The sequence below is a fragment of the Coloeus monedula genome (genome assembly GCF_965178545.1).
Source record: "Coloeus monedula genome assembly, chromosome: 1".
In the NCBI taxonomy this organism is placed as follows: domain Eukaryota; kingdom Metazoa; phylum Chordata; class Aves; order Passeriformes; family Corvidae; genus Coloeus; species Coloeus monedula.
The window spans coordinates 40,077,384-40,365,741 of record NC_138781.1 but is presented as its reverse complement, the minus strand read 5'-3'; the positions used below and the strand labels follow the sequence as shown (position 1 = coordinate 40,365,741).

The 288,358-nt window shown below is 38.1% G+C and overlaps 2 protein-coding genes and 1 pseudogene across 17 annotated transcripts; 2 read left to right on the top strand and 1 right to left on the bottom strand.

Moving 5' to 3' along the window:
- The first annotated feature begins 45,914 nt into the window (after positions 1-45,914).
- On the top strand, positions 45,915-140,037 carry SLC4A7 (solute carrier family 4 member 7). Of its 15 annotated transcripts, XR_014226721.1 has the most exons (29): positions 45,916-46,086; positions 81,722-81,803; positions 93,258-93,401; positions 95,616-95,751; positions 96,774-96,934; positions 99,154-99,342; positions 102,059-102,427; positions 107,794-107,909; positions 108,690-108,749; positions 109,344-109,501; positions 111,465-111,552; positions 113,079-113,225; positions 114,625-114,728; positions 116,259-116,433; positions 118,859-118,992; positions 119,553-119,798; positions 122,100-122,205; positions 124,015-124,176; positions 125,085-125,198; positions 125,654-125,815; positions 126,073-126,324; positions 128,526-128,594; positions 129,026-129,199; positions 129,550-129,681; positions 130,429-130,520; positions 132,292-132,399; positions 135,577-137,296; positions 137,457-137,531; positions 138,451-140,037. XR_014226721.1 is itself a non-coding variant. In XM_082288481.1 (27 exons), exons 1-27 carry the CDS (start codon positions 46,039-46,041, stop codon positions 135,656-135,658), a joined length of 3,771 nt encoding a protein of 1,256 aa, XP_082144607.1. In that variant the 5' UTR covers positions 45,916-46,038; the 3' UTR covers positions 135,659-140,037. The 15 variants fall into 15 exon arrangements, 12 of the variants coding, with proteins under 12 accessions (XP_082144600.1, XP_082144607.1, XP_082144599.1 ...); XR_014226722.1 differs by having other exon boundaries at positions 137,457-140,037; XR_014226723.1 differs by having other exon boundaries at positions 135,577-137,531.
- LOC309578586 (large ribosomal subunit protein uL15-like) lies at positions 66,001-66,434 on the bottom strand (annotated as a pseudogene). Its single transcript has one exon. The product of its transcript is annotated as a large ribosomal subunit protein uL15-like (transcript).
- A 5,844-nt stretch (positions 140,038-145,881) lies between the features above and the next one.
- Positions 145,882-244,762, top strand: NEK10 (NIMA related kinase 10; the record flags this gene model as incomplete). Its single annotated transcript, XM_082302501.1, is given in 43 exon segments — positions 145,882-145,955; positions 146,274-146,334; positions 147,146-147,156; positions 147,467-147,583; positions 148,065-148,167; positions 150,790-150,870; positions 151,328-151,369; positions 151,917-151,995; positions 152,349-152,416; positions 153,433-153,455; positions 153,457-153,510; positions 154,500-154,586; positions 155,993-156,013; positions 156,015-156,069; positions 156,073-156,123; positions 156,126-156,200; positions 156,204-156,205; positions 156,710-156,840; positions 157,343-157,404; positions 159,489-159,566; positions 161,683-161,695; positions 161,698-161,746; positions 163,129-163,231; positions 163,349-163,432; positions 163,436-163,474; positions 164,031-164,129; positions 164,131-164,169; positions 164,765-164,814; positions 165,409-165,526; positions 165,712-165,814; positions 175,724-175,799; positions 192,982-193,111; positions 193,530-193,600; positions 198,645-198,858; positions 209,257-209,431; positions 209,519-209,605; positions 221,241-221,341; positions 224,397-224,457; positions 224,460-224,506; positions 226,306-226,414; positions 227,495-227,547; positions 227,632-227,686; positions 244,620-244,762. Coding segments are annotated over 43 exon segments (3,294 nt in total).
- Between the last annotated feature and the right edge of the window lie 43,596 nt (positions 244,763-288,358).

Genomic DNA, 288,358 nt, shown 5'->3' with positions numbered 1-288,358 from the left:
AGGGGCCCTTGCAGATGAGGTGCATCCTTACAGTAGGACTTTATTGAACATGGAAACACAGTAAGCGGGATCCAGTGGCAAAAGAGCTGTCAGCTCTTTGTGATCTACTAAGTTCACTTCCAGCTGTCACACCAGCTTGTGGCTCTGCCTTGAAGATGAAGTATAACCCTGGCTCCAGACAAAGATGAAGTGGGAGCAAAGTCAATACTCAGGGCTGGCAATCAAGATGTGCTCCACACAGCTGGGGGAAAGACTGGGTCTGCTTCTCCAAGGCCTAGTCACTGAACAGCACAGACTGATCCTGTCCTTGTTTTTGTGCTCTTTTTCCAGGCCAGGAGAGCAAACAGATTTGCATAGTCTGTAGGCAGCTGAGTACAATTTTTCCTGTGGGTGGTAGTATTTAGAAAGTGTCCCGCCTTGCTGCTTTCAGATTGCTATCACCCTCTCCTGATGGGATTAGGAGCCTGGCTTCACAGGCATTGCCTGATCCAGCTGGCTTTCATAGGGATGAGGTGGGTAGTGGTGAGAAAACAGGATGGGTGATGACTGTGTAGCTGTGCTGGTAAACTTTGCTTGGGGGAGGGTGGGGGAAAGACATGGGACAGAGTAAAAAGTTGTAATTCTCACCCATAGAAGGAATTCCTCTAACATTTGAAGGAAATTATCAGGGAGCAGACACCAGTCATGCTTTTCTGACTCATTGTCCTGTTTTCAGACAGCATCCCCCTCCTCCAGTCTCCTCCTTCCCATAGCACTGCTGTCCTGATTTATTTCTGTAAAAAGTTATCGCAAGATTTTCCCTCTTTAAAATTATAATTAAAGAATTAATATTGTAATATATGAAGTTTTGCAATGTGCTGAAATCACTGAGAAAACGAACTTTCCTTTTTAAGAAATAAAAAGCAACAACACTCACATAGTTTACAACCTGGATGATTTGAGACGCTCTCATGAGCTCTTCACTTCTTTAAGTAGAGTCTGGGAGTCCTTTGCTCCCAGATGATCTTAACACAGGGTGCCTTCAGAGGGACATAAAGCACAGTTTGATCTTACAATGAATGGTTAATTGACTTGCTCTTCTCCCTAGCTTTGGAAGCAGGAAGATCTGCAGAAGACAAATATTTTCAATGTCAGTGGCATCCACAAAAAAACAGGAAGAGTGGTCTGTGAGGTACAAACCTCTGTGTGTTTTGATCTAAATCTGCTTCCCAATCTTGTTACTAATATGCTGTTTGGGAGTACTGAGGGACAGGCAACTGCCCCTTTCCAAGCCTCTTTTATACAGTAGAGCCCAGAGGTGAAAGGCTGGTATAACTTTGCAGTATCCTCATGAAAATTGCTGTAAAGACTGATTTTGCCACAGGTAATTTTGAAAGCTTGACTTAGTACGTCTTTAGCAGCAGCCACAAACACTTTCACTTCTGTATCCAGAGTTCAGCTGATCCAGTAAGATCAGCTTAGCCAGCAATAGAAACTCAGTCGTCTCATTTGATAGCTTTTAATTAGACACACATGCATATATAAATGCATAGATTGTCTAATACCTCCTACTGCAGATTTCTCACTGAAATTAATGAGGTTATTTAAGGAGTAAACTATGAGTAATAATGAATAATATTAGTACTCAGCGTGACTAATAGCGGTAAGAGGGAGAGTCTTAATGACTTAGACAAGGAGGGTCTGCTGGGAGCCAGCATAACGATTTGCACAAACAATTCCTTTTCAGAGCGGTGAAGCTTGGAGCTTACTTGGAGCCAATCATTAAACTGCAGACCCCATTTTATCACAGGCATCTTGATCTCTGTCTCAGTGCCTTTCTCAAGGCATAGCTTACATGTGTGGCAGAAAATGAGTCATGCCCAGGCAGTTGGTCTTCTGATCCCTCTTCTGTTTAGTGTAGTCTGCATCTTTGCAGCAACTTTTATGGAGAGATCATGTTTCAAAAAGCCTTTGACAAAACTGCTCACAGGGTCTTATTTTTCATTTAACTGGGAGAGAGAGCATGAGATGAGGCAGTGGCTAAGCAGTAAGAAAAAAGCAGAATGAGATCATGTTTTGTTACAGTTAACGGTTCCTGGTGCAGTGCCTGGGAGTCTATCTGAGGCTGAGCCATATTGTAACGTGTTAGTGTCTACTAAGGATCTAGAAGAGCAGAAAAAAAGGTGTAAAATTAACAGAGAAAAGCAACATTCATGAAAGTTTTTAGAAGAATGAGACGTGAGATTGTTTTCCATGATATTGGGTGCTAGATGGTCAGCTCTGAATAGATGTCAGTGAATATTTGAAGTAATTAACACAAACTGGTATGTATATATTATTGCAGAGTCATATACAGTAAAATAAAATCTGATCTCACTCTATTCCTCCTTGCTGTAGTTGCAAGTTTTTGGGGAAAGACATGTGGTGTAAATTAGTTTGGGGTGGGAAATGAGGAAATTAATATTCCTCATCAAATACAAAGCAATCTGAACTTCAGAATGAATACTGAAGGGGTGAATCTTCTTTCCCAGACTTACAACTCAAACAAGTTCCTTTCTAGTTCTTGTTTCCAGTTCTTGCCACTACTTCCCTATCTGTGATAGCCTTTGCTTTTCTCATGATATATTTTTCAGTAGTTTCATGCCTCTAATACAAAAATCTGTGATATGTTAACAATTTGATAATCTAAAGAGATTCTTGGTCAGGCTGGATTTAGGAAAATAAGGTCAAGAGGTTTGGAAAAAAGGCAAAGCTATAAAATTCCAGGGTTTGTCATAATCTATCATTTAGTTGCTGCTATGGCACCTAATTTTAACAAGTTCCATGACTAGAACAATAAGTTAAACCAAATAGATGTATCAGATAATGAGCATTGAAAAACAGGTCATTTAAGGCTGTCTTAATTAAAAATGTTGTCTTGGGGATTAATGATCCAGGTCTGGACTAGAGTAATATTTAATAGCTTAATCTATTAAGTGTCTCCTGTTGGTTGAGGAAAAATGTGAGTCAAGGTGTGAAAGGATTACTTCTAACAGAGAATCTCTTTCAGATCCTGTTTAAGTATGATTAAAGCTCAGATCAGAGAAGTCTCTGTATTAGGGCCACATAGAATCAGCCTTCTCTCAGCAGTAGTTTTGCAGTATGATTAAATCACCAAGGACATACTTGAAATCACTCAATCCATTTTAATTCTTCTTTTATATCATATCCAGCTCCAAGTTTTCTGATGGTGTAGGCTAATGAAAAATAAAACCTATGCTGCCCATCCTAAAGGAGAATATTTCTGTAAGTGTTCTTGAAAAGCTGTATCATAAGGGATGATCATCTAAGGGATGTAATTTAAAAATAATTATTTCTTTCTCATTACAGCATTGGCCTAAAGATGATCAGGCCCACTCTGTTTAAATGCAGCTGTCAGCTGCCTGCTTGTCTGATTACTGCAATATTGCCCCTGTTGCATACTGGAAGGTAAGAGTTTTAAGGTGATGTGGATCCTGGGGTTCAGTCAGCTACCACAGCATGAATTTGACCAAAACAACTTCTCCTTTTCTGTTTGATGGATTAGATGAATAGGCTTCATCTTTACAGAAGAAGACACAGCAGGTTGCTTGCTGCATGAGGCAGTAAAGGTCAGGCAGAGGGGTATTACAAAATTGATGAATGATTTTGATTGATGGAACTTTTATTCCTAGGCATGCAAAAATGGAAATCTCTTTTATAAGAGCTAACAGAAGGCATGCCAGAATAACTAGAATGTCCTTGTTGATTTATCTGCAGCTGGTATTGGGTCTGCAGTAGAGATTAAGTAAATAACAGCAGTTCTACCAAATGTTTGCAAAAGCGAGCAAAATCAACAGCATATCAAAACTGAATTCAGATCTCTGGGATATAAGCTTTACATAGACTGTACATTTTCATGTAGCACAGAGATTCACCATGAACACTTTCTGATCTCACCATTGCTATGGCAAATGCAGTGCGCTTTCAAGAGTGCAGTTTACTTGTGGCAAGTTGCAGTTTGCTGTTTCTTCTGGAATCTTCTCTGAGTTTTAAATCAAAGCCTTAAAGTTAGCAAAGCCTGTGTGTATGGTTATTATATACCATCTGCTTGTCACTCAGCAGCAAACTAAGTTATCTTTTAAAGAGTGTTTAAACATTTGAATAAATTACAGGACGAGTTGTTTGGGTTTTATCTTGTTTTGTTTACCTTGTTTTATCTTGATAAACTATTGAAATGGATTCAGAAATCTCCATTGCAAAAGAATAATGTGCAATAAACTTTTATAAGTGACAGCTGGTAATTGCATCCTTCCCCTTTGCAAAGGAGATCATGCTGTGTGGTACAGCATTGTTGATACCTCTTAAGTTAGCTCTTTGTCATAGCCTCTAAATAAAGCAGAAGGCAGCAATACTGCAAATGGAAGAAATTCTTGGTACCTTTGGAATTACTCATCCGCTGTGTTGGAAATTGTGAAGAAATCTTTCTTATTGTGTATCCTTCTTTGTCTGTTATTTTGAAAGAAAAAAGCTGCCACCAGCCAGCCAGAATCACCACTTAGGTCTTCAATAAACAGCTGCTAGGAGTTTGACTTAGAAATGAGACAGAGACAAGAAGCGGAAAAAATCCGCTTCCGAGGGGGTGGGAAGGAAAGAGAGCTTTTACGAGGTAGAATTTCTGGTTTTTCTTCCTTGCAAGTATATTAGTAAAAGTTGCCTTCATTTTTCAGGAGGCAAATACTGCTAGTGAAGTAGTTATGGGTGAACCATAGTGTCAAGGTAGCTCACTAGGGTCTGGACATGCGTTTCAGATCCGCTCTCATGTTGGTGCTGATTCTTATGCCAGTGAGGTTTTGCTGTTGACTTAACTGTGAACAGACAGTGCTCTGTCCCCTTAATGGTTTACGAAGCTGTATGTGATAGCTAAGATCTACCCTTTACTCTCTAGGGAATGTGCTCTTCATACAAGACTGCCAATCTGATCCTGAGGTATTCAGCTTCATTTTTTCTATTTTGTCAATAGAGTTAAATGAACATTTTGAAGATTTAGCATTCTGTAATTCCAGTAGTCCACACAAGCGTGGACTAAGTGAGTCTAATAACTGGATAAATACATTTTAGGGAAATGACCATGTTTACTGACAACAGCGTTCTCACCATTCTAGAGCTTGCACAATATTAACTATTGTACAGCTTTCTTGCACTGACTGTCATCACATTCTTCAATCTAGGAAGAAAACCAAATCATTGCAAATAGGCAGTGAAAAAGCTGGGACATATGAAATAGCTTAAGAGAAGAATATTGAAGTGTTTGTTTACTGCCATTTGTTTGCTGACAGTGGACAGATTGGTTCAGGCAAACACATCACCCAGGATTAAAGCCAGACAAGACCTGGAAACTAACCCATTTTCATTTCAGACTCAAACATGTTTATTGTTTGTCCATTTTCTTTTTCCTTTTTGTTCGCTTCTTTGCTTGCTGTCTATCTCACTGTGTGTTTTCAAAAGTTTGAGTTCTTGCTTGAGACAGAAGAGGAAGTACCAAAAGAATCTCACAAGATCAATTATTTCAAACATGAATTAGTCACCCCAACCAGTTAACCCATCTGGCATGGTATTGGGGATGGCTTTGTGTGCCTGAGAGAGAGTTGATGTGAGGGTGATTACTTAACCCTCACTGCAAGTGAGAGAAGAGTTTTCAAAATATGGTTAGTAAGCTTAGACTTATAGATTTCTTGGAAACAGGGATTAATGGAGGAGAAGGAGTAAGGGTCAGATTTCAGGGATTCAGATGTGTTAAATCCTCGAGAATGGGCTTTAAACTAATTACTTACAATGTTACTTATTTTGACAATGGGGATGGCCTAAGTACCTCCTGTTTTCAGGCATTTTCCTGTGTTCCTTCTTTTTTCCACACTCCCCAGATGCCCCTAGAAGTTGTGCTGCTACAGCAGTGTGTGGGGCAGAGTCGTGGGTAGGATCAGAAGACTGATTTGTCAGGAAAATAGGCTGGCTGCAGATGGTTATGTGTAACTCGGGCCAGGCCCCAGCGTGGTTCCCAGCGCAGCCCTGGTGCAATTGGCCAGCACTGGTGAGGGGTGCTGCAGGATCAGGTGGGGGCAGATGGGGACCATGTGGAAGCAATGCAAACTGCTGCTCCCCACTTCCTGTGTCCTAGTGCCCCCAAGGCCATGGCTCCAAGGCAGGTGGTTGGCAGAGGTGTGGTGCCGGGGTGCTTTGCAACAGGCCACCTGTGTGCGGTGTCAGGAAATGTGCTCATGTCTGTTTGCTAGACAGTGATGGACATGATGGGTCTCCTGTCTCCTGAGCTCTGATTTCACCTCACAGGGGGAGGGAGCTCTGGAAGCGCCTCAAACTTCCAGCTGCTCGTCAAGGGCAAAGGTATTACACGAGAGTTTGCTTTTCTGATGTTCTTACCTTTGACCACTTGGAGCAGAAAAGGCAACATCTGCCTTCTGAATTGGTGTGTGCTGAGGTATATACATGCAGTGCTGTCGGTAACTGTGCATCAGGTCTCTGCAGCAGAGACAAGCTGTTCTTCAGATGGTTGCTGTGGTCTTTTTCAGGTAAAATCTTTCTGGACATTGTGACTAAGAGAAATGCAAACTGACATTAACTGGCTTGATAGAAATACCCATCCTGACCCCTCAGAATCCCTTCTTCCTCTACATTTTAATTATAAGTAGAAATTTAAACTTCCAGAACACTTTCTTCATTAAGATTAGTCTGTTTTCCATATTTTGTAGGGTTTTTTTCCTCCCATAACTTAAAAAAGGAAAACCAATATTTTTTGGTTTCATTTGGTCTTTCCTTCTTCCTCAGCTTTACCTCTTGCATTTCATGAACAGGGATAGTTTAAATAGGGAATTTTAAGAACATGGATCTATTTTCCATGTATGGAACTTTCTTTGTCATTTTAGGAAACTAAGGAGACTGCCTGCAGTAGCACAGAATGGTATTGATAAATCCAGTTGTATATGTAAATTAATTACAAACATATAAATCCACATCTCATTTTGTGGAGGTGTCTATCTATCAATCTAGATATGCTATGCATTAAATATGCACAAGTATTGCACAACTGTTTCCATAGTGGTGAACAGCTGACTGCACTTTGACTTTCCAGAGTGAAAGATGTTTATTTAGCGATCCTTTATCTAATGCTCTTTGCTTACAGCAAAAATGACAAGATAGGAAAAAAACCCCAACTCTCTGGAAATACACGACTTCGACTGATAATATGAGGAAAGATCAAATATTAAGTGTGCCTGAGACACATACTTTTAGGCACATTAGCTTTTAGGCAGTGGTGTTGATCTTCTTGGAAGGAGCATTGTTTTAGAAAACTGGCAGTCAGGTGACAGTCCTCAGTTTGCTTTCTCCTTTTAGCTTTTGCCCGTGGAAACAAGCTATTCAGAATCATTATCTGCATTGCAAATATATTTGTACTAATTATGCCTCTGCAGGCTAGATGAGCCATTACATTTTTATTGCGGCATAAAAATGGTTTTGAAATCTCTGTACCAAAGTAATTAGCAAAAATAAAGGAGGAGATCACGGGGCTGAAATTTTTTATTTCGCTCAAGGACCATGAATTTGCTATAGCAAGTTGGAGAAGGCTGATGTTTCATTCTGACTTCATCGATACTGTAGGTGCAGGAACAGCCATGAATGCTGGGCAACTGACTAATGGATTTACTTGGGTGATTAATGCCTATTATCTACTTTACCTCAGTGTTTGATACTTGCTAAACCGATTTTAATACCTTGAAATATGCTGAAACCACCTCAATTTCTTGCAAAATTACTTCTTGTGAATAGGGTGCTGCTTAATGCAAGCTGGAACATGCAGTTGGTGATACCATTAGGGAATAGGCCTGCAGAAAAGACAAAACCAACTTTGAAAGCTATCGTATGTTTGAGACACAGCAGGAGTTTGGAGCTAGCAGCTCCCAGATGCACTGATGCTCTTTTTCCCCCATACCTAGCATCCTCTGGACAGACACTGTCCCAATTAATCTGTACTTCAGTGCAGGCTCATGGGGTATGCATGGAGGTAAAAAGTTACCTAGTCAGATGCATAATTCCTATGAAAGCTAATGGGAATGAGATTCCGAAGTGTTAGTGTGTGCACATGGCCTGATGCCATGCTGTGATGCTATTTGTGATGGTGTAGGGGTTTTGCAATATACATGTTGTATTAAGTATTACTATATACCAATGCTAACATTTTTGTCTCTTATTGTGATCTTTTTGAAATGCTGTACTCCTCTTTTCCCTATCTCACTTGCCATGTTTCTCTTCTCAACCATGACTTATGTTATTTGCACAACCTCTGTTCTCCAAGGACCCTATGTTTCTCTTTTTATTCACCCTCTCCTCAACTCCATATGGCAATGTTTTTTTCTTTCTCTAGAGAAGTCCCAGAACAGAGTTGCTGTTCACACAGTTTTCAGTGAACAGAGTTTTCAGTGAAAACAGAATTTTCAGTCAGAGAAAGGGAGTTACATTTGCCAGAGGGATCATTCACCAAGAGATTTGAGGAGCATCAGCATTATCTTTGCCTTGTGACCCTGTGCCAGGGACATTTGCCTGCTTCTTTCTCCTCTCAAGGGTGTTGAGATTACTGGTAGAGAGAGAAAGGTACCTAGCTGGCATCCTATAGGACAGACCCTGCTTTTTATCAGGGCTAACTGACCCAAAGTACTGTTAATGTGACTGTCTTCCACTCCTAAAGTTAATCTCAAGAGCTAGTTCAGATGCTTCAAAGTCCTTCTAGATTTTACTGTGTATCAGTAGCCTTAGAGTTAAGCTGTTCAGACCAGTAAAAGGTGTCTTTGGGAGAAAGGCTGCACTGTTTCCCTGTTATACACTGGTTGTTGAGGCACAGAGTGCCTTTCTCTGTCTTGCTGTGGAAATTGATTGCTGAGCTGTGAATTGAATTGAATCAGAGTCCCAGTCTCTGCAAGAGTATCCTTCCCAATTTTTTGCAGGAGGGCAATTTTCATAGAAGTGGGACTTTGCTGCAGGTGTCTGCTGGCTCTTCTTCCAAGGCTTGGCATGGGTGGTTTAAGCAGGTTAGTTTATAAGGAAGGTGAGTGTAATCACTGCTGCAAAGAGCCAAGTGTTGCGGGCAGGCTGTCCAGACACTGCTGTGCAATCCCTTCTTGCCCTTGGGGCTACAGGCTTGGATTTCACTCTTTTTCCCATGCCTCTTTAGTCCCAGTAGTTTTCCAATATGTGCTTGGTTAACCTGGAGAACTACAATGAATATTTTTCCTCACAGCAGAGAAAGGCAAAACTGCAGGCTAGGCTGCTCTGCTCTGCTCTGAAGGTTTATAGCCAGTGAAATGAATTATCTGAATGTAATGGCTGCTCCTTGTCAGGGGAAGGGGAAGTCCTGTATAATAAGGAATGCATATGGCAAAATGCCCTTGATGGCAGGGCCTCAGATGTGCACTGAATCAATGGCATGTGCACTCACATGCTCAAAAATTCTCTGTATGAACATGGTGACCTTCAGTCTTGTGGTCTTTGCTAGGAGTCTGAGAGCCAAGTACAGTTCAAGCAACTTGAGGAATATGTCTCTGCAAATTCTGGCATGCCTTGGTCTTTTTTCTTGTGCCAAGCTGAGCCTCCAATCATCTACATGATGCTCCCAGCACAAATTCACCCTTTTAACCTCTTCACACACCTTGTATATGTGCGTGCACATCCTCACGCTCTAAGGTGAAAGGGAGCCAGAGATGGCAAGCGCTTCTGGGGAGGATAAGTAGGTACAAGTTAGATGGATCTCCAGGGCTGGTAGGTCTGTAGCTCAAGCAGGCAAATTGAGTAATCAGAGAAGGAGGAATACTTTAATACTCTATGAGCAAGCCACGCAGGAAACTTCCCATAACCTGTGAGATAAAAGGTAAAATCAGGTCACAAAAATTTGTCTTTAGCAGGTCTCAAAATTTGTAATCAAATAACTATTGATATATTTAAGGCTGTATAGCATAGGCAGTATTTCTGAGAGAGGGGAAATGGGGAGAAAAACCTTGGGATGGGTCCCCCAAATCTCAGCTTTTACTCTGATGCTAACCTGTTATTGTTGTCAGCAAGTTTTTATCTCTTGATGTTCCCCCCCCCCCCACCACCACCTTGCACAGATTATGTTTAGAATAACCCAGACTGCCTCGTGTATTTTTGACCAGGGTTCTTTTTGTCTGATCCATGTGAAAGCAATGATAATGTGAAATCTGCTACTGGCTGTTAAAGCTTCTGGAATATGATGTTAGGTATGTGAGAGCTCCACACCTTTAACCATCAGTTGACTAAGGCATCTCCTCATGTGATATAGAAGATATTTATTTATTGATTTGTTACATATCCACTGCAGTCCTGGGTCAGGCTAAAGCCTCGGATTTCTTGTCCCTCTGCCCTGGCCCACAGTTAATGTACTTGCTCTCACTGGTCACTTGTTCATAACAAGGTCAACTTGAAAGATTGGTTGGCATAGGCACGTTGCTTTTTCTCTTTTTATCTGCATTACTCTCCTCACAAAAGTACTACTTCAAGGGCAGTTATAGCACAAACCCCCCTACTCTAACTCTCGCTTTCTGCTCTCCCAGCCATAGTTGTAGTTGCGTGTGTTTGTAGTGGCACAGAAAGGCAAGACATCATTTCGGTTTGAGTGTGTCCGTGTAGGGAGGGCTGCTGGAGCCAGTCTCTCACGCCGGCAGAAGGTTCCCAGCGTGCCCCAAGTTCAGGTCGTGTTACAGTCTGCAGCCTTCCCTGACAGAGAGCTCAGGGGAGTGTTGCACTGATCATCACACCTTCGAGCTGCACGTTAGCTCTGTGACTTAGCTGCAGCTTACACAAGCTGCCTGGGCGCTTGGAATCGGCAGAGTGCTGTCCTTTCATGTTCTCATGCAGGACTAAAAGCGATGAAGTTCTATCACAAAAGTCTGTCTGCTGCTCGCTGTGATAATTGCTGCCCCTTGAGCAGCAAAGGAAATGTAACAGGGCTGGGCACAAACAATTTTTAAAAGCCCACTTAGAATTGGACAATTTCCTCAGAAAACTCTTATCTTTTGGCTTTAGGAGTTCTATAGAATGGGCTGTACAATGAAAAGCTTCCTAAAGACTTCCACAAAGGGGGAATTAGCCAAGTGCTATTCATAGAACTCTATGTCTGTGCTGAAAAGCTAGCAAGCGTCCATTCTGCAGGGCACTCCCCCACAATAGCCAGGAGTTACTAAGCCTTTCAAAGGCAATAATGCTTTCAGGCTTTGTGCGCCTCCAAACCCCACAGATGACCCTATAGTTTGCTTGGGTACTTAGTAGAAAGTGTTTCAAATAGCCCATTTTCCTGAGCTACCAATGTGCTAACAGTTTCCCTGACAACTTGGCTATAGTAACTTCTCCTGCTTTTTGTCTATGCCGATTTCCCAAGAACTGGTAATTTCAGTTAATTCCCTCTTGGGAATATGGGAGTGAGATATTATGTTTGTTTTCCTCTGATGAATTCTGCATGAATGGTTTTGCCCTTCATGCAGGATGCAGGGAAGGGAAATTTAGAAAAAGCTGATCAAACAAAAGAAGAAGGGAAATAAAAGGGAAGAAATGGTGAATTAAAAAGCCTTTTAAAAGACAGAGAAAGGAAATCATATAATTCTTTCTTGCTATGAATAACTTAATTTTTCTTTTATTTACCTTATTTAAAATTGTGTGAATTATAATAGAAATAGTTTTTGAGTTATTTGTTGAACTTTACAATCTCATAGCAGGAAAAATATTAGTGTCTGTAGCCTATACATCAAGAATATATAGTGTAGGCCACATTTTAGAAGGGTTGGTGTGAAGTGAATTCTCCATTTTTAATGGGATGTATAATCTTTTCAGTTTTTCTTGAGTACAGGAGATCTATATGGGCAGCTCTGACAGCAGCTTCAAATAGAGAAGGTTAACTTTAGAATGTTTTTATCTCACCTTAATGTCATTTGGTGTTGGGGTATATGGGAACTGTACCCTACTAATTCTAGCTGTATACTACTAGTTGTAGCCTAAAGGGCCTGTTAAAACTATTAGTTCTAGGGGGTGTGGGGAAGCATGGAATGCACTGCTGGAAACAGAATGTGTGCATAGGTGCTGTGTACTGAAATTCTCCTGATAGAGTATCCCTGCCATGCCTTTCCATCTGGAGTGTGTTCATAGCTGAGCCTTTCTTGTTCTCAGAATGTATTAAGATAATTTTTCATCAATTCTGTCAGCTATTGAGCATTTAAAGACAACACAGATACAAAAATGCTGTTAGTGTGGGACACACAGTAACACTGAGTTATGGCTTCAGTGGTCATCAAAGAGTGAAGAACTGAGGTTTGGAAAAGCATCCATATTTAATGGGCTCTGTTTTTTACTTAAGAGACTTAAGATTCACCATTAGGATCACAGTTTTCAAAACCATTTAATAATAAATATTGCTAAATCAGACGTTGTTCAGAGTCCAAGATGAAAGCTTCTGCAAAGCAACTGTAGTTGCAAAGTCCTCTTTAGTCCTGGGTTCCCAGGAAAGGCCCTACTGCACTTGCGTAAGTCTCCTTGTCCTCAAAGCTTTTGAAGCCTTCAGCATCTCACTAAGGCATTTAGCATCAAGGGTTTTGGGTTTCAGCTGAACTGTGCCCCGCTCATCACCACCCGATCCACCACGAAAACCTTGTCTGCTTTAGGGTTACAGAGAGAGATTACAAGTGTGTAAATACTAGAGGATGAGAGGTGACCTGATACGGGGATTCTCACTCCAGGTAAAACCTTTCTGCTTGGAAATTGAAGTATTCCTACGGTTTTAGCCAGTAGAGGGAGATGTTACACGTGCATAAATCACACACTCTGCATGAGGCAGCCCAAGAGGGGGGCACCAAGCCCAGCCCAGCACTCATGGATGGAGGGGTGCCGATTTCCTTGCATGGTGTGATTGTTTTAATATGATTTTCAAAGCTCCTTTCTTCTAGGAGAAGCTGAAAACAGAAAATTCAGTAAAAATCAAGTTTTTCTAAGAACACATTGTGAGAAGCAAGGGTTCATTCATTTATTCAAGCGAGTGCTCAGGCAAAATAGGTATCAATGTACAACACTTGCAGTGAGCTCACAGATATTTTCAGGTGCCTGCTACATCGCTTTTAAGAGCTGTTCTGATAACACTGTAATTAATACTAAGAAGCATCAATCAGTAATAGTAGCAGTGAGATACAGTAAAGTGTATGGGACAGCTACTAAGTGTTATATTAGTGCTGTATAATAACATCGGAGCTAGGTTTGGGACAGTCTGCTTCCCTGCACAGGTATACCACCTGGGTACATAGGAAAACAAATGCTTTAGTGTAATTTATTATGGGGCTTGGTTTGTTTGTTTGTTTGTTTGTTTGTTGTTTGGTTTTGGGGGGGTTGTATTTTTGGTTTTTTAAAATTATATGTCATGTAATTGTAGGTCATTAGACATGGGAAAAGGAAAGTGAGAGAACACTGGAAAATCACTGCAGACCTAATAGTTCTTGTCTTTCTAGTGGGATTGATCTGAAGCAACGTAGGAGGGGAGTTGACACGGCTGCTTACCTCTCAGATGTCTGTGTATGCAGAGACACAAAAGTATTTAGCCTAAACTGCTTGTTGAAGAAGGAGATGCTTTCCATCATGACAATTCTTGGGAAATCTTGTTTCTCTTCATGTCTTGAGCAACAGGATTCAAGGTCACAAGGATGAGCTGGATTTTGGAGCTGATACAGTAGCAGCCTACACCTCCATTCTCTATACTAAACAAGATTTCTTGGGAGGTAGGTGGACAGGGTTGCTTCAGAGCATTACCTGTATTAGTTCACTTGTCACCACAAAATTAATTTAACAGTTTGGAAGGCCATCAAACCTCCATGAGAATTGCTGTGTTCACTTAAAACATGGCTGATGTAATGGCTGATTAATTAAACTCTCTTTGCTTTGTTTATAGCAAGATTAGATTATTTTTATACTATTAGACTATGGACCCAAGAATCATTTGTCTCTTGTACTGATACTAATGTAGTTTCTTTGGGACCATACTTTGAAACACAGATAATACTCAGTTGCAAATGTGTGTTTGAGTTTGGTATGTCCTATAGTTCTGTTCTTGGGCAGCATCTCATGACCATCAATCCAAAGGAAAAAGAAAATAAAATTGAAAAAGGTCGGATATTGCCTCAGGCTTTACTTTAAAAACACACTCCTATTGATGTGCCTGAAAAAAGGCTGCACAATTACGACCTTGATATCCTCCACTTTAAATGCCTGTATTGAATATGTGAAGTGATCTTTGCGTATAATTTTTTTCTTTCTCGCTGTTTTAGAGGCTTTCCTTTTGTTCTTTAGATTACTTTGGATGCTGACTTAGTACTGTAACATTCTCGTGGCAGGAAATGTCTGTATATGGAAATCTTGCAGCTAGACTCCAGTAATTCCCACACAGACTGTCAGTCCTATGCAGTGACTATGTATACTCTGTCCTCATGTTGGCAAGAGAATTCAATTGTGTCCCTACAATGGAATAGGATTTAAAGCTTTTAGTTGCTTTTGTTTCTTGTGGAAACGATGGCTTCTGGCCATTCGAATGGAGAGTGACATGGCCTCTTACACAGGACTTTTACCCATGTTAGGGAACTGATCAGACTTTATTTTAAACAAAAATTTCAACCTGATACAGAAGAGACTTCAGGGACTGATCTTCTTTCCCTCCTTTCCCTCTCAGCAGCTCAAATTCTAATGTACACTTACAGAAATTAAAGACTTGGTGAACACTGAGTAAAATGTCAGCACAGCCAGACAGCTTTAATTGCTTTCTGAATACCTCCCTGGCAGACAGTGACCAAATATCCATGCAAGCCAGCCTCTTGATATCATGATAGCACAGTTTCAATAGGGATTATTGCTTCTAGTATTTATGATAAAATTCCAGGCCAATAGGTGGTGAAGGTAGTTGGGACAATTGGAGTTTAGACCTTTCTAAGAGGTTAATAGTCAACAGTGTTGCATATCCCCCATAATTTGATTTAGAAGAAAGATGTAAATTAAGTTAATGATCATCTTTTTGGCTGTGAAATATAAGAGACCCTCTCTGCAATCAGTTCAATACTTTATTTGTGAAAGTCCAACCTTATCCTGACTTCATTATGAATCCAACCCAATCTGCCCTTATTCTTCATATCCTTAATCTAGTGCTTTCATTTTACAGGCCTTCTTGCTAACTGCTGTCTTTGGCCATATTAGCCCTGTGGAGTCAATGGAAGGGCTGTTATTAACATCAGTGAAACTGGACTAGACCCTTTCAATTTTTCTCATCTAAATTTTTTTCCTTATGCTGTATGTCTGTGGGGAGCACCGACAGGTTCTCATGCCCAAGTGGCACTTCTGTCTTTTTATCTGATTTCACTTGGAAAATTATTTTAAAGTTTTAGGTTATTTATTCAGAAAAGCTGCCTATAATTATCTTGTCAGCTACAGATGTAAGCAGTACTTCAAGAATTTTTTTTCTGCTTTGGTTTTTGATGGTTAGGTGTGTTTATTAAATTCTTGGAACAGTGACAACATCTATTCTTATGACCAATGTAAAACTTACGATAGTCTGTAAATAATGTATCTGAAAAAAATAGCTCTTAAATCATCAGAGCAGAGATTCTCTTTGATTACTGCTTGACTCCTGAGGTAACAGCACTCAGTATGTGGAAGGACATAATTGTACTAAATTGTGGAGTTACGTGATTAAAACCAAACCAAAACAATGTCTTGTACTTTGAGTACTTTGACCATATTTTCACCTTTAATCTTTCTTTGCTAGGGGTACTGCTTGCACAGATCCAGTTCTAGATACACTTGTTATATTGGCCTTAGCAATGTCATCTAGATACAGATAAACTGTTCTACGTAGTCTTAAAAGATTACAAATGTATTGAGGAGATAGTTCTCTCTTTCCCAGAATTGTATTGTTTGGAGTCTTGGCAACTAACAGAGCCTGGGTATGAATTAGCTAGAAAATAGCCCCAGTATATAGCATATATTAGCAAACAAAACAACTCTTTCAACCTCAATTCTGAATGTTTCCAAAATGGCTTGATGCAAAATTATCCCATTTCTTGTGGCCATGTGTAAAGACTATTGCTTGCAGCTGTGGACTGTTTCACTGTCCTCCACTCTAAAATGGTAAAACTGAGGGCAAGCAACCTCCCCTCTGCAGGTTATTAGCAGGACCAGGAGCAGAATTTGGGTCTGTCTGCTTTTCCCACTCCTATGCTTCCACCCTTTGAACAGGTAGAGATACTATTCATAAAAGTTGATGAATATTTATTTTTGATTGTAATTTGGGAAACCACATTTGAGTTGGTCATAGAAAAACTATTTAGCAACAGGGAATAATTAAAAATTTTTTTTTTCCATAAGTTGTTTGGGCATTGAGGACACTAATGGCCACACCCAGCTTCCCCAAGGAATTTTTCTTACCCTGGCTCAAGCCCCCATTTCAGCCTAGCCTGGGGCTGTCAGTTCCTGGCACAGTGATGCCACTGCAGAGTTAGTTTCCAGCTCCCTGCAGCCCCTCACTGCCTGACCATGGACCTGTACAGTACCTTGAGACTAGTCATGGGACTTGATCCATTTCCAGATCTGTTTCAACATGACAGTTCTTTTTCTCCAGCAGTGGTCAGTATGGGATACTCTAGGGGAAGGCATATTTTGCTTTTAATTAGTATGTGTGAGATTCTGGTCCTCAAAGGAGCCTCTTGTTGCAGTGCAGTCTCCAAATACTGAGCCTGGGAGCATGTAGTTAGTTGTTGTCCCCTTTGAAAAAGTGGTTACCATAACTCTGTTTTATAAATGTGTAAGCCCTGGTAGAGTCTGGTCTAACTTGTATCTTCAGTGACACTGTCTGACTGTTGGGTTTGGCTGAATTTTTTTTATTGCATATATATGTATAACAACTTTCTTATCAGCTCTGAATTTATCATCTTGCAGTTTGCTTCAGCATTTTCTTGGTTCTTTTGCTGTGAGGTAACAGAAATGTCTACTTTACCTATTTCTTTTTTTTTTTTTTTTTTAAATCAGCCAACATTTTACCTACTTGTATCACCTTGCCCAATTAATCTTTCTTTAAATTCAACTCTAGCAAGGGGGCCAAGGTCCTGTCTAACTAAGATCTGGGAAACAAGGCAGTTGTGAAAGCCTAGATCTAGAAAGGCAGGTGCTCAGTTCCTCTGCGGCAGTAGAACTACAGTCTGAAGTATCTATATGAGGCCTGGCATTGAGCAGACCATTAAAGGTCTTTAGTCCTTACAGTCAGGCACTATACTCAGTTCTCCTGATCTTGTGCCACAGTTGGAAGCCTGTGGGCTCCATCAGTCTGGGTTGCTCTGTCATCTGGGATCTCTTGATACAGAGTGGATGCTTTGCTGCGGTTAAAGTAATTGCCAGCTGTTTGTTGAGCTGCAATAACTGACTGTGTCGTGCATCTGTCCAAATTTCAAGGAAATCATATTGGTTTAGACAAGTGACTAAATAGATCTTAGCTGTCTAGTGCCCAATCCTTGCTTTTTAAAATAAGCATGTAAATACCCTACAGTTGACTTTTCTGGCATTTGTTTCAGTGCATTTAAAAACAATGAGCTTGACTTTTCTTTCCACACCCATTGTGGAGTCATGAACATGCTGTCAAATGATGTGAGAGGTGCCAAAATGGCAGTCTGCTGGGTGCTAGCAAAGGGAACTCAAGGAGATGGATGAGGACAACTCTTCGGGTAAGAACTGGGCCTGGTAAAGTTAAAACTCCTCACTGGTAGTTTCAGGTGTGCTGTTACTACACACAAGCAGTAATAATGCCTCCTGTTGAATTGCTCTGGCACTCCTCTATTAATGTATACAAAAGTAAATAGTCACACACTACACCTTCCTATTCTCACAGCTGAAACTATTCTTCTGATATCTTTGAAGGTAGCTCACTGTTATGTTCTTTAGATCTCTGTTTTCCAGTTTCCTTTTTCAGTCCTCTCTGCTTGTTTGCTCCATTAGTTGCAATTTTTCATTTCTGTTTCTTGGGCCCACATTCTAAGTGATCAAGATAAACATTTGAGGGGATTTCTATCTGGGCAAGGCAAAACTTTTGTGGCCAGGAAAAACATTTCAGCTGTATGAAACTACTGTGGCTGAAACCATAGAACTAGCAGGTGACATGGCAGTGAAGAAAACACAGATACTCTACACAAATATGAAATACCAGGAAATGTAAATTACATATCTTTGTTGCAAGGTTAACTCAGATTCTTGCTTATGTGGCACCTCCTCTCTGCCCTGAGAGCAGACACTTCTCAACAGCTCCAGGATTTTGGACAGCCTCGAGTGGGCATTGTGGGGTTCCTGTATGTTACCCTAAGCTTTCTTGGCATTACAGTCCCTGACATTTTGTACCTGGTGTCCCATTCAAAGTTAGCTCAGGGGTGTTTCACACCTGTCAAAGCCCTGGAGGTGCCTCTGCTTAGCAAAGCACCCAGGATAAGAAGCCACTGCCATTACGAACTCTTTTGTGTGGGTACCTCCTCCTCCTCCTTCCTGTACTAAGGGTTGTATTGATGTTGGCAGCTGAAAACTCCCCTTTTGGAACTGGACCCATGCCTTGATACTGACTGAAAGAAAGAAAGCCCACAGTCAGAAATCAAGTATGTGCCATGCTGGAAGTAGTTCATTTCGGTAAAGTTGTGGTCTATGACCACCTCTACTTGAATTCAGCAAGTTCTCCAACAATAGTTTTGGGATAAATTCAGCTCAGTGCAGCTGTACCAAGAATTGCAGGTTGTAGTCCACTTCCCTGCTGTTGGACAGGGCATGGATGTAGCTGCTCTCACTTGCCTGAGGCTAGCAGGGTTGATCTGTGTAGTGAAAACAAAGGAACTTCTTTTATATTCTTATCTCTGTTCTTATGAAAGAACCAAATTGTGTTAGCTGTGCACCTCAGTATTATTCCATGACTTCTCTCTGTTCACTTGCTTAACTAGGCCCATCAGTATCTTTTCTCTGACAAACACCCACCCATGAGATAGAAGTCTAAACTGCTGAACCACATTCTCTGTTCAAAAGAAGCCTGTGATACAAATGGGCCTGTTGTCACATGACAGTATGATCTTATGAAACAGTGCACTAACAGGATATCATAAGGATGTGTACGTCTGTTCACATAAGGACTTTTTTACAAATTTTTCATTATGAAAGGAGAGTGATCAAATTTAAACCCACTTTTTAATGCAGAATAATCCTGATAAATGAGTATTTACTGATCATCCCTTCTCAAAAATATATTTTCAGACAACTTTGAAATAAAATACAAACAGTGAGGACTTTCTAATATTTTTGTCTGAGTGAAAAATAGAAGAAATCTAAATTTGAAGTCATCAGGATTTATTACTGACAAAATCACTGGTGAGAATAATTCAACATGTCTATGCTGACTAACACCTCTGGTTTTGTTCAGGTGGAGAAAGCAGAAATGATAACCAGACAGCCTGACAATAGCCCCTGCACGCAGTTTCTGTCTCTCTGGAGGTGGTGCTACTCAGTTTACTGTGCCAATAAAGTTCAGAACAGTTCCCCATTGTGGTCACCGTTTACGACAGCAAAGCTGTGTTTCAGCTTGTACAGCTTATTCTAGCCCACCTCTGCACAACCAGCTCTAAAAGAAAAACTGAACTTCTGCCACTGACGTCTGAACAGCATGTGGCTATGCCAGGAGGGATTTATTGTAATTGCGTACACAACGTCTTGGTTCCTCCTCTGCTGCACCACTGCCCTGCAGTCAGTTCTGCATCGGTGCCCTGCGCCTTTCAAAGGAGGACATGGGGCACCGCTGCCGTCAGCTCAGCCCTGCTCTTGTGTCCTGCTGCCTTACAGAGGCGGGTGGATAGCTAACCTGGATAAAAGCTCTTTGGCTCTTGCTTTGTGCTCTGCTGTGCCTCCCCTTTAGAGGAACTGGTGCGAGAGAGGAGTACTGTGAGCTCTGTACATGCCACTTCCTGTTACACGAGGCAGAAGTGTCGGCCTAAAAGGGGTTGTTGGTATTATGTTCCCATGCTGAAGTCAAAGGTAGTCTGCTGTAAAGCACTTTCCTGGTGGGGCTATTTCGGTTCTAATCCTGCCATAACTACAACACCTTCAGGTTGACCTTACAGGGACTGGTAGGTGAACATGGTTTTTGGAGCAAGCAAACTCGAGAGAGAAAAATGTAAGAAATAACACATTGTGTCTAGAACATTTTACTGTTAGATGTTTTCATTAATGAATTAAGCCTTAGAATTTGAAATCCAACCCTGGTTTACAACTTGAATGCTCTGATTTCTGAACTAATTTCCCCCACCTCTCACTTCCTTTGAAAATGTCACTTACAGGGAAGGCAGCATATGAGGTATTGGAAAGGAAACCTTCTAGATTTCCAGAATGAAGAGTGCAAGGTATCTAAGTATCCAGTCTGAGGAATCTGGTTGTATATGATGGATCGCTGATGGAAATTCAGCCAAAGAATTTGGATAATGTGCTTAGAATCACAGAGCATATTTCTAACAGTCAACAATAAAGCCCTGTCTCTTAAGTGTCAGCCCTATGCTTCGACTATGGCATCATCCCTTCTCCATTCCAGTGACTAAATCATAAAGCATTACAGAATAGAGAGTACAGGCCTATTTTAAATCCTCCACAGATAATTTATTTTTGTGTTGTGGCCTAAATACCTTTTAGGATCCAGTGAATTGCTTTATTCCCTAAACAAAAAAAAAAAAGCATTTAAAATCTACTAAGCAAACCAAAGTCAGATCTAAAGGATAACAGAGATAGTAAAGAGGAGATGCATTGCAGGATGGAGACTGGCCCTTCAAAGGCTGTGGAGAACATGTATTCATTTTTCTGAGAGTTTGGAAAATACCAGTGTGGTGGGGTGAGGGCAGTGTGTAAAAGCTTGTGTGATTTTATTCTTGGTTTGTATTTCACCGTCAATGAAAATATAATATGTGATTCAGTTTCTCTGAACTGAGTGAAAAGGCCACAGGTGACAATTTGAGAGTGCCCTTTATTGCCACCTTAGATCCAGAAGCACTACAGACACTGTGAAGGTGCTTGGGGTAGGTACAGGAGTGCTTCTGACACACGAGAGCTCCACCCCATCTGTTTGCTTAGAAGACTCCAACATAGGTGTTTACAGAAAGTTCTAGCCTTTCTGGACTGGGCTCTGAGCAGATCTGCTGGTCTGAAAGCTCTCTGTAGCACAGGAGACATCTGGTTTCTTCCTTTTTTTTTTCCTAATGGCCTGTTCTAAATCCCAATCTGTGAGTGCTTATGCACGGACTTTACTACTATAAGTTATTCCATTCAACTGAATAGGGTTATTCATAGTCAAGCTGAGCATGTGTGTTCAATGTTTGCAAGATCAGACACTGCAGAAGCTAGCTGCTGTGTCATTTAGGGCTGGCAATTCCATCCCTTAGGCTCTGGTGTCCTTGTATGGAATGATTTAATTTTACATAGACTTCACTTCGTTTTCCACGTCACCCCTCAGTACATGCGCTATTAGTACATACCAGAGTTGAATACTTCTTCCTTAGATATTGCATGAAAAGAAAGCAAATTAAAAGTGGATGCAAATTTAAATTCAATTCCTGTACGGTATGCTATCCTGTTCAAAACATTCAGAATACTTCAATGCTGAAAACAACAATCATCACTTTTGACAAAGAAGAGGCCTGCCTGGTTTATGTTGGTTTTTTTCTTTTCTTTTAACTGATTTGTAACATGTAAACTTCTAGAAACCACAGCAAAGTTTTGGGATGTGCAAATACAGTGAAAAGCAGCCCTGCTCGAAAGGAACTTGCAGTCGAGTATCAAGTTGTGACAGCCTGAGGAGACAGACAATTGTCTGGATTTAGCCAAAAGGAATTGAATGAAAGCACAACATGGGTAAGGGGAAGCCTTAGGACGTGTCAAATTAGGGGATTAAAGCTTGTATTTTGCATAAGGTTTAGATATGAAGGAAAATACAATCATAGAAAACGGCCAGAGACTCAGTTATTCATTGCTGTCTCAATTGCTTGCAGTTGTCATCTTCCAGAGTGCTCACAGCTCCCTCCAGTTTGACATTGTTTGCAGATGTAGTAAGTCTCTACCAGTTTTAAGATCACAAGTACAAATATTGACTAGCTGAGGCTCTAGAGCAGTGTTCTGTACAACACAGGTTGATACTTTCCTGTTGGACAATGTCTCATTGATACCTCGTCATTCGGAATATTTTTTCCATATTTTGTACCTGTCTTAAGATGATGTAGCTTGCCTGTGAGACTGTTATGTGATAGAGCATGAAAGCCTTAACAAGGCAACAATCCAACAATCATTCATATCTCCACCGGATTTTAGGCTTGCTGTTTGCCTTAAAGAAAATTAACTTGGGCTGAAGTGATTTGCTACTGACAAATCCCTGCTGATGTGTCCTTATCTACGAGGTGCTTACATAGGAGCTGGATGGTTTGTTCTGATGTCTTTCCAAGAACTTAAGTGATAGGCTAAGTGCTCTGTCATTTCTAGGGTCCTCCTATCTCTCTATTTTTATAGATAAGCACTGTATTCACCCTTTATCAAAAGCCTCATCCTTCCTCCACAAGTTCTCAACGATAATTGCTAATGGTTCTGGAATAGCTTCAGGCACTTCCTAAAAATATTCTGGGTCAAACTTCACCAGGCTCAAGTCAAACCCTGAGTCTATTCTCTTTCCTTCGTTGCTAAAATTATGCCTGCTTTGTTAGTTATATTTTGTCTAATCTCAAATTAAAAGTGTCTGCTAAACAGATTAGTGGCTAGAGTGTCACTGTAAAGGGTTTATGCTGTTGCTGAGTATGGGTAGTAAGTCAACTCAGTAAACTAATAGAGAGGCCAAAAAATTTTGGGAGATCTTAGAAGCCAGAGCAGAGTACTGGGTGGAAGAATGACACTGCAAGAATTCAGAGGTTGGGGAGGTTGTGAAGGAAGGGTTTTGCCAAGGTTATTCTGAGAGTGGACCTTATCTACAGCCCCAAAGACCGCAGAATGGAACATTACAGAGTCTGTAGTAGTGCATGGGTAAACATCAATGTCTCTGAATGCAGTGGTATCTTGGAGAGGTTTTTTTTTGTTTTTTGGAAAAAAATGAAGACTTCAGTGTAGCTTGGATCCAAAGTTCCATAGAGAAGTTTGTGTCACATGCCTGTAGAGGCCTTGAGATGCCGGGGCCTGTTCAAAAGCGACAGACTGGCCCTATCTGTGTTTCATACGATGTAAGAGTTAGCTCTGACCAGCTCAGATATTTTGAAAGCAGTTAAGCTCTGGCTATGCTGAAATCTTAATGTATTTTTTTTGAAATGTACTGACTGTCAGAGTGGAAATAGAAAGAGACAAACATAAAAGTGAATGCTACGTGACAGTGTATAAAATTATGTTTGGAACTGTACTTGTTTCATCCTCTATCCTCTGCTTTCCATGGAGAGGAGCATAAGATCAGTGCTATAGCACTTCTTATGAATGTTCTTACCTGAGTGGGAAACATTTAGAGACAAAGTTTTGACAGACCAGGTCTCCAACTCGAGACCACTTGCTCTTGAACGCTTTAGTTAGTTACAGAAACAGCTTAGTTGTACGAAGCCTCGTTCATTCTTTTTTTCTTTGTTAAGGTAGTACTTGAATGTGGTGTTTTTCTCTTCCCTTTGCTCTTTGTGTTTCTAAAGAATTTTAGTTACAGCTCGATTAAAATGTCTAACTCACTAACTCACTAACAAGGATATTTAACCTGTTTTCTGTTCTTGTGAAGAGGGCTTGGAAAGCTAACACCCTTCCACAAAAAACATACTCAGACATCACACCCTGCTTTCAGTTAACTTGGATTATTTACATTATTAGCTTTCTAACAGTTAATTACAGTGCCTGATCTTGTTACCAAGGATGATGAAACTGATTCATCTGCTAAACAAAGAGCTTTGTGGTTTTTTTTTTTTCCACTTGCTTTGTTCCAGTGTTGCTTTATACTGTCAGTGTGTAATTTGTTATGATTTACTTCGTTATTAATTGTCCATGCAGGCTGCATTGTAGTGGTGATTTTTAACTATGGACACCTGAAGTATTCCACACTTAACTTTTTATGAAAGTACACCAAGGTCTAAGCATCATAGGTACTAAGTAATTTGCAGAGCAGATACACCTTCATTTTTCCTATTGAAAAGTCAGAAATTACTTTCTGATGGGAGTCATGGAGTTAATTAATGATTGAAGTAATTTTCTTGTCTGTGCACACTTCCTGAACAGATGTGCTTTTCCATTTTGACTGTGGTAGTTTATCAGTTGTTGGTATGGAGACAGCATATAGGTAAACTATTTAATAAAAAAACTGATAAACACCAGATACTGGAAAAACTGAATAAGGAGTTTGTGAGGGGAAATTATCTTCTATTTCTTAATTTTGCTACTAGACAAATTATCTTGACTATGGTTGTTCTCAGTGGGTGAAAGGGTAGCTGACTAGAGGAGTAGCATATTCTTCCCATGTACTATAGAAAAAACATACGGTACCCAGTGGTTTGCTGTAGTCAGATGAGCTGCAGAACTAGAATTTAATAAAAGTTCTGCGCATTTACAAATCATTTCTTTTCATAGCACAGTGAAAGAATACAATTCAGTGGTAAATGAAATTAATGTGTTTACCAGTGAAGAGACAAAATATCTATTGGTATATGATATCGTCATAAGGAATTTTGAAATCCATGACAATTAAATCGATTTTTAAAAGATAAAGATCTTCAGGCACACAAATAAGTTGTCACTATGGCAATCAATAAAATGCAGTGCTGTCCTCCTGCTGGTAACTCCAGCTAACAGTTAAGATCTAAAAGACAAGACAGAAAAAATGTCAGTCCCTAGTCTAGGTAAGAGCAGTCAGAAGAAAGATAAAAAAGACATCAAATATAGACAAGATAAATGCAAAATTGAAAGGAATGAATGATGCCCTGTGTTATCTGTGTATAATACTTGAGATGCAGCAAGTGGTGTTTGGACTGGATGCAGGCAAGGCCTCATTTAATAGCTGAGGTAGTTACCCATTCTGCAGCCTTCAGGGGAAAAACTGCACAATCACTGTGTTGAGAACCATACTGCTGATTCAGTCTCAGGGCTGGGAGAGAGACTTCTAGATGAGGTTTCTTCTGGTCCTGTATTCTGTGATTTCCTTTAAATAGGGCCCAAAGCAGAGCCCCTTCAGGAAATGAAAACAGCAAAGGCTTGCTGAAAGGCAGCAGCCTGCTGTGTCTCTGAGCAAGGCTTATATGTCTAGGGAATCTCCAGTTAGGTGGTTAAGACATGTATGATTGTCTTGAGTCTCAGGAATACATATAATGAGGCTGGATCATGTATTTGTACATGAGGAAATAGACATTTTACAAGAATCTCCTTGAAACCTGGAGGAAAAACCCCAAAACAGCAACCAACAACCAAACAAAAAATAACCTTATTTGCCATTTGTCAGATCAGTATATTTTTAGGACTCCTGCTGAAATTTGTTGGGACACTTTGATGCTACTTCAAGGAAGGAGCTAAGAGGATGGGCTGGAATCAGCTAATCTTATGCATGTGAGTGTTGTGAAAGGTGATGCCCACATTCTTTGTCAGTAACCAGTTTAAGTCTTCCTCCTCCACTAACAAGTCTTTTCTAGGAGAGAAAATTGCCAGATGAACTTCGTGGTGTTTGAGCTTGTTTCCTGAGGCCTGAGCTCACAACCTCAGTGCTTTTGTTCATGAAATCCGTAAGATGACATTGCATCCCCTCTCCCTGTATTTGGCTCCAGCAGACAGAGGTGTGGAACCTGAAAACAACCACAGGAAAAGAAACATACATGCTACATAACAGACCAATGCAAAATACGTAATCTATGTATGATAGACATCTCACCTTTTAAAATTTTAGATCCAAGAAGAACGTATTGAAGAACAGTGACATTTACACCATAAAACTGTTAAAGACATTTTCTGGCAACCAATGATTGTCTGCCTGATTCAGAATATTTGCTGAAATCAGCATTCATGACTTTGTAGAGAATTATTCTCTGTCTTCTCCCTGTGGTATATCTTGTGTTTTAGACTAATCCATGAAGCTTTCAAATTGATTTTACTTAACCTAGAAGGAATAAAAGATCAAAATGACATCAATAGCAGCTGATACACTGTGCTCAGTATGCAAGATGCTGCCTTGACTAGCTATAGTAAGTCTAATAATTCTGCTCATCTCTCCTACTTTGTAATTTCTTTGGATGCAGCCATGAGATAGAATCTTAGAATCATTTAGGTTGGAAAAGACCCTTATGATCACTGAGTCCAACCGTAAACCTAACAGCTAAGTCCACCATGTCCACATCTTGTTCTTAGCACCACATCTACACATGTTCTAAGTATCTCCAGGAATGGTGACTCAACTACCCTGTTCTAGCGCTTGGTAACACTTGCAGAAGTTGCAAAAAACACTTGCAGAAGGTGAAAGACTGTAACCGGCAATCCTCAGAGGAAAGACTTCACGCTTTTTCTAAGTACCAGACATTTTCCACTAGTTCACCAGCTGTCTAGTAAGGAGCCACTTCAGGTATGAATTACCACCAGCATTTAGAAGTGCCAGCTCTTTGGAAGTGTAAGCATTTTAGTTATTTGCTGCAGGGAATTGTGGGATGTGGATTGCAGAGAGCAAAGTGAATAATCCAAATCTGGCATTGGGATTTGGCAAGGATGTGTTCCTGACAGGGTAGGTTTTTTCAAATACGTGGTTGATGATTCAGGTTGAATTACTTGAAGTTTAGATTTGGATCCTCAAAGATACACAGCTGCCCAAATTCCTCAGATTAGGAATTATGCACCTGAAAATAGAGAGGGATAAAATACTACTGACAAGTACTGATTTTCTGTGCTGCTCTGGTGGCTGATAGGCATGCTGGTGAAAGTTCATTGGGAGGCTGGAATAGGAGTGAATGTGTTTGCTGCGTGTATTTCAATGAGCTGTTCTTGGCGCAGCTCTAAGCAGAGCATGTTTGTACCTGCTCTCATTTTAAAGGTGTAACTGGACTCAGCACTTCTTTTCTTTTTCTTTAGTTCTATTTTCCAGTGGGATCATAAATACATGACACGGTGAAAGCATGATAAATCAGCCACGTCTGCTCTAAATGCTGCTGTCTGCAGAGACATACAGCTTAAGTTATGCCAATCTGAGGTAGTTCTCTCTTATGCTAAAAATTACACTCTGTACCATAATTTTAATACAGACTTGCATCTTTTCTTTCCTTCTTAAAGCCAAGAAGACGCTTTAAGTGGGACATAACATTGTGACAGTACCTGTGTGCATGTTGTAGGGAGGAAGGGTTTTTTTAAGGCTTGCCAAATATGTTTAAAAGGAAAGACCAAATAATTCTTTCTGCAAGTAGGATTGACTGGGAGAAAACTTTGCTGAGTGTGATTCCAAGTTCTAATTTTGCTTATTTGTGTTTATTTAAATCTAACATATTTGCACTGAAGTCATTGGAGCTGCACTGAATTAAACTATTGCAGAATTTACATCAAATGGTCCCCAGAGCTGTTTGTGCTGCTGTAAGCAGTTACAATTCATAACAGTAAATGAGCTAATATGTGTATGGGAGATTCTTTTTGGATAGTGTGAGATACAGAGACTGTCAATCCAATTCTCATGAATGGAATTTTCTACAGCAACACTGAAAAAAATCACATTTCCTCTTAGTGGAATTTAGAAAACTTAGAAGTACAGAAAATTCACTGGAATCTTAAAAAAAAAAATAAAAAAAAGTCCTTCATTGGCATCTGGGTGATACTCTTCAATCTTTTTACAGTCCTCATTTTTAGGCATAAAACTGACAATCTTTCAAGTCATTTCTGTCTGACAAAATAGGCCTAATGTTAGGAGGCCCTGTTACTGCAAAACTAGCCTTTTCTGTTTCTGGTCCAAGGAGCAGAAACAATGTTTTATTTGGATTGTCCTATCTCCAGGGAAATAATAACTTGTGCATACAGCCTTTGAAGTAGTTAGGGATTTGATGCATCGTTTTGGTAAACTAACAGTATTCCGTGCAAAGAATTAGATTAACTCTATCTGACATTAGATGTGACGTGTTCGATCAGAGAGTTTTCCTTAGGCAACAGCAAAACAAAAAGCTAAAGGAAATCAAAACAAGAATCGAAACATTTTATGGAAAGCCATCAGTCTCTTTTCTCCCTTGCAACCTCCCCCCCTTTCTCTGATAATAAATTTTATTCATTTTTTATTGTGAATCTTCAGTCACCTTCAACTGAAAAGAGCATCCTCACATTGCCAAATACACATTTCCAGGAAAAAAGATATTTTTTTAAGTCCAACTCTGCTCTCTTTCTCCTTCATTAGAATAGTGTCATGTGTGTCTAATACTGGTTCTTCAAGAGTGTTGAGCTTATAAAGAGTATTGGAGTATTGTAGTCACTTGCACTTATGAGATCCAAAATACATACTTAGTATATCCAACGTATAACACTCATGTATGAAGATGCCGCATAAATCATACATTGCATTAAAAACAATGAAACTGACATTTAACCATGAGATAGGATGTACAAACATATCTACTGGCCAAGTTAGAAAATAGTTAAACTTGACTGAATACATATAGGAAAAGAAATTAAGTATAAGTGCTTTGATGGGCATAGAGACAAACAGAAAGAAGTCCACAGTCAGATTAATTTTGCACAAACAATATGCTTTGCAAGAAGAGCAGAAAGATAAAATCCAGCATGAAGCTCTGATAAGGAGTTATTAAATGAATTCTGTTTCTGCAAAGCTGTTCCAATAAGATAACGTAAGAAGCAAACATTATAGGCACAGTTGTCAATAGGTTGGTTTCAACCTAGCAGCAATGGTTTGTGTGACACAGGCTCAGGCTGCCAGCATGAAGCTATGTCCTTAGGTACAATATAGAACACTGAATGCAGATCAATCTCTGCTAGCAGAAGTAAAGAGAGAGGCTGTAGTGCTTAGGCTAATTCCATATAGACGAACCCAGGCCAGCTGTTCAATTTCTTTATGCCTGTCACTAGCCTTGGCCAATGTGACTACCGCCAGGTCTGACACTAAAAGCTAGAGTGGATAATGGCCTTTGTCTGCTTGGCTGTTATGTTCGTGCTCAGGGTCTTTGTGATTTGCCATCATTATGAGCGGCTACAAACACTAAATGCACAGGCACTGTGAAGGGCATCCTACCAGCACCCAAAGTCCTGTTCTGTAGGACCTTTGCTGTGCTCTATGTCCATGGAAAACTTAATCTTTTATTTTGCAAGAGGTGTGAATGCCATACAATGAGTATCTTGTCAAAATTCCTTGACTAAGAAACATATTTGGGTGTGGGCACTGGCAAAGCTGTGTTAGCACGTGCCTGTCAGCTGCACTGTGGGACCTGGCTGCACCTGTGGCCTCTGCTAGCTGCAGCCATGAGGTGAAGGGTGTAAGTTTAAACTGCTCACTCTGGTGCAGTGGGGATGCATGTAGCTGCATAACACAGAGAGCCAATGGGCTGTCATATGCTACTTTCCAGAGTCAGGACCATCAGGACCACTTTCAGTGCTCTCCTAGCCTCCTGGTGTGCTCCTCAGCGGAAATTCTCAGTCCTTTCCTTCAGTCTGCTCCCTTAGGACATGCCCTTGGAATAAGCTGGTCTTAAAAAGTAAAATTTTTTATTCTCTAGATACCTGCATGCATCTCGTACATTGAAAAGGTGGGGGAATGTTGATTACAGACTTTGTGAGTGAGAAAAATGTGTGCTAGAATAATTTGAACTGTCTTCCCTTGCTCTTACTGTGTCTCTTTCAAAGTGTAGGTTTAACCTGATTTAGGACAGAGCTATTCCTGCTGTAAATGAAGTCCATATCCCCCTCCTCAATGTATATCTTCCATCAGGGATAATCCCTCAAATCCATTCTCAGTGGTCACTGCCAACAGTTCTCCTTCTGGATCTTAGGAGGGACGAGTGACAAGTGACAACAGGAGTAACAGCACTGGAGCGGCATCACTGCCAGGTTTCTCAAGAACCTTTCTATTCTGGAGGAGAGCAGCCTGGATTGTATGTTTTCCTCACTTCTCAGTAAGGCTCTTGCTGTACCTTTACCTAATGTGTTTCCAGCAGAGCTCACTCTTGCCTTCCAGGCTTCAACAACCATGTAAATGTGTCCTGCAGTGGGATCCAAGAGGCAGTACAAACCTGCAGGCCTAAGGGATCCAAGAATCCTTTCCCAGGCAGCAGTACAGTTTTGAGATGGAGATTTTGTGTGGCAAGGTGGGCTAGGAAATTAGCTTCTCAGAAAAGAGTTATGGTATCTGGGTTCCTGGGTGGTGGAGCTCTAAAAAGCAACTGCAGTTTATGCTACCTGAAGAACAAAGACACCATGGGATAGTTTCTGGAGGATTGTTCTTATCAGGACCAGTCATTTGGAACCTGTGCTGGCAATCTACTGTCTAAGTATGTCCAAAGAGTACTTAGTTTCTACTGTCTTATTTTAGTAACACAGTCTGGACTTTGTTACTAGGAATCATGTTTGGGCCTGTTAATAAAGGTGCTTTGAGGTGCCCCAGATTTATAGTATGCAGCTTGCTTGAGGACTGTAGGAAGGATAGAAGGAATGGCCTTTGATTTGTCCCTACATTCTTGCCTGAAAAAAACCATGCTGGTAGTGCTGAGTGACATTTTCATCCTGCAAGCTTGGTGTTTGAGAGGAATCTCTGCATTTGAAATAGCATGGGAAGCAGTGAGACATCCTGTGTCAGCAGTGTGCAGGAGACATTCAGGGCTCTTTCACCAAAGCCAAATAACTTTGTTACAACCGAGCTGAAAACAGACTCAGGGTTAAAACTGACGACAGAGTGGAAGAGCTGCTGTCTGTGGGGTTTAGTCAGTATGATAGCTTAAGCACCATCCTTCCTCTCTTTTGTAGTAAGTCCTACTGGCTTGGGTTGCTTTGCTGCTCCTGAAGGCAGCTGCAGTTGGGGGAGCTTTTCATTACGGAACCCTATTTCTCTCTGCAGAGCCTCACAAGTGCAGGCACAGTGAGCATGCATAATGGGTAGTTTATTTAGTAATGTGCAGCCCAAGTAACACAAGTGCTCCTTACCTCACAACTCTTTTTTTAAAATTTAGTTTAACTTTGTTTTTTTTCTATGTATCAGTGATAGTAATGGCAAAGGCAACAGGTACCAGCGCTGGATGTCCTGGTACTGATACATCACACAGTCTGTGAGCGACTGCTCTATTGGATCTAGGACATGGAACTTTTATTGCCCTGTGTGTCCAGCTGAAATTTTTGCTCTGTATTTGAACAGTTGTCTCGGTTTTGAAAGACAGGTGTCTGCTAAGGAAGGCAGAAGCCTCCCTTGAAGTGTCAGATATAACCCCTTTTCCCTCTAAGTTATTATATTTTGAAATCAAGGGCCTTTAGGCAAAGATGTGGGAAATAGGAATAACAGTTCTTTACTATATATATACATACATATATGTATGTATATAACCATTCAAACAAACAGCAATAACTCTGGCAGTAACAGCAAACAATCCCAAACCCAGTGCCAGCCTTCTCGGCTGTCGGGCCCTTTCCCCTCGGGTGCAGTTCCGCTCGCAGCCGGCAGGGGCGCTGGCGGCTCCCGGTGAGCAGGGCAGGTGCGATGGTTCCCCCGCGGCTGCAGGGGGCGCTCCGGAGCGAGCTCGGGGAGCACGCGGCCCTGGTGGCCTGGGATGCCGGGAAGGGATGGGACAAAGGCTTCACAAACCCCTGGGCAGCCGACCCCGGACTCTCAGGAACAGCAGGCTGGAACGGCAGGCTAGAGCGGCAGGCTAGAACGGCAGGGACGGGCACAAATCCCGGGTGGCAGGCGAGATGTATCCAGATGGGAGAACCCCACGGATGCCCAGGCAGGCAGGGCGAGCAGGGCTACAGCGTAGCGAAAACTCGAAGCAGCAGCAGCGGAGCAGGGCAGCCACAGCCCGGCCTCCAGCAGGGCAGGAAAAGCGACTTTTGGGGTCCCGGCGTTGTTTCCAGCAGGAAGAAAAAGCGGCCAAAAGAAAAAAGCAGCAGCTCCTTTCTCTGCAGCTTCTCTCTCCGGACGCTCAGAGCGAACTGCCCCCACACCCAGGTGTAGACAAAAGAGTAGCCAGGCCCGCTCCACCCCCCTTTTTGTCTTTCTTAAGTACAGCTATTTGTCCCGTAGCAACATGCATATGGGAGAAAATTCCTTTAACAGGAAAAAAACCTAAGACTAAACTAAAACCCCAACAACAGTATATAGCACAGACATAACCAGTACTTCAAGGACTGTCACATAAACAAGTCTTGCAAATAGGCAGGGTAAGTAAACAAGGGGGATATTTTTGATCTATGCTTATAACAAGTTGTCATTGCACGTCAGCAATTTCACCCATGTTAACTGTAGGGGATTGGAAGAATAAGATACCTCGGGGGATGATTATGAAGAGCTTCAGCTAAATGAAAAGCTGCAGGAAGAAAGCACAGGGCTCCAGTTAGAAATTCTAAAGGAGGAGATAGAAGAGTCTGATGTGATGAGCAAGTTGGAGATGCAAATAAAGGTGCAGTATTGCAGCAATTGTAGCTGAACTACTGGGGGCTGCCATGGTTCTCTCTCTTTTGAGGGCTGAGCCAGACAAAAATGAATCCCTTTTTTCAGGATTGGTTCTCAGATGGCTCTCCTCACCAAACAATTGCAGAATCAGCAGTGTTAGCACAGGAGAATTACATGGTAGCATGCAGAGGAGAGCAAGACTGCAAGCAGCCCCAGGTTCTGATTAAACCACATAGCTATAGGATCACACACCAACCTTCTGACTCTGAGTCAGAAATAATAGGCACAAGGGAAGCAGTTAAGAGCTGATTTTTCTTCAATGCCATGAGCTCTGCAAAGAGCTAATATAATCTTGCTCTCAGGGACTAGATTTGAACAGAGCATTTCAGTAGTAGAAATAGATGGTGGGATGTACTCCCTTGTATGGTACAATGCGCAAAACTCGAAACTTGGTGGTAGCAATAGGCTCTAGAATTGTAACTTGTCGCTGGCCTAGGCATCTTGAGAGAACAGTGATATACTTGAGTTATCTGGGGTGTAGCCTCTCACAGGGGAAAATCCTTTCCTCTGTAGACAGAGAGAACATAAAGTAGCCAAAAATATCTGATTACTGTTGCTCCTGCCCGGAGACATCTCTGTTGCAAAGCTGTCCTATTTTAATGGAACCATTTTTACCCACTCTGGGTCCTCTCCAAAGACTAGTGTCAAAAGGATTTTATTTTAACTAAAAACTAAGAAGAAGGAAAGCCAGATATGCTCTTGAAAGCTAATCATTCTCTCTGCAGAAGAAATTGTTTTCTAAATAACGTTAAGTCCTTTCAGTCTCCTAGTGCCAGAGTTCTTTGGGGAATTACTCTATACTCTAGTCCTCAGCAAAGTAAGCTTTCCTGCAGCCAAGTATTAAACTCTGAGCTTTATTTTTATCTGCAGTTTCCTTGGCAAATTGTGAAGCTTATGTTTGGCATTTTATTTCCCTCTACAATCTTCTATCTTTGGTTTGTATTACACTTTGCAGATCTTAGGGTTTATACAGGGTTTTGGGTGGGTGATATAAATTATAATAGGTTTTATATAATGTAATTTAGAAGCTTAAGCAAAGAAAGCCATATTCTGTACTAGAAGATTTGTGTAGAGGTTTGCTGAACTTATGTTAATACTGAATTAACAACTATTTTCAGTAGTTTTTTGTTTTTCTTTCAAATGAAACCGTAATGGAGAGGAAGGTGGAGAGCAAATTTCTTACTGAAATGCAATACAACAGTAACACTTAAATATCTTAGGTGATCTGAGAATAGAGACCAAACTTGGGGCCCTAACATTGTCATTATTATGTCTATTTTCTTTGAGAAACCAAATCCTAGAAACTTTGTTTTTATAGGCAATTTTTGTGTGCTAAATTTCTGGGATATTTTTCTCTGTAGCTACCATAGTAACTTTTTATTAAGTAGAAAAAAAAAATAAGTGTGTATAATGATTGCAAGACTGTATGTTCTTATTGTACCTTGCAATTAGGGATCAAAAAGTATGTTACAATTATTGGTTGTACTAAGTCAGAACTGAATGTGTAAACATGATTTCTGTATCTGCTGGTGTAAATGAATGTTTTACTCACAGCTTAAGCAGGTCTGATTGTAAATGAAACTGCCAAAATCACTCCAAACCACACCACAGAGCTGAAGATAAAAGAGTTGTCTCTGTATGTTTTTACTTGTGACAGAACAATATAAATAAAAGCTTAAGACAAATGCTGATGGGAAGATAAGGTGGAAAGCCAAACCACAGTGCCTGTTACCTTCAAACTCCAGCAGGCTGGTGGTGGCAGCTTTAAACTGGGAAGTCTCATGTGGGTTTGTTGAACAGGCTTCTAGTACTGGTTTAGATCCAGAAACTGGGAAGGAATAAAATAAGAACCATTTCTTGGCTATAAATGGCAGCTCCCATAAAAGGCAAAGGAGAGTCATAAAATGTCAGCAGCTATCTGGAGTTACATCTCTATGGACACTTTCTCACCAGAGTGACCAGCCCAACAGAGTTCCATGCTAATGTCCCAACTTGGTTCTCAGTTCAGAAGTGGCTCATGCCTGGTCAGCTTCTCTCCCTCTGTCTTTTCCTGCACTCTTTTGAGATGATATACTGCTATTGCTTAGGCTGTACATGGACTGCTTGACACAGATGCAGCCAAGCCAGGGTAGCCAAGATGATTTACACAAGCTGCAAATCTTTAGTAAGGAAGAGTCTTGTTCTGAGTATGTCTTGTTCAGGAAAGAATGAAACAATAGAGACTGTATTTGGCTTTTTCTACCCCTTCTGCATCCAGGCCAAGATATTTTTCTACTAGATGCAGTTAGTATAGGTCTTTATGATCAAATATTGTTGGAGTATTAGAACTACAAATATGGAAGAAAAAAATAATTTCTAAGCTGAAATAAAACAGGCTTCAGGAGAGCTATGTGATGTAAATGGGATCTTGGACGTAAGTATGTGTTAGTTTTAAGTGCAAATATGCCTTTAGATCACTCGCAGACATCATCAAAGTCAGCATCCAAAAAAATCAGCTTAGTCTATGTCATTTTAGGTAATACTGCTCCTATGACATTTTGTACTTGTGGCAGTACTCTTCCTTTGGTGCCATAGGAACTTCCAATATCCTGGATGTGGTGATAACACTTGTTTCCAAAAATCCTCTTATATCCATTGATAAAATGCTTAAATCAGAATAGTGAACATTAAGTTGGGGTTTTTTTAAGAAGAAAGAATCTGAAAATCTGCATCAAAATTAGAGACGAATAGAAATTCTGTGCAAGTCTTTACAAAGCACTAGTGAATCTGCTGATGTGACTCAGAGCCACTGCTTTCAGTTAATATTCCTACCACGGAAATAATACTCATGTCACTTTCAAGAATCACAGAGTCATAGGATTGGGCGGGACACTGAGCTACCCCATGGGCTGATGTCGCTGCACATTGGAGGGGATTGAAGGAGGTGACCTTAAGGTTCCCTCCAACCCAAACTGTTCTGTGATTCTGTGATACCACATCTGAAGAAGTAACACAGGGATAATTGTTTCGCTTTTACTTGAGACTGAGAATACTTTAGCAACAGTCGCCAAGGTAAGCAAGAGTTCTGTAACTGGGAGCTATGGGACTTGAAATGAGAGTTATGAATTCGGTTCAAGATTTGTGCCTATTTTCTTGGTTTTTTTTCCCAGGTTTGGCTATTTGAAATTTAAATTGTTACATGTGCACTAACTAAAGAATCTAGATTTTCCTAAATTTTGGAGTATCTGCTGTAACCCATTTAGCACATGGTGGCAATCATGTGGTCACTAATAAAGATATCTGGTTACTGACGCAAAGCGTTTCATATTAAGTAGCCCAGTTTAAAAGATGCAAGTAACTGTGTCTTGTAAATATCTTTCCCAAAAATCTACTTCCTTATTCTGTTTCCACAAGTTTTCTCTTTCCTTGTTATTTATTTAAAAATAATTTATTTAGATACTGCTCCCTCTTTAATATATTTAATATATGATCTAATATCTGATGTTACTAAAGTCCTTTGGATGAATTTCTGAGCAAATGTTGTGTATGAAACTTTCTGCTATGTTAGGTGGCCTGCATGATCACAAAAAGAAATTTTTCCTTTCAAGAAATTTGACTTTTCTGTTATCAGATTGGAATTTGAGATTGTCCAACTATGTTGCGCCTTTAAAAGAGACCACACTAAAGAAGTAGCATTGTGAAGAGTATAAAGGGCACTTTAGCAGCACAAAGAAAGAAGTGCCTATCCCATCTATTCATACACCTGTACAGAAAACTCTTTTTGCAATACAAAATACACAAGAAATGAACTCATAGTTCAAGGAATTTTGAAGGCACCTAAGTGGAAGCTGAATGTGTCAGTATAGCCAGATGATTTTTGAAGACAGGAAGACAGGATAAAATTTTAATGTTGCAAATTCAAAGGAAGAAAGTCCAAGAACCTCTTTTCTGTTGACATTTTGGTATCAACAGACTCCAACTTGCTTTCTCACCTCATCCACCAATAGTATCAATCAGTCAAGAAAAGCCAATTTTGAGGTAAAATAATTGCATTTTACTAAAACTGGAAATCCATGTGCTCTGGCTATAGGCATTTTAATCCTTTGCTAGACAAATACAAGTGCATTAGCAAACTTTTTCTGAACTTCTATAGCATTTTTTGCCGAGATTGGCCTGTAACTTCATAGGCAAGTTATTTTGCAATAGCTGTGGAATTAAGGTGAAGTCCATATTTCAGATCTGAAACTATAAAATGCAACTTCTCCATAATTGGAAATTTCAGTGACTAGATGTCTGTCAGGGCCACAGCTATTTGTATCTTGCCAAAAACAACTTGGTGGTTCGCAATCACAAGGGAAAACTAAGCTTCCCAGCTGGCTGATGGGTTGTAATCTGACTCCTACTCAGTTACCAGAGTGCTGCAGAAACATGTGTTCCATTTGTTGACAGAACGATTGTCCCGGGTAGCATTTAGTTACAATTCGGTACTTTCATAAATATTCTAAGAACTTATGTGGTACAGCACAGAAAGTGCAGGTAGCAGTTTCAATTTGCACTGCGATGGCCTAGGGCCATCACTTCTAAGATCACTGCCAGCTCACTCAGCAAATCCTCCAGACTGGAGTACAGGCTATTTAGGAATTGAGACAGGTCATGCTGTACCTTGCTTTCCTTAGCTGGCAATTCTCATTTTTAGCTGCTTTCTTCTTGCTCTAAGCCTCACAGCTTCTTTGCCCAAAATTGTCTAATGGGTGGGATTTGTGCCATGGTGATTTCCAGACTGAAGTAGAGTAAGTCGTTAGAATTGAAAGCACACATGTGGAAGAGTCCTGAACGACAAGAACCAGAGTGCATTTTGATAATGGCTCAGGAAAATTTTCAGCTCTGATCTGGTTTTTTCTAGGCTTTTTTGGTGGACATCCTACCTCTTAATACAATCAGGTGAATGCCTGTTTATTAAGAAAAAGATACAAGGATAGATCAGATTAAGGACCTGGAAAGTATTATTTTGTTTCATGTTATCTATTGGTGATGTATCGTTTTTTGCTAAGAAGAATATTCTGAGGGACAGTAATCTCTGAATTTATGCTGTAATGACTTTCTCTCGTGAACACTGCACCTACATTTGCCATTGATGATTATTCCTTTCAGTTAAGACTCTTTAATGTAATATGTTGTAATGGTAATTGTTCTTTAGAAGTCTCAGATAGGAGATCTGAACTTTCTAGAAGTCATGTTTACACGGGGACTTGGACAACAGTTCCCCCATGGGAGTTTATAATCTCTGTAATTCTTAATCTGATTTGCATTAGGGAATACATACAGCTCATTAGCAGCACTGTTGTCTTAATTACCACATAACTAAATGTGGGACATTCATTTGACTTGTAAATAAATGTTCCATATATCCATGGTCCTCTAAGAGTGCCAGCAAACGGGAGATAGTGAGGATGACAATCTATGCAGTATTTTTCTTTAAGTGAGGGGGGAAGCAAAGTAGGCCACCCACTTCCTCCCCCAAAATATCACAAAGCTGTGCCTAGTGGGATGTGTAACCTCATTTGCATCAGTCGAGCTCTTCGTCCACAAACACATTTTTCACTATGCTGATCATGCTCTGTTAGGAGCAACATTCAAATCTGTTCTCTCCCAGGAGGGCAGGAGTGAGAGAATTACCTTCCTGTTTTATTGGCACCTTCTTGCTTAATTCCCCTTTTAAAGCAAAGGTTTCCTATCTCTTGTGGAGAAAATAGAAATATATGGGGTTATGCTTTAATGTAAGAGAAAAAAGGCAATGTTAAAAAATTCTGATAATATTCAGTAAAACACTTAAGTTGCAATCTGTATTTAAATATTTTGATTTATTCTAACTGTTTATTTAAATATTAGAAGACTATGACTTTGTTATGCCGCTGTTTTTTATCTCTAAGTACCTTACTTCTCAAGAGCTGAAACTTCTTAAATATGGAAGAAAAGTATTTCAAGTTAGGCATGCTTTTTGGCTATGTTCTTGGTCAGAAAACAAAGACCACAACAGAAAATTGAAAACTTTGTATGAAGTAAAGATACTTCATTTGGAAAGGCAATGATTGCATAAATGTATTGTCTATTTTTGATTTTTTTTAAAAATCCCAACTGATTATTGAAAAAAAAGGGAAATTATGTTAATGCAGATGATGTTACAATTGTTTATAAAGATATAGTCACCAGATGCTGGGTGAAGACCTTGTGGTAGGACATTTTGAAACAGAAATGCCAACTCTGAAGGCCTTTTATATGTAGATAATTGGCATGTGGTGCATTGGGCGTTTTGGAACTGAGTCCAGAGGGTGCCCAAACTCATTTAGAACTTGGCTTTTCATCACAACAGGTATGATTAAACTCCCTGGGGTGATGGAAGAGAAACTGTGTGGGAAGAATACGATCATCTGGAGAGCCTTATGGGAAAAGAGATTTGGTGTCCCATATTGCACAACTTACCTCAGCTACCTGGAACCCTGGATATATGAATATCTTTGGTGTTTATTTACTGTCTTCCTTCTGTGCATGTGAAAATTTTTTGCAGAAGTTGACTAATCTTTAATATTCTTCCTTGGCTGAGGAATAGGTTAAAGGTTAAACTCATGACTTTCGGCTAGGTAGGGCTTTAATAAAGGGTACTGATTGTTTTGGTGATGTGAAGGCCTGCATGGGTGAGGTTAAAATATTACACTGAGAGCCTGTATAGAAAACAAGGAACAAGTGCAGCTGTGAAATGTGTGAGACCACATGATTGGAAAGAACTTCTTGGAATCTTTTCTTGGAAGAGTCTTCTCCTGCTGCAGGCATTTACATGCTAAAGTCCTTAATTACTACTTCAAGGACTATCTTAAGATTTTAGCTTTCTCAAGCTTGCCCAAAACGTGTCCTAAAAGGGTTCCCTAGATTTCATTCTTCTGATGTCTAGAAACCTTTTCCAGCCTAAATTGTGCCAATGTTATCTTTTATGCTAAACAACTATTCTTTACTTTGTCCTGGGGAAAAAGTAAATACCATGACTACCACAGAGCTAAATCATGTGAAGTTGGAATGTCAGGAAGGCCCCTCCTTCTCCCAAGCTGGCCATGGTGATGCTAAGTTAGCACGGTGATGCACTGAGCATTGAACACACGGTCAAGAGGATGGATTTCACTGCTTTTCTATACAAGGTGTACATTTTAGATACTGTACACAAGTACAGATGGATGGGGTAAGAAATACAAATTGGTGTTAAAGATCAGGTGCATATAATTGTGACTTATATGGACATTTGACTGAAAATTTCTTTGAAGTCTGCTACTGCTACTGTTGATGGTCAAATTTGTTATTTCTGTTGGTGTAGTTAGACCAGGTCATTACCATGTAGGTACTAAGGAGGGATAAATAGTAACAGATGGACACACAGTCAAGACATTTGGTAGTTTGTTAGAGACCTTTCATGCTATCTGACCATGCCTTCTAAAATGGCCTGGTTCTATACACTGAAGTTAGTAAATATTTTCCTTCTGTCAAAGGTATGTACCAGAAAACTATTAAGCAGCAGATTTTTTCTTTTTTTTTTTTTTAAAGACAAGGTGAAATAAATTTCCCTAGACTAAAACTTGGTTTTGAGCTATGTAACAGTTCAAACACACATCTGATTTAAAATGTGTCTTCTTTCTTTACATGGAAGAAAAAAAGAAACTGTCAGACAATTGATCTTTTAAAAGGAGAATTGAGGAGAGAAAATTAACTGGAAGTGATTTTATTCATTAAGTAGCCCTGTCTTGACTTGCTATATACCTTTCAAATCTACTTTACTCATCTGAACCTGTACTCATTCAAGCTAGTGACTGTAATGATGGTGACATCATTGTTTTGTTTATACTGAAATCTCTTTTGAGCACAATCACAAAAGAGATTGTTTTAGGAGATTGATTACTCGTCAGCTTTGGAATTTGGTAATTTTGGTACACCTCAAACATGCTGCACTTGTTCTCAAGTCTGCTTTTCTTAGCTTTAGATTATGAACTCATCAGGCCTGTTATTATTTCTTCATAAGCATTTTAAAACCACAGTACACTAAATCTCCTGGAAAGAAACAAGAACAACTTTGATCCTTGACCATATGAATTTACAATATATATTTAGTCACATTTTGGCATTTAATATTATACCCACAAACTGTGCAGAGATGAGCACTCAACATTTGTAAATCTTAGTTAAGGATCTGCTAGAATGTGCAGGTTAAATCTTAGTTTTGATTTAACCCTGTCGTTCATGTGCCTTATGAGATGGTCTTCATTTACACAATTGTTTCAGGTCTTTTGGGTTTTATTATTTTTTTTACAAGATCACACATACTGCATTCATCACAGAAAATATGACAGCATTTACTTAATGAACAACTTCTAGGTGTTTTATTTTAATTGCGCAGACTTAGGATGCATTTATTTATTATTTACTGCACTGGAGTGACTTTTTTCTTTTTAGCTTTTTACTAATAGGTTTATATATCTGTTTCTTTCATAAGCACTGACTTTCATCATAGCTTTCACAAGCATGGGAAAGGGGATTTATCTTCTCGCAGATAGTCAAACAATGTCAAGTTTCAACTGATCTTCAGTATCCAATTTTAGATGCCTCAACTGGTAATTTTTTTACATGCCAAGTATTGTATGACACTTGTCCTCAAAATGTAACATCATCTGGCTTTCTCTGCAAATATCTTTGGCTTTTTTTCAGTCTGAACCTGGCAAACAGGTACTCAGAGTGTAAAGAATGCACTGTTTAGTGGAGCACATAGGAGAAAGTTTCATTTTTAAAATTGTGATATAAAAATTACCTTGGCAGGGGTCCTGAGACTCTTCCATGTTCTCCTATACTCCTCCTAGCAGAGAATCTTCCTTCCCTAGACCCTTCTCTTTAAGAGTATTAGGTCAGAATTCCTCTTTCTCCTTTTGTAGCTCTAATTTGTGTTTGTTTCCTCACCCTTCTTCCCCTCACACCCTGTTTAACATCTGATACTTACCTTTTTGATCCCCAAGAAATCAGCATCTTTCTCCCCAAGTTTACTCCACTTCTTTGCTTGCAGCCAGTCTTCTCCACCTACCCAGGTGTTTCTCTTGCCTGTCTCCTTCTGTACCTGTGATTGTTTGCACTAATATTTGTGTCTTTTTGCCCTTACTCCTTTTGTTTGGCTTTTGTTCCTCTAATTAAATGTTCTTTGTTCTACTGGAGTTATAGGAGCTGGTTGTTTGCATACTGCTTCCCTCTCCTCATCATGCAATTTCTTGAATTTGTTTGCTTCTGCCAGCATCAGATGCTCTAAAGAGAAAGAGGGGCCAGGCCCCTCATTTTCTTCTCCCCTCAGCTCTTCCTTTCATTTTTGTATTGATGTCTCCTCAGCCTGAAACTCCGTCCTAGTCATGGAAATGATTTCTGCTTAGTCTGGAAGGAAAAGGTTACAAGGACCATGGAATACTGACTCCTAGCATTTTCCTCCTTTGCCATTCTTAGGGGTGCTACTGCTGCTAAAACAACCTCCTCTTGTGATTCCCTGCACCAGGTACTCTGCACCATTAAAGCTGATTATGTTTTTGTTAGTAATATTGTGTCACGCTGTAAGAACAGCCAGTATTAATAGATAAAAGCCTTGAGAAAGAATCTACTTTGGTAGAAGTAGTGGCTGTTCCAGTTATCCCATCAAACATCATCTTTTCATCCTGTTTGTGAAGTCTGTGGTAACTTCCTATCAGAAGTCCTACTTGCCAGAGCACCTGATGACTGGAGTGGATCTGATGCTGGTGTCAGGCTGGGTGGAAGGTGCTCTTGTCAGGCTCTAACTTCCTTTCTTTGAGACCTTTAAGTGCCTGGTAGTTGGCAAGAAATTAAACAGCAGGAGAATGAAGTGTAAAGCTGACTCTGATGGCGCTGTCCTAATGAAACAGGAGACAGGCAATTTCCTGATCAGAGATCTGGCTTATCCAACAATTTCTGCCTCTTCCATCTATGTTCAAGAATGTGTTTAGGGAGGGGTGGGGAAGGAAAGGGAGGAAGATGAGTGGAGAAAAAGCACCATCAGGCCACTCTTAATGGACCGGTTACACTATCTCATTAAAGATACTGATGGTCCATCTTTTCAGTGCCCCACAAGCCCTACCCCTCTCCTTTCATATGTAATGTAGTGTGTCAGTGACAGTTGTACTTATATTCATACGCACAAAGCTGACCTACTTCTATTTTGATAATGACTTCTAGGAGGTTTGGTAGTTTTGAATGTTTTGAAGTTCTGGTCAACTTGTTGTGAACAGTGGCATCACTTTCTTTTCACTCAGGCAGCATGGCATGGGGAAGCTAGGTTGGCCTTTTCTGCTATAGTTATACATATGGTGACCAGATGGAACGCAGTGACCAAACAAATTTTTTGGAGTTTTTCAGCTCAGCAAATGACTGTGTGTTCACCTGGAGATGTTGTTTTCAGCAGAGTGCCAAAGGAAGCAAGGTGAAGGAATGCTGGGCCCTATTGCCCTACTGAACCTTGATTTGTCCATTGGGCATTCACTGATTGCAGTGACAAAAGTGCTAGAAGATCTTGACAGAGATCCTTCCTCAGAGATCAAGGGGAAAGGAACATCCTTTTATGCCAAAACCTAACTGGCATTCATGTCAGTAGGCTCCTTTTTGATGGACCAAACATTTTTCTCACTCTAACCCTTCATCTCCTGTCCCCTGAGAAACCTCACTAAATACTGCAGTTCACTGCACATTACGGGAAGTCCTGTTTTAGATATTACTGTTCTCTGGGCTGAGTCCCCAGAGAATGAAGAAGTTCTGTGCTTGTGAAGATGGGTTGTGTTCATCGCAATATCAATGGAGGACCACTGCAATCTGCCTCCCAAGACATATTTAGCACCAATTATGTGGGACCTGAAGTTATAATCCATCCCTATTATACCCATGCTGTTTTGTACAAGGCCATTTTCAATGGTTTATCTAGGCTGAAACTCTGCCAGTACTGTTCCTGGAAGAGTAAAGGACAGAATAGGTCACAGTTATACTGCAGGTATAAAGGCCCTTTATATCAAGGTTATTATTTTGTGGTGGTTGTGCACAGTGCTTTATTATCTGTTAAAACTCATCTGAGACCTGACCGGGTCATAATCTTTGACTGAAGAACGTGTTAAGACTGGTCCCTCTTCAATCAGATCCACATAGCTTGCCTGATACCATCTTCTCAGTACAATTAGGCAGGTGTAGTTTACACTAATGATGCATTCCTCAAAGTGCAGGTTTTAGTGACTTGGTATAGGCCCATGCCAAATCTTGCATTTGAAAGCTCCCTCCAGGTTGTATGGGTCAGGAGCTCTGGCCAGGATTGCAAGGATTGCGTCTGCCCAGTGCCATCCCACAGTGTGTGCACCTGCTATTCCCTCCAGGGCATTTGCTTCTGTTCAGAGAAATAGGGAACTGATTTCGTTTGCAGACTGTTCTGGCTCTGCCAGCGCCTTTCCTGAAAAGCACAGAATGGGTTAGTGGTCACCAATCAGCTCTTCCTGCCAGGCTCAGGCAAAGGTCCGGAGCCATTCACTCTTCTGTGGCCAGCCTCCAAAGCAAGCAGGTCTCTGAGGCTGTGCTAAGCCTCCTGCTGGTAGGCAGTGCCAGAGGCCTGCTTTGCCTCCACAGCCAGGTTTATATTTTTGTCCGCAGGCTCTGCAGAGCCTCCTTTTATAGTGTTCTTATTTCAGCATGGGATTTGTTGATGCACGCATTCCTTTCGTGTGCTGCTTCCAAAACTGCTGATAAGACCAGAAGCTCTTCTTGTCTCCATTTGAGAGGGCTTGTTTGAGACCCAGTCCAATCTTGATCCCCTTGCCTTGATTTGTCTTGACCATGCTGTATCTGTGTCATTCACCCTGCCTTCACTTTTACACTCATCTCCTGTGATCCTGGTCTGATCTCTGTGCCTCTCATCAAGTGACTCTAGACTTTTTGCTGCTTTCAGAAGTCAAACTGGGACTGGCCCTGTCGCAGTGAAGTCACTGCTATTTTCTTCCTGACACTTGCCAGCCATTCAGAGTTCACTGTTGGTAACAAATAAATGCTAAGCCCAAAGTATCCCAAAAGTGATCCAGAGAACTGGCTATATTGCACATGTGTGGCCTCTCTGCCCTGCTGGTACCCATCAACTCCCTGTGTTTATGTTAGAGCTTCAGTGACAGCTCAGTCTGGAAGCTGTGGGCAAATAAAGACTTTTCTCCTCAGGCCAGGCAGAGTGTCAGGGTGGAAAAAGGAGCCACAGTATGCAATTCCCCCTAAAGTGTAGTGGGCATAGTTAGAAGGAGAATCCCCAGGGCAATGTGAGCATGTAGTCAAGAACAGGAAGCATGAAGGGATGGTGCACCTGCTGTATGTGGATGTTCACTCCCATCAGCACAAGGTGTTTTACAATTGAATGAGCCTAAGGAGGGTGTAACTTTTACGGAGGCAGGCAAGGAAAAGTTAGCTCTACTAGACACGTGTTAACAGCTGTTTCTTTCTGAAAACTTTCACTGCAGCAAAGCTTTACAGGGGCAGCCAAAAGTACAACCTTGACACTGTTCCCTCCCACTCCCCCAGCCTTTTGAATAAAGGATTGTTGGACTATTTATGCAAGGGCAAATAACATTATTTTTGGAAATGACTGAATTATTTTCGTTACTTTTTTCCAAAAGAAAAAAAAAAAAGAAAAAAAAAATCAGCCTGAGGCAGACACCTGGCACGGAAAATTTCAGTCTGCGTGGTACAAGCGCGGCAGAAGTTACCAGCAAGTGCGAAGGGTGTCAAAGAAAAGAAGAAAGAAAAAAAATAAAAGGAAAGAAAGGCAAAGGTAGTCACCGGCAGCGGTGGGAGCTCTCCGCCCTCCCGGGCGCGGGGCGCCGCTCCCGCCGGGCGCCGATCCCTTGAGTCCGACGGCGCTCCCGGCGCGGGCAGCGGCTGAGGCGCGGGGAGCCGAGCCCGCCACGCGGCTCCGCGTGGGACCGCCCGCGCCGCCCCCGCGCCCCGCGCTGCTCCACCTCCGCCGGCGGCGGGCGGGGCCGCGGCCGCGCTGCGCTGCTCCCATTGGCCCGGCCGGCGGCGCGGGGCGGGGGCAGCGGGCGCGCCGCCGAGGCGGTCCGGGCTCAGCCCCCGGCGCGGCGGAGCAGTCGCGGCCGCCCCGTCCCGAGGGCACCGGCGCCGCCCGCCTCCGCCAGGCAGCGCAGCCCCCGCGTCCGGTTCCAGCTCGCCGTTCGTCTGCCGCTCCGCGCCCTTCTGTGTCGCTCTGTCTCCCGGGCGATCTCGGCGGGGCCGCGATGGAAGAGGAGCGGGCGGGCGAGCAGATGAGACCGTTGCTCACCACGGTAACGGGGGCTGCGGTGCGGTGGGGGGCGCACAAAGGGGCCGCCGCGGGACGGCGCTGCCCCGCGTCCTGCCCGGGGCCGTCCCGCTGCCCTCCTGCCGGGGAACGAGGGGCACAGCGGGGCCCCTCCTGTGGCTCCCCAGACCTCGGCGGCGGGTCCCGCTGGGCCGGGGGTCCCGGCCCCTCTCGCCCGGTGTGCCCGCGTGCCGGCCGCGTGCGCGCGGCCGTGTCCCTCCCCCCGCCATCCCCGGGGGGCGGCGGCGGGGCCGGAGCCTTTTGTTCGGCCGCGGGCTCCGTGTGCTCGGCGGCCGCGGCTGCCCCGTGCACCCCCCCCGTTCCTTTGTGAGAGCCCCGCAGGGCTTGTGCCGGCGGCGGTGGGCGGCGCGGCCGCCCCTGGCCTCGCCTTTCTCCCTGCCCCGCCGGCTGACGAGTTCCTGGGCGAGGGAGAAGTGCGCACACATGGCAAGTGGCGAGCTTCCCCTTGTCCTCGTGTTGCACGGCGGCGGGGTCGGGTTGGGTGGTGGGCACGGTTCCCCGGCGCTTTTCCTGTCCTGGGGAGTGGGAGTGTTGGTGGGGGGGAGATGGGTAAAACTGCGGAGCTTGGGTTCATTTCCTTCTCGGGCCGGGTGGCTCAGTGGAGCAGGCATGTGTTGCCTTCCTGTGCTGCTGAAAAATACATGTGGTTCTACGTTTGTAATTTCCCCTCCCTTCAGATGACTCAAGGTCTGGATTTTGTTAATGAGCCTCTGAGCTCTTAATCTGATGTTCTCCTTCAGGGCCTTTTCCAAAAAGGTGTCGCACAGGGATTTGTCTTCAGTGCCTGAAGAGGAGGGATGTGTAGCTTGTAGCACAAAGAATGTGTGACGGACAGAGAAATAACACTGAAAACACATGAGTTTTCATCATCTTTCCGTTACTCTTCAAGGAGAGACTTGAGTCACATTTGATAAAATTGGCAGTCTGATGAAGTGCTCGCTTCCTGTGACATCAGTATGTTCAGTGTGTTTTTCCTTTGTTATAACAGTAGCATTGATAACTTAGTGGTTCAAAGGGCCATGAATTTTGCAAATGTTACAGTTTTTGTTGACTTCAGAAAACGATTGTGCTCACCTCCAAAGGCTTTGCAGGTGTGCCCTAGACCATTTCTCCACCTTGTTGCTGCCATTAAAAAAAGGTGTATTCCCAATTCATATTAACTCGTTCAAGGTAGATTCTGTGTAAGAGCAGACTGCTTGATAGATTTAATTAATGTTAAAAGTACCTTGCCCCTCTCTGTATGAGTTATATCTTCTTAGCTGGCAGGAGAATATTCCCATATAGTAAAGAAATGCTAGGCTGTGTGGAGGGAGTTGCAAAAACTTTGGGCTTCAAGTGTGGGATTGAAGTGGAAGATGGTAACGGTTTCCCTCAGGTGAATCCAAATGAGAAGAGTACTTCAGATGTCATGACAGTCAGTGTGCCCTGAGCACATTTGTCAGGTCTGGCAGCAGTCATTTAGGTTCTGTTGTAACACAAATTAATTTGAGTTTTTTGGGACAAACTCCTGCTGTATTATTTCATGGTCATTTTTGACACAGGTGTTTTGAACAGAGGTGCTCAGTGGAGTGGTCCAGGTTGGTTTCCTTGCAACAGCAATACCTGGCCTTGGTGCCAAAGTGTATTTGGGAGGTAATTCCAGGTGAGTTGAAATGGATAGAAAAGTGAGAGGGCAGAAGAGTTGGTAGGAGCTAGAAAAAAGGAATTTCTGGGGAAAACACATGAAGTAAATGGCTTACAGAAAAGACCGAACATGCTGAACTTTGGGCAATTACATAGTATAGCAGTATTGGAGTTGTTGTGGGTTTCATATGCAAGAGGTGTAATTTTATATACAAGAGAGCTACTTAATCCAAAGTATGAGTATTTTTGACAATAGATCTTGACTTAATTTTTCTAATCATGTGTTTCTTGATAGTATAGGCTACCTTCCTGTTAGCAAAGCTTGCTGAAACTGTTTACATGTGGGTAACTTTTTCAGAAATAAACATCTCAATAAGATGAAAGGACTTTGTAAAAAAGTGCAGATTAAGTCTGAGAACTTCACTGCTGTGGCTTGAAAATACAGAAGTGTAGTCAAACAAAGGACTCCCTAAAAATTCCTTTTCTTCCTTCCTCCAGTGTTGTTTCTATGTTCATAAGAGTATTGGATATGTAATGGGTTAAGATCTGGTGCCTCTTATGAAGAAGCACTTCTGTCAGTCATATGCTGCCCCCTCCCCCTCCCATTTAGTTAATCAAAAATACAAAAAAATCCTTTAACCTTGCTTGTTTTGTATTTTAGGTGCAGTCTTACAGAAGAGAATGAGTAAGTGTTAAGGACTTTGGTGTAGCAATATGTACATGAAAGTTGGAAGGGTGAGGTGAAACAAATGCCTGATAGTTATTACAGTCAGAAAGCAACTGATGATCAGAGCATCTGGGATGACTAGAGAGTACAATAGCAAAAAGATATGTAACTGCATAAATCCATAGTTCTTTAATACCTTACATACTGTTAGCTTTTCTGCCCCTCACCTTAGAAAAGATGCATTATTATTGGGAAAGGTTAACTGAAGAACAAGAAGATATGAATTAGTTCAAAGATGAATTAGTTCAAAGAATTCAACAGTCTAGGACTTGTCAGCCTAGTACAGATGATGGAACAGTGATATGGTAAGGCTGTATAACACTCCTGTGGAGAAAGTAGGTGAACATGGAAGAGGAGGCACTCTGTCAAATCAGACTTAGATGCTAAGTTCAAAACAAACAAAAGAAATTCAGTGTAGGGATTCACAGGTATATTTGCTATACAATATATACAGTATGAACTTAAGGGGAGGTTGGACGAGTGTTGGAAGACAGATACATTGAGGTTAGTAAATGGATGAGCAGCAGCCTCAGGAAATCTGATTTGAAAACAGCTGGAGGTTGTGTAGGGAGGAGGAGGAGTTGTATGCTTGTCTTGTTTTTCCTCTTCCCTCAACAGCTACTTACGGTAATTCTTGTTGCATTTTATAAAATAGGGGTGGGACGTGGTAGTTTGTTTTCTATACAGTGGTGAGTTTGACAGTTACACTTATGGTATTAAAAACGCTTGATACTGCATATGAATGATCTTCGTTCTAGCTTCTAGGTTTTGTCATTATGGTGTTCATTACCACATAGTTTGGTGGGCTTCTTTGCAGCAGCTGTAAGTAGTATTTAAAGGAATGTGTATTGCAGTTGTGTCTCTAGATGTTTTGCAGGTAATATTTTCAAAATACTTTGTTATCTTAAAGTAGATGGAAACTTTATTTGTTAGTATTTGATACTACTTCATGTATATCAAAACATTCACAAAGTTGTAGACAATGCAGTATACTTAAGTAATGGATTTGTTTGTGTCTTCTTTCAATGAAACACATCTGCTTTTATCATTAATTCTACTGTAGATGATGATAGAACTGAAAGTGGCTCTGTTGGAGAAGGGCATATTTCTAGGGATCTCCTTCTGGCTTTCCTAATCAAACCAGTAAAGTACTGCGGTCTGCCTTATAGTGTCACAGTGCTTTTTCTGAAGTGGCTACATGGTTGGCTACAGCTTTTTAATTTTTTTTTAACAGCTGTGCATGCACATGATCAGGTGGGTTACAGTCACTGTCCTCTTCTGTCATCTTATTTAAGATGGGGCTTCTGTGATGTTAAGTCAAACGACAGGTCTCTGAAGAATATTATGCTGTGCATATAAATTTTTTTTCCTACTAACATAGTAAGCTTGAACTGATGTTTTCTCTTTATGGCTGGACAAGGGTAACTGAGGGTATGTTTGTACTGCATAATTGAGGACTGTGCAGGAAACTCTCCTCCCCCACAAGTTTGTGGCATCTGGCTGAACAAATGCTCTGCACAAGTTAAAGCAATACAGTTACAGCTGTGTGGCAGTGCCCTAGCTAAATAGCCCTGATCAGATAGAATTGTACTGGCTTGCCAGCCTTGCAGACTTGAAGCTGTGACTTTGTAGAGACAAGCTGCTTTTCTGTGTTGTGCTGTTTGGGTACGGTGCGTACCTTGTACAGCTTGCACTGTGTTGTGGGCCTGTGTAAGCTGTTAAGTGTATATCTGGCAGTCTTTCTGAGTTCTTGAAAAGTTACCATAGCTGTCAAAATATTGTTGTGTTATTTGAGAGCTTTCATTACTTCATTGTAGTAGTTCTGTTTTCTGTCCAGAAGAAGCTCGAGGTGTACCAAATTGAGTAGTTGTTGGTTTACATCCATGTTATTGATCCGCTTCTGCAGGTGACCAAATTTGTTGTGTGCCTTTGAATATTGATGCCCTTTATGCAAAGATATCTGTTGCACAGGACCTTTAGTGGCCCTGAAGCAGCAGTAGTGTTTAGTAAATAGAACTGCTCTATAACTAGTGGTAGATAAAAGACCAGAGTATGACTTTGAGTGTACTCGAACTTAGCTGGAGAAGGTCTCCAAAGAATATTGTCATGCTTTTGGTGTAGTGCATTCTGGAATGATAAAGTCTGATGTGTCCCTAAACTTTTCACTTAAATGAAGATAGATGTCCAGGTAATGTTTTGAAATAGTGATGTGAATAGTGAAATTCAAATGAGTGTTTTGTAAATAAAGACACAGAGATGAGCACCAAATATTACTTAACCCTGTAGATCAGAAAAAGTTTGAATGGTAAAATGAGAATTTTGATGCTTTGACAGATGATCTTACAGTATTCTTAAATATTTGCACTTCTAAATTTACATTTGCAAAATTACCAGATGAAAATATTATTTTATTTTTAAAAAGACCAACATGTGTTTAAAATGTCCCAAATCTACCTTGCCAGCATATCACAACAGTTATTAGAAGGGATTTTCTGTCTAAGAGTCTTGTGTTTGTTTGTGTGTGGCGTCCTCAGAGTTCCTTGTTTCACTGGGAATTAAATTCTCTGCACTAGTGTCATAACTTAGAAAATGTACATTTTAACCAGTAGATGGAGCCATTTTAGTTATGTATCAGTGTGCCTATTTACCTCAGTTTGGAAAACTTTGTTTCTTATAGTGTTTTCAGTCATTTTGTCTTTAGAGGATGGCTTACAGGTTTTTTTATAATTTCTTTACTTACAGAGAAGACTAAGTGTTTTATTCTTCCAATAACAGTGCCAGGACTGTAGAGCAGGAAGGCTATTCCATTTTTATAAATGTGGAAAAAAAGTGAATGCTTGTTCTTTATGGGAATTACAGTTGTCTGTGTAAATGGTCCAGTGTCACATGGGTAGAGCTGTATAGCCTTTGTACACCTTGTGTTGTCTGAAGTAACTTTTCGGAATATTGATCCATAGTGGTATTATCTGACAGTCTGGATGCTCTTGTGAGATTTTGTTTTTCCTCCTCCAGTCCCTTAAACTAAAATGACTCAAAGCTATGTAATGAAATGGTTGTCCTGTTTGGATATACTGGCACCAGTTGTCTTATTTCAGTACTGCTGGAGTGCTTCATAACCTTGAAATACCCCTGGCTTATTAATTCTAGCAAGTCCCGTTTTAGCAGAAGCATTCCCAGTGCTGTATTCCTTGTATTATCTTGTATCTTCCTTCAGCATCCTCTTTTCTAAAAGTTTTTTTTTCAGTTTGACTCTGCCCCTGCATTATAACCTTAGTAATGTACCACCTAGACCTTCCCTTTCCCCCACTCTTCTGTCTTCTCCTTTGAAGATGATTTTAGATTAACACAACGCCAACTTGAAGAGGAGGACCTTATTCACATCTTCATTTGAACTCTCACTTTGTGAAGTATAGGTGAATCATCTTCTTTCCCAGAATCCTACTGTGAGAGATTTTGAGATTTCTTATAGCTCAGGGGTTTTGTTGTTGGTTGTTTGTTTGGTTTTTTTTCTGATTCAAACTAACTGGAAGTTTAAGTTTTCTATGATTTATACAGAATGAATACTGATATTTTTCATAAGTTGATGTTGTGCTGCAAGGTATCTGGTCTTACTTCCTTGGCACTAGTGCTAAGATAGTATCCTGAAATACCAGAATATTTTTAAAATTAAAAACAGACTTGAAGGTTTTTTTTAAACTTAAGTAGACGGTTCTGGATTGGGCACCTGTTGTCAAACTGTTGCCCCAGTTTAACAGAATGGCTGGAGGCTGCCTTCAAACAAACTGAAGCTTCCTGTGAATGAGGCATGTGGGCGGAAGCTATGGAGAGGAAGTGGGAATTACAGAGAAGCATCCCCTGTGTGTTGGAATTGTGCTGTTTGGCCTACTCTGGCCTCTGCTACTGTTGCTTTTACAGTGCAGCTATAGTACTGAGGATCTGGTAGCTGAGGTCTGCTTTCAGGTGGGGTGAACTGCAGACTCATATGAAAACCCAACTGTTTTTTTCAGTTACTATGTTTTTACAATGGGGGCATGTGTGCATTAAGAGTGTGTATGTGGAAACAATGTCTTGAAAAATTATGCTTCCCTAAAATGTGAAGATTTATTTTTTCCCTTACTCATTTTTGCACTAGGCTGATTCCTTTTCATTTTCCATGACTAATGTCTACTAAATATATGCTGGCTGTGTCTTGACTGGGATCTATTTTGGGATGAAGAAAAAGGCAGCTAAGTTATTGTGAATACCTAGGTTATGGCAGGGGTAATGACACCAGTAATTCCTTGCTAGAAAAAGTTAAGAATTTGCTTCCACAAAAAGTGCTGCCTCTGAACATCATGAGCATACTGATTGTTTCACTACCATATTATAATCAGAAGACTGGAGAATCTCTAATCAGTCTGCTTTGCATGTATATCTTTGTTACCAAAGAACAGAAAGAGGTTAAAGCAAACCTGTTCACAGAGGTGTTGTAATAGAATCTCATTTGGTGTCCATTTCTCAACTGTGACTGCTTGTCATTGCTGAAGTTGTGTTGCTACTTCAAGAGATTCAGGCTACTGTGTTCTGGATCTCAAAAACCATGCTAAGTGGAAGCATGTGTGTTTTCTTTCTTTTAGATAGGGTTATAGTACAGCCAGTAAATCACATTTATTGCTAACTGATCAGATCTCAAGGTTGCATTTAGAAGCCCCAATTCTTCAGATTTTCTCTTATATTTTTAAGTAAAGGTTAGCAGATGCTGGTGTGAATAACACCTTGTTGTACAGAGATTTATTTTCTGTTTATGCTGTATAACTTCACTTTTGGATGAAAAAATTAAAGTGTGTTTTCTCCCCTTTGTAGTGCCCCTCACATCCATTATTACTTTCAACCACAGCAGAGCTCTGGCTTATCTAAACCCAACCCTGCCCAGTTAGATAATGTCTATATATTCCTCCCACTTCTGCTTCCACCTTTCATGTATTCTGTTTTGCATTTGAGCTCAGCTGCAGGTTCCCTTTTCTTTCACACTGGTGCATTGTCAGGCCTGCTTGAATTCCTGCATGCAGGAATGATTCCTGTTGTGCTTTGTGGATGTTGTCCTTGAAGATCAGCCAGTACTCACAGGCTTTGCCTTCACCCTCCATTGTGGTCTTCTGTGAGGGTCTGCCAAGCAGATCCCTGGACAAGGTGAAATCTGCTCTCCTGAAGTGCCATGTTATAACTCTGTACTGGGTTGTGCACTGCATGCTGTAGTATTTGTCTTTTTCCCTCTCTCAGAGCTTTAAACTCCATGATTTTGTGATTGCTGCAGCCAAGGCTGCTCTTGGCTTTCACATCTCCATCTGCTTCTTCCTTGTTTGTGAGCAGCAGGTCCAGCAGAGTATATTCACTAGTTGGGTCATTGATGACTTGCACCAAGAAATAATTTTCAACAAATTCAAGAAAATTTCTTGAGTGCTTATGTTTGGCTATACCCTACCAGCAGATACTAGTGGTTTTAGGCCCTGGAGTGTCTGCAATCATGAAGCTTCCTTCAGCCTTCAAATGAAGGCTTTTTCTACGGCCCCTTCTTAATCAGGAGGTCTATGGCAGGCACCTAGTACAAAGTTACCCATGTTGGACTGTTCTCTGATCCTTACCTATAGGGTCTTCAATGCCTTGTCACTCATTCCAAGCAAAGCAGGGTGTGTTGCAGCCATCCCATTGCATAGATAGAAACCTATGTTCCTTACCCTTTCCAGGCTGTTTTTTCTAAAGAGCCTCTGATCTTCCAATGTAGCACCTCAGCCATGTGAGCTGTCCCACCATCACTCTAATTCCCATGAAGTTATAGCTCTGCAGTGGTGCCTGGACTAAGATCCTGTTGTTTCCCATGCTGTGTACAAGCACTTGAGATGGGCTCACAGACAGGCCACTTCCACAGGGGAAGTATGTGAGCCTCCTGACTTGTGTTCCCACGTCTTCACTTTGCAGTGTGACAACCTTTGTCCACCAAGCCTAGTTTAAAGTCATACTCACAGGCTTGTTGTGCCTGGTAACAAAGATACTCTTGCCACACTTTGTCAGGTGGATGCTACTTCCTGGAAAAGGTTTCTGTGATCATAGCATAAAAGCTCTGCTAACAACCATATACTGACCCTCTGGATGCATCTACTCTGCCCTAAGCCTTTTGCTTCTCACTGGAGGGATTGAGGAACACCACATGGGCTTCCTTGCTCACATTGCTCAGTAGTCATTCTTGATTTGCTCAGTAATTGCATTTTGGAAGGGTCGCTGGTGTCCGTATGGATAAGCAGGAAAGTCCAGTAGTTTGAAGATTTGATGAGCCTCAGTTATTCTAAAACGTTGTTCAGCAAACAGCAGACCTCCCAGGACCTCCTGCTTATCTTATCTTTCCTACTGTGCCATGTGTTTATCTCCTCCTGCAGCTCTTTCACCTGGCCTGCTCAGCACCTCAAAGATAGCACACCTCCCATAGGTGGGGGACGCTGCTGCGATTGACAGCAGTGATGCAGGGAGGAGCAGCAGGGGCTTCCTGCAGGCTGGCATCTGGATGGTGACATCCTCCCTGTGCAGTTCTTGGAACTGGGATCTCTGATGTGCCTGTTCATTTGGGTGGTGTTGGAGACTTCACCTTGTAACGTGTTGTGCAAACTTGAAAGGTGTTCCAGGGCCCTTTGTAGCTTTGGCTGTGACCTGCTGTGACATCTATTGGCTGAGCCCTGGTGCATTGATGTGCTGCACCCAGGTTTATGTTGTGAAACTATTACACTGTACCATCCGGTTCTGTTCACAATATAGATTTAAAACACACGTTCATGTGAGTGCTTTGGTCTACCTGCAGCTTGTTTTTGATAGACATGTCATGTCAATATTACTTTTAACATCTTCAGTACTGTAAACTTGTAATGACTGCTATTTCTTCAAGGCAAATATTCATTAACAATAATCATTAACATTATTAGTTGGCTGGTGCTGTTGCGTTGGTCAATGTTGCATAATTTCTTGGCTTCTCAGCTTGGAAGGACCAAACACAGCAGATTTTCATGTTCATATTTTGCTAGATCATGTGCCTGTAATAATAGATATCGCTTTCCCTTACCTGGAAATATTTAACAGCATTTAATAAATACCTCATTGTGTAGACCAGAGACTGTTCTACCATATTGGAGATGCATCAGTTTTTGAAAAGCCTAATTTTTTTTGTTTTTTGTTTGTGATACCTGTAAACATAATTAATTACAGGTGGAAACACTGTGGCTTCAGTCTATGTTCTGGGAATACCTTCATGAGGGATTTTAACTGAATAATGCTACTGGTGCTTACTAGGGCAAGACCAAACCAGAGGATCTTCTTTTCTAGTTGCTCCCCAGAAGGAATGTTTAAAAGAAGGTATGCTGTGGATTCTCTGACTAACCCATGAAATCAAAGGACTGATTGCAAGCTCTATATTTAGCATTTTAAGCAGCAAGGTAGGCTTATTTAGACTACTGCCAGATTTATTGGTTTTTTGTTTCTATTAAAGAAAAAAAAGCTCTTGGAAAGGTTGTATTTAAACTTGCTGCTTTTTTTAGACTACTGGTTTTTGGAGGTTTTTTTTCCTGTGACTTGTATAGCACTGTTGTGAGGATATACTATTATGTAAGCACATGCATTTCTTTAACATGTCAAACATATTTCCAGACAGACTTTGTGTACAAAAAAGGAAATGAGAAACTTCTTGCTGAATAGCCACAGTTGGTGTTCCTGATAGTGATAAATTCTTCATTTTGTTTGTCAAATGACTACACCCTACCAGCCATGAATTTTAAAACTGTTTATATAAAAACAAACAGATAGCATCTGATGATTGTTATGACTCATTTAAGGAAGTGATAAAACCCAAGAGTAGCAGAGATCCTTTCCTTTTTCAGCTTGGTTTTTTTTTTATTAACTTTGCTGCATTTGTGTGCAATTGAGAGATATCGAAAAGGAAATTAATAAAGCAGATACACTTATAATTAATATTTGGTTGAATTGCAGATTGATAATGATTCAGCTTATAAATTAAGTTTACAAAACCAGCTTTAATTTTAGATTGCAAATACAAGCAATTTGATTAAAGCTATTCTAACTGATTTTTGTGGAAATCCTTGAGTTTTTCAAACTGCTGATATATGTCAGTCAGGAAAAGAAGAACAACCTTTTCTTTTGCTTGTTGGCATCAGTGTTGCCATCCATTACCTGCCTTAACTGCTGTTGCTATATAAGATGCTTGCAGTTGCTTTATGTTTTTAGAAACATAACCAGAGGGCTTTTTTCAGCATAATTTGTAGTGTACTTTGCTAGATTGACTTTGACTGCTTTTACTGAAATATGTAAATGTACACGATTCTGTGTGTTGTAAGAATAAATATTCTTTGGCCTTGTTTTTATACACAGATGCTTTAGGTAGAGCTTCAACTGAAGATGATCAGTTTATTGAGAAGTTGAGAGTATTTTTCCTGAAAGTCAACAGAATGAACATTTTTTTTTAAACTAAGTAAAATTATAGATTTGAGCCTTTAGAGCAGGGCACACAAAAAAAGGTTGAAAAAATCTGATCACCAGGAAAGAAAATATTAAATAGGGGTAGGATGCTAACTTTTTTTTTAATGGAACAGCTGTCCACCAAATGATTTTGACATAATAGGAAACCTTATTTGTCAAAGAACATTTTGTTTGATGTGATTAAATGTACTTAAGTTAGTCCATTTATAGACACAAATAAATTCAAATTCTTTATAATGTTTGCATAGTGCAGATGGACTTGGTAGGTAGCCTGTTGGCTCATAGCTTGGGAAGAAGATGGTCATATTCTGTTGAGTGAAGCGAAATAGCGCTAGTCTGAGACTTTGGTTCTTGAGCATGAGTAAATTGCCTTTGCTATGAAGATATAAATAAAGGGCAAAATATAAATAGAGATCTGAGGAAATTTGATATGCCCAAGGTCAAAGAATATACCTACTTCTTGTATTCTGTGCTTTGCATTGACAGAACATTTTGAAAAGCCAGGCAAACAAGAAAGTTCAGTGTGCTTTTCTCACTGGCAATGGGGCCAGCTTACTGTAAGTCATTTGGTATATGTGATTTTAGCTACTTCTAATACAGAAATAACTTGAAATATGCTGCTTTGTTAAATAAGATAATGAATTTCTCTCTGTTGCATTCCACGATTTGTTGTATGACCGGATATTTACTGTATTTGCATTATGGTAGCCCAGGCTATGTGTCTGATGATTATAAACTCCTGGATCCTGGAGGCAACATAAAGGTGAGTATTTGCATGTGAAAACAGTAGTCTTCAAACCAGGTCTACTTCCTAGTCCACGTATATCAACTCTATAGCTATGTTTCTTTGGGGGAGGGGTGGAAAAGTAGGTCTCACTTTGAAAACTGTGTTGGGGGTTGATGCATTAACAAATAATTAACTTCAGCTTCTTGAAAAAAGGCATATTTTGTCTTTGGCTGTTCTTGGAAGAAATGTGGCGTGCTTAATGACCATTGTTTAGATAATAACTTTTCAAACAGCTAAGGCTGTAGTCTTGTAGGTCTAAGAGATTGCTGCAGAATACTCTTGAGAGTTGAAATTGCCACTGGTGCATATTCTGAGTAAAGTCACAAGTGTCCACTTCCAGGTGCTCAGGGAGGATGTAGTGAGAAGACGAATTTGGTGGCAGTGAAAGCACCAGGGACCCAGGAAAATGTTTATCTGTTTTCAGAAATGGCTTCTAGAGAATGGTGGCAGTGTTTCCAAACAGAGGTTTAAATTTGCTTTAGAGGCTGCAGAGGTGGCAAGAGCTGGGGAGAGGCGTGGGCAGTGGCAGTAGAGGTGTCAGTTGCTATGGAAGCTGTTGAGAGCCCAAGGGGGCTGAGGCTGGGAAGCTGAGTACTTGTGGAAGTGACGGAAAGGGAATCTGTATTTGTATGCATGTTTGTTTCTGGAAATGAAATATAAGTGTACAACATGCTTGAATTTCTAGTGATGAGTAAAAAAATACATACCCCCAAGATGGCATGTTTGCTTCTGTCTTTTGGCTTGCATTACTGCTATAGTCAAGCTCAGAGGATGAATTGTAAGTAAGACTGTAAATAGTTTTATGTATTATGGCCACTTTATGCTATGGAGGACCTGTTTCCTGGTTCAGTTGTCCTATGGTATAAAACAGGCTCTTGGGTGAAGATAGAAAAAAATTTCCTTCCTGTCTTGAGGGTTGCTAAAAAAAGATCCAAGTACCACGAATGTATGCAATATGCTGTACAATTTAATGAAAGCTGAACAATGGCTCTTTAATAGCGAACAGATTGTTTGTGTGTGTGTTTATCTTTAAGGTGTACTGAATTTAAATGGAAGAAGTTATGTATTGTTAAAGAAAAGAATGGACATGACCTTAATACGGAGAACTTGTCTCCTGTAGAGCTCTGTATCAAAATACTTTTGTCTTGTACAAATCTAATATGTCACTAACAGATCCTTAATAAGCATTTTTAAGTCTAGTAGTATTCCTGAAGTATAAGATAAAAAAGGGGAGAATAATCTGGGAACTGCTTTCAATGTCTTCTTGCTTACATAGGAATAATTAAGATAAGGTAATGGTCAAGAAACTGGCTTATTGTGAGAGGTGAAACGGGGCAAAGCAGAGCTTGGTGGTGTCCTTCTGTAGGTTCTGTGGTCAAGGTCATTCTTAAGAATTCCATGGAAAATTCATGTGTAGCACCAAGCAAAAGAGACAAGTTTTAGGTGTCTTGATAAGGCTGTAGTTCTTCCTTTCCCCATTTATTGTGGTTTATTATTTGGTATCTGGTGCTTTTCATTGTTATAGTGAGGTTTGCCTGACTTCTATCCTTAACCTCATCTGTTTATGATTTGTCAGAGGTTGGTCTCTATAATCCTGGAAGCCTTTTCCAACTTAATTGATTCTATATTGACAGATGGCCTCAAAGGAACTGGATTGTCACTGAGTGCCCTGTTCTGTGTGAGCAGTGAGTCTGTATTCCTGTGATACTGAAGGATTCCCATAAGATATTTTCTATTAAAAAAAGTTGCTTTGTGACTGAAAAATTGATGTGCTTACTTCACATACCTGCGAGATTGACAGTGACTTATGCTTCAGCATGGAGAGTTTTCTTGGTGGCTGTAGACCAGTGCTTCTCAGTTAAAGTGAGAAAGAGGCATTTGCAACTCAGCAGTATTTCTGTTTCGTATACTGCTTCAGGTATAACTGAAAACTGAGTTCCTTTTAAGTAGTATAACATTGCCCTTCCTCATGTTACTGTGCTACTATCTCTCAACTTTGGCACGAGTTGCTAAGCTCCAAGCAAAGTGTGTTCTAGGCAGAGACCCACAGCAGCTTTCCGGTGTATTAATTCTAGGCAGACAGTAATAAAAGCTGAAATGTAAATGTGCCCTGGCTGTGACTGTATTCTTCTATTGGTTCTCTCTGCCATGTGCTTTTCATATTACTGAAGAAAGTGCTAGGCTCTGAGAAGGCCGCTTTGTTAGAAATACCAGAAATTGAAGAACCTATAAATATAATCCTGTTTTTCCTTTGAATGTACATAGTGATCATGCTCTGAAACAGTCACGAGCAGTGATCTCCTAATTTGACACCACCAGAGGGGACAAAAAGTTTCAAAACAAGTTACGTGATTTATGTTCTGTATAATAAGATCAATAATCCTAAATCAATCCAAATCATAGAAAATCCAAACCTGAAAACTGTTGGTTACAAGTGAAGTAACAAGACTCTAAATGAGCCCATGTAAAAGAAGCAGAACTTTTGGTGCAGTTGATCAATGGGACTCGTTGTAAATGAGGAAGCTGATCTTTGTTAAGTGAAGTCTACTAATTATGTATGTTAATGTGTTGAACTTATTTGTAGCAGGTATTTCGACAGAAGTCTTATTAATGAGGACAATGGTTTATATCAAAGTTGTTCAGAGACTAGAAGCAATGAAACAGCCAGAATTACTTGGTTTAAACTGGATAATTGGATGTGGTCCTGCCATGGTGTTCTAAAACCCCTCACCTGAGAGCAATCAAGTCTTCAGCCTAGAAAGTGCTATAGCATATAGCTACAGCACAACGGAGGAGCTGAGGATTGAGCAATTTCTCTTCCTTGGCAGCTGAGGGCTAAGTGAGGTTTCTGGTTTTAAATACTTACTGGCGACTTTTGTTGTGTGTGTCTCTGGTGGTGTAATAGAGAGTGCCTGTAATTCAAGGCCTGCTCACGATGTGTTTGCAAAGAAGTGGTGCCTGATTGTCAAGAGAGTGTAATGTTGGGTGAATTATGTTCATGCCTTCTTAGATCATGTATTAGGAATATCCTGTTGTGAATGGCTCCTTCAGTGACTTCCTAAATTTACAATAGTTAGAATTTTCCTCTGTGGTTTCTTCAGTTTCCAATAAAAGCAACTTAAGCAGAGGGATTTTTTTTTTGTGTTGTGATTTTATTGGTATATAAAATCTTGGTGAAGAGGTTAGTGTTGGAAAAATTGAATTTGAGTCGATGCTTCAGTATTAATACTAAATATTAAGGATGTTCCACTTCAGCAGTGTAAGCAGTGATGTCTCTGCTTTAGAATCATAGACATCATAGACTCATTTAGGTTGGAAAACACCTTTAAGATCTTCGAGTCCAACTGTAAATGTTTGTGCCTTTATTAACATGCATTGACAGTTCTATTGGTAACATTAGTAAAAAAAACTTCAGTCAAGTTAGTTTGCAACACCTGGAAAATACATGAATGCTTAGCTGAAAGAAGATGAGATTTTTTGGGAAAGCTTAGTTATGGAATGTAATACTACTTTAAAGTATCAGTAAGTACACAGAGGTAAGACAATTATTATTTAAATAAAAAGAAAATGGGGAATTTTAGGAAACCTTAGGGAACGCTCTTCCATCACCCTCTGCCTATATCCTCCTTATAAATTGTTAGGCTGTGAATGTGGCTGATGACATGTCTCATCTCTCATCATCTCAAAACTGCATGCCTATTTTTGTCTCCTAATGCTTCTAAAAGGACTTTTAGAAATGTGGGGTTATCTTGCATATTCAAATTAATACCCAGAGTAGAAGTGAAGCCTGCTGACACAGTGGTTCCAAAAGTCTGAATTATGTAGTTCTCTGTTGTGCAATGTGCCCCGGGTGATACTGTTTAGGAGAGCAGGCATATTTATGAATGTGTGTAAGTTGCTAATAACATTACATCATGTGTTACCAAAAATCCAAAAGTTACATTATGGAATGAGTCAAAAGTAGAAACAAGTGTCAAATACTTAGAACAAACTTTTCTTCAGGCTGCTTTGTTTCATTTCCTAAACAGTAAGGGTAAATAAGCATTGCAGCCTTTTCAGCTCCTTTTTGTTTAACATACTTTTCTTGGTATTTGAGTATGCGGCTTCATAATTTTCTTCAATAAAAAAGGCTGGAAGAACTGCAAGAATGGAGAGAATGATGGATGTTCTCTGTACTGCTGTATAATAGCTTCCTGTCTGAGGCTGTCAGAATGCCATGGTTTTTTCCCAATGTATGACTACATTTCAAATGTTTAAGCATTATGACCTTATTTGTCTGAAAAAGTCCTCTTCCTTGTATATCCAAATCACATGTTCATGAATGAAAATTTAGAGTTAATGGTGGGATCAGAGTGTGCAAGAGATTTTTGAAGTGGACTGCTTTCAGGTTCCCCCTAGTGTCCTGGTATGGATGTTGTAATTCTAAAGTGAACTACAGTTTTCCTTTAATGGGAAAGCTTCCTTTTGGCACAGTTGTTCTGTCCCAGTGAGAAAAGGGCATTTTACCCTTTCTTTGAGTTCCTGACAATGCACAGGGACCTCAGACAGCATAAAAAGCTTTTAGTAGACATTTGGCCTTGTTACAAATATTTTAAAATAGCCATTTATTTGTCTCACTGTGCTTGAATGATTTTGTTTTATATGCTTTAAAAAAACCACCAAAACCCCACAAAACAATGCTTCTGCTAGTGTTGATTTTGATAATCTACAATGAAACTGTTTCAAGTTGAAAAAACTGGTCATTTTGGAAACTTCTGTTTTTAAGTCTGTAAAAAGTTGTTACAATCAGATATGAAATTATTGCTTCTATTTAAATGAATTACATCTCAGACAGCAGCTCTGAAATTGGTGTTAAGATAACCAAGAGCTATGATGTTGTGCTGCCCCAAATATGAAAGTGTATTCAAATGTCAATAAAAAGGTACAATTTTCTGCCAAAGTTGAATGTTTTATTGTCATTTAGATACTATCTTATTTAATTAAGGTTAGATTGCAGTGGAAGCCGGTTTGATTCTGTCTGTTTTGTACAGGGGAGATTTTTACAACATGCTGTTGGTGAACCTACTTTTCCAATCTGGTTTGCAGAGAGTTGATTTTCTTCTGTAGAGTCAGTCCTGTGAAGAAATGTGAGAATAAATCCAAATGATTTGGTGGATAGGTTGATTTCTTTATGTGTGCCCAGACTTAGGTGAAGTAACACTGGAAAAAGAGATGGATATGCTTATAATATGCATATGATCTAGGCAAATGAAGAACTTTATCATTAGAAACATGGGCAGTTGCCTAGAGGACAAGTATGTTCAAATTTTTCCTATTTAAATATTTCTTTACATGTTACTTCTGGGAGTACGTGAGAAAGTTTCAATAAAGCTCCTCTTAACTGTTGTTTCTCATATATCTCATTTATTTTTTCAAATTCTCTTCTGTATCAGTTTGAGACAGAACAGTCTTTTGGAATTATGGAATGATGAAAGCTGTGTTTGATTGCCAAAAGCCATCATGTAAAGATGTTCTTCCCTCCCAGGAAAACCCATTTGAGCATTTAAAATTGTATTAATGCATATGTAATTAGGATATCTGATTGCAGAAATTTATTTGATATCATAGCACATTCCCAGGGCTGTAAGCTGTATTGTTCATATTTTTTTATATGCTACAGTAAAAGGAAGTATTGGATTCTGTGTAGATGCCGTCTCTACAAATTTTATATTATTGGAAAGAAATACTTATTCTGGAGACCTAGTTTCTAAATAATGAGAAACATGATGCAATTTTGTTTTTACTTTCTCTTTTTCTCCTTATCTGATATGTGTAGAAAATTCATTTTGTTACTGATACAGTTGACTAGAATAACTCTTGCATTTTCAGCATTTAAAAATTCCCTACTAGCTGTGAAATCCTGAATTAAAAATGTTAAGATAAAGTTCTTATAGACACTGAGTGGAGCATATTTGATTTGTGTTTCTGGAAGGTCTTTGCTTAGATCTCCATATATCTAATAATATATCTGGATGATGTATTTTATGTATTTGTCTTAATGTTTGGTTTACTGTGCATTTGACTTGGTATTTTATTTTTTTTGTCTGTTAATGGTATCAATTATGTTTGTAAGGACATCTTAAAGCTGTTTCAAGTTCAGGCAGAGAGTGCAGGAAGAGACTTTGTGTCTAGGGCAATGACTTTGATTTATTGATGACGTCTTTAGAGTTCCTAGGGCTGGTCAGAATTGCATCGCGAGGAGCATGGCTGGTGTAAGTTTACTCTGCATGTTCAAATTTGCCTTACAGGAAAACATGGCAGCAGAATTTTTATGGGTAGACTTTATGCAAGGCTAGATAATTGTCTGTCTTCCAGAAGTCAATGTGAAAGCCAAAAGCCTGTCATAAGTTCTTTGCTGTACGTGCTCCAGTTTTGCTTAAAATTATTATCTCAAATAAATTACCTTTCCTTGAACATGTATTTGTGCTACTGGATGGGAGTGTACAGATAAAGGTGCATGAAAATGTGGTCTATGGCTTTATTAGAAAGATGGGTAACTTCTGTTGTTCATTTCAAAATAAGGAAAAATGGCTTTTCAGGAGCAGCCATTTTAGTAGTTCTTGGCTGGTTAGAACTCCCATGCAAACCATGCTAACGCTGTCTGAAGTAGAGAATTCTAAGTGTTAAACAAATGAAGAGCATCTGCTCTGCTTGCCATGTGTTAGATGCTGTCAGCTCTTCTTACTAAGTAGCCTCTCGAGTCATAAATTTACAATAGGAGTCCTACAGCATTATTTTTTTCTCTTTGCAAGAGAAATGTGTCTTTCTCAGAAGTACTGTGTTGTAGATTGTCTTTTACATGGTTATCCACAAAAAAACCCCTAATAAAATACTAAAACCAGTATCAGTAGTTGTCCTTGAGACAAAGAATGAAGTGGGTGCAAAAGAGGTAGGTAGGCTTTCTCTTTTTTGACTAATTTTAGATCCATCTCGGTTTCCCTTTGCATTTAGTCAACTGAATTTTCCTGTAAAATAAGCACCATGTACAGTGGCATGCATGCGTCAGTTGTGTCAGAATCAACACCTTACTTTTAAACTGACTTCTCCCAAAACCTGCTAGTCAGACATAGTGAAAGCAGTACCCTTAATACCTCGGAAAATCAGCTACTTGCTTTTCTAAAACGAAAACTGAAGGAGCTTGTCTGTATAGCTTTACAAGATAGTAGGCAAGGCAAATAAGAAACAGAAGTGGATCCCCTTTTAAATGTCCCTTCAGTGGCCCTTCTGAAGGACCTTGGAATGACTTTTAGAAATTTCAAGTTCTGACAGTTTTTGTCTAGCATGTCTTTATTTCAGGCTTTTCAGACTTTTAAGACTGTGTTGTGCTTTAGAACTGCAAGAGGAAAATGGAAGAAATTTTGGCAAGAAAGTATGTGTCTTAAGATATGGCTTCATGGTGAGCTGGACAAACTAGTTCCTGATTTCTGAAAGGGAAAATGTCATTCCCACTACATCCTGTCTCCTTTCCCATAAGCCAATTCAACTTCTGAAGCTGTTGAAAAACCGCAACAAAACCTTAAAAACCACCCTACGAGCTGAAACAAGACTTGTCAGTTTTAGTTTTCTGAAATGAATATTAACTGAATTACATGTTTATTCTGTAATGGGGATCACTGAATGAAAAAATGGTCTGGGTTAGAAGGCACAGTCTCCTAGTTCCAGCACCCCTAGTGTGGAAAGGGACACCTTCCACTAGATCAGGTTGCTCAGAGCTCCATCCAACCTGGCCTTAAACACTTTCAGGGATGGGGCAGCCCCAGCTTCTCTGGGCAACCTGTTCCGGTGCCTCACCACCCTCACAGTAAAGAATTTCTTCCTGATATCTAATGCGAGCCTACTTCTCTTTCCGTTTGAAGTGCAAGAGGCTTTCTCCCAGCCTTTCCTCCAGGGAAAGGTGCACCATCCCTCTGATTGTCTTGGTGGCTCTCCTCTGGACTCTATCCAGCAGGTCCATGCCCTTCCTGTGCTGGGAACTCCAGAGCTGGATGCAGCACTCTAGGTGGAGTGGAGTTGTGGAATCACCTCCCTAAAAGTACCAACTGCATTGGCCGGGAATCGAACCCGGTCCTCCCGCGTGGCAGGCGAGAATTCTACCACTGAACCACCAATGCTAATGGTTACTTTATTATTTCTTTTTCCAGCTCATTTTACACATTGTCTTTATTAGAAAAAATTGAATAAAAAGAAAACTTCTAGTCCACGAACACACAGGCACGACCAACTTCTTTGATTTTTCCCCTCTACTCTTCTACTGAAGAACTTTGCTTTCACAATTGGGAGTTGCTTGGGCAGCTTCCCTTTGCCCAGCACTTTTTAGTAGCCTGAGTGCATAATATCAGTGACTGGGGCCAGTCCAGCCTCATTTTTCATGCAATTGAACTTTTTCTATTCACTTATAAGTGTCCACAGTTTCCAAATTGACAGTAGCACAGAATTTTTGGTTTCTTTTCAAGTGATAGCGTGTCATGCCTACTTTTCTGAAGTAACCAGAGTGATACTTGTCAAAGTTCGTCCTGTGATGCTGCATACCACCAGCATGTCCTCTGGGATGTTTCCTGTGTGTGCCCATGTGGCCATGGCTAATGTGCCCCCTCAGCTTCTGGGTGTCCCTTATTCTGGAAGGCATGCGTCAGTATGCGCCAGGGCAAGGAAAGAGCCTGGTGCTTGTGAGAGTGAGGAAAGCAAAGGGGTGGAAGTGGGAAAGCATCAGATCTAATGTAAGGCAAGCATTTTTCATTGTCAAAATATTATGAGAAGAATGGAAGGTGATGGGACTGGTACCTCACCATTTCTCCAAGCTGAGATGTGAAGCTACAGCAGTGGAAGTGTGGCTCCACTGCAGTCCAAGTTGGACTTTGCTAGAGTTGCCCCGTGGTCCTGCTCTGCCTCCTGTGGGCTCAGCAGTCTCTCCTGCCTGCACCTCACTGGTACTGACTGGCATCCAAATTGAAGTGGCAAAATACCATCAGTGCAGTTTTATTGCTGGATCAGTTCCCTGATCTGGTATGTTGCTGGTTCACATTATGGCCAGCACTAGCACAAAACAGGAATTGCAGCTTTCTGGTACTGTCTGCCTTATTAATAAAATACGTGTGGATTGCTAATACTTATTTATTTTTGGTAGCTGTGAATTTGTTGTGGTAGAGGCTTGCTAGTACACTAGGGGCTGGCTGACAATCAGCATGTGTAACAGTGCTAATAATCTGACTGGCATTCATGATACAAGGATTTCAAGTCCCTTGAAGTTCCTCAGCATAACTTTGGAGATACGACTTGTGGACTTTTTATTTTGTTGGTTTTTGTTTTGTGTTGTTTGGGGTTTTTTGTTTGTTTTTGTCTGTTTTTTTAAAAATTGTTTTATTAAAATAATCTGCAGATGACAGTACCTGTATTCTGTATGTTACATCACTTATACAGCTAAGAATGTATGATGAAATGCTGCCATAGTTCAGATTGCATGAGCAGATCATAAGCAGACTGTACTCCCATTCTGCCTGCCTTCTTATTAAAAAGAAATGTTGTAGGCCAGCAGAGTGCTGATTCTTCCTTCTGTATCAGTTGCCTGCTACTGATATTGGAAACATTGCCTTACCCTCCCACTACAACTTACTGAGTTTTGATTTGTAGGTAGTAGTTTTTGTTCGCTGTAAGAGTAAAGGTGTGTTGTCGGTAAGTTATTATACAGATACTTGATTTGACTGGGATGTAGTTATATGAATAGAGAATTTGAGACAAAGGGAAAGCTGAAGGTGAAGAATTAAGCCTTGAATTCATGTGAATTGGTGAGATTCAGAGTCTCACTTTTCTGTGGAATGACATCTAGGTGAATAATCATTCAAAAATTGCACCATTCATGGAAATAATTCTTTTATTTATTAGGTGCTGATGGTTGGTGGTCTTGTCAAGGAGCTTCTGTTTAGGTGTAGTTTGATTTGGTTGTATTTGAGCAATTTGTCCTAACTCAATAATTGGATAGTTTGACTTCTTTAAATTTCTTTTTTCTTTTGCTATTTACCTCCTGAGGATCTGCTGTCAGGGAAAGGCCTTCTTGTGCAAACACTTTAAATAATGTCAATAAAAACAAGATAAAATTATCTGTCTCTTATTATGCTTCTTCGTATCTGGACTCATCAGCTGTTCACAACAGTGCCATCTATTCTAGGAGATTAATCTAGAGGATAAGCATTTAATATTTGGACATTGACCTGTTGGAGTGAGTCCAGAGGAGGGCTACAAAGTTGGTCAGAGGGATGGAGCACATAATCTATGAGGAAAGGCTGATAGATTTTGGATTGTTCAGCCTGGAAAGAAGGCGACTTTGGAGTGGCCTAATTGTGGCCTTCTAGTACCTGAAAGGAGCCTGCAGGAAAGATGGGACAAGACTATTTATGAGAGGATATAGTGACAGGACAAGGGGTAATAGGTTCAACTGGAGAGAGGGTAGCTTTAAATTAGATGTTAGGTAAAACTCTTTACTGTAAGAGTGGTGAAGCACCCGAACAGGGTGCCCAGAGAAGCTGTGGATACCCCATCCCTGGAAGTGTTCAAGGCCAGGTTAGAGCTCTGAGCAACCTGGTCTAGTGACAGCTGTTCCTGCCCATGGCAGGGAGGTTGGAACTTGATGATCTTCAAGGTCCCCTTCCAGCCCAAACCATTCAATAATTCAGAATATTTCTACAAGTGGCTGTAGAGCAATTAAACATAGGCCTTGGTTAGGTAGCTTTAATAGTGTTGAAACAGCTCTGGTTTATAGTTCTTTTGAACTTGCACAGTGATCTAAGACTATTTTAGGATAAAGAAAAATTAGAATATCTCTCAAAAATGTTGCCAAAATGCTTGGAGATGAGTTTAGCTAAAGGCAGTATGTTGCAGTTATAAAGTGAGCAGCTTTGAATTCCTCTGTGTCGCCCTACCACCCCCCCCTCCAAAAAAAGAAACCTGATGTTTATAAACCCAACCTCCTGAAAACCTCAACAAATCAAATCACCCAACCCTCCCTAGCCTAGCTCAGTGACAGTTGCATGCTGACCACATGCTCATACATGTTGCTGTAAAATCTTGGTGGGGTTCTGTTGGAACATGGTGAATTTCATCTGTCTATACTGAGGGACGGTTTTGATTCCAGGAACAAGTCCTGGAAAACTTCACACACATCTTTTGTTTTTCTACTTCATCAGTATATTCAGGATGTGGGGTGATTAATGCAGTAGTACATAGTACAGTAGAGAACGTAGTAATCTTTCTGTTAATGAGGGTTCAGGTTGTAAATTTCAGTAGTATCTCTACAGAATAAGTACTCAGCTGTCCAAATGATGTGCAATTGTGTAATGTCAGGAGGGCTTAAACTAGTAATCTGCCTCATGTTTGCTCTCAGCATCCTGGTGGCTTCTGACAGCTGTCCCACAATGTGCTGAGAAACCCAGGAGTCCACTACTGGGGCAGTACACCAGAGAATATCTATCCAGAACACATCTATCTTTTTTCTTCCTTTCTTTTTTTGGAAACACCCAGTTCCGTGTGTACGTGCCGATGCAAACTGAGGCAAGCTGAAGCGTGCTGTGCAGATGTATGTCTTGGGAACTAGCTGTTATATAGAAATTGTATTCTGAAAAATACTTGTAGGCAGTAAGACTTTTGAGTTTTATGGCTAGTTTTAATTCGTTAAATGATGAGCCATTGCCTGCAAAGGTTTCTGTGTTCCCTTGCTAAGGCAGTAATGTTTCTTTAGAGGAATACCCTATATTTAATTTCTTTGTAATAAGAAACTCCTAGGAAGCTGTTCTTAATATGATTTAATAGATTCTGATTTGATGAGAAGCTGAACAAATACCATCTGCAGAGGTATTTGACGTATGAACTTTAGACTGTGTCGTACAATTTGTGCCCTGCATCATCTTAATCCCCTAGCACCTTGCCTTCCTCCTGACTGCCCCATGGCCTGGGCCACCCTCACCCCCTCCAAAATAAAGCCTCATTTAGAAGTATTGTCATCCTGTCTCATAATTCTTTCTTTTTTTTTTCTTTTTTTTTTAATTCTTTCCTAAAAAGAGATGCTTTAAGCTTGTTTAAATGGTGTCCTTTCAGCTGCATGAAGAAGGGTGGCAGTGGACTGGGTTGGTTTTTTGGGGCTGCAATGTTAAAAAAGATAGTCGTACAATCATAGACTAATTTGAGTTGGAAGGAACACATAGCGATCATCAACTCCAACTCCCTGATCTAATTTGCTCATGTAAGGAAGGGTTGATTCTGGACTATGGATGCAACTCTTAACACCCCACCTCCCTACCCCCAAACCAGGATTTTAAAGTATCAATAAAAACCTCATACTAGATGTATGAGTTTACAGGGTTGCATGTGTGGGTATGTCAGTATGGTCTCTGCAAGCAAACAAGCACTCAGTTTCCCTGTGCTCATATCTGGCTGTGTCTGATAGCAGCTGGGCTGGAGCTCATGTGGTAAATCCTGCTGAGAGCTCAGTCCTGCTTACTGCAGCTACTTTAAATGTCCTGCCATTTCGGAATGGCAGATTAAGCACAGCTCTGCCTGCTAGACACTCTGCAGACCCTGCAGTAAGGCAGTTCACTGCCACTTCATGATGGGTTGGGATCAGAATTGCACATCACTTGGGAAAAGATGAAAAGTTTTTCAAAGGCATAAGAGCTCAGATGAGGTTTTTTTTTTTTTTGCCTGGGTAAGAGGTACACCCTCTTTTGGACCCATCTTTCAAAAATATGCTGTTATAGACTGAGATAAGGTTAAATAAGTAGAACTTGAAGGGGTATAAAAGTGAAAATAAAGGAAAGATTGCAGGGAAAAGTGTACATTTCATGATAGGTTCTTATGTTTCTTTTATTTAAAAAAAAAGCTCTCATACACTTCATAGAGATTTTTTTGCAGTATTAGACACATGGTTAAAATATTGCTCCAGCACAAATAGTTCTGCTCGGGGTTCTCAGTGTTGTCACTGAACATGTTCAAGGATGTGATAATTTTGAATGTATTTGCCTACAGTTTGTTTTAGAATACTTCTGTAGTTAAACATGTTGAGACAGTTGCAGTTTGAAGTTGCTGTGCTGTTCTCCATTTGATGGGAAGCTTTTTCCTGGTATTTACTCTAAGGGAAGAACAGACGTTTATCCACGAAGTGTTTTGGTATGGAACTTAAAAGACAAAAACTTCCATGTGCTTGGAAAAAATGTGCTTGTATTGCTTCTAAATGGTTTTTTTGTTTGTTTTGTTCCAAGACTGAGTGACTGTTAAGAAGGAGTTGGTTCACTACAGGCTATAAAGAAATTGCAATACGCTGCTTCAGAGAGGTGGGGTTTTTTTTCTTTAAGTATTCAAACCAAGCATGCATTTTTTTCCCAAACTTAAAAAAATTAAAAAAAATTAAAAAAAAAAAAAAATCAAATGTGTGATTCCCACCCCTCTTATTCTATCCCTAAGGAATAGACAGTCTCTTTTCCCTGAACACACCCACTCCCAACCTAAACAAACATCTTTTTTACTTGTAGCAATTGAATTACTTCTAGTGTGGATTTATGCCAAGTAACAGTTCACTGAAGTATGGGAGAGACATCAGGACACAGTTCATCATAGCTGTTTCAGTATTCATCTGAGCAGCTGAAGAGGAACTACATGAATTTGTGCTCTGTGTTAGAGAAAGAATAGGTGTGATTGAGGATGCACGGTTGAGAAGAGATCACTAAGAGTTAGGGTATCTGATATTTTTGTTAAACTTTGTGCTTGCTATATGAATCATTTAGTTTATAGCCATTTATGTATGGTAGCAGAGAGGCCTTCAATAGCTTGGAAGTGAAAAGATGCATACGTGTGTTAGAGTGAACTTCTATTTACAGAGTGGAAACAAACTACTTTTAAACTCTCTTGTCAGCACTATCTGAGAATACTTTTTTTAGCCTATGGTTAGAGAATTTTCTGGACTGAGGCAATGAGAGGAACTGAATGTGGCCTTCTGATTTCTCTACAGCTAGGTGATAAATAACATCTTCACAGTTGCACAATGTATTTACACCAAGTTCATGGACAGTATGTTACTTGTTTTATTTTGGCCAAGTTGTTGGTTGAGGTGGCACCACTCCAGCTTCATTGGTAGAATTCTCATCAAACAAGACATAGGAATAGAAGAATAAAGACCAAGGAAGGCAGTGGCATGTCTTGAAGGTTAAGTTATAGATAACTCCTCAAAGAGCCAGTTTTCCCATGCATTACATGATGGGACAAGGAGATTAGGGTGTGTCAGTGAAGAAGAGGGAAAGAGCAAAATGAAGCTCTGAATTTGATCTGCTGGAGCAGAAGTTGCATTTTTTTAAGGTTGGCTTAAGGAAGGAAAAAGTACAGCTACTCATGTAATGCCTGAAACAGACGTCTTACTCTGGGAGGACACATGAAATTAATTGCAGCTAACACCAGTGCTTTTTTACTTTTTCAACAGGAGCGGGGAAAAAAAAGGATTTTTCTTTTTAGGAAACCTTGGTTTATTTTTTTGAACAAGAATATATAGCTTATGTAAAAAAAAAAAAACCAACAAAACAACAAACCGCCTGCTTTGGAATGAGTACTCAGTGAAAGGTTGATAGTACAGCTATAAACAAACTTAGCAGATGTTTGGCTTCTGGGTTGTTCTGTTCTGGGACCCGAGGTACAAATGCGTTTTCATTTTGTAGTGCTAATGAAGTCTTGAATCAGAGCAAAAATATTACCTTGGAGCTGTTCTTAGCAGCTGTTGATGCAGAAAATTTTACGTCTGGAACTCAGTTTCAGTTCCTTTTTTGGTATTCCCTGAGCTGGAATTGAAGGCATGCCGTCTTGCCCATTCTGCTGCTGTGCGACCCTGGGGTAGCTGTAATCAGTGGCCTGGGAGATGAGCGACTGGAGCAGGAGCGATTGGCTGGGGAGCAATTTCCCGGAGTACATCTGTGTCAGGCACAGCGAGCTAAAGCAGTCATGTATGCGCAGGCTCTGATCTCTTGGGAGGTTCATTACAGGGTCTCGTACAAGGGCATTCTCTGCTTTGCACATCAGCATGGAAGAAGCTCGTCGAGGGAAGAAAATGCAACCTGTATGTAAATAGCAGCTGTGTAACGTAATAATGGCTCAAATGTGATTTGATGCAAGTGATATTTAGCAGCTGTGGCTCAGAATTGTGTGCTACCTTTGACTCACTAGTTGTGGAAGAAATTTTTGAAAGATCTGGTGATAGAAGTAATAGTTTGAGTAGAGACTTCTGTATTAGGGAAGGCATTTGCTGTGTTGTTACAATTGCTTAATCATAGTAACCAGCTTAATTCAGAAAGAAAATGTGCTTTTACAGTTGTGGCAGTATACTACCAGACTTTGAGAGTGGTTGAGTGGGTTTTTTTGGGTTAGTTTTTCTTTTTTCTTTTGCATTATTTTGAGTCAGCCTGTCTTGATTTGAAGGTTATCTACTGTGGCTTTGCCTGATTCTGGTAGATGTTTCTGGTATAGCAGAGATGTTTCTTGTAGAGAATCTTGAAATAGCCAGTTAATTGTTCTTTTTTGGCAAAAAAATGAAAGTGAACTTAATGACCTGTGTAACTGAGGTAAAATGTTTATGGAAATAACATTTTCTTCAAACCTCAGTGGCACAGATACAAAACTCCATTTGTGGGGATTTGTACAGTGAAGTAGTGAATTCTAGTGTTAGTGTTACAAGCTATTGCTTAGCAGTTGTATGGTTGTCATTACCTCTGCCATGTAACTGCAATGCAGCGTGTAACAGGGATTACTACTTTAAGAGTTTCATGGAAACTAAAATCTATGGGGTGGTGTTTTCCTAAGGTGTCAAACTCTAAAAATCCCTGAATTATTTTATATACGACAGCTAAATTTTCTATTCCGTTGTGTGAGCATGAGAAGTAAGAGTTTGATTTAGATGTGTTAAAGTGCATTAGATTGCAGTGGCCTTCTGTTTGTCAAGGTCTCTGTAGTACAGTGCTCAATTTTTGGTTACCACTGTGGTGCTGCTTTCAGCTCTGGGCACAGAACTCTATCAAGCATGTATATGCCTAGAAAACTAGGCAAAGATACGAGGTGACTAGTTGTAAACATAGTACTTCTGCTTTTTTTACCTGTAATCTCAGGAATTCACTTAAATACATTTAAGTGAATGGAGACAGGGATTTTTTTGAATGAAATCTAGTACTGTGAGGCAGTGATAAAATGCAACTTTGTAAAATAGCTGGTATAATATTAGATACGCAATTTGATATCTTGTGTTGGATTGGTGACAGTATTTGCTAAGTTTATGCATGGTGGTAGATTTTCTGGCTTGCAGAACACTCAGGCTGAATTCAAATGGGCTTCTAATTTTAATCAAATATTCACCTGCACCTTATTAGTCATACTTTGCTAGGAATCAAGCCATCCCTTTTTCTTGTGCTCATTCCAGCTCAGTTTTTGCTATGGTGGGCCATAGTTGATAGCCATTCGCAATTGTAACCAGTTTCTTGTTGGTATTATGTTTCCTTTTCTTTCTGACTTTTTCTCCCAATTTAATTTTCTCTTCTGATTAACACAAACACTTGGTTTACTGTCCAAAGACATGTTTAATTTTTCTGGGTTGGGATGTAGCTTCTCTTGCAGGTTGTGGTGCTCAGTGTGACCCTGACTGGAGGAAGGCCTGCTAGAACTGAGATAAAACGACTTACAAACATTCGATTTCAATGGTGTAAGAAGCAAAACATTAGTATGTTTGGAGCTGCTTTTTTCCTGAGAGGATTTGGGTTTTGTGGTGTTTAAGTAGCACACATACACATCTTTAGTGCCCTCCACATACAGTTTTGGAAAATAAAAATTACAGTGCAACTTCTGGAGAGTCTGACTGAAGTCTGTTGATGTCTTTTGGACATACTTGTCCAAACAAGGTTTGTAGAGCTGCTGTGTTTTTTGTAAGTCTTCTAGAAGGAGATTGGTCAGATGTATTTAGTAAGGTAAGCTGAGCAGTTAATTAGAGGATTAGTGGGCTAAAAAAAGTCTAAGTATCCCTGACCTCTTTTGTTATAGTTATGGTCTTATTGAAATAAATCTAAGTGTCACACCTTCCTTTGAGACTCTGAGGGTAGCTTTGTTTAGGAGGGGCTGTCATTTACATGTGAGGATTGTTGTGTAAAATAAGAATTGTATAAGCACAGATAAAATTCAGGAAAAGGGGTGGTGTGTGTGGTGACACCAAAGCCATTGAGCTGTACTAGAGTATTTCCCATACTGCTTGAGTAATACCCTCTGCTAAGGCAGTAGGGGAAAAAAAACTCTGGAAAGCAGCTGCTCCTGTGCAAAAGTGACCATAGAAAATACAACTAAGGGGGAACCCATCAACAGTATGCTTCCTCTTTTAAACCTGGCAAGTGTTCTGTTTGTGAATTATTATTAATTGTGCTCTCATCTGTATATATTTAGAGTGGAAGGCCAGCTAAAAATTGTACGATGACAAAATGAGACAGGGCTCATTTATATTTGGTACATTTTTCCTTGGCTGTTAGGTTGATGTGCTTGATTTAGAACTTGTAGTGTTTCATCACTCTGGCAACTTCTGAAGATACAGTAGTGTTGTGTAGAGACTGTGCCCAAAGAACTTACTTCAAATGCATCTATAGGACCACTTGTGCAGTTCAACTAAAGTTGAGCAGTTGGATAGACTGCCTAATACCTTCACTTACTGTTATTTAGAAAGAACTTAGATTTTTTTGTATCCTGGCTGTCCTTCAAGAGGGCAGCAACCAGAGATGCCTGCCCTCCTGCCCACTGTGGGCTCATCTTACCACTGGTTAAAAGCAGAATTAGTCTGAAAGAGAAGTAAAACAATATATTTAGAACTTAACAAGTGCTGCTGTTGTTGTTCTGCAGGTAAACCACACCAACAAGCCCTTCCTTTTAACTCACTTTTAACTAAACCTGCCTGGTGCTGTGTGTGGGTAGCAGTGGGAGAGCTGTGGGATAGACCTGATGATTGCCTGAGGTAGAGTGATTGTCATTCAACTCTGCATACAGTATACAGAGATGGCCTTAACAAATACACTGCTTTTCTGGCTTCTTTTCTTACAACTTCCAGAGTTGCTGTCTCTGGTAGACTTAATCTCCTTATTTTGTGGGTCTACAACACTGGTCTTTTCTGTTTTTTACTCCCTGAAGTATTAGTTCTTATTAACTTGCAGCTCTGGGAGGTTGAATGGATAGATAGGGGGTTGTACGTGCATTTTGTAAATGGGAGATGTATTTTATTTCCTGACTACATGGAGTATTATGTGTGCCTAGAACAGAAGTGCAGGCTTCTGAAACAGACCACTTGGGAAATGTGGCTGTGAAAATGTATCATGAATTACCGTGCTGGTTCTAAATTATCCTGAACAATGTATTTTAATACCTATGTAATAAAACAAGTGAGTTTGTTTATCTATTTTTGAAAAAGGTCAGTTTTAAAATATTTTGTAGATGTATACACACATGTGGATACATTTGCAAAGTGAGGTTCTGTAGTTCCTCTTTGGTTACCTTTGAGATATATGGTCAAAATGAAGGTTTTAATTCCTTTTTCTAGCCAAACCTTAGTTTTTGAAGCAGAGCAATATTGACAATCATTAATTTTTTGGTTTGTTTTTGTCACTGGAGCCTTTCTTGATGGCTGTCATATCTGTCTTCTGAATGCAGATCCAACAAAAGAGGGCTGATAATAAAACAAGACCTGCTTTGGCTATGCTTCCTAAGGTCAGGCCACTGTTGACACTGATTCAGTTTGCACTGTTGCTGCGGGCCCCTCCTCTTGTGTCCTCTTGCAGACAGCACGTTGATGGATGGTTTGATCCAGCTGAACTGCTCGTGGTGAAAGAAGGAAGAACTGAGTGTGAAAGGCAAAATGCACTGTGCACAAGTTCCCACGTGCTGTTGATCTTAGTTGGTAAATCTATGGTAGCATGCTACAAAGGTTTGTCAGTTGGGTCTGTAAGCAGGGTGTGCTCCTGTTTTGAGAGGAATGGTTTGTTGGTCCAGCCTAAGAGCTAAATCCTGTCTGCCAGGTCTCTTGTGCCTGCAAAAGTAGAGATGTATCTGACTTCTTGTGGGAAGGAGAGGAGAACTGTTAGCTTTCTCTTCAAGCCAGAGAGGTTGTGATACAGTTACAGTCACAAAGCAGTATGTAGGATCACTGGGATGGTGTAGGCAGTTGTATTAGATGTATTAGAATATTATGTAAAAAGTGTTAAACTGTTGGCCAGATACAGATGTATAAAGGAATAAAGTTGATATGCATACACTCCTCCCTCCCCATCCTGAGTTGGGGTTAGTTTTTGTTGGTTGGTTTTTGTGTGGTGTATTTTTTTGTCCTTTATTTGCACTTACTTCATTAAATGCTGCAGTGAAACTTCTTTGTAGCATGAAAGTCATAATGTAATTTTTTTTGGGGGGGGGGGGGGGTTGGAAGGGTGATGGTGTTTGTAGAGGTTTTTTTGTTTGTTTGTGCTCTGTCTTAAGCCCTACTTACTTATTTCCATGAGCACTAATACAGTTTCTTTTGGTGCTGCAAGTCACTCCCTAGTTCTGCTGGGGAAGAACTTTGGTCTGAGGAAATGTAAATGGAGCACATAAACATTGACTTAGCTAAGTAGTGGTCTTAAATGTTGAGCTCAAATTATTCTTGACATGCTTACTGTAGATTTCAAAGGTTTACAGTTAGCTGTATCAGCCATTTTTGACCACTGTGTATCACCAGAATGATTTGATTGAACTGTATTTCAAGTACCTTAAAAGTGTGCTTCTAGCAAGTTGTCTGTCTTGGAAGTGGTTATTCAGTAATGCACTTTGGCAGCGTGCCCATCTGAAATCTGTTGTGTGTGTGACTGCACAAGGTTAAGTGAGTTGCATGGTGAGAAATGCTTGCAGAGATGACAGTGGAAACTTGCCTTTGGATTTAATACTCCATGCGTCATATTTGTGCTAATCCTCTACACTGCAGGTACCACAGACCGCTGGAGGTTGTCAGTTCTTCCAAACTCAGTGCTTTCCTTGAAAATTCACACAATTTAGGCTTGACTCTTTTTTTCAATACTACTTTTAAAAAACATGTAGCATTAATATGGTAGATATAAAAAGTGTACTTATTAAATGATGACAAATGTTTGAGAAGGTAAATAAGTAATGTTAACAATTTCTGGTGCTTGATTTTCTGCAAAGGGGAATTACCCTTTTCTCATGGACTCAGAAAGCACAATTGAAAACCAGAGGTAGCAAGAGGAATCCTACTGGGAGTCCACTGGAGCACTGAGTATTTCAAAGTATTGTCTGATCTATAGCAGTAGAAAAGGGATTTCATTTTCATGCTGAGGAGAGTTAGAAGGCTGATAAGACAGGTTCTGGTGTATGCAGGCACCTCTGGCTGAATATGAAGGTTTTACTGGAGGATTGTTTCTGCAGTATGTTTGTGAGTATCCAGAAATCTGGTGTTAGGAAAAAGTATACTTAGTGTATCATGATACAGTAGTGCATCTTAATGCAATGTGCTAGGCTTTTTATTTTTCTTTTTTTATTTTTTCCTTTGAAGTACTCTGGGTTTGTTCTGTTTTTATAAATTACCATCTCCTTGTTTAAAAAAAAGCAAACCAAAGGTGAAAGCTTAATCTCTCCCTAGGGCACCTTTGTTGCTGCTTATGTTGGGGGTTTTTTTTCCCTTCTCAATTGTCCTGTCTTTTGACTGAAAATGAAAGTTACATGCATTTTAAGTTAGTCTTGGATTTTACTTTGGCTCGTCTACATCAGCTGTATTTGGGCATCTGTGGGAGTATTGCATGCAAAGTTTCACATGCAGTGAATGGTAAACTGCAGAGGAATACTTGCTTTAAGCTCCAGTCATTCTCTGCCTAAAAAAGGGAAGTGGGCAAGTTCTCCACAATCCCACTGTTCTTTGTTTATGTAAAAAGTTCAGAAAGTAGACGAGAGAACTAAAATGGCAACTGTAAAAGATTTCCCTCCCTTCAGTGCCTTCAACTGACATGATAGATCATCTATAATTACTGGAAATCTATGCCCTACAGACTTTATTTTTAACCAGGACAAGGTTGCAGTTTGGAATTACTTTATAATGTATTTGAATATTTTTGATTTTTTTACCTGACCTAAGGCAAAAGTGTCTAATACTGGGATTTGCTCTTGGCATCACAAAACAGGTATGTTAAATTGATGCTTTGTGTTTTTCTGAACAAAGGCTGTAAATGATATGCTTCCTTCATGTATGATATTTGCGGTTGTTAATGGTTTATTCTTGGAAGAGTCTTTGCATATGTGGAGTACTTTGAGATAGTGATAGAACGGTTTGCAATGGCATGCATGCCTTCCTGTAATCTAATCTTAAAAGACGTTACTTTCACATGATGTGGTTTTTGAAGGTTGGTTCTATATGTATGAGTTTGGCAGAGAATCTCTTTTACTAAAGCAAAGGGTGATAAAAATTAATAATGTGACATAGGGCACACAGCAAATCCAGTTTCAAAATGTTATTGGGAGATAAGAATCTTTCCTTGTGAGTGTATTTTTCACAATGTGTATGTAGTTTTCTACTGGTATGCAGTTGTTTGTATAATCTGGGGAAAAACTTTGTCTTCCCTTTGTTGCTCAAAAACTGTGTGTTTGGCAAGATTCCAAGTGTCCTAAAAGGACTATTGGGAATGGGTGTGTTTAGGTACAGGATTTTTCAGCCGTCTGTGGCTGTAACCATGAAACTAATTGTGGAATAGGTTTTGATAGCAGTTTTCCTATTACTAGGGGTTTTTTTTCCACTCACATATAAAAAAAAACCATGTAAGGTATTTTAGAGGATTTGTAATTCTTCCATCTCTTTCCATCTCTACTTGGAGTATTATGGTAACCTGCAGCGTTACTGTGTATGTCTGTTTCTGTGAACTGGACTGTACTACAATATGCTCGATTTTGGTGTGTAGGAGACAGGAATATACTATTTCTCCCCATACTCCCCTCCCATCTTATTACCATGACACTTAAAAGATTTCTGCCACTACTTATTAATAAAGTACAGGATTTTGATTTTTCTAACCTGCATGCAAAACTCTGCTGTCACTACAATGCAGCAGCAGTGACAAAGTTAGGTTATGGTGTAATGCCTTTCTTGAAAACCCTGTTTTCAGGGACACAGCTCAGAATCTACTTTTATTCAGTTTTCAGAGGTTTATTCTGCCATGTGCTACTTTTTCTCTTGTATTTTTACTTATTTACATAATGCCTGCTGCTTTTGTTTTCTTATGTGATCTAGCTGCATCTAACCTTTTTTTAAACCTCATTAGAATTTTTCTCCCAACATGAGGTGTTTGTCATCTTCGTATTCTTTAGTTAATAGTTTAATATTTAGATTTTTTATGTGTATGCGTACACAATACACTATAACAAAGACATTCTTTGTTAAGATCAAGGAGTCCCGTGTTCAAAAAAAATTTTTTGAGGGTGGGAGTTGATACAGTATGTTTTAGCTTGTAATTGTTACACACAGGTATGTTGTTTTCATCCTTGCCACTTTCCTGTGAGGTGACCAACTTGTTCTATATATAAAGAAATTGCATAATTCTAAGACCAAAGTTTAGGTGAATGTCAACACTGTTAGGTTTCCCAGTTCCTGTAAGACTCCTAATTTAGGCTTCTGTTTTTCCCTCATGAAACCATTATCACAGATCTTCTGTGGATTGATGTAAATGCATCAGATTGATGTAAATGCTGCTAGAAGCAGTGACCAAACAGATAAACTTGTGGTGGATCTAGCTGTCATGGCCACAAGAGAGGTCGCTTCGGTGAGCTGATCCAATGGAAAACTAATCAAGTTTTTACCAAAAAAAAAAAAATCTAAAAAATTTGTTGTTTAAGCGTTTTTTATCTGACTTCATGATGGTTAGGTCTGACTTAAAGAAAAAAGTGTGTGCCCAAGGGAGCAGAAAGAGGAGGGACGGTAATCTTTAGCACTTAGCCTTGCCCTTATACTTGGATATAAAACATTACCTTTAGGCAGTCATTCTTTTGGAGAACCAACTCTGTCAGGAGGCTGTAATTTGTGAGTTGTGAAAAGTGGACTTTATTCTAAGGAATGCAAACACATGGAGAAAGACAACTTTAATGTTGTTTTGATGTCAAGTCTGAGATGGGCTTGAGATTTCTACTACTCAGTTACTTCATTTTTGTCAAGACTGAGCAAAAGGCGATTTTAAGGTCTGCTTTAGTGATGTGCTAAATATGATTAGAGGACATGTTCAGAGATAAGGCTGTATCTATTTCAAATACTGTGGTGTGGTTTCAGTAGTAATGGAAGCAGAATAGGTCTGCTTGAAACTGCTGCTTTTTAACTCTGTGGGTAAAAAAAAAGTGAATTAGGTTAATAAGCTGGCTGTTGAAACCTGAATGAAGCAGTTATTTTGATATTTCCAGAGTTGTTGATCTAGGAAAGACCTTGGGTGGGTAACCTAACCTTTTTGCTACCCCTTTGTTCCAAAAAGCTTCTTATTTGTGCTGGAAAATCTCACACAGGAATTGTCCCCTAAAGAGAAGAGCTTGAGATCTCTCAATATTAACTTTGTATCTTTTTATAAATTTACCAGTTATTTTATTGAAGTAGATTGATTGCTGTTGAATAAAAAACTAAAAGAATACTGCACTTTTGAAATGTGTGTCCTGATTGTTGATACAATGAAATCAAGAGCATTGCAGAAGGAAATGTTATGGTATTTAGCCTATCTGTTGATTTATTCTCTTTTTCTTTCAATACAGGGTAATGAAAGATTGGATGGGTAGGTTTTCAGTGCCGACATACTGTTTCAGAACATACTTAGGAATTTGGGAAAAAAAGAGTTCTATTTAGTTTTAACTTAACTGTGTGTCTTGTTTCTTCAGGGTCATGATGAAGAAGCTGTTGTGGATATGGGCAAAATCAGCTCTACTATCAACACAAATTTTGAGAAAGAAGAACTAGAGAGTAAGTTTGTGGTTGTTTTCTGTTTGCTTAACATGCATTTTTTGACTAGGGATAAAAGGTGAATTTTCCTTGCTAAAAGGAATCAAAATTTTATGGCTATCATGAAATTCTGGGAGTAAAACTAGTGAAAAGGCAGAGGTGACCTGCCCTGTTTTTTTGTCTCTGTGCATGCTGGTAAATATCCACTGTTCTAATCTGTTACCAAAAGAAAAAAAAAAAAAATTATTGAAACTTTCCAAGGAAAGTTTGCTTCTTAGACTTAGGTTTGAAAAAATTATTGCTGTTGGTAAGTAATTTTCCAGTATGAATGATGTCAAGTTCTGCAGAATTAAAAGTCAGGAAACGGGTCATGAGGGAGATGTTTGTTTTCTTTTCTGAAAGTTAAGTATCCTTGTGATTGTGGTCATGCACTTCAAATACTGAAAGTCTGAACAGACATATAACTGTCCTTCTGGTTCCATAGTAAACTGTACATTCCACAATCTGCTGTCAGTAAAGCATTATGGTAGTCTTCATTATTTGACTCGGGATCCCACATTTAGCAAAAAAAATAGCAGTTTAGTTTAATATAGCAGAATGTAAAATCAGATATTTCATCTAAGACATGACTTCTTTTCTTACTTGAAAACAAATTAGTTTGGCATGAGGATTCATGAATGCTATTTAATGAATGAGGAAAAGACTAGGGAGATCCAGTGTTAAAATCTTCATTATTTGCCTTTCACATGGAATGCTCTGAAGCTTAATTAACATTTGCAGAATGCTAGAAGGCAGTAGATTCACTGAGTTGTACTGTAACTGCTTCAGCACACTGAAGAACCATAATGACAGCAGTTTCTGGCTAAGAAAAGTTGATTTAGGTTGCTGTCACATTTTTCTCATACTGTCGTGTAACGGGAGACAGTTTAAAGTGATTGAAGTTGTTTGCTGCTGTTGTACTCTTGCTCTGTTCTTGCTCATTCTGTTACTGTTTTCTGTCTTGTGCTAACACTTCTGTTGGCCTGACCAAACCAGAAGCCTGGCTACATGTGTTAAGTCATCAGAAAATGTAACAGTCTGACAAAGGAAGATGGTCAAGATCTCAGCCAAAATGCAACACAGATGGATATGTGCCAGAGCTGAGCAGAGGAAGGAAGTGTGGATGTGAGGCTAAGAGATGCAGCAGTGGAGGCTGTGACAATGCCAGTTTAGATGGGGTTCTGCTGTAGGGAAACCACTGCCTTGGCTGTTTCTGCAGTTAAATCTTCAGTGCAGATTTAAGCTGTCTCCTGCTTAATTTCCTTGTCTTACTTTTCTCAGGGGATGACTCAGAAAAAGCACGTGTATGTTTTGCAGGGAGGCAGGGGTTAAGGGGAAGCAGGCATCCAGCTGGAGTAGTGTTCAAGGCAGCAGCCTTAGCAGCTGTAATATCTCGACCACAAAGAATGACATGGGAATGTGCAGCCAGATCACTTCCCCAGTCTCTTTTGGAGCACATTCTTGTAGGAGTGCTTCAGCTCCTACGACACTGTAGTTAAACAAGATACTTGGTGGGAAGGCAGCGGGGTTCAGGCTGTTTGAGACAATTTAAGCACTTGGCTGACTGCTATGGAAAATACCCGTCTTACCCATAGTGAAAGAGTAAATGAAGGTGAAATGTAGACTGCTGTCCAATGAGCAATTGAGTCAACATAAGCGCTTTTGAAAGGAGGAGTTGAGATCTCACTTGTCCTCACCTTGCTCTTAGCCATGCAGCCTCATCTTTTCTTTTGCTCCCTTACTCATTCTGGAGTGGCCCAGTGTTTGTGTCTCAATGCAAGAGGGGGCTGGCTATACAGATGTTCAGCAAATAACTAATAAGAAATACCTGACAAGAAAAATGTTTTCCAGTAGGATTATCACAGACCTGAAGTTGCATATGAGCACATATTTTCACACATAAGTAGGAATTATTCTTGGTGTTCACATATATTTTTAGTATCTTGTATATTTGTAAGAATTTCGTTTTTTATTGGTAGAATGGGACAAGGGAGGTGCAGCATATCGTTTGACTTTTATCAAAGTGAAAACTATTCCAAAGTAAGAACAAAAAGTTCTTCCTTTATGAAAGAGAAAAAGGCATGAGGGTGTGATTGTTCAACTCAGATTCTTCAAATTCAGGGTGTTTTAGAGGATAAATGTATGTGAACTTACAGCTCTGTTTAAGAGTTCATTATTTGTAAGTTATTATGATGAAAGTAGGTATGTGGAATTTTTAGATTTTGTTTTTAATTCTGGTATTAAGATACTACAAGGGGAGAAATGGAATTGTTGTCTGCAAGCAGTAAAACAATTCCAACTAGTATTATTTTTCATTTCTGAGATGAACATTTTCTTGTAGGCTTGGGAAGACCTGTACTAAAGCATTAGGCATTGGAAGTGTTTTAAGACTTTAAACTATTTCAGTCTAGTCTTTCGATATGTGTTTCTGGTGACTTGAAAAGGAGTTCTAGGAATTTTGAACCTTTAGAGAAGTGTGCATCGATGTACTTTCAAGGAGACTCACCAAGCAGTGAATTGAGTTCATCTATGGTTGAAGCACCACACCTTTTAGAGCCCACATGGACAGGTGATACTTAACCACTTTAAAGCATGTGCAAACTAATGTTGATAGGCTTGATACTGTAGAAGGCATAATTTTGCTACTAATACTAAAGGGAAAGTTTCTTGGTGTTGTCAGTATTGGATGCTTGTATTTTCTGGAAATTTTGTGATGAAATATTAATGGAAAGAGAAACAAATGCTTAAGGGGAAAATAGATCTTGGACTTGGAACTTCTCAAGCTCTGTATTCTATTTATGGTGGCTGACAGAGTGTGGTACCTGTCTGGAGTGACAGTGTTTAGGTTAGAAAGGTTAGGTGGAGGCTGCTTGTTTTGTAACACTCTTCCCATAAAAGAGGAGTGGTCAGAGATGGTAAACTGCAATTGTGGGCAGACTGTGTCTGTACTAAATAAAGGTACTGCACTTTTCTGAAGCTGTAAGGCCTTATTTTGAATTAACAAATGTCAGTTTACGGAAGAGCTAGAAAGCAGAATAACATCTTAAAATAACCTTTTTAAAGAGCACCTAATGTTCTTAACTTGATGCCAGGCTCTTTGAGCTGCAGTGAATGAGAATAATAACAAGCCAGGAGTTGGAAGTAAGGCAAGAATATTAATGGCAGAGGTATTTAATGAGATCTTGTAAAAGGTATTTTCTGTTAAATGATGTATAAGGAAAACTTTCTTAAACTTGTGTTGTCTGTTGTGATACTACCAGGATGCATCTTTTAAAACGTGTAACTACTTTTCAACCTTGTTTTGAGGATACATTTACTAGATACAGTTTAAGGGAGAATGTATACATTCTGTTACTCTTAGCAGACGTAGCAAAGATAAGAAGTTTACACATAAGAGGTTTTGTTCCAGAAACAATCTTGAGGTCAGGAATGTGTGTCTTGGTAGACTACTTTTCTGTGGCATAAATCCAAGCACCAGCTTTCAAGAGTTAAGATGGTTTAATAGCTATCTACTGTCACATTGTCCTGTGGCAGGTGTAAGTAATTTTAAGTGACCCTATTATCTCTTATACCACGATGAGCCTTAATTTTTATTTAAGAAAAGAGCTGTGGTTTTCACTTAATCTTAGTTGACAAGGACAGGTAATCAAATAATCCTGTATTTTTTCCCCTCTGTAGGTGAATAGTGTGTATCTGAGTAGAAAACTTGCTGTACAAGTGTTTTGCAATTTAAAACTTTTTAAAAGTGTTTGACGTAAACTGTCCTAATGGTTTTTCCCCAAACTTCTTTTATTTGAGAGAGCAATATGTAGTGTTTTTGTTCCGACTGCATCAGAAATTTTATAAAAAGACAGCTAACTGCTAACTATAATAGTTTTATAATCTGAAACATACATAAAATTATTATTAAAGTAATAAGGTCATAAAACTAAAGTTTGACCAAACAGCATGAACTAAAACTTAAAACTTGTAGTAAACTTGATAGCCCCAGATCATTCAAATATAAAAATGTTTGAGATGAGGCAGAAGAAATAGACTACTTGATTCTGCAACCTATTACTTCTTAATTACTTTTCATAACATTTACCCTTTTTTAATCCCTTAAAAATCAGTTGTTCCAAAAATTGACTAAACTTGTGCCTTGTTGGATATTAGAATTATTTCTGAATGGATGATTTCTCCATTTGCAGTTCACTGAAAGCTAGTGTTTCATAGCAGTTTAAGCTTTTAAAGTGTGAGGTGTACCTTTTTTTAAATTTACAAAATAAGAAGTAAAAAAAGGAGAGAGTTTGAGTTTTTCTCAGGAAGGGGTCACCCTTCTATGAAGCAAGATTCCTTCTGTAATGTTTTTCATATCTTAAAATATCAGTAGATACATTTGGCAAACCAATCAGTTTAAGCACTTGTACAAGAGAGGGGTATGATCAAATTCGTAATGACAATGTATTTGTGACCTATTGATGAAGTCAGAATATTTTCTTTGCAAAAGTTTCTTATGAAATACTTTACATGAACAGTGTTATGAATGTGGAAGCCTTGTGTCTTTACCAGGGGAGTGGGAACTGATGATCTTTAAGATCCCTTCCAACCCAAACCATTCTATGGTTTTATGTTGTGTTCAGTAGACAAAGGGCTAGTCTTGAATCTTAATGGGACTTCCTCTTGAGTTGCTTGTTTCTAGGTTTTCTCTCCTCCAACGGAAACAACTCTTTGAAATTATCTTGTATGTGTATCCTGTCGGGGTCCCTCCCCTGCCGTGTAGCCCTGGGAGAGGGGCCCTGAGGGCACAGGCACGGGGTTTCCCTGCCCCTGCTCAGCCTCGTTCCCATGGGTTGGTTTGTGTTCCCTGCGCGGGCAGAAGGACCCTTGGGTCCTGTGATTGTCTCAGTTCCTGGGCAGAGCCCCGGCCATGCGGCTGGAGAAATAAACATCTCTGAAACAGCTAGCAAGAATCTGTCTGTCCATATATATTTCCTTTCCACGGGACTCCTGGTTTGATATATGCATGTTGCAGAATCCCCACTGCGACAGTATCCTTTTTCCTGAGCTCTGCTGCAGAGACAGGCTGGACCAAGGATCTTGAGCTCAGATAAAGCGTGGGGCCCAGCTCTGGTCTGGCTTGGCTGTGCAGTGCAGGGACAGCTCATCTTCCCTCCCATGGGGACCAAGGGCTGGCTCCTTTCCCAGGCGAGGAAGATCGGTGCTGGCAGTGAGCCACAGGTGGAAGTCTGTGCCAGAATCCCTGTGTGGCACTGCCACCCAGCACTAAGCTTTTCCTATTACTGATCCTACCTGTGTGTCTAATGTAATTACTCATAATGCCTTCTTGAATATCGTTGATTGTGTCAAAGAGAAATATTCAGTGCATTTTTCTCTATGACTGCCCCTACGAACTCATTTGGTTTTAAGTCAGAAAAAAAAATCACTTCTATTTGTAATGAGAAATCTGGCATTTACTGCTTCTGTGAGTGTAATACGCCAATTTTTGTCATGTAGTGAGAAAACACTCTTCCTGAACTGCTTTACCCTCTTCTATGCTTACTACGGTTTGGGATTATGCTTCTTAGTTTTATCAGTTCAAGTGTAAAGAGTGTATCTCAGTTAGACCTAATTGCTAGGAACAGCAGGAGGTTTCAGAGTACAGCCCAGGAGGTGTAATGGATTCTTAAACACGCTGTATTGTGAAGAACCTTTGAGTTCCAGTTGTGGCATGTAGCTATCCCTTGAAAAAATTTTCTTTACTTCTTTCTGCAGGTTCAGTTAGAAAATTTTATCTCAAATGTTTAATTCTGAGAGCGAGAGATAGCTCTTGCCAAATAGTTTCTTTAACAAGAAGAATCCTCGGTAATTAAAGGACTTCTTAGTAGTCAATTCATGCATGGAAGACCAAGATTATACTAAAATATTTTATATTCACTTTTGATAACATTGATTCCATAGAAAATAATTTGACTCTTTCTTGGGAATGTGCGTGAAGTTTATAAAATAAGTGAAAAATGTTGTTTGTTTTGAAATATTTACTTTCTTATGCCAGTAGCTTCACTATCAATACCAATTTGTGCATTTTATTGCATCCTTCAGAAATAGGGCATTATTTTTATTAGAAAATTAGCATAGCAGAAGTGTTTTTAGTGTATTAGTGACTTGAGTAATTTTTCATTATCAGTGAACAAGGCGGGGGGGGGGGGGGGTGTGTGTATGTGCAGAGGCATTGTTCTTGTTCCTTAAGTTTTACCAGAACCGAGAATATTTGGAGAAGTCCTATGGGTTGTGAAGTTTTTAAGAGCAAGAAATGACACTTCTGTTCTCACTCTTACTTCTTCCATCCACCTGGAATGGTCTTGTGACAGAAAAGGTCTCAAGAAGTTGTGCTCGTAGATTGCATTGAGCTTATTTTTGTGCATACAAATACTCTCTGTGATGTAAGGGAAATTAATATCAAGGAATGAGATACAGTGTTCCAGATCTTTCCTACTAGGGTAATGCACTTGGAGATGTGAGTTAAGGCATCAAACAGCTGGATTTCTTCCTCATTTTATGATCTTGAGGAACAGATTAGGATCTCTCCTGCAGAAGCTCTAGTTTTTCCATGCTGGAACACTCCATGCTAGGACAAGATAGATTATGACATTATTTAGTTAAAGAAAGGTTTCTGTAGAAAATAAATTATCCATCTTCAGATTATTATTTGATGATTTTCAGAAAAAATAGTTAATTCTTGTCATAGAGTTTTAGTCTTCAGCAGACTTGAGAGCTTATCGAGAAGATGGAGTCAAGTCACGCTGGTGCATTGCGAGAGGGTGAGGGGGATCACACATAAAATGCTATATTCGAAGTGATATTTGGATATTAGGACTTTTTTTTTTCAGGTAGTGTGCTGCTATGGATTGGTATAGGTTGCCCAGATAGGCTGTAGAGCATATATCCTTAAAAATACAAAAAGGATGGCTGTCATCCTAACTAAAATGAGCAAAACCATGGCTTCAGCTTTGAAGTTGGCTGTACTTTGAGCAAGATTGGACTAAGTAGCTCACGTCCATATGGTCCTTACATCCATTATTAATATATGATCACTATTACTTCAAATTTCTAAGTAACAGGATTTGAGAATCGACATAGATATAAACTTGATTTTCTTTGCTTTTCCATGTTAAGATGGAGAACACTGTCCTTTCTATGAAGCTTAGAAGGCATTTAGCCAAAGAAAAAAGGTTCTGTGTGGAATTGTATTTAAAGCCTTGTGACATCAGGGCATTTTTGGATACATGTTTTTGATCTCTCTCATACTTCAGAAGTCTTCTATTACCATTTTCATAGGAGCTCTGGCAAGAAATCAGGCAACTTGAAGCATTTTCTTTCCTCTAATTGTTATAAGACTTTACCCAAACTGACTTTTGGAGTGAGACCAACCATGTGATTGGGGATCAGCCATGTGATGGAGACACGTTGCAAGTTCCTAACATTTAAGTTTGTTTCATATCGATAAAGGCCTTAAGTAGTAAATACTCTCAGTGGATTTGAACAGCTAAGCTTGGATAAAGTCATGCTGGATTAAAATGAGCAATTATCTCTTGAGCTTTGTACTACTAAATTTAGTATTGAGCAGTCTACTAATTCAATTGATTATTGGTTTATAGTAATTCTGTAAGAAGCTTTGTTTGAAAGTGGTACTGTGCTACAGACATTTACGTGAATAAAGCTTTGAAGGTCACATGATGTACCTTTTGAACTTTTAAAAACAATATTCAAGTAAAATATTGTGTTCCTTTTAAAAATAACATCCAGTGCTAGCAACTTGAATCCCAGCCTTTTTAGAGTTAACTTTTTCTCCACTGCTTCCACTGATAATTTTACATTACTTGTCTTTCTTGCAGGTGTTTTTTTTTTGTTTTTTGGCCAGCCTGAGGATTATCATAAGTTGTTTGACCCAGTTCATTGGGAATGAAGGAAAAAAAATGGCCATGGTTTTGTTTTGTTTTGCTTTTCCTTGTAAATTGTATTTATAAGTAAATCTTTATCTGTCCATCTGCAAACATTTTTACTCCTATCTGAATAATGAAACTTAAGGAAACACAGACCTACTCAGTGCAGCTGTCTTATTTCTAGAAGGCTTCTCAGTGCTTTGCTTTGTTAAGTTAGAATTAAGCTTGTCCGATTTTTATTATCTAGTTTTGTCCCATCTTTGGAGTTGAATATGCCTGTAACATGTTTTTGGGTAACCATGGCAGTATACTCAACAGCAGTAGTTTCAGATTTTCTTGGTAGTACTTGAAATGTCTTTATTTATGACTGTGATACCAGAATGAAGGTCCCTTTTCTTAAGGAACAGTCAGGTGTACTCACAAGCTGCTGTTGCAATAAGTAAAATTTTCTTGGTTAGGCTATTGTACTGTCACACTGACTGCTTGCTCTGAAAGAGAAAAAAAATTTCAGAGGCTCTTCGTCAACATTAGGTTATTTCTTGAAGTTACTCTGTTAGAATTATATTGGATTGTGATCCATTTTACTTAATAAACGCTGAAAATCATCTTGCTCATCACCATTTCATATTAGCCCCAAAATACCGTTGCAGATGTAGCAGTCTGAACACTTTGCATATACAGAAGTGCTTTGGGGAAGGTATTCTTGGTTTACATTTGCCTGCAAGACTGTGTCTATGTGAGGTAATAGTCATACAGTGATCATTTTTGGGCAGTGTGGGCTGAAGGGTAGGATAACCCATGGCTAGACTGTTCTGTGTCTCTGTGAGACCCTTGTTTGTTTGGGTAGTGAGAAAATGCTTCCTTTAAATCTTCCTTTTGGAGTTGAAAAGCAGTATCAAATGTTGTAGGTTGTGGACTGACTCTTTGGGTTACTAACTTGGTTGGCAGTGCCTGCTTGGTGTGCTGCAGGCAGCTATGAGACACCTGGACACGATTCTGTGGTTCTGTCATAGTAAAAGCCATTTGCTATGGACACAGGTTGTTTAAAAACACCTTCTGTTTGTTGATTATTTCACCTCAGTTTTCCATAGCTTTTACTTGTATCTTTCCAACATATCTGCTCTCCTCCAAACATTTCTACTGAAAAAAAAAAAATTCTGTCTCAGTGCAATTATGTAAAAGGAGATAGACTCCTTGTTTGCTTCTTCTACCTCTCCTCCATGCAGCAACATGGTCTTTGATTAAGGAAATGATCACACTATTAAAAATGCCAATTTTTGCAATAGCAAGGTGCATTGTTTAAGATGGAGATCCTTGGAAAATCTGTGAGAAATTTTTGTCTTTAATTTGGGGACACACAGCAAGAGACCAAAACGTGGAAGTCCCTATTTCTCAGAGAGTAAAATCCTGAACAGTTTCATATTCCTGCAAGGTTGTTTTTTTTTTTTTTTTTCTTGGGGTGCAGTGATCAAAACACGCTTAAAACAGTCTTACTAACAATCCTAAAACAAGTAATTATATAAAATGCTCTATTACTAGAAGTATGCTAGAGTTTCTCTTAGGAAGAAATAGTTCCTGCAAAAAATCCAACACTTTGGCAACAAACAGAACTGTTCAAGTGTGTATATAAACTGTAGTTTGATACTCGCTAATTGAATATATAAAATAAAACAGACACCCTAATGGGCATTGTAACAGCATTTGCAATGAGTGGTGGCTCACTCTGTTGCAGCTTTGAGAGTGGGATGTGGTGAGTAATGCAGTTATTTTTGAATCTCTTACTTTTGCTTTCCCTATGCATATGATTATTGTATTGTTATGGCATCAACAACACGACCATTGTTAATGATGCCCCCGATCATATTATATACCCAGTGCAGTGATTTATGTTTGGATCACATGGGCACTGATTTCTCTGGCAATTGCATTGTGCATAGCAGTCATGGAGGGCAGAGGTCAGGCTGCTGGGCAGTGGCTGGGGATTGTTGCTGGAAGAAGCTCACAAAAGACAAGTCTCTCTCTATAAATAGGACTGATGAGTGCTTTGAGAAATTAACCTCTTTTCCACTCTTATATGGAAATAAATAGCTTTTAATATGCTTAATTTCAGATTTGATCATAGTGCCAGTCAGTTGACTCTAATTAAACTAGTGTTGGAAGTGTGTCAAGAATTGGGTCTTGTTACGTGAAAAGGAATCTTTGACCAAGTTAATTAAATATTGAACTTACTCATATTAATAATAACTTTTGCTTGTATTTTTAGTCAGGTAGCACTGTAAAAATACACAAAACTTCTATAAGGCAGTATCTTTTTGGGCTTAGGGATTCTTTTTTTGGGAAATAAGTTTGACATCTAACCACTTTTTGCTTCTTTAAAGCTCTGTAATAACCAGGAATTTTCAATATCTTTAATCTAGTATATGTGTGCTATGCACACAAATATATGTCCATGTATGTGTACAGTCACAACTCCTAGGGCTTGCCTGCATAATGTAAATTTGCTGAATTTGCATCTGTCTAAGAGCTGGAAGACCACTTCCTTTTCCTTTGGTTAATGTCTGTCTTCTGTAATAACTCTTCAGCACCATGAAACAGAGTATTTAGTGTTATAGTTAATTTGTCTCTTCCTGAGATTGTTTGTTTAAACAGGAATTGAAAAGGCTATTGTATATGCTATCTCTGTTACAGGAGACATAGTAGTAATATGTTCATAACAGTCAGTTGATTGATTTATTTTGCTAAGATGTTGATGCTAGTATTGTCTTAATGTGAAAGGTCAAAGTAAAAACAACATGTTGAAAGTACATGTTTTAAAGAAGCAGTATGTATTCACTTGAGGATGTGCTCCTAAATTTATTAAAAAGTTCCAGAATAGGAAAAAACTCCACCCCAGCGTCTCTGTAAGTTATTTGAAGTGTCGACATACTTTTCAAAATAGAAGTTACTTTTATGTTCCTGATAATTAATGGTATAATCAAACATCAGTTTCATCATGATGTGTTATGCGCTACTTGAGGAAATATTGGCACCTCTTCCAAGGAGAGAAAACTACTTGCAGACTCTAAACAAAGGGTAGTTTCTTAATGAAGTCAATAAGCTGAACCAGGAGATTATTTTGCCATTCTTACAAGTGTCCTGATATGAATTCCTGCAAGAAAAGAGGAATACAATATAATTTCTCTGCCTTGGCCTCATGTTTATTAAGTAGCTGCTTTCAGTGTTACAGGCCAAGCTTGTACTTCTGTATTATTTATACTTGTACTATCTGTATTATTTCACAACTGAATTCTTAAACTGAATAAGAACATGACCTAATTTATCAGAGAAATGAGTCTAGCACTAGTTCCTTGACACTCTGGGAGGACAGAAAAGAAGTGCATATGTTAGTTCACTAAAGGTAATTTTGTCAAGTGCTTTTGGATTTCTATTTCTTAAACCCCTTGCCTTTAGATACTAAGTTTCATCAGTAGGTAATTTTTTGTTTACTTTTGTCCTTTTAAACTTTCTTGAAAAGGCCACAGAGCTGTGTATATTGGAGTTCATGTCCCACTTGGAAAGCCAGGCCGTCGGCGGCATAGACATCGTGGGCACAGGCACCACAGAAGAAAAAAAGAAAAAGAAACTGATAGAGAGGATGGCCGAGAATCTCCATCGTATGGTAAGAAATTTGTTGTTCTTCATGTTTCTTGAAAATAAACTTGTAGCAGCTACTCTGTACTTAAATGTTGTTTGTTTTGTGCTTTTTCTTTTATTCTCACTGTAATTAATGTCTTTCTGTGTACAATCAGACAAGGATTTTGTGGTTGTGTTTTATCTAAGTCAGAAGCTGTTGGACTTGGTCCAGCTGTCTGCATGAATGTTCAGCAGCCTGCACTGAATAGGTTAGACTAGAGCTTTGTAATGCTCTTCTGTAGCATGAAAGTCTGTGTTATTTAAATTAGACACCTTTTTTCAGATTGTGTAGTCGTGTATGCTTCTTCCACTGATTTTTGAAAGTAAGCATGTAACTGTGAAAAGCAGCATTTGCCATGGTAATTTGATCAATGATCTTATTTAAATATTTGCTTCAGCCTTCTTGCTGTCCGTTAGTAAAGGAATTGTACTGCCTCCTAAGTTTTTGGTTTGGATCACAAATTGGCCCCCAACCCCGATCCTCAAGAGATGAGGATTTTGTCATACCATTCTCTGGAATGAAATTATTTGGCAGTACTCTTAGCTTACTTAGTTTTCCTTCGAGACCCTAAGTCCACTTTTATTCCTAGACTGCCATGAGTGGGCAAATTATGGTGCAATGTTTGAATTTAAGTGTGGACACCGTCCTGTACACGATTACCTTTCTATGACTAGCAGCATGTTCTACATGGGACCAGTACCTGAAACAAAGGAGTTTTCAAATGGAAATGCTTTGAAAAGTCTCCTTTTACCATTCTCCTGCAGTTCTTGGTTTCAACCATCTTCAAGTCTTCCCTCCCAAGTACAAATTATTATAATTGATGTTGCGTTTGTAGAGTCTTGCTGTACAGTTTTTGAAGAAACAAGTGATACTAAGTTGATAGAAATTCAGTTCTCTGTTCTGGTTTCTTCTGTATACTGTATGCACAGGGTTGGGCAGGATTCTGGGGTGTGTTGGTTTTGGGATGGAAACAGTCTGCTAGAGATATTAATTGATAATGAACCTTGTTTGCATTCAAGAGCACATTTCAGAATTAGGCTAGTGGATGATGGTATATACCAGAAAAACAATGCTAAAGCAAAATTCAGTTGGGAATGAGCTTTGTTAGTAATTCAGATTTTATGTTTAAATCTAAAAGGCCATCTTCCTTCTGCAGTAGAAGCATACAGTTGTATATATACCATATACATGTTCATATCTAACAGCTCTGAGAGTGATTGTTTCAGTGAACAAAGTAAAATTTTTAAAATTTGAGAAAATTAAAAAAAAAAAAATTAAATTGAGATTTACCTGGATTTTCTGTCTCTGACCTTCCTTGCGATAACATTGCAACTAGTATATTATTGAACCCTTATAATTTGAAAATTCACTCAAGTTGAAACAAAATCTTTGTATAATATTAAAAGTATCTCTAAAATGATGTGGGTTTTATTGTTTTTTTTAAGGTTTTGCCTGTATTAATTGAAATCCAGTACTTACTTAATCATTAAAGATAGTTAAATTTTCTAGCATGTTATTATTGAGCCTGTTCCACTAGGCATTATACTATGAGAAGTTAAAATATTTTCTGGATGCTTCAGCTGCATAGTTTTCAACTTTCCTATGCTAATTTATACATAGTCCTCCAACCATGCAATGAAAAAATTTTATCCTACATAAGTAGCAATAGACCACAGAAAAATCTGCTGCTCTAACAGTGAGTGCCTGGGTACTCACTGGTGACTGTCATAAACTAGTGCTTGGGCAGCTGATCTGTAAGTAAGGCTGTTTGTTTCCATCAGCCTGTTTTGTTTTCACTTTTTCTCCTTTAGTGTCTTGTGTCATGATGGTATTAACTATTTTGTTCTCAAAGTGAAAAGAAGGTTTGTAGTGTTTTGGTATATTAATTTTGATTTTTTTTAACCAAATTTGCTGTGTATGTTCATTTTCATATTGGAAATCTATAGAAGAGCCAAAAATAGTTGAGTAATTTTCATAAATACGCATTTCCAGATGTTTTGTTTTCAGAAATGGTGCAAAATTTTCAGAGAGCCTTCTTTTAAGGAAATGTGTATGTTTCTTTTGTTCCTCTTCCCTCTTAAAGAGGATGTTGTCCTGCGTATTTCTGGGTGAGAGCAGGAGATTTTACTGTTATGTAGTGGTCCTTGTGTAATAGAAGTATGAATTCTTCTAATTGTTCTGTTTCTCCTTTTCTTCAAGACACACCATCCCAACGAGTGCAGTTTATCTTGGGTACTGAAGATGATGATGAACACATTCCTCATGATCTCTTCACTGAAATGGATGAACTTTGCTTCAGGGATGGAGAAGAATATGAATGGAGAGAAACTGCTAGGTATGTTTGGAATAGATTGTTTCAAGGTATATCTTACACTAATTTTTCTTCAGAGACCTGCAAGCCCCAGGTTTAGGTTACAATCTTCACTATCTATAGGAGTTGTGTACCCAATTCATGCTCAGCAACCCAAAATTTTCGTTTTTTGTCCAACTCTGAAAGAATAAATATGGTTTCTCAAGAGACCCTCAGTGTTTCTGGTAGTGTGTTTACTTTCCTAAAACTGATCATACCAAACATTGTGAAAGGTAGGAGTATGCTGAGTTATAAACACAGGTGTTCATCCATGGAGTGTGGTATTTGCAATCTCAGAAATCTCTTTGGTATATTATTTCCAATATATTAGTGTCATTTTTTCTCAAATACAAAGAAAATTGGGTATTATGTTTTTCTTGAGTAGTATTTGATTAGCTTTTGGCAAATTGCGTGCCTGAATATTACAGGATACCATGATTCTTTTTGACCCTTACTGGTTTAGTTGCTTCTTTCTACATATACATTGTGATGAATTCTTCTGCATTCAGTACTTCAGCTACCTTGTTGAATGTTAGGTTTTGTAGAAGTTCAATTTGCATAATGCCTGTGAGTTGGAATCAAGATCAATTTATAGTTTCACATATTAATGTTGCCTAGTCCTTAAATGTCTGACTTAGCACCCTTAGGAGACTTGAACATGCTATATGGTATGTTTCAGACAGCTTTCTAATCCTAAAATACTGATGAAATGAGGATGCAAATCAGGTAACAAGGCAGACTGCCATATTCTTCACAAGAACATGTGAATGGACAGGTATTTTTCAAGCCCAAAGAAACAAAATAAACTAAAACTAAAAAAGTCGAGTGTGGTTAGTAAGGCCTGATAAAAATATTAATCAGTTGGGCTGTCTGAGAAAATGAAAGCTGGTATGATTTAATGGGATTTCCTGTTCTGTGTCGTGCCTTAGCCACATGGAAGAGTGGGATTGCTTGCCAAAGTTTCCTTCCAGGAGAAACATAAATATGTGTATGTGAATGCATTTCAGGTGGCTGAAGTTTGAAGAAGATGTTGAAGATGGTGGTGATCGATGGAGCAAGCCTTATGTAGCAACTCTGTCTCTGCACAGTCTGTTTGAGCTGCGGAGCTGTATTCTTAATGGGACGGTCATGTTGGACATGAGAGCAAACACACTTGATGAGATAGCAGGTTGCAGCAAAAATTTTAAAAATATTTTATTTCTAACTTTTAATCGATAACTTGAGGTGTTTTTGGTCATGTCTTAATGTTCTTGAAAATACTGTGTTGAAGAAACAGATACGTGCATGCTCTTTGCACTTTTCTTGATCTGGTTTTGAGGACCTGGTCCTACAAACTTCTCTTAAGAAAGCTACACTGGATGAGTAGGAGCTCCTTAGTAAGTATTTTAGGATGAGGCCCAGAACTTGCCTTTATGTTCTAATCCCTTAACATGTTCTCTGTCTTTGTTTCTACAGATGAATTGTAAATATCTGCCAGAACATTTTAGGAGTTATTTGTGCCCTTTAGTACCATAATTATTAATCATATTTTGGCTGATGTTAACTTGATGCCATTAGTGCAGTTGGTTGTTGCACATCTGGTATTTTTTTCACCTTTATAAGAGGTGAGCAGAAATAAATTTTGTACATGTTGTTCAACCTACTGTGTTGAGTGTCCTCACTAATCACGTGGTCATTTTGGATACTATGCAGGCAGCTTTGAAGACTTCCATATATATATATATATATATAAAATATATACACGTATACACATATATATACATTGTATATGTCTGCTTGCTCTAAATGCCTTTGAATTAGTTCTACAAAATTTTCCCAGTATCTCTTGCTACAGGTACCACATAGTGGAATGCTTTCTCAGGAATCATATTAGACTTAGGGTTGACTAACGTGTGTGAAGGACAAGGTGTTTTGGCCTAAAAATCTTTGGCAGTACTGGTAATGTTTTCTTGTTTTGAAATCCTTGATATTCAGTCAGGAAAATGGTATTCCTTTCCTATTTTTATGACTTACTGAGCAAGAGTTTTCAATACATTTTTTGTAAATGTAATGTTTTGGTTTCTAATATTATTAGTTGTGATTTAATTTATCAATAATCTTAGTACATAAGGAAAGTAGTTGCTTTATTCTGTGTAATCAGCATTCTCAGTAGCAGGTATTTTAGTAGGAACTAGGTTGCCTTAAGAGATTGTATGAATTGGTTTCAAGTTAATTTTAGGTGCCATTGTGAAGCATGTGGGTTAGCAGTGCTTGGTATACAAATGTGTTGTCTTATTTCCACGAGCCAGGAATACCCAGTAGGTGTTATTGTTTCTTAAGAGGAGGGAGAGGGTGGCAGGTTTCCTTTTGGGAACCTGTAACGAGAGGCTGTGTTCCCAGTGATCTCAGAAAGAAGCTGCGCTGTACTGAGACACTTGGCTGCGTGTTGTTCTAAGGACAGAGCCCTATCCTGAGCCCTAACATTTTTCATTGTGAAAAGTTGTACGCAATTTCAGTTTAACAATGCAGTTAAGTCTCAATACACTAGTTAAAACTGGCAAAATATATTTAAAAATTTGTCACATAGGTTTGTGTTGCTTTGTGCAGGTTGGGGTCTTCTATGAATTTATTTTTTTGTTATTTAAAAAAAAGGACCCCTAAGAAACCGTAGATGTTTTCCCTGATATGTAGGCTTTCTTTCCTGGTGTGAGCATACTGCTGAGATGCCCTTTTGAAACTTGATATTGTTTGACAGATGAGTAGTTAGTGTTAGATGATATACCTAGATTTTTTTTTTTTGTACTTTGTGTTCTAAAGCATGTCAATCACATGAAGTTTGATAGAGAGTCTCAGGAACTTAGGGCATCTGAAGATGACAGGAGTTGTGTAATTCATCTCATTCTATAGCAACTTTCACTTTTATATAGTTGTATATACTTTTAAAAGTAGGAAACACCAGGTTAAGACTGTCAAAAGTCTGTTTTCCATTGTGTTTTTCTTTGTGTACTCACTCCCAGTGCAGGTTTGTTGAATACAATAAATACTTTTTTTGAATGCGAGTTTCCATTGAAAGTTGAAGTAAATGACTATAAATTATAAGATACTAAGTAATTTATTTCTTGAAATCATGCTAATAATAAATACTCTCTCTTGAATCTGCATGTTGTGCTTTTCTTATTCTCACATTTGCTTGTTTAGTGACATCTTTGAAAATTTCCTGTGGGTTCTTGAAGATGGTTTTGCTAAAGAAAAGACTTTTCTTTAGCATAGAGATTTAATTTTCTTCAGCAGATAGATTTAATTTTCTTTTATTGTTTGATGCAACTACAGTGCTTGAGTGTGGTGAAAGAGAGATTTGATAGCTACCTATATAATTTTCTTCTTTGTTCTTTTGTTATTATTATGTAGATATGGTTTTGGACAGCATGATTGCCTCTGGCCAGCTGGATGAATCCATAAGAGAGAATGTGAGAGAGGCTCTTCTAAAGAGGCACCATCATCAGAATGAGAAAAAATTCAGCAGTCGGATCCCTCTGGTTCGGTCTTTCGCAGATATAGGCAAGAAACATTCTGACCCTCACTTGCTTGAACGAAATGGTGAGATAAGTTGTAGCATCCAGTTCCTACTAACCTGGTAATTGATGTTCTCACTTGGAGATGAAGGAAAGGTCAGCTGGTAATAACAGATAAGTGTTTCCTTCTTGATGAGCAAAGAACTAACAATAAGAGTGTGTGTGATGTGTGGCTGTGGATGTTATTTTTTAATTTACTCAAATATTCTACTCCTGCCTGTATACCATAGCATGCATTATTATTTTGAAGTATAGTAATAGACCTATATTGATCCTAATGTATTTTTAGTATATGCTTAAATAAAATGTGCAATGTTTGAAGAATTTCAGCATCATGGCATAACTTTATCCATGTGTCAGATGGATCCTACTTGGCTTATACAGTCTTTGCACAAGAGAGTTAGTGATCATGTCATGAGTTCAGTGATGCTGACAATTGCTGTGTTTCAAGCCAGTGTTGTATGTTTGTTTGACAAGAAGTTCGCTATGCCAATGGTGAAGGTAGTACTGTTAGCTAGGAGACTGTTTATCTTTATCTTGTTTTGTAGAGAAGGGTCTAATGGAAACAAAAATCCCAAACCCAAGAAGGGTATTAGCAATGTTCTTAGAAGCTGCATCATATCTTTTTTGAACCAGTTCCGGAAAATTTGCCCTAGACATCCAGTCTCAAATCCCAAATAGGAATATGTACTCCAGAGCAGCTTACTTGTATTGTGTTTTTTATGGAGCCTCTATTAGACATACGGAATTTCAAATGAAATTTTTTAGTCTGGTGAAAACTTAATTCTGATTTAATGAATTAGTCCTTGAAGTGATCTTACTTTTCTGTCTTGAAAGATGCCTCATTGCTTAGATTACGTTTGACTTAGTTAAGTGCTTGTTAGGAGCTACATACGCTGGAGTATTCTCCCATGAATGCCTGAGCTTGCTGGTATTTTTTGTTAGCCAGTGAATATATGATATGTGCTTAAATATTTCTCTAATAGTTTCAGAATTATTTTTTTCAGGAATGAAAATGCAGCTAATTTATGTAGGAGAGTAATGTCTTCTGTAACTCCTGACTTTCATGTTTTGCTCAGCAAATGTGAAAATTTCACACACACAGACTTGGTTTTGCCCATCCTTGAACACCTGTATCCCCAAATTTTGTATTTGGGATCTCTTTATTGTCAGTTACCTTTCATGTATCACTTCCACTTTTTAGGGCATTTTATTATTTAATACACTTTCTACAAGAAGTTACGGGATATATGCTGAAATAAGAAAACTGTATAGTATGATGAACTCCTTGTCAGCATATACTGATTTGCTTTTCTCTTTATAATCCTATGCTATTTAATAAACTGGTAAACCAAACATGCATATGTGCATATTAGTTCTTAGGCTCCTTGGGGGTATGTGTGTTTTAGGACATCTCATGTGCATGATTTATCACAGGTATACTGATGGAAGTCTAGTTATTACTGTAGTGATGAATGTAGGCAAAATCAACCAAGTCTGCTCTGTTGGTCCTATTTTCTTTACTGCTCTGCAGTTTTGATGTTTTAATAGTTGAGTTTTGAGGTTTTTGTTCTTAAATCAGGTTTGTATCTGTAGGATCCACTCTTTCATTATTTGTGGGGAGGGGAATGTATGTGACCTTTACCTAGGCATGCTTTCTGCACCTCCTTCCTGTTAATTATTCTGAGGTTGTTTAACTGACTAGTCTCTGTAGTGCTTGGTATAAATGTGAGAGTAAATGTGTCTAGTTTGCTGTTTTCTTGCTTGATGGCATGGTACGTGAAGCCGGCATGTTTTGGATTTCAGTGATTGTAGGAGAAGTCATCATTAATGTTTTCAAGGAGACTGGTTGTCCCAGGAAAAGTGTTTGTGGCAAATAGGAGAAATGGTATCACAAAACCTTTTAATGAAAACGCTAATATGAGCACAAACAGTCTCTCTTCCGGCTTAAGGAAGAACCGAAATCCATTACAAACTCCAGTCTGAGGGAACCCTCACAAGACTATGTTCTCTTCGTATGAAGTTAGTGGGACTTGGAAACTAGAGCAAGAAAACTAAAAAGGGATTTTTGAGAAATGTGTGGTTTAAGGCATATGGGGCAGTAGGTAAGTCATAGCAAGCGGGTATGGAGAAGGGGCTGTGTATCTGATTTCTGTGCCCTCTTCAAAAATACACAGTAGACTACAGATGCCTGGGAAAATTCTCAGTAAAACAAGACTTTTATTGGAGGACAGTTGCATTTAACACATTTAGATATGTTTGGTCATGATCGCTTTTTAAAAATTAATAATTCTTTGTGTATAATGGATAGAGTTAACTGAATTCTTGTAATGTTCTGGTTGCTAATGATTTTTTATTTTGTTTTTTGGATGGATTAACAGTAGCTGCTGGACAATTTGGAATAAGAAGTTCCAGAAAAATTTAAGAGTCAGTTTCAGGAGATAAATTTTTTTATTAACAAATCTAACTCTGACTTAAGATAATATCTTCTCCCTCAGATCTTTGGCATTCTAATTAGTACTCCTCAGTAATTTCTGACTTTTCTAATGTCTGAAATCAGATTTGCTCTTATCTTGTATCTTACTTGCATGAGTATGACACTTTGGCCCATAAAGCTTGCAATTTACTATGTAAATTGTTAATGCATATTTGTATCTGTGTGGGTTTGTTTTGTTTTGTTTTAATTTAATATAATATATCCCTTTTGTAAGCCTCATGGTGTTCCATTTGTTTTATCTCAGGGGAAGGCCTTTCAGCCTCCCGCCACTCTTTGCGAACAGGTCTCTCTGCCTCAAATCTTTCCCTGAGAGGAGACAGCCGTTTGTCAGTTCTTCTCAGTTACCTTCTTCCTTCTTCAAGAGCTGGGACCCCGGCAGCCTCAAGGTGTACAACCCCCGTAACCACCCCTCAAAACACACCACCCTCCAGTCCTACCTGCAGGCTCCCGCCAACCACAAGTGCCCAGCCAAGTCCACTTCAGGGCAAGGAATTGCTGGTGTCACCTGCCAGTGATGATATTCCTTCAGTAGTAATCCACCCACCTGAGGAGGACTTAGAAGTGCAGGAAAGCCAGGAAAAGACGACAGAGGAAAATATTGACAAAACACCAGGCAACTATTGAAATTTAAGCTGTCCATGTGTGATGCTCTCTGCATCTGGATCACTTGCATTGCGATGTTTTTGGCACATAACTTGGGCACAAAGAAATATGATAACTATTACCTCTGCCTGCATGTTTATTTCTTCTCAGTTGTGACTGTCTCCTTGTTTGGCATTTTTAACTTTTTAGCTTTTAACTAAAGCAAGTAAAAAATTCTTTAATTAACATTCATTTGTGTAATTAAAAAGAAATATGGTTTTCATATTTAATATATAAGCAAAATGTCAAAAATGGTGGCCTTTTCCTTTCACTCACCTACCCCATAGTGGGTTTTGCTTTGGTTTTGTTGGTGGTTAATGTTTTAAAACAGTGTTTGATATCCTGAGATAGGTACAGCTGAAAACATGGTAAAGTATTAGAGGTGAATATGAAAAGAATTAGGAAGGATACGATTATCAGTGGCATTATTAATTTAGTTGTATCAAGAAGTCTTCAAGCTTATTAGCTTCTTATTTTTGCTTTTGTTCTCTTAAAAACCGTTACTGTTAAAACCAGCAGTAGTTAACTGATGAAATTGTCAGGTTCAGTTCACCTGCAGCTGTTTCTGGATAGTTCTCCATTAGCGCACTGCTTCAGGCATCAGACACTCCATTAGAGTTTTGTGTTTGGTGTGCAAAATTGGAGACAGTAGTTAGGAGCTTGTAATTGTAGGTCAGAGCTCAGCAATTTATTATTATGTTATCTTCAAAGCTATTCTTCTTTATATGTAAAAAGGTATGTAGGTGTATAGATAAGTTGAAAGAAACCATTAGAACTTTCCATCCTTTCTTGAAATGTTTTTAGTAAAAGTTGCATAACTAAATGCATTCTGCATATGTACTGTTATACTTTCTTTAGTTTTGAAAAATTGTCGCCTATTTAGAAACTTCACAATTCTTCTTGGCAGATTGTTTTTAAGGAGCGATCATCTTTCTTTTTAGCCTTCAGGCTCTTTCTCCCTTTCCTAGAAATTCGTCTTGCCGAAATCTAGCCTGTAGGTTTGTCTTCTTTAGGCCTGTGTGTGTTGGAAGTGGAGGGGCTGATTTCACTCAGTTCTTCCATCAGTTGAGGCTTTTCTTGGTTTCTTCCTCACTTGTTTAATAAATAAGAATACACTGTTACATATAGCAGTGAAAATATGCTGACAGAGAAGAGGCTGTGGTTATCTGCCTTTTCACATTGTCAGCCAAGCCACTGAAAAGGAAAGACCAAACTATGTCATAGTTTCTTATCTTCAGTTGAAGTATAGAGGCCTCATCATTACTTAAATTCAGAAAAGCAAACAAAAATCTTTTTCTGATTTCCTTATAGGAAATTAGGAGAATTCACATGACGATAACTCTCTCAAGGTCATCTTCCAAAGGTGCTTAGAAATCAGAAGTAAAATAACAGCTGTAATTGTTTTTCCAGTTCTCATTTCTCTGACAGGAATGACAGCAAGCCAGACAAAAGATCTTTAGAATCCAGGAGAAGGCAAATAAATAAAGCTCCAAGTATATGATGCTATTATTATCGCTTATTAAAGCTTTCTACTAGAATCTCCAAGTCATGTTCAAATTGCTTTTGTTCCTCATGGGGATATTTCTCATAAAGAGAGGTCTGAAAGGGATGATTTCCCAGTTAATCCATAAGTAAAAGTCTTTCTGGAGAATGATAAACACCAACAATGAAGATATTTTTGTTTCCTGGGCTTTCCCCCCCTTTTTTAGTTCAAGAAATCATCTGACTGCAGAAAGACACATTTTTTCCTTAGAGATGCTTTTGAAGACATTCTCAGACTATGACTTCTGGGCTGCAACTGCACCAACCTCTGTCTTGGGAGACAAGAGTCAAAAGAAAACCCTGACAAGGAAGTAATCTTCCTGGTATTAATTAAATTTAACAAAATCTTCCTGGTCCATTTCACTAAAAGTTATGGTCTGTATCACCTCTCTGGTAATTCAGAATGTTGCAATCTGAATACATTTTCCATGTCTGCGTGATTGAGTTGGGTTTGCCTACTGTAAGCATTCGGAACTCTGATAATTTTCAAATAGGTGGCTTTCTTCTGTTTAATAGTCCTCTGTCATTGGCCTTGTGTTATTCAGACTTATTTTTTAGTCTTCATAAATAGCTGGAAGGTTACTGAACTTAATGTGAGTTACTGTAAAACGAGGGAGAAGAGACGTAGCTGAAGAGACATAGCTATGGTCTACCACTTAATTTCAATCAGCCAGTCATCAGTTCATAGTACGCCAACCAGACAAAGGCTTCTCTTAATTTTTCTAATTTTGTCATTAGTTGAAGAGCAGTGTTTGTTTTCCCATCTTTGAACTGTTGAATAATGAATTCCATAGGAAGGGCTAGGAAGTGACCTGTGTCACAGCTAAAAATGAACACTATTAATTCACCAGCATCACTGAGCTTTCATAATGTCTGTGAACAACAGCAAAAAAGCCCATTTTAAGAGGTCTTTTGGTCCACTGATAAATGTACTTTAAAACTGAGCAAAATAACATTTACAACAGCTTTCCTCTTACTGTAATTGCTTACGGAAAATAGTAATTCAGAAAGGTTTGCATATATGCTCTCTAGTAGCAATTTGAATGGTTTTTTTCGCATTAGACCTATATTGGAATTTAGTTTTAACATTGATTTTAATTTCCTTAAATACAAATATGGTGAACTTCATATTTAGAAGGTTCGTATTACATAATTTTTGCTTTTCTAATTACAATTATTTTGGAATAGTCATGCTTAGGTGTTGAACTCATATATTACTCATGTTTTTATATGAAGCAGATGTAAGTATTCTTCTTGCTTTCTTTTTTCTGTAGATATTGTTGATTAGATTTTTAGTACTAATTGTAGTTGGCTAGAAAAAAGCACATGATCTTCAATGAAGGTGTAGTTGTAAGTACTTCATAACTTGAGTTTATGAGGTTTTATTCCAAATTACTCGAGACTTAATCCACTGTAGTCTTTTGGAGGAGACAAGTGGTACATCTGCCTAACATCAGGAAGAGTACTGTGTTTTTAAGGATCACCTCGATAGCTTGGTAACAATGAATTTCTCTGTCTTACAGTCTGAAAAGTACTACTACGTAGTTGTCCTTGAGTTTGCATCTACTGAACTGTAGAAGAGAGGGAACTAAGTTATTTTATTAATGTGAGATTGGAATAGAAGTGTTTCACTATTAACAAAGATAATTTTTTTTCTTCAGAGTTTTCCTGCAAATAGCAGATTGATGGATATGCATAATGAAGTGCAGTCTAATGTGGAAATGCTTGCTCAGGTCTGAAAACCTGTGAGCAGTATTGTCTTGTGAGAGCAGCAGTCTGTCCGACTGCAAGGCCAACAGAAAGGAAAACTATTCACACACAGTTTAGGATCAGAGAAATGTTCCTGTGTCAGTGCCAAAATGTGTGAGCCTTAACTGTGACTGATTGGAGAAATTTTGAAGGCAAACCTTTTAGAAGAATCAGTATGACTTTAGTACTGAAATAATAAATATTTCTGCTAATATGTAGAATCCTTATTCTCTGTCCTTCTCCTTGATTGTCTCTCCACTTTTTATTCTAGTCTCTGCTTGCTCTTGTTCACAGTGTTTTTCCAAAAAGTAAAAAATGATGCATTATGGCTCATCTTTCATCAGTTAAAAACATTTTAAGTTTCCTGTATTACTACAGAGAAGGGGAAAAAGTGAAAAAAGTTTGTATGTCTAAACTCTATATTATGTGGCTCTTCTGCAACAACTGTTAAATATTTATTTCTAGTTCTACAAATGCATTAATTCCTAAGCAGTTAAATACTTTGGTCAGCTGATTTTGTAGATGGTTGATGCTATGATTCTTGTGAATAACACATGAAACTTGGAGCAGAAGAGTAGAATGCATTTTTTGGTGTTTTTTTGTTTTGGTGGTTTTTTGGTTGTTTTTTTGTTTTGTTTTGTTTTGTTTTTGTTATGTTAGCTCATTACTTGTGTGTGTTAGGATTTATGAAGGAAATGACAGCCTATTAACTTAATTTGATTTTTGCTTCAGGAAAGACTACCCACACCACTTACGTCCCTTATGAACTGTAAGAATGAAAATTAGTAGTAAAGGCTTGTACCTGCATGTTTTTCATTGACTTTTTGGAAGAGTTTTTTAGAAACAAATACAGAGGTGAAATAAAATGAATTCAATTGCTAAAAAATGTCAAAATTGAGAAATTATAAACATGGGGGTATTCAAGTAGTTATGTGGCAGTAGTTATGATTGAACAGTAGCCTAATGGTAGCCAGAGAGGGCTTCATTTATATCTTGACTAGAGAGATGCTTGACCTAAATACAGACTTTCTCCATGTTTAGGCTTCAGTCTCCATGTTTCTCCAATGTTTAGGCTTCAGTCTTTATCTAGATGTGGTTTTGAAAGCATGTGAAAGCATGTTCTGTCACCACAGCTGAAAGGTCTAGTGTAGACAAGAAGGGCAAATGCACTTCTAGTGCATGTTAAACTGAACAAGTAAAAGTTCTGTAATTCAAAAGGTGGGATTTGGGCTTGGTTATGCATGCCTAGACCAGCTTTTAAAAGTTAATTGGGTAGAGAGAACCATGATGTAACATGGATTTCAGTGTGCATGAACACTTGGGTTACTTGCCTTTTGCACCCTTTACTGAACCTGCAATTCAGTGCTGCTGGCAGTGTAGCAAGATACAGAACATGGTTCTGTTTTGGTGCAGGTGTTAGAGGGAAGCTGTATGTTGAACTTGAAAAGTATTGTGTGTGCCTCTTCAGCTCAGGCATATATATTCCATATAGTAACATGTGGCCAGATGAACAGTGGGAGCTTTGGTCTGTTTATTGAAACCGTGGTGTGCAAGCTGTCTGTCCTTCATGTCGTACACTACTTACTTGTACAGCTTAGTTAACTTGACTACATTCCTTGTAGTTGTAGCCTGAGGCTTGCTGACACTTTTTACAATTGCAGTAACTGCTACACAGCAGACTAGAGGTGTTTGCATTTGGTGTCCGAGGACTTCTTAGTATGGTGAAGATGCTCTAATCTAAGTACTGAATCAGTTAGGACTGAAATGCCAGCAGTTATTTTTTCTGCAATTAAAGTAGCTGATGTTTTCTGGTGACTGTTCTGCAAATGGCCATCATTTGGGCAATACTTAATTTTCTAAAAATTATGTCATTATTTTGACAACACAGCAACTTGTTAATGTTGCATTTATGATACTAATGTAGGGCACTTACTGAATAACGTGCACTTTTGCTTTAAGCAAGCTGCCACATTGAGTTTTGGTAGTGTTGCACACTCAGTTCACTTCCTACACCATTTTTAGTTTATCTCCTTTGTTTTAATTTAGGGCTATTGGCTTCTCCACAGTCAGCACCTGGAAATTTGGACACTGGGAAAAGTGGAGATATTAAAGGTACTGGGACAGGAGGAAGCAGAGAAAACAGCACAGTTGATTTTAGTAAGGTAAGCAACATTAAATACCTCAGTCTCTATCATCAATTAACTATGTAACAAAAATTGTGATACTTGTAACTTCCCCCTTAGTTACAACTAAGACGTGTACCGGTGTACACAAGAAATAGGTGCTGAGAGATAACTTGTGTCACATCTAGGCTAAATGTGTCACACGTTTTGAAATTCTTCCCAGGGGGAACTGTTTGATGATCTTCTCAGTATTTTGGTAACATAAGAGTGGAGCTGCTGTACTTTCTCATGCAGATGGAGATATTTTCACATCTGCTATTAAGGCTCTTATGAAAACAGTTTTGTAGATTGTGTTGTAACTTTTTTTTCCTAGGACTTTTTGTTGGTTCCTTTTTTTTTTTTTTTTTTTTTGTGAAGAGGGTTTTTAAGAAGGATTTACTTTATATGAATTACAAGTTTCCTCTACAAAAGTTGTTGTGCATCTTAATCATTAGGAACATATAATACCACTTTCTGAAAGAAACCTCGTAAAAAAAATCGACTGTAAATTTCTTATATTTCTTTCGTAATTTAAATTTGCTGGGCAAGTTCCATGGTGGCTGATACTATAAAGTTCAGTCAGAAGTGTCATCTGTACTGTGAAACACTGTAAGAAAATTGTTCTGTCAAGTTAAATAATTTTGTATAAGGAAAGCTAACTTAAACTGTAGTTCTGATCTAATCATGGCAGTTGCCATATATTCCTGCTCCTCTGTCACAGTTTTTATATTTTTGCTTGGCCTGTCCTTGTGTACACCTGCCTTGTCTCCTGTTGGACAGGAGTCAGCCTCCTGGCACTGTAGTTGTGGCACACTTGGTGTGGGACTCAAGAGGCCATCTGTAAGTTCTCTAGCTAGCAGTGTCACTGGTGCTTGTGTGTGTGTGTGTGTGTATGTGAACACAGAGTTCATGTGCTGTACCATTTTCTAATGCACTTCTGTAATGATGTACAGAAATGGAGGTGAACATTTTCAGCTGTCATATTTTTTATGGATGAAAAGATAAACATACAAATTATTCTTCAAAATTATGACATATTTGAAATGCACAGCTGTGAAATAACTTACTGCATTCTAGAAACCATGTGTAATTACATGAACTCTCCTTACTTAATTGTGCATAGATTTTGTTAATTTATGTCCTATCACGGAATGTTTGTCATGATAATACTAGAAAGGTGATTATGCAGTTTGGAGTCTTCTAGAATATACTAGGTGTTAGTAATTCTAACTTATAGAAAATTGTTTATTATTATTTGGCTGGCTGGCTGACATCTTCTAAATGTGTTTGTCTTTCCTGTATTGTGGGATATTTAATTTGCTTTTTAATTTTTCTTTGTAGCATAAATGTCTAGTAAATTCTGATAATTATGTTATGGAATTTCTGCTAAGAAATGTAACGGAATAAACACTTGTTTCATCTTTGTATGAATAGGTTGATATGAACTTCATGAGGAAAATTCCTTCAGGAGCAGAAGCATCAAATGTGTTAGTGGGAGAAGTAGATTTTTTAGAAAGACCTATTATTGCCTTTGTGAGGCTCTCCCCTGCTGTGCTTCTCTCGGGTCTCACAGAGGTTCCGGTTCCTACACGGTAAATAAATGCCTGAGAAGTCTGGCTTTACTTCTGCAATAAGATTATAATATTTAAGATCTCAAATAGCTGTAAATTTTTATATATACTGTATTAAGCTCAAGAATGTAGAGTTTTGTTTAACATTGTCAGTCATTTGCTGCAAAATTTGAAGGAATGAGATTCACAAAATTCTCTGAATGCATAATATAGATACATATCTATCTCTGTATCTCTGTATGCACACACACATACGTATATACGTGTATATACATGTAAAGATGCTATCTTAAGCAAGTACAGGAGTTGAAACTGCTAGCTGACTTGAAGTAAGAGCAATGAGTCTTCCAACTTTGTGTTGACATTTTAAAGATGGGCATGAAGCTAGTTATAGTTCCTTTCGTGTGACACAGCTTGTCAGTGGGGAAGAGCACACTAAGTCTGAAGGTCTGTCTAATCTGAAGCTCTGCTCTTTCTCTACAAATGCTCTGTGTATGAATGATTTAGGTGGAAAACTATTTCTTTATTGTATGCCCAAATCTACATGATTGACATTGGAGTAATCAATCTGCAGCTAATACATGGAAGCAGTTTTCAGTGTGCGATATGCTATCCAACCTGGTGCAGTCACCACTGTTCCCTCAAACCCAGGATCTCGCCAGTATGCTGTGGGTATATTTACCCCAGATGTTCAAAATATCAAAATACGGGTCTCATGATGAAAGTAGAAGATCATTTCATCAATCATCACAGAGGACACTTCATTTTCTGTGCACATTGATGTATTGGGCTGTTCTGTGGTGTTTAGCATACATTTGTACATTTATGTTTTTTGGTGGGTTTTTGATGTTTTAAAATGGTCAAAGTATTTGTTTATCTTCATGATTTTCAGCTTATGCACTCTTTTGAAGGGCAAAAATATATATATGTGAGAATTTTCAGAGGGTAGTTGACAGGAGTGCTCATAATATTTATTGGGAAATCCTAAAATTTCTGCATACAGATTACTGTATTACCGTAGTTAAAATTATTCTGTCCTAAGTGTTTCAGAATGGTGTAGACTTGCAGATCTGAAATAGCATACTTGGGTTCTGAAGATGCACTCTGAGTTTCAGTTAGGGTAGTAAACTTGCGAAGGAGACAGAATTGAGCTTTTTGTACTATGAGTTGAAAGAAGGCGCTACTTTTTTCAGATGTGTTGTGCTTGGGAATGTCATTTTCATGGAATACAGGAAGACAGTTGTGAAACAAATTCCTGAGGTTTACTCTTTGGTTTGTATCCTTTTGAATTTATAAAATGCTGCTCCTGTTCAAGGTTTTGGTGGGTATTATGTTAGGCACTGTTACTGCGCAAGGAGATGGACACCGCTAACTATGCTGTGACCCAACCCCCAGCTTGGATTAGCTTCCCAGAATGTCACTTACTTTCTTAAGTGTTCAAGTATCCGAGTTCCCTTCCTTTCCTCTGACACAAGACCAGGATATGACTATATGAGTATGCCCAGAGCGTTGCAGGCAGTACATAGGTGCATCCTCTGTGTGACACACCCAGTCACAGCAGGTGAGGGGGTTTAACTCCCATGAAAAGGTGATCATCAGGGAGCCTAGGACAGGTCATAAAACTCCTAGGCTGCCACTTAAGGGGTCTTTGCTACTGGGAATGTCAGAAAGGATTAGAATCCAGAGGAAATACTCATTGAGCTCTAGTCTGTGGATTTCTACTATGTTTAAGGCATTAAGAGAATTGAAAAATTACTCTTAATTAAGAAGGTGTCTGAGTAATTTTGTTTCAGGGTTTGAGTTCCTTCCAGTAATGACTTTAAAATTAGTCTTTTCAGTGTTGCAGCAGTCTTTTAAGATCTGAAGTGGTGAAAATGGTATTTTTACTTCATCACTAAATTTTCTTTAAACATTAATTTGAAAGACCCCCTCTGAGTGTATGCAAATGAGTCAGCCATACTTATCTCTATTACTTTCTCCACAGATTTTTGTTTTTGTTGCTGGGACCAGCAGGGAAAGCTCCACAGTACCATGAAATTGGGCGATCAATAGCAACACTTATGACAGATGATGTGAGTGATCTATTTTAAATGCTTGTAGTTAAAGTCTAGAATAATGTATTTACCAACTGATTGCAGTAAATGATCTGGAGCAGTAGGTTAAAGAAAAAACCCACAAACCAGTTAAATGAAGAACTGTAAACATCATTATTTTTTTGTGTTAGTGAAGTAGATAATGGTAAATTAGTTTTCTTCGTTATCTATCTATCTGTATAGATTTCATTTTTGTGTTAAATTGGTTAACAGAGCTATTAAATATAACTGCATTTGAGATGAGTCACTGTATGTCAGAAAGGACAGAACCAAAAGCTGAAGTGCTCAGGACACAAACTGTTAAAAATGCATGCAATTGAGTCATCATAGGTTGATGATGAGGTGTTTTTTTTAATCTAAGCAAGGTCAAATAAGTAAAATTAGAATTTTAATAGCCTTTTGAAGTCATATGCTTAGAGCCCTATTGGTTTTAAAGACCTCAGGGAGGAACCAGGACTTTTAAGAGTGTTGCCATCATACTGAGCAAAATTAGGATGTTTTAATTTTGACTGCACATTGAGCGCCACCTGCTGAATTGCTGATAATTTTTAAGGTTGTCTAGCAGAAATGCAAGTACTTTTTACTCTAGAACAATTTGAAGTTTGGGAATGTAAACAAGAAATTTGTCATTTTGCAGTTGGTAACTAGTCTGTGAATTTAGTTCTTGTTCAGTGTGAGAATTGAATATTAAAATCTTTAGTTGCAGCTTCTGATCTTTTTTAGGTAGGCTGATCTGATTTTTAGGAATACTCTAGATCACGGAAATAGAAAAAAAAAATTATTCCATGGTCTAAAACACGTGAATAGACTGCAGAGATCTGTTTTGATATTAGAAGATTTAATGGTCAGATTTAATGGTACTTGAAGAAAAACAGTTCAGGCTTCAAAGGTACAGAAACAATTTAGGATCATCTTCTGCAAGCAGTTTTTTATAGCAAAATAGCATTTTTTTTTTCCTCTGTGTGTGTAAAATGCATCTTGGAGTTCATGTTGTAGTAGTCTGTAAAACAGTACATTTTTTTTTAGTAGGATTGATTTCAAGTGCTTTTTAAGTAGTCTTCTAAACTTAATTAAGCTAGATATGTAAAAATGCATCCTTATTCTTAATAAAAACTTGCGATTTGGTTTGAAGCTTAACTGAAGTATTTTTTGTCATGATTTAGCACAGCATAGTGGTACAGTGGCTGTGGGGCAGAATTATTCAGACAATAGTACATGAACTTGATGTTCTGAATATTGAAAATTAACTTTTTATTTGATTTTAGAAATTAACTCGATTTTCATTTTGAGTTTAAAAAAAATTCCATATTTTATGGTCCACAGGAATGTGCATACCGGTAGTTTTTAGTTTAAAAGTATGTAAGGAAAGTAAAAGCCAAACTTTTGAGGACCCACAAAATATTTTCCATGTCTTTTTAAAAATAATCATGTGTAATCATTATATAATCAGTTCCTCTTTCAGAAAAATAAAATAAAAATGAACGTTGAGTACTTTCTTCTTGTAGGTTTTCCATGATGTTGCCTATAAAGCAAAAGACCGGAATGATTTGTTGTCAGGAATTGATGAGTTTTTAGACCAAGTGACAGTCCTGCCTCCAGGAGAGTGGGATCCATCTATACGAATTGAGCCACCAAAAAGCGTTCCTTCCCAGGTAAAAGGAAAGATAAAGGTCCAGTCTGTCTTGTGCTGAGGGGACCTAAACTGAATGTAACATTCGAACTGCTGAGTACACAGGGACAATCACTGCCCTAGTCCTGCTGGTCACGCTCTTCTTGACACGTGCCAAGATCTCACTGGCCTTTCTTGCCACCTGGCCACACTGCTGGCTCCTGTCCAGATGGCTGTAAAGCATCAGGAAAGTCCCCACATCTGTTTTGCAAGGAAAAGTGGATTGTCCATTTAAGTTAGAAAAAAATTTTTAAAAAGGAAAAGAAGAAGGGAAAAAAAGCCGTTAATCAGTTTTCTGTTAATCAGTTTTCTGTTAATTTTATGTACTATATTTCCTTTGAAATACTGAAATGAGTTCGTGTGAGAACTGGGAGAATTGGTGAGAAATTGTACTTGAGGTTCATGTTACCAAATTTTACTACTAGTCCAGCAATGATCAGAAAGAATATTTTAATTCTTACAAGAACTTCTGTTTGCATGCAGCATTGATTGCAATGCTTTAATGTATTTTGTCTAGCATATACTGTTCACAGAATGTTTGTGAAATAGATAAAAATCAATCATATTGCTCGGTTGTGATGATACAGGCTTAGAATGCGAGCTAAGGAAAGTGGGTCCTTAGAAAGACTTTCTTCTTTCTTCCCCTTCTCCCTCTTTACCACTTACAGGAGTTTGAGCCTTCAGGATCAAAAGCAGGGGAGAGACCTGCGCTTTTGGTTCAGAAGGTTGACACTGGTGTTGAGACCAGTGGTGGTTTGGCAGAGTGGGTGGAATAGAAGGGGGTAACAGCAGTGCAGTTTATTCATGAATAGCCTGAGGTTACCATGTAACTTGTGTTCAAAATAAGCAGGGCTCATGCTTTTTTGGAAGGCAGGCTCAGCTGAAAAATTTATGAGGAGCTGGTAAGCAGCTTGCTCAGCAGGGGAATGACTTCTCATTTATATTTCAACTAAATACTGTGTCTATCATAAAAAGAGGTAAGTTTCTGCTACATGTTAAATGTTTCTGCTCTGGAAATGGTTGAAGAAAAAAAAGGATCTAAAGATTTCTGTCTCATGGTTGAGCCTCCTACTGTATGTTGAAAATCTAGGCTTTGTTTCATTGTATTTTAGGAATCTATTTCATGTAGATATAGGGAAGATTAATGCTGCTGTGCAAGGTACTAATAAGGTCTTTTGGGCAGTGTTGTACAGTTCTAGTCACCTGCACTCAGCTAAAGATTTGTTTGGAAAATGGAGGACTGGTGATGAGCTGGGAATATGAAAAAGGGTGTGGAAGGCACAGAATTTCTGCATGCTGTCTTTTAGTTATACTTTTTAGTGTAAAAGCAGTCTCAAAGTATTTTTTTCTTTTTTCTTTTTTTCCCCCTGTCCCTTCTGTAGGAGAAAAGGAAGGCACCTAAATTTCCAAATGGATCTACTCCTCCAGGAGAGGGTCTTAAAGAAGAAGGCCATCATGCTGGACCTGAACTTCAGAGAACTGGAAGGTGTGTTCACTTCCCTAAATGCTAGCTATCATAAAGAAATAAAAGTGATAAATCTTCACCTTAATGATTGACATTTAAACATTAAAAAGTCACAGTATAAGTGTCAGAGCGCATCCTTTGTCCTTTTCAAGTGTTGGATTCTTGCCTATAAGTGCCAATCCGCTTAAAGTATTTTCAAGCCTCTGGCAATGTTTCTCAACACATTTGCGAAGGATTTCACATAAGATGCTGCCTAATTTAACTAACTGACTTTTAAGAGATGGGTTTTAAATTTTAGTCTTCAGGAGCATGCAATTATCATAATTACAGCAGGAATGTGCAATTTTCAGTATTGGGCTAGGTACTAAAAAATCCCATTAATGCAAATCTGTTTTATTAAATGTATAGGAAATGGAAAATTAAGAAATAAAAAGTGGCGAAAAGTAGTTTGATATTGATTAGCTTTGGGTTTTGGTTAGGTTTCTTGCAGAGATAAAATAAAATTGAAGGAGTTCCTTTCAGTTATTGTTGTTCTCTGTTAATTCCAAAATATTTGCCAAAGAAGTCTCCAACATTGAAAATACCTGGTTATGATTAAACTTTAATATCTGAAATGAGAGTAGAGATTAAATCAACTGAAAAATTCTGGAATATATATACAGTGTTGTTATCCCCAAAATAATAAACTTCTAAATCAAATTCATCTTTTTCATACTTTCCTGAGAAAGACTTTACAACATTTGTGTTGAATCCTACCATTGTGGCTTTGTTTTAATTACTTTTTACTGTTTGTGTAGACAGTATGTGGAGCTGAGAAGTTCATTTCTGCTCACAGAATTATCTGTAGATTAGGCTTTTCTTTTTCTTTGGAATGTTTGGGTTTTTTTAATAACTAAAAATAAATTTTTCTAAGTGCAAATGAGTATCTAGTATTTTGGAGTCTAAGATTTTTTAAAATTGCTTTTTGAATTCTTGGTAATAACGTACCCAGTTGAACTAACTTATATATGTTTGGTTTTATACTTATATTTATAGAGTATCTGTGTACTTCAGATAAGAACACTGTTAAAAATGATAGACCTAAATTTATTTATGGACATAATCATATGTATGAAGAGAATTCAAATTAAAAAGCTACAACTATATGTTGGAGTAGTAATATTAAAATGTGTCAATGCAGTGATCTTGGTTGAGGTTTAGCATATTTTTTTCTGTTCCTTGTTTTGAATATTCTAAGACAGATTTGACTTAAACATCGTTTAGGTAAAATGGTTTGCAAAGTTATTTTTTCAGTATCTAGCCCATATATATAAAAAAAAACCTAGTCAGCTTTAAAAAATGTGGGTAAAGTGCTTGATTATATTTGGAATACTGCTGAATTGGAATAGATAAGATTCTCGTTTACGTTTTTAATTGTTGTGCTTTATTCTGGATTATGAAATAGCTAATTTGTGCCGGCAATAGGCACTGGCAGTCATGTGTAGCCCATAGTTTTAAACTAGCTAGAATCCTTTAGTGTACAGTTTGACGAGTTTCATCTCACCTATTTAGGCTTTTTGGTGGTTTGATACTTGACATCCAAAGGAAAGCACCTTTTTTCTTGAGTGACTTCAAGGATGCATTAAGCCTGCAGTGCCTGGCCTCGATTCTTTTCCTATACTGTGCCTGTATGTCTCCTGTAATCACTTTTGGAGGGCTCCTGGGAGAAGCTACACAAGGCAGAATAGTGAGTACAAAGAATGGTAGTGGCCAGGCTTTTAGACCTTCAGAGGCAAGTCACTGTGTGCATTTGTCTCATTTATTTATACTTGTATTTGAAGAATTTACCCACAGCACTTGATTAGCCTGCCCCAAAGCAGATCTTCCCCAAAAGGTAATTGCTATGGAAAATGTGGGGAACCCATGTGAACAGGAGAAGATGCACAGGGGAGGTAAAAAATGTTTATCCTGCCTTATTGGATGAATGGCTTCATGAATTGAGAAAAGGCTTGCATTGCCTTCTTTTTGGCTGCTTAAGAGCAGTAAATAGCAGTAAAGGTGCACCATCCCACTAGGCCTACTTTAGGCAAAGTCAGAGGCTCAAGGTGGATAGCCAAGAACATGCACTGGCCTTGAGTAGTAGGCCTACGAGGATGATAATGCCTACAGTGTGTGGCCAGCAGTCCATTTATGAAACGGACAGGATATGTTTGTGCTTGCACTAATGGTATGTTGCTCACAATAAAATAAAGTGTCTGAGGTTTATCAGCAGAAAATACTCTTCATTGTAAATGTCTCAAATGTAAACCATCTGCATACAAAATTTTGGTAGTGTTAAGTTGGGCAGTAGATAAAACCACCACCTTTTTCACCGGAATATCATTGCACTTTAGTTTTTGAAGCAGGGAAAAATTACTTAATATCAGCAATGTTAGTAACTTAGTGTCAATTGGTTTTTGAGTAAACTAGTGTGAAGCGTATTTTCTGTTTTTAAATCTATCACAAAGAAACAAGGTTCTATCCTTTTGTGGGAGGGAAGGATGTATTCAGACATGTCCTTTACAAATTTTAAGGTTCTGTTGAAGCTTATAGTGTTACAAAATCCTTCTTGATACTTAGATGAAGTTTTTAAACTTGTATTTTATTAAAATTTAGTTAACTGCTTTATCTCTTTCAAGTATTGCTGTTGACTCTGATATTTGTTTATTGATGTAGCACTTCAAGCTGATAGAAAATACAGAAGTCAATTATGTATTTTCTGCGTGCTGGTTTTGCAACTCTAAATGTAGGAATGATTACTAAAATGTCAGTGTAAATTTTGAACGTACAACATGTATAATAATGAAAGTACCCTCCTTTTAAAGCTTTATTCTCAAACACCTTCTTTCTTTTAGCTATCTGGAATTGTTTGCGGGTTTGTTCCTGCCTTCAGATGCTTGGTGTGCATCATTGAATAAAACACTTAGTTACTGCACACACATGTTCAAGCACAGTAGCTGACATTGTAAGGTACACAGCTTGTCTTTGAAACCTTCCCTCGCATTCTCAGAGGCCATCACCTCCACAGTGCTCCTGTCCCTGCCACCCTGACTGAGAGCCCCAAGGTTAATGCATTGACTAACCAAAAACACTAATTCAAAGGTAATAGAACAAGAGACTGGGATTATATATTTTTTTCCTAATATTATGAACAAAGGACTCATTTTCATTTTTAATAGCCCCAGTTCAGCAAATCATTTTGACCTTTTTCAGATGCTTTCCTGAACTGGAGCTCAAGTTTGCATAAATACTGTTTTCTTAGGCTTGCATAATTTCAAAATAGCAAATACTTAAAAGTTCCACCAGGAACACTGTAATTCCATTACAGGAATCTGTAATCCATGACTTCTCATAGTGGTAGGTGGTGTATTTAACTATTTTCAAGTAAATTTAGTATAATTTTAGTATTTAAAATTCTGGCCTCTCTGTTTTGAGGTGCATTGTAACTGGGTTTTTTAGCAGAAAATGTTACAGTAAAACATTTAATTCAAGAACTGAAGTAGATACCTTAATTCCTTGAAAAGAAATGCATTACCAGGTGGGACATTGGTTTACTGCTCATCTATTTTTGGTGTCATGTATACATAAACCAATATTCTTCAGTAATTTCCCCTGCACCTATGCCTGTCAGTTTGGTTTTTTTTTTCCTTTTGTAATGCTTGGTTGACTGATGCAGGTTTGATACGGCACACTGTATCACGTTTTGGTACAGGTATGTTGCAATATATATATATATATATATCTATTTTCTTTACAGAGGCCATTAGTTCTTTCTGTAAACAACATGTTAAGTAACTATTTTCTTTTTTGTTTCTTTGTTTCAGTTTTTTTAAATTTGTATAATTGTTGGTATGCTTTTCCTTCATAGCTAGCAGGACTAGTAACTTGTTTTCATGGTTTTGGATGGCTTTATGTTTCTCGGGAGTGAAGTTTTCAAAATCTTGTCCATGGTATTGTTACTGCAAAACTGTGTTAAGTTATTTTTGTCTCAAACATGGATATTAACTGCAATGTGTTTACATCTTGTCTTGTTTCTAAGTCAATGCATCTTAAGACTGTATTTATGCAGATATGATGCTAAATGCTAACCTGAAAGGCAGCATAGTTACAATAGTTTCTTTTCCCCCAAACAGAGTGCAATAGAGTCTCTCTTTGGAGCCTCATTAACTGGGATTGCCTATTCTCTCTTTGCTGGGCAACCTCTTACTATCTTGGGAAGCACCGGACCAGTTCTAGTATTTGAAAAAATATTATTTAAATTTTGCAGGTAAGTGATGTTTATATTGGCTTGATGCACTTTTTAACTTTCTAGCCTGTTAAAATGGCTGTAATTGGAAGCAGGTGTGCAGTAAATGTGTATGTCCATGAAGGTAAATACAGTGGCAAGAGAGTGAGAAGTTGATACGGTTTGGTAAAGCTGTGAGGCATTGGCAAACCTGAATGAGAAAATCAGTAATAAGAAATGGCAAGGACTTAAATGGAAGTTATATTCTGACTGTGTGAAGATGTTGGCTTTGCTTCTGCAGGGGTAAGCAGAGATCGATCTGCCCTCTAGGAGAAACCATCTGGGTAGTTCTGGAGAGATCCATCCCCATGATGCTTCTCAAGCTAGGTAGTTGCACTGTCAATCCTAGAAACACCTTGCAGTGTTGCTTTGCTTTGGTGGGAGATGAGACAAAAAAAAGTTTCTGCTTCCTTCAGAGCTAATATCAAGCATGAGAAACGTGCTAAATACCTATAAAGCTTGGCCTCAGTGTCTTTTCAAAGAGAATACAGTACAGATGGGTTTTGGCTCAGTTAATGCCTTTTGTTTGTTTCTTCACGCAGGGATTATGGTCTTTCCTACCTCTCCCTGCGAACTAGCATTGGTCTGTGGACTGCATTTCTATGCATCGTGCTTGTAGCCACAGATGCCAGCAGCCTCGTGTGTTACATCACTCGATTTACTGAGGAAGCTTTTGCAGCACTTATATGCATCATATTTATTTATGAGGCACTGGAAAAGCTTGTTCATTTGGGAGAAGTGTATGCCTTCAATATGCACAATGATTTGGATAAACTGACTTCATATTCGTAAGTACCAAGTTTCTATCTGTTAGTGAAATAAATAGGAAAATAGAGAGAGACATATTGTTTACTGAATGGCAGTGCGTGCCACTTCCAGGAAGGGTAGGAGGAATGCTAAGGGTGGTATGGGCGTGAGAAACCTCAGAAAAAGTCTATTCAGGATGCTGTGGAATTGAATTTTCTGTGTTAGCTATGGGTGGTTGGAAGGGATAAGGGGCTATGACAAAGCCCGCTTTAACTGCAGCTTTACTAAGGGTCAGAACAGGATTTCTGCCTTGCACTTCTAGGAGGTGTAGTTTCATGAAATAGGATGAATTGGGTTGCCAGCTCACACCTGCCAGATGGAGATCCTGCTTACTGTTGCTCAGAAAAACTGCTAATTTCTCGTTGTTTAAATGAAATCATATAAATGCTAGTGCTGCCTTCCTGTTGGAGATGTGCATCTTCCAGCTTTAGTTGTACCTGTGTGGTCAAAATATGGGTGAGGGACCCCCAACGAGGTCATGTCCATGCACTTGGGGTGAGAGTCCCTGCTTGTTGCACTGGGCAGTTATTCCCTAGTTGGAGAGCAGGACTCACTGTCCTCCTGGGCAGCTGCTCTGCCTGGCCAGGACAGTGATCATCTTGCACACAGCATGACCTCTAGCAGTGTCAAACCAGGTTTGGACTACTGTGTTTCCCCTCCAAGATCTCTGCTCACTTTTACAATCATTCAGTGTTTCTTCAGCACTTTCCTTCAGGGGAAAAGGGCAAACACCCTGTCAGACTGCTTCTTGTATTCTGTTCACACTTGAGATTTACACTCACTTTCCTGTCTTAACAGCTGTTAAGAGCAGGCCACGTTGCCAGGAGTGGGCTGTGGGAATATATTAATTTCCTTATTTTCCCCTTTCTACTGGCTGCTCATCCCTCTGTTTCAGTGGCTTTGGGTCCTCACTGGACTCCTGTATGAGCATGGTAAATTCACTGATCTGGCAGAAACTGTACTGTAGGTCTTCTGGCACTTGCCGCCTGATCGTGTTTTGCCACAGGCAGGCCATGAGGGTGGAGAGGGGAAGGTGGGATTTTGATTTGGTTTAGCTCTGTGGTGTCACACGTTTTTTGGGACATGCCACAGTGTTCAGCTTGGGTTTGTTCTGTATTTTTTCTCACAAAGCTGTAGGGGATCCAGCTGTTCACAATTGCTTTTTTCCTCCTTTCACTTTCTTTTTCTCCCCAGTCTGTAAAAGTGGGGAAAAGGGTGCAGAACAAGCATGTTCAGTTAATTGAGCCACAAGACAATCTCAAATACTCTTACATTTTTCTCCGTGTTTTTTTCTGGATTTCTGCTTATCTACATGGTGGCATACTTTATCTTCATTGCCTTTGTTGAGAAATTTGTCAGTTTTCCTTCAGCATGCTTGTTTATGTTGTTGCCTTGACCAACAACTAATGATGCATTCTGTCACATCATGCTTATGGTTGCAATTCCTTTCTCTTCTGATGATTCTGTGTTGGCAACTACTTTGTAGGAATTATAGCTTTCCATTCCTTTCCCACTTCCTTTTGCTATTACTTTAGAATTCAGTTAACAAAAGAAAATTTGATTACTTAGTATTTTTAAAATTCCCCAAACACTGTGCTTTTCAAATCTAGGTTCTTTTTGCCCGTGCACATTAAGTTTTGTCCTTCTTTACCTTCACACTATCAGGATGCAGAGCTTCCCTTCCATGGTTCATTGGGGTTGCTTTCAGTGTCTTCAGTGAATCTCATAGAAAAAGGAGACTTATTTCTTGCTTATTACCTTTTTCTCCTCTTCTACATAAATGTTTACATGTTAAGCTTTCCAATTGGTACTTGATTAGCTTTATTTGAAAACATCCCATTAAATCAATACTCAGTCTGTTGTGTTTTGGGGTTTTTTTTAATCTGATGTGTACTTCTGTCAGCCTGACAGAAGGATTCCACAGTGCAAGTTTGCAGAATGCTGCAATAGAGAGGGGCATTTTTACTTCTACAAAAATATTGCTAAAAAGTATGTATACAGTCGCTTTAAAGCTGAGCACTGTAAGCATTTATATCTTCAGTTAGCTCACTACATACTCAAACATGGTGTCTTACTTGAGGGTGACCTGATTCTTCTTTTCTGCCACCCTCCCAATAGTCCTAGGCCATGTGATGTAAGGAAAAGCCTTGTTCTCTGCTTCTTCCATAGAAGTTTGGGATAAAGTCTGGTTTAAACTGTTCAGGATTTTTGAATTTGCTTCACTTTGCTGCATTTTGGCACATATGGCTTAAAAGCATATAAACTTTTTTTCTTCCTTTCAGATGTGTGTGTTCTGAGCCTGAGAAACCAAGCAATGAAACATTGCGTGTGTGGAGGAGTATGAATATGTCTAGGGAAGATATAGCATGGAGTAACCTTACAGTTTCCGTGAGTATCTGAAGGCTGTGTGTAGGTATCTGTGTATGTGTATGTACATATGTATAAAAAATAAATACCTGCATGGTACCAGTTTTGATTAATACTTTTTCATCTGATTTCTCTTTTTAATTGAACCTGCACTGTTTTCCTTAAAACTGTATTTTTGAACTCTCTTTTTTCTTCCATAAGGCTTTAAACAGTCATTGTAGGACTAAATAAGTGAGTCCAGGGAAGTAAATGCTAATGTAAATGTCTGCTTGAGGTAGCTACCTTAATGCTCTTAGGCACCACAGTCATTTTTCTGCAGGTGAATAAGATGCAGTGAATAAACAGGAGTTTGCTTTCTTTCAGTTTCTGAAAGAAATATTTTTAATATGATGTGATGATGGAATTTGTAGTTAGTGTGGTAGCAAACATGTTTCATTAGTTTGTTAGATGTTGGTATAAAACTGCAACAATCAAAGGAACTACCTTTGATTGGAAGAAAATAATTATTGGAAATTGAAAATAACTGTTTGGAATAGGCTTGAAAGCATTAACTTCTGAAGTGGATATTTTATACCAATATCTAATTTTCTGGATAGGTGAAGAGGAGGAAAGTTACCATGTGGAAGTACTCTGGAAGGTGTTTGGGGGGAAACGCTTTTGCTGATTAGTAGTTTCTTGGGTGGTCTGCAGTGGAATAAATGCAGCTGTGTGCAGCCACTTTGCATACCCATGCGTCTGATTCCCACACATATCTTGAATGATTTGGATCTGCTGTGGTTTTTGTTATGCTTGCTGGGTTGTGTGCCTACTTTGGCCATCTGAGGCTGTCTAAAATGGCAGTGGAGATCTGCGTATGGGCTCCCCTTGTGTCTGAGCTTAGACATCCACACTGAAATGTCACAGCAGAAGTTCCATGTAAAACCTCAGTGCTTTACTTGACTTGTAGTAGTACTGTTTTTTATGTGCTACCAATGGCTCCTAGTTTACCATAATCACTTAGGATGGCAGTTTCTTTTGAACTTAGTTTTTGTATTTCCTTTATATTTATTATTTATTTTAAATGCCTTTTCATCCTCTAAAGTATCTTTAGTCTTACCTGAGAGACAGAACTGATCCAGGATTTGGTGTTGTCTTATAATCAAAGTAGATTGGTAGTAGCAAGAATTTCTGTCATAAGTTAAATTTTCAATAAATAAATAAATTAATTAGGTTGGGGCAGTGCTGCTTCCAGTTACTTGATGTATTGGCTTGTTGTTTATTTGTACTCCATGTGTCTACTTTAACTTTTTGCTTTGCATTTCAGTAAGTCTTTTGGATAGGTATCATCTGACTTTGTTTTCCTTTTTTATTCAAATCCATTCTTTGATTTGCTAGAAACTTTTTTTTATAGTTTGGGTAATCTTACTTTATAAGAGTATGTTTTTTCCTTTAACTGAGCAGAACAAAGTCAAAGAGTTGGGAGAAACTGAGGAGATCCTTTTTTATGTTCGTTAGCTTAAAGTCGATGTTGGATATTCTGCTTTTCCTGGGCAATCTTGCAATGCTTTGTAAAACAGAATAGGAGTACTGTGACTGTAAATAAGCTGTTTCTTCTTGGGCATCTCCCAGCATTTTGGCATCCTGAAATAATCAGTGGTGGCTACTGTGGCTTTTCTGGAACAGACAGCACACGTTTGGTTTTTTCCGGGTGAGGTGTAGTGATAAAGGAAAGAACCCCCTTTTTGGAATTATGAACATTCTCAAGTGTGTTTATTATAGAAAAGTTGGAAGCTTGGTTGAATGCACTGAATGAGTAAAACACAGACATATGAAGAGTTTTTCTCTTTGCAGGAATGTTTAGAATTTCATGGTGTGTTTCGTGGATCAGCTTGTGGCCATCACGGACCATATATTCCAGATGTTCTCTTCTGGTCTGTCATACTATTTTTCGCAACATTTTTCCTCTCCTCTTTCCTTAAGAAATTCAAGACCAAACGCTATTTCCCAACTAAGGTAATTTTGATAAGAGACTATTGTTATCTTGTAATACATACCTCGGTGTCATTTAATGGAGTTGAATTCTGTCTTGAGAGATTTCTTTTAAGACAGGAAAGGAAATTAAAACCCAAAAATCATTTAATAATTACAAAATTTAGGACATTTGAGGAAAGAAATCATCTGCAGAAAATTTGGTGCTTATTCTGTATTTTGGTAGAGTTACAACAAGGTATTCTAAACTTTGAAAGACCTAAGTAGTCCATCTCTGCACATTAATGGATATTGCCAGGTATCATTAGTAGAGATAATATTACTGCTCTTTTCCTCACCTAGCCGTACAAAACAGTTGATTGCTTTCCCTAAACTACTGCTGTCTATTGGGTTTTGAGTGGTTCCTCAGGGGATTACTATTTCTAATAGATGCTAATGTGATGATTCTTCTTATAGTGATTTATGTAACTTCTGCTAGGCAAAATGAAGTGGTCTTTCTAATGTCTTTCTAATGTTTACTAAAGTTATCTTTGGTAATTTGAATGTATTGCAAATTATCCACCTGCTATCAATTAAAACATGAAATGTATGAATATTATTGACCTAAGGTACCAAGGACTAGCTGTGATGGCCCAGCCTCCTAGTGGGATTGAAGGGAGAGAAAGATGATGGAGTTGTTTGAAGTAATTTGCCTCTTGCAGTAGACCACCTTTAAATGAGTGAACAGTTGTACAAAATATTTGTCTTCTGCAACTTCATACTATGCTGGCAGGCACCCTGAATTTTAAAGTAACAAGAAAAAATGGATAATGTTCAGTGGTGCAGTATAATATAAATAAACTTCCCCTTTTATGGGGGAAAAAATCGACTTTCCAGACTTTCAAATTATAATGATGAAAAAGCAAGGCGTAACACAAGTCTTTTCTTTATAGGTGCGCTCTACCATCAGTGACTTTGCAGTGTTTCTGACCATAGTAATCATGGTTTTGATTGACTATCTTGTAGGAGTACCTTCTCCTAAGCTTCTTGTTCCAGAGAAGTTCGAAGTAAGAAATAAAAACTTTTGAAAAATGTAACTTTTAAAATGCTTGCAGTTTTATGAACAGTAGAAAAACGGAATTGTATAGAAACAGAAATTTCTCATTTTTGATTACAATGCAGTTGATCAAGTAGTTCCTCTTCTGTTTTGGATTTATGTTTCATCTGACAGAAGAAACTATGTTTCATATTATTACTGAAATAATATGAAAGGGAAGCATTCTTTTGTGCAGATGTACAAAAATAAAGGAACTGAATGGATTTGTTTTACTTTTTTCCATATAAATGTCATGTTCACTTGCAACAGCCAAATCAGTCTTTTGGTCAAAGCCACTGGAAAACAACCTAAATGTACATTTAAGAGAATGATCTGTTGTTCATTTAAGCTGTTTGTGGTGATAAAATCTGCAGTCTGTTTTAGTCATTTAATTCTCACTGTTGATGGGTTGGGGTTTTTTTTCAGCCCACCCGAAAAGACCGAGGATGGTTCATAGATCCTCTTGGAGGCAATCCTTGGTGGACCCTCTTGATTGCTGCTCTTCCTGCTTTACTCTGTACAATTCTCATTTTCATGGATCAACAAATAACAGCCGTTATTATAAACAGAAAAGAGCATAAACTGAAGGTAAAAGTAATTTTTACGGAAGTCAAGTGTTTTGTACGTCAGGTTTATTTTAAATCAGATTCATTCTGCAAATTTGTGAAATTACCATCAGCTACTAAATATATGTATAAATGGACTAATAAAGAGCAAATATAATTTTGTGGACACTCTCAAAGTATCTGACTTTTGTAGTTGTAGGTTATTCACCTGCTGAGTTAGAAATATGATATCATATAAATAGAAAGTTTATCAAGTTATTTGTTTGCTTATTTTTACAGAAAGGCTGTGGTTATCATCTTGATCTGCTCATGGTTGGTATTATGTTGGGAATATGTTCTCTCATGGGCTTGCCGTGGTTTGTTGCTGCAACTGTCCTGTCCATAAGTCATGTTAACAGCCTGAAAGTTGAATCTGAATGCTCAGCACCAGGAGAACAACCAAAGTTTTTGGGAATCCGGGAGCAGCGAGTGACAGGATTGATGATTTTTGTGCTGATGGGGATGTCAGTGTTCATGACCTCTGTATTAAAGGTAAAAGACAGTTTTCCCAAAATATTTTCTTTGTGCTTTTGATTTCAATGTTGTGATTTAGCATTTCATAATGCTAGGAAGTTCTGTTATGTTAAGTAAGATATGCCTGGACTCATTCTCAAATTGCTTTTTTAGCAACAGATGTTAGTTGAATACAAACAATGTGGAAGGATGCAAGAAAATGAAATCTGAGACAGCTAGGAATGTAGTGAGTAGTGAAGAAAACAACCTTTTCCTGTGTTACCTGATTTTCTTGCCAGCTCTTTTTTAGTTTCTTGAGTTCCTGTTACTTAAAGACTGTGGTTTTTATGTGAGTACATAAATGGAGAGAGAAAAGGAGTGTGATAAAGATGTAAAGTTACTTGAGTAGAAGTAATACAATATAGCAGAAGGAACAGAAACATTGCTTTAAAAGGGAGAAGTGACATTGTTCACTTCTTGTTCTTCAGCTTATTAAACATCCTTTGATTTTTAGAGTGTCAAGATTACTTTATGCATCATCACAGTGTAATGGTGATTTTGCTGGTTGTGTTGTAGCATCAGATTACACTTTAGCTCTTAATTTATATTCCTAGTCACTTTTCAAAGACTCTTTTGGAAGAAAATTACTCAGTTCAGTTGGATTCTTGCTCAGATTTACTAAAATCTGTTCAACTTCTGCTTTGTTGTTTCAAATCCAGTAGTTAAAAGGAGAAACAAAAGAACTGTCTTTTTGTTGCCAGAAGTGCAGATATTGCATAACTGCTGGTACCTTTAAAGAACTTTGTAAAAGTCTATTTAAACAAAGACAGATCACAAGTAATTTCGTAAGAAATGTAGCTTCTTAAATTTAGATGATGGGAAAGAATAATCCTGTAAACATACAGCTATAGTTTAATAAGTAGTTACATATTATAAATCCTAAATAGTTCACCATTTGTATGTCTATTAAAGAATGTAAAGGTCTGAAACTAAAATTAAGTATTCAGATTTGACAATCTCTCATTAAAAAGTTATCAAGAGCTCAGCTGTATAATGCGAATAATCAGAATCAAAAGCAGAAATACTGAAGTAGATTTATTGTTGCTCAAAAGCAGGAATTAAAAGTGCTGATTGCTGAAGCAAAGTGTTTTAAACCCCATATTTTAACATCTGATTCTTAGAAACTAATACTTTTTTTTATGGACCCAGGCTAATAGGAATGGAGTTATTACTCTTTGCTCTTTAAGAAATGTTTTTCTTTTTCAGTGTGAATGACTGTTATTGTTTAAAAGAAGTAAGGAGAACAGAGCCATTGCTGTGCTTTTGTTCCGTGTGTGGATTTGTACTGATTTAATGCAGTAGAAGATACTAGATCAAAGTATAGAACTTACAGTGAAGACACTAGCCACTCACACACACATGCAGTAATGAATCCCTAAGGCATAGTTTTATTCCACACTGTTTAAATAAAGGTTTTTGTTCAGTCTCGAGAGCAGCAGTTTTTATTAAGATTTCCCATTGTATCTTGGCTGTCCTTTACTTGGAAGCTTAATGAATTCAGGAGCAAGGAAGGCTTCCCTGCAGAGGTTTGATGCAAGTTCCACTGAAAAACCAGTGGACAACTTTGTTATCTTAGTAAGCTTTAAATTATATAAAAATATAAAAATCATACTGTACAAAATTATATAAGCTGTCTATTATATATTACAATTTAAATTATTGTAAATGTTATTCTTAATAAGCTTTAAATTGATCTTCTTACTGGAGCAAAATTTAGCTCTGAATAACTAGCAGATTTTCATAGCTCAGTTGGTATGGTGAGGTTTTTGTATTGTCCGCTCCAGATACACAACTGTTCAAAAGTAAAACTTAATATGGCAATTTCATGAAGTGGTACAGAATACAGTAGTCTTGATACAGTTCCTATCAAATAGCAACATAAAGCAGTATACTTCGCACGAATAGAAATCTTGGTTGCAACCTAGAAAATTGAGTGAATGGGCAGTCAAGGCAGAAGTACTTTTTTATCCTCTTTTGTATCCTAGTGATAGCCATGTTAGTTCTAGATTTTTTTGCTGCTCAATGATACATATGTATTCTTTTCAATTAAAGGCCCTCAGATTTCACTTAAGTAAAATATAAAGTAAAAAATGACTTGGTCTGTGCCTTTCACTGATATGGACTGCTCTCTTATGCTACGTTGATTCCACTTTTAACTGTGGGTGTTTTTTCCTCCCCAGTTTATTCCAATGCCAGTTTTGTACGGTGTCTTCCTTTACATGGGAGTATCTTCATTAAAAGGCATTCAGGTAAAGTCTGATTTTTAGTGAGCAGTTTGCTTTTGTTTAACACTGAATGAAAAGGAAACTGTAACACCCTGCATTATGTGAGCCACAGTAAAGTTATCCCATATTATCTGAATAGCACGTAGGATAATTTCCTGAGTGTCATGTTCAGGTATTTGTTCTTACAATACTGTGTCTTGTCAGTTCTTTTTTATTTATTCTTTTAGTAGTGTAGCTAAGAATTTTCTGAAATATTCTGGAATTTTTTATTGTTAGTGAGGGGGGGGACAACATCAGCAAAACAGTTCCCAGTTCCATCCACTTGAATGTTCAGTGTCCTCCATTAGTATTTTATTTGGGATTAGCTTATATTTCTGTAGTCCCCTAAAAATGTTTATTTTCTTCTGGAAAGGCAGAAAATAATTAACTGAAGAATGATTTTATTTTCCATGCAGTTTTTTGACCGTATAAAACTGTTTGGAATGCCTGCCAAACATCAACCTGACCTGATTTATCTACGTTATGTGCCACTCTGGAAGGTCCATATCTTCACAGTTGTTCAGCTCACTTGTCTAGTTTTGTTGTGGGTGATTAAAGCCTCTGCAGCTGCTGTTGTTTTCCCTATGATGGTAAGTTTTCTGGTTTGCCAGCTAATAAAAAAACAAGACTCCATGTATTCAGGATCTCTTCAGAAGATGTTTGCTGCCCTAAGAAAGAAGGGAGTGGGAAGGAAACAAAAAACCCCCCCTGTAGTACAAGCTGTTCACTTTTGAAACAAAGACTTATGATTTCCTGAAAATAAGCAATTCAGTTGTGACTAGCTACTGAAAGTGGAAATGATGTAACTTTGTGGTAAGATAAAATCTAGTACTAGAAAAAAAGGCTTCAGTTAGAGATTCTAAGTGTACCGAAAGTGTGTGTGCTTTTTTGTTCATTTAAACAGTTTAATATAAAGTATTTCGTCTGTGGTTCCCTTTAGGTTCTAGCATTAGTGTTCATTCGCAAGCTCATGGATTTATGTTTCACCAAAAAAGAGCTTAGCTGGCTTGATGATCTTATGCCAGAAAGTAAAAAGAAGACAGAAGATGACAAAAAGATAAAAGAGAAAGAAGTAAGTGTGAAAACAATCAAACTGAGCATGTTGTAAATTATTAGGAAATACTTAAAGCAATTTAAAAGAATTTTATGTGACCTGAGCATATGACCTTATGTACCAGATACACGTTTTGAAATTCTTCACTGATGAGAAGAAATTTTTTATTAGAGGAACCGTTGCTGGTGGTTAAGGAATTAAGTCACTGTTTCAATTATGCTATTATGAACTATGATTCTTATTTGTGATGAATAGCAAGCAAAGTGGAAAGAAGCAGCTGTTAACACAAAAAAGTTGGGGTTTTTGTCTTTCATCAGATTAGAAGGAGAGAAAATGGAGAGAAAGGAGAGGGAGAGTGACATAGTGGAGTAGGGTTTCTTTATTCTGCTTAGATCAGTCACAAAACTGTTCATAGTATCAGGGACATTTTGCTCATGTGTGTTTGTGAAGCTGTCATAAAAAGCAACTGCTAGTTACCAGTAATACAGTAGTATAACTTCTGTAACTTCTCTATAAAAGTCCTGCCTTGATGTACACCACCTAGCTTGAATTCCTTGCGAGGCTTGTAACACCCTACTTCCCCAGTCTCCCATGTCTTAGTAAAACACTTCTAAGAGGAAAGGTCATAAGCTCTGTCTCCTGCATTCAGCTGTGGTACCTACACGGAAGTACCTCTTACCCCTATGGAATAACTGTCAGCATGAGATACTTCTTCGGTTTCTGCTCTGCGAGTAATTTTACAAACTTCTAACTTGGAATTTACAGGAAGCAGAGAGAATGTTTTCAGACAATGACAGTGTACACCTTGCATATGGAGAAGCAAATCTGGATTTTCCTGTAAAAAGCCTGAAATACAGGTATAAAATAATGTTGGTCTGTTAAAGGTTCTTGTATCAGATGCTGTAATTTGCTTTATATTAAGTTGGTTGTGTATGAGTTGAAATAATTTTTTCCCCAAGCTTGTAACTTAGCCATGATTACGAAATATGAAGATCTATCTCATGGTGCTACATTAGTACTTTTATATTGCATTGTTCGTTAAAACTGCATCTTAATTATAAATTTACCTGACCATCTTGAACAGATCAGATGACTCAATTTTGACCAGCTGTACTAGAGGTGAAGAAGCATCCTTGGTCAGTTTCTACAGAATATTTGTGTGCTACTGTGCATGAAATACTGAGCATTAAGCAACTAATAGCATCAGTTGAGCCATGTGTTTACCAGCCACTTGGATTTTTCAGAAGAAATCTAAGTGTGTAATTCTTTGGTTTACCTAAGTGAGGGCTGAAGTCAGTAATTTCTGTGGTACAAAAAATCTGTTTTACAGGCAACCATTTTTACTTTTAAAAGTTATTTTCTGAACATAAATGTGAGAATGGGTTCTCTTCCAGAAAAGGAAGTACTGGAGTTTCAGTCATGGAAATTCTTTCAGCTTTTGTAGGCATTTTGTTTCAGTTGGTGTCTCCCTTACTGGGGTTGTATTTAGCTGAGTTGTCTGATACTCTCAACTGTTCCAACACAACCTGAAGATGTCACAGATAAATAGCTTACACATTTTCTTTTCCTCTTGAATAATAAGGGTTCCTAGGTTAAAAATTGGCCTTCCTTATGGATCTAGGGTAGTACCAGATATACCCTGATGAGAGCTGGGAATAGGCAGAAATTTGGATTAGACAGATATTCCTGCTGAGTGCTGTTGTCTATTCTGAGAGCAGGCTTAATCAGACTTAAGCAACTCAAATGAAAATGCTCAAGCTTTTTGAAAAAACATATTTGAGTTGCTAATTGCTCTCACAGTAGAACTGTGATTTCATCAACTGTGTGTGCATTTGTTTTGTATGTACTCTGCTGCCTTGTATCTTGTGGGGATCCCTGAGGAAAAATGGCTTTGAAAGTTTTTTCTGCCGTTTGAAAAACTTACAGATGACCTGGGGTAGATTATGAAGTTTAAATATGCAACAGAACAGAAAACAGACCTACAGGCAACACCTAAGTCTGCTGTACATGTAACTGTGTGGAGGACAAAAGTGGAAGTAGGCTTTAAAAACTTACCATCTTTGAGGGTAAACTTATCTTCTGCAACAGTTGAGAGGGGAGTGGTCTAGCAAAAGAACCTTGCAAAATGTCTAATAAGGCTTTGGAAGAAAAAAACCAAACTTGTCATCTGTCCAGATAATTTGCATGTCTAGATTTTTAGTAGTTTCAAATCTCACCTGAATTTAAAAAATCTTATTAACCTTTGCTCTTTTGCTCTTGATTACTTCCTAGAAGCCACTTAAAGTTTTAACTGATTCATGAAAGCCTTAGCACAACAGTGTGATTCAATCCATTATTTCTGGGCATGCAAAATAATTTTCTGAAGTTAGGTATAGGTTACTTTTCAAGTATTTTCAATATCTTACTGGTATCTGTGTAAAAAACTGGTTTGAGATGCTATGTAATTATGGTAGTGCTAGTGTGTTAAATTTTCAGTTTTTTGTTGAAGTATACTTTTAAGAGATGAACTCAACTTGTGGCTGTGTAAATACTGAAAGAAGGCCCAACTGATGTAAATGATGAGTGACAGTAAGTATAATAGTGTTGCAAGGAATTGAATACTAACCAGAAAGTATGTTTGTTCTTTAGCACTGATCCCTCAGTTGTAAACATATCAGACGAAATGGCCAAAACTGCACAGTGGAAGGCTCTTGCCATGAATACTGAGAATGCCAAAGTAACCAGAGCTAACCTGAGGTAGCTATAATTACTCACACATTGTCTAACTATCGTCTTGTGTTTAGCAGCTGTACTTGTATTTATTGAAATGTATCTAAAAAAAATGAGTAGATGTGGTTTATAAATCTGAGTTACTGACTTTTTACTTTAGAAGAATTTGAGCTTAATTTTCCCTTTTTACTTTGAAGTTTATCAATTTCTATAAGGAATTATTTCATTACTATTTTATTAAACATATTATTTTAAATAGTAATTTTAAAATTACTATTTATTTGCTTAATACAAGTGTTTCCTGCTCTGGTGAGCTTAGGGTTTCTAAGTACTAGAATGTATATGAGCATGGGAGTGGTTTGATCCTCAACAATACAAATGCCCCTGAGAATAAAAGGTAAGTCCAGCACTTTCACTGTTGCTTTGTGCTGCCCTAGGATCTGCCCTATGTTTTTGTGGGTGGGTAGGTTGCTTGGTTTGCTTTTCCTCAACTCATTTTCAATATCTAAAAATTAAACCTGTCTCAGATAGTATCTTCAGTGAATATGAAATATACTTGAATGAAGTACATGGACAGATCATGAGTCCTCAGTGCTGTGAACAATCCTTGTAAACTCACACGCATCTTCTGTGCTGGCCAGTAGCCTTTTCTCTCGTGAGCTCCCCGTCAAAGAACAAAGTCTGTGTGTGATGAATCATTCTGCTATTCTATCCTAATTTCTTCCCTGTCTGGCTGAATCTATCAAGGGAAGAATTTCCCTGAATTTATCAAGGAAAACAAGCCAAAACACGAATACTTAAGTGGAATATCCCCAACTTCCTGAAAGGCTTGTAATTTATAGGGACTGGTATCTGTGGACTGTTCCACATCCATGCAGCTGTTGCTTAGTAGTTTTTATGTAGGGAAGAGGAGAATGGGCATGTTTGCCTCAGAAAACTAAACCTAAGCAATTCTGTTGTCTGTTGTATACATTTTCTATTGGTTGATCCCTTTCAGCCAATTCTGTTGGAGGAAGACATATTTCAGAGATACAAAATTGTCAGGTTTTGTATAAAATTACATCTCAGCGAAAACGTTCATGGTGAGGAGGGAGTGCTCATACTCTGTCCAAGGCTGGAGTGTTCCTACTCTCTGTTCATGGCTCTGTTCAAGCCATCTGTGGTACTTTTGGAAACACTAGTAGTGACTTAGCACTTGTATATCATCTGTCTGTTCACCACATGCATCGCTCTGAACTAGGCATGGAAAGATGCTTTGTTTTGGCCAGACAGCAGGTCAGTCAAGGGTGAAGGAGACAGAGTTTTGAGGTATTGTAAGAGGAAAAGCTTGAGAGACTCATCAGTGCAGGCACCATTTCCAGTGACTGTCTAGGGTGTATTGTTTAAACATTTTTAAAATGTTAAACACATGTTTAATTAAAACATTTTTAAAACTTGAGTACCACACAAGCAAGACCATCAAGAAGACAAATAATAGAGGCATTAAAGCGATAATAGAGCATGTGTGTCAGTATACCCTCCTTATTTAATCTTTCTTGCTAAATTCTCAGAAAGCCATTACAGAATTTGTGGATGACTCTAGTGCCATTGGGTAGCCATTGGTATATAAGGCTTGAAGAGATACAGGCCTGTATGTCTTTTTCCAGGAGAATTAAGATGTTGAGATTTGGTTTTCAGGCAGTTATAAGTTAGTACAATTTCATCTCTCACTTTCCTGTTTTCTGAGTAGGTTGACTTAGTATGGAATTATATGCAACACTAGCAAATCAGGCTTCTGACTGGTTTGCAGCGGTTTTTGTTCTGCTTAGCCTTTATTATACTATCTATTTGTTATGTTTTGCTGTAAGATATTTCCCTTTGATTCTATGGAATACCCTGCTTGAGCTCAGTACAGTAAAAATTCCATCTTGGTAGGGAACTTGCTAAAACCACAAATGGAAAATCAAAACCACTGGTGCCAGAAACCAGCTTTTTAACTGGCAATCTGATATTGCATTAATCTGGAAAATGTTGAAAGGCAGGCTTCTTGAACCTTAACTCAAGTGGTTGCTCTTTTGAGGTATTTGCTACACTTTCTTTTCAGGCTGTTGAGATTCAGAGACATCACTACTGGTCAGTCAAAAGTAATTCCCAGTAAATTACCTATATCAGTTCTGCTAAGGTTTTTCTGCATAACTGTCTTGATCTGGTGGTACAGACAGACATTTAGTGCTGTGCTAAAAATGGTTCTGTAGGCACTGCTTTTTTCAGATTTATATTCAAATACTAATGCAATTCGAAGGAAGCATGTCTTCTATAATTCCAGATGACGTGTTGTGTGGGTTGGCATGATTTACTTATAAATAATATATTTTTAAAAAGATAAGTTTCTAATTTTTTTGGCCTTTTCTGAATTGATCCTGATTGCCTTGTCTTTCTACCTCAGCCATCTTGCTTAGTTTACAGACTCTGTGGAGTTCCAGCACACTTGTATTTTCTAAGGAGACTCAGAAGTTTTCTTCGCATGAATTTCTAATATTTTTTTTTTCCTTGAAGAGCAACCCTACAGATGTGTCATCTCTTTTGAAACTCATCCTCCCTGTTATGCTGTTCCATTTTGTCTTCTACTGACTTGCAACTACTTTGGGACATTCCTTATTGTCCTTCAGTCAGGGACTGTTCAGTATCTGTGTCCCTAAGAGTGTCAGTTGTCTTTAGGGTCTTCTGCTTCACTTGAATGGACACTTACACAGGTTTCTTACTGTCCTCTGCTGTTGTTGGAAATGTGGTTTCCCCTTTTGAACAGACTGAAATGTTCTCCCATTCTTGTGAACAGATGGTTTCCCTGCCCAAGAATAAAGAAGTTATTAGTAATATTGCTTGTTATGTGTTTTTTGGTATTTTTAATTAGACAGTTTTGCAGGCTGTCTTGGGGGTTTGTTTGTTTGTTTGTTTTTAAAGATGCTTTGCATTAACAGTTTCTAATCAATAAAAACAGTGGAATTAGATAGGTATTTATGGATGAGATGTTGGTGTTTTCTCTCTTTGTTTGTACTATTCCTGTGAAGAGTATTTAACAATTACTAGAATGCAATAGAAATGCATCATCATCAAAGCATCCTTATGTAAATACTTTCAGTGTTCATTGTGAAGTATAAAATGTTTGAAATTTAATCTTTTGTAAAGTGAACCAAACCTTACCTTTTCTTCTTTGTTTTCAAACAGCCCTGAAAAACCAGAAAGTGTGAAAATCGAAGTGGAAAATTCACGTGTTGTGAGATACGTGGATGCTGAAACATCTTTATAGAATGGAACCAATGGGAATTGCGTGTATTTGTGTGTGTATATATATCACTGTAGGATATTATACCATGGAAGTGTGATTTCCAATTTAAGGAGCAACATATATTTAATTTCTGCCATTGTTTAGGGCACTGTAGATATGCTTGCATAATGCGAAGATTTTCCCAACAAATAAGATGAGTGGTAATCACACTTCAGCTATTTATTTTATTGGAAATTTTATTTTCATTTTTAAATAGGAAGACTGTAATGAATGCTTATTATTTTCAATAATCAATATGTGCATAAAAGTTACATCAGCTTTTGCTGATGATTACTGGTCCACATTGCTTAAAATTTTGCAATACCTCTGTTTATAATGTGTGCTACAGAAGTTTTGTTTTCCATGCAGGCAATTAGTGCTTGTTTTTGCAGGGTATACTTTTTCATGGTTTCATAGAACAAATATTAATGTGCTGTTGACAAGAACTACTGTGTTTTATGTCTCCACTCCATGCTAGTGTTTTCTGGATTATGTCTCTCCTATTCTACAGAAATGGCGTAGAGCCCTAAGTCAGGTGGTTAGTTAAGCCTTAAAATGTATCTAAATACCCTGGTGTGCTGCTTTCTTTCTTGTTTTGAATTCTCTTGAGTTTTCATTATTGTCCAGTAGCAGTATGAGTGCAGTAATGGGTAGTTACAGTCCCAAGTCAGTATTTGCCATTCTGGACACTCCATGTTTACACAATATAAATTGGATTTACAGGCAGCAATTGGTCTATAGGAATTTATAAGTACTCACCACGTCAGTACTCTTGAATTCTTTTCTTCCTGTTTTTGCTTACACTTTTTCCCCATAGATTTTCAGAATCTGATTTACTCACCTCTAAGATTTTAGAGTATTTCATATCTTCATCAAATATATTTCCTGGTTAATAAATCTTTAAATTTACTGTGTATTTGGTTAAATTAGCTGTAGTTCAATTCTGGAATAGGTTTGTGATCAGTATTATTTTATGGATTACTAATTGCTTGTGGTATTTGTATGTACAGTTCTGATCCTCTCCGTTGTAAAGGGCATATATGATAGCACACCAACTTATTTTTAAACACTTTATTTATTTTAATTAGTATAAATTTTTATCATGTAAGATGAATTGAAAAAATAAATATTCATTTATTAAAGTAAATGGGATTTTTTGGGGACTCCACTGATAAAGATGCAGTCAGTGCATTTATTGTACTTACATTTTCAAGTTCTAGTGTTTAACATTATAATATTTGAAATAATGAGAATTTTATATATAAATGAAAATCTTGATCACTTACCTGCACAGTGTCCATTCTTAATTCTTTTTTGCCTTATGCCTTAGTTTTTTTTGGCTTTAATTTCCAATGTTATATCTTTACCTTCTGAATTGCCACTAGCCCTTTCTGGATGCATTACAATGGCTTTAATTAGAATCTGTGCTCATTTAATATTAGAAGATGCTGTTTACTTAATTCTGCTTTTGGCAGAGTTGGGAGTTTTACCATGGACCAAGTGATAAAATTCTCAACTATTGCAAAAGGAGCTGATTCTGGAGGAGGGCAGACTTTATCTGAAACTACCACTTGGGGTGGAATTTTGGTGCTCTTCAGCCAAGTGTCACCTGTAGAGAAGGTAATTGTATATTACAAAAATAAAGCAATCAGTGGGAATAAATAGAAACATTTAAAAATAGTATTTACATTACATGGACTGTTACTGTTCCCTTTAAATGTGCTGCAATTATATAACTTTTTTTTTCTTTCCTTTTTTCATTTGACTGGATTCTGAGAAGACAGTTTAAAGAAAGGAAATCGTAGTGTACAGCAATACAAATACTGGTATCCAAACTGTCATAACAAAGGCTCAGGTCAGTGGCAAAGCAAGTGAGGTCTGCATTACCAGTTTGACCAACACTGTGTAATGACCTGCATTCTTAGATAGTAGTGTAGCTTGTGCCTTAGTTTGACTATATGCTCTTTCAGAAAATAACCCATGTTTTCCCTCTGATCAAACTGAGATACAGTGAAACTACAGCACATGGTTTCTCAAAATGTTCTACCTTATTTAAAAAAACCCCACACAACACCATCTGCATGTCAGTAGTTGACTACTAAGTACCTCTTGCTCTGAATCATGGAGGGAAGAGATATTCTGAGCATTTTATGTAGCATCACCCACAACACAGTACTTTTGTCCTCTCAGTAGTATTTTACGCTTTGTGTTCACAGTCTTGCAACAGTTTCCAAAGACCCAAAAAATTACTAGAAGCTTCTTGGATTTCTAACTCTTTAATGCTGGAAATCAGGGTTCCATGGTACTGCACACCTCGTATTTGGCTTCTGCTTCTGAAGGGTTAAGTTTCAGTCAATATTACAGGAAGTGGGTATATTTTGAGTAAAGTTGAAAGGAAACAAAACCAAAGCCCCACAAGTCTAATCACAGTATTTATTTAATTGTGTAGATATTTTAATCAGTGCCAGAAATACCATGACTTGCAAACCAGTTTGCAGTGACCTTTAGTTCCAGTGTTCTTGGGCAATAGTTACATTTGCACTTTCTTCCCATATGAACAGGAGAAGGTCTGGTATTAAGTGCATAAATCCCTGTTGCTAATGTATGGTTAAGTGATTTCACTGCTCATTTTATACCTTCTCTGCTTTAAAATCACACATAGTATTAAAACAGCTAAGAATGTAGTTTATTGTATGTAGATACATGTTTTGCCTTAATGGATGCAAAAGAGCAGTGATAATTGCTGTGCACTGATTTTTTTTTTTTTTCCATAGGGCTTAAGCCCTGTAAAAACTACGCCAATGGATTTCCATTCCAACAGTTAGAGGAAAATGTACAACCCTGCACTTTTTATAGATGCCTTGGTTTCCTGGAATGGAGCTTAGTTGCTACTGTGTACCTGGCTGCAGAGCCACCTCAGGAAGTCCCTCTTTTTTTTTTTCCTTCTTCTTTTTCCTTTTTTTCTTTTTTCTAATTTATTTATAAATATGAATGTTTACATTAAATGTAGGTCTTAATTTTGACCACTCCATTTAAATTATCATCTAAAATGTATCACTTAAAATGCAGTTTTATGTTTAAATTATATTCTAGAAAACTCATTCTTACTATTTTCATATGTATTACAGTGACACGTTTTCATTCTGTTTACATATGCCCAAGTGAACGAGAGTTTCCTCCTAGGTTAATTTTGCAGCTATAACACAATATTTTATACGATTGTTCCTTGAAATGTTCCAAATTGCCAAGTTTGTCATCATAAAACCTGTCAGGGTAGAACTTGGTGCCCTAATGGTTTGGGATCTTTTTCAGCCAAGTATCTTGACCATTTTTTCTGCATTTAATGGAAGTTCTCCTGTAAGTTATCATTTGCTTCACCTGCATCTCTGTCTTTATATGGTCACTTCCTAATTCGTGCCCTTTGCAAAGGGGGTTTGACAGGCTGTAAAATATATCTGTAACAAATGGGTGTCACGTCGCAGAGCCTGCACCACTCTAAAGGGTTTGTCTTGTACATAGGTTCTGTAAATCATAAAGTAAATGGTTCATGACTTTCAGTTCACAAATGTCATCTGTCAGGCGAGCACCACAGCGAGCTTAGTTTTCTTTTTGCTTTCTTATGATTAGTAATGTTTTAATTACTCATCTAGGACAAAATTATCAAGTACAGTAAAACATGGGAAATACTTTATTTATACCAACAGTAATTTATTTTATGGCAAATTTTAAGACTGTAGATGCACACAGCTTTGAGTCAGCATAAGTGTAGTGCTATAAATAAAGCAAATTGCTCAGTAAGTTTGTCAATTTTATTTTATAATGTTTTTAGTGAAAACTTAAAGGACTTTGTAGTTGGCATTGAACTTTACCTGAAGACACTTTCATATTTAATTTAGTATCTGCTGACATTTATTTGGAATAATGAATGAGTTTGAAAATTGATACTTTTCTAAATGATTTTATTGGAAAGACACATCATTTATAGTATTTTCCTTTCTATTGTTGCTGATGCTCCTGTGCAAAGGTGTCTTCCAGGTTCAGCTTCTGCAGCTGAACTGCAGTTTTGATTTTAATACTCTTCATTTGAAATGTGATTACATACGGTATGGTTCGAATTTTTTATGACTGCTTTTCTAATTACAGTGGCGTTTTATTACTTTATAAACAAATCCAAAACAAATGAAAACATTATTCCAACTCTAGAATCAATATTCAGTTTATACAGAAATCACAATTCTCAGACTTGTCTTTAATGTGAAAAATTCAGCCTTTTGTGTTGTTTTAATTACTGCTAGAATAAAATTATCTTTTGTAACGTTTCAGAAAGTTGGTAAAAGCAATAAACAATCTCCTGGACTCTATTCAGGCCACTTCTGTTTTCATTGCCGGGGGCCGGGGGGTGCTGGGGTGAGACCCTGCGGGGCGGGCCCGGCCGGGGCGTTCCCGTGCCCATGGCAACGGCGCGGGCGAAAGCGGTCGCCAGGGAAGCCCGGCACTGCGCAGCACGGCGGGTCGCGATTGGCCGGCGGGCCCGGCGCCTTCAAGAAGAGGGGAGGTGATTGGTCGAAAGGTCCCGTCCCGGCGGAGGGAGCGTCGCCGGAGCCGGGCCGCCAAGCGGAGCCGGGCGCGCGCCTCGGCGTGAGTGGGACGGGGCGGGGGCAGCGCGCGGCGGGCGCGGGAGGCGCTGAGGCACCGCCGGGAACGGAGGGAAGGAAGGGGAACACAGGGCAAAGCAAGGCAAGGGAGGGGCGGGTCGAGTCGAGGGCAGGGAACGATAGGGAAGGCGGTGCAATGTCCCCATGCTCCTCCCGTTCCACTTAATGACGTGTTCCACGGCCCTGCACCTTGAGCAGCTCTGAGCTTTCAGGAGGCATTGAACAATCTCGGATTCCCAGAGGCTCTAAGTCATAGCGATATAAATCCCTATAAAGGTCTGCCTGGTAGCGAGGGTGGAGAGGGTGAACTTCAAAGATCTCCGTGTTACTCTCGAGTTGATGCTGAGCTGTTCACCAGACCTCCGAAATCCCCTATTCTTTTTTTCCTTTTTCGTTTTTTTTTTCTTACGTGTGTGAACTGCAGGTTTACGGGGTGGATTTAGGCAGACTGAACAGAGAAAAGTTATGCTCTGGAAATTAGCCCAGAGACTGACATTTGGTGCATCCAGGAATCTGAGAATAGGCCTGGCCATTTATGGAATTGGGTGGTACAGAGGGAAAACAAAAAAAGCAAAAAAACCCCAAACAACGTCAAAACAGCAGTAGCTTGAATGTTTTCATTTGTCAGGAAAACAGGAACCTTACACTAGTTAACCTTTAGAGAATCTCCAAAGAAGTTATTAAAGAAAGATTGAGATACATATATGTGTGTGGAAGTTTTTGTGTATAGCAAACAGATTCCCATATCGATTCAGTTAATAAAATGAAAGGAATATTCTTCAAAGATTGTCTGTATGGGTTCTTCAGTACAATTTCCCAGACACAGGCTATCACTGGTGGGGATCTATCATGACTGCCGTGGTCTTTGAGAACGGAGGGGAAGCCAGTCAGAATTTTTTTCTGTCAGACTGGATAAGGAAAAGTACCTTTTGGGAATTTTTCGTCACCTTTGATGCTTCCTTTGCTATCATTTTGACTGTGTTTGAAATCCATTTCTGTTTTGACAATAATATATTTTTAATGGCTCTTTTAAGGAGTGAATTTTCACCTGACCTTCATCTGACCCAGCTTGTGGTATTAGATAGGATATTCGATACATTCCTATTAAGCAAGAGAATCAAAAGTCTTATTAAAGCCAACATATCCAGTGCTGCTTTATCCACCTTAAGCCTGTTATCCTGTGTATGATTAGACAGTAGAATTTGGCTACTGGAATGATTAAGAAAGGAATTCAAGGGAACACCGAGCAAATAGTTGGCTTACAAACTATCCATATGTGGTAGCTCTTGCTAATAAAGATTATAAGGAATGTGGGACATCATCTTATCGAAGAGCCCATTACACTGTAGTCGGTGGGGGTAGATTTATCCTCCAACAGTTCTTTTTGGTTTTGTTTATTTCGGGGCTTATTTTTACCTTCTGAAGCTTATGTGCTTATGTCTCTGGGACAGATAATAGACTGGGCCACAGATCAAGTCTGGGGTAATACCTTTGTCTCCTGTTTCTCATCATGTGGATTCTTTCATTTCTGACAGGGTTCTTGGAGCATTTCTTGTCCTATCCTGCATTCCAGTGCTATCAGAATGCATCTCTCTTCCTATGTAATTGAATCAACATAACTAATTAAATGTAATTATCCCTAATTAAAATGAATGCATTAATATTGCTCTAATTTCATTGCTTTAAATGGAATTAAATGAGACCGTGCTGTAAAGACGTTTTTCTTTTAACGTGTTTCTGTCCCTTAAAAGAGTTGTCTGATCTCAGTTATTATCCGGCACAGCTGAGTGTGTGTTGTTTGGTGTGTTTCTTACACATTCCTCATGGCTGCTGTAATAGCAGGGGGATAGTTATGAGGACAGTGAATAGCCCGGCTCTATGGAAATTTCTGCTGGCACGAGTGAAGAAGAAACATGGGGTGGGAACTTGGTGACTACAAGAGAGTCAAATAACTGTGAGAATAGGTAAGGGAATATTAATGTCTGTTTTCTCTCAGGTTTCTGGCTGATAGAAGGAAAATGGAGATTTTTCTGTTAGTCTACCCCTGTCCCTCACCCAGGATATGGTGCTAGTATACCTGATTTAATGACTGGCTACTGATGAAAGGGTCTTTCTGCTCTTCTCCCTCGATTTACACCTGTGCATTCCTGCCCTGTCAGCAGAGACACTCATCAGGCCACTGTAACAATGAGCTAAATTGGTAGGAAAGTAACAATATAAACGGAAGTATATTGTTTTCTGTGTGTTTAGCTCTCTAAACTGGCTCATTGGGTCAGATCAGCTGAAGAAGAAGAAGAGAAGAATTGCTGGGGGAAGGGAAGGAAAGGGGAAAGCCATTTTCACTGGCAGCTGGCTGTTAATTAATTAGTTTAATCTCTATAGTAAGTTGAAGGACATAACACTCTAAGCTGCATGGATGAATCCTCCTTTCTGCATATCGTCCCTGCCCTTGTACAGTAGAAGTGCTTTGGAGACAAGGTAATCAGGGCTAAAGTAGGAGAGATTATTTGTAACCAGAATCAGGTTTCCCAATCCAGTGAGCTGTGCATCTGAGATGATGCTGGGAGGACAGACTAAAGAGGTCAGTGCAGGGTCAGTTTGTGGCCAGAGCTGGCCTCTTTCTTGAAGGGCTTACTGACTTGTGCTGACTCGTTGGCCTCTAGGAAAACAGAGAGGGTAACCTCAGGGTGAGTCTGCAGAGCTGGGTGAGGGCTGTATCTTTGAGTGAGCAGTGTCCCTTCATTCTCAGCAGCAGTGCAGGGAATTTGGCTTGATGTTTATCAGGTTCAATTTTGCACAGTGTCTTCTGGATCTGTAATGGCAACAAACATTTAAAATATTAGTCATCTGTTACTCTGTTTTATCTTTACCAAGGTAGAGCAAACAGCAAAAGAATTGAAATGGCAGCCCTAAAACAAGGTTGGTCGACAGCTGTAAAATGTTCTAAATAATCACAAAGACCTAACAGTTCTGGATTAAATCCTAGCCATACTGGGAATCCTTCATTTGCGGTTTAGAGATTTAACCCAAGGATTTCACAGGATGCTGCAAATTTTAAGGTTTAGCTCTGTTTGCTCATGGACAAGTTATTTGTGTGTGGTTTGGTTGTTGTTTAATTGGCTGAAATCTGTTCTTTGTGCACATGTACTCATGATCAAGTAGACAATTTGTGAGTTTCACAGTATTTCTTACTGTGCAAGTGTAAGGTACTTATTGCATTATGTCATGATTCAGAAATATCCCAAATGGATGGGGTACTGGGGAGATGATATAAGAATATCACTGAAACAATACATGAAAATTCTTACTCATGACGATTCTTAATGTGCTTAGCGATGTACCTGGTTTCTCTTAACTTTTAATAGTCTTAAAGCAAAGGAAATAAATGCTTTGAGCAAACTGCATTTGGTTTAGCTTGAACTCAGTAGTTTTGTCTGCTGACTGGTAGAGTAGATCCTGTTTATATTCATTCCCTGGTAATAACTGGTGCCACAGAAGTGTTCTGAGGTGTTTTTTAATAACTTTGTTGAGCAGATGCATGGTAGAGACAAGAGAAGTTTCTTGTGGCTCCAGATCAATGATTCCCTGTGGTAGGATAAAGGCTTGTTTAAAAGACTAGAAATGGGTGGACTGGGCTCACAGGCAACTTCTGAGAGGGGTTTAATACAGTGCACGAATTCATACTGTCAACAGTTGCATTTTGGGTAGTTCTGTGATGCGAGATTGTGTAACTGGGAAAATGACTCTGATGTTCATTTGGGAAGGAGCAGCTTCTGGTAGTTTACAACGCTTTTGTTTCATGGCCAGTTTTCTTCTGCTTTGCCTTTAGGAGGAGGACAAATAAAAATCAGTAGTAGAGGAATTCTATGCTGCACGGCAAGAAAAGGAGCCCATCAGGTTTGATACAGAAAATCCCATTAAAGATACACCAAAGGGAATGTCCAAGCAGTCTGTGTTTAGTGAACAGTAAAATAGGTAGAAAGGATCATACAGTGGTATTATATTCTTGGTTTTTAAATTGGAAGTGCTCAACCAATATGCTTACAGCTATATGTAATTCTCTAGGATAATTCTACAGCCTTAGCCTGCTCCTGACCATTCTTTTTTTTTTACTCAGAGAAGGATCTGCATCAGTGTAGTTGCTTTTGGGGCAGCAAGAGATTCCTCTTGAATATCCTCTTTCTATGTCTTTCTGTATGTTTCTAGGGCTTTAGGAGATTGTCAGCGAACAGGTGTTGTGTACCGTGCAAGTGACGAGCTGAGGGCTTTTGTGGAAAGTCAGACCTACAGATTGAACATTTGTCTGCAGGGATTTATTGTGTGATAATGGCCCTAATGAGGCCGTGCCATACAGCTCTGCTCATCTGTGAAAAGAAGCTGTGTATCCCACTGCAAGGAAAGCAGACACAATTGGTTTAAGGCATTCAGAAGACCTAGATTCTAAACTGCCGAAAATTTCTGTTATTCTTCGGCAGACTGTATGATCACTGATTCATAGAATGGTCTGGGTTGGAAGGGACCTTAAGATCATCGAGTTCCAAGTCTCTGCTGTGGCAGAGGCACCTGTCACTGCATACCAGGTTGATCACAGCCCCATCCAACCTGACCTTGGACGCTTCCAGAGATGTCCGCAGCTTCTCTGGGCAGCCTGTTCCAGTGCCTCATCACCCTCACATTTCCTCCTAATATCTAATCTAAACCTGACTTTTAGATTAAAGTCATCATCCCTTGTCCTAACACCACATACCCATGTAAAAAGTCCCTCTGCAACTCTTTTGTAGGCCTCTTTAGGTACAGGATTGCTGCTCGATAGCTCCCTTTTCTTTTCTCCAGGCCAAACAACCCTAATTCTCTCAGCTTCTCTCAGCACAGGGGAGGTGCTCCAGCCCTCTGATCATCCTTGTAGCCCTCCTCTGGACTCATTCCAACAGGTCCCTGTTGTTCTTCTGATGGGGCGCCCAGAGCTGCATGTGGTAGTCCAAGTGGGATCTCAGGAGAGTCGAGTAGAGGGGGAGAATCACCTCTCTCAACTCACTGTATGCATCTCATTTTTTTGTCAGATACCTCCTTTTTCTACCCTTCATTTGACTTGTTTATCTGAATGATATAACTATTATATTCTCTGTTGTCTGGACAACAGCTTGTTGTTGGCAACCATCATTGATGTTAGCCTGTAAGCAGTGCTGTAACATAACCAGCCAATTCACAGTGAGAAATAATGGCAATAAGATGAAAGAAGAGTAAAAATCCTAATAAAAACCATGTGAAATAGCAAGACAGTATTGTCTATGCATGTGTTGGAAAACTGAGGTTTCTGCAAGTTAGTTTAATAGCTTTCTTATTAATATCTGGAATTTCAAAGGATATGCTGATATAATGCCCAAGGCTTCATGCTGAGAAAATGGCAAAGCTGTTTTTTTTCTAAAAGCCTTAGCAGTTGGCTCTGTAAGTAAACATGTGGTCCTTTTGCTGCAGTGATGTTATTCTTTGTATCTACTTTGTTTTTAAGGAAAGGAGTTTTTAGCCCCATAATGATAATAGTGATGCACAATGCCTGATCAGGACAAAAAGTTGAAGAGCACAGAAAAAGCAACAGACAAAAAGCCTCCTGGGATCTCTATGAGGTATAGTATCTGACTTTTACTTTGAACTTCAGCAGGACTCGTGTGGAATTTTCACTGGCTGCCAAAGCAGAATGCTTCAGTTTGAAATGCAGTATAAACATGACAACTGTTACTCTGGTCACAAAGTTTATTTGCACCTTTGTTGATTTAAGGCATTCTGGAGAGGCTGTAAATTTTTCTGTACGCAAAATGTGGACACCAGGCAACTCTAGAAAACTTTATTTTCTGTCAGTAGCATTGTTGCTTGCTGACCTTCTTTGCAGTTATGGAAATACTTTTGTGTAACTATTAACACATGCAATTGTGGTTTTTTCCTAGGGATTATTCTGATCTAAAAAGACGTCAGTCTCTCTTAAGTGTTCAGTCAAGGAACCAACAGGTATTTTTCAATTACTGTTATTAAATGTGCTTTAAAATTATAATTAATGGTGATTATCTTTCTGGCATATGCTTAGAACATTGTGTTCTATAATTATTAAAACATGTTAGCAAAATCTCGAGTAGTGGATTTCTTCTTGTCTCTTTTTTTTTTCCCCTTTGCAACACTAGACCTTCTGTGTGGGACAAATCACATTTAGAACAGGTGAAAGAATGAAACTGATCCTCTTCCCATTCTACTGTACCATATTTTTTTTATTTTAACAGGAAAAAATTGCTTTAGTTTGTATCTTGAACAGGTTTTATCCAGCTATTGCATATAGTCAAGTAGCATAGCAGATTTGTTTTCCTCTGTGCCCTTTCACAGTGTCACAAGAAGGTAGGCTTAAAGATGCATGAGTAACAGCATGGGGGAGAGTGGTAAAGAATATAAGATAAGATCAGCATTTTAACCATAAACAAATTGTCTTTGAAGAATAACACCTCAGCTGAAAATATGCAGGGCATAAATACCAACTTATAGGAGAAAGTCGAATCTCTTTCACCTCAGCTCACTTAGTGAAGCTTGTATTTGCCATTTGAAGCAAAGAAAACCAACACATGATGATGGGTGTGAGTCTTTGGAATCACAGAACATTTTCTCCCTTTCAATTCTGTAAAAAGATATGACAAAATGACTAAAGGATTCATCCATGTGCGGTAGGAGTTATGCACTTTCTGCCTGGTTAGAGGCCTGGAATTGCTTCTGAGCAGAAAGCTGAAACATGTGAGTTGTCCAACCTGAAAAGAATGTGAAGGCTATGCAATTGTAGAATTGGGACAGGTAAGAAGCATAGATAATGAGTGTGTGTTGCAGATTTTGTCAAGCTTTGGTATTATAAATTTTAAAGGACAGCATTCTTCACTTTTTACTCACCTCTATGTACTTGTTTTCCAGTCTTGCTTTGCATCAGTTTTCTGCCACGTCAGTTTTGTTTTGCAGAGTGGGTGTATGTATTCTATAATGCCAAGTTTTAGGTCGAAAGTTCAAGTCAGAACTTGAGAAAAGGTACTTTTACTTGGTCATATTCTCATAAAACTTAAAATGCAATGTTTGCCTTACAACTACTATCCCTTCCCTCCTTGTATTCCAGCTATATATATATATATTCCAGTGTGACAAGACCTTGGCAAAATGTCAAAAGCAATGAACAAAAGTCCAGTGGTCAATGGCAAGAATCAACAGAAGCTTTTGAGCTTGAAAAATTTAGGTAAAAATAATAAAAAATAAGCTGATGATGACACTCTCATATCTCTGAACATCTTTATGTATCTAAGGGCATCACCTTTTTGAGGTGTGAAGGCATTTTTGTTTTTACCTATGTCTGTTACTTGTACTTTTCATGTTAATTTGAGATGAGAATTACGTATTTTAAACTTTTTAAACCTGTTTATGTTCCTGCCTTTGTAAGTTTCAGACTTTCCCACTCAGCACAGTATACTGATGAGAGTTAATATACTCATTTTAAATTGTGATCATTTCTTTTTTTGGAAAACATATACCATTCTGCCCCAAATTTTGCATGAGACAGACTGTTAATGTCTGGCAATCTGAAATTGTGTTATTCTGTGGTAACTGCTAATAGGAAATTTCTTAGATTTTGTTGCGAATGTTATGTTGTAACAATGTAAAATTGTCTTGTGACAAGTTAATTAGCAATTCACCATTTTTCTTTTTTTCTTCCTCATTAGCATGACCTGCAAAAATGAGAGAAATATTAGCAAGCATCCCAGACATCAGCTGTTTCAAGATACCTTTATGACTTTAGTTAAGAACAGACTTACCTACAGGTCGGTATATGAAACACATTCATAACCAAGAAGGAGGGCCACTCTTTTTTGCCTTGCATGAAGAAGCAAGATGCATGGATAGTATTTCATATTGTTACAACAATACGCCTCTCTGTGGAAACTACCAGCAGCATTTCGCTTCATAATCTCAGTTTTAAACAACCATTGTGTATTGGCTTTGAGGAGCAAATGCTTGGGTTAGTGGGACAGAAGAATGAAGGACTGGGTATATGACAAAACTTGGATGACCAAAATTCTAACTATTATGTTTTCTTGATCATTTATCTGTATATGGTGTCTGTAATCTAAGATTTGCTTTTCTAATTTATTTTACTGTTTCTATTCGTATTTTGTGGACTGCTGCCTTTATAGAGAGAGGCCAGTGGCTTCCATAAAATTCTGATGAGTTGATGCCACTTGTTGGTATTTATTTGTATTTGTGTGTATTACAGGATTGGAAAGGGTAGTCCCTTTTCTTATGCTGCTTTCATTTATGTGAGGAAAAAGTACAAGACCTTAAAAAAATAGAGGGGACAGAGAAAGATTCCTTTGGGGTGCATTTTTCAGGATTTTTTTACTATACTCCTTTGCAGTGTATTGTATTTTCCTTTTTAAAGCCCAAATACATTTTCTAAAAAAACCCTTAAGTGGTACAGAAGTTTAAAGAAGGAGCATTTAAAGATATTAATGTGTAGCTGCTAGAACTTGCAGAGGAATCTAACAACATCACATAGTTTGCTTAGATCCTTATTCAGAACCAACTGGGGAACTTGGGATCTCTTCTTTGATTATCTAAATGGCAGTGATTTTAAAACAGGTCATTTAACTGATTTGTAAATCTGGTACCTCTTTTGTGCATGTGAACTCAGTACTCACCAGTGGGAGGTCAGTGGCTCAGCTTCATTTGCCAAAAATCTAAGAATATCTTACACTGTGATTTTCCAAGTTTTGTTTATGCGTTGTGGCATACTTGGCTTATATTTTGGTTTTCTTTGGTGGTTCTTTGTGACAGTGATATGGCAAAACAAGCCTCTTGTATTAAGAATGAAAGCACTCAAGCAAGGCTGATGAAACAAGCATAAATTAGTAGATATGTAAAATCCGTAAAGTAGCTGGAGTTACAAAGGTGACTTAGTTGCCCTTTGTAAATATTTTACTATGACTGTGATGATGTCCTCTCTGTGGACCTGCTGCCATTTTGTTGTGTCAGAGCTATAGACTGTCACTTTGATCAGCATTACACACTTGGCTGGCATAACCATGTTGGTTGGGAGGAACAAAAGATCATCTTCCCCTTACTGGCACCACTGTGTGTGCAAAAAGTCCTGGTTGCAGGTAGTTTTCTTGACAAGAAAGCTGTGATCAGCTTAGCTTCAGTAGTTTGAATAAGGGGCATAACTAAGGCAGAAAAAATCTCGCTGGCATGAGCTGGATATGTACCTGGTGTACCTAGTAATGTGTATTGTAAATGTAACTGCAGTAGAAAAGGCTCTCAAATGTTAACCAGGCTCGGAGAATGATTGTCCACTATGGTAATATCTTCAGGCCACTTTAAAATCTGACCTACAGATTTTGTACACAGGTATATGGTTGCTGTTTTCTTTCCATTAAAGTTTTTTTCTGTTCTGATGTGGCCAATTATGGAATCATAATGAAAAATGGTATTACTTTGGGCAGAATATTGGCAAAAAAGGGCTGAGAGTTTGTTAGTATCTATTTGTAAAACATTTATTTTTATGGAGGTATTTTTAGCTATTGGCGTCATTCCCAACTGCAAACGATGAAAAGGAAAGAGAACTGCCATGACCCATACACTTCTTCTATTTCCAAGAAACTTATCCAAACAAATTCTGTCCTCTCAGTTAAAATAACAACCAAAAAACCACATGGCAAAGTTGTCTAATTTTAGGTTTATTTTAAATAGGGAAATGGGGATATATACTTTCAACAGACAGTGGAAATACTAATTCCATTACTGGTATTTTATGCAGGGTTTCTGCCCCTGGATGCTTTCTGCAAATCTGATTTGTGTTTTCTGCCATGTCTTATGCTGGAGAATCATATGTAGAAATATAAAGAAGGAGGTTCTATATGGAAATACAATCCTATTTCAAGAACATTTGAACTAAATCATTTATTCCCAGGATAATAAAATTAGAGTTTTTAAAAACTGGGATAGGTTATGATAATTCAAAAGAATATTTTAAATATAGCTATTTTTACTTCTGTAGCACCCTTATTTTTCCATAAGTATATTTTGTGCACTGACGTTTGCTGTGTGTTTTCTCACTTATTTTGCCCTTTTGGGCCTTGGTCCAAACACTGAAAGTTTATATCAAAGCATGGATAATTTGTTCTTAGAGATAAGCATGTACTTCCCTGCATCAGTTCAGTGATAATAAGTGATGGCTGGTAATGCTCATATAACGAAATAAATTTATTTATAGCTGCTACTGTATTTGAATATAAATGGTATTAAAAGTTCTATGGTAGGGTATGTTGGACAGTTGTTGTAGCTCACTAATTGTCTAGTCAATTGATCCTGAATCAAACTGTTTTATTTAAGTGTTTAAACACTTTTTTTATTGCATTTGGTTTATGTTTTGAATATTTCTTTTGCAGGCAGTGGGTTATTCAAGCTCCATCCATCCATTTTCTTAGAGTATTAATCTGCCTGAGATTATTAATAAGGGATCCATGCTGCCAAGTCAGTACATCAGAATATTGTTTCTTGCTTGGATAAGGGGATGTATGTGTGTCATGTATATGAGTTGTATTGGTGCTTGTGTGCATGCTTACATATATGTATCCGTATTTGTATATGTGAGGATGTGAATTGCAAACAAACAGACTCCAAGAGTGATTTTACACCATTACTGCATAACTGGCTCAGTTTCTGGTATTTTTTATGTCATGTCTGTTGTTGCTGACCCTAACAAAGAAACTGTAAATCCCCATGACTGATGGCTTGGTCACTGCTCTGAGCCCTAGGCTTGGTACTTGACTTTATCATACAGATATGTAGAATTCCCGTAATGTCGTAAGTGAAGAAAACGGAAAGCCCTGTTTTAGAACCTTTAACATTTCACCTCTGTTTTTGTTTATCTACTTATTTTAAGTAATTCTGAACTCTTTTTTTTTTTTAATATTTATATTTCCTATAGGAAATGCTTCACAGCCTGGGTGGAATTGAAAATCTAGCTCAGGTAGAATTCCTCTTAGTACCTTTTTCCATTATGTTGCATGACAGTTTATTATGATTAGAATGAAATATACCGTCAAAAGCAATATATAGATATTCTTGGTTTATGGAAAGAAATGAGTCCATTTCTCTATTTGCACATGAGCAGTTGGTGTGGGTTTTTTCACCAGTTTTCAAAACAACTGTCCTATAATCTAGCTGCATTCATCTAGGACTTCTAGTTAGTAGACTTAAGAAATGCCTCCTGAAGTGGGAGAAATAGAAAAGTCAACACAATTGGTTAGGTCAAAAGAAACTGTATATTTTTAAAGGGAGATGACTAAAGCCACCCTGAACTGTAGCAAATGACTTTGCAAAGGGAAAAGCATACTTATAAAATGTTGAAACAGGTTTAAACCTTGGGTCTACAGTACTATTGCATTACTGAATATTTTTTCATGAAATAGATGCACCACCTACAGGCTCTTCCTGGGCAGAACAGTCTACGTTTATGGAGTCTTCAAACTTTTTTTTCCTAATGGTATCCTTTATTTTTCCTCCCCTGCTTGTGGTATATGGGAACAGTAGCAAATCGTTATCTTAATTATGGAGAAGAGCAGCATAATGTGGACAAGTTGGTCAACATGACATGTAAGTGCAATAGCTGATAAGAGAAATGATAAGGCTACTCAGAACTTTTTGTGTGAGGCTTTTAAAATATTTAAAATACTTGAGGTGGTCATTAAGTAAGATACTACTAGATTCATTCTAGACATCATCACACAAGTAAAAGCTGAAATTCCTGTGGAAAAGAACAGCTTACTTTTCTACATAAGTAATATTTCTTTAAGAAATTAGTACCTTTTTATGCATTGAAATAAAAGAGTAAAATGAGCTAGTTATGGTTCAAAGAACATATGCAGTGTTTTGCTCTGTTACCTGACTGGTGAAATGAAAATGTTAGGGAGAAAAATTCAATTTATGTGACTTCCTTTGTTCCACAGGTATTTTCCAAAAGCTTGCTGCTGTTAAAAATCCAAGAGAATGGGTTGTAGCAAGTGGAGAACATAAAGTAAGTGCTTTATAAAATTGCTGATTTTGTTCAATTAGCTACTTAATACAATAACCTATGCTTTTTAGATTTGACCTAGGTGGGACTAAATTCCTTACCTTGTCAGGCTTGTAAAGTAAGATAATCTCTGTGTTTTTCAGTTCTATTAGTAGTATCATAAAAATAATTTTTTCTTTGTAAGTCGATTGGTCTGATGTATGGTTATTGGTGGTTTGAGATAAATAGATTGTAAACATTTGGACTGAACTAAACATTTGTTCATATAAAAAGTAGTGCTCATGTACACACTGTCCTGTGCTACACATTACTGTGATTCAGATAGTTTTATATACTTTTAAAACATAAATGTATTTTGAAGTTTTTTTACACAAATTTCTGCTGTGGTTTTTCACCACAGGTAAAGTATTCTGTCTAAATATTCTGTCAACCAGACATCCCTTGCTATGCATTACCATCAGTCTAAGAATCTGTCCTTAACTATTGCTGGTTTGTGGCTAAACTGAATACAGTAGAGATCAAAATCAGTATAACTAGTGTTTCATGATTCTATCATGCTGCAGAAAAACAATGGCAATTGTTTTTAGAGAATCTAGACAAGATTTATTTAGGTATAAAGCATGAACAGAAATACACACAAGGCCTTAAATTACTGTGCTGTTTAAATATAAGCTTAATACTAACTTTTTGCTTCAGGAGGCCTGATTTAGAATTCTGAAGTGTTACACAAAAACCAATTTTTACAATGGTGTAATAAGTTGGAGAGATGCTTTAGCAGTCAAAGAAATATTAATTGTAATTTGATAAGGAACATCCTTGCTTGTCCTACTGGGTGTATTCTAAGATTTTAAGTGTATATTTCAGAGTACTTTAAATGTACCTAAGACTTCTAACATACCGTGTAAGGATTTAGTATCTTAATTTTTGCTTTTCAACGAATATGTCTATATGTGTTTGACTTGTAAAAGAAAACAATATACTTTATATTTACTTACCTTGTTTCATATTTTGTTTTCCAGACCTTAGTAAATTTGTTATCTGCCAGACAGCCATGTGTTTTTTGGTGCCCTCCGTGCTCTGACTAGCTTAGCAGAAAGGTAGGTTCAAATTAATGAGCTATAATTAACAGAAGCTTTTTAATGTTTTCTCTTGACACAATATTAAAACTGCTCTTTATGAGGAAAAATTAAATGTTCTTAATATTATATTGAAGCATTAGAAACTGAAGTAGAAACTTTGGTCCCTGCAGCAGACTTCTTGTTCATGTGGACAGCTGTGCAAGACTGGAACCACAGAATCTGTCTTTGCAATCCTTTTTCAGGATTCTAGAATTCCTACTGACTTCCTGCATATAAAAATCTTTTGTCCTCAGCTTAATGTAACAGTGCCTCACAATAATCAGGTAGAATATTGTTCAGTGTAGCAAATAATAAATGTGTACTCCCAAATCCATGTATATGTACGCTCTTCTCATTAATTAGTGTTTAAATAAAGATAAAAAGGGAAAAAAAAAGCAAAAAGGAGGACAGAGCAAATTTCATCCATAATGGCATTGTATAAGAAAAACTGCTGTTTCTACATTATTGGTCTGCTGTCTCCCAGACTTCCCAAAATTCTGATTCAGTTTAAATTTTTTTTAAGGTCCATGTTAATTTAAATGATGTTATACTTTTTCAACTTCTGTTTAACTTTCTTCACTGAATTAAATGTAGGATTCTGGGTTACATTTGAACTGGGCGAGAAAGAGTTTGGAGTATATTACAAATGTTCATGGAAATTGTGGTTGTTTTTAAAAATGTACTCCACTTGCTTAATTACCAGTAAGGCATAAAATAAATTAGTGTCTTTATTTTTATGCATTCACATTTACTTTTTTTATACGGGGAAAATTGGATAATTGTTGCATTGTTACTCTTGACCCAGAATATATTTGTGGCTTTAAATGTTTGTGTGCACAATATGATATTATTACATAAGACTTGGGAAAAAATAATTCATCAAATGTATAAAGAAGGAGGCTAAAGAGCAATGTGTGTTTATCATATAATTTCATCTGATATAAATGCCAGGAATAATCAGTTTGTAGTCCAGAATGTAGGCAGAAGATAAGTGAGCTCATCATTGTTGAAAACTTGCTGGTGATATTACATGAATACAATTTTCTCTCTGAAAGGTGAGACAATTTGTGGATTAAATGTGTTAAAATAAATTTTGATTTTTTTATTTAGGGATGCTTGTATTTAGAGGAATTAGAAAACGTGCCACTTTACCATACCTAAGGTCATATTCTGATACCTGTGTATTTTCAGTCACTGAAAAATGCAAAAAGCAAAGTCTTTTCCAGCAGTTTCTTTTTAATCCATCTCCTCTCTCTCCACTGTTGGCCTCCAGTGCAGTGCAAATGAGTTACAATCTTACCATAAAGTGATAGCAATCCTTTTTGTTGGGGCATCTCTTTGTTGCTCCTGGCAGACCTCAGTGGTTAGATGGAAAGCATGCCGAGCCCTGACAGTTCCTGGCATGCCCAACATAAACTAGTAAAATTGCAACCTAGAGCTGCTGTAGTTTGTGCCAGAGGCTGAGTCAGATCCCACGTCCCGTTGATCAGAAAATCATAAACGTTCCTTCAATTGTTCAATCATCTCAGCTAAGACTGCTAGCGAAGCATCACTGCATTTCAGTGAGAAACTGAAAGACTTTCAAATTTGGTAATACATCACTTACCACATTTAAAATTCTGAAGAGATTTTAAAATTTCATGGTTAATTATTTCACACATATAAATGACGTTATATGTGACTAAGGATAGAGAAATTTAATATATGAAAAGGTTTTATTTTGTTTCTGGGTTTGAAAATTATTTAGGTTATATGTAAATCAAAAGTAGGATGTAAGAGCTAGAATTTGAATGTAGACAGGAAGATGATGAAGTTCAGTGCTAGTTAAGCATAATTTTAAATTCAGATATGAAAGTGAATTCATATGTTTCATTAAAGGCACATGGACTTTTTTTGCTTCAAGGGGAAATGGATATCCTTAACAATATTTTCTGTGGGAAGTCCACCTTAATTGCAGTTAATGAAAGTCTTGTGTAAATCTTTTAATGGATATATCCAGTCACTTTCTAAACATAATATTCAAACCATACTGGAGAAGAATCATGCATTTTTGTGTTATCTGTGGAACTAGGCTATTCGAGTTGCACAGATGGACTTTACAAGTTTGTGCAGTCAGTGCTACTTGTAGTACTAATGCCATTATGAGAAGATGGTACCACAGATGACGGCAGCCCACCTGGCCACCTCCCATCCTGGCTGGGTTGCCTCTGCTGACAGCTGAACTCAATGTAAATATAATTTCATCCATTGTGAACGTTTGGACCATTGTCTTCTTTTATTTTTTAAACAGTGACTTTAACCAGGTTGCAGTGACTTTAACTTGTTTTGTTTAAATTATTTTTTTTTATAGGAGATCTCTGTTCCTTTTTGAACTTCCTGTGGTTTTTTTTCCCCTTTGCTAACTGACAATACAAAGTAATGATGGAGTTATTGTTAAAATTTCTTGCTGGTTTTTTTTTAGGCTGTTGCTACGACTTTGTGCAGTCACAAGTCAAAGAGCAAATAAAAATGTATGAAGGAGTTCCAGTCTTGCTCAGTTAACTCCATTCTGATGACATCAAACATCTCTGGAGTATGGCTTGTATTCTGTTCGTGAGGTTTGTGAAGATCCTGAGACTAGTGTGGAAATTTGGATCTGGGGTGGAATCAAGCAGCTCCTTCGTATATTATAGGGGTAGGTTTTCAGTCCTCAACATCGTGGCAATTGTACAAGACTGTTTGATATATTAGGATATATTTGACCAAGCCCTGTTTTATCAAATAGTGTCTTTGCCTTGTTCAGCTGTATGTGATGCCAACAGAATTTAAAAGCCTATTTAGAACATAATGAATGAGCAATATTTTTTCCAGCCTTTCATATGTCATTGTTATCCTAAGGTGTTTTTCATATTTTCAGGTATAAACTAAATAATGAATAGTCATAAATATATAATTACTGTCTGTTTAGTTTTCCTATTAATCTGACACCTATTTAGTGAGCTAGAATTGTGAATATAATTGATGAACATGGTTTAGGAATTTTCTGTTTAAAGGCTTGTTTGCTTTTTTAAAGTGTATTAGCTAATTCAGTGAAAAACATACAAATTTTCAGAACTTCAGAAATGGTTAACAAAGACATATTAAGCCATTTTTTTAGCACTGCAACTTGATTTTTATTTTGTTCTGTTTTTTCTTCAAGGGAAAGAATTCTTGTGTCTGACCACTCTTCAGCTGGAAGCTTATCTAGTGCAAATGCAGCAGGGAGAATCCAGTATCTTCATTGGTCAGATGATCTGAGTCCTGATGAGATACAAAAAAAATACTTTCTCAGTTCAAGCAGCTAGGTTTATAAGGTCTAATACTCTGCTATATCTTTACATACACTTGTGCAAAAGGATTAAAAATATTTCAAAATGGTAAATTTTTATACCTGCTTTAGGGAGTAGGAGCACCAAATCAGATTAGTTTATTTCCAAATGTGTGATAGCAGCACTTATTTTCAAAAAGTACACTTTTGTTAGAAAGAAGCAAAGCATAAAGTATCTGGGAAACATATATATTTCTTCACCTGCAAAAACAGTGACAAAAAAAGTTATTTATTTATTTTATTTTGTGTTTAGCATGAGATTATTTTTATTTGATTTTATTTTTCTTCACTTCATTTTAAATTTTCTATGATAGATGAATATGAATAATATGATTTCAAAGTGATATTCTAATGACTACTAGTCAGGTGAGGATTTATTGGTAGTTATGGACCAAATCCCTTTTAGAGGAGATTTCTCAATAGAGTCAAATGGCCCTAAATGTTACATCTGAATCTTTATTCTAGCTTGTTGTGCTGCAGTTACTGAACTGATGCTCAGTGAGACTAATGCTTACCAGGTTGTACAGGTAGGAAGATTTTTTTCAGTTAAGTAAGGCATTATAGTTTATAATTTCACGTAATTGTTGTTATTCATTATCATAATTTAAGAGATTGGAAATATGCCTTTCTATAACTTTAGTACTTCTGTTTCTTTATAAATTTATGCACAGAGACATAAACACAAAGGTTATCAGCATAGGTGCTGGAAGAATAAACAACTTTTTAGACAAGGTTTATTTTGGCACCTCTTGCCATGCTTTTATTATATTCAAAATAAGATCGTAAATAAAAGTAATCACAGAATAAACAGAGAAATGCAAATTCTGAATTTCATGAAGTTTATTTCAAAAAACTATGCATCATAAAAATTGACATGTTGCTGTTTCACAAACAATTTATTTTTCCTTAAGAGTATGGTATTTCTGAGATAACTTCCTGGCATTCATCTCCAGAGATAAAACATTCTTAAAATCCTTGGTTGTATTCCAGACCTAGTCAAAGATACAAATATTAAGGACTTTAATATCAGCTGAAAGCTGTAGGCAACTCTTAAACTCTAAATGTTAAATCAAAGCCTTCAATTTAGCTTAAAACCAAACTAGAGGTATTCCTGGAGGAACTGAGAGACCAAGAGCCTTAAATATGAATGGGAAAGAAGTTTGTGTATATTTCAAAATTGTTGGTTGAGAGAAAAGGAATGAAAGTAAGTCTAAAAATATATACTTTTTTATGATTCTTAAGCATTAAAATTTCAATAAACTGTACTTATTTAGATAACTATTTATCTAAACAATATAACTGTATGTATTTTAGGCTGAGTCTGATTTCAGTAAAAATATCACTTGTTTAAATTAAATGGTTTTAACAGAGAGTTTTTCTGCATTGCTCTGGCAGTACATGGTAACTGTGGTGTCAGTACATCACTTAAAAATTGATGGTACAATGTGCAGGCCTGGAAAAGGTGTTTCAAACTTAACTTCTGCTGCTGCTCATTCTGTCAAAAGACACCAACCTCTCTGTTTGTTTAAACACCAGCCAACAATCCCCTTTCAGATCAGGACATAGCCTCAAGCACGTTCATTTCAATTGGAGTTCCACCCTACAATACCACTGTAGTAATTTTAAATCCTACTTCTTTCTTTTTGCTTCGAGAGTTGCATGGTGAACAAAGTGAAACAACTCACCTGGGTTAAAAACAGAGGACAAAGATGTGCAACTCTTTCAGTTATGTGCCACGGAGGTCAATCTGTAAAGGTTTATATCACCTGGTGTCTAAGGGCTCTTGGATCAGGCAGTTGGGAACTTTTGCTTCTGCAGTAGCTGCCCTCTGCTGCCTGTCCCTCTCCACCGTCTGTCCTCTGTCCTTGTCACACAGCCTTGGCAGCAGTCTGTGGTAATTCTGGTAGCAGACAGAATGTGTTTGACTCAATGGCTCTTCTGCACAGTCCAAAACCTATGCTTAACCATAATTCTAATTAAGCTTAATTCTACCTTCACGATCAGTTGAAGAAAACATCGGGAACTGCAGAAGAGCCTCTGCAGAGCTGACACATATTCCCTTCAACTCTGCTAGAGAGGAGAGTAGTCTCCATCAGGGACCTTGTCAAGTAACTGGGAGCAGTACTCCAACTCAATCTACCAGCCACCTATCAAACTCATAAAGTGGATAGGATAGTGGAGGACACATGGTTGCATGAAAATGGAAGCTGACATCAGTATGGTGTTCACAAAATCCTGCTGAAGGCACAGACAGACTTCTCAGGCTATCACTTTTGGTGTTTCTCCAATTTATTTTTACTGAGACTTGAATTTTGTTTCTGACAATTCAAAATATGGTGCCACATGGTGACAGGAGATCTATTGCTGCAATTTCCTTCACGTGTAGAGACAGAAGCACTTCTTTATCTGTTCACAGGCTCTCTTTGTGGTATCAGTTTAAATGTAACAACGACTTAATTCTTATACACATTTAAGCTTACATTTTAAGTGTGCAATAGGATGTTGAGAACTTGTCTATTGGTATTAGCTTCTGATTTATCTGAACACTGACTTTTATTTGTGATTTGTATGCAAAGGTACACTATTAATGCTGACCTTTTTCTGTTTCCAGGCAAATGGAATATATACAATAGCAAAGCTGATTTTACCAAACAAAGAAAGGAATGCTGAAAGAGCCAGTTTATTACAGGTAACTCCCTTTATTATTATTGCACAATGAAAGCCCCAACAGTCCCTGATAATTTTTTATGAATTAGTTTATTTTAAAGTACAGTAGAAAAAAAATCATATTTAAGGGGAAGCCCTCCCCCCGCCAAACCAACAAATGGCCCAGGAACTAAAAGTTAAAGAGAGACTCAATTTCTGTTCTGATTTACTTTGTTTCTAGCACTTCATATAGTGTAAAGGAAAGACAATATTTTTCTTGCGATAATCTTTCCTCTACTTTTTCAGGTTGTCTAACATCAGATCTTCTTTATTGAGCCTTGATCTTCATTGAAACTCACTCTAGACTTGACACTCTACTAATACCTGTTTATTTCTGGAGCATTTCACTGTGGATGTTAAATAAAATACATGAAGACGGTACATAAAATAGAGAAAATTTAAGTGTAGAATAAATACAGGCCAAATAAGCATAGAATGGCTCTTGGTTGTCATTGCCCTCATAAATGTACTGGTTTGAGTCAACTTAGACAAAAGGTTATCAGTAGTAATTAATTACCTGGTAGCTTTTCTCAGGCTCTGTGAAGTGGTGAGTGTCTCTTTAAGCTATGGGAATGTAGTGCTCAGGGCTTCAGGGATGAGCACAGCTGCTTCTGCTCCAGTTGGCAAAGTCCTTAGCCCAGCTGAATGCCTTCGTGATCCTGCCTCTCACCTGGTCTTTGTTCTGACAGAGCCACTTCCACTATATAGCTACTCCACTATTTAATCAGCTAGGTGTGCTTGGATACTGAAGAAAGGTATTTCCACAAAAAAAAAAAATTAATTCATTCTAGTGTTGTCTTTCTCATCACAGTTCTTCTGGATTAGAATTGGAGGGTAGATTCAGTGCAGTAGGTACCTTTCTACTGCAGTGAGGTTTTACAGTGCACTTCAGTTAAATCATCTTAAGAATGAGATAAATACAAACCTTCCTGGAAGGTAGGTATGGAACTAACATGCAGTCTAACAAACTGGAGTGTGTGCTCAGTATTGTTGTCTCACACAACTGTAAGGAGCTTAATTTATGCCCACTGAGATTTTTAGATTCCAGCAGAATGTGTTGGAAATAGCTCACAAGAGCTACTAAGCAGCTGTAGTTGGGTTAAACATGAAGCCATTTGAATGAATAATGGACTTAATGATCGCATATGAAAACTAAATCTGTTTTGTGCAAGAGGTATATTTTTATGAAACCTTGTTTAGCTTCTCACACTGCTATCTGTATTGCCTTTATAAATGTTACTGCTGTGAAATACAGCTGCAGCTATTGGAATATCCTTTTTGAGTTTCACAGACATTTTTCTTAGAATTCTTGCAATCCTGGTGTTGTTTCTTTACTGCCCCATTGTGTATGTTTTCAATGATTGATTGACTTTTCACCTTCTTTCTGCCATGCTACCTAAGTGATCTTACTTCAGGACTATCTTTGTTTGCTCAGCTATAAATGTGCCAGATCACTGAGTCTTTAGAAATAGAAATAAAAATGAGTTGCATCAAAGCATACATATTAACTACCTGCCAGTAGCTGTCTTAAAGGACTTTCTTTGTTTTGGAACTAAGAGAGAGATAGGAGCTGAGGTACATAAAGTTCTCTGTAAATACGATGAATTTAGGGTTAAAAAGTTGAGTAATCTCTTTTTTCTCTCTCTTCTTTTTTGTCCCTGTTAGAACTTAGGGTGTTCCACACTGAATTTTTCAGAAAAAAATGCAAAATGCTTTTTTTCTGCAACAGTACAAACCCACCACTTTGTTTACCTTTTTCAGCATTGGAGAAGAAAGCAGGTCTTAAGTCTTGAGCTATCTGCAGATGAAAAGAGATGATCAAGATTTAGGTGTGCTTCAGCATGTGCTGAAGCTGTTGTCACCAACTTTTTTTTTTTTTTTTACTTGCTTTCCCCCCTTAATGTCCTTGCATACTTTTAAAATACAGGAGGAACTTAATATAGTTTTATTCCCTTTGTTGTCAGGCTAATAAGATAATCTGTCATTTAAATACAAAGTTTGACAGTATATAAGGTCAAGGGAAATCCTTGTTGTTTATCAGTGGCTTTTCCGTATGTGTTATAAATCTCTCATTAATTTAAGTACTTTTCCTACTGTAGTGTTATGCTTTCAGAGCCTGAGATTTTTCTTCAGTATGGAAAGAAATCAACATATTTTTAAAAGGTATGTTAACCATATGTTTTGTGAAACTCTTTTAGGATAGCTTTCAAAAAGAAATATTTTTTAAATGTAAATTATTTTGTAATGGGCAATTTCTGTTCTGTTCACAACTACAGATAGTCCTTCACAACTACACTCATCCCTTCATTGCATCAGTGCCAGTCTGCAAGATTAGGTGTTCAGTGTTGGGACTTCTTTTGTGTGTATGCCAGACAACCTAGCTCTGTATGGGCTCCTTCTCCCCACATGAATCAACCTTTTATATATGTTGAGGACAGATTTAATACTGCTGGTGATAAAACATACTTTTACCCTGAAGATTAGCAGATGCAAGTTGCAGCCCTGGATAGTAGCAATTAAGTGGAAGCAGTTAAACTTTTTCTCTGAGCCCTCTACTCCTTCACCATGGGTCTGACTTTGCATCAAGCTGTTTTACTTAGGAGTGTTGCTGGAAGGTTTGGATCAATAAGGACAAAATGTTTTCCATCAATTATGCATTTTTACTAGTAAGATGGCCATTTCACCATGTTGGCTACAAAGGCTATGTGAAATCTTAGTTTGATTTCTGGGATTAGGATAGTAATCGGAGTGTCTAGGAGGTGTGCCTGTCAGGAGTGTTTATGTTTTTATTTTATATCATAAATTACTAAAGTTCTAAATATGACTTTTGTGGTTTTTTTATTTTTAAAAAGTGGATTTTGTACTGGAAGTGCCTCAGTGTGTAATGAATTTTCATGGTTGGCGACAAGTTTTTGAAGAATCTGGACTAATTTACTGTCTTGACTTTTCCAAATGCCCTAATCTTCTCCATTTCTACTTATTCCAGAACTTTAAAAAGAAACAAAGCTTCAGTCAAGTATCTAACTAATCAACTGTTACATGTTATCTGTTGGCTTTTGCTTTTCTCAGTCCTTTTCATCTTTTAGACTAGGATTCTTGGCCAAAAATTCTAAGATGGGTGTCACAATTCTTTAAATGCAGAAAAATATTAATCCTATCACTTAGTGCATTACAAGAAGAAACTCGGATACAGTGATAACAAGCATAAAAGAAAGTGCTGTAAGAAAAAAAAAAAGCAAAATTACTGGAAATTCAGGAGGTGCATTGACTTAAAAGACTTATACTTGTTTGGGGAATTGGCATTTATATTGGTTGGCATACCCAACCAATGGGGGCTGAAGTCTGACTTTTAAAATGGACTTTAACTCCTATGTATATATAGTGTTAGAGGATTAATATCTCAACAGATTAGTGAAAAATAAGTGTACTATTTAGGAGGTTCTGAAGTAAGTTGTAATAATAAACATTGAAAAGTCTCTGGTGTAGATTAATAGCTACTGCGTACATTGTTTCTAAAAAATATAAAAAATTTTGAACCTTTCTAGACTTTTCCCTACTGACTTTTTTGAAATCTTCATTGATATTGGACATTATGTGCATGATATCAGAGCTTACGAAGGGTTGGTATTAAAGCTAAATTTCTTAAAGGTAGGTAAAAAACCTTAAACCTGCATTGTTTTAAGAAGTCATATTCTTGCACATTCTTAGCACAAGAGAGGCATAAACATTTTAAATTTATTTATTTGTAATTTAATTTATGACTAGGAGGATGTATTGAAGCAAATTGCTGAAAATATTGAGAGCATGAATCACTATAAGGCACCCACAAAACATATAGGAATTGCAGTTTGAGAGCACCTTGGCAATGGAGCTTTTGGAAGTGTATATAAGGTAAACTTTTCTTTTGCTATTATTTTCCAGATTTGAGGGGAAGCTTCGTGAAGAGGGTCTAATACCTGTTCTAGGCACAACTGTCCTTTGAAATTCAGTTGGGAAATGTAGGTGCAAAAAGGCCTTTGTGGATCTGAGCTTGTTGTTAGTGTTTGCTGCGATTTTGTTTGTTCCATGTTTTATATATGGGATTGACCAGTGTATCCCTTAGGTTTCCTACCTTACTTTCTCTTAATTCCTTTCCACTAACAGCATTTCTGTCTATTGCAAAGCTAATTAATCTATGTAAAACCACAAAAATTCAAGCATGTTTCATCTGAAAAGCAGCACTGGGTACAGATAATGTTACTTCAAGCACTGTGCAAGTTCAGTAGTCTACTGCTAACCTGTACTGTTGGACTGTAGTTCTTTTACTAATCACATCATACACAAAAAAAGCTATGATTATAAATTCTGTGAGAAAGGTTTTGACTCTGATAACTAATCTGGTAGCCATATACCATTCTTCCTATCCCCATCCTGTATTTATTGTACAAAGGTTTTATCTTGTTTATGGGTTAGAAAACATAACAGACAAAATCTCCTGGCAATGAAAGAAGTCAATTTACACAATCCAGCATTTGGAAAGGACAAAAACCACAGAGACAGCAGTGTAAAAAAACATTGTCTCTGGATTAACCATCATCAAAGAGCAGGTGTGTCTCATGAGCTCTAGTTTGATATGTTGGCATTCTGAATTATTAACTGTGAGTTCTCATATGGAAAGCTGCCTGGTGGAAAAGGACCTGGGGATGCTGGTTGGCAGCTGCCTGAATATGAGCCAGCAGTGTGCCCAAGAAGGCCAGTGGCATCCTGGCCTGTATCAGCAACAGTGTGACCAGCCAGGACCAGGGCAGTGATTGTCCCCCTGTGCTTGGCACTGGTGGGGCCACACCTCAAATCCTGTATTTTGTTCTGGGCCCCTCACTACAAGAGGGTCACTGAGGTGTTTGAGCTGGTCCAGAGAAGGGCAATGGAGCTGGTGGAGGGTCTGGAGTACAAGTTCTATGCGGAGTGGTTGAGGGAGCTGGGGGTGTTTAGCCAGAAATATTACTCTATTTTCCTCCCAATTACTCTAGTAATGTGCAACATTTCTCTGCATTTGGGGTAACAGTGAAGGTACACTGGAGTTCATAAACAAGTTTGTGGAATCCTTGTAGTATCCTTCCTTCCTAGGTGTAGCTAAGCATTTTAGATACTGTGCCATTGGCTTAACTATTCTAAGCATCTACATTTATTTCCTCATTGTACCTTTATCATCCAAATGTTGTACGGTATTACAGAACCTTCTTGGAAAGTGAGTATAAATGCAGAGAATTACCATATTGTACGTAGTGAAGAAATAGACATATGTAATAAAACCACTTACAGGTTGGCAGGAGTGTGTTGAATTTGAGCAATAATCTTTCTTCAAGAACTGCTACAAATTCAAACAGACAGATATTCCTTTAAAATTGAAAAAAATTATGAGAAATATTGTTTTTATTTGTTCATCTATCAGTAAAACTAGACGCAATGTAAACATGTATCATTCAGGCATCATTCTTCTCTAAAGATCCAAAGTTTACAACTGAAATGTTAAATAGGGAGAAAAGCTATGGTGAGTAGTAGAGTGAATGATATAGATTGCCAGCCATATTGTTTTAATTTTCTTTTCAATAATGAGTTACCTCCATACACCTGCCTGCTGAGTGATTATCAGGCAGTGATTTCCTTATAGTTCTGGGATATCAACTGAGGAAAAAATCGAACAAAAAAGTGTAGAAAAGTATAAAATATATCTGTCTGTACAAATAAAATTTTAAAGTAAAAAATAACAGCTTTTAAAATACATTTTTACCTCAAATACTCTATTCTAAAATGCCTTCTGTATAAATAATGTTCTATTAATTTATTTTATTGTACATAGTAATGGAACTCCTAGAGAGGGTGCCATTGCGAGAACACTTTCACTCTTTGAAGGAAAAGCAACAACAGTTTACAGAAGACAGAATATGGCATATATTTATCCAAGTAAGAGCCTCCATTCTTTTTGCCAGGACTTTCCTACATGTAACTAGTAGCACCATGTTTTCAGGCTAATAAGTGACAAAGTAATGCTTATTGTATCAGTCACTAATATATAGCTGTGAATTTAATTATATGTGCCTTTATTTAGGTTCTATTTAAGAATGTTTGTAAGGCTCTTTCTGTTTAAGCTTTGTCTAGGTCTTTGTTATTTGCATAAAGAGAAAAGGATTGTTCATCGAGATCTCACTCCAAACAATGTCATGTTGGGGGATAAAGACAAAGTTACAATTAGTAAGTAGAACTGCTTTTTTTGAAGACAATTTCTCAAGATCTACCTGAGGAGCATTTTTTAATCAAAACTGAGAAGGTTTCAGATTCCTGGGTGGTGTTGGTCACCATACCTGGAAGCTAGCATATTATTGCATTATTATATTGTTGAGTGAAATTGTTGAATCACAGAATGGACTGGATTGAAAGAGACCTTAAATATAATCTATTTTCAACCCCCCTGCTGTGGACAGGCCTTTCTCTAGATCAGGTTGCTCAGAGCTCCATTCATCCTGACCTTAAATACTTCATGTGATGGACACCCTGTTCCAGTGCCTCACCACCCACACAGTAAAGAATTTTTTCCTAATAGCTAATCTAAATCTACTCTTTTTCAGTTTAAAACCATTCCCCCTTGTCCAGTCACTATGTGCTCTTGTTACAAGTCCCTCTCCATCTTTCTCATAGGCTCCCTTAAGGTACTGGAAGACCACAGTTAGGTCACCCCAAAGCCTTCTCTTTTCCAAGCCAAACAAACCCAATTTTCTCAGGCTCTCCTCATAGAAGAGGTGCTTCATCTCTCTAATCATCTGGTTGGTCTTCCTCTGGACTTGCTCCAACATGTTTATTTTCTCCTGTGCTGAGGATCCCAGAGCTGGATGCAGTGCTCCAGGTGGCTCTCACCAGAGTGGAGTAGAGGGACAGAATCCTCTCCCTTGCCCTGCTGGCTGCAGTGCTTTGGATGCAGCCCGGGACACATTCACCTTTCTGAGTGCTGGGTCATGTCCAGCCTCTCACCCACCAGCACCCCAAATCCTTCTCTCCAGGGCTGCTCTGTATCTGTTCATCCCCCAGCCTGTGTTGATAACGGGAATTGCCCTGACACAGATGCAGCACCTTATTGTTGGTCCTGTTAAACTGCATGAGATTCCCATGGACCCATTTCTTGAGCTTGTCCAGGTCCCTTGGGATGGCATCCCCTCCTTCAGGTGTGCTGACTGCACCACTCAGCTTGGTGCCACCTGGAAATTTGCTGAGGGTGTACTTGATCCTTCCATCTATGTCATCAGTGAAGATACTAAATAACACTGGTCCCAGTATGAACCCCTGAGGGACACTACTTGTCACTGATGTCCATTGGGACTGATCACTACCCTCTGGATAGTATGGAATGCAGCCATTCAACTAATTTCTTATCCATCTAGCAGTCCACTCATCAATTCCTATTGTGGGGAACCATGTCAAAGGCTTTACAAAAGTCCAGATAAGTTGTATCTCTAGCCCTTCCCTTGTCCACTGATGTAGTCACTCCATCACAGAAGGCCACTAGGTTGGTCAGGCAGGACTTGCCCCTGGTGAAGCCATGCTGGCTCACCTGAATCACCTCTTTGTCCTCCCTGAACCTTAGCATAGCTTCCAGGAGGATCTGTTCCGTGATCTTCCCAGGCACAGAAGTAAAATAATTGCTAATACAACTTCGTGGTATCAGCCATGACTATATTTTTTGGAGCTATGGATATCAAATATGATGGAGGAGATGATTTAGCCCTAAAATATTTAAACTATAGTTATGCTTCAAGGCCTGTTTTTATTTAAATTCGCAAGAATATAGAAATAACCAGATTATAGAATAGGTGCTAGTGAACATACAAAGTATAACAGCTGTCTATTCTATTCTAATCTTACCATGAAATTGTTTAGTATCCTTCAGTTGTTCCCAGATCAACTGCAGTGAGGTGCTGTTTGTGTAAGTCTGTAGTAGTGAATATTCTTGATTTATGCTTCTATAATCATCACAGTATGGAGGAAGGAATCCAGGCAGGTTCCAGGACAGGCTTTGAAAGCAATATGTGTGTGAACAGTGCAAAGCATGGCATAGTTTTAGTCTTTGAGTGAACTAATACAACCTGGTACACACAGCAAGCCTTCCAGGCAATTCAGATCCTGTAGTTTTTGAAGTCCTCAAAGAACTACTGCATGTTTTCTTGCTGCTCATGACACAGAAGAAAATACATAATTTGAATGCTGCAGAATTGTTGTGAGAAGTCTTTCTGCAAAATTCAATCTCTCTTCTTTAAATATAACAGGAAAGTGTAGGCACATGCACACACCCATCCACAAAGCACTCAGCCATAAATATTTAGCAATAGTTGTTTCATAGTAAATATTTTTACCTGATCGTGTACATACTTCATTCATTATCAAACCTTATGTGCTAAACCCCCTCTGATTCTTAGTAATGGTGCAGTTTTGAAAGAATGTGATTTAATGGTGCATTTTTCCTTGAGTGATGAAAATAAATATTCAGAGTATTATTTTAAGGTACCATATAATTGTATTTTATATCAACATACTGCCACTGAGGGGCACTCTTGTCTCAACAGCCTTTCCTTATCTTTGTTCCATTCTAAATATAGAGTAGTCTGAACGTACTTTCAAAAGCTGGCTCAAAATTGCCCTTGAAAAGCATTTATATTTCTGACAAAGATTTGCAGGCGTTCAGGAAAATTGGAAGAACAGAAACTTATTTGGACCATTACTACAGCAATTAATTTAAAACTATTACAGTATTTAAACGAACACTTTATTTAGTCCTAGAGCTAGTACAAGTGTAGTACCTATTGAATTTTTGGGGAGAGCTGACGACATTTTATCTATTGTTTCTGAATTTAATTGAGCCTTGTTGTTTAACAACCTTAATGAAATTAAGACTAAGTTACTTTCTTCCTGATGATGGTTAGTATGTACTGTATGGATGCATGCTGTCGTACTGTTCCTAACTCATACAGTCCATGTATGCCAAAGACTGGAGCATTTGTGATCTTGATGCTTATATCTCACAATATTTGAGGATAAATATACTGTCCATTAAGTACATGTCACTAAGGTTCTTAGTGAAACTTTATCCTGATTTCAGTTGTGATAGAGTTAATAGTCTTTCTAGTAGCTGGTACAGTGCTGTGGTTTGAATTTAGTATGACAATAATGTTGATAACACACTGAGGTTTTAGTTGTTGCTGAGTAGTGTATACTCTAAATCAAGGACTTTTCAGTTTTCCATGCTCTGCCAGAGAAGAGCTGCACAACAAGCTGGGGGCAGGGAGTGTATCCAGAATAGCTGACCTGAACTAGCTCAAGGGATATTCCATACTGTAGAATGGCATTCCCAGTATATAAACTGGGGCAAGTTGGCCAGGTGCTGACAATGGCTGCTGGAGGACTGGCTGGGCATCTTTCAGCAGGTGGTGAGCAACTGCAGTGAGCATGATTTGTTTTTCTTAAGTTTTATTCTGCCCCCCCCCTTTAATTACATTTGCTATTAATATTATAATAAATGATAATACTATAATATTACAATATTATAATATTTTATTTTATTTCAGTCATCAAACTGTTCTTACATTGACCCATGAGTTTTATTTTATTTTTTCTGATTCTCCTCCCCAGTGGAGAAGGTGACAAATTGAGTGTGTGGTGCTTAGTTGCTGGCTGGGGTTAAATCATGACAAAGTTACTACAAAATGTTAGATGAATGTGAAGCATATGCTAAAATATTGAGAAATCTCTGCATTGAATTTATCCTATCAGTTTTTATTAAAAGAGAAGGTCTGCTCTAAGATCTACTAAAACCTGTAGTTCTGCGTTTACAAGCTGCACACTCATCCTAAATAGAGAGAGTTCAATTTTCTGGAGTCTTTCAAATCTGAAAACTGACCCAAACTTCCCTTGATCTAACTAGAGTAATGTTCCAGTGGACTACCTGTGAAGCAGTGTTATGTGACTGTGTAATTGGGATATGGCTGAAATTATTTTGCTTTATAAAAGAATCTTACATTACTGCTCTATTTCATTTTCCTCAATCAGTCCTTCTGGAAATAGTAACACTTGTTAATCTCTTGCTATAAGAATCTGCGGGCTGACACTATAACAAAGGCAGCTCATTCATCTGTAACTAATGTTCTTAAAAAATATTATCTTTAGAGGGGTGCCTTAGTTTCAGACTCTACTGGTATATTTTGATTAAAAAATAATATTAGTGAAGTGAGCAATACACTGGAGAAAGGGCTTCTAGAGACTAAGACTTTAATTCTGCAGCAGCCACACCAATTAACTGCTTTAAGAAAATTCTTGGACCCACAGATAGGCTTTTCATACCATGTATAGGAATATGGGACCACTCACATTCCAAATCTCTTGAAGATATCTTACACAGTTTCTGCTTTTACCTGGGTTGAAAAGGAAAGGAGTGCATAGTGTGGGAGACATTCCCACCTTGCTGTCAGAGCAGAAAACAATAAACCTGCTAAAGAGTTATGCTTGTTTGTCCTGAATTAATGGAGAAAAGTTCTACAGGTGGCCCTTGTGGAGCAATTCCAGAACTTGGTAGGCAGGGACCTATGGTGAAAGAAAACAAGAATTCATACAGAGAAATCTGCAGCCAGCCTGGCACAATGCAAGATTGTGGTTATGAGGGACCTCTTCTGGGGGTGGTTTCTGAATATCATGTCTATAGGTCTTACTGAAAAAGGAATACCTGAGGAAATACCTCATGCTCTGGTGAGACCTTACTTGAAGTACTGTGTCCAGCTTTTGCGTCCTCAGCACAAGAAGGACATGGACCTGTTGGAGTCAGTCCACAAGAAGGCTGTGAAGAGGATTAGAGGGATGGAGCACCTCTCCTATGAGGAAAGGCTGAGAAAGTTGGGATTGTTCAGCCTCAGAGAAGAAAAAGCTCTGGGGAGATCTTAGAGCACCTTTCTGTACTTAAAGGGGACTATAAGAGAGCTGGAGAGGGACTTTTTACAAGAACATGTAGTGGCAGGACAAGGGGGAATGGCTTCAAACTGAAAGAGAGTAGACTTAGATTAAATATGAGGAAGTAATTACTCCCTCACCCTGGGACGGTGGTGAGCCACTGGAACCGGTTGCCCAGAGTTTTGGATGCCTCATTCCTAGAAGTATTCAAGGTTGAGTTAGATGGGGCTCTGAGCAACCTGGTGTAGTGAAAGGTGTCCCTGCTCATGGCAGGGGGTTTGGAACTTGATGATCTTAAGGTCCCTTCCTGCCCAAACCATTCTCTGATAATAGTATGAAGAATTCTTGAATATTTATAGTCACACTGTGTTTTCTTAAGTAATGTGTGGTTAGATGGTTTCTGTATTCAGATCTTTCTTTATTATTTTGTTTTTAAACTTATGTGAGGCACAAATGAAAGTCCTAAACCCAGGAGGTGCTTCATTCTAATGTGAAGATTGTATAACTTGGTTTGTATTTCCTGGGACATCTTTTATGCATGTCAATTAAACTTGAATTATCCTAATCTTTTTCAGGCTCTTTTATGTTGTGTGTTGTTGCAAATGTAAACAGATATTTACAGTCTGATCCTAGCCAGGCTGTCTCTGACTGTAGAGAACTTTAAGCATGTTGTTGTTTTGTAGTCTCTAGAACTGCCCGCTCTACTCATTTTCTGTTTAATTTCTGACATAAATTTCATAAGAAGGGGTCCATAACTAGCATTTTATGCTGGTACAGCACTTAATCATAACTGATTGAGCTACCAATGCTATGAAAATATAAATACTAAATCATGCCAACCTGAAATTTTGTAAAACATCTCATTCTAAATTGATAGAAAAGCATTACTGAAACTGTACATCTCTGGTCAGATTGAGTGTCTGATTTATTGTTTCAGACACACACAAAAAAAGGTGGAATTTTAGGCGCAGCCTGGATGAAAGTTGTTTTGTTATAGGGTTTTAGAGATTCATTGAAGCAATATTATCTGTGGCTTTCCTTTTAATCTGCCCAGCTTTTTATATAAGACATTGAAAAGTTACAGTTCTAAATGGAAAATGTGTATCTGCTTTTATTGCAGCTATATTTTACTGCAGCGATATTTTGTTTCTAGCACAGCGTATTTCTGTCTAGAGCTCTATAGTTGCATCTGTTTGTAGGACAAAACAGAAGACTCTGTAGATCATCACTTTTCCTCAGTGTCATTTAATTGCAGCAAGGTTTAGACCTTGATGGTCAGAGGGCTGTGTGGAATCACTTGGGCACCTTTCAGAGCTGGTGTCAAGGAGAGCTGTGAAGGGCACCATACTCTCTTTTGGGCAGCATGTTCTGTTTAATGTTTACTACACATGATAAAGTAGCAGCTGAAAGGATCTGTATGGGTCTGAACCTAGGATTATATAGCAGCAGTATGCTAGTTTTGAGATAACTCATCTGCCATATAAACTTCTAATCATAGCAGTAGCCATGGAGTGTCAGAATGGTGAATTGAATGAGACTTGGAAAGTTCAAATAGTTCCTGGGTGCTGGAAGAAAGCTACATGTTAATTTTGTAATTCAGAATATTTGCATGTTGAGTGCATTATTTTAAAGACCTATTGGCTCTGGATTCTGTTCCATGCCCAGAGAAGCAGTGGCCATGAGATAAAGTAGATATAACCAGTGTCTGTTGTGTGTTAGTCACTGTTCAGATTCACTTGAATCAATGCTACTTTTTTAGCAGATTAGATGGCTCATTTAACTAATATTCATTATCAGAATTGCTACCCTTCACACTGAAGTTCAAGGAAGTCCTTCTAGTACTCTATTTTTGAAGTTATTTTCGTAATAGGCTGAGTGGAATCTCCTGTTTGTTTATATTCACCCTGTAAATCAAACATTCTGGAAAACATTGGTGGATTAATAGCATGATTACATCTCTCTTTACAAATCTCAGTTTCAGATGTGGATCAGTGCCTAGGTTCCTAGTGCAGAAGTTACAAGCTTCACAAAACTGGCAGTAGATTGTTTACAAAGCATTAATGATAGCACAGAAAGGAGAGTGCTAGAATAGCCAAAAGTTTTATTTGGGAATGAGGAGAAGTTAATTCTGTTCCCATTCTATTGACGGGGAAAAGTAGAATAAGTATGTACTATTGTTGATTAAATTGAAAATTATCTTGATTTTAGCATATGTTTTTTATGGAAAATAAATTAAAGTTCTAATTTTATACTCCAAATCACTGTAACTCAGTAAGTTGCTAACAAACCTTCTTGATTACAATTGCAAACTTGCTGAAGAGAAGCAAAGGGTTTTTCTCTCATCCTGAACCCTTCTGGGTAGAAGAAGAAACTGTTCAGAGGGTAGATGGTGAAAATCTGATGTGAGCAGGTCTGAAGTCCATATATGGGGTGAATGTGATACTCTATTAATATTCCTTTTTGCTGTGCTTTTGGTCTTTGTATATTTGATTTTAGGAAAAATTAATGGCATTTTTGAGTAGGATTCAAATATAAATTCAGGAAACAAATGTGCAAGTATGATGTCGTTGTTAAGATGTATCTGGATAATTTTTGTCTTGTTTGTACTGCAGAAGACTAATCTACTGATTAATACTGGTTGAGAATTTTGGGAAATAAAACAGCAAATGAAAATCCAGATCCTCTTAATAAAAAGAGAAAAAACCCTCAACATTGCAGGTATCTAAAATGCTCATTTGAAGACACTGATAAGATATAGAAACTTTCTGTAATTTGGCTGTCATGAAAGCTGCAGAGACCATTCTGTAGGAGGTTAAGATACTAGTCAAGTCAGCCTACTCCTATTTCATAGTTCTGTCTTTTCTTCATGCCCTCTTCCACAGATTGTTAATCTTTTTTGAAACTACCATGCTTCATTATCACATATTCTGCAACTCTAAACATAGTGTAAACAAGTGAAAGAAGGGGAGTGTTTCAGAATCTAAAGGATTATGACTACATCATATTGTTTTAATTTTTCTTCCTGTTGGAGGATTGTCTTGTATGGTTGTTTGACTATTTTTTAACAAATTTTAAAAAATTATAATAATACTAATTAATAAGGGGTCATCTTTGGTCATATCTTCATTTAATGATATATGAAGCAGGCCTGTCACAATTCTTAGAAGTTATTTCATTTGTTTGTTAGTTATTGTAGTAACTTTTGGCATCACATGCCAAATAATCATGGAGTATTAAAAGTTGCAGACCAATTTATTTATTTTTTTAAGACAGATGCTTAAATAAATTAAAAGAAGCAATGCCACTACTTTGATGTAGTTCAACAGCTGGCAGTTCTTTTTCATTCAAATCTCTATCATAGGCTTGAAAAAGCTAAGAAAAAATACTTACACTTAATGTAAAGCTGATTGTCCTGGGTTTTACATTCCTTAGCTCTGGCAGCATCAGTTGTATGTGGGAGCTTCTTGCTGGCATCAAGAAAGTTTAGCTGAATTTGGGAAAAATAATGCCAGTGAAGGGGTTTTATCCCTCCATTTCTGAGGACCTGAGCTTAAAAGGAAGAGAATATATTTACTCCATCTGGCTAATTTTTCCCTTGCTTTCTTTTTTTTCCTGCAGATAATCATTAATGTTCTATTAAAATGAAATACTACTTCCAGAACTGAGATGTTCAGCTCTCTTCTTTCCTTTACTAAATCTTTCAAGCAATAGGAACTGAATTTATTGATTGCTGTCATGTCTCAATACTCTTCCTTCATCAAATATTATTTGAAGATCCTTCATCAAATATTATTTGAAGAATTCCAAAGGAAGGAATTTAGAATGATTAACACCAATTAATTCAGGGATGTATCAACATTGCAAAATCCTCTGGTCTTTGGGGATTAATATTTCTTGAAGCGAACTGCTTGAGGACTGCCTTAACTCAAGGGAAAAGGGAGGCTTCTTAGGTGATTCTATTAATTTAGCAGTCTTTTTACTTTTTACTTACATTTTCCAAGCACTGCAGAACTAGTCCTTCTTCGGACATTTTGTTCAAAGAAAAATTATCTGTGGCTTGAGTGTCTAGATGTGACTTTCTTATCAAAGGCCCTTTCTGAATTCAAGAACTGCTCCTTTTCAGACCCTGAAGGCTTGCATTGAGCAAGAGCCAACAGAAACTAATTTTTCTTACCTGTATTTCTTCAGATCTCCAGCTTCTTTTGAGGAGCAGTAACATTTTGAAATAAAATATTTATGAACTATGTCATAGTGAAAACAATTGGAATAGGCATGCTATGGGCTCTGTCCAAGTAGAACAGGAGTTTTAGAATATTTTAAACAGTATTATTTACTACACAGATCTTCCCGCTTCTGAAGCAGTATTACAATACAAAAATTGTTAACAGGGTTTATCAAGTACAATAATGTTTTCTTGCTCTTTGTGCTTGGACTTAATGAAGTGTGATGTATCTTAGCTGTGTTGTTGTGTGGAGGCAGCAATAGAGTGTTGAACTGGAAAAAACAAACAAACTGTTTGCATGGAACTTTGATTAAAAGTATAATCTCTAAAGACTGTGTGTGACATTTTGTGAAAGACTACCTGGTAATAACACAAAAGGCACTTATTTTAACATAATTACATGATCTTCTAAATCTACAGCTTTTGTCACAAGGTAAGGCTAAGATTCACCATTATTCTTAAAAAATTCCATCTTTGAACTTGAACTATGAAGTTATTAGACCCCCCCCCACCTGCTCCTTTGACATTTAATTTGTGGAAAGTCCACCCTTCCCAGCTGTCATAATTTCAAGGAAATCAAAATAATTACCATAAATTTAGATTATTAGAGATTAGTATTAGATCACTGCTTATTAAATATGTACCATTGTCATATAGTTTATTGAAATATATTAATAGAAACTTGAAACTGGTTATATAGTTTAGATTGAAACCATTAGAGGTGTGCTTATAGTATTTTTAAAGCTGGTAGGCCTGATTAAAATGTAAGTTGTTGATGACTGTGGAGATAAAAAGATAATGTGGTCCAGTTCCGTGAAATGGAAAAAATAAAAAAAAAATTCCTCCCTTCCACTCTCCCCCAACTTTTCATTTGTTGTGACTGAGCACTGATTGTCATGCACAGAAGGTGGCTATTGAGATATAAATCTTTTTGTCTTTTTTTTTAAATATTGTAGCTGACTTCGGGCTTGCAAAGCAAAAGCAAGAAAACTGCAAACTTGCATCAGTAGTTGGAGCCATCCTATACTCATTTTAAATACTCCTGCATATAACATTCAGTCCAGCAACTTCCGTCTTCATGGTTACTCTTGGAGCAGATAGGCAAGTTACAATGGAGTCAGGAACAAGGTGCAGGAACAAGCTATTCTGCAATAGTTGGTTGCCTGCCTATTTTGATGTTGCCTGGTCTTACACATGGTAGTTACTGTGGGTTAAGTTGGTGCAAAAATGAACTAACTGCAGTAGTGTAGTAACTTATCTATATATAGAATATCCTTATAGATAAAGAAGTGTGGGTTTAAATTATGAAAAGGTGCATGTAAACAGTATCATTTACCACCACCACATGTGATGGCCTTATACCTGTAAGAATGCTTGGCCTGCAGGCTGTCATAAGTAATTAAACATTCCAAGCTATCAGGGGAGCTACTGATTGCTCCTCTGAATTAAGAGTGAGTCAAGAACTCAGGCATTTGGCAGTTGAACATAATTCATTTTGCCGTTTTTGAAATTGTTGCTTGTGAATTCCTAGTGCCAGAATGATAATGATTGGCACTTAATCCCTAGGAATCCCTAAATCCTAAAATGGCTTCAAGAGTGAGACCTTGTAATATGTTAAATATTCAAGTCACATACCTTGGAAGACTAATGATTATACTTCTTAGTGAGCAAAGGTAAGGGGATTGCAAGGCTGCCTTAATTGGTTCTCCAAATATTCCTGAAGCGTAGCACAATCTCTGAGTGACACTGGATCTGTGAGTGATGGTTTGGGTATTTAAAGTGTAATAAGAGTTTGGTGTAACTAGTTATATGCCATCTTTTTCAACTTCTCTGAAATAATAAATTTATTTTGTTCACTTACAGCTGGCCAGAGAAGCTGTTGATGAGAAGTTATTGTGTTCTGTTAAACACCAATTTAAAATAGAGGTGTCAAAACCATGCAGCTGTGGCACTCAGGCTCACTGAATTGTAATCTTTCTTAGCCTATCTACATTTATTTCTTCTTTTTGCCTGTTAGATGCCTGTTTTCTTTTCCTGTATATCTTTTGGGATTTTTATATTTTGTAGGAAATTTCTGTTTGAGAGTAGTGTTCTGTGGGTGTAAGTATTCTTTTTTTAATACAATTTTTGCATATACTATATTTATTATTGTTCTCATACCCTCTTTATGCATGGAAGTTCACATCAGACCTAGAACTTTGGCAGTTCTTTTTCTACCTCTTTATCCAGGTACTTGGATGCAGGATTGAGGATAAAATGTCCCTTACGTGTTGCAGTCTCTCAAGTAAGGGATCCTTTGGGACATTACTTGTCAGTTCTACTCCACAGGCAAAATCATGGAAGCAGTGATCCTTGTTTGTCTGCAGTCGGCAAAGAGAACAGGGATACAGTACAGATGTCTTTGTATTTAGAACGTATGCTTGAGTAATATTTAAAATGACAGGCTAAAATATCAGTCTTTCCAATGTATAATAATTTAAAAATGCTAAAAAGGCTTTGCAAGCAGCAGCATGCGCTGGATGCCACCTTCAAGGTGCTTGGTTAATACTTTGTGTGATGGTGGGCTTTTTGAAACAGAAGCTTGTTCACAAGGAATGAAGTGAACTGGCACAGTATTTTAGCGCAAGTCTTGAAGGAGAAATCAGAGCCTATAGACTTAATCAGTGCTTGGATTTTTTGTGTGGGGTGTTTTTTTGGTATTATTTAAGTAGATGTTAAAGGCTATTAAGAAATAAAAAATTAGGACTGTCTACCTGCCAATATTAGCTTCTGCACAAAAAAAAAAACCTGAAAAGAGAAAGAGAGGAGACAGCATTGTCATCTTAGAATGGCAGAAATTGCTTTCTTCTGAATTGACAGGTAATAGTTCGGGGTAGTTTGAGATGCAACCCACCCTTCTTGGAGCAGACAATATAGTAAAGAAACAAAACAGTAAATGTCAAAAGGAGTGTTGGATGCTTATTGTTTAAATTTGACTAAGCAGGGTTATGCAGAATGGTTCAGATAAAAACGCATCACTGTATGTACCTAGCATGGTTGTATTTGGGCTTGACTGAATCAATTTGCTAATGCAAAAACCGCGTCGTCATAAAATAACTGCAGACGCTGTTTTATGTTTAGAGAGGGACTTATATAATTATGCTTTGTAACTGTGATGGTTTTTAATTTTACTTCATACTAGGTTGTATTCCACTATCACACTAATTAACCTCCTTTTACTTGGTTATGTCCCTAAACTAAAAAATGCAGCAATGTGTATGTTTAGAATACCAAATGTATTAAATAGATGTGTTTACACTTAATACATTAAAAATTGAGGAAAAGACTGCTCTAGGGAATTGGTAATGAATCCTAAACTCTTTTCCCATCTCATAAGTCACGAGAAACAATCTGCTCCAAGTTAGTGGTGACAGTCTTTATTATCATGCTGTCTTGAAGGCCTTCCCAGACAGAGCAATTGTCCATGTTTATAGAGAATGATGTTTTCTTTCATTTATACCTTCCATTTCTTTGTTTCAAAAAAAGGACTGTAATTTAAGAAGAGGGACATATTGACAGCAGATCAAGAGATGTATATAACTGTATATGTATAGAGACAATTTAGATAAACTCTGGGAAATGAAGTAAATTTTGAGATTGGGTGGAATAGAGAATCCCATCATAATTCCTTGAGAACTTTACTGATCTGGAAAAGCTGTTGAGAGACTGTGAGTAGATCCCTCAGGTGTCGTTAAGAAGTGGGCAAGACAGTTCCATGTTAGTTGGTGAGCTAACTTAATCTTTCTTAAACAAAATTATTTTCAAATGTTAGAAAACTGATGCACAGAATAATGTTATTAATTTAGCTTTTTGTGCTGAAGTTGAGGAGTTTTCTTGTTGTTATGTTTTGAGGAAACTCCCATTTGAGTGGTAATTGAAGGTACTATTTTACTTGTGTCGCTCATCTTCTCCGATATGGAGGAGAAAATATCCCTTGATCTTTCTGTTTATGGACTACATACTCTGTATACTGTGTTCTGTTAACCAAATTTCTTTTTTAGTACTGATCACTGCTTCTGTTTATAACCATATCTCGTGAGAGCACTACATAAATCAATATTCTGGTATGATTTCGTGTAGAGACCTGCAGTAGCTGCATTGCTTATTGTGGTGACATAATATTTTCACTTATTTAAAACATTTTTGTGTTGGGAAAGGTTAATTTAAGATGAGGGAGTGTGTTGTATTTTCATACATACTTTAGCCTTTATGATGCTATATGGTCAAACTGATTACCAGATTTTCCAGCAGCGCTTTCTTCCTCCAAAAATAGTATCTGAAACATTTTACCAATTTCAACAAAGTTTGAGAGTTTAGGTTCTTTCAATGTTTGTAAAAATTTGGTGATGGATAGCAAGCAGTGAAACAATTCAATCTTGGTGAGAAAAGTTTTTAAACTCATCTGAAATGTTCCCTTCCAAATAGCTGCAGTACATTCTGTCATGTGACAGTAGTTTGTTGTGTTTAGATAACCAAGAGAATATGAAACTGAAGGTACTGTGGAATGATGAGGGAGAACAAAAAACTAGTGGAAAACTGGTCTTGTGCTAGTTCTGCCATTCATGGAACAGATGACTCCTGGAGGGGCTTTACTGATTTGAATAGAAAGGTAACAAAAGTTAAATAATCCTTTTAGTATATTAATGCTGATATTTTTACCAGAGAATCTTCTGAAAGTTGATTAATGCAGGTGTTCACTCTGAGAATGAAAGATAGCAAGGAAATACACCTGTGTAAGTTTGGTTGTGGTGTAGACATAGGTTTATAATAATGTGTGTCAGCAAAAAGTCCAGTGCAATTGGAGGTGGAATCCACAGGGACAGTATAGGTTGAGCATGCAGGCAGTACTGTCCCCATGTGTAACCCTCAGCACAACTCTGTGTAGAACATTATGTTTCATTATGGGCACCCCATGACTGAAAAGACACCTGGATGAACCTCAAGGAAGAACATGATAAGTACTTGACAGAGACTGCCTTACAAAAAGATGGTCAAATGATTTAATTTTATATAGTTTTTGTTAAGTAAGAAGTTTGTCTAGTTTACTGTCACCTGACATTTGAATGTACTTAATACCATGTCCATTGTGACACAGCATTATACTTGGGAGTAAAACTGGAAATTATGTGAAACAAAGTAAGAAAGCATGAAGATACCTGTATTTATCTCTGGAAAAATGTTCCAGTGGCAATTATAGAAGTCCCATCATAAGAGATAACTTGATACTAGACAGGAGAGAATGAAAAAAAATCTTGGACTAAAAGAAAGCAGGCCTTCAGAAGTAACATGGACTAGTCCATACAGATGTATTTTTCCTATCCTGAGTAGAGGAAAGTTGTTGTACTCACAACAGCTTGTAAGTAGCTTAAAGCCATAGCACAGATTGTTTACATGAAAGGGAGTGTGAAAACAGTTTTCTGTACTTCTTTTCTATCAAGTGAGTGGTCCTGATCCACTTCTAAAGAGTTACTTTAATGCTGAGGGGTGGGGTATATAATGTAATAATTTTATAGACTGCATGGTGACTTTAGACTGCTATCTCGAGGGGAAAAAAAGTACTGCCATAATACATTATAAATCAACAATGTACTTCTTGGAAATAGTTATTTCTGTAGGACTTATATAAATTGTACAACAATTATTGTAATTTATAATAATTATTATGTTATAATTTCTTCAGAGGAGATAATAATGATAATGAATTAGTACTTTTGGTTAGAATAAGATTAGTCATTTAATCAAACTAATTGATAGCTTGTAAATGTCTTTTAGTCCAATGTTACTGGCATTTGTTTGCTAGAATTCTTCTTTCATTTTTATTTTAAGTAATGTTAAATGAGCTACATTTAGATAAACTATGTTCTTATGACATCTGAACTGCAGGACTTGGAATACCTCTGATGGGTTTATTTCTGCCTTTCCCATTCTCTTCTATATTCTAGATGTTAGCTGCATTAGTATCTTGGCAAATCCTTACTATTTCAAATCTTACTATTTCTTGTTCTGCTTTACTGCTCAGTATGTAGTGTGCTGTTTGAATTTCTTGTGCTGTTATGCGTCACCTTGCTGTCTTGGATGTTTCCTAAATAGCTTGCTTGTTGTTTTACCATTTCTTTGATGGTCAGTTAAAGCTGTTTGCTCTTTTCATTTGGGTCTTGGGATTTAGTTTCAGGTGTGGCCTTTGTTCAGTTGCTTGCTTTTTCACAGAAGCCAGATTTCAAAGCTCTATCAAGGATTGTTCAAACTGACTTAGTCTTTCCTTGGTTTGCTCCATCTCTTCCAATTGAAGGAGTTTGAATTTAAGTACCCTGTGATTTCAGACAGACCCATATATCTGCATTTGCTATCTGTTCTGCTGAAGAAAGCTCTTTTCCTGGGTTACTGCCCGGTATCTATCTAGGTTCTCCACAATTTAATCTATACAAGCAGGGGTAAATGATTTTATGACTAGAAAGGTAGTACAATGTTAATAACTATGTGATCCCACTTGCAGACAAGTAGTCTGTGTATTTTTATGGAGAGCAAGGTGCCAAATTGTGAAATTGGGAGATGAAGAACTATGTAAATGTAATTTGTGGGTAGGTTTTGTTGATTATTATTTACAGTTTAACATGTATGTTAGTTCTCTTTCTACTTCCTATCTCAAGAAGAGTTGATAAAAGCTTTAGCTTATTCCAGAAGGATTTTTAGAAATAATTTGGAGGAGAAAACTGTGGAATTAAATGTTTTTCTCATCGCAGGATCATGTGACAGTTCAATTTAGGTGTCTTGTCCTATTTTCCTTCTGGTCTGTTTCTCAAGGGTGCCCATTGCTGTGGTTTGGTAGCGAGCTGAACAGGATGAGGTGATGTCTCAACTCCCTTCCTTCCTTCCTTCTCTTTAGTCTTTGCTCAGTTTCCCATGTAGTCTTACTTTTTCAAATGATGTTTTTAAGTGAGCTAGGAAGTCATACATTTTAATATTAAAAAGTACAATAAAATATGTCTAGATTATTATGTTATGAGCCTGTGTGCTTATTTCATCTACTGACTTTCATGATGATTGTTGGGGGCATCTGTGTCAACAGACTTTTAGATTTGAGAATTTTAAGTTCTGTGCAAAATAAGAAAATGAAGCCACCATCTTATTCAGGTAAAATTTTCATCTGTTTGCTTTCTTTCTGGTTGTTTTTGTTTTTCCATTTAATCCATACTGAATGTGATTGCTAGACAGAAAAGTTGTTATTGGTTAATTATCTTGTATATTAGTTTCCAGCAAATCCAAATACTTGCAAAGTCATCTAATTCATACCTTACTGTGAGACAGCAGTTACTGTCAGAAACAAGTCTCTGTGTGGCTGGGATTCATCTTACTTATATGTAGCAATTTAAAAGCTGGGCATCTTATTGAAATCAAGCAGCTAGATCATTACTGAAAGTAATGGGAAAAAAATAGGCATTCCAATAATGAGTTTCATCCCATCTACCTTAAACAGTTATGTTAGGAGGAGATGAATCAACCACCTGATGTGTCTATCTCTCTTCATTTGCTACAGAGGGATCTTAGCATAAATCTCTTAGAGGAGTTTAAAGTAAGGTGAAATTGACACCTTCCATGAAATCAGGAATCAAAAATCTAGGTTTATTTTAGAGTTGTTGTAAAATTGGATTTGCTACTGCTTGTGTCATCTTTTTGCAAATACTTACTTTTCCATGTCTCCCTCTAAAATGTAAATATTCATACAATTTCTTGATAAGCTTGCTTATCCTGCTTTTAAGCTGGATAAAGCCAGTGAATGAAGTTCATTCGAGAAGGCATATATCTCAGTAAGCAAAATATTTTACCATTTTTTAAGTATTCAGATTTCTGTTTCATAGATAAAAGAAAAAAAAAATTCTTGAGCTGTTTATATATTTACAGACTTCACACAGTTCCTTCAATATTTTACAGGAAATTGGAATATTAATTCACTGAAAAACATCTCTAGTTGGAAGGAAACTCTTCTTAGAAGAATCTGTCGGATGCATATTAGGAGTACCTTTTTAGAATATGAGCGTTTCAGGTTTTTATGTGTATGGATAGCACTTTGCCACAACTTAAGGGTACAGTTTGTCTACAGCATTTCTTTTAAAACTGACAGCTTGACAATTTGCTAGATACTTTTGTGTAAATGTATAACATCACATGTGTGGACTGTGCAGTGTTGCCTGGTTTTGATAATATAAATAACAAACCACATTGAAGGGAAATTTTATTTTGTAAGTTTCAGAATGCGGCTTATACTTCCTCTTGTTGTTTTAGACTTTGTTCCATGATGCATCTGAAGGAATAATAGATGTAAATTAGAACTTTAATGTGTTTTTCTGTTTTAAGCATACCAGAAGTTCTGTATCTAGTACTGGAGCACTAAATTACAAATTAATGACACTTTGATTTGTCCTTATAACTTACTCAAAGATGCATATAATAATATTGAAAATTCAGAAGCATAAAGAAGTTGAAACAGCTGTGCAAATTTTGAATTTAATTAGATAACTGTATTTTTATTACAGTGTGAAAGGTGATACTTCATGACTTTCTTCAGTAATAGTAAGACAACTGAAGAAAGAATCAGCTTTCTATAAAGATCACCTTTTCTAATAGAGCCTGCAAGCCTTTTTAAATTGTCCTTGAAACTTTTTTTTTTTTTTTTTTCTTTTTAAGGAAGGCCTAGAAACAATAGTAGTTTTATACACTGGCTCCCAGCAAGTTTTTTGTCTAGATCAACAGATATGGCATGTGGGTGAGAAGATCAAATTCAGACTGAATTTTATCTTTATGGGATATTTTCCCAATATGCCTATACACCCTATCCTGATGAGGGGAAAAACCATTGCAAACAGATCTGTGTCATGGTTTAACCCCAACCATTAAGCAAGCCCCAAGCAGCCACCAGTGGGACTGGGGAGAGAATTGGAAGGGTGAAAGCTAAAAAACTCATGGGTTGAGATAAAGACAGTTTAATAGGGAAAGCAAAAGCCATGCATGCAAGCAAAGCAAAGCAATGAATAAATTCACTGCTTCCCATGGGCAAGAAGGTGTTCAACCATTCCCAGGAGTACAGGGCCCCATCACATATAACTTTTACTTGGGCAGACAGACCTCATCATTCCAAACATCCCCGCTTTCCTCCTTCTGTATAATCTAAGCATGATGTCATGTACTCTGGAATATGCCTTAGGTGGGTTTGGGTCACCTGTCCCAGCTGTGTCTCTTTCCAACCTCCCATGCACTCCCCATTTCCTCACCAGTGTGGCCATATGAAAAGTAGAAGAGTCCTTGGCTCTCTGTAAGCCTTGCTCAGCAATAACAAACACACATCTATATTTACCATCACAGTGTTCAGCACAAATCCAAAACACAGTCCCTGAAGAAAGCTAAATCTACACCAGCCCAAAGCAGCACAATGTATAACTTTTTAAAAAGTGTATAGAAATGCTTCACTTGGGGGTAAATGCACATCAGAGCCCACGAAACTCTAATATTTGTGGTCTACTTGTAGTAGATACCTAAATGTTGATACCTGGGCCCTTGCATTATGTTGAGAGTTCTCCCAATTTTTATAGGCAAAGTAACTCAATAGTACTGTACCCTGTAAGCACTCCCAAATTGCTTTGTTTCTGAAATGAAACATTCTGGCTAGAAAATTCTAGAGATCCAAAATGCATCTTTGAGTGGTAGTACTGTGTATATATGTATACACATATATATATATATGTGTGTGTACATGCATACTGAGACATGCAAAGACATGCACACCCACACATATGTAAAAATCAATGAGAATGTTCATACGTTGAGAATTTAGTTCAGTTTAGATAGCGTAAAACAGATTCTGTCATGTTTGGATTTTGGTTTGGTTTTGTGGGTTTTTTTTTGTTTGTTTTTTTTGTTGTTGTTTGTTTGGGGTTTTTTTGTGGGTTTTTTATTTGTTTGCTTGTTTTGTCTTGGTGGTTTTTTTTGTTTAATTTGTTGTTCCACATTGCCAAGTTATGCATAGATTGGATTAGCAACTCTGTTTCTGGCATAACCACATATGCAGGAAATTTCCATCTTGATTTCTCCCATGCTTTCAAGTACATATGACGTTTTACATTATGAGAATTCTTTTTTTGTTCTACCTGCCAATGATACTTAAGCCAATGTGTCCTAGCAAGTGGTATCCTAGCAAGTATGCAATTTCCATACCTGGGAATTCTTGGAGGATGTTGTTTCCCGTGTTTTCAAACATGGGAACATTTAGATATGGATGTCCCTTGGGAAGCATAGTCAGTGAACATCCATGAAATATATCCTTCAGTTTTCAAGATAGTTTTTAAGAAGATACTTGTGCAATGAACTTCAGTGCTCTATGAAATTCAGAAAGGGCTGAGATTTAGCATTTGTTTTCTCTAGCACTAAAGGTTCATATGTGTAAAAGCAGTGGAAGTATAAAGTTGCTACAAAACCCAGGTCTGTCTGCCTGAGATGTTCACTCTTGCAGAAAAAGTATAGAGTTCAAAGATGGGAGAACATGTAGTAGTTGACTATAACTTGCTGATCTTCTGAGTATGAAAACAAGTCCTCACAATAATATTCTTCTGCTCCTTTCAGCAGCTTTTTATGCTCAGAAAGAGGAACTGGTAAGAGATATGCGGAAGTTTTTAATGCATTTTCTTGTATAGTTGCATTTTGATTGACTTAGTTTTTCTCAGGAAAGGTAAAAGAGTGTTTCGGTTGAGCATTGTGAGCTAAGGGTAAAACTGAAAGTTGTGTTTCAGTGAAAGCTGATTTTATATTTCTAGAGCTGACTTCTTGGCTTATTTGGTGTCTCTCTTCCACAGAAAAAGCCTCCCAAACTTCTGCCAGTACCAGTTGTTTTTGAGGCTGTGATATAACCTGTGTCAATGAAATGATTCAAGGCAAAAAATTCCAGTTGTGACAAAAACCACCCAACCAAAGCGAGCCATACTCCAGGGCAAACACGAGCATTTGTGTAAATATAATGATGAGCTAGATTAGAGAACTGAGCTGGCTTAAAAATATTTTAGGTCTTTGCTCTGATGTGTAATGCATCTGTAGAAGTACTTGTGCTGGCACAGGAGAGCAGACCCTGGTGGGAAAGAGTGACTGGGAACAGCAGAAGTAAGACACCGTCTTGACTTTCAATCTCTTTTGAATACATAGCCTAAACAACTTATCTCATGTGAGGCTGTTGTGGTCTTCACAGTTTCATATGTGCTCCAAGTTTTTGATGGGGGAAAAAAGTAGTTACAAGTGCTTCTTTGCACTTAGGAATTGGGAAGAGGACCTTGTGCTCTGAACATGCTTTTGCATTGGGTATTTAATGATTTAGGTATGAAGAAGGTATTTGTTTCTTTGTTTTGTTTTAACAAAGCAATAGCAATAAAGAACAATAGAATAAACCTTTAAAAAATGTAATTTGGTTTATATTCATATGTGACAAGGGTAAATTAGAAGTGAGTTGGTAGCAGTTTTTCATGTGTTCTAGAACAATGTCTTATTACAATGCTAGAGGCCATAAGTTATTTTTTAAAATTGGTATGTTTGGCATCACTAAGCAATAGTGTAAAAAGTTGGCATGCATAAAAGCTTGAAGGTTTGTAAATTCAAAGAAATACAAATCCATTGCTGAATGTTAACTGGATGTCCATATCTTTATTTTCAAAAGTGTAAAATGAAAAACCCAAGAAGGTAAATTATAAAACATCTCGACTATTTCAAACAGAGAGGTATTGGATTGTGTTGAAAGAAAGCAATAAGTTAGTGAGGTCTCTAAATGCTTGATCAACAGCAGCGTAGCTGAAATTTACGCTGGTTTATTACTGTGATCTTGTTTTTATACATTTCTCAGTGCTCATTAACATTTGAGATTGAGACAGACTACACAAATTTACTACTATATGCAGTGAAAAGTGTCCTTCCACATCAAACCAGGGTTTTTTTTTTTGAAGATACTAGTAAAAACATAAGGCAGGCATTTTACAGTCTGATGTATCCCACAGTTATTAGTGGCCTTTCACTAACTGCATTGGTTTTGCCTATCCGTAGACTAAATTATATGAATATAGAAGAGCATTCTTGGCAGAGATAGGCAATGCTTGGACTAGAAAATGAAACTGTTGAAATTACACTGATGAGAGAGCAATTAGACACATGAAAGTGGCCTCTCTTAGCTGACTTCACCCATTTTAAAATTACATTCCCCACCTGGTGGCATGAGGATTTATCACACTGTAAAATTGCCATCTGAAGGTAGTAAATTTCTTCCCTACCCTTGGACATTTTAAAACTTGGTGGAACTGATAAATAAGTGATGAATTTTTCTCTAAGTGCCAGTGGAAGTTGAGGATGTCTGAAAAGATGTCTTTTTTGAATAAGAAATGTATATTTTTTTCCCCAAAAAATATTTAACATAATTTGTAAGGAGAAAAATGGTAGCAAGTTAGACGACAGCATAATAAATTATTATAGACTTACTTGGCCATACTTTTTCCATTTCAAAATAGAAAACTGTGAAGGTAAAATTTTAACTAGTGATTGAAAATCCTGTTCCTGCTTCATCACTCAAGGGATAGACAGAATATCCCCAAAAGGCTTGTGTTGAAGTCTTTATGTGGGTGCGAAATGCAAATAGCTTTCAGCAATATTCACAGGACCTCTTTATTCAAACTGTCAGTTTTGTGGCTCCTGTTTCTTCTTCCATCGGTTTTAGTGATAATTATGAAGCTACAATAATGAATGTGTATCTGTAGCTTGCAGCAAACTATCCAGAGAAGAATTCTGATGTGCAGCAACTGCTTTTCTATTTTTTATTTTAGGACGATACTGGTGCTTCTTTGTTTTGGTTTGTTTTGTTTTTTTTTTATTTCCCCCTCTTTCTGTGACTTGGAGAACTGATTATAGAGTAAAAGTAGGGTTTTTTTCACACTGGTCTTAAAACACACAAATTATCCTGCAGTAGTTTAGTAAAATGAAGATGGGCTCGTAGAAACCTAGAAATGGTGTCCAAATACAAGCATTTTCTCATTCTTTGCACTGAAATTCATTGTCTTGGCATTTTTCTGAGAAAATAGAGATGAACTGAAATAGAAGAGATTCTAGCTTGAGTTATGTAGATTTTTTTTTTTCATCATTGTAACAGTCAAATATGGAAGTGAGAGGTTGTGTAGTCTTTACCTCTGAAGATTTTCAAGACACTACTGGGTAAATCTCTGTTTATCTGGGCCAGGGAACAGCAGTCTCATTGTTATAGTGAATTGTGGCAGTCATAGGTACAAAGATTGTGATAATCCCATTCTCTGCTTTGCTTTGACAAGTCCTGCCAGCAAGTAGTAAGGCTATCCATTGCAAGCAAGTATTATTTTATAGGTATTTTAACAAATATATCTATATACCTGAAGTTAATAGAAACTGCAGAGACTCTTTTAGCATTTGGGACCAAAGGAAACAAAAAAATCCCGTTGATCAATGTATGGCAAGCTTGTCTACTATCTCTCCTACTGTTCTGTCTCCAGCAGTGGGAAAAAAATCAATATCCATGGGTAAGGACGAATGGGATAAGCATGTTGGATACTTTGCTAGTTTCCAGCTATTTTCAGGTTGCATTGCTTCTTGAAATCAGTATGGTTTCTAGGCATGAGTGTTTGTATAGCTGATACCTACTGCTGGAATCTCCATCAAACTTTAAATAATTAATTGAAGGTATGTTAAAGACTAAAAGCAATAACTGTCATTGTTAAAATCTTCGTCAGTGGTGGATGCTTCTTTATTTAGCCTTTCATTATAACTGTCACTTTTTCTGGAAGTCAGTCTCGAAGAATCACTGCTGTTTTCATTAATTCCTAACTGTCTAGTTGAAACCAAGTCTTATTTGAAAATGCTCCTCCTACTGAAGGACGCCATATACTGCATGTTCTTACACCTGTTGGAAGCAGCAGTGAACACTGTACCAAGATAACTCATTAGTGGCTTATTGAAGTTCTGTGTAGCTTGGGAAATCTTCACTGGTTGTGTCCCATGTAAAGTCGGCCTGATAGTATTGACAACATTCTTTAGAAGCTTCAGAGGCTCTAGAAAATGAATGCTGTTTGAAAACGTCATTCCTTCATCTCCTCTTTTCCTCCCCCTCCAAATTTAGGACTTCTTTCTTAATTTTGGAACTTCCGTCCACTAATAACTAATGTGAACATGAGTTAATCTAGTGAGGATAATCATCTTTTATACAGCTATGTGGTAGTGCAAATGCAGCAGACTCAGATAAACAGTCTGTTTGAATCTCTGTTAAAAGTGTTCTTAAAGAAAAACAGTGACAAAATCACATCAGTAAGCAAAATTATAAATGAAAGCTTGATTGCAGAAGTATCTCCAAAGCCATGTAGAGGGGATTTGGTTAAATGTGTTTGATGTTTTACAAGTAGCACTATACTGACAAGATTTGGTTATTGTGTTTTTAAAAAAAAACTAATTATAAATGTGGGGTAGTATGGGAAACTGTCTTCTGTATTTAAAATAGCTACTTAATTTTGTAAAAAGGAGTTCAGAAGGAAAAACAACTATTTGGATTAAGCAATGGCTCATTTTAAGGCTGTGGGCATGGAAGATTCTGTTATTAAGAATAAAAGCAGTGCTAATATGTTGAGCAAGAGTGACCTTTCTAAGAAACAATTATAAAATTGTCTGTTAAAGGATGCTGAGAATTTGGACAGTTATTCTTTGGATACAATTCTTTCATTTAAAATAATTTAGTCTTGCATTTGCTATGGACATTTGTTTAGTGGAGGATTCTCTTACAGTTACCATAATGCTGCTGGAGTAAGCTTTTTCATCTTGAATGTATAAGTTGGAAATGACCAGTGATTTGCAAACTTAGATGAAAACTATAGTTATTATCTTGAATATGTTAGCTGCAAGAATTAAATGACTGTATACTTCTGCTGCCACTTCTAGCAGCTGTGGCTAATAGTATCAATACTGCTGCTAAGTGGCACTAAGCTCAGCCCTTGGAGCAATGGAAATGAAAATCTTTATCAGCTCTTAGGGTCTACCCCTTTCTGTTTTGAATGCGTTTTCTGATCTGTTTGCTAAAAATTTAATTATTACCACTGTCTGGTTTCAGCCAATTGAGCTATCTTAAGGTAAAAGTTAAAGGACTAGTACTGCCTTGAAAATTAAAAAAAAAAAAGTCATACTAATGCTGCACCCTTAAATTTTCAGTGTTTGTGAGTAAGACTGGTTGCGCTCATTCTTTCTGGTCTTGACCAGACAGTGACAGTTTATACACACTTGTCATCTGAATTAGGCAAACCATATGTACTCCCACCACCCTCCTGTTTGTGGGTGGCAGTGTACAGGAACAAGAACTGGGTACTTTCTCTGCTTGGCATCCCTCACCAGTGTGGATCCAAAACATGCAACTTGACTGCAGAACTGTTTTGCTAGTCAACAAGTACTGTACCCCACCCACATTTCTAACTAGCAGATGGTGAGGCAAGCCTGTAGAACATGGTGAGGGATTTTACTACAAGGCTTAAAAGTAAATAAATAATATTTGAAAATCCTATTTAGAAATCTAAATTACAGGACTAATTAGCCACAAAAGCACAGCATCATGGAAGTAGGGGATTTTATATTCTCTGTAAAACTTTCATGGTCACATTAAATAAATATTATTTCAGTAATTTAAAGTATTTCTTAAGCACGAGACAGTATTTTTTTAAGGTATTGGTCATCCTAATGTGCTCAGTGTCAGAGATTTCTGACTAAGACGTTTGTTCTGGAAGAAAAGATCAAATACTCTTCTGCTACAAGTCATTTTGATTTAGAAAAAAGGGATTAGATGCGCATTTAGAACAAGAAATCTTTCAGCATGAATAAACAGAACAAATTACTTCATTAACTTTCAGCTACTGTGCATTTGTGTGAAACTATGCTAAAACTATAACCCTGTCAGCACAGTATTCTTTCTTTGATTTCCAAATCACAGTATGATTTTTCCAAGTCACCAGCTTGTGGGTTGCTGTTTGCTCTGGACATCAAGCAAGGTTTTTCTCTGCTGTTCAGGAATCAAGATGCTGTAGTCCAGGTCATGCTTGCCTCTGTTTCTCTCTCAGTTGTATTCATCTTATTCTTTCTGTGGCTGATATGTAGCTTTTTGCATAGTTACATAAATTTGGCTTGAATAATCTCTGGTATTTTAATATAATTTATTAATTTAAAAATAATATTTTTAAACTTGATCTCTCTATGCATTGAAATTATCACTAGAACGAAAGACCAAAATTCAAGTCAGATTTATTTTTCTGAATAGGAGCATGCTTAGAACTTTGCTAAGATAATTTGCCTTATTGAGCTCACCATCTATATGGTAAGTTCCAATACTAATGTTTGCTCTAACTGGCACTTTTATGTCGCTGTTATCCCCAGAGAACATAGGTCCAGGTTAAAAGATATGGCCAAAGCAGAGTTAAGACCTCATTTAATGAATTTCTCCTCTTTTATAGTGTAGTTTACAATAAAGAAATTACATTATTGGCTTATTTGCTCACCACCTCTCAAGATGATAGGCTGAGCAGTAAGACACCCATTTCCAAATATTATTGTCCGAAGACTGAAAACAATTCTAGTGTTCTGACAACAATAGCAGGTGTCGAAATAGTTTACATTCTTACAAACTGTTATCCATCCAGTATTCATGAGAATGAAAGCTCTCACAGAGAAGCTGTGAGAAGCTGGATTTCTCTGTTTCTCAGCTAAAGCATGAGAAAGGAAAAACTTCGCAAACTACAGAGCTGGAAAATTTCTCTGCTCCTGCCTTTTAGCATCCACACTTTCAATAAACAAAAAGGAAATTTACACAAAGACATCTAGAATTAGTGTCACAGTGTGATTACAGAAATGCTGTTATGTTCTAACAATATTTAATACCCACTCTGTGGTTATGTATCATCAACAGCAAGATTCAAAGAAAATTGCTTGTTGGGTTTGACCTAAGAATCTGTATCTTGTTTGATCAATTTTGTCAGAAGATTGTGACCTGTCAGTCTCTCTCACTTCCCTGCGCTGTGACCTCTGTTCTGACTTTCTATTCTGTTAAGTTCACCTAATTTATCATTTGTCTGGGGACCTCATCCCATATATTTAAAAAATCTGCATTTTGTACATAGCAGCAGGATATCCTCTAGCATCATTAATTGAATTTACACAGTACGTCTGAGCACCAAAATAAGGCATTTTACCAAAGATATCTGTACAATAATTATGAAGATATAGTGGTTCCAAATTCTAAGGTGAAAGAAAAAGGTAAACAAGTCGGTTTTCAAGTTGATTTTACAGATTAAAGAAGTCAAGTATTTTTTTATATCTCTGCATGAAATAAACCAAACACGTTCTGTGATATGATCCTTACTTACTGCTAAGACTTGAACTCCAACATCAGAATACACCTACTAATGTAAATTGTAATCATCCAGGTTCATGAAAAGCACTGAGGAAATTGAACAAAGGAAGTAAATTTTGTTTTGTACTCCGTCAAAGCTGAAGTTACTGCCTTCTTCTGTTTTCTTTAGGTGTATCTTTACAATGATTTTTTGTATTGTCATTTGGCTGCCTGCTGTGTGTCCATGTTGCATCCCTGCAAGGAATGCATTACAGGAGTTTAAAGAGGATGAAAATGATACAATGAGTCATGTTTTTTTCTTTACATTAATAGCAAAACTATATCCATTAGCATTCTAAATCCAGGAGTTGTATTCAAATCTTTCTGATACCTGAATTATAAGATGATGTGCCATACTTATCTGTTCTCTAGTCTGTTTTATTGAAATGCCATCATTGTAAACTAGTTCTAAATGCTATAGTTCATTTGTGTCCATTAAGTCCAAAGACAATGTGAGTGGAAAGGACAAGTGAACAAAATATAAACCCCTAGCATTGTGAGAAGAAGTTCAGTAGAAGTTGAAAGTCTATTAATTGTACTTCCCCTTAAAGAATTTGGCTGGTAAAGGAAACAAATGCAACCTTTTGAATGTAATTGTGTGTGCTCTGAAATTATTTTGTAGTGAATAACTAAATATTGGGTGGGGGTTTTTTTTAGAAAATAAGCCTACTTCTAGGTGAATTAATAAAACACTTGTGGCTTGCATTGCTTTCTACCTAGTCCTGAAGTTGCAAAGTGTGAGCCTTATGGAGAGAAGGCTGATGTCTGGGCTGCAGGATGCATCCTTTATCAGATGGCCACTCTGAACCCAGCATTTTACAGCACCAATATGCTCTCCTTGGCAACTAAGGTATTCACATTTGCCAGATCAACCTCCCAATTATTTCTGCATGTGTTATCATGAATGAGAATTCATGTTTAAGTTATTGACATGTAAACTGCTCTCAGCTCTAATGTGTGTGTCTTGTGAATGAGCACAAGTGTTTATTATTGTGTGAATTGCTGTCTTACCATTCTAATTGGAAAAATTGCTTGTAAATGTTCAATATTGTAGCACTTTAATCTACAGTAAGTATGTACACTAATGTGGATACCTGACTGGAAGAGACATTCTGCATTAGAAGATGTGCTCTAAGTTGTTCTGCAAGTTAGAGCTGATGATGTAATGCTCATCAGGTTGTTTCTAGGGGCAATAGTTATCATATTGGATCTTCGAATAAATAATGGAGTATTTTTCTTCAACAAATTGTAGACTTTTTATTTTTCAGATAGTATGGGCTGTGTATGAACCTGTGCCAGAAGGATTGTACTCTGAAAAAGTGTCATTTGCCATTAAGAGGTAATTACTCATTTTATTTCGACATCCTGCTGAAAAGATGTTTTTGTTTTGTGTGCTTCCAGCAGAGATAATGCGACAGTTTGCAGACTTTAGCAACTGCCAGTATTCATCTGTGAATAGGAAATATCTTTGGATATGAAGAAAAACAGAGCTATCTCCTTACACCAATAGTAACATATACAATATAGCTGCAGAGATGCAACTGGAAAGCTCATACCAGTATAGTCAGGGCATTCATTTAGCCACTATATACTTTATATTCCGCACTGAAATTTATATTTAACAATATTAGTAGAGTACTTAATTCCCTACACATCATTTTTCCCCCCCATAAAAATCCAGCATTTTGAGTAATTTTCAAATGCAGATTGTGGTCAAGGAAATAACCCTGTTACAATATGTTACTTATAGATCACTGTATGATCATGTTCATAGCTTTTTCTGTTTATTTGATGGATGGAAATATGTTTTTCACCATTTTATAATTCTGTTAGCACAGCAGCAGATATAACAAAGTAATGGAGGAAAAGATGAGCCTGTACTTGCTACACTCACTCATCACATATTTCTTAACTATGTTTATATCTTCCTGGAGATAGGGTAATGTGTAAGGCAAAGTATAGAGTGAATTAGAGATCGAGTTATCTCCCTTGATTTTTCCATTTTAGAAAAAAAAACCCCACCTAGCACAAAAATGCTTATACTTTCTACTCAGATATTCAATTCTGTCCCTGAAAAGCACATTACTTTACAAAGACTAAGGTTTTTATAGTATGTTTTATTGTACAGAAGGGTTTCTGTTATTTAAAGACCTTGTGGATGAAGGACAGTAATGGGGAGTACAGGAGCTAATAGAACTAATGTTTATGATTAAGAGGTTCTGAAATGAATTTTAATGGAAATATTAAAATCTTTACACAAGAATTTTTCTACGTATTTTATTAATGGTGGGAAGCATGACATGGGGTTTTTTGTTATTGTTATTTGGGGGGGTACTGTTTTTAATATTATCTCTTACTATGGGTTAAATCTTAAATGATGTACCAGCTGGTCTTTGTACTACTGATGACATCTCTTTGAGCCAGGAGGTTCAGCCAGTTATCTTCCTACCTTATAGTCCTTTGGATACTGTTGGATAGTGTGTCAATGTTATGTTTAGGTTTTTTGCTTATGCTTTGTGAGATATTTAGAAAGAATAAAAAACATTAAAGAAAAACAGTAATAATGAGATTTTAATTATAATACAGATGAGAAAACATTAACAGAAAAGATGTAGTTATTTTCAAATGATTGGAACACAACACATTTCAAAGATGAATGTCGTAAATAAAAACATAATTTCTTGATAACGGTTTGAAGAAATATTGAAAGTTTCATGTTGCAACTGTAAATTTTCATTTAGTGTTATCATTACTATTCATTAGTATTGTTATTAAAATACAGTTTTATTGCTTTAAGCTACTAAAAAGCGTTCTGGAATCATAGCCATCAAATTCCTTCAGAGCTGAATATCAGTCTACTTGGTGTTTAGTCATAAATCATTTCTAGATGCATGGGAAATGGATATAGGACTTACTATAAATTGCTTCTAGCTCCCTTTATTCTTTGAAATTTTGCCCAATTTCAGTGAATTAAAATAAAAAATTAAAAGAAAACCCCAACTCACAGTATTTTTTAAGGGTGTAAACTTGCACCTCTTTAAAAGAAATACAAAATTTAATGCAAAAAAGATTTTAAAAGCTATGAAATTAGTAAAATCAATCAACATATTTAAGCAAATTTAAACAAAAATATTAAAATCAATAAAGTATTGTAAAACATTTTCAAAAGCGTTTCTTTGCGTGGCAGTTGTGTTTTACTAAGAAAGAACTGCTTTAGAAATAATAAGTCATTCTATGGCATTTTCTTTGAAGAAGAGTGTTGTGTTTTATGTTTATGTTAGCAGGCCAATAGTACTGTGCAAGGAAATCATAGTAAATTATCAGGTTCATTGGAGTTAACAGATTTAAGACACTTTTTAGTACATGCAGCACTGTCCCTAGCAGCTTTCCTGTCCTACACTGCATACAAAATATTCTGGGGATTTAAAAATAGACCTAATAATATATTATTACTGTTACTAAACAGCTGCCTAGGGTGCCTGAAACAAGAATCACAGACTTGTTAAAGTATTTTAGATTGGAAGAGACCCCTGGAAGTATCTAGTCCATCCTGCTTCGTGCAGATACAATTACATCTGGTTGCTCACTGCTCAGGGTTTTGTCTAAGTCAGTTTTGAATATCAAAGGATGGAGATCCCACAACTTCTCTGGGCCCTCTGTAGTGCTTGTCTGCCTTTGTGATTGAAAGTAATAGTAATAATAATAACAATTGTTGTATCTATCCAGACTTCCCTGTGGTTTAACTTATGTCTCTTGCCTCTTGCTCTAACACTGTGCACCTCTGAGAAGGATCTGGCCATGCCTTTCTGTTATGCAGGTAGCAATCATATCTCTGAATAGGTGGTCCAGCTCCCTCTGACAACAGCCCTGCCCCATGTATCCCTGAAATTCATTGTTCAGAAACCTTTGGAGAATGCACTCTCTCCCGTGATCTAGGTTGTTAATAAAGACATTAAATAGTACTGACCCAATATCAGTCCTTGGAGGATGCTACTTCCAGCCACCAGCTGGTCTTTGTACTACTGATGACATCTCTTTGAGCCAGGAGGTTCAGCCAGTTATCTTCCTACCTTATAGTCCTTTGGATACTGTAGGATAGTGTGTCAAACAAAAGCCTTGCTAAAATAAAGCTACCCATAGGCTATACTGCTCTCTCCTTGTCCTCAGACAGCAGTCTCATCGTAGACACCAGTCAGCCTAGTCAGGTAAAAGAGCTGTTTGGTTAATCCATCCTCACTGTTCCCAGTCACCTTCTTGTCGTTTTTGTGCTTGAAAATTACTTTCAGAGGAGATAGCTCTATTATTTTCCCAGAGACTGAGGTGAAGCTGACTGGCTATCAGCTCCCTGAATCCTCCCCCTTGCTTTTCTTGGATATTTGTGTTATATTCAACTTTTATCAATTTACAGAAACCTTCTTTTGATCCTTTTAGATATGACAGATAGTGGTATTGACGAATTGAATCCCTCAGACCCTTCTCATTTGGTCCCATGGGCTTGTGTACGTCCAATTGGCTTAAATGCTTTTTCACTCTATTTTCTGCTATATGGAAGTTTCATGCTTATAGATTCTACAGGTAGGCTCAGAGATCTGAAACACTTATGGCCAAAGTTTCTCAATGGAAATGAAGGCAAAAGAGGGACCAAGCATCCCAAACGTTTCCACCTTGTTTGTCACTAGGTTGCTTAGTGGGTCCACATTTTCCATAGTCTTTTTTTGTTGGTCTTTCTTCTGCCTTCCGCATCCATTGCTAGTTTCAACTTTTTCAGCTTCTGCTGAGGTTTGGCTTTCCTAACTCTACCCTTTGGGCAATGTCTGTATTCTTCCTGTGTAGCCTGCCCCTGTTTCCTACATGTAGGATTGGGCTGTTCTAGTGCTTTGAGATGTCCCTGAAGATTAGCTTGCTTTCCTAAGCTTTCCCTTTACCTTCCACAGCAGTCTTCCGTGAGATTCTACTAGGAAGATCCCTGTACATGCTGAGTTCTGCTCTCCTGAGGTGCTGTTTTGTAACCATACAATATCACTTTCTCACTTCTCTCAGGATTTCGAACTCCGCAGTCTGATGGTTGCTGTAAGATCAAGAGGCTGCCGTTGATCTTCACATCCCTGCCTCTTTCTTCCTTGTCTGAGAGCAACGGGTCTGGCAGAATACCTTTCAGCTCCATCAAGAAATTGTCATCTGCAGATTCCAGAAATCTCCTGATTGCTGCACTCAGCCATATTACCCCATCAACAGATATCAGGGTGATTAATAGACCCCAATAAGTGTCTGGAATCATGAAGCTTCCTTCATCTGTCCAACAAAGGCTTCATTGACTTTCTCTCTGGTTTTGTATGGTTTATAGCAGTCATCTATCACAATGTCACCCATGTTGGTCTGCTCCTCTGATCCTCACTGATAAGCTTTTGACTACATGTCAGGAGTCAGACTGCAGCCTGACTTTAGCCTTTCCTCCTCAGTGATAAATACCTAATTAGGTATGTCCCCTGTCCTTCACATTTGACCCCAGTGCACTGTGGTCCCTTTCAGTGTGTTCGGAGTTGGCCCTAATAATGTTATTTGTGCCCACACAAATGAGCAACAAGAAGTAATAGCCCAAGGGTTAGGATGAGTCTTGGTAGTATCTCCACAATGTCCTGAATCAAAGCAACAGACATCACATTCATCAAATTGATCAAATAGATGGATGTCTCTGTTCCCTCAGCCTCAAATGACTGTCAGCTACTGCATCTTACCTGTGATGTGAACACTTGTTTCAGACTCACCTGGCTGTGATGTGTCCTCCATTAGGCTTTGTTCTTCCTCACCTGTTCCTAGGTCACTATACCTGTTCTGCAATTATTCCTCTGTAGTTAGAGGACAAGCCTTCCTTCCCTTGGCAGAAGTGAAAAGTCTTCAACCCACCTCCTCTTGAGAGCCTTCATTCACTGCTCCTTTGAGGGCAAGCTCTAGATATTCCTTTTTCCTTGCATTGTTTTGAGAGTGTTGTCTCTGTGAAGATCCTGACATTCTCCTGTAAATCCTCCTTCACATCTGCTTTATTCAATGGTGCAGTGCCTTTGACCAGAGCACAGTCCCCACAAGGGAGGCCATGTCTCCCCCATCCCAGGAAAAGGCCCCAGGCACTCCTTAGTGTGTCTTGGATATCACAGCTGCAGCCCCCAGTAGCAGTTCTGTCTGGGTCAGTGTCAAGGATAATTGTTCCAGTGGGTGCTGGACACTGTGCCATGGTGTGTCAATACCAAGGCTGTCCAGCATCAAGCTGTCCCAGGCAGGATGAGTGAGCGGTGCTGGCTGGCATAACTTCATAAATACCAGGGCAGGAATGCAATGGTGGAAAAGGTTTTTTAGGAACAAGTAAGTAGAGAATGTTCTTTCTGTAGCTGCTTGACTCCTGATAAAGAGGCATGTCCACATGTAGTGGAGGTCATCTCACTGCTGTCTGATGTGATGATGAAATGCCTGGATGTTTTATGTACCTCTCATCTCATGTTGGAGAAGAAACTGGATCAGCAGAAGGGACAAACCCAGTGGTACTTCATGGAGGCTAATCGAAATGCAGTGACCTATCACTATCAGCTCTCCATTTTATCACAAGTAAGTACATGTATTAGGCTTATTTTTTGTTATCATTGTTTGCCATATCTGAGAAAATAAGGTGCAACAAAGCAGAAAATAAATCAAAATGAAAAGATCCACCCTCCTGTAACATTATTCCATGCAGGCTTTTAAATTTATTTTTAACGAGGTATTCATTAATTTTTTTTGGACATTCTTATGCAGGAAAAATGACAGTATCTTAAAACCCAATGTCATTCTGTATTGGAAAATGGCATTGTTATGGAGGTTCTTACAGCTTTGATAATATCTGATAGCATTTAATTATTACTACACACTTGTGAATGGTTTGTGAATAGGAGAATATACGCTTGATTAGGGTGATAATCTTGTGTATGATTCATAAACAGTGACACCTAGAAAATGGAACCTACATGAATAAAATTTTTAATTACAGATTGCAAAATACAGACCAGTGATGCTGATAAAATATTTGCTCATGCTTTCTAGCTCTCTGATACAGTTTTGCAGAAATACTTCTTACAGTTCTTTCATTTGCTTCAGTCTGTGTTTTAAGCACCTTTCATGAAGTACATTAGTATTTTACATAATAAACCAAACTCATATATGATCTCAGAGAATTTATTTTAAAAATACAGGGACAATGTTTCTGTGTAGCAAAAATGTCCTTTGAAAATTGTTATGATAATTGGAAAATAAAGTTATAATTTACACAGCCACTCTTGTCTGTTCAGATATTGCATCTCTTAGATTCCTGTTATCAGGGCCCAGCAGTTTGTACTGAAGAACCTCTGTGCAGGAAAAAGGTTTTTTAGAACACTTGGTCCCAAACATGCTAGTCTTCACCTTTCAGACATAACACTTGTATAAATAGTTAATTTTTTTCAGTAGTTTTCTTACCTAGCAGTCTAAGATCATTATTTATATTATGCCATTTTTTCAGTAAAAAGAATGCCAAACCTTCCAGCAAACTGTAACAAACCACTGCCTTTTGAAATGTAAGAGGTATTGGGATGAAAGAAGGATACAGAGTAGGATTTGTAACTTACAACACTATAAACAATTTTTTCCATGTTTTTTTAATTTAAATTTTCTTAACTTAAAGCTTTGGAAGCTTGTTGTATGTCACTATTTTTTTTGTATCTTGATATAGTCATTCTCTTGCCTAACTGTGATGAAATTTGCAAAAAAATGTGCTGTAGATGGAAAGATGCTAGATTAGGGATTTTGATTCAGTTATCGTGTCTTTGAGAGAAGAGTACCCTATCCAGATATTTGTGAGATATGACTGAACTGATAGTTCTACATAGAAGTTAGAATACTTGTGTTTTGTATAAGTACTTGGAAAATACACCTATCTACAAAACTGCCTGTGTATTTTGGGTGGTAATGGCTAGTTTTCTCAAGGAAGAAACACTGCAATTCTAGTTCCACTCCAATAGATATTTTATTATGCATATTAAAGGAACAAGAGGTTCTGACAAAGATCCAGAACACTGAAGAAATGGAGAGGAATAAGACTTAGTAATGAGAAGTGGGAGACCTAACTTTGCAAATTGTTGTAAATAAGAATAAATCAGGCTAGGATCTTTCAAATTTCAGAGGCATGTTACAGGGCTTAAAAACAGGAGCCATGTTGTTTCATTCTTCCTGGTGTTTATGGAAACTTTATAAAGTGGAAGGATTTCTAATAAAGAGAATAATTATTACTGAAAAGTTTGCCTTTTGAAAAAAAAAAGGCAATGTTCTGACTAAAAGTGCTTGGAAGAATTTCAAGCAGCTGCTCCTGAAATAAAAAGCTCTGTGAGATATAGACAGCCTAATTCATCTTAGTCAAGGCCCCAGCAATTCCATACCCAAGTAATTTGTCATTTTTCCATAGTGTCAGAGAATTCAGTGTTTCTGCCATGTAGTTCGATGTTTTGTTGAAGCCAGCTAGCTTATACTTTGCTTTTTCTACTAAAATGTGCTTATGGCCTCCTTTTTCATCCCAGTTGTGTCATACTGTGAATGTTTCTGGAATAAGGACTGTACTCTGTCCTTGTTTATGGAACTAAAGAACAGAGATCTTTTGGAGACAGAGTGAAATTTGTTTTATAAGTAGTTTAAGACTAGTTTGGAAGCTGTTAAATAGGCAGTTGAAAGGCAGGTCAGTAGATGATGAAGTATAGTTAGCTTGTGTGGTACATATAGCATAAAATCCATGCTTGAAAATATTCCTAGTAAAAAGAATCGTCAGCAGCTCCCCCCACAAATTCTTATATTTGCTAGTTTTCCATAGAAAGTGTTGTTTATGTTAGAATAGAAGCAGATGTAGGGGTGGCAGCTGTTTGATAGAATTAGTGTGTTCAGTTCTGAAAGGTTAAGGTTGCTGACATAACACATGGTACAGAGGACCCAAACGAGTAACTAAAATGGCAGTAATTCTCTCTCACATTGCACCTTTCATTTCAACGTGATCAATATTTTATTTTCATGCTCTAGGTAGGAAGAGGTGGAGAGGAAAAAGGTAGTTTGTGTAAGGTCACCAAACAGAACAGTGTCAAAGTTAAGTTTTCTGTGTTCCAAGGCAAACATGAGTCTCAAAACAGTAGTTTATCTAACTAATAAACTATCTTTCTAATATTTTCCTTTGAAGAGATGAGCGTGTAGCCAAACAATAATTTGATTGCTTTTTTGAAGTATATAAATTTGAAAAAAGTATTTTGTCTGTTTAGAAAGCAGTGAAAATAAGTCACTTCTATTACTTTGGAAATATGTGTTTTATTACATGGGCATCATCCATTATTGTTTCCTTTACTGCATATGTCCTGAAATATTTTAAACTTTTTTCTCATTGCCACATTTTTTAATGTAAAATATAAATATACCTAAAACAGTATAGAATTATGAATATTCAGTTCAGTCTTGTCTTTTGAATGTGGTAGAGAACAACATAAATTTTATAATTGGAGTCCATCAGCTAAAAAAATATAACAAATTATGAGCCATTTGTACCTTCTGCTGCTCTCAGAGAATATATCAAAAATGGGCAGACATGGTAGACTACCTGGATGGTCAGAACACCTTCCTTTTCTCAGTTTCTGTAGTTCTGATCTGTGCATATGGCACATATATTCTGTCACATTCTTTCTCTATGCCTCTCTGTGTTCTTTGGGAATTGAAGCTTATTTTCATTTTTGTATCAATAATGTCACTAGAATACACATTCCATTTTTAAATTTAGTATGCAAATCCATGTATTCAGATCAAGTTCCCAGCTACACAGAGTAATGGGAGACTACGATGCTTAGACAATGGGAAAAATAGGTCCAACCTTTTTTTCTGAGTGTAGTCTGATCTGTGGAGTGGCTCCCCATTCCATGTTAGTCAGGGCTAATTGGAGTCAAAAGTCATTAACAGTGCTTGGTCCGAGCTGGTTCATTTAGGTTGCCCTTAGCTGAGTGCTTTGACCTAGTGTTCAAATGCATGAGAACACTCATTAGCAAGGCTGCTCTCTGCGTTCTCCTGTTTTCGCACTTGAACTGGTCTTTCCCTAACCCAGCATGCTGGAGAGATGGCATATAGACCACAGCGAGTCATCTTCCATCCAGATAGAATTTTTAGCTGCAGGTCCACACTGGCCCTCCCAGGCTAGTTCTGTAAGTATCAAGGTATTGTGCTACTGGACTAGGTTGCTGCTGCTGGAAAACATACTCTGATTATTCTTCTTGCAGGCAGCTTGGCTACAGCCTGTGCTAGGAAATCTGCTTCTCTCTCCTGCACAAGCTGTTCAACTATTTGTTGGCTGAAAATAGTAAAAGAAGCAGTGTAGCTGTTTTCAAACTATATCTAAACCACTAAATTTAAACTAAAGAACCTGACCAAACCTGAAATAGCTGATGCAGTTTCCTGGTGTATCTGTGGCATAAACCTTCATACTCCACCTCTAGATGATTGGCTTGATTGTACTTTGTCTTTTCTGTATTGGTTTAGAAACATGAATGATGTATCTAAACTTTCAAGAAACATTGGGATTTCTTTTTATGTCCCTTCTGTCACAAAGACCCTAATGTAAATAATTGTGAAGCACTTTGTGCTAATATCTGTAAATAGAGCATGTTACTGTTCTCACTCTTCTTCACCCACAGGAAGGGATTATCTTTATCGCAGTTGTTTTCTTCATCCCCAGGAACGTGTGGCCAAAGGGGGAAGGATTAAAGATCATGGCTGAAGAAACCATACATTTGTAACCCTGCAGGGTACTGGCAATTCTTGTAATTCAAAGCAGCTGTTCCTTTCCTCCAATTTTTAGAAGAGATGAGGATCACAGCTGTATGAAAGACAAAGAAACACAATATAATCTAACTGCTTTTTCACCCAGTCATTTCCCCCATGACCAAATTCAGTTCTGCTCTGCTGGCAATTGTTGTGCTAATAATCATGTTAGTTTCTAAGCATCACCACATGCATTACAAAGTAGTACTTAATTAGCAATTCGATTTGAATTAATCAAGTTTTTTTGTTAACTCAGAAAAAGACATAAAGATTGGATTAATGTTCATTTTAATTTCCTTTTCCTTTGTGTTTAGAAATAGATTTTGTGCCATTCGGTGCATAAAAGATTTTCTTTCTTAGAACAACTGTGTATGTATGCGGCAATTGTTTTAGTATTGGTTAAAGCAGTGAGTATGCTTGGGTTTAAAACACTTACCATGCAACAGGTTATTAATATTTCAGAAATATATTCCAGTAATTATGCTAGGCTAGAATTTTAAAATATTTTTCTTAAAATTATCATTAAAATTTATTAGAGTTTTATATAAAAGTATGGATGATCGTAACTGTGCACTGCTGCATACATATCCCTTTGGAAATGAGAGAGGACTCAGGAATGTCGTGAAGACTTAGCATTCCACAAATTGTTTTCTTATTCTTCTGCCTTTGGCTCCATTGATTTTTTTTTTTTTTCTGACACCTTTCTCTTCTGCTGTTTATGTAGCAGGTACTAGAATGTGTGTCTAAATGTTAAAAATGTTGGTGTGATAAAAAGAAAGTAACCATTTTACATTTTTACTGTTAGTGTTCGGAGAGTAAAGTGACAATGCAAAAACTGTTTTGCAGGTATAATTTTTTTTAAGAGTTGCAGAATAGAAAATAGTCACCACAACCAAGTTAGTACCTGTGAAAATGTATTATGGAACTCTTAAGGACAAACCCATGACATGCTTATTTCAGCTTAATTTGTTAGTGCATCAAAAATTTTTAACAGCATTGCAGAATGTAAAGGAGGAAGAGTTGTCAGAGATTATCTTGTCCATTTCCAAGCCATAGAGTTACCTGTCGCTCCTGACAGATATTTGACCAGTCAGTCTTAAAAATGGCATGTTACAGAAACAGTTTGGAAACAGCAGAAATCCAAAAACTGTCTTTACCATCAGGAATCACATGTCTGATTGACTCTTTTTTTTTCCCGTATGAAGACCACATCTGCAGTTAGTCTGATGCTTGCAGAAAATTTTGTTCTTTGCTTGAAAGAGTATATACTTTATGTATGTCTGGTTTCCAGGAGATAGTAGATGGACATATGCTTGTGCATATATGGGAAGTGTATGATGCTTGAAATTTTCAGACCCAATCTTAAATGTCATATAAGGGTTCTGATAGCACTGAGTCCAGAATATCCCCAAAAACTGTTTGCTGAGCACATTCAAACCTGTTACATAGTGTATGAACACATTGTACTAGTTTGAAAACAAACTAGTGGGAAATACCAAGTCAGAATAACAATTTAATAGGGAAATAAAAGGAGGGGGGAAGAAAAAAAATAAAAGCGGATAACACCGGGTTAAACTGACAGAGTTAGGATACAACCTGGCACCCTGTTAGTCAGGGTGGTGGTAGCAGTCTGGTAGAATGGTGGCTGCAGTCCTCCCGAAGTGGCGATCCTGTAGAAAAAGAAGGGTCTGCTCCTCCTCAGGAGGTCCAGTGGTGGCTGTGTAGCTCCTGTCCTCTGGAAACCCAGGGGGAAGGTTGTCTCTGGTGTTCAGTCTCAGATTATATCCAGGATGGAATGCTTGGTTCCTCCCTCTGGGTGGAGCATCTCACAATGGGGTAATGAGTCATGAGGCCAGGTGTTGATTGGGCTCATTAACAGAAGATGGTCCAGAGGGAGTTATCTATGAGTCATGGGGCAGGACAATGATGGGCCATTAACAGCAAGATAGTCTGGGGGGAGGAGGCAAGGAAACACTGCCCCACCTGGTTTCAACAGCTCCTGAGGATGGTAATGGAATACACTGCAACCCAGGACACACGTATTTCTCTTTGCAGGATCCCAGATAGATGCAATAGTTAAACAATTAATTACTGAAAATTTCCTCCCCACAGTGGAAATAGGTAAAAGTTTTATTTTTTCTCTAATTTGTTGTATCCCCACCCTGTGGCTTTTTCTTTTCTTTTTTTAGATTTACTTTTAGCTGAATAATAAAAAATCTGGAGACAGAGAAGGAAAGAAATGAGAATAATCAGACATCTACAGAACATGACTTAAAACATGATTTTAACATGACTTGACATGATTTTAAGTGTAGTGTTCAAAACTGGACCTAGTTACTCCAACTGAGAATCTTACTGGTACCAAGTAGAAACAATACACAAATCTTCAGAATTATTCTCTCCTTTATATATCCAGTTTCATGTCTACCTTTTCATAACAGCATGGTATTGTAGTGTCATATTCTGTTTCTGATCCAGCAAAATCCCTATATATTTTGCTGCAGAGCTTCTGTCACCTGTCCCTCCCTAGTCTGTGCATTTGTATGGCTGTTTCTCCTTGCTTATAGAACTTGGCATTTTCCCTATTTAAACTTCATCAGTTCTTTTAGTTTGCCCAGTTTCTCACAACCTTCTTTGACACCAATTGTCACTTTCATTGACACAACTCTGTGTTTGATGCATATGCTGCAGTATGATATATGATGTGAATGTATCACAGCCTGGGCACCTTTAATAGGCACTCTATCTACCCATTATGCAGATTATCATTGTAATTCAGTGACAACATTGAGTGGTTTTGCAACAAGGTCAAAAAGGAGCCTGATAAATTGTGCTTGCTACCCATTTTCAGTTTAAGAAACACTTAAAGCAGTTACCAAGTTGAGTACAATTTTTATGGTCGATTACTCAGCCAACTGATCGTGACTTTGTCTAGGTTACACTTCTCTAGCTTTCTTTTAAGATGTCATGAAAAAAATTGTCAAAAGCCTTACTTAAACCTACATATGTAACATCTACCTCTTCCTAATGCACAAGAGATGTTACCCCCTTACTGAAAAAGATATATTGGTTTAGCCTGTTTTTTTTCCCTGACAATTAATTTCATGTTAGTTATTACTTATTTTATTGGTAACTTTAGGGTTTTATGAACAGTTTAGCAGTGGAAATAGGTTGTCTTTTTTTTTTTTTTTTTAATAGAAATTCAATTGACTAGCATAATGGTATAATTGTAAATGTCTCAAATAAAGAAGATTAATTAAACACTGTTTGCAAATGCCACAAGAGAGCTCTATATTTCATGAAGACAGAAAAGTTAATTCTTTTGGACAGCAGTATAACAAAACAGAGCTAAACAAAAGATCAGTATCTTTATTTTATTTAAGCCTTCTTTTTTTTCTAGAGACTTTTAGATTCCTATTGGAACTCAAACCCAACAATTTAGGTTTTGCTTTTCCAAAAACAAAGTATATCTCAATTTTACAGTATTGATGGTTACCAATGAAGAGATAGACAGTGAGAGTGTACAGGATATGACTGAAGACAGAAGTAGTTTTCTTCGTGGCTGGGACACAAATTTCCAGGGTGCTTTTGCTCATTAATAAAGGTAGATGAATGTTGGAAAAAAATGTTAATTGGTTCATAATTTGAACATTTTTGGTAGGGGGACTTCTGCCGTTATCTTTCCTTTTGAACTTTGTTTTTTATACAAGAAGGCAGAATTTGTTTTAACAATCAGTCTGAAGAATGGGGAAACTGAGGTACTACTTTATAAGGATAATGTGAAAATAAACTGGATCAGCTGATGGAGACTTCAGAAAGATTTGTAAATTACTGGACTCTAGAATCAAGTGTAGGTATGAGCACAGTTCAAATGAATAAATATCAACCTAACTCCTTTTTAAATGTTTGAGATATTTTGAATATTCCGGTTTCATAGATTTCTTTGGAAGGTAAGTATCTGTTTTTCTCCTTATCTGAAAGAAATCTCTCTGAGACTTCAAGGCATATGAAAATGATTGTTTCAATGTGTTGGAGAGCACTTTTCTCCATGATCTTTTCACAAAATTATGTTCTTTATATCCTTATGTCCTTAGGTAGGTCCTTTTGGTTCCTCTCCTATGGTGAGCAAAAGTGACATTGAACTTGAATCCCAGCCTCTTCTAGTCAGGGTACTTTTGTTCTTCTAAATCAGCCAGTTGTCCTACTCAAAAGAGAAAAAACAGTATATAATATTGCTTTTGAAAATTATTAGCTATTTTTTAGGTGGAGTAAAGCATGTCACAGAAAATATATTCATTACTCTCAGATTAGTAATGAAATACTGTAGTTTTCTATGTTCAGCTATTATGTAAATGGACCAGGCTTTATTTATGGACAGATTATAGCTTTACAGTTTATATAACTGCTTTAACGCTCTAGGATATGTTTCACTGATCTTTGAACAGTTTCTATAGCAGGCCTGCCGATTATTTTAGCGTGAGGTTTATGGAGTTCAGTTCAGACATTTCCAACAGGTTTCCTTTCTTGATGGGCAGTGAGATCTGGCACCAGTTGGTATCAGGTCTCTTTTTGATCTTTTTTTTTTCCCCATCAGCTTCACCTGATTTACAAGTTGTTGTTAACAAGTAGTCTTTTGAGTATGAGGTTCAATACTGAAAATGTTGAAAGGTTTAAGTTTGAAATGTCCATGCAGTTTGACCTGTCTCTCTCTTTACTTTGATTCCTTTGATGGGGAACAAGTGAACTGGTTCTCTTCAGTAACTGTGCACTGACTGTTCAGGGCACAAGAAGTGTGTTCATGTGTGCCAGGACTGGAGTGTTCTCTTAAAGTAAGTTTGAGAGTCATTGTTAGTGGTTTTCATGCCGTGCTACACTGCAGTCACTGCTATTGTGGTGTCTTGGACATAACCTCAGTCCAGTACTGAAGTATAAAATGACCTTTTCCCACCTGAATTTAAAGGGAAAATCTTGACAAGCCATCTCTTGTCTTGTTAAGTTATAGATTTGGGAATAGAACAAAGGATGGGGAAATAGTTGAAGCAGACCATTATGCAGGCAGTGGTCTGTGTAGTTAGTGCTCAGGGATGCAGTAAAGTTTCTGAGAAGAAAGGATTTCTAGTGCATTCACTCTGTTGTGTCCTGATAAAGTCAAAATACTTCATGGGAAAAACTTGGAAAGAATGTTAGATACAGGACAAATTGTCTTATACAGAATTGGTAAGAATATAAGTATTTAGGAATGTATTATCTCCTGAAATTACTTTAATATTAAAGATGCTAGTTTGTTTAATCTGATATATTTATATAATTTGTCTCTTTCCTCCTTTATCATGCTTTACTTTGACAAGAAAGAGTAAAAAGAAACATGAGTTTATTTACATGCAACAGAAATAACAGAAATAATAAGTGAAGATGTGGAACAATAAGAGATCATAAAAAGTCTTCCTTTAAAATATGTTCCATTTAAATAGAAGCAATAACTGGGATTTCTATTCTTTCCAGAAAAACTATAAACATCAACAGCAGCAGAGGCAGAATTTTATATTCATTAAGGAACCCTATGCTACAAACAAGATGCGACACTTAAATGTTACAGGCAAATAATTGATATTCCATGTTTTGATTTTCTTAGCTCTGCTTTGATAATGCCAGTCAGAATTTGGTCATTTCAGCCTTGATGTCTCTCTGGCATCGCATCACATCAAGCTGACTTCATATTTTACTGCTATCTTGACTGTTAATGCAGGTTTTGCATTGTCCAGAACTGGACTGCTGTTTGTTATCTAAGGTGGAAGAGAGCAAATCTACCAATGCTCATTCCTACCTTTGTCCAGTCTGTTATTTTCCTTTGTTCAGCGTTTGCTTCTGCTCTGTCATTTGTTTCATTTTTCTCACTTTCAGTGCTTGTTGTGAAAAGACTGTCATTAAGAACAAAACCGTATATGTAAAGGATAGAAATAAATTGTTTAGTTTCAGAGTTTGAAAGTCTTGCTCTAAATTTAGAATCAGTGACTGAACCAGGTACTGTGCAGTCCTGGACTAACAGCTAAGTCTAGTTTTATGTGTGTATGCACAAGTGACACTTCAATTTTTGGATTTTCTTGTGAGTGCTGGAAAAGGACAATATCCAACGTTTCTTTTTTGTTCTTTCTTGTCAGAAAAAATTACGAGAAGTTGAGTCTGGATAGTAGCAGCAGTGGAGCAGCCAGTTGCAAAAGTGAATTTTCAGACAATACTGACCTTCCAGTTGACAGTTGTCAGTCTGCACATGGAAAAGATGAGGAAAGAACATATGAAGCAATCCCAGTAGACGGTCACAGGACTATGGAGAAAGGTAGCCATTAGCAAAAGAAGCATCAGGGGTGCTATCATGCTGGTTAGAGGTGGGTTAAATCTTCTTTCCTTTCATTTTTATGTGCAGGTATTTTCTCTGAATTAGACAATGAGATGGGCATAGTGGACAACTCAAGCAGCTCCAGTTCAAGTAATTTGAAGGAGTCTGCTATTGGTAAGATTCTTTAAGAATGAAGTGCACATCACTTTCTAACAGTAAAACAGTTGTTTAGTCCAATATATGAGGGTATTTCATTATTTGTCGCAAGTTCACAATCTGTTGTGTTACCTAAGTAAAGAAAATAGCTCTGCCTCTGTGACAGCCCTGTCCAGTTTAACACATTTGGTATCACCAAGACTTTGTGTAGCCTTTCCCCACATTTTGCAGTAGCAGCTATGAAAGCTGAAATATTACTGGGCTCCTTGAAAAAGAAGGTGGTTTTAAATTTAAGCATAAGATGACTAATACTGATAAGAAACAGATGGAAGAGTGTGAAAAAGAAAGTTGAAAGAGGCAAGCTTTAGCTGTCTGGAAGAATTGACTGAATTGAATTGAGGGAATTGTGTGGATTTTAATTAGGGCAGAATTATGTGACAAAACACAGCATTAATTCTGCCTGTAGTTATTTATGGTAATCAAATAGGAAAGCACCTATTTGTTGTGTGTTATCTTAAGTAACAGCTTTTTGGGATTATATTTCCAATTTGAAAATCTAAAGAAAAAAAAGAAAACAAAAAACCCTAGCTCTAACCACTGAGTTACTTGCTAGATTGTGAGCCATCATGATTTACCTATTAAATGCAATGGGATTCTGATTAGAGAAAATCAAAGTGCATTTTATACTAGAAGAAAGTAGAGGTGGATGTTAGAGTTAAGCAAAATTTAGGATTTCCATTCATAAAATATGTGGGTAATATAAAATGTACTTTTAAAAGGTACAGGGAATGTAGTTGTCTGATTAACAAACATTATTGCTGCAAGGTCCCAGGCTTCAAAATACCTAGAATAACATTACTTTATCTGTTTGTAATCCTATTTGGTGGCTGGATTTTCTTTCCTGTTTTGGCCCAGGTACTGAAGAAATATGACCTCTTTTTATTGAAATGTCTAGCCATTATTGCAGGGCAAATAGATGATTTGATAGTTCAAATTCATTAAAATGACTTGCTAATTGTAACTGGATAGCCTGCCATTCTGAAGGCTGGAGGACCTGTGGCTAGCCAGCCCTGAGATTATTATCAAAGTTTCTTTAAAAGATAATAATTTTAAAAAGCACTTTTTTTTGGTCACTTTCTTGTGCTAAGGGAGTAACAGGGGAAGGCTACGGGATACAGGGAAGCCTTGAATAACAATGGGAAGGGACTGCATAGAATGAAGCCCTTAAGAAAAAGCAGCTTGCAGAGACAAGGCTCTATTTTGTGTTTATACTGAAGAATAACACATTGTGTATCTCACAGGAATGCAATTCTTTGTGGGCTAGTTCAGCATTGTAGGCAGAGATTTGAAGCCTTTTTGCAGTTTGTGACTTGCCACACCCAAAGCATTAGTGGTAATGATTTCCTTGTAGTTAATTGTTCTTTGTCAAGATTTAGACATTAACAAAATATCAGCTTTTCCTAATATTTCAGTATTACCGTGCCATATTGCGATAGTTTTAATTAAATATTTTAAGTGGAAAGATACAGTCAGTTCCTATCAGTCCCAGTAACTTTAATCAGCATTTTAAAAGTCATTATCTATTTTTCTCCCAGCACAGTCTAATTATTATATAGATACTTCAGGACTGTTTTTCAGAAAAACAACTCTGCAGTCTTACATTCTTAGATCACCTGTAGTTTCTACTTAATGCTGAGTTCAGTGTTATAGATCAGTTGTAAATAATGCTGGCAAATGTTTCGACTTTTCAGGGGTAAAGAAAAGATAGCTTTAAAAAAATAATTGTAAATTCAGGATAATTGGGTATTGCTTGAGATATGCTCCATTCATTAATAATAAGTGGCTAACAGAGTTTGAATTATCAGCAATGGTTTTGTCAAGCATGTCAGCATTACAGGGGAAAAATGTGACCAACTTTGATCCAGCTAACTTGGAAACTGCTAACGTGAAGATGAGGGTTTTAGTTTCAGGTATATTGATGGGGATCATGAAAGGATTTGTCTAATGGTGCTGTCATCACATCATTCTCAGAGAAAACGTGATCATTCTAATTTAAAGCTAGGGTGGTATTTTATAAAAAGGTGTGATATGCTGAGCTGTTCAGTAGCACAGAAGCTGGTATGGATTTGTCAGTGTAATAGGAGTAAGCTTTTTTTTATAGTCCGATATTGTCGTAATATTTTTAATGCTTTTGCATACTCAGTGTTTTTCAATTATGCTTTAAGAAAAGGATTATTCTTCTTAGACTAGACAATGTATTTCTACAAGACCAGCTCCTTTAACAACTCCCAAGATTGCCAAGTGCAGGGCATGTAGATTCTGGAATAGTTGTTCCTGGTACTTGAAATGATTAATCCTACAGGAACAAGATTCTGCTCATTTCGAAGCATAGAGGCAGCAATGACAGATGCATTTTTCTTTTCCTGAAGTCATTATAATTTCAAATTATAAAGATTGTCAGAGGATAAGGACATACTGAGTCAAAAATCTGTGAAGAGTGATGGGATGGTAACAGTTTATTAGTTGCACTTTTTTTCTTAGTTTAAAATTACAAGGTTCCCAACTTTACCTTAGCTTAGTCATATTAAAGGGTTCTTACTTGCATTTGGTTTACAGTGTAACCATACCTTCACTTCTGTTAGTAAAAGCAAATAGCAGGAAGATATGCAATATGTCTTAATGCATAGTAGTCCAGTAGAGCTAGTGTGTCAGTTGGGTGAGAGTTAAAAATTTACTCTTTGTCTGGGAATGCTCTTTTGGACAATATTTTTTATTTCCCTTAATCATGTTCATTTACACCACAATCAGGACGGTGTCCTAAATACACTGAAAGACAGTTCTGTGTTAAGCATGTTATTAGAAAACCCTGGTCCAAGGGCTTTATGTACTTGCCTTGTAAAGGGCAAGACTTCCTCCCAATAAAGAGGTAGCATGCAATAGATTCTTTTCTGAATTGCTCAGCCCTTTCGAGAGATTAAGAAGTCTCAAAACATAGTCCTGTTGCTCTGCTGTATCTTGCTTAAAAGTTTTTCTCTAACTTCATAATTTAATTTATGTTTCCACTATTTGGAGGAATCTCTACACTTATATATCTTGTGACCAATGAGCAAAGACATTGATATTCAGGATTCCTTTCCTGAATTTCTGCAACCCAATAGTATTCAAAGTTACCATGTAATGAAGACACCACAGATCTGCCTGAACAATATTCTAGTGATGTTAACTCTAAAAGGGTCTCCTACATCTTTCTTTGAGAAATGCAACTGGTTTGCACAGTGCCAGGACTTGAGTCTTGTGCAGGTAATGCTTTTATCCAGTTGAATAATTGGGGATTTCTAGAACTAGGATCCTCTCAAAAGAGGAACTCTGCATCTAATATGTAGCAAGAGATTTGGCTCATCATTTAGGTCATGAGTTTAGGTCATCACTTAGCTCCAAATTTAACTACTTTTGAGGACAGCAGCAAACACTGTATGAAATAAACCCCCACTCAGTAATGTCATTTGTTTTCTGGAGCCCGTAATTTGGGCTACATTGTAGGCAGCTACCTTATATCTTGAAAGTTCTGTGGTCACAAAGCTGAGCCTTCTTTTTTTTTTTTTTTTTTTTTTTTAATTCAGACTGGTTGTATTTGATGGATTTGGTGATTTGAGATGACATTTCTTCTTTAGTAAGATGACTAGATAGTTTGGTAAGCTTTTGGAATAAGATTGTCTGACATCTGCTATATATGGTTTTCTGGTTTCAGATTGTGACGAGAAAGTTAGGGAATTTCTTGAAAATTATTATTGCACCAAGAAACCCATCATTTGCAGAATGGACTGTCTGTGAAGAACTTTGGAGGTCTTAGTGTTTTGTAGGTTTACTTTTCCTGAGTTATCTAAGATTCAGATTTCTCTTGAGACCTCGGGCTAATGGGATTTTGTTGAAGACATCAGCCAAGACCTGGTTTTCCTGTATGATGCCTGAGTTAAGTTCAAAATATGTTTATGTCAACTTCTGTTGCTGTACATGGAGTCACTGCTAGCAAGAAAAAAAACTTTGGTGTTTGCTCTGCAAAACAGCTTAATTAACCTGGTTGGGATTGTCCATTCCAGTGTACAGTGATTTAAAGGGCAGCTTACTAAGAGTATTTTGAATAAATAAAGGTATTTTAACCTTTCTCCTAAAAAGATCATTGAGCTGTCATCCAAAAAACCACTCCCTTTGCTTCCATTTCATTAAAGGACATGTATTGAAGTTTTCTGCTAATACAACATTTTGATTAAATTTTCCTGCCAGTCTGATCAAACTTGGAAAGGTTTTCAGAGATTTTTGGTTTTTTAGATACCATTGAAGTGAAAGTTAAAGCCAAAGCAAAAGTTACTATCTTCTCAGGTTTTTCTGATCTCATATCATGTTATGAGCTCTTTCCTTGAAATTGCCTGTTTAGGTGCCTGCAAGAGCAGAACACTAAACTTCATATTAAAATCTTTTTGTATGATTTTTACTGATGTCAGTGCACATTAAGAATTTAAAGTCTTAGAAGTTGCTCTAATTACATCAGCTGTTAAAGACCAAAGTAGCAGTCAGGGAAATTCTTTATGCCTCATTTGATACATTTTTTTTATGTCCTCAAGGAATCTTCATAGAGCTATTCAAAACAGGGAGGCTGATGAGAATTAAAAGTTTTGGTTTTTGTGAGTCTTTCACATTCTAACAAGAGTGGGCACAAAACAGGAAAGAGATGGAGGGTTTGTATTTCATTTTCCTTGAGATCATCTTGAGCTGAAAAATGCCCCGTTGCAAGGCATTTGAACAAAACATATTGCCTTGCTCTTCCTATCCATGTCAAAGGAGTAGCCATGGTAAAAGGAAATGTGGTCCAGGTAGCCGTGAGCTGGACATCAGGATACACTATGTGCTCCGTGATTTATGTAAGTTAACTTGCCCACACATCAGTGCTGTTTCTTACTCTCTGTCTGGCTTTGTATGATTAGCATAACTCATACACAGAAGACTAGGGATTATCAATAAAGTCATTAGTGTTCCCTAAGTGTGTGGATACATGTGTGAGTGTGTTTGTTACCATGATTTTTACGTTTGAATCTCCTTGTGTTTAGTTATTAAGTAAATTATTTTCCTGTGTTTTCATAGTGAGTAATATAATGAGACTCCTCTCTCAGATCTAGCTGCTCAGTGGGTCTAAAGGATGTTTGCTATTGTTTACTGGTTTTCTTCATCGTGATTTCTTTGGGGTTTTGGTTTCTAGCATTGATAAGTATTTTCCTAACTTTAGCATGTGAATCAGAAAATATTGCATCTCTGCCGTGTACAGTGAGTGGTGAGACAGACTCTTTGGTGTGAAGTATCATGCACTTGTAAATACACTCATAAGATGGCAGATTAGCAAGTCAAATGTGGTGAGTCATCAAACTGATCAAGCAAATTTGGATATGAGCCCTTTACTGATAAGAGACCATTTATTCGAAACAGCCAAAGGGTATAGTATTTCAAACCCAATTTTGTGTATGAATACTTGGAAAGGGGATGGTTTTTTTATAAAATTCTAGCCAACAGCGGTGTTCACACTTAGCCAAGTGGCTTTTGTTACAGATTTTCTTGCATATATTCACATGATATATTATGATATTTGTTGTGACAGAGTGTCGGAGGTTGTAACTCAAAATCCTTACCCCAAAGCAGCATGATTCACATTCACTCAGAGCTTCTACTTTTGTATTTGTGTTATTGTGTCTGCATCCTAAGCAGGTAAAATATCTGCTCCCTGAATAGGAGCAATAATATTTTTCATTTCCTTCACTTTATAGGCAGTGGGCACTCTCTTTTTCTATTTTTCTGTCTCATTAGCAAAGTTAATTGAAGAACTTTTGCTTCTATGAGGGCCTAGTGTATTTGCTATTATGTAATTCAGCTGCTCTTATCAAATAGTCTTTTGTGCTAGCTACCACAGAATTTTGGTATCTGTTTTGATAAAGCATCAGCAAGGAGTAAAATATTGTTTCTTTTTCTTTCATTCTCTCTCTCTGTGTCTTCTTTTTAAGGAGACAGATTTGGCCTAAAGATGTATAATTTCTTTTGGTTTTAAAGTGAACTCAGTCTGACAGATGAAAGCCTCCTTCAGGATTTTTTTTCAAATTCAGAGGATCTCAGAAAAGTAGGAAAAACATTTCAGAGTCCAACACAAAAGTATGTTTGAACATGAAAAGATTGAAGACTCCCAGAAATATTTGCTCTACAGTTGCTCTAGAACTGATATAACTGCTGTAACAAGACCAACAATGGGAAAACTACTTTAAGTTTGACATAAAATCTTTTTTTTCTTATCTGGTGTTTGAGTGATTAGATGCCTCTGTTTTTGTTTAGTGATGATGTTTTTGATGTTACTAGTGTGGAAAAAAATCTCATGTAGACAAAGATGCAGGTGTTTTATTAAAATACATTAATTGTAAAAAAAAAAATTGTAAGCATATCCTAATCTTGCTACTCAGACTTTCAGTTAGCAGAATTATCTTTTCATTAAACATACACTCAATCAAAATGAGATACCAGCGTGGTCTCAAATTACCATGAAAAGAATGGTTTTACAGGAGTGATTTAAGACAAATGCTTAAGACTAGTATTTGCTTTAAGGCAATGCTTTCCAAGTACCTAAATAATAGATATCATCAAACATTACCTTTCCTTCTACGAATTTTTTGGCAGTATGCAATAAATTATTTCAATGTTTGCATTCAGTTTCATTGCTGATTAGATGTTGGACCAATAACTGGTCATACTGCTGTCTTCAAGGTCTTGACTTCAGTAGGATTATTTAGGAAGTAAGGTATTGCATGTGTTATTGCATATAGATGCTAATGGAATGCTAGCTAATGGAATGGTGACAGTAAAACTGGTGGACCATCAAAGGTCCTCTGAGAAAGTGAGCAAATATTTTATCTCTTTATCCAAACTAGAGACAATGTTGCAGCTACAGTGGTAGCAGTAACTGTAAGAATTTAATGCAAATCCAGGTACATATTCTGTGGACATCTAGCCAGCATATGTTGTTACTTTCTGTGAAATTCTGAAATTGTTTATTAAAATACTGTGTGGGGATGAGATTGTAGTTATGATTAAAGAAATTCTTTGATACATCAAACAGCAACTTGACAGTCAACTGGGGGTTTGGAGTTTGTTTAAGGCTGTTTTCTAAAAGTTATTTTAATACCATGTCTGGGAATTAACATGCATGTTTTTTTTGTTTTTTGTTTTTTTTTTTTTTTTTTAACAGAAGATAATATTTATGTGTTTGTTTCAGGTATAATTAAATGAAGTTTTAAGGTAGCTGTGATTTGTGATTTTAATATAAATTATATAATTGATCACTGTTACGATCAATTCCAGTTGGTTGTTTCACAGTGGAACAGTTCTGCAATTGCCTTTGTGAAACATGTCCTTGGTTACCTTTACAGCTTCATTTTATCTCAGCCTATGGCACTTAGTCTGCTTCAGGATATTGTTAGAGGGTGTTTGCACACAAAAGCTTTACATGCTTGCTACTTAAGCTTAAACTGTATTAGTTAACCAAATTCTGGTTTTGTGTTTTTAAGCAGGTGTTTTTCTATAGAAAAATGTGCTTATGTATTTGATAGTGTATATTGTAGTAGTGTTGTGATGTAGAATCTTGTCCCTTTGAACTCTAGATCGTCTGTATAAACACAGACACCCATTTCTTGGATTTGGAGACCTCATTTCCTTCAAAAGGAAACAAACAGAAGCAGAATATGTCACACCATCCCTCTTCTAAAGGTCTTCCTTTTTCTTCTGTTCTTCAGTAATGCATCAAACACATTCTTGACCATTATTTTTTCTGATGTCTTTGGCACCACCCTTATTCACAAATTCTGTTAATTGTTTCTTTATTTCTGCTTTTCTCTTATACCTGGAAAAAACTCTCAAAATCACTCTTGGCTGCATCTGCCTCCTGAACAATTTTTTCGTTTTACCTTTGACATAGCTAGGTAAGTATTTATAATGATAGCATTGATTCTTTTCCTGTGTTTCTTCACAGACCCTGTTTGATTCAAATGAAGTATTTTATTTTTGCTTTCAGAATGGTTCCTAGCATAACATCATCCAGTTTATCACTTCCTAGCCTTACATCTTTAGTCCCGTTGCAGTCAGTAATGGCAACCTCCTCATGCTTGAGCATTGAAGAAAGCACGTTTTCTTTCTCTTTGTAGAAATTCGCTACTATACTATACTATACTATACATTGCCCCTCACATAATCATTAGTGAAACTATTTCCTTGTCCTTGTAACTACTCCTTGAAACTGTAGCTTTCCCTACTGCCACAAAAATAGATACAAATTCTTTCCATATTGGGCTATCGTGGCTGCCATCCATCAGGACATTATGTTAGTTCTTTCAATTCCCCAGTGTCTGTACCCATTTGTTATTGCTTATCTCAGCTAGTGAAATTTGTAGGCTGGGAAAGTATTTGTCTGGAGTTTAGAGAAGGATCTAGCATTGAAACATGTAGACCTGTGTTTCTGACATAGAGATATTGCTATCCTGGTGATAAAAAATCAATTTTTTCCCCACTTTACTAGTACTGAACAGGGCAAGAAACTTTTATTTAGTAGAAGTCATCCTATTTTGGACATGCAGAGTAAATCAGCCTTTATGTGACTTACAAATGCACAGTTGTAAACTGGTGAATTTGGACATATTTCCTTTAGAGGAAACATGAGAAGGAGTCAGGGAATACTGATATTTTCTCTACAGTTGTTGATGCCAAACATAATTAAAACTTTTTTCTTTTTTTTTTTTTTTTTGTAATGATAGAGATTATGTTGATGGTTCTGGATCAAGACTGTGACCAGGTAATTTTGTGCTTGCAAGAAATTCAAACTTTAACTTAAATTAAACCAAACAATTTCCAAGTTTTTGAACATTATCACATTATTCTCCTGTTGCATATAGAGTGTTTCCTCTTTATTTCTTCATCTTTAAAGCCTATTGATCTGCTTTTGAGAGTACTTTCATTCACCCGCAGGTTCTGCACTAAGAAAATAGTGTTTGTGATGAGGTGGCAATCTCATAGGAACAGCTCTTTGCATGTTTTTATCTAATAGTTGTACTTTAAATGTTAGAAAAAGAGGTAATTACATTTTACATACAAATATGTTATCTGAAATACCATTAAGGTACTTCTTAAAAATATGAATTCCGATAGTAAACCAGTAAGATCTCATGTTAATGGTCATTATCCTGGCTGAACTTGGGCTGAATGCAATTGAAATTTCTCCTGTGAAATGAATATTTCATGGAGCCCTTGTAAATTATCATGTATTTATACATCATGATTGATGAAACAAGTTTTCCATTTGAAGTACTTTTCTTTATTATTGAGAAGCTTCACATACTGTAAGCTGCTAAGCTGTGGTTCCAGAATGCATATTGTCTGAATAAAATAATATTTGAAATAAAATTATTTTGATCAGTTGAGCTATTGATCTTCACAAAAGGGTACTTATTGTCTGTACTAAGTTCTGTTTTACAGCTTTTAATATAAACGTTGTATTAAGAATTTTAATTATGCAGTATGAATCCAAATTTGATGTCAGCTTTCTGTAGTTTCGGTGCTGTTTACTGAAGAGTGCCATCATAATAACAGCATGGTTTAAACTCACTATCCAACCATAATGTCTGAGAGTTATAACAATCTACAGGCAAATACTTCAGCCTTTGTTGATATTTTCAATTCTGTGAGTAATTTGAGTAAATGCATTATCTTTTGTCAGTGATGTTTTCCTTTTGGATAAAACTCTAAAAAGCTTTGGTTGTCTTCAGCAGCCTGTTCACACATGTGTGCCCTCATCCTCCACATAATGCTGTACTTCTTCATTTAAAAAAAAACCCCAAACACGGAACTTGGAGTGGTCTGGAATGTGTGGACTTCATGGGAATTCCTAAAGTCTTTGAAGCACACAGACACTACAAGTAGATGTTAAATCTGGTCCTCCTAGACTTTTAAGTCACATTGTTGCTGTCATACTAGAAAAGAGAAAAAACTCTCTAAGCTGAATAACAGGGAAATCCAAATTATGTCCTTGCTGTTGTCATTCTAAACATATTTATATTCAGAGAAAAAAAAAAAAATCTGAAGACCTACAAAAGAAAAGGCCCTGATTTATTTACTTTCGGTTTGTAATACAAGCCACTGACAGGAAAAGAGAAGACAAATACCACAGAACAGGGAGCAGTGAAAAAGGTAAGATTTCAAAGAAGTAAAGGTTTTATGAGTGTCCTAACAAAACCTGAAGACTTCTAGCTTACAATGGCAAGACCACACTGTTTTTCGGGGCCTCGAATATAGAAGTATTGAAACAGTTGTCACCTTGAGCAGAAGAACCAACTTACCAATTCTTCTTTAAGTGACTCAAAGGAAATGCAAAGCTACTTCTCCTCTAACTGATTATTAAGAGAAGATTTAGGGAAAACATGCCAAACTGAATTTCACTTGACTTTCTCAAGGCATCCGCCAAAAGGCAGTGCAACAAAAAACCCCAGCAACAGCAATGATGTTATCTTCCTGATCCTACTAGAAATGTGTCTCCCTGTGGGAGAGAAGGATGTTTTCTGTATCACTCTATTTCTGTGAGAGCACTGTTCAGATCTGGATGGTCTTTAGACAGTACAACTTGTGAATATCTTTTTTCTTGTTAAAGTAGCCAGCACAGAAATTCATCAGCAAAAGAGTGGTAATAATTCTGTTGTGAACTAATTAATGTTGCTATTTGGATTTCATCACCCTCTCAGTAGAAGTTTTAATCTTGACACAAGATCACTTTGGAAAAAAAACCCAAAAGTTTCTATGGTTGTAAATTTGTACATAAGACTTAACGATCCTCAGGGTGTTTCTGTGAGAGTAAATGTTAGAATATAGATCTAAATTAGCCTCTGAAGTGTAGCTTGAGATAATTATATTTAAGAGAGGTACAGGGTTTCTGGCTGAAGTTCAATACGTGGGCCAAGGGCCTTTGCTTATCTTCCAGGTCTAATACTCAACTTGGAAAGAAAATTTTGTGAACTAATGTTCTTTAGTGATTTATAGCAGAAGTCTGGTGATAAGCTTTTATTTAATCTCTGGGCCTGACAATATGTATGACTTCAATACACAAGATTAAAAATCCTAAACAAGAATGGATTTACCTCATAGAAATGGCCCATATCAGACATGTTATTATAATTCTTAGGGTAGAATGACAATAAATTTCATAACATCAAAATATATAAAAAATAAATTTATGTTATTCTATGTAAAAAGAAAAAATCAGTTAAGAAATTTCTGTTGATCATATATTTATCCTTTTGAATAAATGTGACAAAATTTTAACAATTGTTAAGGTACATAATACTGCTTTTCTCATAGAGTAATTTAGTGATTCAGACAAAGGGATTTTCTTTTGAAACACATTATCACTTACATTGTCTAAATTTTTAGCGTTTTAGATTATCCTTTTCTTGTTCCCAGCATTACTGGGAAAATAAATCAGGCATTTCAACTTGGTATTTACATCTACAGGTTTTAAGCATTGTATGTTATTAATATACTAAGGCAACAAAATGAGCTGCCCTCCTGATTTTATTCTTGTCATCTACAGCATTGGCAGGAATTGCTGCATCACAAAGGAAGGTGCGTCAGATCAGTGACCCTGTTCAGCAGATTCTTATTCAGCTGCACAAAATTATCTTCCTCACTCAAGCATGCATTACTGTTGCTTCTGACATTCTGTACTTTTTAGTAATCTGCTTTTGTCAAAATGATGTTGCTGCAAAGTGCTGCTAATTTAGTTACTGTTCTTTAAAAACAACAGAACTTGACATTTTTGCAGATGGCAGGATGCTTTAAAAATATATCATTTAAATAAAGACTAACTTTGAATATTAGTATGTGGAGGATGGCAATAATTGAGTCATATGAAAAAAAAATCTGTGGCTCACCTCAGAAAAATTGATTGTACAGTAAAGTATTTTTACAACACTCTGTCATACCAGCAGTATGACTGCTTAAGGTGACAGTATCATGTACTGACATGGAGAGTACATAAAATGCTTTCCTCTGTATTAATAGTTTCTAAATAACTTTGTACTGATAATTAAAATATAATTTCATAGTCATATTTTCTTGGGAGTTTTAGTGCAATAGATGAAATCCTAAATATGTTCACTATTTTGAAATGTCAGATATTTTTCAAATTTAAGACTTGTTTTAAAATTAAGTTCAACTGCTCCATAGTGAGAGTTGAAGTTATTTCATGCTGATTCCAAAGCAAAAATGGAGCTGAGCTGATACAAAATCTACCTTGAACTCTCACCTAAAAATGTGATAGGAAATTCTTTATTCTGCAGAAAGATGGCTACCATGCAGCTATTTGCAATATTTGCTATTCTTAAATAAACATATTTTCATTTTCCAAAATGAAGTATTTACATTTGGGATGTGATGTTTATCACCTCAGGGCTTTTGAGATTGATCAGCCAAATTTGTTTGGTTTCATTTAGAACAGAATAACATAACTGAACTTGAGTGTACTTTACATGTCTCTCTTTTGCTTTGTTTCTTTGTTGTTTTTGTTTTTTTTTTTTAATTATCAAGCTTATCAAAACAGGTAATACAAGAATTAAATTATCAGAGACAAAGGAAACAAACATTATTTAAAATAATGGAAATCATATCCTTCTCCTATCACCAGAAATAAGGCAGTTCAGCTCTCACATGGTATGTTAGGAGTATGTCCAAGCTGCTCATTAGTGAGCCTATCCTTGCTGTTCAAGAAAGTTTTCTCAAGTGGCCTACTAATTAATACGAGTTATTGTAATGTGTATGCTCAAGAACTAAGAACTAACAGCAACTCAAAAACTGGCTCAGAATTGACCTCTGAAGCAGTAGCAACAGCTTTTCTCTGGTTTCAGAGAAACCAGAATCCATACCTGTACTTGTTTACTGTTTCCATATGCCTCTTTTGCACTTGCTTATGTTCTTACAAATCTGAGGTCGAGTTTTTTTTATAATACATAGCTGTTTTTTTAAACTCTGTTACATATTCCAGCTGACAGTTCTAAACTGAAGTTTGCAAGGGAGAGTTTTTGCCTGTTAGTTCTTCGCTGCCAGCAGCCTTCCGTTTCCATGGGAACAAGAATCAGAGTGATCTCTGGAAAACAATGTAAGAGAAAGCTTTTTAAAAAGCATTATGTAAATCCTTGGTTTTTTTTTTTTTTTTTTTTTTTTAACTGATCTGACAACTGATTTCATTAAAACAAAATCTAAAATTGAACACTAGTGCCTGAGGCAACTCCAAGTTTCTCAAGCACTGGACTTGTTCTTTACCACTTCTCCTTCAGAATATCCCAGTATCTCCATGGTACATTGACTGCACACAGTTGATTGCAGTGGTATGTTATCCACAGAATATGTTGTCGGCCTTTCATAAGGCATCATTTTTTTTACTTGCTTATAGGCTAAGGAACATTCAACTTCTGGCTTAAAGCAGATGTGTAAGGCCTTTTCTGCATGAAAAAAGAGTTGTATCTGTCTGTAACAAAAAAATCTGTATGCCACCAGCTGTCTGGTGAAGTCTTTTGTGCTTAGCACGTGACTTTGATCCCTGGTTTGTCAGAGCAAATCGGGACTCCTGTGAGGCCAATAAAAACCATTCTGGATTTATAGCTGTCTAACAGCAGTAATTTGTTCCGGAGGGATAAATGTCTTTACAATATGTGCTATGTCGGTGTATGAATATGAATAATTAGTGGTCAGCCCTTCCCTAAGTAGTCAAAAACTTCCTGTATTTAGTAGAGTGTAACTTTATAAATTTACATCAATGAAGTGATTATAAAGAGTATACTATATGGTAGAAAATCACAGCTTTTCAAACAGTGTCTGCAGGTATAAGCAACTATACAAAATCATCATAGAAGATAACTTCAAAAGGGTAGTAACATACCATAGAATGGTTGTCAGACTGGGTTGTTGTCATTGCAGTGACCAACAGCTGAAACTGTACATTTACTGTTGGAGCATAAAAATTATTTTAAAGGAAAACACATTCTTTGGACTCTCTATTGAAGACTTTAAGGACAATAGAGTAGGATTTGTGGGTGTTTTATTTGGGTTTTTGATGTTGTTTTTTGCTTGGTTGGTTTTTTGTTTGTTTTTTGTAATATAGATGAAAAATGTGTTCTTTTTCAACCAAAAAGATAAAGGAGGAAAAAGTATACTGAATCAGTTAAGCTTTATAGACAAGTGAAAGGTAAATTACCTCCCTTGGGAAGCTTCGAGCAAAAGGGATGCTCTGAATTGTATTAAGACCCATAAGTACCTTAAAAGAGCCTGTTGAAGCCATTCTATGCACGTTGAATGATGGGCTAAGCTTCTTGATATTCCATTCATTTCAGATGGAGTGACTCATTATAGCCAACATGAAATCTAGTCTAATGTTCTATGTGCTTCATCTGTAGAAAAATGTCCCAAATACTAGCACTTTGATCAGGGAGGCAAACCTGGTGTTACTAGTGGTGGGCTTAGAATGATGTTTACCTTCAAGGCTAGAGGAACTGAGTTGTATGATAAGCCAAGCCTAAGATATTATAATATGCCACTAAATCAAGTCTTGCACTGTTGTTTTTCACCATGCTACTAGATATCAATGTTTCCTCTTGCAGTGTAGCTACATTTTTCAATAATGGCACTTCTGAATGGGTCATTTTTATGGCCTGCATAACTGAATGGTGGAAACATGTTTCTTTGTTTCATGTAGCTTCCTCCAGCTTTGCAATGCAACTTGAAAAGGAGAATCATTGAGAGATTCAAGAAATCCCTCTCAGTCAGCAGAGCAATCCTTGTAATCTGAAATCAGAAATCAAAAAGGTGTGGTATACCATTTACTACTTGTGGCCAAGTTTGTCTCTCTTTCTATTCAAACATGTATTGATATTTGTAGCACAAAAATATAAGTGTACTTCCTTGGCATCTGTGTAGTGTGGGAAACTGAAGCTAAGATATTTCATTTATTAATTGATGATAAAGCAGTTATTAGATATATTATTGTACCTAGAATTTGATGACTGTGGTGACTTATTGTCATACACATAATTCTCCTCTGTGACTTAATTTGATTATCACCTACTTCCACTGAATTATGGCAGCTTCTATGTCATTGTTTGCTACAAAACAGATGACCCCAAATGCTGGATCCTCCCTTTGCTTCTGTAATAATAAACCTGAGATTCTAAAACTTCCTGGAAGGTGGCACATTGGTAGTACATTAGAAAGGTAGTTAAAGATGCTTCTTTCTGAGCTATCGGTTTTGTGCTATCCTATAAACCAAGTTGGGATTTACATTAAACAATTCCTGTATTTCATCCATAACACTAAATCTAAGAAATACCTGCTCATTGTGTATTGAGTTGATGTTCTCAGAAAAGGATACCCAAAAATACGATAAGAAAAATCAAGTATTTTTTATAAAATTAACCTAATTTTCTGGTGTTCAGAAATAAAGGAAGTTACTTGTAAATGCTATCAACAGTAAAACTGTGTTAGCTTCAAAACTATTAGATTTAAACCTGCAGAAAAGGGAAGAAATACTCTATTTAAAAAGTAAATGGTAGTAAATTGAAAATGTTTGAAATATTGAATCCAATTCTGGGCATTGTACCTTAAAGGAAATAGTCACATTCTATTAATAGAAAGCAACAACAAAAAGTGCAGTTAGAAGGATGGAGAATTGATAACCATAAATGTTACATAATTTACCAAAAACAGCACTGTAAATGTATTGGGTGATATGTGGATATCATTTGGAGGTAATGGATAAATGGATATCATTTGGAGGTAGTGAGAGAAACCTAAATAGAGGAAAGAATTAGGTTGAATTCTTACAGCAAATGTTGTTATGAGATTGTACAATTTCTGGAAATAACATTTTAAAATAATGGGATTTTAACTATGCTATAGTAGAAAACCTAATTAGATTTACAGATGAAAAGATTCCTTCACTGATCAGTGGTGGGGTAAAGGTCTTCCAACAACAGAGATTCTTCTGTTTCCGTAAGAGTGAAGTGTTACCATGCTGCAGAAATGCATGACCGGAATTTCTCTCCTGTACATGTGGATAGTCCTGTCAGAGTGGTTACCAGTGGATATTTTCAAAACTAGATGTTTTTAAGTTTAATGTCAGTATCATTGCTCATATAATCAAGTAGCTGAACTGACCTTGAGTTTTCAAGAGTGCTGGGATCCCTTTAATAGGAATTATACCACTTGAATATGGGCTAACAATTTCACTTGAAGCCACAATTTTAAAAACCAGAGTCATCAGCTGCTTCTCTCATAGATTCAAGAAATACACTTTCCTGTTCATCTTCACACTAATGTATAGTTTTACATTTTATTCAGATCATCTGGAGAATTCAGTGCTTTATACTAAATGCAGCATGCAATGTTCTGTGTTTCTAGAGAGAAGAAGGTAGGACGTTCATAATTGTGTTCACCAGTTTTTCATTAATCTAAAAAGGCCTGAAATTTCTTTTGACTTTTTGATTTTGATTGCACTGGGAAACATAGAAAAGGGTAAGCTGCCTCCTAGAAGTCTGAAGTTTTGGAAATTGGGAAGGATGGAGATTTCAGGTATCTCTTTTCCTTTTTCTCTTTTTTTTTTTTCCAAGCTGCTGCAAGGTTCTCCTGAATTGATTGAACCCAACATCTTCACAGCAGATTGGCATGGGGTACATCTTTCTTCAGGTGGAAATATGTTGCTTCCAGATGATAGTAAAGGTAAACAAAACATGATAAACTTCTATAGTGGCATATATATTTCTAATAAAGTGTATGGTATCAAAGCAGAAGGAATTGCTACTCCAAGATCAGTCTTTAAAGACAATAAAGTTATGTTGACTATACTGATTTTCTGGTCTGGTGTTTTTTGGTTTAGGGTTTTTGTTTGGTTGGTTGGTTTTTGTTTTGTTTTGTTTAATTCATGGTAAGAAATGCAGCTTACCACTGCATTATACTTTGGACTAGTGATACTCAGCAAGACAAATCATAAACACCATGTATAATCAAACCTACCAGCTGTGGCGTCATCTGGGGTGGGGAACTACAATTCCTGGTTCAGAGACTTTTTTATTATGTGCTTTTTTTGTGCAATGGACATAAAGGAAATGTGCACAAAGAAGAGTGTAAATGTCATTGTGCCATTTACATTCTTCTAAATACAGAAAAAGCTATGTTGCAATCCCTGGACTAGAGGATACAGTAACATTAAAATCTGTGGTGCCAGAGAGTAGAGTGAGAAGCTTTCGTTTTGATGGCCTTTGTGTTGAAAATAGCATATCTGTTCCACAGCTTATTGCAAAAACCAAAATTAATACTAAGTGTCAAGGGTGATATTTGAGTAGGAAATGAGTCCCTAACAATCACTTTAAATATGAGCGTTATTTTGTTCCCGGAGACGATAATGCAATTTGTTGAGATGCTCATTATCTTTAATTCTTGAATCTCTTAACCTGCAGACAATACTTTTGTCCTCACAAATTGCTGCTGGCTGTGTGCCCTTTCCCCTGTAAATTTCTACTGTAAGTGGAAAAAAATAAGAGAGTTGCACTTCTGAGTTCTGTTACATAAAGTCTTTAAATTATTTTTCATTGGCTAGAATACTTCCATAATGTGTGTGCATCAAACATTCATATCATGCCATAAATGACCCCACCTCTACAGGGGGTCATTGTACTCAGTGGGAGTTACTGATCATGAAGCATCTCTGTCATTATGTTTGTAGTGGAATTGCTAAGAAACTGATAAGGGAGCATAAATCCCAAATTCAATAGTATAACATTACTTGCCTTTCACTTTAAGGCATTCTTGGCACTTCTGGCATGGCAGAAGGGATGACATATCAGCAGTTGCAGGTAAGATGTATATGTACCTATATGTTTTCATTTATTACTTTTAATGAAAATAATTCACTGAAATTAAGTTCTTTTAACTTGTAGACTCTAATTGAAGAGGTTCTAGTGGAAAGTGGTTATTACAGTTTCTCTTTAACAGGTCAGTCTAGCCAATTTAAAAAGAAAAAGTTAATTATGATGTGCTAAACCCAAATGTATTGTCTTCCTGTTTACGTGACTGCAATTCACTTTAAACTTAGTGCAGTATGTGGTTTATTATAATACGTGGATGCTTGGACTGGAAGAAATGTATGTGGGATTTATTAGCTAATCTAGGCAGCTTTTTTTAGCCACAATTTCCTCACTTTTTTTTCCCACATAAACCCACACCTGAACAAAAGGTTTGTTACATAGAAGTATATTTTATTTCAATACTCTGTCATTACAGGGTTTAAAGGATAAAGCTGATATATTTAGCAAAATACTTGAGTACAGCACAAAAACCAACGTGTTTACTAGCACAAAAGAGCAGGGGATGAAAAAATGCAGTGGTCTTTGAAACTAGGTAGATGCTTTGTCCTCAAGATAGTGTATCGTTCCTGCAGGAAAATTTTGACACAAGAAAGAAAATATAAGAAATATGTCATTATAAGCCTAGCATTTGTTATATTTTTCACCTGCTGTCCTATTGTTTGTCATCTCAAATAATCCTTAGTGCAAAAAAAAATTAACTACTTTAATTGAGTAAGTCTGTTCTTGTCTTTACATTAGTCACCATTTTAAAGTCTGGGAGACTGCAGTTAGGTTTTTGAAAACAAACGAACAAACTGTCCCCACCCCTTGCCCTTGGTAATATAAGTATTAAGAGGTTTTAAAAATTTATAGTTCCTGGTGCCTCAGCAGTATTTTTCAGTTATTTTTTATCTCTGCAAAGTTTTTAGTATGATTCAAGTTTGAAAATTTTCTAATGGTAGTCTGAATATTTCTATAGGCTACTCATTAAATTGGTATTTCAGCTTGCAAGTGTCTTGCAGCTGCCAGCTCAAAGAATTGGAAATCTTGATTTAACACTCCCAAAATAAAATAATGGTTTAATCTTTAAACCTTTGGGGTGTACTTGAATTATGTTTACAGATTACTTTTCAGCCATGAGGTCTAACAAACGTCTTTATAAATGTTTTCAAGTATCTCAAAATTTTTGCCCTAATGACAAGCTCCCAGGATTTGATGCCGTAGAAAAAATATCGCACAACTTATTAAAAAAAAAAAAGACATCAAGGTCTACCATGTCCTGTTATAAATGTACAAATGTGTTGTAGTAGTATAGGCATTCATCTCACAAACAGACTAATAAAAAGAGTCTTACTTTAATTAACTGCAATGAAGGAGGTGTATGCTGAATATGTATTTCAGTGTTTTACAAGAACTACTACAGAGATAAGGTATCTATTAAAGGAAATCAGTGATAGTGTATCCCATTTTGAAAGGACACATAAGGATTGAATCCAAGTCCCTGCTCCTCACAGGACTTCCTGAAACTAAACCATATGACCAAGAGCATCATCCAGACACTCCTTGAACTCAGACAGGCTTGGTGCTGTGATCACTTGCCTGGGGAGCCAGTACCAGTGAGGACCCTTTTCCTGATGTCCAATCTGAACTTCCCCCAGTGCAACTTCATTTCATTCCCTTGGGTCCTATTGCAGTAAATGTAATTGCTGAAATGTAGAGCATGCTTCAAGATTGCAGGCACATATGCTGGTACTTTCAACATATAAGTGCCATAGAAATGCACATGGGACTAACAGCAGTGAAATAATAAACAGTCTTTTTTGCTGATTTATTCAGGACTACTTTTTTTTCCTGCTGTGCTAGAATTCCTTAGAGAGTAGCTGTTCTGCAGAAAACTAACTTAAGATTCTAAATCTTTAAAAATGTTATTTTAAAGGAGACATAAAAGAATATTCTTCATAGCTACATGGGATGACAGTGTAGTATAAGGAATTCTTCTCGATGCTGTGTTTATCCTGCGGAAGGAAACGCGTGAAAGACCAGGCAGTACATTTGCACACATATGTAGGGTCTGGAGAAGGCCAGTGGACATTCATCCTTACTCACACTGGTGGATGTGCTATGTCTTTGATTTTCACAGCAGCACTGGGAAATTGGAAAGCACATTGTGTTTCCCCTGGGTCACTCAACTTCTTTAGCAGCACTGGTAGTATGTTATCCACAATCAGTGCTGATCTGTGTTTTCTTCATGAGACTTGTAGCAAAGACAAAATTGATTTTGGAGTGAATTTTGGAGGAATGGAGTGAAATCTCATAGATATGAATCTCCTCAGAAGCTAAGTTGTATGTTGTCTAGATACGGTTGGGTTTTTTTTTTTTTTTTAATTTTAATTGCTTAGATTTGTTAATGGTGTGCATATAACAGCTATTGCAGATTTTGCCCAACTCCACTGCATATGTATCACTATAGCATGTCCTGGCTTTTGCTGGCAGATACAAGACAGTCTTACTGCAACCCTGTTGCTGGCCTGTCACCAGCAATTTGTTTTTTACTATGCTTTTTATGGTGGATTGACCCTGGCTGGATGCCAGGTACCCACCACAGCTGCTCTGTCACTCCCCTCCACAATTGGGTGGGGGAAAGAAAATATAACAAAGGCTCATGAATTGAGATAAGGACAGGGAGGCATCACTCACCAATTCATGTCACAGGCAGAAGAGACTCAACTTGAGAATATTAGCTGAATTTATTACTGATCAGAATCAGAGCAGGATAATGAGAAGCAAAACAAATCTTAAAAATACCTCCACCACTCCCCGGAGAGAGCTCTCTTTCCCGAGCTCTATCTCCTCCCCTAAAGTGGTGCAGAGAGACAGGGAATGGGGGTTACAGTCAGTTCATCACAGGTTGTTCCTGCCACTGTTCAGAGAGAGGAGTTCTGCCCCTGCTCCAGTGTGGGGTTGCTCTCACAGGAGACAGTTCTCCACAAACTTCTCCAGCCTGAGTCCTTCCCATGGGATATAGTTCTTCATGAACTGCCCCAATGTGGGTCACTTTTCCATGGGGTGCAGTCCTTCAAGAACAGCCTGCTCCAGCGTGGGTCCCCCACAGGGTCACAAGTCCTGCCAGGAAACCTGCTCCAGTCTGGGCTCCTCTCTCCATGGGTCTTCAGGTCCCTGCCAGGAGCCTATTACAGCATAGGCCTCCCATGGGTTTACAGCCTCCTCTCAGGCATCCTCCACCAGCTCCAGTGTGGATCTCCCTCACAGGCTCCAGGGGGATCTCTGCACTCCCACTGATCTCTGTGAGCTGCAGGGGCACAGCTGCTTCCCTATGGACTTCACCACAGGCTGCAGGGGAAGCTCGGCTCCAGCACCTGGAACACCTCCTGCCCCTCCTTCTTCACTGACCTTGGTGTCTGCAGAGTTGTTCTCACATATTCCCCTCACCCTGCTCTTCTCTGAGCACAACTAAATCTGAACAATAACTTTTTTCCTTCTTTAATCTCTTGTCACAGAGGCATTTTCACCATCTCTGATTGGCTCAGCCTTGGCCAGCAGCAGTCCTGGAGCCGGCTGGCATTGGCTCTGTCAGACATGGGGGAAGCTTCTGGCAGCTTCTCATGGAATCCACTCCAGTAGCCCGCCCCCCCACTCCCCCCCACCCCCCAAAACCTGTCCATGCAAACCTAGGACACTTTTGAATCCTATTATATGCTGTGATGCACAATTATGTTTGGTTCCCCTGTAACTATAACATTGTTTCCCAGGCAATGTTCTACTCCCAAATAACTTATATTTTTTCCTCCAGAAAACTAACAGGCCATGCTTTAGCCTTGGCTGTCAAACACATGTCTATATTTCCAGAGAACTTGCTGTTTTCTGAGGTGTGTTCTGCTCAGTGCCATTCAGAGCTTTCAGAACTTAAGCAATTTTTTTTTTTATTCGCAGCTCACACTCTCTCCAAATAGCCAGAGTCCAGTTTTGATAGCTGTCCAGTATTGAATGATTCATTTGGCTAGCAGACACAAATCAGTAGGCTTCACCTCGAACTCTCCAAACAACATAAGTAAGCTAGAAGAACAAATCAGTTTCCTGAGCTGCACTGCAAGTCACTTATCAGTATCCACCATTATCTGGTTTTATTTCATCACAAAGTAATTGGTTTGCAGCCCTCACAGCAACATCCCATGAGCCATTCTTGCCTAAAGCTGTTTTGAGCCTGGCTCTACTTCCTCTTTACATACAGTGAGACATTTTAGAAGCAACTGCAAGTTTTCCAGCAGAACTTCAATCCATCCTGTGGCTTTCCTGAGATCCACTTCTTAGAAAAGTGTTCACAGAAGAGCTTCAGAAAAAAGTAGTAAGAGTAATGAATATCTGTATCTTGTTTGCTCTAGCAATATATAGGGCAATACTATTTTTAAACTTACTTATGTTATGTTAAAAGCTTTTAGTTTAGATTGAGTTTTTCATTTTCTAAGTTGTAATGATGCAGCATGTGTGGGTCTTTTACAGTGGAAACAGAATGACAGTGCTTCTAGCAGGGAACAAATTGCCTTCCCTTCAGCTCATACTATGTTTCTAGCTTTTCTAGTAGAAATGAGAAGGAAAAGAACTTCAAGGGCTCAAAACTCCTTAGAAGACACATCAAAACGCCACAAACTTGATTTGCAAAATTGCAAATGTTTAAAGATGTTTTTTGTTTTAGGGCCAAGTTTCTTCATGTTTTCTGACCAAGTTGACATTGACATCAGTTCCATATATTGTAAGGCTACAAGGTGAATCCTGGTTTAGAACAAAGATTTGGAATGTGTACTATGGCTAAAAGCACTATTAAATGCAGAATAAACAGCTAGATAACATCATAATGCAATCTTCTACCTCATTATGAAACACACTTTATAGAAAAAATTCTGAAAATATGTTTTATTTATTTTCTGGTTTGGGGAAATTTATGTGCTATGTCTGTCTTTCCCATCACTTTTGCCCCTTGCTGTGCCCTTCTGAAATTCCAAGAATGTAAGATGGGAAACCAAACCTTAAGTGAGGTGATGACACGAAAATGGTAGTAGGACAAATAAACTGTACAAAGAGTTAAAAATGATTTAAGCAACTTGATCGGGTGATGAGAGAAACATGAATTTTTTAGAAACTGACAGCTTCATAAGAAAAATGTCATGCTGCTTTTTTCCCCCCATTTTCATTATAGTAGTAATTACTATCTCAATACCAGTCATTTCATGGGGATTAATGACCAGCTGAGGATAATGACCCTCAGCTTTATCTTGAATAAGCAACTTGTGCCCATTTATCACTAATCTCCTGAAATTACTCAGCACTCCAATTGTATTACTTATTTATATAGAAATTTGGTAAACATGCATAAAAAAACCCCTGTAATGTTTCAAAATTATTCTGTTCACAACCATTGTGCCACTCTCTCTTTTCTGCCTTCTGATTTAATATTATACTGCATAAGAGGCCAGCTCCTTGTTTGTGAGGCTATTTATGAATATGGCAGTGAATACCAGTTTCAAAATTTCATCCTGCTTTTTTATATTAAAGTACACATGTAATACCCAAATTCACACAGAAATCTGTTTTTAAAATTGCTTGAAGAGACTTAACCCAAACAGAAACTCAGTTATAAGAAAAAATGAAGCCATCAGTGATAGGAGTTGTGTTCAGCTGAATGCTGTAGCTCTGGTTGTGGTTCCACTTCCATGGTCAGCCTCAGTACCACACAACCACTCTCTCACTCCCCTGCACTGGGACAGGGAAGAGAATTGGAAGAATAAAAATGGAAAAGCTCTTTGCTTGAGGTAAAGACAGTTTATAGGTACAGCAGAATCTGCACCTGCAGGCAATGCAAAGGAGGTAATTCCTTCTCTGCTTTCCAATAGCAGGCATGTGCTTAGCCATTTCCAGGAAAGCAGGACTCCATCACATCTCACGATTACTTGGGAAGACAAGTGCCATAAATCCAAATGTTCCACCCTGCCCTTCCCTCTTCTTTCCTCCAGCTTTTATTACACAGCATGATGCCATATGGTGTAGAATATCCCTTTGGTCAGTTGGGGTCAGCTGTCCTAGCTGTATCCCCTCCCAGCTTCTTGTGCACTCCCGGCCTACTCAGTGGTGGGGTGGTGAAAAGATGCAAAAAAGGCCCTTGTGCTGTGTAAGTGTTGTTCAGCAATAACTAAAACACTGATATGTTGTCAACACCATTTTCAGCACAAATCCAAAGCATAGCAGCATACAAATTACTATGAAGAAATTTAACTCCATCCCAGCCAAAACCATACAAGCTCAAATGACTACGTCTGTTTGTGAGAAATGCTTCAACATTTGTTTTGTAGGAAGAAAAATGGTTACAGTGCAAGTAAGACTAGAAGGAAACAGAGTTCATAACCAAATGCATATATTGATATGCTGTCACATATAATTTTCTCAGCTTTCTTCAGTGAAATTTATTCCATTGTCATTGAAATTTTAGAAATAGAGAAGCAACAAATTTTGTAGTTAGAAAGAGCTATTTCATGAAGAGGAAAACTGTCAAGTCTGGCTGTAATGATAGCTATACATTTTTAACTACTCAAAGAATATCTCATGGTATTATTCACAGAAGGATTATATAGCTCAGGAATGACAGCAAATTCTGGACTGTGCCTGTTTGAGGCAGCCCTCATTTGTATTTGGTCTATGGTCCATAATTTGAAAATAGAAATGCATTAGTGGAGCTTTTTCTGCCTGCAAATTTTTACCATGTTAATTAAGTATTCTTCAACGTTAGTGTACCTCTTTAATTCTGTTAGATGACTAACAGATTCAAATTTGTGCTTAGTTTAGTTAATGGTTTTTTAATGTTCTATAACATACCTAACTAGACAATAAATGACAGTGCACAGCTCCAACACTCCTGGAATCTAAAGTAGGTCTTTTGACTTGGTGAAATCTAGGTGATTTAAGACATTCTGCTCCTTTTAATTCTCACCTGGAACCATTTCCACTAATGTTGCCGGGTATCTGTTAATTGTTTTCTTCTTCCAAATGGTTGTCCATGTAGATTCCTAGTTCTCACCCATACAAAAGAAGATTGCTTTGGCCAGCAAGTCCTACCAGCGTTCTGTTGAATTGTACTTCTCCCCAAGGAGGTAAAGAAGTTTGCCAAAGCTCAGAAGTACTTTTTACTATTATTATTATTTTACTATTATTACTATTATTATCATCATCATCATCACTACTAAACATTTTTGACTGCAACAGTCTTTCATTTACTCCCTTGCAGTTCTGATGGCTGCCAGCTGAGGGTCTGTGTGGCACTTGAAGTATTCCAGTATATTTCCACAGACCAGCACTCACTTCACCTTTTGAGTCAGCTGTCCTTCCACTAAGAGGCAGTATTGGCCTATCTTTCCTAAGCCACAGCTCCTACAGAAATTAGAAGCAACATGAAAACCTGGTGTAGCAATTGATCCTAGCTTTAGTTTCATTCAGCTCCTGGCATTAGACAGTGACTAATATTTGTCACATGGATGAATATAGAGAGTTCCAATGACAAACATTTGGCCAAGAGATGGATTAAAAGGCACTTGCTAGATAGGGTTCCCTGCTGCACATGGCAATTGTCACACTGTGCCTTTTCACACTTGCTAGAAACATAATTTTAACCAAGTTGTTACAGCTGCACAGATATAGGCTGCATTCAGAAGATACGTGTCCAGCCTTCATGATAATGGTCAAAATCTACAGAAATGATGATTTATAAACTAGGAAAAAATATATGCTTTGGATTCTAGGGTATTAGCAGCTCTTCACGTCAAAATCAAATGGTCAGGTGAGAAAAACTTATTGCTAACTGTATTTTTAGAGAATTGCAGAAATGTTCTGGTTATTTCATGGGTGAATAGTAAGCTAATGACAAAGAGAATTTTATTTATTTGCCCTGGTATTACAGTACCATAACAAGACATTTTTCCCACTTTGGTTAGTAAGTTAGTCTTTAATTTTTTTATTTTAGGCTTGTTTTTCCTGTGAGTCAGAATGATAACGACTGTAGAAGAAACTGTTTATTGCTCTTTAGCAACTAGTTAGCATCAAGACTGCTAGACTTGGCTCGTATTAGTACTGCTAGGTATAAAAGATAACCTGGCTGTGATTCCTGACATTGTGTGGTGTAGAACAGAGAAGTGATCCTGGGGATCCATCTGGTGCAAGTACCAGAATAACCTGATCATGTGGTAGGATTGTCATTGATGCAAAACCTCTTCCTTCACTCAAGCTGAAGATTGTCTTTAGCAATGAGATAAGTAGAAAGGTGCATTTCACCTCTTGTTGGAAAAAATGAAAGAGTATGTGGCCTGAATTTAGGCTGACTGGTAGGTACCAAGTCATTGATACAGTTGAGTGATGTACACAAAATTAAGTGGTCTCCTGACACTAGAAATGCCTGAAGTCCACACTGCCTGTAGAAAAAGTGCATGTTTATGAAGCTGTCAGTCAGCATTTGGACTGTGGGAGTGACTGTTTTCAACAGCAGGCAGATGGCTCTGATCCCTTACAGAGATCACATGCCCTGAGTTCTCAGACATTGTTCTATGAGCACTCCATCTTTGAGTAGAAGCATCTGTCATCACAGACGTGTTTTGCCAAGATAAGATGGGATTGTCCTTGCAATTCTGAAGCAGGTCTTTCTACCAGTTTGTTGAAAATATTTGAGAACAACTGTGCGTCTGAGATGTCTGCATGGCAGAATTCCTGCATAGAGCAAAGATAAAGTCTGTCAACATCAAATGAGAAGGTACCTTCCTACATAAGCTGGTTCAGAAAGCTCAGTGTAGTCTGGAATCATTCTTGTGCAAGCATTCTTATACAGCTGCTGTGAACACTTTCAGTTGAAGTCAAGGGGAAGTTGGTTTGGTTTGGGTTTTTTTGCTTGGTTTGGCTTGAGGTTTTTTCTGGGGGAGAGTTGTGGAGTTTTATTAGTTGTTTTGGTTTGGGTTTTTTTGGTCGGTTGGGGTTTTTTTGAGGCTTTAATGGTTTGGTCCAGCTGGGGCCGTTTAGCTGATAAAAACGTAATATCCTTCCATGTCATAGCAAGTTGATGTTGAAAGGCATTTTGGGACCTCTTAGACTAAATAAAAGACAATCTGAAAGTTTGGGAAGAAATGGAAGTTGAAATTGACCTCAGTGTTCAGAAATCAGGGCCATACAAAGAAAAATTCTTTTGTACCCGTTTCAAGATCTCCTTAATGACTATGACTAGAGGAGGAATTGCACGGAGTTATGTAGGTGGGTGTTTTGATATAGCGATGCAAGACAGAACAAAAGCTATTCCAAGATGTCAGAATAGTACTAACAGGCACAGTTTTCCTCTGAGTATTGTGGTTGTGTGCTTTGTCCTTGAATACTCCCTTTTTGTAGCAGAACATCCATTTACTGATAAGGGAAATCTTCATATTTCTGACATGATACTCCATAAAGATAATTTTTAGGCCTCATCATAGCATCAACTCCAGTTTTGAAAGTTAATTTGAAAGCTTTTACTAAGACAAATCATGGGAAAATTATATAAAAAGAAGGAATAACTGTTTATCTTACTGTGACATTGTATCTGTAAATCCTCTCAATCTCCTGAGTTTTCCATGTTTTTGAGGAGTCCTACAGTTCTAGAAATCTGTGCCATAGAAGGAACGGAAAGATTTTAGCTTTTACAGCACTGAATGAAGGCACTGAAGATAAGAAACTTTGGCCCACCTTGCTTGCCCATATTAAAAACATCCTAGTAATTTTAATCTTTATTAACTTGTGTGTTATAGCAAGGATTTAAGATTTGGCCAGGAAAATACCTTTCTTCTTTTTTTTTTTTTTTTTTTTTTTTTTTCCCTCAGAGGCATGAATTTCATCCTTCACTTAACAAATCTGTGCCCGTGTCATAATTTCAGAAAAACCCCACAGTAGTAGGTATATGCTTAACAGTAGCCTTAATAGAGTACTGAAATATTGTCAGGTCAAGTCTAGACATCAGAACAGAGTCTGTCTCATCATCTTAAGGTAATGCTTGGGCAAAGAACTGATAAGCAACAACTGATGAGACAGAAGCTAGGAAATGAGCATACATCTAATACAGAGCCAAGAACAACAGGAGATGGAATACAGGAATTCTGAAAAGGAGATCGGTATGGGCAGAAGGAAGAACCGCCTGTGGCGGATCTGACCAAGAGAAGAGAGAACGGTTTGCAGTAAGGGCAGGTGGTAGACAGGGTAGGCACGTAGAACAGGAGTCAGGTTCAAAAGCTCAGACAAAAGGGGATCCAGGGAGAAATTATTGCAGCCTTTCAATACTTAAAAAGGGTTTATAAGAGAAATTTTTTTACCAGGGCCTGTAGCAACAGCATAAGGGGCAGCAGTTTTAAACTTAAAGCTGTAGATTTAGATTGGACATAAGGAAAAAGTTTTTTGTGGTGACAGTGGTGAGACACTGGAACAGGTTGCCCAGAGAAGTTGTGGATGCCCTATCCCTGGTGGTGTTCAAGGTCAGGTTGGAAGAGGTTTTGAGAACCTGGTCTAATGAAAGTCTTCCCTGCCCATGGCAGGAGCATTGGCCTACACAATCTTTAAAGGCCTTTTCCAGTCACAACCATTCTATGATTCTAATTTTTGCACAGCAATGCTTATGTTATCCATGTAGCATGCTGAATGGAAGTTTGCTGTCAGCCTTTACTCTATGTTTTGTTTTTCCTTAAGTGCACTTGACTTTACAACTTTAATAACAATCTTTCAGCTTAGGAATTTCTATCTACCTTTGTTGAAGTGTGCATGCAAAGCTACAAACTAGTTTTCATATTTTTCCTTTCTTCATTCCTGGTATACTTCAATATTCTTCAGTACTTCAGTAATCAAAATTACATTGCTTCTCGAGGGACCACATAAATAAGAGGAATGTTTGGAAGGTCTTTATTTATCTGAGTTATACAAATTGTATGCAAGTAGTCTGAGAAAATTTCAGAAGAGGTCTTACACTTGGATTGGAGACTGGTAGAGTTTTGAGACAAAACCAAAACAACCTGTTTTACTTTTTCACAGCATTGATTAGGAGAAAGCTTTCATCATATTTTCATAGAATAATTGTAATAATGTATTATATCTTGATTATGAGACATGTTTCACCACTATAAAGCTGACAGATGCTGCTCCATCACTTCCTGTGCTAATTTTCTATGTAGCAGGCTGAAGAGAAATTAGAAAAGGTGAAAGAAGTGCTGCTAAAGACTTGCTTTCAACTAGTTCTCCATAGCGCTGAAGTCTCTGGACATGTTACATCAGCAGCATAAGTTAAAGCTGTCCCACAAATACATTATGTTGCATTCAGGCTTCATTGATTATCTGTGGGAGACCTTTGCACCATGCTGCTCTAATTCTATTTGTGTGCTGCACAGACTAGTCCATAAATTTTGAGTCAGAGGATCATTAGACAAACTAATTCCCTGTATGTAGCATAAATGATAGAATTTCACCCAGAGATTTCTGCATCAAACTGTTGTAAACTATGAACTAAAACCATTTCGTTTGATAGACTTTTGGGGTTCCGTGGCTTCTACATCGTGCTCATACATCAGCTTTCTGCTGGTAGCACAAAGATTGATCCCATGCCTGGTGAGTGTGAATAGTGGGAAATTCTTACTTCCAACTACCTACGGATTTTTTTTTCCCCCCAGGTATCTCTGCTATCTGAAGGGAGCAAAGAACTGTTCAGCAAAAGAGGAGAATGTATGATTCTAAACAAAGAGTTTGGAATTGTTCCTAAAGAAGTCAACCTGCCTGTACTTCAGCAGAGGCTGATTACCAAAGGGTCAAGCTTTGCTCATTGAATAGCATCCGTATGGAATACCAATGTGGAACTGTTTCGAATATCATTTCAGGATGAGACTGTTTAGGTTTGTTTACAGCATAAGCACTTTACAAGAAGCATTGTGAAAGATGCTTCTAGGTCTATACATTAGGAGAAAAGCACAATTCTGAATAGTACATATTTTCTATTTTTAGAAATTTTTTTTAAGCTGTTGCATAGTCAGGTTTTCTGGAACAATAGTTCAGTAGCCTTATTTATATTCATGTATGCCTTCTGTGTAAAGAAAAAGAGCTTTGTAATATGACCAGACAGAAAATATATGTAGATTCACTGTACCAGAATTAGAAACAGATTAAATACCATCAGTATGATTTTAATATTTAGAAGGAATTTCACTTCTTATGTTTGGATAATAGCAAAGTCTAATGCAGTGACATGTTAATAGTCATTATTTGCAACTGGCATAGCTTCTGAAATCATTGTTATTTTAAAACCAGCTGGTTTTACTGCTATTTCTGTCTTCATATTATATGTCTGTAGTCACACATTGTATAGATCTGTGTACATAAAATGTGTCATGTACATTTATATGCATTTTATGTACACATTCATTTTATTCTTTAACAGACTCCAGTAAATTAAATACATTCTTTGCTGCTAATCAAAAGTACTTCAGGACACTTCCAGAATTTCAATATTTATTCACTGTATTAAACGTAGATAAAAATGTCTCACTCCAGTAGCAGAGAAGCTGTGTTTTTCTCTACAGCTTAGTAAGGAATTCTTACTAAGTGCAAAGGCTTTTCTCTACAGTTGCTACTGTGGCAATCATAACTGTTGCAAATAACCAGGATGCACTTGGTGATTATCTCTGCTGAAAATTATTAGCTTTGCAGTCATCGCACGATTACTTGTAGGTAATTTGATACAGGTATATGTTGTATACATTTTTCTTCATTTTTTCCCCCCAGTGGTTAATTTGTAGCTTTAAAGAGCTAATTGGCATTCATTTACATATACAATTTAGGTGTATATTACCTTTGTGACTTCAATGTCCCGAACTGTGAAGCAGTGAAGAAGGGCCCAGTGGACAATGCAAAAAAAAATAACAATAATAATAAAATCGATCCTCTTTTCACATACATGTTATGTTGAAAGTCATCAGGTGCTGCCTTTGCATCGATACAATGGGGCAATATTGACAGCAAATGTCTGCTAAGGGTCAAGGCGTATCATAGCTAAGGTATCACCAGCAGGTAGCTACAGTGTGCTGTGGTAACCTCTTAACCCCCTGATTCTGGGATGCCGTGTTCCCCCTGTTCCCTGCCCTAGCCCTGGCCTTCTCTCCAGTAACTCCAAGACAAGCAGTGGATTGGCGGCATGTGCAACCACCAAGGCTTTGATTTGAAGCAGGAAATGAGTGGTCTTTTCTGTTTCTTTCTCAGTGTTCAATAGGATTTTTTCTTCCTTCCTGGCTGCAACAGAATGGACATGCTGACTGTTGTTGGAAAGAGCTGATGCATTTTGCATGTAGGGCAACCAGTGGCTACAGAAGATCCATTATCTAAGCTGTTGAATAGTTAATGGCATAAGTACATAGATGCTCTCCACTGAGACCAGCTTCCATTGTGTTTCCCATTGTATGAAAAGTAACAAGAGCCAGTTCTGACATGAATGATTCCTGTATGGCTAAATTCTGTATAAACAACAGGGGTAAAACCTATTTAGGGAAACACAGAAACCAAAATTAAGTTGTTCAATATCATTCAGCAAATCATCAGCAAAGTTGAGAATGGAACTGACATCTCCTGGGTTACAGTCCAGTTCATAACTGGTATCCTTCAAGGTGCGTAGCTCTTTTTTTCTCATATGTTTGTCATCTTTAATGTAACCTGTGCAAAAATCAGAGAAACAGTCATAGCTGTCCTTACTATTTAGCTAATTGAAAAGGTCCTTCAAAGTGTGGTATTAACCATGTTGAAACACTGTACTGAACTACAGCTAACTTTTGGTTATTTGTGAGTTAATCTGAACTGGGAGTTATGCAAGCCTTTCTTTCAGTTTGCTTGGCTGCAGTGGAGTACCTGACATTATGTAGCATTCTGCCTTCTAGTCTTTATGCACGTACTTTCTACAGTCATCTGATTACAAGTACTTTTTCAGGAGAATGTACTGTGTATGTATTCTGTAGCCTGATTTACATATGTTGTGCTCTGTCTGAATCATTTCCCAGTCTCCTTTCATATCCCTGAATAATCAGATGTTGACATAGGACCAAATCATTAGTTTTATTCCATAAGGGAATTCCTGTTGACAGGCACAGAGTAATGTGTTTTAAGACTGTTTCTTACATTGTAACTTTTTGGGATTAGGTTATTGGTATTTCTTGTCAAGAAATTTGACTAGTTATGGAACTTTTGGAATTATGTTAATTAAAGAAAGACCAACAAATGTCCACGCTGTAAAGAGGAAACCTTCTAGCAGTGACTTCCGCAAACTGAATAATAGACACAATTTTAGCATGTATGAATTCTGCCCTACTTTTGGGAAGAACCAGCAATTCTGAATGACTGCATTTCAGGAGATGTGAAAAGAGGAAGCCACTTGTGAATATTTGGGTTTGACTGTATGAATTCACCATGCACTTGAATTAAAAAGTTCTCAGCTGAAGGTTTCATCATTCAATTTGTCTAGACAGATAACAGCAATTGGAAGCAAAGGTCTTCTAATTAATTTTTTTTTGTGACTTGAAAGAAACCAAATTATATGAATACTCTGTGTTCAACTGTTCTCAACAGGAGACAGGGAGAATTGTAATGAGAAAACTAGTAATTTTAAACTATTCGACTTTTGAGTCCTCAAATATCCTACCAAATGAAAAACTTATTTCTATGAAAGTTTTCTGTTCATAATTGAACCCATTGTCCACTGCTGTATTTTGTCATATGTTTCTAATTTCCACGAGTCAGGACATGTTCCCCGACTTAAACTGTTATGGGATTTACTCAGTTTTGTTCCATATTTAGGCTTGCTGTAGCTCCATTACTGTCTTTTGTCTGCCTCCATCTCTATTGGTGCAATGTAAGCAAATACAGATAGTTTTTAGTTGAGAGTTTGCCTTAGAAATGGAATCTGTAGTCAGTTACAGTCTGAATCTTTACAGACAATGAAGACATGAACATTTTTTGTATATATATCTACGTGTATATATAAGTAATATATATACATGATTTTTTAAAGTTAGTATAGTTGAAAACTTAGCAGTCTAATTCAAGAATCATTATTAGTCTAGATCTCTTGCAGGAAAAAGAATAATAATGCAGTTAATTTTCTTTACAAACACTTTTTAGCTTCTCCCCATTTGGGGCAGTTATGCTAACCCTTCCACTGCTCCTTAGTGTCTTAAGGTCAGTGGTTTGGTTCTGGTGGGGTTGTCAACTGTTGTAGTCCTGTGCTAGGAAGAATAGGATGTTCATGTTGATGGCTCCATCTTCCTTGGTCTATGATCCACCATTCGAGATCATTTTTCTACATTTGCTAACACACTTTTACTCCTTTGCCTTTTGTTTTTTGGTTTGCACCTCCATGAGACATCTGGATTTATGGTATGTATGGTGCATTTTACATGTATTGGATACTGTTTCTTTGTTCTCTTAGATACCTTTAACCCCAGTTTTGTCCAGGTCTGCATTTTGTTGCTGATCATGGCTGAGTTGTTTATATTTACTAGTGCCAAGTCTGTGCCTCATCTCTTACCATCCCATAGCTGAATTCCTCTATACCGCATCCTGTGTTTTAAGGAACAGATCTCTTAAGGCCCCTGCTGTCAAACCAGGCCGGTATCTCTTCATACTACATCCTTATGTTAGTCTTGTAAGTATCTCATTATACATTGAGTAACCACTTTTTACAGCTATCTGAGTAAAACCATCCTTATTCAAAGATAAAGTAAAAATAAAATTTAGAGGCATTGAACTAGTCAGTTGGAGAAATCACAAACACAACTGTTCCAATTGAAACAAAGATATATTCAGAAAAAGCACAGCTGACAAGCCTCAGGACTTGTAAAGCCTTGTGAATTCAGCACAGTTTATGGCCTAATGGTGGTAGTGGTACTGCTGTATTGCAGAACTGTAAGATTGAAGGTTCCAAAACTTTTAAAAATGCACTGACTCTTGTTCTTGTACCCTGTGTACTGCTCTTAATGCCCTCAAAAGGTACAAGTCTTTAACACCGTGGCAATATTCCTGTGTGTCAGAAAAGAAGGAAGATCTTGTTGCTGAAGTATGGTGTCTGTGGTATGTTGTGTGATCAGCAGTACTTGTTTAAAAAGGTCTAATGTTTCCAAGCTTGCCAAAACGGTGAATTGCTGTTGCCGAGTGTGTGACCATGTGGCTGAACAAGTGGTCAGATAGCTGTCCTTCAGAGCAGCAAGCAGTGCCAGAGCAGGATAAAAAGGAACAGGTGAAAACAGGAGATGGACCACATAAGACAGAAAATTACTCTCTTTGCCAAAGACGTGGTCTGAATACAGAGGGCTCACTGCCTCTGCATCTGATGCAGCCTATGCTGCAGTGCTGATGGATGGGAAGAGACCACTGACTTTGTGAACTGAGCAGAACATGCTCTGTGGTGTTCCAGCAGTCTGTGGGCATCTTGGATCCTTGATAGCAGGGCTCCACAAGGAAGAGTTTGGTTATTACTGATAATTATACTGATAATAGCTGCTGGAAAGATCATGACTATGAGGATACACTATTGGAGAGTGGGATGTCAGACAATTTGCTCCCTGAGCTTGCTTGTGGTTTTCTTATCTTTTCTACCAGGTCCCCAGGCAGCAAAGGGATGGAGTTGTTCCACAGAGTACCTTCCTGGGTGTAATATGTATAGATTCTACAAATACATGCATAAAAGAAGTGAAATAGTAAATAGAACCATTGAAACAATGTTTATTGACATTATTTAGGAAGGTTTTAAAAATTTGTTTTAATTAGCAGTATCTGGAATCGAAGTTTTGCATTCCTTTGGCTTGATAATGACAATTAATTCTTTACCTTTTTTTAGGCAGGTCATGATACAATGGTATTATACAAGATGATTTATGTTAGCAGAACATGTCAGCTTGATGTAGTGGGTCTGACACTCTGGCCCACAGCCAGTGACACAGCATATGCCTGAAGGGTTACATATCTACTGTCAGTTGTGATCCTTTGTAATCCGGTTGCAGCCAATGAAAATAGACTGTGGACAGCAATGTGCCAAGCAGAAGCAGGACTGACCAATGTTTCACCTGTTGGCAGTGTTGGTATGAATGGTCCTCTTCTGAAGACCTGTAGGAGCCAGCAGGAGCTGGCCCAGAGGCTTTTGTAAAACTCAATGTAATCTCTTTGCCCTAAATTATGTTGTGCTGAATGGATCATTTCTGCAATTAGGTTTATATTGCAGAGAGTAGGCATTAAATAAATGGGTGAGGTGTAGCGCTCTGTAACTGCAGACAGCTATTTTTAAAGATGTCTTCAGTGAGCTCTAAATTAAGGTTGACCTATTCGTCATCTTCATTTCTTTGAGACAGACATTTACCATGCTCCTTTACATACAGTTTGAATACCCTCTCTGAATAAGGAAGCTTGGCAGTCCATTGGAGCTTTGCCTTGAGTGACCTGCCCACTGACTTTCAGAAAGATTAAATGATGATACAATATAGTGATTTTTTAATTGAAAAATAATTATAGAATGGATGGAAATAGATGTTCCTGACATGAAGGAGTAGTGGACAAGGAAAAATGTCATGTTCCAGTTAATCAACAGTGAACTAACTTCTCATAGTCCTGTTCTAAGTAGGAAGTCACTGCTGCAAGAGAGGCTGGGTGAAAATCAGTGGCACAAACCATTTTTTCACCACTAGAAAAGTCACTTTGTGTTCAGATTTCACTAGGTGAAACTGAGTGTACTTGACAGAGCAGAAGTTTGGGATAACTACTGAAAAGGTTCAGTAAACTCAAAACACAACAATAGCAACCGAGCACTGTTCTGCTGAAATCACTATACATTGTGGAGTATTTGAATATCTGATCAGGCCACTTCTCTACAATTTCATTTGTTGAGACGTGTGACTGCCCATACGCACAAAATAGGTATTATAAGCATTTCTAAGAATGAGTCGCCTCCCTCATGCATTTTCTGAATCACGTGGCCTTTGCATTGGTGCTTATAGCACTGAGGTCACACAGAGAAGATCAAGGTATATTGCTACAGAACCTGGGGATCAGGAAATTCCTACAAGGGAGGAATTCTTGCAGCTTTTTCTTACCAATGTAACTTAGAAAACCAGATAATGTGGTTGGAATATAGAGCTAGAACAGCAAAAAAACCAGCATACTGATACTGTCCTGGTGAGTACTCAGGCAGCTTTGTTGAAGCTGCCACTATAGAGGCATTTTGGAAGCTGACCGTGCCCTAATGCAGGATGCCTGGAAAGTATGTATAGGTTCTAATCAAATTAAGTTTTCTTAGAATTAGTAGCAGGAAAAAGATAATCTCCACATAACCAAAGCTATGCGCAGCTTGTCATTTTTTAACCTTTTTATCACCTGTTTCAATTGCTTCATGTATTCCTGCTTGTTTTTGTCAGCCTGTGAAGATAGTATATGTCTATGTAGGGGAGAGATTAATTTCCTCAGGCTATTTTTCAAGATTTGTTATTTGATTTTGTGTATTGCGCTGTAGCTGCACTGTTCTTTTGTATACCTCAGAAAGATCTAGAAGATATTCTTAGTTCTTCAGCCAAGCATGCTTGGCAACAAGCTTCATCTTTTTGTTTAAAAATGAAGAGGGTTACCCATCTTTTTTGAAGTGCGATTGTTACCCCTCTCTGGTCTCATTTCTATTTATCAAGACTGCACATTGCAAATGTTCACTGTTTACTCTTTCAAAGAGACAAGCTGAATACACTGCATTCAAATAAACTTTAAAAAATATTGAAGGGTATCCTAAAACATGTTTCAACATAATCTGTAAAAGAAAGCCCAGTGAATTTTATACTGGATTTCTGTAATCATCACTGCAGCACACACTGCTGTTTTTTTCCTAAAGCAAATTCTATCTATCCTCTTCACTAAAATGTGTTAAGTGCTTGACAGTAATTATTCTATGTTTGCTTCATTAGCAAGTTAAATATTAAGGCTTAAATACCCTTAATGGTAGGGACTGACGTCCTGTAGCTCTGGCTCATTTGTATGTTTTTAAAAACCCTTCAGATTTGTTGGTGTTTCAATACTAGTCTTTCATATCTAAGGAGGTTTTGTTCCATTTTTTTCCATTCAGTTTTAGAGGGAGGCGAAGGTTATTACTGTGTGTCACTTGGGACAAAGTAAATGGAGGAGGAGGAAAGAATTGTAGTAAATGTTTTGAAATTTCATTATTACATTGGAGAGTTTTGTTTAGATGAGTTAAGGCAGCTGTATTTTTGTAATGTATCAGAGGATTTACTAGTAATTTGCATTTCTGTACAGCTTTCAATTTAAGGGTCTGAAGTGCTTTACCAACATTGATTAACTGAATCTTTTAGCACCCAAACTAGGTAAAGATTAAGATCCTTGTCTTACAGATGCAAAAGCTGTACAGAGATAGAGGAGCTAGCAATAGCTTTACTCTTTACCCATAAAGCAGAACTCTGGTGGAAGGTTTTGTTGAGTGAAACAGCACCTCTTAGGGATGACAACAGCAAGTTCTTGAGAATTGTTGTAGACCTATTTCACTTTGAGCTGTAAGATCAAAGTTTCTTGAAATTTTTACTTGCAGTTGAGCAATTACATCCTCTTTCTTCTCTCAAAAAGAAGTTTTTGCATCTTCTTGCTATCTTACATTGAAGTATATTCTTACAATTACTCACTTGTTTGAAAAAAGAAGCTTATCTATGTGTTCCTGAAGAGATCAAATCCCATTTCCATGAGCTTGGCTCACTTTCTGGTCCTGCTACTTACACCCAGGTTGATAATTTATTTAAAAAATAAAATCTGGAAGCAGAAATGTAGTGATATAAAGCTGCCTTCTGACCTCATTCCTAGCTGCTTTTGATGCAGCTGATTGCATGGATGTCCTAGTACTGCCACTAGGAAACTTAAGAAGGAAACCAAAAGGGTGGAAACTGGAGTGGTGAATGAGGATGTGCAGATTCATTTTTGCAGAAAAGGTCTCAAGCTGAACATGAGCCAGCAGTGTGCCCTTGTGGCATAGAAGGTGCATGGGATCCTGGGCTGCATTATGAGGAGTTTTGACAGCAGGTCAAGGAAGGTGATCCTTCCCCTCTGCTCAGCACTACTGAGGTCATACCTGGAATGCTGTGTCCAGTGCTGGGCTCCCAGTAACAGAGAGACATGGACGTTCTGGAGAGAGCCCAACAAAGAGAGTCAGACAAAGGGCCCCAAAGATGATGAAAGGACAGGACCATCTCATGTAGGACAAAAAGCTGAGGGAGCTGGGGCTGTCCACATGTGGAAGAGGAGGCTGAGGAGGATCTTATCAAAGTATATAAATATCTGAAGGGAAGGTGCAAAGAGGACAAAACCAGGCTCTTTTCAGTGGTGCCCAGTGTCAGGACCAATGGCAGTGGGCACAAAGATGAAAACCAGGAGTCTGCCTGAGCACATTTTCACTGTGCAGGTGACTGAACACTGACACAGGTTTTCCAGGGAGGCTGTGGATTCTCCATTCTTGGAGCTATTCAAAAAGCCTCTGGATGTGGTCCAGGGTGCTGAGCTCTAGGTGGCCCTGCTTGAGCAAGGTGCTTGGGCCAGATGACCTGCAGACATCCCTTCCACCCTCAGCCATTCTGTAGTTCTGTGAATTTCCATTACGAGCTTAAAGCTGATCTGCAAAACCCAGAAGTTTAGAACTGGGCTGCAAAAGTCAGTTTCTAATCACTGCTGTGGATGTCAGAATTTCCAGTTATAATCACAGATTTTTCTAGACATGATAGTCATGAAGGAATATGAGAAGACTATAGGCTGGCATTGGGACAGCTTTTTGAATGTGAAAACTCTAACTTCTCCTGTGTGATAGTCTTTCTTGATGGTACTGAACGCATGTGGAATGACTTCCTTTTTGAATTTTTCAGTGGTAAAAGGGAAACAGCACAATACAGTATTGAAAAAAATAGATAAAATATATATAGATAATGAAATGTGCTGTTTAAAGAGGACTGTCTAACAACAGTCATTAAATCAGTCTTTTTTTCCTTAGCTTGTTATAGTCTAAAAAATCTTCTGTAAAGAATATTAGGATTGTGGAAAAAAAAATCTGCAAAATGTGAAATCAAGAATTATGGTAAAATTTGGTCATATATTGCTGATAATGTATTTTATGAAACTGAAAATAATTGTCAAATAAAGGAGCATGGAATTGGTAACATTTCAGAGGGCTGAGAGACAATGATTGCTTATAACCTGCTAAAGCAATGACCACAAAATCAACTCTTTTCTCATATGTCATTTTGTTTATTAGACAAGGAAATTCAATTGTTTTTATTAGGTGGGGGGAAATGGTAAAGTCAGCCATATCTCTGTATCAAGGATTTTCAATGTATTAGTCACGTCTTTTGTATTAATACTGCTTCCTTTTGTATTGCTTTCATGACTTGTTTTTCTTTGTGTGTGTGTGTGTATTTCTCAGAATCTCAGAGATGGCATTAGGGCCACTTGGAAACATTCAGCTCTAGTGATCCTGTAGAGATGTGGTCTCTGCAGGGAGTGTTGGATTGTACATAAGAGTATAGACTTCCTGTCTTCCAGCTGAGCTTCTTGGAAAGTGTCATCCATTGCTACACAGTACTACCTAGCTTTTTTTAATTGATGAATTTTATGTTATTTGATCAGTTTCTCTGTATCCTTGGGATTAGGAAATTCATGTGAGAATTCTTTTTTTCTCATTTAACAGTAAAACCATGTATTTTACATGATGCCTGGAACAGCCAAGTAAAATCTGATCTCTGTGTAGTTTCAATCTCTTATCCCAACTACTGGAGTATAGTGCCTTCCTTCACATACACCTTTCCTTCCTTATTTAGGTGCACTTTGTTTACTCAAGCTTTTTATACCACCATTAATTTCAGACCTGCGTGGTAAAAATCTTTCTGTGTAATTCTTCTTTCTAAATGTTTGGGATGTTGTTCATTTGTTCACTTCTTACTTATAGAAGATATGTTGGTGTTTTGAAAAATTCTTATTTTGTTCTCTGTTACTTGGGAAGCTGCAGGTGTTCCAAGGTGCCATCAGATGTTCTCCAAAACCTACTGACAGTCATACTTAGTAAAATGTCAGAATTTTTATTCACAAAATTTAGGGACATAACTAAGTTTTATTAGAACTCAATGAGCCATGAAATATTATTTATGCCTTCTAAAAATGCATGTTAGGTATACAAATGCTAACCCTCCAATTTTGTTTTAGATTTCATTTTACTTCCTAATACTGACAGAAATGTCTTTGTTGGCTTTCTACAAATTTCTGTTAGCTTGTTAGTGTGCTCCTCAGGTCCAAATGTAATAATGTCTTATAAACACATTTAGACTTCTGTTTTTCCTTTTTGATTCTGGACAGTGTCACTTGCTTCCTGGCTGTTAGACTTTTTATTTAATATGCATTAGCCTGAAACATTCCATGAAAAATGTGTTGAACGTGAATTTTAATATATTTCAGAGACTTAATAGGTATTAATAGAGCAATAATACAGTAGCAGACACAGACCAGATTGCAGCTTGTAAATTACAGCCAGTGTACTCAGGGCAAACACCATTAAGAAAACATAATTTGAACATTAAAGAGATTGTGTTTGTAATCAGAACATCTGCCAAAACCATATCCAAAGATGTAGAGGTCCTCTAGCACACTTCTTTTGCAGCTTCCATTTGTGCAACCCAATGTCTTCATCTGCCCAACTGAATTAAGTATTCTAAGGTACAGCCAGAAGGATAATTGCTACAGGAATACCAGATACAGGTGCAACTTAAGTGGAGGTAATGTTTGTAATATGTGATCTGCCAACAGGCTTGGATGTGGAATTCTTTATCTACATTAGCTGATGGAGTGATTCCTGTCACAGAGGAATCTCACAGAGAGTCAAGAGAATTGGGTGGTTGCTTTGCCGTTTTCAATCTCTTCCTGAAACTACATTGGCTTGTATCAATCACCTAGATAAGAACAGATTTGAGTTCAGTGTTCCTTGAAGAGAAAAGTGATCTTCCTAGCTGGAACTTTGATGCCATGAAGATTTTTTGCCTTTTCTTTTATACCCCTGTTATACCTTTTTTGCAACTTCTGTATTCTTAGTGCTTTTTGCCTGCATTCTTGGACTTGTTTGTCAAGCTGAGAGACTAAACGTTTTAGAAGCTTCGTAGCTAGGGATCAGTGTGCCCCAGACCCCAAGGTGCTCTCCAGAACACATTCTGTAAACCAAGATAGAACCATCCAGGAGAAGGTTCCTTGGGGAGAGGGGTTCACTCAAGCCTCTCATTGGGGAACCTTTGATAGATATGCTAATTAGTAAGACCTCTAATGTTATACCAGATCTTTTGGGGGTGAGCATTGCAGTGTGCATTTCGGTGCATTCGACCTGGATGTAGTGCATCTAAGGATCCTTAAAATAAATACCAAGGTAAAATCCCTTTTTCCCTTCTGACTGTGTATGACTCTTGATTTTAAGACCAAGAAAAGGCATCAGCTTGAGTGTGGCTGAAAATCAGGAGGAGAATCATTTGCATTTCATATTTTGCCAAGGTTTCTGACAGTTTGTCTGCTTTAAGATTTCTGTTAAGCAAAGCAATCAGATCATCCCAAGACTTTCACTGATCCCTGTATGAAATATTGTCATTTTCCCAACCCTGTCAACATCCCCAAATGCTTAAAAAAAACCCCAAACCCTGGACCTAATTCCATGTTGCTGAAGAATTTTGAAAAATTATTCTGGAAAGAAGGGGTGAAACTTGAAATGGAAGATTATCTTACATTGGACAAAATGCTTGAAAAGTGATGCAGAAGAGGTATTTTGTATGTGTTCTGTCCTTGGTTTGTGTGATGCAACAGATTTGCACCAGTTCTATTGGTAGATTTTGACATGACATCTATCAGTGGGGAGCAATTTCTTTGAACTCCAAAGAAATTGCTTCATAGGAGCTGGAATTTCAGATTATTAACAGGTCATAGACGGTAAATGACAGGCACCACTTACATAAAGATCTGTTTTCAAAGAAGTGACTGAGACTAGAAAGGCCAATTAGAAAGCAATGGACCAGTCATCTAGCTAGAACATCATCACAAGCTCAACAGCTGTTTCATGTCTAGCTCTGCAAGTCATCAGGGACTTAGGCATCGATTTTCTTGGCGAACTGCTGAAATTCTTGAGTTTTCTCTCTACGTGATTCAAACGCTAATAATGTACTGTTTGTATGTGTGAATCCTGCCTCTGTCCATGTAACATCGTTCTGCAGTGGCTCTTAGGTGCTTCCTGCTGTGTTTCCCCCATCTATTTTAAATTTTGTTTCTGTTGCTATCTAACACTGGCTGTTGTAGCGAGCTTGTAATAATTTTCACCGAAAGTGAACTGGCTGCTCAGCTCTCTTACAAGAGCTTCACATGCTTCTCACAAACCAGGTCTTTCTCACCTTGAGGAGTAAAGGGCAAGACCATTTTCAAGTTGTGTGATATTGATGGACTTCAGCATTTCCAAAGAACTTGCTCCTTTTTTGGCTATGACTCTTTTAAAACTAGTTTTACACATTTGCATTGCACCAAAGAGCCAGCCAGGACCTTTTGGCCCCAAGTGTTCATAACTCCACATTTTACTTAATTGACAATATGAAGGCATTTAAATAACCAGTTGCCAATTATACCTGCCTGACAGTAGTCTTGAACACAGATAGAAGGGGACAGGAGAGGAAGTATCATAGTGTTATTTCAGTGTCAGGGTGTTTTCTGTAGATGTTCAGCTATATTTTACCTTTGGGCTTTGTTTCAGGTTCCTACCCTAGTTTCGTGCTATTCAACCTATTTGTGAACCCTATTTTTAAAGCTTATGTAGAGATCATGGCAACTTACCAGAGTGTGAACCTGTCACTGCATCTATGCTCTGGCTCTGCCTGTTATACAGAGACAGCCCTTCATTATGCTGTACACACACCGTGACCAGAGCAGAAATGCTAGTGGTGCATTGAAGTTGAATGTTTAGTTCAGAACTGACAAAAGAAGGGTTTTCTGTTGTTCAGACACCACAAAAAAAGGAGAGATTTCCTGTCCTCGAGGGTGCTGGACAAACAACATCATATTTGCTTTTGCCCTGCCTCAACAGGAGGTACCAAGAAGACTCAGAGGCCGGGACAGCAGACCTGCATAAGGTCTTTTTCTGAGGTCTGGAGCCTCCAGTCTGTCATGCTCCATTCCCAGCCTTTGGTTATCACCCATTAGTCTTTCCTTGTACCCTGGAAGGACCAGTATCCCTACAGAAAAAAATATGCCTTGAATCACTTTACGGCATTGCAGACCTTTCAGATTCCCCTACATTAATATTTGTATGTGAAGCTAACTCATGCAGTAAATTAGGCAACTGTTGATTAAATTAGAGTGACCTGGGAGAAAAAAAATACAGACGCTAAGGAAACATTCTTAAAGTGTTTTTAATGGCTCAAAATCTTCAAACTGCTGCAGAGCATAGCTGGAAAATCAATTTGGAGTTTCATTTGTTTCTGTTCTCAGAAATGAGACAGATTTGGCAGTTGTGCTCTAACATTAATGATTTAAGGGACTTAACCTTGCTTTATGAATAGAATTCAATCCAGCCTTAAGGCCCACAGGCAATTACTGCAATGGGCATCTGCATGACATGGTTTTAAACTCTATATACATTGTAAAAATGTGGCAGGGGGTGGGGTTTATAGGGATACAACAAACTCAAGAGGAATTCCTAATGCGGAACTGCATGCTGATCTTTATCTAAGCACACAGGTCATAAAGTGCAGGAGATGTTAGTAATATTTGTTTCACGTTGAGAAGGCATCATGTCAGGTAATGCAGGAGAAATGAGTATTCTTGAAGCAATCAGACTGAGAGCCTTGGTGTCCCATAAAGTACTGCCTAAAATTAAGTGAATTTTCTGAGACCAGTGATGGAAATTGACTACTATTATTATCCAGGTAAGTTTTTGACTGTGATAGGGAAAAAAGCAAACTCCTGAAGACCTGGAACAAAATCAAGGAGTTTAATCATAAAATACTGAAGGATCTATTCCTTGTCTTAGCCATTAGTGTTCTCTCAAAATTTTAGAAAAGTTATGTTCTTGCTTAATATAAAATGGTACAAAAAATCATTTAAGAAACGATCCTAGTTTTGGTAATCTTGTTTGTATGGGCAAAGAACAGAAGAAATATGCCAACTTTTTGTTCTCACTGCCACCTAACAGGTTCTGCAGCAATTTTTCCTGTCTGTCAGTGCAAATCTGCTCTGGATCCTTCTCTTTTCCTTCCAGTTTATTCTTACAAGAAGGGTTAGATATCCTCTTTGTAACAGAAGTGTTGGATTGAGATGGTTCTAGCTTTCTAACATTCCTCTGAAATGTTTTTCTTTATCTATTGGCTGTCTGAATTGTAGCTTGTCTTCACATTTGATTAGTGAATGCTTGTCTCTTAAACAGGCAGAGTAAGATGGAAAGAAGTGAAATGTTTCAACAGGTAGAAGCATCTATAGAACTGTTTTCTGGTCTTTAACTCATGCGACCATTTCTTAAGCCATTTAATGAAATGTTTAATCAGTGTTTAAAGTATTCATACTGCTCATTTTAAGGAATATAGTTACTTTGGAAGAAAACTCTGGATTACTTGCATGTATGGACTCTCGTTAATGCAAAATAGGAGTCCCTGATCTCTTTTAGTTCAAAGTATCTGGAAAGCAATAGCTTTAACAACATCCATTTTCATAAAAGCAATGAAATATAATTATATCCTGCAGCTTGTTTACTAGTGCAATTGGTGCAAGACACATTTTCTCTTCTTTTTCTAAGCCAATAGGATCGTTAGAATAACAGAAAATAAGGTTGGAAAGGACTTGCGCATTAGTTCTTTTGCCCCAAGGTAGGATCAGTTAGACTTGTTAAACTTCTCACAGATGATTGTGTGTAACCAATTATTATTTTTACTTTTTTTTTGCAAGTTTCAAAGGTCAGCCATTTTCCAGTCTCTAAATGACCAAAAGCTCGGTGGTTCTGAGATAGAGAAACAACCAGATATATCTGCTACCTTAATAACTTTTATTTGCTGTCTAGCTCTAGTTGAACTGGTGTTGGTAATTCATGGACTAATGGATTTGGTAATTCACTTGACAGCCAGCAGTTTTGCTCTATTCTCAGTCAGGAGGACTCAGGCTGCTGCATCTGGGGTTACTGAATTGCTGCTGACTGTTGCTGTTTAATATTTGCAATTACACTGGATCTTGTCAAAACCCATGAGGTGGTCATGTGACCAAGAAAGTCACATTGTAAGAAGATCTTACAAAATTTAAAATCCGTCCAGATGCCCCAGTCCACACTTGTGCAATTTTTAACATTATGGATTTTTCTTGTGGTCTAAGTTGAGCTTTCTCATTTTAAAGTCCAGTCAAAGGTCCTTATTTGTTATCCTTTTTTTAATGAATACTATTTTCTCTTTGGAAAAACCTTTTATATTCTCTTTCTGTGTTCTTCTGGGTCATCTTTAGGCTAAGAAGTTTGACTTAAGTTTTTATTAGAACCCACTGTCTGAGAATATGAATGTATTTAAATTCTTCCTTTCCATGCAAGTTTTGCCATTGGTTTCTCTGGAAAAAGAAGTACAGAATCCTACCAAAATGTTGTATTTGGGATATTAATTAGCCCTTGAAATTGCTTTTAACACTAAATAGTTGTTTTAAAAAAAGCCCTCCTTAAACATCCGTGTAGAGATTGTCATATAAGAGGTAGAGACCTAAGCTTCCGATACATGATTAAAATCAGGAGAAAGTTAGTGGTCATAATCTTCAACTTCTGAAGTAATCTTAGGTTGTTTTGCTTTGCTTGCAGGCTAAATCTTGCTTTCAGAGCTGTGATCTGCTGTAATGACATGATGTGCCAACTGTACACACTATGTTGTACCTAGTTGGTGCATTTGTCTCTTTTCATTAGCAGATAGTTTCTAGATAGTCTGACACAGAGTTATTGTTTAGTTTCAGGAGCATCATTTCAACACGGTTGCAGATAATTATGGCTTCATGACTTTAGATAGTGTTGCTAATGTCTTCTAATTTTGGTAGCTACAGCAATATGTTAGTTGGCCTTGCGCATCGTGTTCCAGCATGGTTGGATTGCTCACAAGCTGTAAGAATGATTCTAGAAATTTATAAACAAGGTTAACGATCTTTTTAAGGTTAAAAATTGTAAAATTTTTTTGTATTTGAATTCTAACACGGGGTGATGCTTGACATCAAAATATGTGCTCACTGCTTCTGTTTTGTAGTAAACTGGTACATAGTTCTCAGGAAGCTTGTGCAGCTGCAGAACCTGTTTAACTGATGGACCGTTGCATACAAATTGTCTTTAAATTGATTAGGTCATGGTCATTACAGTGAAAAAGAACATTACCGTATGATCAGTGCTTTCCACAGCCCAGCAGTCTGAATGAAGATCAAAGCTCAGGAAACTAAAAGCCTAGGAAAAGCAAGATGAAATGCAATGTGCCATGTTAAATATTTGAAAACTCCTTCATCAAATTATTATTGATGAAATAATAAGATCAGAGCCAGAATTCATCACAAAAAATCAGTTTTTGAGTAGTTATGGGAAAGTATCTTGCTGTCACAAGGTGAAACTAGAGCTGTGGGGAGTAGGCTACAGGTTTAAACACCAATAAAGAAAGAGGGTGATCAAAGGTATACAAAAAGTAATAAAGATCTTTGTGCTTAGTTGAGAAAACATACTATAAACTAGCTGAGCATCAAGAATGGGAAAATAATTAGATATTACAGGGAATGGCATAGGCCAGAATAGGTTGTCAGCACAGGGGCTTGGGATAAAGGGTAGGTGAGAAATGGAAAAATCAATCAGAGGAGTAAGAACAAGGTAAGGCAGAGTAAATGGGAATGTTGCAAAAAACAATTGCATGAAACATGGCATAGGATTGTGGACTGTGGAAGTCGATAATATATAATCAATGTACATTCCTTGGTACCGCATAATCAATTTAAGTACACAGATTATCAGTTGTTTTTACTACTTACTCTTGTTTGTCAATCAAGTCTAAGAAGATTGCGTTTTGGTAGTTTGATGGGTTTTTAAATTTGTTTTGGTGATCTAGATCACACCAACTAAGCAATTAAGCTTTAAAGTTTTTACTGTGAGTCAGAAAATTGTTCACTTATGTTAGAAAATGCTGTGTATACTCTAAAATATGAAGTAGTGTGAGTCCTGTCCCTGAAGATCCTCAGAGGTGTCACAACCCAAGCCTAAAAGGACTAGATTACATCTGGTTTGAAGGGGCTTCTGTTTCTATTTTTTTTTTTTTTCCTGATTTCCTGGAAAGAAGTTAGATTTATTTGTCTTATCCATGGAAATCTTTCAGTAAATTGTCATCAGATTTCCTTTCCTCTATTCTTCAGATAATACATCTGATTTCACTGAGGGTTAACATCTCCCAATTAATAGTTCAAGTCCTCTAGGACTCTTCAGAGTTACTTGGTTTTGGTGCATTTTTTAATGCAACTTCTGCTGATTTGTTCTAAAACCTTTCTGCTGTCTCTTCAGTTTGATCCAGCTCTCCTAATTGCCCCTGCAGAGCACTGGGTGGTTGAGGACACCTAAGGAAGCTCCTGTTTGATGATAGCAAACATCAGTGCAAACCATTCATTCATCTGTACCCCTACAAGTGTGCTTTGTTGCATCTCCATGACCCAAAATCCTCCTGTTTCTCATGCTCTTGAGAAAGATGTTATTAGCCAGTAGCAGGTTGCAGCTGTTCTATCATGTTCTATACTTCTAATGTGCCAATACTAAATGCTGGGTTTTGGCATGGATGTGATTTACTCTCTTGGAGATTGTCTTTTTTTAATAATCATGGTCATTATGTCGGTACCATTTTGATCCAAATCCAATAGTGTACTCAGGAAACAATCAAGCATTGCTTCTCCTCTTCTGGATGTTAGTTGTTCCAAGAAAATGTAGTTTAAGTGATGTAAAATTGTTTCTTATGTGCCATTGTGACATTTGCTCAGTATGTAGAAAGATAAAACTGCTCTTCCATTATTAGTCCTCTACACTTATTCTCTTTTCCCAGCAACTCCCCTGGATAGTTAGGAATGTAATAATAAGTGTAACAATAACAACAAAAATAATAATCCTTTTCAATTTGGGCATTGAAAATTCAGTCTGTATGAATTCAATGTTTCTTACTGACATTGTTAATTTTTATGTCCTATTTGGCTATTGGCTTTCTTGAATACGTAAATACTCCTTCACAGATGTCCCTACTACTATATCATTCCTATATAATTAGTTCACCTTTAGTATTATCATGCATGACAGACTGGACTTTTCATCAACTTTTTGAGCTATGTTATTATCATACAGAGCCAAGAATTTCAGACCACCACCTTATTTTTAGCCTCTTGAAAAATATTTGAAAGGATGATCTTGACCTGATCATCTCTTTTTGTAGACCTGCTTAACAAGTTTTATTTTTTTGTTGACACTGTAGTTCACTGTTTCCTCTTAGATTTTTATCAACTTTTATGTTAAACTTTATTTGAAAATTTAATCTCTAGTTTAATGACTTAATCCCTTAAATATCTTTTAACATATTATATTGTTCTCTTTCACACCTGCTGCCTTTTTTTAAGTCTTAAAAAGCTGTTCTGTATTGATTTTAATTTCAGCTGTGAACAAATTATTTTTGTTGAAGAGTGAGACATTTCCTTCTTTGTAGGCTCATCTATCCCAAGATTTCCCAAGTCACAATAAATTAAACCCACTCTGTCTATTACTGTATTCTGAATTATGCCTTGACTAACTCAGTGGGACCTGTCCTCTTTGTCTGGTTCTAGTCAAGACAAAAGAAACACCTCAGAAAATTGCTCTCAGAGAGATCTAAGGCTTGAACTGCCTTGTAGTAGTTATGCTGTTGCCTTGAACAACTCTTTCCCATCTGCTTCCTTCTCATTGCACTGTTGTCCCTTCCCACAGCCCAAGGATTTATAATTTTATTGTCCCCTCCCCTGACTGCACTTCCTGTTGCATCAAAGTTTCCCACATTAGTTTACTTATTTTTAGCTTGTGCCAGTATACTCTTAGCATAATATGCATAGGCAGAAAAGCTTGTGGTAGGGTGTTTTCCACCTGGGAGTTTCATGTAAAAATGATATTTTGCTGGCTGTCCAACTTGGGATATGAGCCAACAGTGGAGATACCATCCCTTGACTTAATTGTGTTTATTGCTCCCATAATAATTCCTTTATTACATGTTTTTGTTCTTCTAGGTCTGTTGCCAACTGAGTGAATTTAGTTCCCCAGGAAGATGGCAACATACAGAAAATGGATAAATAGAAAGATCAAGAAAATCTTTGGGGGAATGTGAGAAAGCTCTAGAAGGTTGTAACTGAGGTCTGAGACCCAGGAGTCAGCTGGCAATACCGAGAGTCAAGCTAGGCAGACAAGCTCAGGTTCAGGGGGCATCTTTGCACAAATGAAATGATTTTTTATGGCTGCTTAAGTGAAGCTTCCATTAAAGCCTTGGCAACAGCCCAAAGTAAGTCTGTGTTGAAGAGATTTAACTGCAATTGGAACAAATAATCCTTATGCATCATCTGAGTCAGTGCTGAGGAAGGAGTGCATGTTTTTCACTTGTGTATACAAGAAAGAAAGGAAAAATCTCTCATCTTTTGCACATCCAGGAAAAGCATTCACGATGTCAATACCTTGTTGCTTGTCTTGAATTTCACTTGCAGTGCTGCCTCAGAAGACCTCTGTATGGTAAAAACACTCATAAGAAGTTTAGGATTGCTTTCCTGAAATCATAAACTCTGAACCTGCAAGTTTTGTTTGCCAGGATGCAAACTAGTTTGCCAGTTTAAATCCCCAAAATCACATGCTGTGTTTTTGCCAGTGTTCTTCAGACAAGCATTTTCTTGCATTGTGAGGTCTGTGCAATAGAGATAAGCCCAGCCTCACACTCCTGAACAAATCTGAAAAGACATTTTTTCATCAGGAAAGAAGGGATGATTCTAAATTGTAATCCAGACTACATCTCAGTCTGGAAGCTTGAACCTATCACTAGTTTACGTGTACTGACCCTTGCAATAGCTGAAAAGATTTATGTTTCTTCAGGACAAATAAGGTTGATGGTTCATTTGCCTGGCTTTGCTTTTGAGAGCCCCTGACCATAACAGGCATTTGTAGCTCACAACAAAGCTTCACTTGCGCATGTGACCTTTTTGACCACTATCAGAAGTCACTGCCACTGGTCAGTGCCTCTGGAGCTCTGTTTCTGAATGTTTTGTTGTGAACTGGCTATTGAACTTCTCCTGCCACTGCCAAGAGATCCGTGCCCGTGAAACTGGTTACATAGATGGATGTCTGTCACCTGTTTCTGTCACTGGGGAAGCATTGAGCCTAGCAGGCCGTGAGGGATCAGAGTGTTCCAAGGTGCTGTGACAGCTGTGTAGTGTGATGGCTGTGGCCCTGTGCTCTTGCTGACAGGATGAGGAGCTCTGCAGTATGCCTGCACAAACAAAACCCTGAGAACACAGTCTTTATACTGCTTTGAGACTTAAGACATTTGAGTTTCACTTCTTTGTCTGTCCTTTTATTATTACTGTTAACATAAATCAGTATCATTAATGTGGTTTACATTTCATGTGTGTGCACGGCATCACCTTGCCAAGACCCATAAGTAAGTTTTATAGCAACAGCTAAGTATTTAATTTTTGAAATCTGAAGAACTTCTAGTGAAATTAATCACGGCATAGCCTTCTAAATTTGATATAATTCAATATTAATCAGATTTAATAAGCAAGAGGATGAATCGAGGCATTGTTAATAGGATACAGAATCTTTAGGCCACCATGTGAAAGTCAGCGCTACTTACAGATTAGTGAGGTGGTTTCTGTGAATTGAATCTGGCAATATTTTTGCAGTGTATCTGGCAATACCTGGAGAGGATGCATTCTGCAGTTCACTCCACTAAGTCTTCATTATTCATAGTCAGAGACTGGTATGAAAACCCTGCATGAAAATCAGGGCATAAGGTGGGATGGTGCACCCAACTGTGTAGTGGAAAAACTGAAATGCTGAACTTCAGGGCACTTTTCAGGGTGCATAAGTTAGTCTGTGACTGTAGATAAGACATCTCCAAATTAGCTCAGGAGGTGGTTGCAAGAACAGTTGCACTGATAAGTCATCTTCCTTGCTGATCATGGTTTGTACAGCCCTGGGCAGATGGGAACTTCTCAGAAATTCTTGAATTCCTTCCATGGGTGATAGGAGGTTCCACTGGGCATCAGCTTAACAACTTCTGTAGGCATTCCAACAGTTTTGGAAATATCCAAGAATAGTATGTAGAAAGATAGCAAAGGAATGAAAAATAAGGTTCATGTCAGTGAATATATTTTTACTGATTTTGTTTCTACAGGTATTCAGCCATCACTACAGTACCTAAATAACTTCCAGCAATATGTTAACATATGCAAGTAGTCTCAGTCAGGAGTAGCTTTTCCTTCTTTCATACTCTTTCATTCCTGAGACCTCAGGTCATATTTCTGTAAGGAAAAAAATGGGTATGTGGTTTGTGTAAAAAGTGTACATAATTTTTTTTCTTTCATATCATTCTATATACATATATGTATAGATATAAAATACTGTATATCTCTCACTGTTATGTAGACTGTATGTTACTCTATTATACATATATTTATATCTTTCCTTTTTGGAGCCAATGATGAGGAGATTCTGCAGATACTGAGAGGGAGATTCCATTTAAGGTAGTGATCAAATGCAGTAGAAAATTTAATATATGGAGCAAAGACAGCTCGGAAACAAATGTCTAGTTATCTTCATGACTAGTATGCCAGCTGAGGCTGCAGGCTGGATATTTGTTGAAAGAAAGCAGAAAAATTATGCTTTGCTTCTGAGATAGGAATGCTTCAAGACTTTTGAAGAGTGCAAAAGGATTACAGCTTTGCATTAATGTTGTATCTAAGCCAGTGAAAAAGAGGTGCTCTCTAACTATGGCAGCACAGCCATGAAGTATGTTTTCCATAGCATTCTCCTAGAGAAACTGGTTGCTCATGGCTTGGATGGACGTAGTCTTTGCTGAATAAAAATTGGCTGGTTGAGCCCAGAGAGCAGTGGTGAACGGAGTTACATCCAGTTGGCAGCTGGTCACAAGTGGTGTTCCCCAGGGATCAGTGTTGGGGTCAGGCCTGTTCAATTTCTTTATCAATGATCTGGATGAGGGGATCGAGTACATCCTCAGTCAGTTTGCAGATGACACTAAGTTGGGCAGGGGTGTTGATCTGCTGGAAGGTAGGGAGGCTCTGCAGAGGGATCTGGGCAGGCTGGAATGATGGGCCAAGGCCAGTTATATGATGTTCAAGGAAGTGAAGTGTCTGGTCCTGCACTTGGGTCACAACGACCCCACTGAACACTGCAGACTTGGGGAAGAGCGGCTGGAAATCTGCCTGGTGGAAAAGGACCTGGGGGTGCTGGTCAACAGCAGCTGAACGTGAGCCAGTGTGTGCCCAGGTGGCCAAGAAGGCCAATGGCATCCTGGCCTGTATCAGCAATGGTGTGGCCAGCAGGACCAGGGCAGCGACTGTCCCTCTGTGCTCAGAACTGGTGAGGGCACACCTTGAGTGCTGTGTCCAGTTCTGGGCCATTCACTTCAAAAAGGACACTGTGGTGCTGGAGCAGGTCCAGAGAAGGGCAGCAGAGCTGATGAAGGATCTGGGGCACATGTCCTGGGGGGAGCATCTGAGGGAGCTGGGGTGTTTAGCCTGGAGAAAAGGAGGCTCAGGGGGGTTCTTATTGATCTCTACAACCGCCTGAAAGGAGGTTGTAGCCAGGTGGGGGTTGGCCTCTTCTCCCAGTAACAAGCAACAGGATGAGAGGAAATAGTCCAAGTTGCACCAGGGGAGGTTTAGATTGGACATTAAGAAAAATGTTTTCACTTAAAGGGTGTCAAGCATTGGAACAGGCTGCCCAGGAAATGGTTGATCCACCACCCCTGAAGGTATTTAAAAGACTTGTAGGTGTGACACTTAGGGAGATGGTTTAGTGGTGAACGTGTCAGTGCTGGGATAATAGTTGGACTCAGTAGTCTTAAAGGACTTTTCCAACCTAAATATTTCTATGGCTCTGTGATACTGTTATGTACATGGATAAGTAACTTCTTTCATGGATGTTTGTTTAGGATATGAATGGAAAAACAAAGAATGACTAATCCTGTGAGGTTTCAGTATGTGTATGCTTTGTGTGTCTGTGCCTAACAGAGGCCAAACTAGGAAAAAACCCCAAAACTGCGAGGGTTGGAAAATGGCCAACAGGATGGGGAAACATGTCAACTGCTTGTGGTGTTGGGAGGTGGTGGAGGGGAGATCTCTAAGATCCTGCAGTTTCCTAGAAAACCTACCAGTCTTCTATATCTGTGTATTGTTTTCCATGTGCTCGATTTCATACAGCAAATGCCCAGTGTAACAGGAATCCAATCCCAGCTATCTCCAATTCGGTTAAAAACTCCGGTTGTAGAAGACTGCCAGGCATGGATCTGAAGGGCACAAACCAAACTCTGCTTTTATGTCTTCTTTCTTAAAACCTTCTTTCAAAGAAATCAGAATTGTATTTGACACACAAAAAGAACATTTCTCTTCTTTCCTGATGCCCTCCTCTGCCAGCGTGTGAGTGAATTTGCACAGCTAACACCTTTGAAAAGATGTTGGGTGGTTTCCCAACATTTGTTCTCTTCTACGCTTAAATTTTAAAGGTAAGAAACGATTATTTATCTCACCTATCTTTTGGGCTCTTTAGAAAGGATGAGAGGATAGATTTTTGTATAATCTGATCCCCAGCAGCCTGATAGGCTCAGCTGCCAAAGTCAGAGTTTAGTCATTGTCTCAAATAAGTCACCCATTGAGGTAGAATATGTAGAATTGCCAAGTTCACAATTTGCTGTAGGTCTTTCTTTGCTTGTTTACATAGTCCACCTAAACCTTGTTGTGGAAGAAAGTCTGAAAATGTGAAGCAAATAGCAGGATAAATTAGAAAATCTAGTATTTATTTTTAATTCAAAATACTTTCAAGCAAAAAAAAATCAGCATTGCATACTTCAAGAGTGTCAAACTGAAAGTAGGTACAGATATGTGACTTGAAAATTTTATTTGAAAAGCATTGTAATAGAGAGATGACCAAGCTGGTTCTGTAGCTGCATGTGGCCTCCGGTGCCAGGTTTATGTCACGTAAACTCAAGATTGGGCTGACCTGGAGTTCTTGGAATAAAGCTTGGTTTGTGGATGTGGAAGCAGGGAAGGAAACATAGGCTCTGAAAATATTATTTCCAAGCTGGCCAAGAAAGTCACCCTTTGGGTCTGAGATACTTGGATGTGTCTTGTAGGGTTCTTTAAACATATGAAGGGTTTGACATGTACTTGAAAGAGGAGAAAGGCTGGTCATCTCTCGTCAGAAAATAGGCTTTCCCCACGTTGCTTAATTTCTCCTTTTGATAATGCCTATTCTCCCTGCTTCAATTTGCATTTCAGTAATGTTTCAGTCGCTGTATAAAACCACTTCTCAGGCAAAGCTGGAAGCTGCTTCTGACAATAGTCTGCAAGCTTTGTGCTTTATTTGGGAAGAGGCCAAAGGTAATGATGATTCTTCTGTGATAAGAGCCAGTTTCTAGGGAGATGAAAAACCTCAGCCTCCAATGAATGATCAGCCCAGGTTTTGTTCAGATGTGTTCTCCACTTGTCCAGCTCCTGGAGAAGAGCAGACAGGCAAAACGAGCAGAATCCTTACTCCTTTCCTTACAAGGAATGGCAGGAAGGTGCAGGAGAATCCCAGCCGCTCTACTCTCTTGTGCCTCTCCTGCCCCATGTCACCCTGCAGTAACATGAATATTTGGTCAATTTTTACAATGTTCAGGCTTGAAAGGGAGGAGTATGGATCATAAGGTAGGAACTGAAGGTACGAAACTTGGGAAAAAAGCAGCAGTCAGGGCAGTCAGGCTCTTTTTGCCTCGAAATTGCTTGGAAGGGCAATAAGGCTCCCTAGAAACAGCTGGAAGTAAGCAAATGCCACTCCTATCTTCATGGAAAAGAAATCTGGAGAACTACAGCATCACCCTGATCCCTGGGAGCTTGAGGGCATGAATAATTGTAGAAACTGTTTCCAGACAGCTGAAAGACAAGAAGGTGATTAGGAAAGTGAGCATGGATTTATAAAGGAGAAATTGTACCTGGCCCAACCTGATAGTCTTCTGTGGTGAACTGACTGGCTTGGTGGATGAGGGGAAAGCAAGAAGACTGTGGTTTATCTTGATTTTAGCAAGGCTTTTGACGCTGTTCCCTAACATCCTTAAGACAAAATGGTGATGGATGGTCGAGGTAATCAGTTGGTGCAGTGGATTGAACATTGGCTATACCAGTAGGCTCAGAGGGCAGCTGTGGCACAAAGTCCAGCTGGAAGCTGGTCACTAGTGGAGTATTCTAAGGGTCATTACTGGGCCCAGAACTGTTTAAAACTTCACTAATGACCTGAAGGATGTGACAAAGTACACCCTCAGCAAATTTGCAGATGATAGACCAGAGGGATGTGTTCCTACTCGGAAGAATTTCAACAGGCTGGGGAAATAGACGAGAACCTCATTAAGTTCTACAAAGGTAAAAGCAAAGTCCTGCATCTGGAGATGGATAACCCCATGCATCAGCTGTGTTGGGGGCTAACTGGCTGAAAAGCAACTTTGCAGAAAAGGGATTTTGGGTTCTGTTGGATACCAAGTTGAATATGGGCCAGTAATGTGCCTTTGCAGGACAGACCAACAGTAGCCTGAGCTGCATTAGGAGGAGTTTTGGCAGCAGGTCGAGGGAGGTGGCTCTTCCTCTATACTCAGCACTGATGAGACACATCTGCAGTGATTTGTCCAGGTCCGGGCTCCCCCATACAAGAGAGACACCAACATATTAGGGAGTAAGAAAGAGGAGTATGAAAGGTCGAGTCAGACTCTTCTCAGTGATGACGGGAAAAAGACACGAGAGACAATGGGCAAAATTAAAATGCAGGGAATTCCACTCAAACCTAAGGGGGAAAAAATCTTTATGGTTAACTGAAGACTGGAACAGGTTGGCCAGAGGGGCCATCCTTGGTGATAGTCAAAACTCAGCCAGACAACATCCTGTGCAAGCTGTTCTAGGTGACTGCATTGACCTAGATGACGTCTGTAGATGTTTTCTTCCCACTTCTCTACCGCTTCTGTGATCTTTTCAATCAATATGTGGAGTCAGCTGTCCCAATTGTCAAAGAAAAGTCTAAAAATCCCATACAAAAGCATCTTGCTATTTCAATGTCAGTGGTATTTTTTGTGTGAGGGTAACTCATATTTTTTTAACCTTTGGGGTTGTCACTAAAAACTAAGTATAGATGTGCTTTGATGATGAAGCCTGGCAACTTAGAAATGGTTTCTTTTCTTCAAGTATAAATAGAGACAGAACCTTACCAAATGTTCAGCTGGCTACTGAGACTTCTTAGTTGCTGGGAATGTCTGTACACATGAGAACTTTTTGCTTGAGAGACCCACTAAATGGATGGTGAATGTACCTAAAGAAAAAATAACCCTCACAGTAGCCATGCAAGATGGGGCTGTAAATGGGCTATTGCTCTGCTGGAAGTGAATCTTGGTATCAGCTTTTTACAGTTTTCATAAAACCACAGCTCCATGTTGCTAGTTTCTTATGAAAAAAGTACAGAGAACAACATAGAAATTGCCCCTAGATGGCCATTTCAGCTGCACTAAATACATGTCCATGATGGACAGTGCTTTGGCTTGACCTTGTTAGGCTCTGCTTCTGTCCTCAGGGAGGACAGTTTAGCAGACCTCAGAACCAGTCCTCTTATGAGCTATATTTCCCAGAAGATAGCTAAATCATGTTCTTAATTATGCATTTTGGTGCACAATTATGCATTGTAGGAGCACAGTTTCCATTGAATTCAACACAGATCAGCATACGTATTTTAAAAACTCCTAATACAGTTAGAGTAGTATTAAGGTCGTAAAATCCATTGCCAGGACACAGGAGCTAAATAAACTGCCAGCAGCAGGAACAGGTTGTGACAATGGTGACGTGACATCTTTTCTTCCTGCTGTCACTTCTTGTGTCCCTAACTACTAGCATCTCAATTATTTAGTGTCACATGCCAAATTCTGATAGAAGCACTGTAAGAAACTGTGGAGGTGAAGTTTTGAGTCTTCATTATAACAAAAATGATTAGGCAAGCTTTCTGTATTTTTGCCTGCAGAGTTTTTTGTCTTGAACAGTGTCTGTCATCTTTCTTTTTGGTGAAGCTGTCATTGTATGACCACGCATTGAAACTCACTGATTACAGCAAATAATGTGGAAAAACTCCTAGATACATGCCAGTCTTCATTTCACTACAAATTGTGAGTAGTCAGGAAGTTGAAACGTTTGTTTTGTTGGTTTTTTCCTCCCTCTTTTTTAGAGTCCATTTCATTGGATTCTGATTAATGTTTCTAAATTGGGAGCCAACAATAAATCAAGAAGAAAGACCATAACTGGAGGGATGCCAATCTGTCTACAGGTAATTTGTCTACTCTGTGAACAAAAGTGTTTATGGGTCATGACTAGTAATGGCATTCTCAGTGGTCTTTTCCACTTGAACAGACAATGTAATTCACTTACAGTATTCTGAATCCAAGTGAGTGGTGGATATCTCATCACATGTTTTAGTGTTTTCTGAGGCACCACATAATGAGAATGATATAGCCATGTTCTGAGGCAGTGTCCCATTTAGAAAAGCGTGAACTTGCTTATGGTTATTTTGCTCTCAGGGATCTCACCTAAAATTTAGGCTTTGTAGATCAGTGGGCTTGAGAACATGTATCTTCTTTGATTCACCAGAAGAATGATATTGTCTCCCTACAGACCTACAAAACCTTTTTGATCCTACTCCCACCCTTTAAAACCTCCACTATTCCTCAAGTTCTTTCTTTCCCAACACGTAGTCCTTAACATACAAACTCTGTCTTCATTTACGTACTCCACTCAAAGGCCTTTGTGCTCTCATTTCTAACCCATCACTCTTTAAGCAGCTGTCATTAAGTTCAATTTACATACACTCCATCATTCACAGCTCCTTAACTTGCAGCAGCAGATGGTAGCAGGAAGAAAAATCACCTGTGCTGCTAGGTTTCATTTCCCAAGGTAGAGAGTGGCTGTAGGTCAGGAAGGAATAAGGAGACTTAACAGGAGAATGCACACTAACTTGGTTGTACTGTGGAGGATGCTTGAACAGCTGTAAATAAGCTGTACTTCTTGAGTTCTGGTCCATGATCAGTCCCAGGGACAGCTTCCTTTGTTGCTCTGTGTCGGACAGTTCCAATGGGGAGTTTGTGCAGGACTGGGGTACTCATTAGCCAGAGACAACACTGAGATGGACATGGAGACAATCTCCACCTTTCTGCCGTGGATGGTCCTGCCCCTCAAAATTTAAAACCAGTTTTTCTTAAAATCTGTAAAGAGAAGTATTCCATATACCACAAAACTCCTGGTTTCTGCTTCAGTTCTGGATGCATCTTGCTCCACAATTACAGCCCTTTGTCATTCCTTTGGAATCACAAAGCTTCCCTGATCCCATCTTCTCTGGATTCCTGTTTTTGAATAAATGACATGGGTGCTTAGTGGGGAGAGCCCTCCCTGACACAGCACAGAGTTCGCTGGCTGATGTGATGACCACTTGACTGACACATGAGTGTTTGGGGGCCAGGCTGCCTAAAGAGTCCTGCTCCCTGACATTCTCTTACAGTCCTGTGCTGCTCCCGCTGTTATGTCAGGACACCTGATCACACAGCTGGCTGGAAAACAGTTTTAGGCTGGATCCTTTCCATACTCTGGTTCTCTGGCGACCTTGTTAGCAGTGGTGTCAGCAGCACAGGGATGTGACCAGGTGGCCTGGGGGAAAAGGGCTGTTCAGCCAACAATACTACTGGAGATAAAGGTTGACCTGGCCTTTAATAGGCAAAACCAGAGCAAAGTCTGTACACAGAATGCTGTGAGAGTTAAAAAGTCTCTTGGCAGAAGGAAAGTGACACTGGCATTTTGAGCTATGCATGCAGGGTATCCATACACATGCTAAGAAACAGAATTTGAAAGTGTAGAACGTGGAAGACCTACACTGTCAATGGATTTTATGGTTCCCTTCAAAGCCAGGAATGGGATCCAGTCAGCCCACGTGTACAGTTTCCCAGAAACAGTACCGACTTCTTCAGTACCTGGCCAGAGTTAGAGCTACACATATGAGAATATTCATAACAACTATGTTTACTAATGTCCAAATTGTGGCAGGGTTCAATGAATGAAGATATGTCACACTAAAATATGTGCATAAAGGGACATGAGACTGTTGGACAGAGAGAAGTTTTACCTCTCATTCACCCAAGAAATTGCTGACAGGCCAGTCAAGTACAACAAATAGTAATCAGTCCCTTAAAGAAACATTTCTTTTTCCTTCCTTAGTTTTAATCCTCCTCTTGTTACCTGTTGGGTAAGTCAGAATGAAATAAATTTGATAGGCGCCCAGAAGCAGGGTGGAATATTGATGGAGCTGGAGAATCTCAAAGGACCAGCTGGCTGAAAAAACTGTTAAGGTTAACATGCTTCAACAGGAAGATGATTTGAAATGAGTCAGGAAAGCAAATAGTTGACCTTACAGATGTGATCTGAATAGTGGCAGCATGTACGGGCTTTTCTTTAATTTCTTCACCTTTATTTTTTATAAAGTTTTGAAATGGTGTTTATTTTGTAGATTGGAAATAAATCACCTTGGAAATAAAATTCATTTCACTTTACCCTGCTTTGAAGGTGATTGTAAGGTAACTGATTAACACAAGACATTTCTCATCCACAGATGAGGTTATTCTTTAAGTCAAAGCTCTGAAATGCCTGAAGGAACACCCAGCTCCCTTGTATATCATTCCAGGGTCAGGTACCTGCTAGCAGCTAGGGCAGGTTGGCACAGAACCATGTGAGCCTGTTGAAGGGCTGACAGTGGAAAAGCTGGGTCTGGGAGAAGTGTCATCCAGGGAGGATGTATAACTAGGAAGGCTCCCCAGCATGTGGCAGGTCAGCAAAGAGCACCTCCAAGTCCTTGCTCTGGGAAATGTGAAACTCTCTGCTGTGTCACTACATCCCTACATCCCGGGCATCCATCCCACTGCTCTAGCAGGCTGTGTGCCCGTGCAGAGCAATGCCAGGAGACTTCTCTTGTTAATGTGGGTGAAAGTGGAGGTAACACTGCCCTGCAGAGCAGAGCTGGAAGCTGGGATGAGTCAGAGCAGTCAGTTTTAGCCTCCTAGGACAGGCATCAGTGCTTAGTTCTGCCTTCCCTAATGCCTTCTTTGCCGACTTAATGTCTTCAGCATCTGATAAAGTGTGAAGAGAATTAGATTATTTCCCACTCTTGCACTTTGGGGCATTTTCAGAGGAAGTCATTACTGCAGACACATATCTGTAGTTTGCAGTTTTGCTGTCCCCAGTGTCTTGAAGGTGGGGGCAGATGCATTCACTGCCTACCTGTAACATCCCCATGAAGGAGCGAGAAGATTGAGGATTTGATGAGAGGATACTGAGAAGAACCAAAGTATTTCCAAGTGTGGAAGAGAACTATACCAAGTGTTAAATGCACTGGCCCAGGAAGTTTGTTTTGGATGAGTCTGCAGTGTTTACTGAAGGAGTCCTGAAGTTCCAGAAAATTGCCTCAGGATTTGTCCTAATAACAGATCCCTGATGAGGGCCATGGTAGAAACTTGATTTCCAGATGTCATGCCGTGTCTATAAATTAGGCCATTAGCCTGCTACTCCCAATTTCCTCCTGCCATTTGTAAGTAGCACAGAACAACAGGGTCTAATGTAATACGATATGGAATGTTTTGAAGCAGATCTAAATGTAAAATGGAAAATGAAGTGATGGTCCTGTATGTAAGGGCTGATGTAGTAGAAAAAAATGTATTCTTCTTGCCTAATGAATTTACTGGGAAATATATTGCCAATTATGCTCAGCTCTCTCTGCTAAAAGCCACCAAATAACAGATGTGGTTATTTAAAGAGCTGCCAGCACAGGGCAGATAGAAAGAAAGGAATGGAAATTAAGAGGCATCTTTGATGCATTAGAATGTGGAAATAAAGAGGAGGCTGTTACTGACAAAGACAGACTGACTGCTAGAGAAACCATGTTTCAAATATCATCTTTACATAGGCGATTCTCCAGAGGTTTCTGGCAGGTGCTTCATGCCCCCAGTTAGCAGTTCACTGACACTGAAAAGGTAGAAAGATTTTTGAAACTCTAGTATTCTGGAGTCGGGATCCTTCATATCAAAACCTTAGAACAAAAATGAGGTTGGAATTTGCTTTGTTTCTTTTCAAACAGTGTTTCTGAATCTTGTGCATGTCTGTTGATACAGTCTCTGCAAGATGAGATGAACAGACTTTTTTCCCCAGAAAAAAATTCTGCAGTCCTTCAACAGCACTGAATGAGGTTTTCCTGGAAAGAAATCTACTTATTATCATAAAAGTAGAATTATCTCCGGTAACCTGTCACCCTGCAACAGATGAACTGAGCTTATAAGAAGTGTATAAGCAAAGGCCAAAAAGCAGTGCACATTCTGCTCTGCACTGCCCCTCTGTTACACTAGCACTCCATTAGAACTGTGTTGTTAATCTCGTGAGAATGCTGCTGATAAAGGATAGATTTCTGCATGAAATCGATGCGTATTTGGTCCTCAACCCTGACCTCATATTAGTTCTCTGTGTGTTACATTACTGGGATTTTTAGTGTAACCACTAAGTTTGATGGGTTAGGCAGGTTTGATTATTCTTGTCCAGGGCATTGAGCACAGTATGAAAGACCAGCTATGAAAACTAATCACAAGGACAGAATTGGATATGGTTGATCTAGTTTTACTTGCTGAGTGACATTTCCAGGATAAAAAAGGACATTATGGTTTAAAGATGCCATTATGAAGTTGCTGCAGCTTGAAAATGAAGCAACCCTTAATGCAATAAGAAGGCACTGTGGCATTCAGCAAAATAAAGAAGTCTTTTGCTTTTAACCTTAAAACTAAAACCAGCATCCTTGGATGCTGTGTGGCTGCAGCTTTTTCATAGAAACAAGAAAGGGCTTTGCCTCAACCTCTGGAAATTTTCATGATCCTTATATAATAGAGGAAGCTGTGGTCCATTAATGGCTGTGTTACTTCTCCAGAAATGATCTGAGATTTTTCTAATTTTCTTCTCCTGCACAATGGTCGTGGTTTTTGTTTCTTTTTAAAAAAAACCTTATTCACCTCAATCTATCTCAGTCCTTGGGAACCAAATGTGTTTGACAACTGTCTGTCATTGTAGGAGATTGACCTTTACCTAAATAAATTTGGAATTCTTTTGTGTAATACTTGGGAAATAAAAGTTGTTCCAATACAGTGTGCTGATAGGCAGAAAAAATTGTTTACTTACTTCAGTTTTGTAGGAGGTCTCAGGTTGAGTAACTCACCTCGAAAACAGCAACTGAGATTGCTTTTCAAGGTCTCCTTTTTCAAACATTTCATGATTGTGAGAGGCATTTACTTATTTCTGCTCAATTCATTCCAGCTCTGAGCAGCAGCCTTGTCCGGATGGATAACGCTAGCATTTGACCACAGCTGGGAGTCTGTTTTCTAACTCATGAATAGCTTGGCAGCATTACCAATTTAGCTACCATCACCTGCTCTGCAAGGACCTGTTCTGTCTGTGAAGAGCTTCTTCCCAGGGGAAGTGTGCAGAAAATCCAGGTCAGCTGTTGGAAACTTTATAATACAGTCTTGTCAGTGCAGTGCAGCACTTGGGCTAATAAACCACATCTCTGAGCAGGTCTCTGTAGTGTAGGAGCAGCACAGCTTTGATACTCCACTGCCTTTTCTAATCGTGGAGGCAGATCTCTTGTGGATTTTGTTTGGACAGGTGGAACTGCCCCACATGTCACAGCACTGGAGGCAGGGCTGCTTCTCCAGAGGTGTGGGCTAAGTGGGGACCTACATGCAGATGTGTGTAATGGTGTTCCCTGGGTTCCTGTCTTGTGGCTGCTTCTGCTCCTAAGGCCTCCTGTTAAGAAGGAAGGATATGAACAGACTGACTTTCAGAAAGGCTGACAACAAGATATTCCCATTAACTTCAATGGGAATAGTCCTGAAAAGAAGCTGCTGTTGACTGGTGCACTCCAGATGCTAGCAATCCCTGTATATTCCTTACTGCAGAGACATGCCAGGTTTGATTAATTATGCTGGAGTAGTACAGACCAGGATGCAGCAGAAGTAGCATGTGTGTATATGTCAAACTGCTAATGACAGCCCTGCCTACACTTCATATTGAAACAGTTCCAAGACGTGTCAGAAAGAAGAGGTATATAGTAATTGACAGTGAAGAAAGCAATGTGAAATTTAAGCAGCCGTCATCAGAGCTTGCATCTAAAAATCAAAATGAGATTACTGTGGGACTAGCTAATGAGTTGAGAGTTATGAATTTGAACTAATATCTGGCTTGATTGGATCCTTGCAGTGCCCTCTCAGTCTGCAGATGAAAGAAGGGAAATAGTTTACGATTCAGTATGGTAGTGCAGACAAATGAGACATTGGTAGAGAGCCCTTAGTTTAAAAAAAATAAAGAAGGAAAGAAAATGGACCCAAATGCAAGTGTATACATCTTAGAGCTGTCTCAGTAAGGTAGAGTTATTTCAAGATTTCCAGATGATTCACAGTGCCTGCAGTATCATGTTTTCATGTTCTAGTTCTCTGTATCTTGGAGATTTGAGGGTTTTTTATCTGATTTCAACTCAGAAATTAGTTTTTGTAATTATTTGGTTAATTGATCTAGCTGAGGAGACATTAATCCAGAGGTTTATGAGTAGTCTGATTCTATTAATTGATCTTTCTTTTAAGCTTTACAACAGCAATAAAAAATATTCTTCAACATTCCCCTGTATCTGGCCATTTCTGCCAATGGGGAATATACCACCTCCATCAGCCCAGTTCCTGCTCTGCCTTGAAGGACTGAAAAATCCCCAAGTCATGGGAACATAGGAAACAGAACCTAAGAAGAAATGCCAGGCGATAGAAGATGAGAAGTGATTGAAATGTCTTATATATGCATATTACAGGCTCTGTGGAGAAGCATTTGCTGTCCTTTGGAGGCAGTTTGATCACCTCCATATGGACTGTTGAAAATGTCACAGCCTGCAATTTAGCTCACTAAGAAATACAAGATGTTTTCTTCCTTCTCTCCTGTAGATCTTTCTATCACCTGCCATCTTCCTCAGCCACTTCTAGAAACTGCAAAATTAGGAATGACAAAACACGCAAAAATGAATCATAGGTAGAAGTGACAGCTCAGAAATATCAAAATGTGCTGTAGGTGGGACTTGATTTAAAATGGAACATGAAAAAAGAGCAGGAATTCTTTGGAAAGAAAGAAGTGGTATGCAGAAAGTGGAAATCTGAAGCCTCTGAAAATCCTAGAGAGAAAAGAAATGGCAAAAAATCAAGCAGCCAAGCAAACACAGTACAGATCTGTGTAATTAAACATCCAGACATGTTAGAAATTGTTGATCCAATTTGCTACTAAGCACTGGCTTCTGCTGAAGTCAGACCTGCCCAGGTGTCTGGTTATTTCTACCTCTGTAAGTCTAGGATCAATTACTTTGGTTTACATTTGCTTCCACCGTAACAGTTTTATGTGCCTTTGCTAACTTAGCATTTGCAAGAAAAGACAGAATGATGCTTTGTTTGCATTGTTGCAACAGCTAAAGTTGAGTCAGCTGTTTGAAATATCATTTTACTCAGTTACCTTCTCATTCTTTATGAACAAAATGTTTTGGGTTTTTTCTTAACCACGCCTGCAATCCCTTACAGCGAAGTCTGTGATTTGCATGTGATTTGCATGTAGGCCCAGAGATTGCTGCAGGACGCTGCTACTAACAGGTAAGGAGGACACACAAAGCAGCAGTGGCACGGCTGGGGGTTCTGGAGTACACAGCTTTGAACCTGCAGCTCTGGGGAGAAACTGCAATGGAAACCACAAAATTTCTTGGGGACCAAGATGCTTCTGCACACGTCTTCATGATCCTGGGACAATGGTAAGCTGTGGCACGCTGTGCCTCCTACCTTTAATTCTGTTATGCCAGATAATATATCCAAAATCTTTGTAGTGTTTAAGATCTCTGGGACGTTTGGGACTTAAGAAAATGTTTTTCTTGTCACCCTCGTGCCATTCAGACAAAGTATTGCAGAAAAGTGAGAAAGAAGGTTTTTAAGGCTGAAGAAATTGATAGAAATCTTTGATTTCCAAAAGCTTTATCTCAGGACAACAAAGCTGAACTCAGTTCTTCAGTTCTGGAGAGATCAGAGCCAGGGAAGCAGAATTAGTTAATATTTTGATGGATTTTCCCATCTATATGACTTCGAAAGTCAATTTTCTCCTCTTTTTTTGGTCTTAGAGTGATCGCTTATCTGGAATAGACAGCCTTGGACTGGTCTGAGGCAACAGAGTTCTCTGAATTGCATCTGTGCTCTCATGCATGCTCGTTATTCTGAGAAACATCAGGGAAGGCTTAAAGAAACTCTGTAAGGGGATACCAAAACTTCCAGGAAAAATGTAGATCTTTTCCAGCTCTGTTGGACCTACCTCGTGGAACTTGAGCCAAAACCCAGTGTAATTTTACACTCCAGGACTTGTCTGAACCTCCATTCACCTTGACTGCAGGCCAGCATTTCCCTTCTCTAAGGAAAGGAAGGGGAGTTGTTTGCAAAGGGGTTTTAAAGCATGATGGGTCTCTTGCAAGCATGAAACAAGATGTAATGAATAAAAAATTGGTCATGCATCATTCTGTTTTAAGCTGTGTTTTTCCTCTTGCAAGGAAGGAGGGATAGACACGGATAAAAGGTGAAACATTATATGCTTTTTATTGCATGTCTTCTTCATATGCACTGCATTGGTTTTTATTCCCCAAGGTATTTAAAAGGAAGGTTGTGAAAATCATTTCAAAGAAATCAAAGAGTACCCAAAATACTCGTAAACAAAACCAGCTATTCTGCATATATTCAAGCTGATGTATGGCCTAACTCCTGATCTTGCAGCCTAATGCTCTCCTGTGCTGGGCACATGAAATCTCTGAAAGCATATTACTCAGCACTAGCAAAGGAAGCGGATGATTTGTCCACACTTTCTACCAAAAACCCTGTGCCTTACACAATAGCACCCATATAGCTCAGACAGAAGGAGGATAGATTTAAAACTATCCCAGAAATGCTTCCCCTTCACTTTATCCAAAAAAACCAGTCCCCTTGACAGACTAAGAGGTGGCAACAGAGAAGGTGGCTGAGGGACAGCTCTCACAAGAGGTGACAGATCTCCAGTGAAGACATGGAGATATAATAGGGGATGGTCAGAGACACAAATATTTGGACAGGATGTTAGAGTATCTATGCAGGTCATGAAGTATTACACATGGGAAGAAATGTTTTGGGGACCTTTTTTCAACATGGGCTGCTCCTGAAATGTTCCCCTTGTGCGTGCCACCACAGGAAACTGCTCAGAAACTTGGAAGCCCTGGGCTTGCATGTGCAATAAGACCATGTGAAAAAAATTAGACAAGAACTGAACATAGGTCATGAAAAATACAGAGACTATCAATAATATATGATGAAGAAGATAAGTGACCTACTGGCTATTCTTGGTCATAATCATCTGTTCATTTGTCTCTGTTCAGGACTATAAAGCTTTAATGTTCTTGCTTCTATTTGTCACAGTCCTCGCAGACATGCGAGAGGTCACCTGGGTGGATTTCATGCAGCTTCCATGAGTCTGATACCCTGGTGATACTCAGGTCTGACTGGTGTGTAGCTCCTGGTCTGCTCTTGTCTCTGTGCTGTCTCTCATTCTGCCGTTTGGCTTGGTCAGCTCACCCAGCTCCTCATCCTAGCCCAGTCTTTGTGGCTTAGGTCTAGGCTTGTGAGTGGGGTGCAGTGCTGCCTGCCTTATACTGAAAGGGCTGTGCTGAACTCCCTCCTGCTGGCACTGTCAGCCTTTTCAGGCCCTAGTGAAATAAATTCTCTGTAGGTCTACATACAATGCACTTCGATCTTTAAACCCTGCATAGGGCCCAGTCACTGTCCGTCTTGGAGAGGTTTCAAATTTAAATACAGCAATTAACAAAACCCATCAGAGAGATAGTAGCTACCCTGCTATCTCTTTTTTTCTTCCCTTTGTGCTTCTTTCCCTCTGCCATTATTCACAAAAGTATCCAACCCAAAAACTGAAAGAAAAGACATCTCATGTGTTTACAGCCTGAGGCAGACTTTATTTTGTTTGATGGTGTAATTCCCCTTTGGTTACCTGAATTTCACGTGTGACAACCTGTGTGAAACAGTCTATTCGAGCAATGATGCAGTGATAGGGATAGCATAGGCTTTGTGTGGAGGAGGGTGTAAAGAGATTGGTGTTAGTGACTGGCTGTGTAATGCACACCAGAGGCAAACATCTAAGTATGGATATTCCTCTAAAGGAGATCCCTGCAATCCTTCATAACTCACATTTTCTGCAAGCTGTTTGTGAAACAAGAGGTGTTAGCATTAATTCTGCTTGACTGTCAAACCTTTCTCTCATGGAAAATGTCCCTCTCCTTCCGTCTTTCTTGCAGTACTTCACTGTTTGAAGCTAGGGAAGGACTTTCATGCTAAGATCTGGCCCTCTGTTGTAGTTGCACGCTGGTGATTGACATCTCCCTTCCCTCTTCAGGGAGGGCTTGTGCACATCCTCTTCAGAGGCTCTTACTGAGTGTAAGACACCCCAGCACAGCCTGAGCACAAAGCTTCTGGGATTAAGAGATGGGATTGTAACAGAAGGAGCCAGTGATCTCTGGGCATATTTTAAACATTATCTGCTGGGTTAATTGACTGAGTGTTCTGGTTGTTCTTCCATCCATGCTGGCTATCTTTTTTGTCTGTATTTTGGCTAAGAAGAAAATTGTGATAGATTATCTAGAGGGGCTAGCCCTTCTTCCTTTGCAGAAGCTGGTGCAGCATTTCCTCTCCTGGAAGTGCTGCCTTGCACAGGTAGCACAAACATGTGTGTTTTTAGAGCTTTATCCCAATGAGTCAGCTGTGCTGCTGTAACATTGTTTTTGCAAGCAGTGCCTCAGATACCCACATCTCCAAAAGCATAGACATGGAAGAAACACTTTATGGGTGGGTAACCAGTGTCGACTTCCTCAGTCCTGCCTGCCTTTCCTAAAATGGTCTTTGAAGTGTTTTTTTCCAGAAAGTACATGATTGCAATTAAGAGAGAAAAATGAACTGTTAATCAGAAACAAACTCTTTGCTCTAACAGCTCGGATACACCTGGGCCTGTGATTGCCATGTGTGATACATCCATATTAAACAGCATATGGGCAGGCTTTTATTTTCAGGGTTGCCTTTATCATTAAAAATTAGTATTGTTCTTGCACAGATGGCTTCAGCCCAAGATGAGTCTGGATGACTCAGTTGTCCACTACATCCGCAATTATGTTTGGTGCTGAAGAGGAAAGGCATTTAGCTTCAATCTGCAAGCAGGATGTGCTAAGTACTTTTTGTGCCTTTTCACTGGACCTGCTCGTATAAAACAGAAATTCCAGTGATTAATATACTGAAGCAACTGTTTTGTAAAGGATACCAGCCACTGATTTCAGAGGTTAATAGGAAGAAGTACATCAGATTCACTTGGGATTCACAGAGGTAATGTAGCTTATGAAGTTGCTGTAAAGGTGTTTTCTTCCCTTCCTTGAGTGTTCCAGATTCACAGAACATATCCAAGAACATGTGTCTACAAGAAGATTCTCCAGGGCATTGTCACGGTATGAAATTACAGCTGTACCTCCAGGCAGTTGTATGTCCTCATGAATGTTTGCTGTGGCCTTTCAGGCACAAAAATCAATGCAATTCTGTTGACTTCAGGGCCTTGTCAGGTCACACACTCACCTGTTTCAGCAGCAGCCTGTGCTTGTCTCACATTCTGTTTAGGTCTCATTGTGGATTAGTACCACCTGAGGACTTAAGAATAATGTTAAAAGCAAACAGCAGCATTATGGAGGTCTCTGACAATGAGGTAAGGATAAAGTCAGAGATCAATGAGAAGTACTGTTTTCTTGGGCATTTCATGCAGTTGTACCCCTAACCTCACCTTCAAAAGCTACAGCCAACCCTTAATCATAATGCAATACTTCCCAGTATAATGATTCCTTTGTAAAACTTCAAGACAGTAAAATCTTGCAGACTGAAAGTATTGTGTTTAGAATTCAGGTTTCTTGCAGCAAATAACAGATGTAAATTCACCAAAGTGATTAACAGATAATTCTTTCAGCATAAAGGAAAATAGTAGTTAAAAGAAACACGAATTACTTGAAAAGAAAGGGAGATAATAGGTAAAATTCCTCCAGTTTTATGTTAGGTAGTTCAGGAGCTGGTTCATGATCAAAGCTGCTACTATAAAGTTGGCAACTTTCATGGGAGCAAGTGTGCAGAAAACTGAAAATAGGAACAATCTTAGATACTGAATTTTTATATACTGCTGCACATCTATGAGAGATCTTGGAAATGCATTGCATCTTCCAGGAAGCCCGGTCCCATCACCACTGACTTTGCCGTAAAGTTATTCAAATCCTTTCCTAAAAAAAAATTCAGATGTCCATAGGAATAAAGCTCCAAAGTTCAGTAGGTGAGAGATCTGGGCTAAGAAGAGACAGCACCCCAGGGCTGGTATCCTAGAAACACTAACATACAAGGAAGAGCTGACTGCAGGGTGGGAACAGGATTCCTTCAGCAAAATTTTACTTCATTCAAGCCTTGGAAATCCTGTAGGTTTAATCAGTTTCCTTTTCTCTGACCTATCATCCCAATGTATACACACACCCTGCTCCATTGCCCTTACCTTAAAATACCCTTAAAAATTAATAATCTTCCTTATTCTGAATATGGAAGACTATAAGCTCTTTGAAGAAATGAGACATGATATTTAAACAAGGAGTTTAGCTGAGCCCCCAGTTTTATTTCAGAAGAATGAGTGCCTATAAGCAGTTTTCCATTCTCTTAAGAGACTGGCTTCAAGACAGAGCTTGATTCTGGCCTGTGTTAATTTGGTGAGATCCCTATCTCCAACTCCATGGCTTCTGCACCTGGGTGGCTTCAGTGATTTCTGGGAGCTATCTTCTAAATTACATCTGACAGAACAAATGTTATTAATGTGAGTAAGAGCACTGGAATCTGGGTCTGTATCAAGGTTAGAATCTTGACTGAAACCTCTTGAAAATGGATTAGGCTTTTATAGTCCTTTTCTATGTCACCACTGATTGTTTTCTGCCAGCTGCCATGCTACATTTTGCATTTGTTGTCTGTGTTCCTCCTGCTGCCCTACCCTCCAGGTTTACCATTCTTTGACTCCTTGTCCCAACTCCTTTTCCTTTCCAAGGAAATGATGAGATGTTGAAGAGAGTTTACCTAGTCTCAAGACATTCAGGGAGACCTGGATCACTCTGAAATACCTCAAAACATTCCTCTCTAACTGAGCCATTTCCTATAATTCTAATTTGAGGCATCCTGATCTCTACTGTGGCTACCAGAAACTAACTTTATTGAGGCAGGAGTAGATGAGACACCTATACCTGACACAACATTCACAGAAATACTATTGATTTCCACAAGAAAGCCTGATCCTCCAGCATTGAAGGCTCATGTTCAAAGAAGCTTAAAACCTTTGTCAACTGCACATAGATTAAAGGAAAGCAATTGATGTGCGGGATGGCTTTCTCCCTGGAGTGTTCATTTGGGATAGTGCATTTCAAAGGGGATTCATTCACCAGAAGCTTAGAATTCATCTGTTTATTCCATGGGTCAGAAGGGGATATGAATATATTAAGATCAGTTGAATGGCTCTCCTGTGTCAGAACACCCATCCATCTAACCCAAGTACCCTGCTACTGAAAGTACCTATGAGCAGACTTCTTAGGTAGAATAAGAAACGGCAAACACTTGTGAAACTTCCTCCTAAATCTCTTTCAGGCCCCAAATCCACTTCAGGGACTTCCTGTTTTTCCAGTATATGTATAATTGTCACTGTATTTCTCTTCCATGTAGATGTGCAGTCCCACTTTGAACCCATACCAATTTTTAGCACCCTTAAGTAATTCAGCAACAAGTTCTCCAGTTTACTGTTTACTGTGTGAGTAAGCAAAATGCTGTGTTTGTATTGGACCTGGCTGATGTTATCTTTATTTGATGCTCTCCAGTTCTTGTACTAAAAGACAGTGAACATCAATCCCTATCTATCCCTGACACAATTATTTTTTGTATACCACATCATTCCCAGTTATCCCGTTTCCAGACTGCAGTGTTTAGCCTTAGTATGACAAGGCTTTCATGCCCTTGCTTATCTATCCTTTTTGTCTTTCTGTCGACCTTCTCTAAGGCTGAAGTAACAAACCATGGATTTATACAGTCACAAAATAGTGTCACATTTTGTTCTGCATTCATTTTCTAATAATGGCAAAAATGTGAGTTCCTCTGTTGCCTGCTGCTGGGTATCAAAATGTTGTTTCTATGGAGCCGCTTGCAAGAGCCCCAGGACCTCCTGAGTGGTGAAAACCAGTTTAAAGTCCATCATTCTTTGTGTGAAGTAAGGATTACTTTTTCCATGCATCTCACTTTTCTTTTAGCTGTACCAAACATCTTCTGTCATTTTATTACACATCCTTGTTTCTCAGTCTTTCTCTAAAACTTTGTACAGTCAGCCTGCAGTCTGCCTGGTAAAGGTGCTGTCACCAAGTTGTTTTGTTCCACTATTCAACCAGTTCCAGGTTTTCTTATGAATATGTTGAATGGTAGAGGTCTCATCACAGACCCCTGAAAAATTCCCCTTGATTCTTCCCTCCATTTAAAGAACTGATGATTTGTTCTCTTTCCTATCTTATAACCATGCAAGACCTTCCCTCTAAGAGCTGCATTTGCTGAAGACCTTTCTCAAAGCCTTCTGGAATCAAAAATAGGCTGTATTGGTCAGATAACCCTGCCCCATACATTAGCTTGTTGACTTCACAAAAAAAAACCGGGATTATGACCTTTTATATGAAGCTTCACTGACTCCATCAGTATGTATTATTTATGGTACAAGGCTTATGCAGTTGTCTGCTAACCCTTTATAGTTTCTCTTAGTTTGTCCAATATGGACATCAGTCTGATATTCCTGTAATTCTCCACTGGGACCTCTGCATCACATATGTTGTCCTCCAGTTCTAAGTACCCAGACTGCTTTAAATGAAATGTTATACAAGTCTCCAGCAATTCAGCTATTTCATCCTTGAATTGCTTTAAAACTCATGAGTGATTACCATCTGGTCTTGGCAATGTGTTACTGTTCTTTATATCATTTTTTCCCAACTGCTTCTGTAGTCACTTCAGTATCAGTTATGACTTAAACTAACCCAAGAGTCTCGCTTTACTCCTGGGTAGGCCAGGGTGTAGAGCAGCTGAGTGACTGATGCATTTTGGAAAGCCAGGATTGTGCTGCTGATATTTGCTTTGGGCTGGGCTATGGTTTGGTTATATTGCATCTGGAAGCCAGTAATTGCATGTGTAAAGGAACTGTGTAGAGGGATGTAATAGTGTAGTAGTGACATGGTCAGTTGTCATCAGTAATTTTCAGGGTGGCTGTGCTTGGAACACCAGCTGCATGAAGCCAGGAGTACCAGCACTGAGGTAGCCCTCACAGCTACCCCCAGGAGCATCTGGTGCCTTGCTACAAATGCATGGTTATTCCCTGGAACTAGAGACGCTGGTAAGCATTGCAGGTGCAGGTTAAGAAGCAGGAGCTACATGCTGTGTGATGGTGGGGCCCAAGGAGTGAGCTCAGGCAAAATCTCTCCTTCTTACAGCCTAACTACAGCCTCCAGAGAGCTTCCAGCTTAAAACAGAATGCACAGGAGCAGGGCATCACATGCAGCTCTTCATGAGAGCAGTTACAGATGGCTTTCTTTATGCTTAGAAATATTTGGAAACACGGTATTTAGGGTAGGGATAACATTCTCTTTGTGTTATGCTGGTCTCAGTTTAGGCTGAGTCCTTGTGTTGCAGCAGTGGGCATTGCACTTGGTCAGGTCAGGGGGCTGAATCTGCTCCAGGTGCTTCCACAGCTCCGTCTGCCTCCAACACAGGTGAACAAGGAAAGACTGAAGAGAAGGGATACTGTGGAACACTGAGGGCTGCCTGTGCTTCCCTGGAGGTCGGAGTGGCCTGAGAGAGTGTCTGCAAAGCATCTCTGCTTGCCAGCTGATTTCTCCCTGAGTCAGCAGAGCCAACCTTCATGACTTCCAGGTCTCAGTTTCTTTCTCCTTGCTTTCTAAGAAAGGAGAACACTTGAGTCGGTTCATACTGTTCCTTCAAGTTTCTTTTTTTCACTCTCTCTACAGTGAAAAGATTATAAACCTTTTCCTGTCAGCTTTCAGCTCCGAGTTGCTTCTGGCTCTCTAAGTTGCAAAGGCAGAAGGCAATAAAAGCATCAAAAATGAATCCCTGGATGTGTAATTGTATAATTTACCAAGCTGAGTTCTGAGAGAACATCTTCTCTCTCTGAACAAGAGCAGAGTAGTGTGAGCTAAGACATTTTTGGTCAAGAAATAATAGCAGCCACTTATAGATGACTTGCTTAAGTGAGTTTTCATCATCAAGCTAAAACACAGCAGTTAAGATAAGGCTTAATACCAGGCGGGGTTTTTTCTCTAATAACACATTACACCAAACTGATCTCTTGATCGCCCATTAGTCCCATCAACCCACAGCTGGTTTCATGTTTTAATGAGAATTACTTAACTCTGGATGGTACAGAAATGTGTTTTCACTGTGGCAACCCCATATAATTTAAAATAAAAATCCAGTTTGGATGTAGCACTTTCTCAAAACCCCAACCTTCTCCTGCTGTACACAGGTAACACTGGAAGGGCTGGTGAAAAATGGTATGAAATTGCAGGAAGATTTATATTAAACTTACAGACTAAAAGGTAGAAAGAGAAAGAGAGAGATTTCAGAGAAGTGGAAAAATCATTATGAGAAATGACAGTAAGTTTGTTTAAGGGTCAGACCCATTTCCCTGCCTTCAGCCACCTGAGAGGTAGATGGGCAGTCTTCAGTGCTGTATCACTCTTGTCCATGGGAAAAATATGTTTTCAACTCTCACTTCAAGAGAGAATGAACTGCCCTGTTAGAGGTGATTATGTTCTATGTGGGTTGTGGAAGCCAGGCCAATAGCTTGGATGGCTAAATTTAGCAGACTTGAACTCCAGACCTAGTCTAGCCTTGAGTGAGGCTTTTGTAAAAGCAGCCATGCAATTCAGTAGACAGCAGTATGTGTGTGACATGCCACTGGCTTGAAGGAACTTTTTCCTCTTGGAATTAATGCAAGTCCTTAAGTTATCCTCTGTGAAGATGTTGCAAAGCTTTATTGTTGGCTTTAGACCTTTCCCTGATTCCAGCTTTAATGTCTTGGGATAGCTGGGAGGACACTTGCTAAAATGTTAGCAGTTGTGCTTGCAGACACTCTGAATTCCACCTGGAGAGCTGGATGCTTTTACGACTCTAAAACTGTCTCTCTTAGTTTTATTTCAGAATCTAACTTTTCCCATTATATACAAATAATGATACATGAGTTGCAAAGATTAATGGATTAATGCTTAAAAATGCTATAGAAAATTTAGGAATGTCTTAGGAAAGTGTTCAGTTGTTTTTTATATTTTTTAGTTTTTTAAGATCTGATCATGACATTATTTGAACCAACTAATTACAGCAATCTTGTAGTATAATTTGCAATCCCCTAATAAATCTCCTTTGAGTAGGATCTCAAAGATTTCTTTGTTTTGCTCTTTTCTTTATCTTGCTCTCTTGACAAACTATAGCACAGCACCTGTTTAGCACACACTCCTGCTTTTCTTGGGAGACTCTGTGCTGGGAGTGGAATCACAATACTGAAAAATAACAAGTATTTCCAAGCTCTTATTCCCAGATGCTGCTCACAGAGAGACCAACAGTTAAATCCTTTGTTCCCTTGCTAGACTAAAATTGGTACTCAGCATGCTCCAAGCTCAGCCCTCTTTTTTAAGCATCAAAATGCCCCTGATGCCCAAGGAACAGGTGGTAGCCTGTAGGTAGTGAACCTGCAGTTAAAAGAGATCAAAATTCGCGTGTCTCACCTCTCTTTTTCTTGCCCTTTCCCCACCTCATGCACATAAAAGTTCTGAGGTATCTTCCCATTGCCTCTCAGCTAAAACACCTCTTAAGCTTCTACAGAAGGAAAAGGCTGAATGGGGTCAAAACAAGAGTAGTTTGAAGAAAATGGTGCAGGGAAACTGCAAAAAAAAAAAAAAAAAAAAAAAAGTAAATGCAGTGAAAAGGGTGAGGGAGATTTTTTTTTCTTTACAGACACATTTTTGCCCCCATTATTCTTATTTGCCATTATTCCTCACAACAACAGTTTTATGGACAATAATTCATTAACATAGTGGTCCCCTGGCAGTTTATTTCAGCATGGAGAAGTGAGACTGTCATCTGGAGGTATACAAGACTTTGTGGTTGGATTCACACACAAATATTTTTTTTGGCTCAGAAGTCACTGGTTTTCAGTCTTCCTTTGTTCCCATCGTACCTTTCCTAACAGCTGATTTTGAGATGATTTGATGAATACTCAGATCAGATACAGAGTGCTTGGGTCCTGTCATAAGCTCGCATCACTTGTCTTCAGGGCTTATTCTGAATGCTGTGTTGCAGATCCCAAATGCTCCACTGTAAACCCATTTAAAGCACCTGATAACACAGACCAAATAATAGGTTTTGCTATAAACTATATGTTGGGCAGTCTCTGTTGAAAGGGAGCTGACTTCTCTGTGCTTTAAAATTATGCCTAAAACTTGCTGAAGTCTGTGTTCCAAGCTACAGTTTAGGTAAACTTCAGTTTTGTAGATGACCTGTAAACATTTAATCAAAATCTGATTTTACTTTAAGGCGCTCTGTTATATTTCAAAACTGTCTGCTAAATGCAGTTTTAGTATAGATTAATGGTTTGGATTGCTATCAAGTGCATTTCTAACTCTTTAGAATTGCTTTATTTTAACCAGGAGCCGAGTCTTTACTACAGAACATTGATCTGAATTTCTAAAGTGACTTAGATGGAAAATAGTTTTGAAAAAAAGGTTTATTTCATAACTGAAAAGGCTCACTCAGCAGATCAGAGATCAGCTTCAACCACTCAGGCTATAGAGATATATGCCTATGGTTACATGTGATTGCTTGCCTAATATTACACTAACTGTTGTGTAAAAATTCCTGTTTGTCTTCCAGATTTGCTCATCTCTTTTGCTAAGTTAGTCCATAAAGACATGCATCTTTGTGTATATTTTAGCAAAAGAAGCCTTCACTTCTTAAAAACCAGAAAGGTAGCTTGGAGGTTTTCAGTGTTACAGGCTGTTAGATTCCCTGATGTTTGCCCTTGTCATTTCTGTAATGAAATCAGAATTGAAGAGTACATGTACTGATTTTCCTTAAGTGTGCTGTGGTTGTATTGCAGCTAAATTGCTAAATTAGTTAGGAAGCTTGGAAAGAATGTATTTTCTTCCAATATTTTGCAGTTTTATCTCTACTTTCAATCTCTGTATCTCAACACAGGTCTTCCTCAATGGTGTTAAAATTTGGTGTTTTCTTCCAGGCTTAGAGCTTGGGGAGTGTAAGGGAGCAGCAGTTAGGAAGTGCACAGACAGTCTTTTTTAAGGAAGGTCTTTGAACATGAGACCTGCCAGGGCAATTCTCCTGTGGTTTTTGGATGCTGCCCTTTCCCAGGAGACCAGTGGCCCAGAGCTCAGTGTAACTGTTATAGCAATGGGGGCCTTCTAATTGCTTTGGCAAGTATGTGAAATTTAGAATAATGTTAATGATGCTACCTTATTCCCCTTTCCACATCCCTCATAAAGGAAAGTGTTTCTCTTCATGAGATCAGGTCTAAAAACCAGGTTTTTCTTGTGTCAGTTTGGTATTTAAAGTGGACCACAAAAATGGAATATACAGCACAGACAAGCCCATAGGAAATAAAAAGCAGAAGAACATAAGCTCTATGGTAATGAAAAAAATTAAAATGGTTTTCTGAAAAGTAATGCTCTTTCTATGTAATAAATAAAATAGTTTGTTTTTCTTTGCTTTCTGCCCTTCATTATGTCGTTATGAATTATAAAGAGACCTTTGTGATCCCTCTCCATATTCCTTTTGTCTATTAGGAAGAAGATTCTAAGTACACTATCATCAGATAGATACTTTCATATGGATTAGTGATTAATGCTCCTTACTGTAACTGGAATGTCTAGATGCCTACTAATGCACTTTCAAATATTCCCAAAGATGGCTGTGGAGACACTCTCCAGATTTACATTCACAAGGCAATGACCTGACAGTAAAAGAAAACTAAATTGGGCTGATGGAAATGCATTGTCACTGAGTCTTAAATCCAAGTCATCTGCTGGGTTTCTATTTAACTTCTGTTCTATGGGTAGTGAAGGATTGACTTCTAACATTCATTATAACAAAGCATTATAGTTATGAGTGAGAAAACACTCTCATGCCAAAGCCTTCTATTCAGATGCATAAAACTTTCCAGAAAAATTACTCTTTGGGCTGAAATTACTTATGTTTTGTTCTCCTTATGCTCTGTTCTCCTGGCAGAAGCAATTTGTTTTTAAAAAGTATTACAATGCTCTTTGGTGGTCGTGAGAGAAATGCATTTAAAAACAAACAAACAAACAAAACTAATTCCCCCCCCCCCAAAAAAAAAAAAAAAAAAAAAAAAAAAAAAAAGTTTGCCTTATTGCAGAATGTGATTTTTTGGTCATTAAGAAATGACTTACAATTACAACTTCAGACTTGCTGGGTTTCATACCCAAGGAACACAGGTGAGTGTTCTGTGCTTGGAAAAGTTTAATTAGGTAGAAATATTAGCACAGTCTTTCCAGTTCCACTTGCCTTTTCAAGGCAAACTGTGAGTCATTCTCGAGAAATATGTTCAGGGTATCTGTGAGTGTTTGTGTTTGTGCAGGCGGTGGGATATTCCATGTTCACAGAACACTGTGTGGCTAACAATGTATTTTCTATATGTAAATAGATATCCACTGTCATGTAAAGCAATAGCACATGCTATTTGTGACTTTTTTGGAGTTCCATTGGAAATATTGGCCCTTGATATTTTTTCTCTTGCTTCTCTCTTCCTTACCATAGTTCATATTAGAAAAAAGAAGAAAGCAACATGCTGATGAATTTTCGAATACACAGTTAGGATGAAAGTAAACCAGTGGAATGTGGCAGACAATTTATGTAATAAAGATTTTTTTCTTCAGTATTATTTTCACACTGCAGTGGATTTGAGAGAAAATTCAAATGTAGCATATGAGGAGAAGTAAAACCATGAAGAAATTAATCGGTTGTCCCATTCCTTGGCTTTGGAAAGTCACAGATGTCACCATAGGAGCTGTGCCCAGGAACAACAGTAGTGTCAATGAAATGATTCATAGTACCACAAGAAGAGGCTGCTGATGTAGTGGGTGAACAGGTGAGAAAAGAGTATTTGGAATTTCACT

Bases quoted from the DNA above. Each gene is read 5' to 3' on its own strand.
- SLC4A7 (XM_082288473.1), top strand. From the start codon at position 46,039: ATGGAAGAGGAGCGGGCGGGCGAGCAGATGAGACCGTTGCTCACCACG. The intron at 107,910-108,689 runs GTAAGCAACATT...CCTGTTGGACAG, and splicing joins GCACAGTTGATTTTAGTAAG to GAGTCAGCCTCCTGGCACTG. The intron at 109,502-111,464 runs GTAAATAAATGC...CTTTCTCCACAG, and splicing joins GAGGTTCCGGTTCCTACACG to ATTTTTGTTTTTGTTGCTGG.